Source organism: Biomphalaria glabrata, chromosome 15 (genome assembly GCF_947242115.1).
Source record: "Biomphalaria glabrata chromosome 15, xgBioGlab47.1, whole genome shotgun sequence".
Classification (NCBI taxonomy): domain Eukaryota; kingdom Metazoa; phylum Mollusca; class Gastropoda; family Planorbidae; genus Biomphalaria; species Biomphalaria glabrata.
Genome location: NC_074725.1, coordinates 29,849,735 through 30,078,002, shown reverse-complemented (window position 1 = coordinate 30,078,002; position 228,268 = coordinate 29,849,735). Strand labels below are relative to the sequence as shown.

Sequence of the window (228,268 nt, the reverse complement as noted above, 5' to 3'; positions counted from 1 at the left end):
ATAAGCGCACATTCTTAAAAGCATGGGATAAAACGATATTATTAATTAATATCTATTCGTTTTAAGACACATTATGAAGTAATATGTAAGCATGTAGTTTAAATATTGGACTATTAGTGTTAAGTTAAATTTTAATTTAGGTGATGGCCAGAGACTGTAGATGTATACGACGTAACCACTGCCTTCTACACTAGTAAATATCACACCAGTACTGCGATGACTATAGGACGTAACCACTGCCTTCTACACTAGTAAATATCACACCAGTACTGCGATGACTATAGGATGTAACCACTGCCTGCTACACAAGTAAATATCACACCAGTACTGCGAGGACTATAGGATGTAACCACTGCCTGCTACACAAGTAAATATCACACCATTACTGCGATGACTATAGGACGTAACCACTGCCTGCTACACACGTAAATATCACAGTAGTTCAAGAACTTCTTGATGGGCTCCTTTCCAGCCAATAAGACAAATTTAGTGTGTGACAAACAATGAGTAAACTAAATGTAAAGACATTCCAATGTAAAGATCATACCTTTTTCTTAAAAAAAGTAATTATGTCATAACGTTTGATTCAGTTAGGACTGCAAATAAGTAATAGTGTCTTAAAAGTCAATGTTTTTACAACTTCTTAATTAACAGAATTAAACTACTTAAAAGTGTTTCAAATGAACAAACAAATGTTCTTCCTAAGTTCTAATGTGGGCTCCAACTGGCCTTGCAACGCCACAGATGTGGGCCCCTATTGCTTGTGGGCCCGGGCTCATTGAACCCCTTCGCGCAATGGATGCTACGCCACTGCCTCCTAGCCGGATTAACTTATAGTTAAATGTTTAATATAAAGAAAGTTTTGTTTTATAAATTATTCTAAAAACTTATCGCGACAAAACGGCCGCGCCAACGACCATCGTGCCAAAATTGCTGCGCTTAAACGTCGCGACCCCTTTTATAAATTATTCAACAACAACAAAATATTTACAAAAACACTTAATTAAATTTATTTCCACGCTGATTAATAAAAACACATTTTCTTTAGTGTAAACTTAGAAAACTATGAAACATTATAAGAGTGAAGTGCCTAAAGGGAGATAACACTGAAAATAAAACATTTTCATAGTGTTCTCCCCTTATGAATCATACCTGTGGGAAATCTCTGTGTTCTATTTATAAATCGAATCTTGTCTCTATTCAGGTGTGTTGACTGCGAAGGTGACACACGACTTCCCACAACACTATGACTAAATGTGTGCTAGGTCACACGAGGATTAAATAACGAAAACAAGGGACTCCTAGGGATAGTTTGTCTTGAGGAAAATTATTAAAGTTCGTCCTGTATACAGAATGACAGGTTAGTTCAACGCTAGTTATAATATTTCATTTATTTTTTGCTATCTAAAGTATCTAGATCTAGATTTGTTTTTCTGCATGCTGACATGGCTAGTAATTACGTTCATAGAGAATCATAACTTTACCGTAATTGTATCCAGTTGTCGTAAATATTGGACACACCCATTTATTTACGTATGGCCAGTCGATTCATTCATTTAGTTTGGAAATAGATCTAGATCTAGATGTTTCGAAATAGATTAAGATCTAATCTAATTTCTTTTACCCTTTTGTTTTATGTTTACATTTTGAAGTTTAGATCTTATCTTTCTAATTTTACCTAACCTTTCGGCTAGTAGATTCGTTTGTTTTGTTTGGAAATAGATCTAGATCTAATTTCTTTTACCCTTTTATTTCATGTTTACGTTTTGAAGATTAGATCTTTCCAATTGTACCTAACCTTTTTATTTCATGGATGTGTCCTGATTATGTTATATTTATATTCATAAACACAAAATTCACATTTGAACTAGAGTTTATATGTAAAGAGTTTAACCCAATGTTGACATAGGTGAAAGTCTAGTGCAGGGGTTCTGATCCTGTGGACCGCGATCCACTTAGGGGTCGATTGACCATTTGCCAGGGGTCGCTTAAGACCATTGAAAATATGGATTGTTATTATCTACTCTTCTATTGCTGTATGTGGGGGGGGGGGGGGGTCGCGGCAGAGTGGGGGATTGTAAAATGGGGTCGCCGAGCTTAAAAGGTCTGGTCTAGTGGTTTTATGTAGCCAAGATGGAGTAATTTTTAAACAGGGTAATACTTTAATATATATAGTATATATGCTTCTGTGTATGTCTCGCTAAGTGGACGGTATTATAATATGACTTTTGTTTTTTCTGCTTTAAAAATAGATCTAAAAAGACCAATAGGTCATAGATCTAGATCTACGTGTAAACAACTGAATTCAAAATTTTTAATGTAATTTTGGTTTAAAGTTGTATTAAAATAATATATAGACCTATCGATCTTTGTGCTATGATTAGAATGGACCTCACAATAGCGGCACTAAAGTACAGGGCCGGCTTTACTTAGAGGCAACACAAGAACTAACATACGATATCTGGACTTAGGCATATAATGGGTCACAAAAGGGCCAGATATCTTAAATAGCTTAGGGCAGCGGTTCTCAACCTTTTAAGCTCGGCGACCCCATTTAAGAATCCCCCACTCGGCCGCGACCCCCCCCCCTCTCCACACACACAAAGCAAAAGAAGAATAGACAAAAACAATCCATATTTTCGATGGTCTTTGGCGACCCCTGGCAAATCGTCAATCCACCCCCCAAGGTGTCACGACCCACAGGTTGAGACCCCTGGCTTAGGGTCTTTTCAAGTGGAAAGACGGCTTTGTTAAAGTACATGTGAATGTGAAACAAAAAAGCTTTTCTTCATTGCTGTCCACGTTTGTTGACCTTAAGCACCAGACTGCTGCTAGACCAGAGACAACTATACCGCTGTAGGCGTATTATATCTTAACTTATACAACTTAAAATAACTTGAATAACTTCTTTTGTGAGCAATACTATATATAATTTTTATTACAATATAATGAATATAGAATAGACTAATTCGACTTGAGGTACATTAAATAAATGTGGAAGACTTTTAGTAATACTATAAAATTGTGTTTTGAATCTAATTCACTACAAACACACGTCTTTTCACTCTGACATTCTGGAGTAGTCTGGCCTATACAAGACAGCTTACGACACTGACGCTTATCTTGCATCATTCACATTGCATAGCCACCAATCATTCGCTGACGTCTTCTCACTGCCACGATAGAAACACACACTCCATAATATTCACATCCTCTTCTTTGTACAATAATAATAATAATAATACGTATTTAACACGTAGAGATTTAAGTAAGTCGAGGCCCCGTTTCAAAGAAGACCCCCAACCTCTTTTGAAGTTTTACGGACAGTGGATTTGAGTGATTATAGTGTAAAGACACATTAGAGCAGGCCTACTTGTGCATTTTATCTCGCTTTCCTTTTTTTTTTTTTAATATTAAGAATGCATGTTTTCAAAAGTTTTTAATATAATAATTTGTAGATGCAAACCTTTGAGGGTTAAGCCTGCCCTGTTGTAAATCAGGACCTCAAGTTTTTAGATATACGAATTTACTTTAAAAACAAAATCGTTAATTTGTCTCTTTACTCCGAACATTTTTACTCTGGACAAACATATTGACTTATCGATATTAAGTAGACGAGTCTTAATTAAATTTCTCTCCAATCGTTTATGACAAATGGCATGGACACATCTCTTACAGGTCTGAAATTTGTAACCCTTTGAAAGAGAAAATTCTTTATCCGTATCTTTTCATATGTTGGATTTGGGTTTTTGGAAAGATAGGGAAGCAGACAAGACCTAAGTTCCTGAGTGTTTCAGAAATATTCAAAAAGTTGGAACATGACAGGGCACTATGACGACACATATTTGTAGTTCTGTGCTTTATTCATACAATGACAGGACGTCAGTAATATTCTATAACCAATAATCTTCTTATCTTATCTTATGTAATACAGACGTTACTTCAAAAAAGAAGATGATTACGTCCTACGCGTCATGCATTTAGTCATGCATATTAACCAATGACTTAGGCCTAAATTCTGCCAAGTCTCTGGTTTTCCTGGCTAGCTCAGGCAACCCATTCCATGCTCTAATAGCACTAGGGAAGAAGGAGTATTTGTACAACTTTGTCCTAGCATATGGGACGAGGAATGTGCCTTTATCTTTGTGTCTTTCTGAGTATTTTATTAAATTTTGTTTTTGTATATTGAAGATTATGGTTCAGTGTTTTATGTATAATTGCTACTTTACTTTTGAGTCTTCTGTCCTGAAGGCTTTCTAAATTTAGAGATTTTACTAAAGGTGTTACTCTAGTTAAGTGTGAATATTTGTTTGTTATGAATCTCACTGCTCTATTTTGTGTCTGTTTTAGTTTCTTAATGTTATCTTGAGTTGAGGGATCCCAAACGGAGGATGCATATTCTATTATTGGCCTAACCAAGGTTAAATAACATTTTAGTTTTATGTTCTCATTTGATTTATAGAAATTTCTTTTTAATAAATCCTAAGGCTTTTTTTTTTTTTTTTTATAGTTTCATCAATATGTGGATTCCATGGCAGTTTAAAAAGTCCCTTGATTTATTTTTGGGTTGATACTTTTGGCTTTTATACTAGATCTAGAATGCATCATCAGCAGACCACAGAAAAATATATCCCAACATTCCTAGCATGTGATGAAAGTGCACGTGACCGACGTGAGGGTCACATGGCTAAAAATAGCATTCGTTCTAGCTCACGCCCAATATAATAGGGCGTGTTATAGAAGTATTTATTGATTCCGGATATTGATTCCATGAGATCGATAGAAACATCATGAAACAAAAGAATGTGTTCATGTATTTTTTTTTTTAGCTTGTAGAGTGTCAACATTCGTGGTCCATATAAAGGCCGGAATACGTGGTCCCTCGTAATGGGGGGAGTCATTTTGGGTAAATATTTTTGATGGGCGCTGTAAAGGATAGAGCTCGTAGTGACCCACAGATGTCCCGAGTTCGAAACTTGGAGCTTAGAACTTTTTTTTTTTTTTTTTTTCAATTCCTATTTTATTTTACTCTTTTGGTCAAACGTTGGAAGCACATGTGCGGAACGTGGGTTTAACGTGGAATGGTGCGTGTTTAATTCAAAACAAGCAAAATAAAAAATAAAAATTACAAAGGGGCGTATCAAGGGGGAAGAACTCCGCACTTACAGCTAAATATCTCAATAATGTAGACATTATTTACCTTATTTATTACCAAACAATACATTTAATTAATTAATTACCAATAATTAATTTGACTATTTGGTTAATTTTTAAAATGATTCATGTTTTGTCAGGTACAATAAATAATTGTTCAAACTTTCAACTTGATCCGAGATTGGGTGTGGAAGAAATAACGTGTACAAACTTTTAACCAGACAGACAGACAGACAGAATAGGTTGATATAAGCTTTGTAAAAGTTGTGGACGGCACTAAGACAGACACTATAAGACTCTATATACAAGCTAAACACTATGGTTCCTTTAAAGGACTGACATTTTATGGGGCAAGTCTAGTTCATTTTGCCAATCAGCAATTAGAGTGATATGCTGGCTTCACACCAACCAATAGGCTACAACACGTCAGAAAGCTACACAAGGGACAGAACGCATGATTTCAGAAAGTTCTATATTTAGTTTGATATTTTTCAGGCGAAGCAACGTTTTACAATCGTTCAACATTCGCACAAACACAGGTGGCCAGGCGCCCTCCATGCTCAGCATTATATTCAGATTGTACTTAAAAAGTTATGTAGATTTTAAAGTCTATTTATAGGGCTTTGTATACTAATATGGCTCAAAGTACTAACACTGCTCAGAGTACTAAAAGGGCTAGGGCTCCGAGTACTAATAATTGGAAGTAAAACAGAACCAGAAAATTGATATTAGAGTCTATGTTTGTTGATTAACTATAAAAAGATATAGTAATTTAATACAGCCCCGCAACTGGACGTGTGACGTCATTGATTGTAAACATTTGCTCCGTGCTAAAGAGATTATCAGATAGCCTTTACATGTCCAGGTATTCGTATAGGTCATTGACCGCATAACATTAGGTCATTCGTTGTCGTTGTGGACCTGTAGCCGTGTTAATATTCTGACTTAAGTGACCTGCTACGTACAAAATAAGTAGGGCTTTAGGGACTTTTTTTTCTCTCTACATAGTAAACATCTGGATCTAGATCGTGGCCACACACATAAGGATGTCATTATCTGCTGGACAAACTAATAGAGGGAGGGTGTAAAATGGGAGGACCTTACCTTTAAGATTCTCAGTAAGACTGCTAAGCCTCTTCATCTCGGAAACACTTTATTTAGTAAAGGCCTAATATTACTAACAAGACACATTTCTTATTCCATATGCTTGGACTAATTCGTATAAGTGCTCCTTCTATAGTGCATTAAAGCATGGAGCGGGTTACCTGAATCAGCCAGGAAAACAATCTACTTAGATGAGTTTAAGTCTCTTATTAACATGCATGAATACGCTTAGGACGCAATTATCTCATCTATTGAAGGAACGTCTGTAATTTATAACATAATAACGAATGTGGGCCTATACGATTTTGTGTACATTTTGCTTCGTTTCATGATTTTTGTTTTATAGATAAACTGTTTAGATCGCCCATGTTTTTATTGTCTTTCCCATATGATCGATTGTCTGATAGTTTCATGGTCTGATCATGCTGAATCATTTCCCTGTGCAACGTCTTGTGTGGCTAAAGAGGCCAGTCCTTGATGCACAGCTTCGGTCACAGGTTGGGCATATATGCAGTGGCCTAGCAAGGTACCCGATGGCCCGGGTTTTTATTATTTGAAGGGCTCAAAAGAGTCAGTAAGGCCAATCCTTGATGCACAGCTGCGGTCACAGGTTGGGAATATATGCAGTGGCGTAGCAAGGTACCCGTGGGCCCGGGTTCAAGATTATGTTGGTGGGCCCCCTTTTTTCCATTAAGACGAATTTAGTGTGTGGCAAAACTTATCGAGCAGCCTGTATGTATCGGTATATTTTCCAGGGAATAAAATCCTTACGTTTGATTCAGTCAGGACTCCGTTGAAATAAACTTGTCTTAATGTTTGTACAACTTCTCACAGAACTAAACAACTAAAAGTTGTTTCAAATAAACAAAATAACTATGCACTCAATATTGTCCCCCAACTTTAATACAATAAATTTTCATCCGCGCAAGCCACATTTATATCTCCCATGTTGAATGCGAGGAATGGTCTTTACAGTCATCTTCGAGTCCATAGGAAATGAGAAAATGTGCTCATCTTCGATCACGAAAAAATATATATATATATATATATAAACCTTCTGTGTGTCCAAATAGTAAACATTGAACAAAACTCTTTGCCTATCCCTTAGTCTGTTGGACAGTTGGGGCACCAAGCAAGACTCGTCGACCGTCTTTCTCCATTCCTCCCTGTCCTTTTTTGCCTTGTTTAGAACCTCTTTCAATGGAAGGCTCGTCCATTCTTTTATGCTGTCCTCCCATCGCTTTCTCTGTCTGCCTCTTCTTTTTTTTCCTGGTACTGTTCCCTGAAGGAAGGTCTTGGCGAGCCCCGAAGATCTTGTAATATGGCCATAGATTTTGAGCTTGCGTTTTTTTCCACCACAGTTAGCAAAACTCTAGCTTTATTTAAATCAGTTATAATTAAATAGATGTCACAATCATTTACTAAAATTTCATTTTTTGGCCTTTTGATTAACAAAGTCCAAAATCAGTGCATCTATTTCTATACTTTTGGCCTTTTTTTTTTCCGCTCAATTTTTTTTTTTATATTGTAGTAAGTAACACAACGGGAAACAACAAAGTGTAAATTACCATTTATATCAAGTTGACTTCACTTGTTTAAAGTTATAGAATAACGAAAAAGGTATAGAATTTTGTCACAGGTAGTTTAACTTCTATCAGATACAGAGTTAGCAAATTGTAACTTCATAAACACAGTAGTGACTTTTACGTTTGACCCGCTCTCCAGCGTCATAGTTAAATGTCTATTGTGATAAATAAATGAGTAATAAAATATGTATGCAAAGCAAACCAAACCAAATTAAAGTCACTGGTAATCCCTTGATATAAATGGTAATTGGAGCTTCGTTGTTCCTTACAGATTCTTTACTTTAACAAAAAAATAATTGTGTCTGTTTATCGGGGAGGTAGGGAGCAGGGCTGCCAGAGAAGTGTTGACAGACTACGTGTCATCAGTGCGCCCCACTGGCTACCGCCACCGAATCATAAACCCCATTGGTAGCGAACCATGCTGAGAATTACCCCCTTAGAGCACGTGAAAGGGAAGCGAGCAGTGAGTCTTAAGGTCGCCCTGTCCCCTACAAGGACAGCCTTAGTGTCCGACATGTACCAGTTATCTCTCTATCAAATCCCTGTCCCAATCGTCTTTCGTGCAGAACTCTGCATTCATAAAAAATGTGTTTTATTGTCTCGTCGTCCTCCATTCAGTGGCGGCACCGTGTGTCGTAGCTTTCCCTCCACCGTCCGAAGTAAACACCAATTGGATAGTGTCCGACTCGGAACTGGGCTAGGACCGCCTGTTCCGCACAATTAGGTTGCCACCACGCATCTCTTTTGTCTGGTCCACTTCTGGGCCCTGTGGAGCTCACGGCCCTTATCCGAAGAATCCCAGCCATCGTACCAAAGCGCCAACAAACGTTTGTCGGCCAGGGATCGGGGATCGGACACTTTGGTAAGTGCACGGCTCATCATGCTCGAGTGACGTCGCGACCGCGTTTTTTTTGCGAGGTGGTCCGCCAAATCGTGACTGACCACTTCCACAATGGGCGGGCACCCATTGTAAGGTAATGTTCACTCCGAATCGTAGTAGACGCCCTCCGACCGCGAGGACACCCCATACCCGTCTGACACCTTCTTCTAACCCAGAGGTTCTCAACCTGTGGGTCGCGACCCCCCTTGGGAGTCGATTGACGATTTGCCAGGGGTCGCCTAAGACCATCGAAAATAAGGATTGTTATTGTCTATTCTTCTATTGCTGTATGTGTGTGTGTGTGTGTGTGCGGAGGTCGCGGAAGAGTGGGGGATTGTAAAAAGGGGTCGCCGAGCATAAAAGGTTGAGAACCGCTGTTCTAACCCCTCTAAGGCCTCTAGTGAGGACATCCGAGTATGTTAACAAGACCCGTCATCAGATAAAGTGACAACTTCAAGACCCAATACCAGCGTGTGACCAGGTAACGCGGCTTTTTAAAGTGAAAGTGAACGAATGCCCCAAATAGAGTGGGAGATAGGGGGGGGGGCGAGCCACTGAATAAATAGATTTAATGAGCAGTGCTTGTCTCAGAAGCGACAAGGGTTAGAATTACGGCCCCTGATTTAATGAAACGAAGTCGAGGTTGACTCTCTTGCGTCACGCATTAGCGGAATGGTAGTCTTGTAATAGCCTATCCTTTATACAGTTATGTCCCCTGCTTGGCATATATTTAACTGTAGTACCTGAAGGATAGAGTTATATTTTTTCTTACAATTGTAGTAAATGCATGACAAGCTTACTGAATGAGTTACCGGTATTGTTTGTTTGCTTTTTACAAAGCTTATATCAACTCTGTCTGTCTGGTAAAATGTGTGTACACATTATTTCTCCCACACCCAATCTCGGATCAAGCTGAAACTTCGCACAATTATTCATTGACATAGTCAAGACATGAATCAATTTAAAAAAGTAACCAATTAGACAATTAATTACTGGTAATTCATTATTTTGTTTAATAGCAACAAGGGGAGCTAATACTTCAGTATTAATATATATGGCTACATTTGTTGGGTTTAGTCCCCTTAAATAATTGTTAACGCTATTTCTCCATCACGCATTCTCCGTTAAAGTTGATACCTTAAACAATTATTTAGTTTACCTAACAAAAGCGCAATTCAAAAAATAAAATACTCAATTCGCTAATTAATTATTGGTAATTAATTATTTTGTTTCATATTGAATAAGGGAAATAGCTTATTGGTAGATATAATTTTAAGGACGGAGTTCTTCCCCTTTAGGTAAGCTCTTTTTTCTTTTTATTTAACATTTTTAAAAATATTTTGTTTTCCTACTTTGAGGCAAGTCCTTACCAAGCCAACTTTTTATTTTTTTTAGTGTAAAAGAGAATAGGAAAGTATTGATATAAGGCGAAGTCGTTTAGTGTAAAACCATACCATAATTTGTGAACAGTGTGCAGCACCATAGAATCAACACTTGTAAGCTTATATTTTATCGGCCGAATGGACCTCATTCACCAATCGTAAACAAACAACATTTAGCACGTGGTGCTCTATCTCTTCTATATAATTTACGATCTCATGTTTAATTCATGATGGTTGTCACGTGACAGTTTTTTCGTTGTTTTATCAATAAGATCACATGACTAAATGTTGTTTGTTTACGATTGGTGAATGAGGTCCATTGGCAACAATGATCGTTCAAGATGGCGTCCTTGACCTTGTCTATGTTTATTTATTTCGAAATTCCACCCGAATCCTCCCCCTTTTTTCACCGTCTTGTAATATCTTTCTCTTTCACCTATCCCTTAGTCTGTCGGACCGTTGGGGCACCACACAAGATCTGTCTACCGCCTATCTCCATTCCTTTCTGTCATTTGCCTTGGATAGAATTTCATTTACTGGTGAGTCTTCCCATCTCTCTCTCTATCTTCCTCTTCTTTTTCCTGGTACTGTTCTCTGAAGGAAGGTCTTTACAAGCTCTGAACCCTTTATGTTCCATTATATCTACACCACATTTCTTCGTTTCTCTTCCTCTTTTCATTTTCTCTCTCAACTTTACTTTCTTGCTACTCGGCTCTACAAATAAATGCTTACAAGAAATGACGGAGAGGCTAGATAGAGAGGCACCCAAAGTTGGCTTCCGCATCAACTTGGAAAAGACTAAAATTGTGCGAGTGGAATAAAGGCATAGGGTGCCCCCGTCAGACTTGGCGAGTCAGAGCTTGAAGAGTTGGACAAGTTCAAATACCTAAGCAGCTTAATAACAAACGATGGGGGATACCAGCCATGAGTTAGTATGTCGCATAGGATAGGCAGGGAGCATTTTCTATCGGCTGTAGTCTATTTGGGCAAGCCAAGCCATTGGACTTGAGACAAAAATACACCTTCTCAACACAATCGCCATCCCAACAGCAGCATATGCATGTGAGACATGGAAGTCTTCTGCCAAAATTGAGAAGAGACTAAATGTGGCTCAGCAAAAAATGGCTAAGACGGATTTTAAGAGTCAGTTATAGAGATCGGATCTCAAACAAGGAAATCCTATGCCGAACTGTGAACTGACAGAGCGTCGCATGAGGTTTGCGGGGCATGTTCTCCTACAAAATGAACTACGCATACCAAGAGTTGCGATGACATGGGGGGCCAATACGAGGAAAGCGCAAACATGGACGTCCTCGTATAACTTGGCGCCACACTTTCATAGAGGACCTCAGAACAGGGGACACCAGGTGGGAGGAAACTTCAGACATTGCCAGTGACGGATCTTTGTGGAAACAGCTTGCAGCCTAATGGCGCGGTAGTATCTTAGTTTAAATATTTTATTACTTAAAAGTTTCTTGGTTGACGCATGCTAACTCCTGTAGGCTCTAATGGCGCTTGGGAGGAACGGGTTCTTACAGTCTGTATTCCCATCATATGGAATAAGAAACGTTTTTATCCTCTTGTTTTTCTTTATGAATTTTGTATTTCATTATGAATTCTTACAAGCATTGACTAAATAGGTTACTTCCGGCCTTCAGCTAGGAGGTCAAGTACCGACAACTCCACTATTGTAAACAAACTTAAAAGAAGGCTGCTTTGTCTTGTGAAGACATTGGGCTTCACATTGACCCTCAGCTCCCCCTCTCCTCATGGAATTCTCGTGTTTTGTAACTTTTTGACCCCAATCCTGTCTCACGCGTCACTAGTGTAAACAAAAGGGGTCAAAGTCGTGTGACACTGTCCAGTTGTTTGACACTGTCCAGTTGTTTGACACTGGAAAGGTATGTAGTGTGTGTGTGTGTGTACTTCGCATATTATTTTGATGTCATGTGTTTGTAAAAATGTTTTACATGTTTCGGATGTTCCTTCAGAGTTGAAGATAGTTTACTTCCTAGTCCAAAACCTCCCGCAGGACGACGGGGGATGGGAGCTGGCAGGGTTTGAACCCGGGACCATCTTTAAATCCGAACGACAGTTCAGCGCGCTAACCGCACGACCAGGCAGCCATTGATTATTTGTAAGATATAATGAAAAGAGAGAGATAATATATAAAGAGAACTAAAGAGAAAGAGAGAGAAAAAAAGAGAACGAGTTAGAAAGAGAACAAGAGAACTAGAACTAGCGAGTAAAACGAGAGAGAGAGAGAGAGACAGAGAGAGAGACAGAGAAAGACATTAAAAGAGGAAGAGTGAAAGAGGCTAGAGATAAGGAGGGAGGAGTAAGGACGAGAAAAGGATCTAGAGAGCAAGAGAGAGTGAGAGTGAGAGAGAGAAAGACATTAAAAGAGGAAGAGTGAAAGAGGCTAGAGGCTAGAGACAGGGAGGGAGGAGTAAGGACGAGAAAAGGATCTAGAGTGCAAGAGAGAGAGAGAGAGAGAGAGAAAGACATTATAAGAGGAAGAGTAAAAGAGGCTAGAGATAAGGAGGGAGGAGTAAGGGCGAGAAAAGGATCTAGAGAGCAAGAGAGAGAGAGTGAGAGAGAGAGAGAAAGACATTAAAAGAGGAAGAGTAAAAGAGGCTAGAGATAAGGAGGGAGGAGTAAGGGCGAGAAAAGGATCTAGAGAGCTAGAGAGAGAGAGTGAGAGAGAGAGAGAAAGACATTAAAAGAGGAAGAGTGAAAGAGGCTAGAGATAAGGAGGGAGGAGTAAGGACGAGAAAAGGATCTAGAGAGCAAGAGAGAGTGAGAGAGAGAGAGAGAAGGACATTAAAAGAGGAAGAGTGAAAGAGGCTAGAGGCTAGAGACAGGGAGGGAGGAGTAAGGACGAGAAAAGGATCTAGAGTGCAAGAGAGAGAGAGAGAGAGAGAAAGACATTATAAGAGGAAGAGTAAAAGAGGCTAGAGATAAGGAGGGAGGAGTAAGGGCGAGAAAAGGATCTAGAGAGCAAGAGAGAGAGAGTGAGAGAGAGAGAGAAAGACATTAAAAGAGGAAGAGTAAAAGAGGCTAGAGATAAGGAGGGAGGAGTAAGGGCGAGAAAAGGATCTAGAGAGCAAGAGAGAGAGAGTGAGAGAGAGAGAGAAAGACATTAAAAGAGGAAGAGTGAAAGAGGCTAGAGATAAGGAGGGAGGAGTAAGGGCGAGAAAAGGATCTAGATGGCAAGAGAGAGAGAGAGAGAGAGAGAGAGAGAGAGAGAGAGAGAGAGCTATGTTGATAACGCCAATGAAACGAGCTTGGAGAAATTAAATTGGACCCCCCCCCCCTTCCTCACAAAACACGTCTTGCACTTACTTACACCCCACGTCTAGACTAAGACGTATGCAAAGTAAGGAACCGCATAGAACCTCGAGGCTGTATAGATGCATTATTATTTTTTTACAAAGCTTATATCAAATCCCTCTGTCTGTCTGTCTGGTAAAAAGTTCGAACATGTTGTTTTTTTTTCTCTCCCTTTTCTCATTTTTGGTTCAAGTTTAAAAATTCATTAAACCTGACAAGACATAAATCAATTTAAAAAAAAATTAATTAAAAAAATAAATAATTTAACAATTACTTACTTAAATGTTGGTGATTAATTGTTTTGTCTGATTACGAAAAAGGGGAATAAAATGCTACTTAATGAGAGATGTGGATATATATGGATTTAGCCCCCTTATTACGTTTTGACACTTTTTAAATTCCCATTCTCAGTTCAAGTTGAATTTTGCATAATTATTCACAGTCGATAACAGTACACGAATCAATGCAATCCAATTAGTTGATCATTTATTACTAATTATTTAAAAACAATATAACAGACAAGGAGATTAACCCCGTAATTTTCAGATAAATGGCTGTATTTAGAGGTTCCTTCCCTTAGATAAGCTTTGTTTAAAAAAAAAGTATTCCTTTTTTTCTATTGCTTTTTTGATACCAGAATCCAAGAAGTGCATATGTTTCCAGTGTAAGCGTGCTCCAATTCTCAACATAATGGCATCTTCTAGCGTCTAGATGTCCACTTATGGTTTGAAATGACCGCATCCCTTTGATGAAGCACGTGACCCGGGAAAGGATTTTATCCCGTGGCCAGGATAAGGAATCGACTCTTCCCCAACCCGTCTGTCTGATCATGTAATCACATCCGTTTGGTCACGTGACACGATCCCTTAAGCCAGCCCAATGGGTTCCGCCTTCCCATGCGAGGCCGGATGCCGAGCCCACGAGGCGCCCTCCACATGCCTATGCATTTTCTACCAGTTATGTCTAAAAATTTACCAAGTATAAAAACTATCCGTAAGTAAAAGTAGGGCAAAGGGTAACGCAAGACAGGATTTTAGCTAATACTAATTAACCAACTTTATTCTCTTTGCTTCTAATTGTTCGAAATACGAGCCCCCCCCCCCCCACCCCCCACTGTTTCCCAACTCAGCTTGTTCTTTCTCCCTTACCACTAAATAGCCAATCAAAATAATTTTGCCCGCCGCTTCCTTCTACGGTCAGCATGAACACAATTTCCATATTTTTAATTTTTTTTTTTGGCGTCGTCTGCAATGTTCCCGTCATCTCCGCCATGTAAAAGGGGAAATAATCGTGGCGCGCTTGGCAGAAATCTAATTACAAAAACTAACGCAAGTTACCGCCCCTTCCCTTCTCTCTCTCTTATTGTTTTTGTTGACTTGGTTGCCGTCCAAGAAAATGGCAGAAATGGCGCCAAGCACGATTCTATTAACTTCGATGATCAGAGAAGCAGTTAACGTGGAAAGACGTTTAATAATACCCAATGGCATTGTGGTGGCAGAAAGGAGTCAATCTCTTCCCCCCCCCCCTCCCCCCAACTAGGACGCAAGAAGGATTCCCGAACCACTATAATGATCACATAATTACGTTTTTTAGTTAAAACGACAAAGATCTGACAGTGATACGGCTGGCATAGTTATACCAACAGTAAAAATGATTTAAATGTATTAAAATTAATATAAGTTGAATACAATAATAACATTTATAAGAATATTGCGGCATTTTATGACTCCAGTGGAAGATCCTCCCCTTTTGCAACTTCTTGAGTGACTAAAGAGGCCAATCCTTGAGACACAGCTGCAGTCACAGGTTGGGCATATGTAATCACCAGGCGCTGTTGTATTTTCAGCCTTCTTTCTGCTTCTGGTGTGTATTGGCGTCTGCAATTCGGGACCCTTCCTTTATGCTCTCTCTCTCCATGTGGATCTAATATGGAACTAAAAACCGTTATATTCCTTCTGAAGAGGTCAGCTGCAGGTAAATCTCTGCTCTCAGACCGTTCAATCTATGGGTGCAGTTGATGTGAAGGTCATCTGTTTGTAATGGACGATGGTTTAACGAGGGTGCCATTAGGTCAGCACAACGACCAGCTGCCCCTTTATTCCCAAACGTTTGTCAAGCCCCCATTAGAGTTGGGGTGGACTCAGGGGCGTTCTAAATAGCCCAGTCTTCACTAAGATTTGAACGCGAGATATTTCGGTTCGGAAGCCAATCTCATTACCACTCAATCACCAAGACCCATAGGTAAAGATCTACTATGCAGGCAAATCTCTGCTACGCGGGTAAATCTCTGCTAAGTAGGGTACATCTCTGCTAAGCAGTGGATTCTCTACTATGCAAGTAAATCTCTGCTAAGCAGTGGATTCTCTACAATGCAAGTAAATCTCTGCTAAGCAATGGATTCTCTACTATGCAAGTAAATCTCTGCTAAGCAATGGATTCTCTACTATGCAAGTAAATCTCTGAATTATGGTAAATGTTTTAAAATTATAGTAAATGTTTTAAAATTATAGTAAATGTTTTAAAATTATAGTAAATGTTTTAAAATTATGGTAGATGTAGATGTTTTAAAATTATAGTAGATGTTTTAAAATTATAGTAGATGTTTTAAAATTATGGTAAATGTTATAGAATTATAGTGTTATAAAATTATAGTAAATGTTTTAAAATTATAGTAAATGTTTTAAAATTATGGTAGATGTTTTAAAATTATAGTAAATGTTTTAAAATTATGGTAGATGTTTTAAAATTATGGTACCTGTTTCAAAAGCATATAGCAGTTTCAAAATCATTTATATAGCAGTTTCAAAATCATTTATATAGCTGTTTTAAAATAATTTATACAGCTGTTTCAAAATCATTGAAGATGTTTTAATATTATAGTATGACTAGATGCATGATGCGTAGGACGTAATCATCTTTTTTTTTTTTTTTCAGTAACGTCTGTATTTTATAAGATATGAAAATAGTTGCTGTTTCAAAATTATAGAAGCTGTTTCAAAATTATAGATGTTTCAAAATTATAGTGGCTGTTTCAAAATTATAGAAGCTGTTTCATGATGGAAATGATTGTCTTAAAATTGTATTGACTGTTTAAAAAAAAGTATGGAAACTGTTTTAAAATCATAGTAGCTGTTTCACCCCTCCTCCCCCCCCCCCCCCATTCCACTGGACTGGGGCGAGGTGACATAACATGCTTCAAGTTGCCCTGGTCTAGATCTATGCTATACACCCCGCGCGTGTGCCCCATCTATTTCACCAACGCCGACCAAGCCACCGGGTCGATACGACTGCCGGCTGAGAGCGGCCCCAGACGATACCAGTGGGGAGTGAGCGGCCCGAGACGATACCAGTGGGGAGTGAGCGGCCCGACGCTGTTTATCGACGTAAGCGCTCAACCAGACGCCGCGTAAAGGAGAGAGAGAGAAAGAACAAAAAAAACATATACAAGAAAAAAAAACAATCTATGAAAGGGGGGACTAAGACAAAATGGTGGCGGGTCCTTCGTATGACACAGCCGTGCTGTTCTAACAGTTCCGTGTGTATTTATTTCACCATTTCACTGCGACGGCTGATTCCGGATCATTTGTGGGTATGCGATACCCACCATATCTATTATGTGTACTTGATTCGTAGGAGTGGTTCCAGGAGTGATTTTGTAAGATTTTATCACAGCAGACGACTGTTTTACATATTTCCGACAGAACGTACCAAAAAATGTGGCCAGTTCAAAGTAATTATCTGATAAAAACGAGGATGCTTTCTCAAACATATGTTAGGTAGATCTATATTATGTTGTGATAGATGAGTTTAACTTTCAAAAGTATGGATTGAATTAAAAATAGAATAACTTTGCTATAAATTAATAAGAAAACACCAATATATCCCTGGAGCTAAATCTAGTATTTTTTTTTGGGTAGAGGTTTAATGTCAAACGTATTTTAAATTGTCTGTTTTTTTTTGTTTTTTTTTAATTTCCGGACTTTATAAGGGGAGATAAGTATCGTCTGGTATTTTAATTAAAACAAATCATCTATTTTGGAAGTAAATCGACTAAGCGAGATTAAAGGACTTTAAAAAAAATATAGTATGATCTATTTACCCGAAGTCTAGTTAGAAGAATCCCGTTTTCCAAAAGTCTAATTATCTGGAATTTAGTTAGCAGAAGTCTCTTTACCAGAAGAGTAGTTACCAAATATCTATTTATCAGAAGTAAGCTAAACCTATATTTACCAATGAGGCATATGCGATGGTAGAGCACGATTCCGGTTAATCTAGATGAAATGAAGTGTGGCAGAAGTTCGTTTGGCAGAAGTCTAGTTAGCAAAAATGTTGATTACCAAAAGTCTAGTTAGCAAAAATGTAAATACCCATTTGCCAAGAGTTTAATTAGCAATAGTCTGTTTACTACAAGTTTTTAGTCAGCAGAAGTATATTTAGCGGAAGTCTTAGTTACCAAACGTCTATTTACAAGAAGTATTTCTTTGAAATGCGGAGGAGTGTACCTATTTCTATTGGACACAACCCATTGTGGTTTGGTCTTTTTAATTTCTGTATGCATTCGTACTGGTGTTTTGGTAGGCCTAATATAGGTTGTGTTTACTGTGAAAATAGTTCAGGTCTTGATTAAATGATTAAGTGAACAGGTGATCTAAATCGGCCAGAGGTAGGCTGTATGTTGAAGCAACATCGCTCGTAATAGGAACTCATTTAAATGCTTAAGTTTAAGTTTTGTTGAGTTAGGTGTAACTTGTTTTGTTAGTGCTTCTTTACTTCAAGTTAATGTTATTTGTTCCGTTTGATTTGAGTCTTCCTATTTTTTATTGTCTTATTTCATCTACACTTCTGCAACAAGAACAGGGTCAAGGTTGGTTAAGTAAGACAAAATTAAGGTCCTGTTATTCAAAAGACGGGCCTGTTTGTTGAGTTAAGCACATGTTAATTTGTATGCCGTCAATTTAGGGCTGGGTTTACATAAGTCAGCACACCCCTTTCGTTTAGTGTTGTTTAAATTTGTCTAAATCTATCGAAAAAACTAAAACACTGAGCCAGACACACAGATGAATTTAACACATAATAGCATTCGATTCTTAATAGGGACCTTTTGGCGAGTAAATACACACATATATATCTCCATATGCGTCGCAAGTTTCACGTGCCAAAACTGTGTGAAACGCCGTGTGTAAATGCGCCGAATAAATAACAACACACCAGCAGTCCACAAGAAAGCGAGTGACGTTATTGATTTATATTAAGTCTCCATGTTTGTTTATGTACCGGGGATCTAAAGCTACTTCCTTCTAATTCTTTGACGTAACAAAAATAGATACTTTAATTACACATTTTACGTAATTTTTAAATCACAAAATATTCATATTTATATTTCCCTTTTTTAAAACCTTTAATTTTACAATTAATAATTCAGACCTCAAAGTCTTGATATGGTCAAAGATGCACAATGAGAATGTATGCTTCATCGCTTATGAAGTAGCTACAATAGTCTTAGCATTGAACTTTTTCTTTCCAGTTAGAACCATATGTTTCTAACTAAAGGCTAGTCCTCGACTTCATGGATTAAAGAGTTAAATCACTAAGTCAAATACGCTTCAGGACAGAAGACTTTAAAGTAAAGTAACAATAGTTCATAAAAACACCAGGGCTAGCAAACACTAAAACACATCATACTAAAAAAAAAAACACAAAGTTATAGGCAACTTTGTAAGTCCGTATCCTAGGACGAAGTCGTACAGGTCCTCCCCAGTCCCATTAGAGCGTGGAATGGGTTGCCTGAATCAGCCTGGAAAACCAATGACCTAGAATAAGTCTCTGATTAATAAGTATGACTACATTAACCATGTAGCTATGTGTAGGACGCCATTCTCTTTTGAAGTAACGTCTGTAATTTATAAGATAAGATAAGATAAGATAAGAGTGTAGTATGTCAAGTAGCTAAAATGACTAAACATTTTAAGTTCCCTTTCAAACATTACGATCTATAGGGCAGATGATGTAAAAGTCACCTGCTTCTGTGGCCCACGTTTAACGATGGTGTCATGTGGCCAGCACAACGACCAGCCGCCTTTAATTTACCCCAACTAATGCCGGTTACCCATTCGAGCTGGGGGGGGGGGGTCTCTCAGAGGCGTCCTATAGATTCCGAAATTTAAAAACACAGTCGACCGGTGGCGTAGCATACGCCGCTATTTGGTATGGCCGGTCTTAGGCCACTGCAACCTATGCGACCGCAGTGGGCCCCCACTTCCAAAGGATCCGCACTTTCATAGGACCCGCGCTAATTCAAGGTGTATAAAGTATTAAATTAAACCATTGTATAACTTATAACAGCGTTTCCGCGCTCTCCTGTCGATTTACCAGGAGCTCCTGGAAATCTCCCAAAATTGCAAAATATACGAAAAAGGTCCATAAAATATACGGAATTATATAGACAATAGTTGTCATTATGGGTGTCACTCAATATGGAAAACACCAATCCAACGCGCGATAAATAAAAACGGCATTATGCATAAGCCGTAATTGTGTAATCTGGTGAAAGAAACTTCTCGCGCCTCAAACTAATGAAGAATTACTTGAGGTCAACAATTCTCAAAGATAGATTGAAACATTTGGCAATTCATGCTATTGAGCGTGATCTATGTAGGAAACAGAAATATAATGATATACTGTATGATTTCTCTACACGCAAGGCTCGTAAAGCAATTCTGTACGTAGTAAAGAATGAATAAAATGCATAGACGAATTTATTTTCTAATACAAACTCTTAAACTTCACTTATTGTCCGCTTCCCTACCCAAACTTGGCCCCGCAATGCTTAAGTTCGGCCCTGCTATTTAGTGACGGGTGAATATACATAGTAGATTACTCTTTGTATATTTATGACTTCGCTGAGTCCAGTGCTGCTATTTATTTTGTAAAATGTTTGTTTGTAAAATGGTTTACATGTTTCGTATGTTCCTTCAGAGTTGACGATAGTTTACTTCTTAGTCCAAACCTCCCGTACAACGAAGGGGGATGCGAGCGGGCAGGGTTTGACAGTCCGGCGCGCAGTCTTCTCTGCCCTTTTTTTTTTTTTTCAGGTGCTCTATTCAACAATTAAGTCTTCAGTGCTATTTTCACTTTCAGGTGCTCTGTTCAACAATGAAGTCTTCTCTGCTATTTTCACTTTCAGGTGCTCTATTCAACAATTAAGTCTTCTCTGCTAATTTCACTGTCAGGTGCTCTATTCAACAATTAAGTCTTCTCTGCTATTTTCACTTTCAGGTGCTCTATTCAACAATTAAGTCTTCTCTGCTATTTTTTATCGGCAAAAGTTAATATGATGGTTTTGAATGTTATTTAATGAAATATGCATGTTTACTGACGAGGCAGCCCTTGCGGAGACAATTATGATTGTCCACTCACGTCCGAGGCTGTCCAAAGAAAACTTGACAATCACTCAGTTGCAGATTTGTGTACCCCTTTTAGCACATCCCTCCCCCACACACGCCTACACCTCATACATGCAAACATATACATTAACTAAAGTAAAGTTACACTTTCAGATTTTGTGGTCTATAGGGCAGATGATGTAAAGGTCATCTGTTTCCGTGGCCTACGGTTAACGAGGGTGTCATGTGGCCAACACAACGCCAACCGCGTTTACTTTTCCCCAACTAAAGTCAGGTACCCGTTAGAGCTGGGTGGATTCCTAGGTGCCCCTAGATCCTAAATTTAAAAAATCGCAGTCTTCACCAGGATCCTAACCCGGGATCCCGGTACGGACCCATTAGAGCTGGGTGGATTCCGAGGTGCCCTTAGATCCCAAATTTAAAAACCTCAGTCTTCACCAGGATTCGAACCCGGGACCCCAGTACGGAAGCCAAGCGCTTTTCCGCTCAGCCACCGCGCCTCCTTAACACATACATATACCATTAATGTTTTTTTTTCTGCATTACTTATGGTCCGTGTTCGACTCATTCAGCAGTTCGCCAGCTGTCGCCGGCCTGTGAATGACAAGGCCTTGGATGATACATACAGTCTGGCTGACTTTTTCACTTGAATGTAGGCCTTCTGTATGTAAGCACAGCGTGGTGTCTCAGTGTAATTAGTCAACCACTACATTCACTATTGATCGTACTTCACACAGTGTGTGATGTACACTGACCTGGCTACCTATGTGCCAAATATCAAACAAACAAACAAATAAACCACCTATCTTGTAACTACATATCAAGTTCGAATACAGAGCTGAGCGCCTAACTGCAGCATGTAATCCTTCTCCTGGTCCACTAAATCAGTGGTGCCCACAATACGGCCCGCGTGCCACATTCAGCCCGCGATGCTGGTCTATCCGGCCCGTCAGAATTTTTTTTTTACACAATACAATTAACGGGAATGCAAAATATATGATAAAATGTAACAGAACCGTGTCCTTGCTATTTTAAGTTGACCTTTTTTATTTGGTAGCAACGCGAATGGTAGCTCGCTGTTAAACATTTAAGTGTGGATGACATGCTGAACAAAAACTAAGCTTTGGGTGTACACAATAAAAAAGAAAAAGTGGCCAGATTTTTACTTTTTGTATAACATACACAAAGTATGTCTGTTTTAATGGAGTATTTGCATTGCAGCCTGTCATTCACAAGTTTGTTTTGGTAAAACAACTTGGAACATCCAACTAGTTGCTAGAGAAATAATGTTGGATACAACTTGAACTTGTTTCTAATCAAAATGTCGTCTGCTTTATTGCATTTCCATTTTTCGCAATGACGTGGCCCGCGACAAGAGTGTGGGGAATGTATTTGGACCGCGGGCTGAAGAAGGTTGGGCGTCACTGCACTACAAAATTAGGCCATAGCGTACCGAGCAAGCTTATAGAAGTCACAGCATGAAGGAAATACGCATGTTTACTGACGAGGCAGCCCTTGCGGATTCGGAGACAATTACGATTGTCCACTCACGTCCGAGGCTGGACATCGTAAACTTGACAATCAATCACTCAGTTGCAGATTATTGTATCCCTTTTAGCACCCCCCCCCCTCCCTGACACACGCCTACTCCCCAGGCACGGAAACCTTCTCCAGGATACCACCCCCCACTCTTCCACCACTCGGGTCCACTAAACAGATTGGACCACAGCGCACTGAGAATGCTTATACGAGTTATGAGATGAAAGATACGCTATTGGATTTTTCCATAAAAAAATTAAACAATGTGAAAAAAACAACAACAACAACTCTCAATTAAACTTAACAGTTGCCAACTAAACAAGAAGATAATCCATCCATAATTTTTAAATATATTAATCTTAGTATCAAATCTCCTTAATTAGGGCTAGTTAGTTGTCCATTTGTTTTTTTAATTAAGCTTAAAGACATAAGCTTCCGGAATCATAGCAACGGAGGATAATATCTTATCTTTTAAATCTTATAAATTACGGACGTTTTTCTAAAGAGAAGATAATTGCACCCGACGTGTATCCGTGTGTAAATCTAATCATGCATGTTAATTTGAAACTTAAACTTTGCTATGTCGTTTGTTTTTCCTGGCTGATTCAGGCAACCCGTTCCAACCTCCAGGAAATTTGTCTTATATTAACTTACATAACAAAACATAAAATCGAAAGCGAACACAAGGTACATTAATACTACAGTTTCACATATTACATGTGAAGTTTGCTTTTAATCAACAATATAATAATAATGCTTGTATTCGAGTCCAAAGATAAATGAGGAGTGCAGTATTTCCTGTGTCTACGCAGCCCCATCTGCGATCTACATACTCTGCCACACCCTATCTACTAAGAGAATAAAAGAGCTCTTGTATCTGTATTGTGATCGGTGGCGGGGTGGCCTAGTGGTTAAGCGCATGGCTTCCGAAACTGGGGTCCTGGGTTCGAATCTCGATGAAGACTGGGATTTTGAGCTTCGGGATATTTATGGCGTCCCTGAGTCCACCAAACTCTAATGGGTACCTGACTTTAGTTGGAGAGAGTAAAGGAGGTTAGTGGTTGTGCTGGCCACATGACACCTTGCTCGTTAACCGTTGACCCCTCAACTCAAGAAAACAATAAACTGGAACAGACACAGAATAGAGCAGTGAGATTCATAACAAACGAATATTCACATTTGACTAGAGTAACACCTTTAGTAAAATCACTAAATTTAGAAAGCATTCAGGATGGAAGACTTAAAAGTAAAGACACAAAGATAAAGGCACATTTCTCGTCCCATATGCTAGGACAAATCGGTACAAATACTCCTTCTTCCCTAGTGCTATTAGAGCATGGAATGGGTTGCCTGAGCTAGCCAGGAAAACCAGTGACTTGGCAGAATTTAAGTCATTGGTTAATATGCATGACTAAATGCATGACGCGTAGGACGTAATCATCTTCTTTTTTGAAGTAAAGAAGATAAGATAAGATGATCTAACATCATCTGCCCTATAGATTGCACAATCTGAAATGGACATTTACTCATCTACTTAGAGATTCTTGTCTCTGTTTTATAATCGGTGACATCTGTCTTCCCTATGATAGCAGAATTTTAAAATTGTTTCATGTTGTAACATAAAGCATTGTATTAAACAGCTGAATTTGGGATAGAAGAAAAACCCAACAACCAACATCATAAAAACCCAACAACCAACATCATTTCTCCTCTAGAGGCCTTGATTCCTTTTGTGTACTATGACATTATGTCTAAACATTCTTGGCTACTATATCGAGTTTCTCGACCGTTCGTTTCGAAGCTGTTACAGCACATGTTGCGTGATTTTTTTGTTGTTGTTGCTATGTCCCCGCATGTGTCATCGTAATAAGTTGTCGCTTGCAAAATTGTCACGCGGCTGTAGTAATGCCGCTTTCCAAAATATATCAGCAGACGCTGATCTTTACAGCTGCGTTATAGCGAAACGCGTGCCAGCTGGCTCACCTGGGTGTGCGATATAGATCAGGGATGCCCAAACTACGACCCGCGGGTCATATTCTACCCGCAATGTTGTGCAATATGCCCCCTCGATACGTCTGACCGCTGTGCATACATAATGACGTCGGATATTGTGGTGATGGCTGCATGGTCGTGTGGTATGCGCGCTGGGCTGTCGTTTGGTCATCTCGAGGGTCCCGGTTTCATACTCTGCCCTCTACCATCCAGAGGCGTGGGAGGGGGGGCAAGGGGGGCACAATGTTCCTGGCGCAACCATCAGGGTGCGCCACACACAAATAGGCGCCTATATATGTTTAAGGTAAATGTGGGAAAGAGTCGCCTATAAAGTACCTTGCCCCCGGGCGCAACCCTCAAGGGCGCGCCACACACAAAGAGGCGCCTATATATGTTTAAGGTAAATGGGGGAAAGGGGCGCCAATAAAGTACGTTGCCCCGGGCGCAACCCTCAAGGGCGCGCCACACACAAAGAGGCGCCTATATATGTTTAAGGTAAATGGGGGAACGGGGCGCCCATAAAGTACCATGCCCTGGGCGCAACCCTCAAGGGGGCTCCACACACAAAGAGGCGCCTATATATGTTTAAGGTAAATGGGGGATAGGGGCGCTCATAAAGTACCTTGCCCCGGGCGCAACCCTCAAGGGCGCGCCACACACATGACACAAATAGGCGCCTATATATATTTAAGGTAAATGGGTGGAAAGGGGCGCCTATAAAGTACCTTGCCCCGGGCGCAACCCTCAAGGGCGCGCCACACACAAAGAGGCGCCTATATATGTTGAAGGTAAATGTGGGAAAAGGGCGCCCATAAACTACGTTGCCCCGGGCGCATCCCTCAAGGGGGCGCCACACACAAAGAGGCGCCTTTATATGTTTAAGGTGAATGGGGAAAGGGTCGCCTATAAAGTACCTTGCACCGGGCACACGTTTCTCTCAATACGCCTCTGCTCCCTCCCCCCTCCCCCCCCCCCTCCCGGATCGTCCTGCTGAAGGTTTGGGCTAGGATAGAGATTATCTTCAATTCTGAAGGGACATCCGAAACTTGTAAAACATTTTTACAAACGTAAGTGTAGAAATTTTAGATCTATATGGCGCCCGTGTCGAAAAAAAGGTTTTGCAACACTGCTGTAAACCCTTACCAGATGTGGCAATGTCACCTCGCATATGTTAACGCGAATGATCCGCCCTGATTAGCAGCTTGAGGCAGAGCTAAATTGGCTAGGATCTTTTTCAGAATAGACTCTTGTGCTAGCTCAATGTTGTCTACAATTTTATTTCTATTTCTACAATTTCCTATTCGGATTCGGATAAGTGTAATACATGAACTATGTAGATAAAAAATTATTAAAAAAAAAAGCATTAAAGTGAAGCTGAATAATGAAGTGTAGTCTGTAATACTCTACATAACACAAGGTTACTTTGATCGACTTCATTTGTTATAGAAGACCTGAACACTGACATACAACGTCACAACCTGTGGGCAGTTTAGACCAATAGTTCATCTTACAGACCTTTGACGTGGCAACGAGTTATTGGTCTAAACTGCCCACAGGTTGTGACGTTGCAGGTCAGTGTTCAGGGCTTCTATAACAATTGGTCTCGCGTTGATAAAGTATTAATAAAATTCTTAAAAAGTAAAGTAAAGAAAACTAAGAAAATGATTGACCTTTTTTTTTTCTTATTTAAAACAAAAGGTCTTTACGGTGATGACAATAAAAGTAACCAGATTTTTTTTTTAACAAATAAAATTTGCTCAAGGAAATTATTTCAAGAGAGAATTGAACAAATTATAATGCTTTGTTCAAGGATCTTATGTTCCGAGGATATTGTTGAATGTAGCCGTGTTTTGTGGATGTGTTTGTCACAGAATTTATAGCTGTGAAGATTTACACTGTGAAAGCTATGATTCGGAATAGGAAGTTTCCGGTGAAAACTTTCATGTTATAGCTGCAGACTACGAAGTTGATTGCTGGGATATAAAAAAAAATGGCGACGCTTTCGAGTCCGGACAGTGACGACCCCTTGGGCATCGGTCGAAAGCTGGGCATGCACCACCACTGCCCTCACATCGTCATCAGCGGCAGCGGCAGCAATAACAACAACAACAACAACAACAACAACACCGTCAAAAACTACCAGCACGACCCGCTGGCGCACCGGCACGTGGAGGAGAACATCGAGACGTTTCTGGAGACGTTCAAGCACAAGACGTGGTGCGTGGACTCTTCCAAGGGCGGACTGCTGGATCGTCGGCCCAGCTCGGACTCTGGAGACTCTTCCACCGGCTGGACCAGCTCGATCCTCTCCACCACCGACGACCTCTCCACGGACAGCCCCGAACGAGACGGCGACCTTCCACCCGGGGCCGTGGGCGGCACCGCGTCCTGGATCGACCGGGAAGGCATCATCGCGGAGAGCCGGCGTATCGCAAGGTGGGCTTGGCGCCAGGCTCGCTTTGCGGGGAGCCAGGAGACGCCCTGCGCTTGTTCCTATCATCCACCCCGTAAGTTAATAATTGGTTCAATGTCAACGTTTTTATATCAACATATTTATTTGTTTTTAACTCTATCTCTCCTTACTGACGATACCAACGTTGATTCCACCAGAATGTGGTAAATAATTATGGAGAGAAAGAGTTAACGTGATAAAATTTGATTTTTTTTTTTTTAATTTGATCGTTTAAATGTAGCATTGTGCTCTGCATGCTAACTTAAAAGTACCAAGCATCTCATCTAATTTAACCCTTTCCTGAAACGCATAGCTGAGAATTTTGAGTTTCGATGGTTCTCAAATCAGGTAGACTGTAGCTGTTTATTTGGATGGAGTGATCCAAAAGTAGAGGGGTTAACTCGGGATTTAAGAACATTTTCTAAACCCCCCTCAGTCTCACTTATGCTATAAGTCGGAGTGAGCTGTTAACTGGGTTAGGGAACATTGACAATAAGAGCACTCTCGTCTCGTAATTATTATTTTGCAATTTTTAGATACATGATCTAGAAAGATCTAGGCAATCAATCTATTTAAATCTTTACATAAGATGATTAAAATCAACAGACGTGGAGTTATTTCGATCTAGGATTTTCGAAACATTATCTTAGTGGAAACTAACAAGAATTGGGTTTATTTCATAAATTTGCGTAAATATATAGTTCTGTGATTAGCCCATTCTATAAAAAATCCGAAAAATGGTATTATTTCTAAACTTTGAAAACTAAAGATCATTACTTTTGCAAGACAGAAATGATTGTTTTACCTAGATTCGGGGCGACTTCCCTTACAGCTTGAAAAACAGTTACGTATGTTATAACCCCCATATATATATATATATATATATATATATATATATATATATATATGTATAGGTCTGTGATCTGATCATTATCAGATAAGAATTTGTTACCGTTTTCCAGTCTAGGCATAATATATATATATATATATATATATATATATATATATATATATATATATATATATAGGTCTGTGGTTAAATACAAATAATTAGTTATATAATGAAGATGTCAAATGCAATTATTAGCCTAATGTTCCCGAGAAACTACTGTTAATTGATTTATTACTTTCTGTACTGAAATACAACCGCCTTTTAATTATAAAAGTTTGTAAGTTCATACTATGACAAACTCTGAATGAAATGTATGGGCTATGTATCTCCACCAAATTATCAATAATGAACAATTCGTTGTGTATAATGTTTCGCCATTTCCGTACACTAGCAGAAAACTGCGAAACTCCTTATTGGCGTTGTTCTTATTACCTACCACGTAAGTGACAGTGACTTTTTTGTTTCGACTTTTTAATCAGAAAGGTGTTATATTTACATTTTTTAATTATTTATATTGCGCTTAAAGGACACGCTTTTATTTGTGATTCATTCTCTTCACTTTCTATTTTTTCATTTAATATTTTCTCTTTCTATGAATAAACTTTTGCTTTGGTTGCATTGATATTAACCATCATTTGTATTCAGATTTTTTTCTATGGGAAGAAATTAGTTTAAATACTTGATAATGTGAAAATATGAAAAATTCATAGAAATAATTGCAGGATTTTCGTAGATAAAGTCTCCGGTGTATCCGGTTTATAGAATAACGGAAGAGTTGACAAGCTAAGCATGTAATGTTTTTGTGTTGCACGCTTGGGCATTGCGGAATCTAAAAGCTTAAGTTTGTAACAGATTTATCTTATCTTACCTTCTTATCTTTTATAATACAGAAGTTACTCCCAAAAAGAAGATGATTACGTCCGCTGCGTCATGCATTCAGTCATGCATATTAACCAATGACTTAAATTCTGCCAAGTCACTGGTTTTCCTGGCTAGCTCAGGCAACCCATTCCATACTCTAATAGCACTAGAGAAGAAGGAGTATTTGTACAAATTTGTCCTAGCATATGGGATGAGAAATGTGCCTTTATCTTTGTGTCTTTCAGAGTATTTTATTAAATTTTGTTTTTGTATTTGAAGATTATGGTTCAGTGTTTTATGTATTATTGCTACTTTACTTTTGAGCCTTCTGTCCTGAAGGCTTTCTAAATTTAGTGATTTTACTAAAGGTGTTACTCTAGTCAAATGTGAATATTCGTTTGTTATGAATCTCACTGCTCTATTTTGTGTCTGTTCCAGTTTCTTAATGTTTTCTTGAGTTGAGGGGTCCCAAACAGAGGATGCATATTCTATTATTGGCCTAACCAAGGTTAAATAACATTTTAGTTTTATGTTCTTATTTGATTTATAGAAATTTCTTTTAATAAACTCTAATGCTTTGTTTGATTTTTTTGTAGTTTCATCAATATGTGGATTCCATGACAGTTTTTCATTTATTATAACACCTAGGTATTTTGCGTTTTTAGTCTGTGTTACTGGTTTGCCATGAATAAGATAAGTGGAATTAATTTGTTTTATTTTTTTTGTTACTCTTAACAACTGACATTTTTCTGGGTGGAAAGACATGCTCCAATTTGATTCCCATTTCTGTAATTCATCTAATTCTCTTTGTAAAATATCTGTGTCTTGTGTTGTTTTTATTGTTCTATATATTATGCAATCGTCTGCAAATAATCTGACTTTTGTTCCTGAAGTAATGCAATTTGGTAAATCATTTATGTAAATTAAAAATAGTAGTGGACCCAAGACTGTTCCTTGAGGTACACCTGAGTTTACTGTTATCGGTGTTGATTTAGAGCCATTTATTATTACAGTTTGTTCTCTCCCTATCAGAAAGTCTTTAATCCACTGATGCAGTGGACCATTAATGCCGAAATATTTTAATTTTTTAAGCAAACTATGGTGGTGAACTTTGTCAAAAGCCTTAGAAAAATCTAGTAAGATAGAATCTATTTGTTCACTATTTGTTAAGTATTTAGTTCGCAACAACTAGTTATTGCAGTGGTCACAAAGAAAAGAAATAATTTCGGGTTTATCTATTCCAGGGGATGCTATAATTAACCACGCTCCCCCACCTTAACAGGATAATGCTTTAATCAAAGAGCAACAGCAAACCAAGTTGCATAATAACCGAACAGTGAATAAGTGGTCAACGATCGTTGAAAAATAACAATATTTAATACTAAATACAAATGAATAATATTCAGAGCATGTACAAATCATGGGATAGTAAACTAATGCATTATGGGATAGCAAACTAATGCGTTATGGGATAGCAAATTAATGCATTGTTAATTACCCAAATGAACACACTTCACGCACACACACTCAATGACGGTCACACGAACCGGTACCTCCAAATACCACCATCAGGCAGGGCCGGTCCCAGCCATTGCGGGGCCCCATGTGAAATGGATTGCAGGGGGCCCAGTCTGGGTAGGGACAACCATAATGTCAACATTAAAATTTTGTATTAGAAGATACATTCGTCTTAAATTTCACACAGTGAAAGCTGACAATGCCTTTTTTTTTACCGCAAAAAGGATTGACAACACAAAATGACAATTTGGTCTATTTTTCAGGAGATCCTTATGACCTTTCAGGATATTCTTAATTTCAGAATATCTCCAGAACCCTTTAGTATATTTTGCAATTTCATGAGATTTCCACAAGCCCCTAGAAAATCAGGAAGTTGCGAAAAAACCTGTTACTATATATAAGTTATAATGCTTTAATTCGATAATTTACACATAGAATTAGCGCGGGGCCTATGCAAATGTGGGGCCCACTGCGACCGCATAGGTTGCAGTGGCCCAAGTCCGGCCCTGCCAACAGGGAAATGCAAAGCTCAAAATAAGCAGTCACGGCTCCACGGGCAAGCCCAAAACCACACACCCCATCCCAGCACCAAGAGTGGAGTTCTTCCCCTTTAGATAAGCTTTTTTCCTTAAAATTTTTTTTTTATATTTGGCTTGTTTTTTCTGTTTAAATTGTATTTCAACGGGTTCAAAATGTCCACATCAAGATAGTGTATTAGACCAGGGAAGTTATCGAAGTGACCTGGTCAACAGAGTCTGTTGGACTGGCTAGCGTTAAATGTCAGACGAAAGTAAGCGAGAAAAAAAGAAAGAAACCAGACGGCAGTAAAACTCTTTGACTAAATCTCCCTTTAACATTTCGAATGAATTAGGGCGGGAATTGAGTGGGCTGGAAGCAGACGAAGTCGAGTAGCAGAGGCGTCTTATCTGCCTGATCAATTGGATAAGAGGGCGAGATAATCAGGCTACACTCTTTTTTCACTAGTTGATTTCCTAGAGTAGTTTTAAAAAAAATAAAAGTTTTTCTGGGTTTTTTTGTTGTTGAAGTTTCTTGTTTGATGATCGCTGTGATCACAACACGCGCGAAGGGACATAATCTCTTTAAGTACACGTCAACCTGAAGAGTCTAATGTTGAAGGGAGATTATTCATCCAGGCAGGTACAAAACGTGTCAATCATGCTAGGCTGAGTGGCAAAGCATGGTTTCCGAACCGGGAATCCTGGGTTTGAATCCTGGTGAGGACTGGAATTTTTTAATTTTGGGATCTTTGACGTTTCTGAGACCACCCAGCTCAGAGTGTCAAGACAACTCACAGAACCTCCAGCTGGTTTATCTTGCCCAGTGTCCAGCCGATCATTTCGGGCCAGTTAGGTCTCACTAAGGAGGCGCGGTGGCTGAGCGGCAAAGAGCTTCGCTTCCGAACCGGGGCTCCCGGGTTCGAATCCTGTGATTTTTTAATTTCGGGATCTTTGGGCGCCTCTGAGTCCACCCAGCTCTAATGGGTACCTGACATTAGTTGGGGAAAAGTAAAGGCGGTTGGTCGTTGTTCTGGAAAAATGACACCCTCGTTAACCGTAGGCCACAGAAACAGAAGACAATTACATCATCTGCCCTATAGACCACAAGGTCTGAAAGGGAAATTTTACTTTTTTTTTTACTAAGGTCTCACTAGCCACATGAAAACGCACAAAAAAATGCAGCCCAAAGCCCTCAGCCCCCGAGAATAATAGTAGAAGTAATACTCGTATTGCGCTGATGACCTATATATAAATCATCATCCAACCACGTTTAAGCGAGGGTTTGAGAGACATTTATTTTACTTGACTAGAGCGCATACCACGGTTTACAATTGCCAACACAGCTATTAGCGTTTAAAATCATCATCGTATTGTGAAGTGATTTTTTTCCCGCCATTTTTTTTTTTGGACGAGATCTTAATGTCACTTGATAAAAGGGAAGCAGACGTAAAGATGATTTGATAGAATTAATTCCCTTTGACAGGACGACATTGTTGCCCCAGGACTAAATCTGTTTAGCTCTTTCATATCTTATTATCTTCCCTTGTTTTTCTTCTTCCTCCATCTTCTTGCTATTATTAGCTTTAAAACAAGGGCATTAATGAATATTAGCAGACGTTTGTATTTCTATAATAAAAGAAACTAGTGCTACTAACGCTCGAGAGTTTTAAAAAGTTCACAGCAAAATTAAACTTAATTATGTTATAAAAGGCTGTAGTGGCGAAAATTAAAGAGGCTAGTAGATCAAGAGGATCTCCTATTAAATGGTGTGGGGGACCGCTTTTTATTGCTCTGTGACCTCACTTATTTCTTTTTTTTTTTTCTTTTTTTTTTTTTAAGGATACCTCAGCTTTTTAGCTTTTGACTTCAGTTGTCGAGCTGTTTACATCCTAGGAATCCTTGGGCTTTTGCCTCTTTTCTTTGCCTCTTTTTTTGGGCGTTGCCTCTTTTTTAGACTATTAGCCTCTTTATTGGGCTTTTTTTTTTTTTTTTTTTAAAAAAAAAGGTGCATATTTTATTAGTAAGCGTACAAATTAGGTATTTACATTTTAAAGTACAATGACCTCACTTAATTACAGTATTGTTTGTTTCTGTATGGGCATATAAACAAATGCATATTGCATGCTGCTTATCAATCCCACTTTCATTATTTTTTTTAGTATGTAAATGTCTGCATAAAATATGTTTTAAACTGTAAGGTGTATCACGTAATGCTTTAAATTTAAAATGTTTGCCGTGTCAATCCAATCTTTATAAATTAGCTGTATAGTGTATCAACAAGCTTAAAAAAAAAAAAGGAAAGTTTCCCGTCACCTTTCAGACCTTGCGATCTATGGTTCAGACGATGGAAAGGTCATCTGTTTCTGTACTCAACGGTTTGCGAGGATATCATGAAGCCAGCACAACGTCCAAGCGCCATTATTTTTCCCCAACTAATGTCAAATACCTATCAAATTTGGGAGGACTAAAGAACGCTTTAAAAATCCCGACTTTAAAGAAAATCCAAGTCTTCACCAAGGATTCGAACCCCCAGATACCTCTATTCTGAAGCCAAGCGCTTAACTAATTAAGAATCTAAACAATTTGAATAATATTAGGCGAAGCGACATACTATATGTATTGGCGTTGTAGGGCCTTGTATAAAATATGGCGGATAACTCTAATTAGCTAGCTATTTAGTTGTTTCCGGTTTACAGAATACAGGAAGTGTTGACTGCTTTTCTATTTAAAAGGTATAACATGGCCACAGGCTATAGACCTATATATACATAGACTGGACAAACTAACAGATTTAGTCAAGCACAAAATTTTTTGGCTGATGGACCGATGTCTTCTTCTTCTTCTTAATCCTGTTCACTCCCAGGGGAGCATAGGGCCGCAACCACACCTTTCCACCGAACTCGGTTCTGAGCAGCTTTCTTCATTTGCTCCCATGTCATTCCAGTACCCTCAGCTTCACTGATGACTGACCTCTTCCAGTTTTGCTTGGGTCTGCCCACGTTCCTCTTTCCTTGTGGGTTCCAGTCAAGTGCCTGCCTTGCAACATTGGTAGCTGGTTTTCATAGGGTGTGTCCTATCCAGCTTCAAACTATCTGGCGCTCTAAGGCATTATCTCTACACAACAAGATACGATCTATAATACAAACGTTAAGTCTGTCCTTCTGTACGGTTCAGAAACTTGAAGAGTCACTAAAACAAATATGGAAAATCTCCGGACTTTTGTTAACAGATGCCAATGCTGGATATTAGGAACTAGATGGCCAGAAAAGATGGACCGATGTATTATACAGCAATTACCAATGTAATGGGCACCATGTCTCGGCTGCAGAAGAGGGTGTGGGACAATATCTTGCCGACTAAACAAAAGCCTTAGTTTACCGGACCTGTGTGATGACCCCTCTGCTATACGGAAGTGAAACATGGTCAACCTACTCATGGCAGGAAAAAAAAAGAAGCTAAATATCTTCCACCTCCGATGCCTAAGGCGGATCTTAATAAGGTGTCAAGATAAAATAGCCAACGAGGAATAGCCGCGAAGAGCAGGGTGCCAGGACATCCGCTCTGTTATCAGCAGCAGACGACTTGGCTGGCTTGGTCACGTTCATAGAATGCCACTAGGTCGACGTCCACAAGACAATGTTTGGTTTATTTATTTATTTCCTAATATCTCCCAAATCTCTTATCTTAGTATTTCTTTAGCTTGTCTTATATCACTTCTCATATTTTATACACATTTCTCCATATTTCTTTATTTTCTTTGTCTATATTACAGTATGTTTTGCTTCTATAATAAAAACTGAGATCCTAAAAATCGAACTGTAATCATAGAGGAGATTCTTGTATTTAAAAGTCAAATAATTGTAAGACTTCCCCATATGCGTCTTGCTGTGTACATTTTTGAATTACTTTTGTATTGCGCAATTTATTATGCTATAGTATATTCCAGTGTTTGCTAAACTGTGTTCCGCGGATCCCTAGTGTTCCGCGAGACCTGAATAAGGCGTTTCCCACGAACTACTGGAACAATTAACTAGTAGGCCTCTACGTGAATTAACCTCTATAAGAAAATAAGCAAAGTGTTCCGCTAAATGCATGGCGCGTAGGACGTAATCATCTTCTTTTTTTGAAGTAACGTCTGTATCATATAAGATAAGAAGATAAGATAATACTCTTAATATGCGAAGTGAAAATTGAGGAAACACTAGACTAGTATATACAGTTGTGTACCAAGGATTGGTCTCTTTGCAAAGGCACGTAAAGTGCTACAGATTTAGTTGGCTCTTGGCTCATTGTATGGTCCAATGTATTTGAGGATCTGTTGGTGGAAGGAATATGTAAAAGATTGGTATGACACTCAGCCAGACATCCCATGTGTATATGTAATGTGTTAAATTGTAGTGCATTTTTTTCGGGTATATATTAGTGTGTTACAGTATATCATAATGCTCTGTAGAGGATTTTTGAATAATGTCGTTTTATTGTATTGAATCCAGTATTTTAGAAAACTGTTAAGTAGAATAACGTACTGAATTGTAGAATACAGTAGTGAATTATAGAATAATGTTGTGTATAGTATACAGCTGTAAATTGTAGAATACGGCTGTAAATTGTACAATACAGTTGTGAATTATAGAATAATGTTGTGTATAGAATACAGCTGTAAATTGTAGAATACGGCTGTAAATTGTAGAATATAGTTGTGAATTATAGAATACAGTAGTGAATTGGAGAATACTGTTGTAAATTGTAGAATACAGCTGTAAATTGTAGAATACGGTTGTAAATTGTAGAATACAGTTGTGAATTACAGAATACAGTAGTGAATTGAAGAATACAGTTGTGAATTGTAGAATACAGTAATGAATTGTGGAATGCAGTAATGAATTGTGGAATACAGTAATGAATTATAGAATACTGTAGTGTATTGTAGAATACAGTTGTGTATTGTAGAATACAGTTGTAAATTGTAGAATACAGTAGTGAATTGAAGAATACAGTTGTAAATTGTAGAATACAGTAGTGAATTGTGTAATACAGCAGTGAATTGTAGAATACTGTAGTGTATTGTAGAATACTGTAGTGTATTGTGGAATACTATAATGAATTGTAGAATACTGTAGTGTATTGTAGAATACTGTAATGTATTGTAGTTTAGTGTAGTGTATTGTGGTATATTGCAGTGTATTTTCGTGCTATTTATTTGCAGTGCTTAGTAGAAGTACATTGTAGTTAATTGTAGTGTCCTGCACTTTGTTTAAATTGTGTTGTTTCCACGATGGATATTCGCGAGTACACTAGTCTGGAGACATTGTCTTTATAGACGTCCGTGTCTTGTCTCGCCCCCCCCCCCCCTCCCCCAAAGCATAGAGTTTCAAACAAGACAAACAAACGAGTACACTCACTCCCAGGGACACACACACACACACACGTCACCGGTATCACGTGTGTACACAGTGTGTATGACTTGTGTGTTGGAATGTGTGCGATTGTGCCTAAAAGGGTCAAGATACGGCGTGTAACTCTAGATGTTGTGTGTCGTTTCTCTCTGTGCACACTTTTATTATGTGGTTTTAAGTTTTTTTTATATTTCCTACATAACCCATGGGTGTTAGGACCAGAATGTAGAGATATACTCTAAACAGCAAGGTACTTTTAGAGTTTATAGTACTATCGTTTTACATCTATATCTATATATTATATATATAAAGACATTATATAGGTAAATATCATCATTTGACTTAATTTACTTGACTAAGTCTTTTTGATTCATAGAGGAGCACAGGGCTCTTCTTACCTTTACCTTTACCTATCCCTTAGTCTGTTGGACAGTTGGGGCACCAGGCAAGACTTGTCGACCGTCTTTCTCCATTCCTCCCTTTTTTTTTTGCCTTGTTTAGAACCTCTCTCAATGGCAGGCCCGTCCATTCTTTAATGTTGTCCTCCCATCGCTTTTTCTGTCTGCCTCTTCTTCTTTTGCCTGGCACTGTTCCCTGAAGGAAGGTCTTTGCGAGCCCCGTAGATCTTGTAATGTGGCCATAGGGCTCTTCATCTATTAGTACTATTTGATGTTATTAATACTTTAAAAACAGTAGTCTGTAGTGGTATATAAGCCCGTCTGTGCAGTGGCGTAGCAGGGTACCCGTGGGCCAGGGTTCAGGAATGCGAAGTCAGGCCCCCCTCCTATAAGATGAGTGTGACTGAACCCAATCTGGGCTCTACTGTATCTAATGAGAGAGTACATGCATAGACCCAGGCACCTGGGAGACAAGAGGCACATGACAGAGCATCATGGCGTCGCGCTGTGAAAACTGGCGCACATTTTGCCGAGGAAAAAAGAACAACGCTGGCAGAACAAAAACGCCGGAGAAGAAAAGCAAGGCCAATGACACTAGCTCCAGCTGAAATAACCTGCCCAGTGTGCAGCCGAACATTCCGGCCTCACATAGGTCTCACCAGCCACATGAGGAGGCATAAAACACCAGTGCAAGGCCCTCAGCCTCCTGGATGACAAAGTGGTCATCATCGAACTACGATGGACATATATATAAGCTTGTACGCCAGACTGTACACAAGGTACACCTGTGTCTCACGCGGTAAAATAGAACAATTTCCTCAAGCTTTGGATCTGTCCTGTCTTGGATTGTGTGTGTTGTCTTACACTACTTCACTTTTTCCAATGCGAGTCCGAACACATTCGAGGGACACAACAATTAACTATAACATACTTAATACAAATTGTGAAGACGTCAACGGATGTTTATTTACAGATGGGGGGGGGGGGTGATCGTCTTGTCTCTCTGTCCGTCGTTTCAATTAGCAGTCTATTCAATATCCATCTTTCTACAAGCCCTAGCCATATTCTCCTATCATGTACCCGTATTCTGCAACGTCATTCGCCTGTCTGACTACGTCACTACTTTTACCGTCGCTAAAAACAATGCACAATATATTTATTTACAAAACTAACATAACTTAACTAGGCCACTACAGATCAGTTGAAGGGCCAATGTCATTGGTCAACCATGTAGCATTTCGGGACTCCCGAGTCTTATGCTGAATCTTCAGATATTTCGAATCTGTTTTGGTCGTCACAGGTATGGGAACTTGAAGACTTCCCACATCGCAATAGTCCTGTTATACATCAGGAGGCGATGATTTTTGAAGCCCCTTTGTAAAGAAATAAATGTTCAACCTAGTGAATGGAAAGTCGATTGTGATCACAAACTCGTATTCCATGCACATATGGTTTTTTTACTTCGAATAATTGGAAGACATATTATCTATTTGTGAGTGATTCGATTATTTCTAATATTATAAAAGAGTTGACACATAGTCATTCTTACGTAGTGTGCTTATAAAATTGCCAAGTATATTTACAATATACAAGAATGACATCTACTGCTTACTCATATAATTAATTCATGTATTTCAACTGGTCAATATGCATTGTCATATTAAGGAAACATATAACACTTGGACCAAAATAAAGGCAAATATAATTCATCGTATAGAATACTTTCATAATGAGTAGGAATACAATTGGTATATATTATTATTATTATTATTATTATTATTAAATAAACAATCTAACACTTTAGATTTAAATGAAACGCTGTACTGACAATTTAAGCGTCCTTTAATATGTTACATTGTTATTTTGCTCGGACACCAGAAATATAATTTAAAAACATTGAAAATGATTGAACTAAAATAATGTAATAATGTGATGTATTTAAACTGTTATAGTCAATACATTCCCTTACATAACCCCTTTTGGGCCCCTAGTGGTTGTGGGCTCGGGCGCAACGAACCCCTTCGCGCCATGGTTGCTACGCCACTGCGTCTGTGGTTCGGACGAGACCATTCATTATAGGAGGCCTCAACCCATTACCTGATACGTCACAACCTGTGGGGGACAGGGCCGTCCCTAACAATGGACCTCATTCACCAATCATAAACAAACAACATTTAGTCACGTGATCTTATTGATAAAACAATGGGGGAAAAAAACTGTCACGTGACAACCATCATGAATTAAACATGGGATCGTAAATTATATAGAAGAGATAGAGCACCACGTGGCTAAATGTTTTTTGTTTATGATTGGTGAATGAGGTCCATTACAGGTCCTTAAGCGAAACATCCATCCACCCACCCACTAATCCATCCATTCATCCAGATTTAATCTATCCACCCACCCACCCACCCACCCATCTACCCACCCATCCATCCATCCATTTCAATCTCTTTACCCATCCATCTAGCTACACACCTACCCGCATACCTTTTAACTACCTACCTACTTATCTACCTTCCTCTCTATCTACCTACTTACTTACCTGCCTAAACACGTGTAGAGAGTTTATATCATGCTGTATACTATTTATCTATTCTCCCATATATCACAGAAAAAGGCAATTTTGCATATTGATCTTTCACCTCCAGCTCGGTCTGTCTATATTTAGATCACACCACTCTCCGCTTAATATTGCGATGGACGGAAGGCCGCTGAGATTAACTCTATAATCACCCCCCCCCCCCATCCATTTCTTCCCAACCTCCCCCTCCTTCTTTCTTTCCCTATCCCTCTTTCTCTCTTTTCCTCTTTATCTCCTTTGTGAGTATTCTCTTTGTTCCCTTGTGAACTCCTGTCTGTTTCTCCCTTACAACGTAATACAGGTCAAAGAGATCTTCAGGGAACTTGCCAGCTCACCATACAATGTAAGAAAAGAGACTCAGAAACAAAGAAGAATAGAGACTCAGGAGAAGAGAAGAAGAGAGACTCAGAAGAAGAAAAGAATAGAGACTCAAAAGAAGAGGAGAGACTGAGAAGAAGAGAAGAATAGAGACTCAGAAGAAGAGAAGAAGAGAGACTCAGAAGAAGAGAAGAAGAGAGACTCAGAAGAAGAGAAGAAGAGAGACTCAGAAGAAGAGAAGAAGAGAGACTCAGAAGAAGAAAAGAAGAGAGAATAAGAGAAGAATAGAGACTCAGAAGAAGAGTGACAGAAGAACAGTAGAAGAGAGACCCAGAAGAATAGTAGAAGAGAGACTCAGAAGAAGAGAGTCAGAGGAAGAGAAGATGAGTGACAGAAGAACAGTAGAAGAGAGACTCAGAAGAAGAGAAGAAGAGAAACTCAGAAGAAGAGAAGAAGAGAGACTCAGAAGAAGAAAAGAAGAGAGAATAAGAGAAGAATAGAGACTCAGGAGAAGAATAGAGACTCAGAAGAAGAGAAGAAGAGAGACTCAGAAGAAGAGAAGAAGAGAGACTCAGAAGAAGAGAAGAAGAGTGACAGAAGAACAGTAGAAGAGAGATCCAGAAGAAGAGAAGAAGAGAGACTCAGAAGAAGAGAAGAAGAGTGACAGAAGAACAGTAGAAGAGAGACCCAGAAGAATAGTAGAAGAGAGACTCAGAAGAAGAGAAGAAGAGAGACTCAGAGGAAGAGAAGATGAGTGACAGAAGAAGAGAAGAAGAGAGACTCAGAAGAAGAGAGTCAGAGGAAGAGAAGATGAGTGACAGAAGAACAGTAGAAGAGAGACTCAGAAGAATAGTAGAAGAGAGACTCAGAAGAAGAGAAGAAGAGAGACTCAGAAGAAGAGAAGAAGAGACTCAGACGAAGAGAAGAATAGAGATTCGGAAGAAGAGAAGAATAGAGACTCTGAAGAAGAGAAGAAGAGAGACTCAGAAGAAGAGACTCAGACGAAGAGAAGAATAGAGATTCGGAAGAAGAGTAGAATAGAGACTCTGAAGAAGAGGAGAAGAGAGACTCAGAAGAAGAGAGACTCATAAGAAGAGAGACTCAGTCCAATATTTCGCTCCTTCAAAATTGTCCCTAAAATCGTCGACAATATGCAATATTCCTGTTGTTACTCTAGCAGACCTAGGCCTGGTCTATGTTTTGAAATGAAATCGGTTTTTAAAAATAAAAACTGCACTCGACTTTCATCACAAGTTAATTCTTTTATTTCGGCCAGCCGTTGATGGTGTGTTATATCAAGTCATTCAAACAAAAACTATATATTAAATAAAATAAATACAAAAACTAGACATACTTTACAAATATAAACCACTTCAGTCGCTCGCTATCTGAAATTATCATAAATGGCGGGAAACCGAAAAAATCGCAAATGTTTTCTGTGTATCCGTTGTATAAAATAAAGAAAGTGTACATGGGCTAGGCTTATTAACAAGAAAAATGAAGATGTTTTGTACAGATTTTAGCACTTTAGAATCAAATTATTGAAGCTCTTCTGTTTGTGGTTTTTTAGTTGGCAATTTGAAGTTCAATTCAGCGTCCTTGACATTGATTAGTTGATCGTGAAAATCTCTTGTCTCCCTTCTTTGTTTCATTCTCTCTTACTCTCTATCTCACTCTACTCCACCTTTGTCATTCTGTCTCTTTGTTTCCCTCTCTCTCTCTTTCTAATCCTCTCTTTCTCACTCTTTCGTTTCTCTTTCTCTCTCCAACTTTTGTTCCCTCTCTTACTCTCTTTCTATCTCACTCTACTCCACCTTTGTCATTCTGTCTCTTTGTTTCCCTCTCTCTCTTTCTAATCCTCTTTCTCACTCTTTCGTTTCTCTTTCTTTCCCCAACTTTTGTTCCCTCTCTTTCTCTCTTTTTTTTCATATACTTTCTCTCTTTCAATTTTTTTCTCTTTACTCTCTCAAACGTTCTCTCTCTCCTTCTTTCCAATTAAATCTCTCTTATTTCTGTCTCTTCTACTTTCTCTTTCCAACTTTCTCTCTCTATCTCTGTCTGTCTGTCTCTCTCTCTCACTTATTTTTTGCTTACACAATAACAATCATAAATTATAGACATACATTTACGCCACTGACTGCACATCAATCTTCCCGGTTAAATATACATTTTATTGGACTATTGTCAAGGTCACACCATCGATTACATCTGATACATTCAGTTACATTTGGCTCAGTGTCTTCCGAACCTAGGTTCGAATCTCACTTAAGACTGAGATTTTGAAATTCGGGATTTTTAAGGCGTCCCTAAGACCACCCAACTCTAATGGGTATCTGACTTTTGTTGGGGAAAGTAAAGGCGGTTTGTCGTTATGCTGTCCACATGACACCCTGCTCGTTGATCATTGGCCAAAGAAACAGATGACCTTAACATCATCACAAACTCTATAGACTTTAACTTTACTTTATTTTTATTATATATATATATATATATATATATATATATATATATATATATATATATATATATATATATACATCAAACAGCCGTTTCCTTAAACGAACTTTGGTGTCGCCCCTGGCTGACAAATTGCCATGAAGCGTAAAAACTTTTACTTCTTAGGGGGCAATGGCGTAGCCCATTGGACCCCCTGAATTTTGCATAATATTTAATATTATATGTAAAAAACAATTTCGATCGCTCGCCTGGGGGCCCCCCTCAAAGTGGGACACGGGGGGCTTTTCAAATTCTCCCCAACATTCCCCACCCTAGCTACACCACTGTTAAGGGGGGTGAGTTTATGAGGATGTGAACTGGTGTGTGTATGTGTGTGTGAGTGGGGTTTACATAAAACATGAAAGTAATGCAGTGGTGTTGAAGCTTGGCGCCACGGATCTGCGGCCATTCGCTCATCAGATTTAGGTTCTCAACACGCTAAGGCCTAGTCACCACCCGGCGCCATTGTAACAAAAGGCACATTTCTAATTCCATAGCTTGGACAAATTCATACAAGTTCACCTTTTTTTCCATACTGCTATTAGAGCATGGAACGGGTTGCCTGAATCAGATTTCTAATTCCATAGCTTGGACAAATTCATACAAGTTCACCTTTTTTTCCATACTGCTATTAGAGCATGGAACGGGTTGCCTGAATCAGATTTCTAATTCCATAGCTTGGACAAATTCATACAAGTTCACCTTTTTTTCCATACTGCTATTAGAGCATGGAACGGGTTGCCTGAATCAGATTTCTAATTCCATAGCTTGGACAAATTCATACAAGTTCACCTTTTTTTCCATACTGCTATTAGAGCATGGAACGGGTTGCCTGAATCAGATTTCTAATTCCATAGCTTGGACAAATTCATACAAGTTCACCTTTTTTTCCATACTGCTATTAGAGCATGGAACGGGTTGCCTGAATCAGATTTCTAATTCCATAGCTTGGACAAATTCATACAAGTTCACCTTTTTTTTCCATACTGCTATTAGAGCATGGAACGGGTTGCCTGAATCAGCCATGAAAACCAATGACTCAGCAGAGTTTAAGTATTTACTTAACATGCACGATTAACTCATGGATAAGAGTGGGTCGTAATTATCTTTTCTTAAAAAAAAACCGTCTGTAAAGAAAGATTAGACGAAATAATTAGTATTCTTTAAAAAAAAGTTATGTCATAAATAAAAAGAAAGCCCCTTGTAATAATGACTAGGTTGCCATGTCCTGGCTAAACACTGCGCGGCTTTGTGCCACCTTGGCCTGCGCATTCAACCTATTTATTTTATTTTCACCCCTTGGGAAATTACAAGAAAATGGAATGGGAAAGATAAATGTGTTCTTTGAAACATTTTTTTAGGGTCTATGTCTGAATGCATGTGGTATGTATAAATTCTTGTATCACGTGATATTTCGATGGTTGAACCGATACTATTCGTTATAGAACGCCTCAACACTGACCTGCAACGTTACAACCTGTGGGCAGTTTAGACCAATTGCTCGACGTACACATTTGTGACATGGCAAAGGGCTATTTATCTAAACTGCCCACAGGTTGTGACGTTGCAGATCAGCGTTCAGGCCTTCTGTAATGATTGGTCTCGGTTGAACCTTTTCTTGCATTATTTCGAAGAGACGTTTGATTCCTAAGATCTTAAATGAGAGTTTATTACAGCGACAAGGAATCTCGAGCTATATATAAAGATATCACCATCTTGAAATAATACTTAGTTGAACGTCTAGTTAAGATATAACGCGTGTTTGTGAGCGTGGGAAATCTTTTTCCAAAACCATAATATTTCGTAAGAAAATAATTACTAATGCATCCATCCATCCATCCATGGAGGGCTCTGGCCTGCTTTAACACATCCTTCCATTCAGATCTCTCCTGGGCCTTTCGTCTCCACGCCCTAACCCCAAGCTGCTTCAGATCTGCTTCCACATCGTCAATCCATCGCTTTCGGTGTCTGCCTTTGGGTCGCCTGCCTTTTTGGTTTTTGCCTGTATACGATTTTCGCTCCTCTGTTGTCTGACATTCTTTCAAGGTGACCTGCCCAACGTAGTCTGTTCTTTTTTTATTTCCGTCACTATGGTGGGTCTTCATACAATTGATATATCTCATGGTTTCATCCTGTATGGCACCATAGTACTAATGCTTCTAGTTACTAGATTTAGTTCATCTTAATGGTGATATGAAACGGTAATACCGCCAAGAAATTGAGGTATGCAAGTCCTCTTCCTTTGAGACTCACAGAGGGCGCCATATTTGTCTTTCTTCTACCCAATGTAGTCTGCTCCTTCCACTTCCTGTCCTAGACTTTTCCTTTTCCGTCTTAGCAAGGTTCCGTTACTCTAAATGGCATCTTTGAAAATGGCAAGAGTTGTCCTTGTGAAAAACACCCTGGATGTTATTCACTTGACTATATAATCAGTATCAAGCTACTAGTTCTGACATTATTGCAGTAGGCCTACTTCCGTTTTACAATAGAGCAAGAGGGACTCTTCAACTCAAAACATTATATAAATACAAAGTATAAGAATACGATCACAGAGTTATTTACCTTGAAATCTAAAAATAGCTCTTATCTCTTTGTTTCTTTGTGAGTCATATACTTCGTCTGGTTAACTAGTGAGTAAAGTTCCCCCTTTCAGACCTTGCGATCTATAAGGCAGATGATGTTAAGGTCATCTGTTTCTTTTGGCCAACGGTTAACGATGTCACGTGACCAGCTCAACAACCAACCGCTTTTACTTTCCCTAACAAAAGTCAGTTACCCATTAGAGTTGGGTGAACTCAGTGGCCCCCTTAAAATCCGTAAATTCTAAATTCGTCTGCACGGAGATTGAAACCCAGATTGGAACCCAGGACCCCAGGTTCGGAAGCCAAGCGCTAAACCACTGTCATCTGGTCAGATTTTAAAAATTTCTTTCGCTCTTCTGTGTGGAGTTTTGTTTCTTCTTACCCAGGATGTACATTTTTTTAAGGTCAGTGAAAGACACATAGTGTCTCCCTCTGGTGTCATCACCCCAACAGTTCAATATCATTTGCATATTTGAGGTAGTGCGGTGTGGTGACCACGACTGGTGTTGGTCTGTGATTTCTCTCCTGAATTAGATAGACTTGTCTTTGGTTAGGGAATGTCTAATTTCGTAGCCAATTCTCCCTGTCTTTTTTAATATTGTACACTTCAGTGAGTCTTGCCAGGGCCGGTCTTAGGTATAGGTAAACTAGACCGCCGACTATATTGTGGGCCTCCTTCAGTCGTAGAATAACCCTGTCAGTGCCAGAGAATGAATATTAGTTAGTTTTTCACATAATAATAATAACTATATGCTTTAATTTAGTCACCTCAATAATTTATATTGACAAAATAATGGGTTAAAAGATAATACGACAAATTAATCATAAGATTACAAACTTGACGCCTTTTATCCGCAGGTGTAGCGGGTGTTTGCGCGCATGGGTGACTTGCTGTGCGTGTGAAATGTAAGGAAGAAATAATTACTGTATATTGATCAACTAAATCTGAGTTGGTTTTCAGTCGTCAATAGTAATTATATCTGCGCAGCATGTGACTCATCAGTCCCCGCCCCTGCCTTCCACATATTTTCTTTTTCTTTTGATGGTTTTCAAAATTTGCATAAAAATTAAAATAAAAATATTTTATTGTTTTAAAATGAATAGATGAAAAGCTATACTCTATACGAATAAGGAGGACTTTTTATATCTTTGTTTTCACTATAACTTTGTTGACAACTAAACATAATGGTTTAATCCCAACATGACCTTAATATATTATCGACTTTTTTTTTTTTTTTTGGATTTTCTCCCCTTTGACATTATGTACCTTTTGTTGTTAACAATGGCGTTTTTTTACAGATCCTTTCAGCCACGATGTTATGAACGAGTATGTGATAATTGAATCAAAAGATGAGCCCCCAGGTTTGTCACAAAAAAAAATTAATTAAAAAAAAGCACAGAAAAAAAAATAGTTCTAGGAATTCCCAGTTTAAAATCCTGATTTTCACCCTTTTTGCATTATTTCCCCCTCTCTCCTGGGAATTCCCGGTTCTTACTATAGATTTTAATCCCCCTCCCCCCCCCCCCCTTTTTCTTCCTCTTGTTTTGTCTTGTAATCTTTTAACATTGTTGTTTCTTTCTGTAACTGATAACCAGTGGCGTAGCTAGGGTGGGGGAGGAGGGGGTCCAGATTAGAAAGTCATCGCGGGTCCCACTTGAGGGTCCCCCCCCCCCCCCAATGAAAGTTCTAATTTTTTTTTTTACATTAAATATACTCCACTACCATGTAATCTTGCTATTCAAAAATACTAGACTGCATTAATCTCTGTACCTATTGGAGTTTAGGCATATATTTATTTGGTACATTATCTCATATCATGATGTCGAATGTCTAAATGCAGGTGCCCCTCAAAATGGGGCTCCCACATCTCTAGCTACGCCACTGCCTATAACTCTGACCAACCCTTTACTTTTTGACTAACAACGTTAACGCATTTTGAAATATTTCTATGAATGAATTGTTTTTATAATCAATTTACTTCCCAATGACAATAACTAAATATTGCATTGAGATAACATAAAATATAATTTGAATAATGTCAGATTTGGTCAATTACTTATTGAATAAAATTATAGTTATAAAGTGAATGTTAAGATTGAAATCCTCATACACAGAATCCTCTTACAGAACGCTGTGCTTTGTTTTGTTAAATTTTTTTTTTTGTAGCAACATCAAAAGTCAGGACCTAATAAAACAATGAAACAAAAAAGAATAATCAATGTAAGCAGGAAATAAAGCATTGAACTGTACTTCTCTAAATCCAATTATTTCAAAGAATCCTTCCAGTCTATGGTTTCCACCTGACTTTAGTATACATCTTAAAGCAGGCTGTATATAAATCCTCAAGCTGGCTGTGTGTAGATCTCCAAGCTGGCTGTCTATAGATCTGCAAGCTAGCTGTATATAGATCCTCAAGCTGGCTGTGTGTAGATCTCCAAGCTGGCGGTCTATAGCTCTGCAAGCTAACTGTGTATAAATTCTCAAGCTGGCTTTCTATAGACCTGCAAGCTAGCTGTATATGGATATTCAAACTGGCTGTATTTGCATCTTCAAGCTGGCTGTCCATAGATCTACAAGCTAGCTATGGGATTAGGCAGATCTTATATCTGGCTGTGTGTAGATCTACAAGCTGGCATTATATAGATCTTCAAACTGTCTATATATAGAACTACAAGCTGGCTGTATATAGATCTTCAAACTGTCTGTATAAAGATCTTCAAGATGTCTGCATATAGATCTAAAAGCTGTCTGTATACAGATCTAATAGCTACTTTTTCATCCCCGTCTTTTGTTTAAGTAGATTTCTCTTCCCTTCCTCTGTTGTGTCAACCATTATTCTTAGAGACACACGGGAGACAACAAGAAACAGGGGAAGTAATCTAATGGCCAATGATGTTTGGATGGATGCGGAGGGGGAAAACAAGAAAATCAGGATTAAGGTTTTGCTAATGGTGTCTCTAAAAGTTGCACTCTGGAACAAATGAACGAAAAGACGGGCAAACAAATAGATAGACAGATAAATAGATAAATAGAAAGATAAATAGACACATTTATAGTTAGATAGATAGATAGATAGATAGATAGATAGATAGATAGATAGATAGATAGATAGAAAGAAAGATAAATAGACAAATTGATAGTTAGATAGACAGACAGACAGATAGATAGATAGATAAATAGATAGATAGATAAATAGATAGATAAATAGATAGATAAATAGACAAATTGATAGTTAGATAGACAGGCAGACAGACAGACAGACAGATAGATAGATAGATAGATAGATAGATAGATAGATAGATAGATAGATAAAAAAAATATAAATAGACAAATTGATAGTTAGACAGACAGACAGATAGATAGATAGATAGATAGATAGATAGATAGATAGATAGATAGATAGATAGATAGATAGATAGATAGATAGATAGATAGATAGATAGATAGATAGATAGATAGATAGGGGGAAAGATAAGTGACGGAGAGATAGACAGAGAGATTGATAGTGGGGGGTTTAGGGAGATATAGAAACAGTGTTGGGAGAAAGATATAGAAACATTACACATACACAGAGAGAGAGAGAGAGAGAGAGAGAGATTGTAAAGTAGTGACCAGTTTAGAATCGTGTCAATGAAAGATGGCGCTCGGTGCACGCTGACCGGCCACGGGTCAGTTTATTATATCCACGGCTGCCCCAATCAGCATCGCCACCACAGTTATAACAACATATTATGATGTCTTCATTTTGTTTTCCCCTTTTTAATCTAATCCTAACCCATATCCTTTTTTTTTAATCATGATTGAGAGAGTGAGAGAAGAGAAAAAGAGAGAGAGAGAGAAAGAGAGAAAAAGCGAGAAAGTGAGAGAGAAAGAGGGACAGAGAGAAAAAATAAGAGAGAGATAGAGAAAGTGAACAAGTGAGAGAGAGAGAGAGAGAAAAATCGAGAAAGAGGGACAGAGAGAGACAAAGAGAGAAACAGAGAGAAAAAACGAGACATATAGAGAAAGAAAGTGAAAAAGCGAGAGAGAGAGACAGAGAGAGAGAGAGAGAGAGAACGACAGATAGAGCTATGGAGACAGCTAGACAGTGACAAGGAGAGAAAGACTAGTTTGACACATGAAATGCTCAGGACATAATTATCTTCCTTTTCAAAGTAATTTCAAAACTTATAAGATAAGAATAGACAAGCAGAGAGATAAAGAGAAATGGAGTGAATGAGATAGAGAAATAACAGGAGACAGGCCGAGACAGAGAGACAAAGAAAGACAGAGTGCCAGAAAGAGTCACAGAGAGAAAGAGGAGGATAAAAGAGAAACAGAGAAAGAAAGATACATATACATAGAGAGAACCACTTTGAGCGGAAGAGATAATAATAATAATAATAATAATAATAATAATGAGATGAGGAAGAAGAAAGAAGAGAAAAGAGAGAGAAAGAGGGAGAAAGAAAGGATTAATGAAACAGGATTAATAAATATATATAGATATCTATCCACACATACTCCTCTGGCACTGTGTTTTTATGGGTTTTATTATCTTACGAGTCTACTAAGCTTTGGCAACAGAGCGATTGCCTAATTGCCAAATACAAACAAAAGCACGCACGTAAAAACGAACAGATGGGTTGCATTTCTTTTCATATTTAGCTGTAATGTAATCATACTAATACTATTACTTTATATCATTACGTTGTTTCGTGTCTCAGTGCATGCATATCTGTGAATTATTTAATAAAGTAGATCAACATGCATGTATTTTAATTTCTCTGCTTTCTATGCATGACAGTTAGTACCACTTAAAAGCCTATTTACTTTTCTGTCACATATTTTTTGAAGTAGCAGTTTGTTTTATAGCCTGATACTTATATTGGCACATGTATACACGCATATCGTCTTGATTCAATGCAATGGCGTAGCTAGAAATTTGCCATCATTTGGGGGCCGGGAGCTTGACCTCTTTGGGGGCCCCCTGTATTTTGCGTAATAGTTAATATTAATGTAAAAATAACACGCATTTGGGGGGACTGGGGAGTTTTTTCAAATTATCCCTCGCCCCCCTCCTTCCACACCTAGCTACGCCACTGATTCAATGATTGTGAAATATGCATGTTTTTTTTTTGTTTGTTTTTATTCACATTTTTTCACTTAACAAATATTAGTTATTTGCATGTATTTATTTTAATTTGTTTTGTAGTTTTGTTTTATTAGCATACGTTTATTCCATCTTTTTAATTTAACATCACAAAAGTTTTAGAAGTAGTAAAAATATTTATTTTTGTTTTGTTTTGAGTCCAAGATGACAATGTGTAGGATTTCATTTATCTCCCTTAGCTAGAATGTTAGTACATGCGTTGCTTGTTCAATGCTCTGATTTAAAAATTAATAGCCTCGTTTTGGATCAGGGAAAAATAAAAACTTTAAGGAGACAAAAACACAATAATATGAAACAAAAAGTGTGTGGAAAGAGCAGAACAAGGGAAGTCTTATTAATATTCGTTGTTTTTTTTCTCTGTAATAAAAATAGCTAAGGATAATAACCAAAAAGCTATAGAGTTAAAAATATATATATACATATCATTTTTTTAAATACATACCTCAAAAGTATACTGATAATCTACCCGAAAAATTTTCATTAATTATATATGATCTTTCATAAACTTTTCCCCAATTTAAAAAAAAAAGGTAATATTCTTGACTGGTGAACCTACATCCTATGTTCTACAGACATACAAATAAATAAACACACACACACACACACACAAAAACACACACACACATACATACATACATACATACATATATATATATACACACATACATATACACACATATATACATATATATACATATATATATATATATATATATATATATATATATATATATATATATATATATATATATATATATATATATATATATATATATATATATATGCATGCATGCACATAAGAACAACCTATTGTAGAATTCAGAATGTATGGTACTTTAATGGTCACAGACATCCTTTATTTGCTGATATCACTCGTAATAAATTTTAACTAATTCCATAGACATTGCATGTTCAGTGGAATTAATCAAGTACTATTTTTATCGATAACGTTAACCCTAACTATTCAACAGTCTCGTATGCTAACGTGTTTGTCTATTGTGTTATTGTTAGTTAAAGTATAATCCGAATTAAAAATTTAAAAAAAAAATCCATAGTAGCCTATAACGAAATTACATTGCTGTTTAATCTTTTTAAAACCTCTGAACCCCACTGTTTCCCTTAAGTCAGTGGTCCTCAACCTTTTATGCTCGGCGACCCCTTTATACAACCACCCCCCCCCCCCCCCCCCAACTCTGCCGCGACCCCCCCCCACACACACACACATACAACAAAAGAAGAATAGACAAAAAACAATCCATATTTTCGATGGTCTTAGGCGACCCAAAGGGGGGTCGCGACCCACAGGTTGAGAACCCCTGCCTTAAGTACAATTGGTGGTTTTCTAATTATTCCTCGTGCATGAGAAGATGTAGGTTGATTGTGAGCTGTGGCAATGCGGTTCTAAATAAGTTATTCGTGATTGAAACTAACATGGCTGCTGTTTATAATGTTTTGATTTGATGTTCTCAGGCAGTGCTATGGACGAGACATCGCAGCAGTACAAGGTGATCGATGTAGCTCCACTTCTGCAGACTAAATATGCCGTTCTGTCAGGTAAACAACAACTTGAGCGTCTGGTCTTTTGTTGTTTTGGTTTTCTTAAGGTGTGTTCACACAAGACGTCCACAATGGACAAACGAAATGAAACACTGGCATCTTGGTGTAGGACGAGAGATCTTGCTAGAGAGAAAGAGATAGATTGATAGAAGGATGGTTTGAGAGATGGAGAATGAGAGAAAAATATTTAGCTACAAAGAGCTTCAGTGAATAAATGAGAGAGAGAGAGAGAGAGAGAGAGAGACTGATAGATTTGATTAATCACTATAGTGAAAAGAGAAGCGAAATGGATAGAGAGAATATGACATCAGTAAAGAAAATGACTGGTAAGTCATGATAGCAAAAAAAAAAAAAAAGACGTGGCTGTCAAGATAGCGAAAATGACTGAGAAGTCAAGATAGTGAAAATGACTGAGAAGTCAAGATAGTGAAAATGACTGAGAAGTCAAGATAGTGAAAATGACTGAAATGGCAAAATAGTGAAAATGACTGAAATGTCAAGATAGCGAAAATGACTGAAATGTCAAGATAGCGAAAATGACTGAGAAGTCAAGATAGCGAAAATGACTGCGAAGTCAAGATAGCGAAAATGACTGCGAAGTCAAGATAGCGAAAATGACTGAGAAGTCAAGATAGCGAAAAGGACTGAGAAGTCAGGATAGCGAAAATGACTGAGAAGTCAAGATAGTGAAAATGACTGAGAAGTCAGGATAGCGAAAATGACTGAAATGTCAAGATAGCAAAAATGACTGAGAAGTCAAGATAGCGAAAATGACTGCGAAGTCAAGATAGCGAAAATGACTGCGAAGTCAAGATAGCGAAAATGACTGCGAAGTCAAGATAGCGAAAATGACTGAGAAGTCAAGATAGCGAAAATGACTGAGAAGTCAGGATAGCGAAAATGACAGAGAAGTCAAGATAGTGAAAATGATTGAGAAGTCAAGATAGTGAAAATGACTGAAAAGTCAAGATAGCGAAAATGACTGAGAAGTCAAGATAGTGAAAATGACTGAAAAGTCAAAATAGCGAAAATGACTGAAAAGTCAAGATATAGAGAAAAAGAGTGAGAGACCAAACTACGAGAAAGTCAACGGAAGCAAAAATGTTTCAGGGAGGTTCAGAGTACGGTATAGGTTAAGATAGACAAGTAGAAAGAGAGATATAGAGTGAGAGAGAAAGGGAGAGAGGGAAAAAAAGAGAGGTAGAAAGAGAGGAAGAAGACTAAGAAAAGAGAAACAATAAGGGCATTGTTGTGGATTCTTAACAAAGAAAGTTTGGCATGTAAAAATAAAAAAGAATTAAATCATGCCGGGATAACCTACACTAACTGGAGGCCCATTTAAGGCTGCCTATGAGCAGCCTGTAGGAGGCGTTGTGTCTAAGTGCTACAGCGCTTGGCTTCTGAACCGAGAGGTCCCTGGTTCGAATCTCGATGAAGACTGGGATATTTAATTTCGAGATTTTAAGGACGCCCCCCGAGGCCATCCAACTCTATTGGGTCTAATACGACTTGAGTTGGGGAAAGTAAAGGCGGTTGGTCGTTGTGCTGGCCACATGACACCCTGCCTGAAAACGGGGGTACGTTACTATTTCTTTACTTATGAGCAGTCTGCAGTAAACTTTCAAAAATTAAAGAAGTGAAGAGAAACAGATGACTAAACACAGAGAACTCATTCATCATTGTCACGTCACTAAGAAGAAAAGTACAATGCGAAATGCGAATTCAATGAAAAATGGGGAAAAAAAAAAAGAAATTCCCATAGAAAATAATGAACAAATACATTGAGGCACTGTGGCTGAGTGGTGGTCCCGGGTTCTAATCCTAGCGAAGACTCGGATTTTCAATTTCGGGATCTTTAGGGACTTCTGAGTCCACATAGCTCTAGTGGGTACCTGACATTAGTTGGGGAAAATTAAAGGCGGTTGGTCGTTGTGCTGGCCACATGACACCCTCGTGAACCGTAGGCCACTGGAAAAAAAAACACACAAAGTATAAATTATAAAGGTCTTTGAGCACACAGCGTGCTTGTAATATTCGCTTGAGAAAGTTTATATCTACATTATACCTATACTACAAGCCGACCCACGGCGTAGCATACGTCCCCCCCCCCCCTCTTTTTTATCTGAGCCTCGCTCTCTGTCATAGCGAAAGTGACGCGGGGTAACTGTAGTCCAACTTGCAGAAATAAAAGAGTTATCTTTCCATGACGTTTTCATCGTGGTGTCCCGCATGGTTTGGCCACGAAGAGAATTGTTTATATATATCAGAGATTGAGGTATTAAGAAACTATGTATATAAATGCTTGCTGTTTCCTCCTCCAGGTGGGAAAGCCAAGAATGGGGCACCTATAATGACCTTTCCTTCTCGGCCTTCCCTGGCCGAGGTCTCAGACGAGGACTACGGCAAAGTTGTGACGTATCTATGCGGAATAACTCCGTAAGTATGGCCCCTTTCTACAAAACTTATATCAACTCACTCCGTCTGTTAACATGTTTTTTTCTTTCATTTCCCATTCTCATATCAACTTAAAACTTTGCTCAATTATTTATTGAACCTGACAAGACCAGAATCAATTTAAATAAAATTAACCAACTAGCTAATTAATTATTGGTGAATAATTATTTTGTTTGAAATAGAAATAAGGGGAAAAAATGCTACTTAATGAAAAATGAGGATGTATATATGGATTTAATCCCCTAATTAACTTTTGACATGTTTTTTTCCCACTTCCCATTCTCGGATCAAGCTGAAATTTAGCATAATTATAGTCGTTGACGATACTCAAATCAATCCAAAAATTAACCAACGAATTAATCAACCAGTACTAATTAATTAATTTTTGTTTTACTTGACAGAATGGTAGCTATACAATGGCAATAATTAGATAAGCTTTTCCCCTGTAAATAAACGTTTATACGATTTACTAAAGCGATATCCAGTTCTTTTAAGAGCGTCTGAAAAGCTGTGCGGACTCGCATGTGTGTTATAACTCTTGATTTGAGCATAACAAGTTATCAAATGTGAAAGCAGCCTGGGTGATAGCAAAATTAGAGCATGAATTAAACATAGCTTAAGGGACCATAAAGACAGCACGACTCGAGCTAAATGGGGAGATGGAATAAACACGGTTGGACCGAATTGATGTTGGAAATTAAGTGCCAGTGCTTCTTGTGACTGAATTAGAGACAGTATTATAAGCGCACATTCTTAAAAGCACGGGATAAAACGATATTATTAATTAATATCTATTCGTTTAAAGACACATTAGGAAGTAATATGTAAGCATGTAGTTTAAATATTGGACTATATGTGTTATATTAAATATAAGTTAGGTGACGGCCAGATACGGTAGATCTATAGAGCGCAACCACTGCCTGCTACACAAGTAAATATCGGTATCACACTAGTAGGCTACTGCGCAGACTGTGACGTTGGGCTCCAGGATCCGTACAGGGGAAACAGAGACAGACAGAGAAAGTTTATCGTAGCCAAGTATTAATGTCTCAGTAATTACTTTATTCTTTTTCTGGAATCACATAGATTAAAGAGAACACTTTATATTATTATTATTATTATTATTTTGTACATATAATAGACCCTACTGTCGTATACGTAGGCTATACGTAGGCTAACTTGATATATTAGTAGACATCAACTATTATTTCCAATGTTGTTGGTTAACTCCCAGTTCTATATCAATATATCAATTTCAAATACAAATTTGTGTTCGGAGTCGGAGATAATTGATACAATTCTTGACTATTGTGTTTCTTTAATTTGTCGTCATCTCTTATATTAGCTTTATACATTAATATTTTTTTGAAGTGGTGAGAACCACTCTAGCTATCAAGAGCTAGTAACAAGTTCTTGACAGAAAACACAAACTCTCTTGTAGGTTAGGCTTTCAAACCGATAACAAACAAGCTTCGAATTGATGGTTTTGAGGTCATACGATGAGAACGAGTGGGCATTGGCATCGTATTGGTTTCAAAATCAACCACCACAAGAAAAAAAAACAAAAAAAAAACAAACTTCGAATGGATGGTTTTGAGGTCATACGATGAGAATGTCTGAGCATTGGCATCGTACTGGTTTCAAAATCAACCACCGCAAGAAAAGATAAAACAAAAAAAAAAAAAAAAACTTCGAATGGATGGTTTTGAGGTCATACGATGAGAATGTCTGAGCATTGGCATCGCATTGGTTTCAAAATCAACCACCGCTGGAATTCGATGTCGGAATAATTTACATCGGCACTCGCTGAACCTCCAAGAAAACATTTAGCATCTATCTTTCATTTATCCTTGATAAAAATTGCGCTCAACAACCAGTTATTCAAATATGTGCAGCATTTTATTTTGAAATAAATGATTCAGTCTTTAGTCTTTTATAATACCTAGATCTGCAAGTGTCTAAAATGTTGGTTGTAGAATCTATTTTATTTCTTTTCTCTTTTGAAATCAAATCTGAGTTAGTGATTTTGAAGATTTTCACCTTATGGTCTCATGACCAATCTACCCGCTGTCTCGCGCCGCCATCACCATCCCACCCCCGAGGTGCTGTCGGTGATAACGTTTAGGAGCTTAACATGTAGGACAAAAGGTTGGTTGTCTCCTAAAGCTAACGAGTTCCTCCTGCCCGTCACTCAGAATTCAAACCTCTGCTGCCTTCAGATAAATATGATTTTTAGTTGACATATTTCATATGAAATACAGTCGTTTTTTAGCGGTCCCCGAAAGGGGAAAAGACGCTTTTAGTTTTGTGTGGCCTGTCTGTCCGTCCGTCCCGTTTAGATCTCGTAAACTAGAAAAGATAGTGAAAATCCAACATCACAGTATTTTAGACCATTGAAAGTTCTGATGCAACGGCTACTTTTTTCTTTTCTGAAAGCGAAAAATCTAATTTTTTAAAATCACTTATGCAAGCATTTTTTTCATAAAAATACACCACTTTTACAACTATTCACTATTAATAGTAACAAACACGGGAGGCTCTTTATTAGGCGAGACAATAAAGTACCATATTTTCAACACATTTATGCAGACGGTTGTAGATTAGTTATCTTAAAAAATATTATTTTTACATTTTTATTGTTAATTTATGTAAGTTCTATTATACTAAGTACTATATTTACACACAAAAAAATGTTTACTATTTTTACAAGAGAAAAAATCTATTTAGTATGCATAAAAGTTGGACATTATTTAAAACAACAATAAATAATTAGTATTTTATATGTCGCAGGGATACCGAACACCCAACACACATCCATCTTTGGTTCACATCTAACTTCACATTCACCTTCACCTATCCCTTGGTCTGCCAGACCGCTGGGGCACGACACAAGACCTGACAACCTTTTTAAATCCATTCTTCTCTATCATTTGTCTTTGATAGAATTTCATTCTGATTTTATTGAAACCTGACTTTTTACCTGCCTGGGTGGATCACTTCGGGTGCCGATTTTCAGTTTGTGTTTCCACACAAACTGTCTTTGTAACCTTGTTTTTTTTTTAAATTTTATATCAATAAACAGCAGATCAGGTCGGTTTAATTCCCCCGTTTTGTCAGTCAAAATAGGCCTATCCCAGAATATTAAGTGATCGGTTGACTCTAGAACCTGTTGTGGAGAGTATTTGTAATAAGAAGGAGTATCTTTCTTCTTCTTCTTCTTAGTATGTCATGTAGTGAATGAGCTTGTACTGTCCTATCTTGCCATACATGATTCAGACTTCAAGTGACTTATAGAAAATTACCAAACATGTTGTCATAACCCTGCCGTGCGCACCGCCATCCAAGCTAGCGCTGATGGTGCGCACAGTTATAGATTGGACTGAAAAGGATGTCAACATTAGAGGAGAACGATTTCCGCCCAAGTAGAGAGCCAAGATGAAGAGATTGTGCCTAAGATAGATGTTGTTTTGTGTACCTGTGGTGTCGTGTAAATAAATGTCTATGTGCCTCGTTGAGTTGCCTCACTTAAGTTATTACTATAAATATCTAACCTCATGTGGGCCGTCGTATGGTACGTGCTTCGGACTGTCATCGTTACGAGTCCTGAAATTGAGCATTGTCCATTATTATTTCCTAGGGCGTAATTATGGAAACATCGCCCCGAAACTCGTAAGACAAACGGATGAAATGGAAGATAAACTCCAGTGGCGTAGTTATGGTGGGTGGATGGGAGGGGGAAGAATTTGAAAATCTACCTTGGCCCCCATTTGAGGGGGGCCACCAAATGAGTGTTCGAATTTTTTTTACATTAAATATTAAATATTACGCCATTATCTCATGTCATGATGTAGAGGCTAAGCCCCCCCCCCCCCCATTCCGGCCCCCAAACCCATTGCTGCGCCACTGATAAACTCCTTTAGAACTGGGATACATCATAAAATAGTTAGAACCATTGTCAGAAGATGACATATTGCCCTATTAAAAAAAACATTTCAAATCTGCGTTTGTGACTAGTCTTCGTAGACGAACGTGGCTCTTTCAAAAGTAATGAGATTTTCAAATGTCTGAGGGAAATATTTGATGGTATGCAAAAACCCGGTCTCGTTTAGGCTTTCCAGGCTTAGAGGTTTTGAAGTTTTACATACACACACGCACACACACAAGTAAGCTTCTAAAATGGGAAATTCTGCCAAAATTGATCATGTCCGTTGTTTTAAAAATAATGGCAAATAGAAAGTAGGCCAATATATTTCTTACTGTGTTTAAAATGTTATTTTAAAAAAAATGTTTAATTTGAAATTCTTCCTTTGATAGCAAGTATGCAAAACGTAGGAGACCAGAAAATGGTGTCATTATGGGCCTACAAAGTATTTGTAGTATTTGCCCTCACGTATGCTGCGTATGCGTGCATCTAGGTTTAGTAACAGGAGATAACTTATCTTATAAAGAAGATGATTACGTACTACGCGTCATGCATGTTAACCAATGACTTAAATTCTGCCAATTTTCCTGGCTGGCTAAGGCAACTTATTCCATACTCTAATAGCACTAGGGAAGAATGACCATTTGTACAAATTTGTTCTAGCATATGGAACGAGGAATGTGCCTTTAACTTTGTGTCTGAGTATTTTATTTTATTAGGTTTTGTTTTTGTATTTGAAGATTACGGGCTTGAATATCGTTAATCCAACTTCTTTAAGTGGGCCTGTTTTGGACACGAAAAATACGTCTTTAGGCTTGGGAGAATCCAACGTTGCAAAACGGTTTAGAGTCGCATTGGCGGATGCATCTTGAGGCCATTTTAGTCCATTTTGCTGAGACACCTCTCGCGAATATGGTATAAAGATCTTACTTGTGGGGTGAAAAGAGTTCTCTTAATTTTAATTCATTTTATAAATATTCGTATTATTTTTAATAATGTCATTTTTACTTATCTTATAAAATACAGACGTTACTTCAAATAGGAAGATGATTACGCCTTGCGAGTGTCCCTAGATCAATCTAGTCATGCGTGTTAAGCAATGACTGAAATTCTGCCAAGACATTGTTTTTACTGGCTGACTCAGGCAACCCATTTCACGATCTAATAGCACTAGGGAAGAAGGAGCATTTGTGCAAATGTGTCCTAGCGTATGGAACAAAAAATAATAATTTAGCACCTTCGCTCTGCTATTGTCATCACTCCAAGAGATTTCTACTGGTTGAGAAAAAAAATTCAATTGAATGTAGGCCTAATATGGAGTCTGATTTATGTTTCATGGAAAATTATTCCAACATCCTCCCAAAAGATTGAAGAAGCGTGGTGTTATTTATAAAACATTTTTTCCCCAACTTTTGGCTCTTTAACTTTGATGTAAATCTAGATATCTAAATCCTTCATTTACGGGAATGAAAAAATAGGCCTATTATTGTACGTAGCTTGCCATGGTAATAATGCTCCGTCTGAGCAGATTTAAACTGGCCTATACAATTTGTATGAAAATGTAGAGAGCAGATGTGAGATTCTCCTACGCTGAAAATAAAATAAATCAATATTGAATTTTGTTTAAGCTTCGCATTTTTTTTTTTTTTTTAGATCTAACCAGAATCTAGATCGAGATTAGATCTAAAATTATCATCATCTGGATATATCAAAGATTTCAACATGTTCTGTGATGTTAAAATTTAGTTTTTAAATCCTGATTTGAGAAGCAAAGAAAGTCCGTACGTTCAAACTGCTTAAAGTTTAAAGTAAAGGACTTTAGTGCGACTGAGCTATTACTTTAGAAGTTTAGACAACTTTAGTAGGCATATTAATATTATACTTATACTAACTTATGTTATACTTATAGATTAGTAGGCTAAGTAGGACTAGACTGACTCTAGTCTAGAGTCCTACTAGTCCTAGTGTCTCTATATCTATATATTTTTATAGATAGATCTAGATTTACTTAAGTCTTAGTCTTAGACTCAGAGTAGACCAGTGCCTCCAGTGGCAGTGGTTGAACTTGAAGGTTCCCAAACTTTTTTTCTCTTGTAGCGGGCATTGCCCTGTTTTCCAGTTTTCGGCAGACCACTGCTTACTTAATATTATCATATGATTATCATTATGTATTTCTGAAAATTCATCAGCTTTCAATGTGTTTTTTTCCCACTGATTTCTTAATTCTAAGTGGTGTATAAATAATTGAATTTATGAATGAAATTCAAATTAAAACAAAATGCTCATTTTATTTTATATGATTTCGATATAGGGCTAGGTCTATACCAGTGGTTCCCAAACTTTTTTCTCTTCTAGACCCCTTGCCATGTTTATATTTTTAAATTTTTTGGTAGACCCCTGCTTAGCATTGTGCATTTTTGAAAATTTATCAACTTCAAATGTTTTTTTTTTAAAACAGATTTCTAAGTCATAAATAAATTTATTAATAAATTATAATTTAATATGTAGGCCTATCACATGAATTCACCCAACAAAAACACCTAATTAAGGGCTGTTTTGATAATGAAATTTCAATATCAGGCTTCAATTAAGTTATGTTTAATATTATATTGTGATTTCCAGTTTTTATTATAAAATTGGCCACGTTACTGAAACCTTTTCATGCTAGATATGACGATGGAAAAACAAATATAACTTTTCCGGTGATATTCCAAAATATCTGATAAGTCAGTATAAGGTATATCTTTTTGAAGCCAGAAGAGCTGAAATCCCTGGAAAAATAAATTTTTCGCATATAGTGTGCAGTTTTTTAAAATGTTTGCTATAAGTACAGAAACAGCAAGAATAAATGGTTACATATCAACACAAACTCTGTAAACTCAGGTGTACCTCAAGATCTTAGGCCTACTGCTGTTTCTAATTTTCATAAATACAAATATTGGTTAATTAAAATTTCATTGAAGCCTATATACTGTAAAATCAAATTTTTTCAAGGTTTCATTTCATGATTCATAAAAGAAGTTCCTCCAGATAATATAATTTTTATAGCTTAGATTTTGTACTCTGCAACGCTATAATATCATAGCAAGCTGAAGTGTCTCTGGTCGAATCTCATTAATGAGGAAAGAGTTTCAAAAACACAAAAATAGCGATTCTAAATTATATACAATATTACTTCCTTACTTAATTCTGTGCACTCCCAGAGGTGCATAGGGCAGCAACTACACCTCTCCACCAAACTCGGTTCTGAGCAGCTTTCTTCATCTGCCCCCATGTCATTCCAGTACCCTCAGCTTCACTGATGACTGACCTCTTCCAGGTTTACTTGGGTCTGCCCACTTTTCTCTTTTCTTGCAGATTCCAATCAACTGCCTGCCTTGTAACATTGGTAGCTGGTTTTTGCAGGGTGTGCCCTATCCAGCTCGATTTTCGCTTTTTGATATCTTGTGCTATAGGCTTTTGTCTGGTTCTCTTCCACAAATTGAGTTATCTTTTCTGCCCAACCTAATATCCAGCATAGGCATTTGTTAACAAAGGTCTGGAGCTTTTCCTTTTTGTTTTAGTGACTCCATGTCTCTGAACCTTATAGAAGGATGTATACAATATACAATGTTTTTAATTATTTTGATTGACAGACTCCATGAATCAGAAGCAGGCTTTGTGATTGTGATAGACAGAAGACAGGACAGCTGGGGAGCGGTAAAAGCCATTCTACTCAAACTATCTGTAAGTTTAAAAAAAGAATTTATATTTATATTAGTATTATATATTCAATTTAAGAGAATCTATCTTTAAATTACTTTTTCCTTCTATAAAAATCTTCCCATGAAATTCCTCAAGTACAAATAATTCTTGTCTGCATGCATTGTTTACTTGTTGACATGTGATAACTGTGCCTGGTCGTGTGGTATGGGCTTGAGACTGTTGATGCAATGGTATCGAGTTTGAACCCTACCTACTACCATTTTCTGAAGTCATACGAGAGCTCTGGAATGGGACAAAATAATCTTCATTTCTGAACGAACAGCTGATACCTATAAAACAAAAAAATATTATCTTCACTTTAAGTGTGTTGAAAATATTACGAGAGCTCTGTATCTCTGTACCTCTAATTTCAATTTATTTGAAATATCAAGCTATGAATAATGTGCACTTTTTAGTAATTCACTGTTAAATGGCATAAACTTTCTAAATGAAGCAGGACAAGGGTAGGAACTTACCACAAGTGTCTGAATTTATTAACTTTAAAAAAAAAGGTTATGAAGTTACTTATACCTCTATTTGGCAGTCCATTCAGAAGTTAAAAAAGAAATGAAAATAATTTAGATTTTAGATTATAGAATAGATTTGTATAAGATTAAGTTTCTCATTTGAAGAATATCTGATACATATAAAATAATAATATCTGATACATATAAAATTATAATATTTGATACATATAAAATAATAATATCTGATACATATAAAATAAGAATATCTGAAACATATAAAAAATAAAGCTACAGTACCCCTTTCAGACCTTGAGATCTATAGAGCTGATGGTGTATAGGTCATCTGTTTCTATGGATATCTGATACATATAAAATATAAAGTTAAAGTACCCTTTTCAGACTGTGAGATCTATAGCGCAGATGAAGTAAAGGTCATCAGTTTCTATGTCCGATGGTTAACAAGGGTGTCATTTGGCCAGCCCATTGACTAATCATCTTTAATTTCCCAAGTTAATGTCACATACACAATAGAGCTGGGTGAACTCAGCATCCTGAAAATGTAGAAGCTCACAATCCTTGCCTTCATAGAGATTTGAACCCAAGACCAGTGGGGCCAAGCGCTTTACCACACTCCCAATAAAAATATGAAGTATTTATGTTTAAACATCACAAGGTCTTCAGGGTTTGCAAAGGCCTTTCTTCAGGGAACAGTACCAGGAAAAATAAGAATAGGCAGACAAAGAAAGAGATAGAAAGACAACATACAAAAATGGACAGGCCTGTCATTGAATGAAATTCTATCAAAATACAGAGAGGAAGGGAGAAAGAGGATTAACAGATCTTGTGTGGTGCCCTAATGGTTCAACAGACTAAGGGATAGGTGCAGGTGATGTTTAAACATGTGAAAAATGACTGAACTAGATTACCTTGATAAAAAGTTTCCCTTTCAGACCTTGTGGTCTATAGGGCAGATGATGTAAAAGTCATCTGTTTCTGTGGCCTACGGTTAACGAGGGTGTCATGTAGCCAACACAACGACCAACTGCCTTTACTTTTTCCCCAACTAATGTCAAGTAGAGCTGGGTGGATTCAGAGGCGCCCGAAGATCTTGAAATAAAAAATCCCAGGATTCTAACCCCTGTCTCCGGTTTGGAAGCCAAGCACTTTTCCGCTCAGCCTATGCGCCTCCTAGATTACCTTGATGATTAACTTAAACTAGTATCAGCAAGGTTGAGTAACACTAAATCTTTGCTAGTGAGACATATATTTGTGGAGTGAAGTCAGACAATGCAAGCCACAACCATCAACTTTTCATACAGTATTAAGAGGCCTTTTCAAAGACATACTCTACAGAGAACTGCCTGAACTGGGAACTCTGCATAAACATAGGGCTAGGTATTTGACCCCTCAAATATTTCAACTGAAAATGTAGAAGAAAAACATGAAGATTAACCAAAAACAAGCATTTCTAAAACTTTTCCTTTTTTTTTCTCTCTTTTTTCATTTGCCAGGCTTTCTTCCCCGTGCACATCCAAGTTGTATTTTTACTCCAGCCAAAAGGTTTTTTCCAAAGGGCGTTTGCTGATTTTAGATCAAAATTTGTTAAAGAAGAATTAGAATTCAAGGTATGTATATTTTGTTAAGATTTCAGCTTTTTACTAACTGGCCAGTTTGCCACTTTCACATTTTTCTATGATTTTAGTTTTTTTTACTAACTGACCAATCTTCAGGTCGCCACTTTCACATTTTGCAGGTGTAGAGTCACATTCACAATCCACTCAACACACGACTCAGGTTGAAGCAGATTAAATATTAATCCCACAAAATGATAATTCAGTGAATAAACTAAAAATTCGTATAGCTCACAACCACATAAGAATCATGTGAGAATCTCTTATCTCTCAAAATTAAAAGCATCAAGTCCTCTCACAAATCGACCCGCTTAAAAACATGTCCACGTTAGTTCATCTCAGCACGAATTCATATACCCATAAAATATATTAATACTAGGTTCTGCAAGTATTTTAAAGAGTTGTAAACTGGGGTGAATGGTGCCCCCCAACTCTTTAACAGACTGAGGGATAAATGAAGGTGAAACTGGGGGGTACAATGAGGCCACGACAAAAGGAATGCTATAATCAATGTTACAATTAAGGCTACAATTAGAGCTGGATTTAAGTAAGTGGAGGGGGGAGGGGTGGGGGGTGGGGTGTCAGGATTTTTGTTGAGGCCTGTACACTTTTTCAAAAGCTTTAATAAGAAATCCACTTATTAATAATAATGCTTATGCCCAAAAGCAGAAATAATTTAGAAGAAAGAAATAGAATACTGGCACATTTTATCTCATTTTCCTTCTCTTTTAAAAAATATTTAATATGAATATTTAAAAAAAAATATTTTAGAGTTTGTGGAGGGTGAGGTCCTGGGCTGACACACACCATAAATCTGGACCTGCATTTATATATTACGAGCACACTATAAGCAAACACTTTTTAACCACAACAGTGTTGTCTGCCTTTTTAATTACGATAGTGTTGTCTACCTTTTTAATCACGATAGTGTACTCCACCTCTTTAACTATGACAGTGTTGTCTACCTTTTAACCATGATAGTGTTGTCTACCTCTTTAACTATGACAGTGTTGTCTACCTTTTAAACCATGATAGTGTTGTCTACCTTTTTAAGCATGATAGTGTTGTCTACCTTTTTAACCATGATAGTGTTGTCTACCTTTTTAACCATGATAGTGTTGTCTACCTTTTTAACCATGATAGTGTTGTCTACCTTTTTAACCATGATAGTGTTGTCTACCTTTTTAACCACGATAGTGTTGTCTACCTTTTTAACCATGACAGTGTTGTCTACCTTTTTAACCATGATAGTGTTGTCTACCTTTTTAACCATGATAGTGTTGTCTACCTTTTTAACTATGATAGTGTTGTCTACCTTTTTAACCATGATAGTGTTGTCTACCATTTTAACCACAATAGTGTTGTCTACCTTTTTAACCATGAAAGTGTTGTCTACCTTTTTAACCATGATAGTGTTTTCTACCGTTAAATTAAAAGTATTGTTGGTAAAACATGAAAAGTGTGTGAAGGGAAATAACCTGTCGAAATTCAGATATTTTTTTTGTCTCAGTTGAAGGGCTCCTGTGGATGCAGTGGCTCTTCTTGCCCTCCCTTAAATCCAGCCCTGGTTACAATCCTATGTTACAATCAATGAAAACAAAATGTATTATATCTGTTTCTGCTTGAGTTATTTTTTTTTTTTTTCAAAATTAAAATTTTTATCTTTCCTTTTAGTTTTAATGGAATTTAAAAAAAAAAAAAAAAAAAAATATATATAGTTAGTAATGTTAGAAAGTTTTTAACTGTTAAAGTTAGCGAATATTTTTTGTTTTTCACTCTCTAGGTTGTACTTTGCGATGCCACTAAAGATATAGAAGACTATGTGGAAGTAAGCAACCTGACCTCTGATGTTGGCGGGGAGCTTGAGTTTGATGCTAACGAGTGGACAGAGCATAGATCGGTGAGTATAACTGTTTCTTTATGAAGTGTGAAATTGAATCGGTATTTCAGAAATTGGTTAAATTAAAACAAGGCTCATTAGAAATGACACTAAAAAAAAAATACATTGATCCATTTAATATGTAATCTTTCAAATAGTACTCCAGACTTTTAGCATTGGCAAACAGGAATACTTAACACAGATGCTTTGAAAGTGTTAATTTTTTTTCTGAAGCTGATTTTACTCAATCTGAACAAGATTTCTAACCAACATGGCTATGTAAATATTTTTGTGTGACCCAAGGCATAGATTTGGTTTCTTTATCATCACATTCACCAAAGTCTCTATGACGATTTGAGTAAAACAGTTTATTCTGTTCTTGACCTGTAAGATGTTACTTCAGAAATGTTATAATTTCTAGCCCTAATTTCCTGCAGGACAGCAGGGGATGCTGGGAGTTTAAAAGTAGGACCATCGATGTGGTAGTCTGGATTGCTTACCAATGACCAAGCAGTCTTCTTTATAGTCTGTCATGCCATTCAGAAATGTAATTGTTATTCGCTCACATTGCAATTTATTTCTTAAGATTATCTTGTTTTGATTATATTGTTTTCTTTTGCTTGGTAAATTGTGCCATAGGAAATATTTTATTTTTTACTTGTACAAGAGTAAACAAAAAAGAGTCAACTGAAAAGATAACATTTGAATACGAGTCAGAAAAATAGATTCTCTAGCAGTGGGCCATGACTATTGAGGGATTGTGTCATCAGCTCAATGGTCAACAAATTGAGCATTCCACATGACCACGAATCCATTTGGAGCTGGTCGACCTCACTCATCATAGTCCTAAACTGCAAACCTGACTTCTACATATTAATCCTTGACCCTTGAACCATAGTATACTCTATCCCAGGGCTGGCCTTAGACGAATTTGAACCATTGCTCAAATTGTGGCCTGCGCCCGGCAGGGGCCTGCAATTTATATTTAGCATATCACTATTAGTCATAGCTCATGTCACAGGCTTTTAAAAATGTAGGACTTAAAGGGTTTAATTAACCCACTGGAGTCTAATGTGTTTGAGCTGCTTCCTATGCATGTATAATAAATGTTGATAATAATTGGTAGAAATGGTTGCTATTGTAAAATAATTTAGAAGACCGGCCTCGCAAGCATGCATTAAATTGGGCCCTGCAGTCTGTAATGCCTGCCCTGCTCTATCCCTTAGCTACTTTTGCTGTCTTGATAGAAAGCATCACATAAAGGACTTTGAAAAAAAAAGTTAATGTGTTTATGTTAAGTAAAATTATTTATTTACCTAATTTCTATGCATTTTTTTTTACTTAAGGGAGGTCAGAAATGAATGTAACAGTTACATTTGCTAATCCAAGGTATCACACGATTTATTGTTGGACAATTCAAGCTTTTATAAAATCTATTTTTTTTTCAAATGTGATACTAGTTGATTTCAATAGAATTAAGGAGGATAACTTAGTGTTAAGTTTTTTTTTCTTAAAATCATTTTCTGAATCACAAAGTGATTCCCTGATCAATATTTTAAACTTGTTGCTTCTCTTGGAAAGCGTTGTATTGGGCATTCTGATGTGACCACACCTGTTGACCTGAAAAACGCCCAATTTATATTGTGTATTCCAGAATCAACTGATAAGTTTTCATATTGTAATATTACCTCCCCTACAGATAATTTCTTTTAAATCATGTATCAATGGTTTGCCTCTTTTGTTACAGGCTGTGGAAAAGTTCTCCAAAAACACAGCTCAAATTTCCACCAATCTTTCAGCAGTTGTCAAGAAAATGGAAGAGAGAGAACTACCCAATGATGTCACTGGTAAAGTTTCACCATTGTTAGCATCATCAGTTTCAGGATGAGAATCTAAATATTACTGACCTCCAAAGTTTGATTCACTCTTTTCAATGAATTTATATTAAGATAAAGTTCTCATTTCAGGCCATGCACTCTATTGGGCAGAAGATGTAAAGATAATCTGTTTCCATGGTTGGTTAAGAGAATGTCATGTGGCTGACACAACATCCACGACTAATACCAGATACCCATTAGTCGGGTGGGCTTCCCAAAAGATCTTTAAGTTATAATCATATTTTCAAAGATTTCAACCCGAAGCCAAGCGAGTCTATCAAGTTTTATTAGGATAGCAGATCGCAGACGAAAGTAAATAGGGTTGGTCACATGACACCCTAGTTAACAGATACAAATAAGCTTTAAACCATTTAATAAATTGCTTATCTTAAATTGACACAACCCAATTACTTTTTTTTTATCTTTTCTTTAGAGTCTCTTATATAATAGATATACAACTAAACATCACCTATAAATTATATTGTGATTTGTTTTCAGTGCATCAACCACAAATCATGCTTTTATATGTTAAACATTGCAAGTAACACAGCATTGTTATTGTTAATTTGGTACAACCTGTAATCATTGAAAATATAATATCTCTTCTTTTGTGTTACAAACACCGTCATCAACCTGATATTTAATTACCAGTTATTTTAGCTGTTTGTTTTTTTTGTTTTTTTTAAGCTCAAAATCAAACAAAAAACAAATTATTTTATTAAAACAGGTAATACCAAAAGTAAAACAATAATAATTTTGAGATAAATAAGCATTCTGAAAAACAATAAGTGGTTACCGATATATGTAAAGCTTCTTATAAAGTGTAATCTTGAAATGTAAAGACTTCAACTTGTAAACTTTTATTTTTATTTCAATGTCTTGATGTCATTCATATATTATTATATGCATTGCCTTCATATACTTGTTTTGATTGCATGTTTATTGAAAAAAAATTACTTTCCATAGAATGAACATAAAGTATAACAATTTCGTTATTTTACTCGTTGGCTGAGTGGTAAAATGCTTGGCTTTCAAACTGGGGGTTCCGGGCTCTGAGTCCACACAGCTCTAATGGGTAATTAAATATTAGTTGGGAAAAAGTAAAGGCAGATGGTCATTGTGCTGGCCACACGACACCTTCGTTAATAGTTGGCCAAAGAAACAGATGACCTGTACACCATCTGCTCTATAGACTACATGGTCGTAAATGAAATTTAACTTTAACCTTTTATCTTACAAAAAATACAAACATTACTTAAAAATACAATGTAACTAAATGAATTACATAAAACCTGTTAAACAGTTGACCTTCATGACTTACTTGTAATAACAATTTTGGCAAGTTTTTAAAACAATTGTGGAATTAGCAATGTTATTTTAATAATCAATTTGATAAGCTATTTAAATATTTACTTTTTGGTAATGATTAGTCTGACTATTTAGGTACCGAGGCCATTTTAAGAGTGTGTATGGCAGAGAGGAAAGAACTGTTGGAGGACATAGACAGTGCCTCGGCCCACGGAGAAACGTTGCTCAAGTGTATTAAGGGAGATAATCCAAGCACTCCGCTGACTAAGCTCTGTCATGTTCTAGAATTAGAAAGGTATTTGGTGTAGAAGTGTGTATGTGATAGTGTGTCAATGTATACTCACATCATGTACTTGTTAGCCAAGACAGTGGTCCTATAAGCAAGCGAGGTTTTGTCTAAAAGGAAATGAAACTTGTTTTCTTTATTCCCAGCATTTATTTCATACAAATTAAGGCACAGAATCAAAATGCAAGTTTATTTTGCGTGCTTCAAAGTTTCCTTCAGAGTTGAAGACAATCTTCATGTCTATCTCATACCTCCCGCAGGACCATGGGAGATTGCAGCGGCCGGGCCGCCATCCAGTGATGAGAATGAAATAAAAAAACAATAACTCGCAAACAGTAAAACTTGTTAACAAAAGTATTTAATAGGTTTGGACATTCCTTGAGTATTATGCCCAAAGAGAGGCTTACTATTTAGAGTCAGAATTTATTCATCATCATCCTTTGTGTTTCTCTTGTAAAATAGGGCCACAGTAAAAGCATGCCACTCTCCACGGTTTCTTGCTAGTTTATTAATGGCTTCCAAGCTCTTTCCTGTCATCTCGGCTTCATCAGGTTTACAGTGTCGCCATGTTCTTATTGATCTTTCTCTACATCTTGTTCCCTGGAGGTTCTACTCTAATGCCTGTCTAACTCTGTTTTTGGTATCTTTTCTAAGTGTGTGACCCATCCATCTCCACTTCCTCTCTAAGATCTGCACCTCTATATTTTTCTGTCCACTCATCTCCCACAGTTTGTGGTTTTTATTTATCAATAACCAAATATTACAACCAATTTCCAAGCACACACACACAGAGATGCAAAATTGATCAAATATTTTTCTCAACCCAAGCTCTTATATGTCCTTTAGGGTCCTAAATAAGAATTCTTTATTCTTCTAGGATGTATGACATTAGATTTTGTTATTAGCTTTGGGGCTCAATAAATATATGGATGCCTTCTGTATACTCGGTATACATATATATATATATACATTTCATACTAATAATTTGTTTTGATTGTATATTAATTGAGTAAAAAAAAAATCATTTTGTATATTAATTTAATAAAAGAAATTCCTTCCCTTAGAATGATTGTGTCAAAATTACTTCCCTTAGAATGATCATGTTAAAATTTCCAATTTGTTCTAATTTCTACTTAAACATGATGGACTTGGCTGTTTGATTGTAGTTGTTCCCATTGTGTTGCACAGATTACTTGTTCAGCTTCATGAGAGTCGAACAGGTTTTGGGGAGTTCTGGCTGCGTCATGAAGCCAAGTTGAAGCAATGTCTCACAGTGCGCAAATTTGAGGAAGAATTCAAACTTGTAAGTCGTGGATAGCACATTTCAAAGTTTCTTGAAGCTATGTTTTTTTTAAAAATTATTTTACATCCACAGTGCGTTGAATCTTTTTAAAATTAACATTATTTTTTCATTATAAAAATTATTTAATAAGAAAAACATACAAAATACTTTTAAAAAAAACAAGCTTATATTAAGCGTAAGTGTATCAATTAGTTTGATCCAGACAAGTGATAGGATCATAGCGTATTGAGAAAGCTAAAAGCATGAAAATGTGCTAAACAAAAACAAATGGTAAAAATATTTGAAATCGCACAGATTTATTACTGTTAGTCTACATCATAGACATATTTATACAAAATATATTACATAACTGATCTAAACTAACTGGTACAATTACACATCATATAAGCTTTTTTTTTTTTTTTTTTGTCTTAAATAATTTTTACAATGTTTTTCTTGTTTGAAAATAAAATCAAGTAGGGCTGGGTTTAAACTTAGACCTTGGATGGCTGCCTAATCGTGCGATTTGCGCGCTGGACTGTTGTTCGGATTTGTTGAGGGTTCAAACCCTGCCCGCTCCCATCCCCCGTCGTCCTGCGGGAGGTTTGGACTAGGAAGTAAACTATCTTCAGCTCTGAAGGAACATCCGAAACATGTAAAACAAACAAACCTTCAGCTTTGCAACCAAGTGCTTCACTAAAATGCCATGGGGGGGGGGGGGGGGGGGGGCCGTTGTTACTTGTAGGTTTTTAGACACTCCTCCAGAAATGAAGATTATTGCGTCCTAGTTCAAACCTCCCGCAGGACTGGAGCGGAGGGTGGCTGGAAGTGAAGAACATCAAGATGACAGTCCAGAGTGCAAAACCACATGACAGGGAAGCTATAACCATCACTGGACTGAAAAAAACATCCTTCCATCCCAGTGGCTATGCAGTCCATGGCTGCTTCAACACATCCTTCCATTCAGATTTCTGTTGAGCTTTTGTCTCCGTGCCAGAACTCTTGATGTAGATCTGCATCTACATGATCACCAATCAGACATAGTCATGGTCTGCCTTTTAGTTTTGCTCCCCTGATATTCTTTCAAGGTGACCTGCCCAAAGTAGTCTGTTCTTTATTTCCATCACTATCGGTGGGTCTTTATACAATAGATATCTCTTGGTTAGTGCGTGTCCTCCATCCAGTTTTTGTATAGCACCATAGATTTTTCAGGAGGCGCTGTGGCTGAGCGGTAAAGCACTTGGCTTCCAAACCGGGGACCGGGGGTTCAAATCCTGGTGAAGACTGGGATTTTTAATTTTGGGATCTTCGGGCGCCTCTGAGTCCACCCAGCTCTAATGGGTACCTGACAGTACATCATCTGCCCTATAGACCACAAGGTCTGAAAGGGGAACTTTACTTTTATAGATTTTTCTAAGTATTTTCCCTTCCCCAGTATTTAGTAGATTTTCTTTGCTTTTGTCAGATTCTAGGTCTCACTTGCATACATGGCTACTGGTCTTACGATGGTTTTGTAAATCGTTTTGTTTTACTTGATAAAAGACTGAAAAAAAAACAACAACCCATACAACCTATATTGTACATTTATCTTCTTATCTTATATAATACAGATGTTACTTCAAAAAAGAAGATGATTAGGTCCTACGCGTCATGCATTTAGTTAGGGTTTTAGGCTGCGGTTAGTCTGAATTAGTGAATTAGCTTTTGACACTTTTATTTCAGATTCAGTTCACCATGGAGAGACGTCAGGAAACTCTGGAAGCACAGATGAACGAGTTAGGTAGCTCAGTCATGCTAGTAGAGCAATTGATCCACGACTTTGATCAACTGGAAGAAGCTTCACAAGTAAGTGAAGAATCTTTTTGTTTGCCGAACAAAAAACACATCCTTTACTAAAAGACATCCTTTAAAAAAAAACACATCCTTCCAAAAACACATCTTTTACAAAAATACATCCTTCACAGAGTAATCATCCTTTACAGAAATACATCCTTAACATCTTTTAAACAAATACCTCATTTACACAAATATCACTTTGAAATATCACTTTAAAATATCACTTTAAAGCAAGCCCATTCCTAACATAAAGTCATCATTTGTATAAACACATCTTTCGCATAAGCCCATCATTTACAAAAGTAACAAAACTATATTTTTTTCAAACACATCATTTGCACAAAATGCCATTTACACAAAACACAATTGTACACAAAAACACCATTCATATAAATACATCATTTACATACATCATTTTCACAAACACACAATTTGTGTACAAATTTTACAAAAAAAACACCATTCATATAAATACATCATTGATATACATCATTTACACAAACACACCATTTGTACAAACAACATTTGCATACATCATTTACACACACAATTCATTAACACAAAACACATCATTCATGCAAACACATCATTTACACACATCTTTCACAAAAATAAGCCAGTACACAAACACTTCATTAACTAAACAGAAACATACCTTTTAGCTTTACAGTTGATACACACCTTTTAGCTTTACAGTTGATACACACCTTGTAGCTTTACAGTTGAAACACACCTTTTAGCTTTACAGCTGATACACACCTTGTAGCTTTACAGTTGATACACACCTTGTAGCTTTACAGTTGATACACACCTTTTAGCTTTACAGTTGATACACACCTTTTAGCTTTACAGTTGCTACACACCTTTTAACTTTACAGTTGATACACACCTTTTAGCTTTACAGTTGATACACACCTTTTAACTTTACAGATGAAACACACCTTTTTAGCTTTACAATTGAAACACACCTTTTAGCTTTACAGTTGATACAAACCTTTTAGCTTTACAGTTGCTACACACCTTGTAGCTTTACAGTTGCTACACACCTTTTAGCTTTACAGTTGATACACACCTTTTAGCTTTACAGTTGAAACACACCTTTTAGCTTTACAGCTGAAACACACCTTGTAGCTTTACAGTTGAAACACACCTTCTAGCTTTACAATTGAAACCCACCTTTTAGCTTTACAATTGAAACACACCTTTTAGCTTTACAGTTGATACACACCTTTTAACTTTACAGTTTAAACACACCTTTTAGCTTTACAGTTGATACACACCTTTTAGCTTTACAGTTGCTACACACCTTTTAACTTTACAGTTGATACACACCTTTTAGCTTTACAGTTGCTACACACCTTTTAACTTTACAGTTGATACACACCTTTTAGCTTTACAGTTGATACACACCTTTTAACTTTACAGCTGAAACACACCTTTTTAGCTTTATAATTGAAACACACCTTTTAGCTTTACAGTTGATACACACCTTTTTAGCTTTACAGTTGCTACACACCTTTTAACTTTACAGTTGATACACACCTTTTAGCTTTACAGTTGATACACACCTTTTAACTTTACAGTTGAAACCCACCTTTTAGCTTTACAGTTGATACCACCTTTTAGCTTTACAGTTTGTCTAGCACCTTCCTAATACAAAAGACTTTTAATCTCACAGTCAATATGCCTAACTAAATGGCCTAAATTTTGGGGCCAAGATGCCAACACTTGTTTTGTTTTAGCGACACAAAACTTTATTGCTGTCAAAATATTTTTAAAAAATGCCGTCCTCACAAGCTGAAGAAAACTTTTAATAGATTGGGTTTGAAACGTTGACTCTGAGAATCAGGAAAACAAAAAACAATGTAGGCCCTTTCAATTACAAATAAAAAACAATGTACCAAATAACGCGTTGTAGTTGTAGATCTACACATGAAACGCAATGTGTATTGTAATGTATTGTTTTTTCATGGCCTTATAAATTTTTTTTTATTGATTTATCTTCTCGAGAAAATGGCCTATTAGAGATTTTCAAGATGAACTGAACAATGTCAAGGAAGCTAAAGGGAAACATCAAAATTGCCTACTAAAAAGTTACACGCAGAAAAGCTTAAAAAACAAAACAAATCAAAACTTGATTCTGTTATGTCATCAGAGATGCAATAGTAAACATATAACTTTTTTACAAAAAAAGATCTGAGCACTTCCTGTATTTTTTACACCAGATACACCCAAAAGATTGCTATTTATAGGTTTTTCGCCATGTATGAAAATCTCTTATTATTAAACCATACATTTTTACATCAAGTAAAAATGGAAAAGTAAATTGTGAAACCTTCGCTAAATAGAATGGAACCTCCCGCCAAACCACAAAAGGGAGATAACAAAGACAGTATGATAAATTAAAACATCAATTATTATCTCCCCCTTACTTTAATCATTAAATCTCTCATATAGGTCTAAGAGTAGTTTGGAAGGTAATAATGGAGGCATGTCTTAAAGCCAAAACGAAAAGGCGTCGTATATTGATAAGGGAGCTGCTGTTTGCCGATGACGCGGCACTCGTATCTCACTCACAAGGAGGTCTACAGAAGCTAGTGAACGCCTTAGCAGCTGCTTGTCAAGAGTTTAGCCTTACTATAAGTCTCTCCAAGACCGAAATCCTGGCACAAGACGTCGCAGAAATACCTATAATACAAATTGGGAACCACACCCTTTCAGTGGTGCAGGAATTTACCTACTTGGGTTCAACAATTGTCAGTAACCTAGACTTAGACATCGAGCTGACAAAAAGGATAGGAAAAGCTACCACAGCATTGGCAAAACTCTCCAAGCGCGTCTGGGAAAATGGTAAATTGACCACAGCGACCAAAATCCTAGTCTACAACGCCTGTGTTGTGAGCACTCTCCTTTATGGCAGTGAGAGCTGGTCAACATACATGTACCAAGAGCACAGATTGAATAGTTTCCACTTGCGCTGCCTGAGACGCATAATGGGCATCTCTTGGAGGGACCATGTCTCCAATCAGGAAGTTTTAAGATTGGCCAATATGAACAGCATGTATGCTCTCCTGACACAAAGAAGATTACGCTGGCTCGGACATGTCACCCGCATGCCAGATGGCAGAATCCCGAAAGATATCTTATATGCTGAGCTTGTGGAAGGAGTCAGACCCAAGGGCCGCCCAAGACTAACATATAGAGATGTCTGCAAGCGAGACATGAGAGCCTCAGGCATCAGCGAAAGTATGTGGGAAAACATAGCCAAAGACCGGAGTGCATGGAGACAGACTATGCGTGCTGGGACAACCCTTGCTGAGAACAAAAGAATTGAAGCGGCTTTAATCAAGAGGGATAAAAAGAAAGCTGCCCTGTCTGCTAGCCCTAAATCAGAGGCATACACATGTACGAATTGTGGCAAAGTCTGCCGTTCTAGAATTGGCTTGATTAGCCACACCAGATTCTTCCCCGTCTCAAGATTAAGCCAAAACCAGTGACTCATTTGGGCGCATCCATTGCCTTTCGAGACAAAAGGAGCCATATATATATATATATATATATATATTAATGGAGGCATGGAGGGAGGGGATTAAATCTTCAGGCGCTCTTGGCTCCCATGTAAAGGCCCTAAAGAAAGTATAAAAAAATACAAACCTCTAATGTGTGATGTCCAGTTGTGCAGTTCATGTGACGTCCAGTTGTGCAGTCAACGTGATGTCCAGTTGTGCAGTCAATCCCAGTGTCAACGAAGTATTGACAGGAGGTTTCACCAACCAATATTTTCGTTCCCCCCCCCCTTGTGTCACCGTCGCTCCACAAACACAGGCTTACTTCTGGAATGTGCGAAGCGTCGTCCCGCTAACTTTCTCCACTAGCCCCAGCCAGTTCACCCAGTTCAGACGCTGGCCGACGGTTATTCTCACAGATGCAGCTCGAGAGTTGCCACAATGCACACTGGCATTAACGTTTGGCAGACAGAGCAAACAGAGAACTGTCCTGGCATATTAGGGCTAATGGCTTCTTTAATCTCTCTAACGCGCTTGTTCTATTTGCAGAATGTCTTGTGAGAAGAATCGTATTAGTGGAGTTTAGAGGATATTTGTCTTGTTCTCGTTTTGTTTCGTTCCTAATTGGGACATCTTAATTTTAATGGGTAATTAAAAAATTTTAAAGATTAGTTTTGTGATGATTTTTTTAAATAAGTATTTTCCTTAAATTGAGTTAGTGTTTGATTCTAGATGAGTGATGACCAACATTTTGACGACCTTGGCGACCTGGGAAAAGGGGGTGGGGTGGGAAGTTACATAAATCTTCGACGTCAATAGAATTTATCAATAGGACAACTATTGTACTTATCAATTGAACTTATCAAAAGGACATCAATAGAACTTATCAACGTAACATATCAATTGAACTTATCAATAGGACATCAATAGAAGTTAATCAATATAATTTATTAATAGAACTTATTAAAATACCTTATCAATTGAACTTATCAGCTGGACATCAATAGAACTTATCAACGTAACATATCAATCAATCAGCAGGACATCAATAGAACTTATTAATGTAACTTATCAATTGAACTTATCAGCAGGACATCAATAGAACTTATCAATGTAACATATCAATTGAACTTATCAGCAGGACATCAATAGAACTTATTAATGTAACATATCAATTGAACTTATCACCAGGACATCAATAGAACTTATCAATGTAACATATCAATTTAACTTATCAATAGGACATCAATAGAACTTATCAACGTAACATATCAATTGAACTTATCAATAGGACATCAATAGAACTTAATCAATATAATTTATCAATAGAACTTAATATAATTTATCAATAGAACTTATCAACATAACTTATCAATTGAACTTATAAATATGTTATTTTACGATACATTCTTGTCTAAATCTATCGTACATCTTTTGGCCAATCTTTGTATGCAGTCATCTGACATCACCTTCGTTTATCTAGTCCATCGGACACGTACGTCTGATACACACCTCACCCCAAACCAATTCAGATATCCGCCTCTCCATCTGCCCATCAAAATATTCGTCATTCTGTCTCATCTGCGTTTACCCACCTATCTTTTCTCATGGTTCGAATCCCCCTCTGGGCTTATCTATATTTCGCCATTTTATTTTCTCTTCAGCTTCTGCTACTAAATGTTTATTCCCACCTTCGGCCAGTTGATCTTCTTTACTAAGTTTATATCAAGTCACTCTGTCTGTCTGTCTGGTCAAACGTTTTTACACGTTATTTCTCCCACACCTACTCTCGGATCAAACTGAAATTTTGCACAATTATTTCTTTGACCTGACAACACATGAATCAATTAAAAAATAACCAATTAGTTAGTTAATTATTGGTAATTAGTGATTTTGTTTGGTTTCTCAAACAAGGGAAAGAATTCGTATTAGACTGAAGGGGTGGTATACGCTGAATTAGTCCCCATTATAAGTCATCGTCTGAGTCATAGTGAATACAAACCTGAAAAAATAGGACGAGACTATAGAAACAATAGATAACTAAACAATCTTCCATGTTCATAAGCTCTTCACTAGCAGAGTGGTTACCGTGTTGGCTTGAGAAGCTTCAGAACACTTGAACCATGAGTTCGAATTCAGGTCGTTCTAACCTTTTTTTTTAATTTTTATAAATGCTTTTTTTTTATTCTTTGTCCAGATCTATTACAAATGTAATTACATGACTGATCCAAACTAATTGATACAAGTATGCTGAATATAAGCTTTTTTTTTAAAAAAAAGTATTTGTATATGCTTTTCTTGTTTATATCGAAGTGTTGAATGTCTGCCATAGTTAATGATAGTTTAAACTATTTCATTCACTGACGTCTTTCTGTAGTATCATCTTGGTCTCTCCCTCTCTCTCTTTCTCTCTCTCTCTCTCTCTCACACACACACACTTCACTCCTTACCTCCCAGGTGCGCCACTGTTTTCCCGCTCTTCCCCCCGCAACTCTCAAACACACCTTCTGCACTTCTCAAGACGATGTTCTTTATTGGTTCAGCTGTTGAGTAACTGACCTTGACCTATTACTCAAGACATCGGACACATGTCGCAGCCTACGTCTGCTGTCTTCCATTTAAAAAAAAAAACGGCCCTACATTTTTGTTCCTCTTGTAGACTCTTGAGTCTCATTTGGTTTTTCGTGCGATTTTCTTAAATTTTCTAAGACCGCATCACAAACCAAGAGATTAGAGACAGGGTTACTGCAGCGATCGGACCCCATGATGACCTGCTAACTTTTGTAAAGAAACGCAAGATTAAAATGTATGGCCTTATAACAAGATCCACGGGGCTCGCAAAGACCTTCCTTCAGGGAACAGTACCAGGAAAAAGAAGAAGAGGCAGACAGAGAAAGCGATGGGAGGAGAACATAAAAGAATGGACGGGCTGCCATTGATAGAGGTTTTAAACAAGGCAAAAGACAGGGAGGAATGGAGAAAGACGGTCGACGAGTCTTGCCTGGTGCCCCAACGGTCCAACAGACTAAGGGATAGGTAAAGGTAAAAGGTAAATTTGAATCGAGAGACACAGTTAATATTTTTTTTTCTCCTCTTCTAACTAGTAGGACAAACCAAGAAGCAATGAAAATATTAATCTTCTTATCTTATATAATACAGACGTTACTTCAAAAAAGAAGATGATTACGTCCTATGCGTCATGCATTTAGTCGTGCATATTAACCACTGACTTAAATTCTGCCTAGTCACTGGTTTTCCTGGCTAGCTCAGGCAACCCATTCCATGCTCTAATAGCACTAGGGAAGAAGGAGTATTTGTACAGATTTATGTCCTAGCATATGGGACGAGGAATGTGCCTTTATCTTTGTGTCTTTCAGAGTATTTTATTAAATTTTGTTTTTGTATATATATATTAATGCCCAAACTTTCTCGGTTTGGGGGGCGGCCATATACATTTCTGACACTTTTTTTTTTCTCCTCTTCTAACTAGTAGGACAAACCAAGAAGTAATGAAAATATTAATATATTAATGCCCAAACTTTCTCGGCTTGGGGGGCGGCCATATACATTTCTGACACTTTATTTCTCGGGCCACATCGACACCAATTAAATCTACTGGAGCGGTGGAGCCATTATGCAATTTGGGAAATGGTTTTAACACTGTGCAGCAGAACATTCCAGGCTAGCATAGCCACACGAGGAGGCACATAACTCCAGTGCAAAGCCCTCAGACCCCCCTGGATGACAAGTTGTCTTCATCGAACCACGATGGACGAACCATATATATAGAATTCAGTTTCCCTTCCCACCATGCATGTACTCCAGCAGAAGTCCAGATTTCTTATCTACTCGCCACTCCTGATGGTCATTTTCAATTAGACAGTTCGAATCTTGACTTGTGTAAAAAAGATATTCAATCACAAGTTTTCTATCGTTGGCTTTTTTTTAGAAAAAAGAATAAGAGATTTAACCCTCTGAAGCCATCTCTCAAAAGAAGCTGGATGATAATGATATTGATGGGGAATTTCTGTGAGTCATATAGAAAAAAAAATTGTTTGCGGAAAACCCAATGAGCAATTGGAAAACAAAATATTGATCCGAGTCTTCGTCTGCTGAGAGAGGAGAGTTTTTAAATTCTCTAAATCTCATGAAGTAGTCCAGAAGTCAAACTCAGTCTTTCTTTCATTTGTTTTAGTTTGGTGATTTCTTACTAGATCTAACGGAACTCAACTTTCCAACATTGCATTCCCAGGATTGTGTGTGTGTGTGGACACAACATCAATTATTCACTGTGCGTCACGGTTGATTAGTCTATTTTTAGAACAACGGTGCATAACTCTTGATGCTAATTTATTGATTTTTGGCAACAAAGCAAAGGGGAAAACCAAAAAATATTTTTTTAAAAATCTTAATCTGGCTTGAAAACAAATCTTTACAATACAACAGCCAAATTAAAAAGTTTGTTCCCTGTTTTTGGGGTACATGCATTATCATTTTGAAGTCAAATACAAAACCAAATAAGCAGGACTTAGCATCCAGCCTCAGTGCAATGTGTTCAGCTCTTGTGTCGTGCTTTGGCCAGGTAATTTAATTGTATTTGCATTATTCAGACGACACTTTCACCGCTTGAATAGATTAAACTTACATAGAAACATTTTCGGCATGGTCTGATCGTTGAAATTGATCTTTTTTTTTATATATATATATTTTCTGGCACTTTGTGAATTGGTTAGAAACATATTTAATTCATAATCCGGATAGTGTCCCCTTATCGATACAACTTATCAATAAACATAAAAGAGTAAAGCGAATATAGGTACAGAAATGCCAGTCTAAATGTCTATCTTTGACCATTAGAAGCAGTGCATAATCTGTGACAGTGCTCACCAGTACGGCGTACCGGCACCTTTTTCAATCTGGGGAAAAAAGTTATTACTTTTCTTGCATTTTAACATTTATTATTACTTTATTAGTTCCGGCACATTTAACCAAAAGAAAAGCATTTGTTGGAGGAATGAATTATATTATAGTTTCATTAATATGTAGAAATTCTATTAATTTATTTTGGTTAGGTATCATAAGAATATATTAAAATACATTGATTAATCGCTATTACGGAAATATCCAGGTTCAAAAAGGAGGAACTTCTTTTTTTTTAACTTTTTTTTTTCTATGTTACCTTTTTACGATTCCTGCTATTGACTTTGTTTTATTTTTCATGGATGGACAAAGTTGGTTGGAAGTTGGTTTGAAAATTTTAATTATGTATTCCCAATTAGACTGTGTGCTTTGTGGCTAGATAGCAAAGTTGAGATGCCCAACCATTGTCGGACCATACACGAGGCAAGGTTCAATGGAGTACTTTTTTTTTTTTGCCTTTATTTCTTTAACGTGTCGATTTCTTGTGCTGTGGGCCGGACTCGTGGCCGGATGTAACCCGCGCGCCGTTGGTTGGGCCTCAGTGATGACGTGACAGTTACAAATGGGGAAGGGACATTATTTCAAAGTCTCACTCTGGTACAAAATCTTGGACACGTTATTTCTTCCTACTCCCATTCTCGGATCAAGTTGAAACTTTGAACAATTATTCAGTGTCGATGACAACACATGAACCAATCAAAATATTAGCCAGTTTTATTTTTATATATAAAAGGGATATAAATAATGCAGCATTGAGAGATGTAGCATTAATTGTGCGGTTCTTTCCTTTATATATAAGCTTTTGTTTTTCTATTTGAAATATTTTGCTTGTTTTGTAGAGGACGTTAGAAATGAATTAAGGCCAGGGGAAACGTCTGTGAGGAACAAATTCCGTGTGATTAGTTCTAATTAAAGAACGAAGCATCCTGAGCATTCTTCAGTATTGGGTAGACAAACTTCTGGGAAGTCGTCCTATAGTAGAACCACATATAATGTGTGCTATTTAAAAGAGCCTACTAACTCTGCAGCAAAAAAAAAAAAATGGCTAGAAGAAGATTTTGAAATGATTTTAATTTAAAATAAGTAATACAGAAATTAACAATTATTTTATGTTTTATTTTTTTTTTATGTTTTATTGTTTCAATTATTGTTCAAATAATGTAATAAGCTCAACATTCATATTTTGTTTGACATTTTAAAATAAGAAAAAAAAGGACAGTAGGTACATTAATCCTACCACATTCGTATTCATAACACGACGCTTTATATACTTAGCTATCAAGCCAGTTCATGATTCATATAAATCACAAAAGTAATGATTAGAATGATGGTAAATATAAGTAAAGTTCCCCTTTCATATTTTTAGATCTATGGAACAGACGATGTAAAGGTCGTCTGTTCCTTTAGTCCACGGCTAACGAGGGTGTCATGTGGCCAGCACAACTACCAACCGCCTTTACTTTTTCCCTAGGATTCGAACCCGTAAGCCAAGCGCTTTATTGCTCAGCTACAGCGCCACCATTAGATTAGAATGAGAAATGCTTCAATTGTTGTTTTTTTTTTACCTGAGATTCCGACCAGCTTCCAACCGACTTTTTTTTTTTCCTCCATGAAGAAAGTGTAACATAAAAGTAGGAATGGTAAAAAAGAGAGAAACAATATTGTAAATATTAGTCCTAGGCTTTATTCACACATATATACACACATACAGACATACACACATACAGACATACACACGTACATGCACACACACGGTGTTTGCAGCCTTGACCTACATATAAATATATTTGACCCAAGCAATGGAAGTTTAATTTTTGTGGGTATGGTACTTTGTACTTCCGGTTTCTATTTCCCGAGGCCATGTATTAAATCAGTGGTACCCATCCTTTTTGGACTAGGGATCCATATACATTCTAGCACGTACCACCTCAGAAATTTTTTTTATTAATTAAGAATATTTTTTAAACTACGGCGTTTGTCTATGGGGAATGGCCACAAAATCACTGCCACATATCTAAATGTAGCAAGGTTTATCTCTCTTTCCACATATTTAACATTAATTACCACTACTCGATTAACTAATTGGTCGATGTTTTTATTCATGTATTATCATCGACTTTGAATACGTGTGCACATTTTCAACTTGATCCGCGAACGGGAAGTGGGAAAAAAAACGTGTAAAAGAATCATCCCAGACAGACGGACAGACAGACGGACAGACGAAGTGAGTTGATATAAGATTTGTAAAAATACAACATCGTCGAGTAAAATGGACCCAAGCTTCTGCGGATCCCTGGTGCATTCTTGCTTTGGGCAAAGTCTCAAATTGATCTGTGGGCACGCATCATAGGCCGGAAAGGTCTCGCGGGCCGTAGATTGGACATCACGCGGTGTCACGACCAGTGGGTCTTCTTCTTCAACCACAGAGTTGTGACTAAGACTGTTCAAATTCAAGGCCCACGGAATTTTGCCTCCATCTGCCGGTCTGAATCAGGCTACTGTCAGGGACAGATCAACGCAATCGTACATTTTTATATTCCTATTACCGTTGACTCGTATCTCACGACGCTAAGGTCAGAAGCGAGGCCAAAAGGCTTGCTTTAACTTACCGCTAACACATTGTCATCAGGGTTTTATTACTCTATATCTGGACGCAGGTCTCAAAAACGGGCTCTAAAGGTTTTCCTTAAATTCAAAAGTTGATGTATATTGCTGAGAAAAGAATAACTAGCTTGTTGGCCACACTGGGAAAACTCATTTCTTTTCTATAGCTCTGAGTCTTCTCTCGGGGGTGGGGTGGGGGGGCATAGTGGCTTAGCGGTAAATCACTTAGCCTCCGAACCGAGAGTCTCGAGTTTGAATCCTAGTGAATACTGGGATTTAAAGGACGCCCCTGAGTCTCCACCCAACTCTAATGGGTAAACGTTTGGGAAGGGGAATCGATTGGCCTTTGTGCTGACCACACGACACCCTCGTTATCCGTCGGTCAAACAAACAAACAAACAAACAATTACCTTTACATCATTTTCCCCCAAAGATTGGAAGAGCTGAAAGGGTACCTGTACTGAGTGTTCTGCCGCCATTAACCACTTTTCTCTTTCTTCAAACTGGTTTTCTGCCGTGTAGGATTGTTTTTTTTTAAATAAAGTCTTGCTACGTATCCGAATGGACCTTATTCACCAATCGTAAACAAACAACGTTTAGTCACGTGATAATATTGATAAAACAACGGGGAAAAAACTGTCACGTGATAGCCATTGTGTATTAAAAATTAGCTCGTAATTTGTATAGAAGAGATAGAGAATCACGTGGCTAAATGTTATTTGTTTACGATTGGTGAATGAGGTCCACTGCGTAAATTTTTGGGGGGTTTGGTTATGACGATGCGCGCCCCAGTCAAACGTCAAGTGTCATTATCTTTTTACAGACCTCTGCATCCATTATCTGCGTCGTGTCTTAACATGCTAAATCAAAAAGTTACACACCAATTTTTTTTTCACGCGACAATACACGACAATTGGTTTCATGGACAATTTATTTCACGTCAGATAAAATGAGTAGGGTAATCTCCATTGTGGTCAGGTTCATAGGTAGACCTACTATTTAAAAATGATAATATTATGAAAACTGCCTGATGGCTGCCTGGTCTGCGGCATGCGCGCTGCACTGTCGTTCGGTCGTCTGGATTGTCCCGAGTTCAAACCCTGCCCGCTGCCATCTCCCGTCGTCCTGCGGGAGGTTTGGACTAGGAAGTAAATTATCTTCATCCCTGAATAAACAGACGAGACATGCCAAACAAAACAAAACTTTTTTTTTTGAACCTCTGTTTATTTTAAGCACTAAATAATGAACATGGTGATTTGGGCCCATACTGCAACAACTCAAGCTTTTTTGTCTGGTAAGGGATGCATGTGTGCTTGAGAACCATTGATATTGGGGATTCTCCCCTAAGCTTTAGATTCCACTTCCCGTCAATAATCTGTCAGCCCTTTTAATATCCCCAGGTACTTTAGGCTGAGATTGTGTGAATGACTTTTTCTCTCTCTTGTAAAAAAAAGTGGTCTGTGTGTTTGTATTGTGTGTGTGTGTGTGTTGCGTAAGTGTTTGAACCGTAAGTTTGCGCCTTAAGTAATTGGTTTTCATTCAGAAAATTTAACCGGAAATGAGTGGGCGCAAAAGTGTTTAAAAGTGACATTGGCAACTTGTTTCCATACATAATTTCGTTCATTCTTCTCTCTCTTTCTCTTTCTCTTTCTCTCTCTCTTTCTCTTTCTCTCTCTTTCTCTTTCTCTCTCTCTCTCTCTTTCTCTCTCTCTCTCTTTCTCTTTCTCTCTCTTTCTCTTTCTCTCTCTCTTTCTCTTTTTCTTTATCTCTCTCTCTCTCTCTCGTTCTCTTTCTCTCTCTCTTTCTCTTTCTCTCTCTCTCTTTCTCTTTCTTTCTTTCTCCCTGAGGTCTACTTTAAAGAACCACTCAAATCTAAATTTGCAAGGTAAAAAATTTAAAAAAAAATTGGAAAATACAGAGTTTGTGTGCATGTTTGGTTTTAAGACTTTTTAAAAAACAAAGCTTATATCAACTCACTCTGTCTGGCCAAAAGTTTGTACATGTTATTTCTCCCACACCCAATCTCGGACCAAGCTGAAACTTCGCACAAGTATTGCTTTTACCGGACAACATAATAATCAATTTTTTAAAGAATTAAACAATTAGTTAACCATTGGTAATAAACGATTTATTTTTGGTTACTTGAACAAGGGAAAGAAATTGTAATTGAATGAAGTGGTGGTATAAGCTGAATAAATCCATTTTAATGACTTAAAGATAATCTGTTTCTGCGGCCAACGGTTAACGAGCAGGGTGTCATGTGGCGAGCACAACGACCAACCGCCTTTACATTTACCAAACTAATGTCCGGTAACCATTAGAGCAGGGTGAAAGCGTCACCATAAAAATCCTGAAATTCAAATCCACATCTTCACCAGGATTCGAACTAGAGACCCCTTCGGTTCGTAAGCCAAGCGCTTTACAACTCAGCCACCTCGCGCCCCAATAATAATAAAAAAAGAATATAAATATCATAGCCATTGACGATTCTTTGTTAACTCTTTCTCTCCTAATTAACGATATCAACGTTATATAAAAAGAGCATTCTCCTATAATTCTATACTAGCAGTAACGTTTTCTGATTACAAACAAAAATGTTATTGAAGTTTAATCATAACAGGAAAGAATGCACAAATGTGTAAAATGAACAATTCTGCCAGAACGTGGAAAAATAATTACGGAGGTAAAGAGTTTAAAGTAAGTCTATTTGAGTTGTGTAGTGTAGAAGATGTCTAACCTGCGTCTGTAGAATTTTGTACTAATTAGAAGATACAGAAACATGCAACCTATCTTCATGTGAGTTTGTAACAACAGAACCACAGATCAAGATACTTATAATCAAGTAAATTAACAGGTCCAGAACGGGAGCAGTCTAGTCTCAGTCACTATAACAAATGACGTAACCCAGTGATGCCCAACGTAATTCGACCTGCGGGCCATTTAATTTTCCAACACTCGTCTCGCGGGCCACATCACCGAAAAGTTACACAATTAAATGAACTGTTCTAAAACTATTTTACCAGAACCCCCTAGATTTAGTAATACGTGATGTGATATTTGACGATTATAATTTTTTAAGCGTCAGAAAATAGCTTCATTTCTCTACTTAAAATGTTAGCAACAGTGTGGGTGCCATTAAAACCGACACATTTTCTTGTTTCTGTTTGGGGAATATTCCCATCAATCCTCCAATCTCTATTTGTAGTTAATCAATCTTTTAATCGTAGTTCAAACCAAGGATGCTCCATATTTTTGTGTATAATGACGATGTATATGTTTTTTTTTTTTTTAAACAGTCACACTTTCTTTAGAAAACAAAGATGTTGGCTTATTGTCATGTTCATAAAAAGTAAAGATCCGCCAACATTTCCTGGTAGATTCTACATTCGAGAGTCCCTGTTCATAAACGCACAAATGTTAAAGGTCATGGTACCAATCCATTCAGAAAAAAATATGAGAGTCCTAAAGTAGGTGAAGATACATTTTTCAACCTCATTTTTTTGGAGGGGGGGGGGATTTTCTTCACTTTGTGCCGACGTTTCGGCGGGCCGGATGGGACCACGTCGCGGGCCGGATGTGGCCCGCTGGCCGTATTTTGGGCATCACTGACGTAACCTGTTTAAAAGCCTAGTCTTAACTGTCCGTTTATCTAGATCTAATCTACAGTCTCGCTTTGAATTAATGTCATAATCACGCGTTCACTAGAGTCACCTAAAGTGCGTCTCTACAGTAGAAAATTGTTCTGAAAGCTTTCTCACAGTGCAATGTGGTAGGTCTTAACAGTAGCTCACTAATTGCTGTATTTGACATGGTGTCTTTTTTTTTTAAAGCAACACTCCTACCTTTCCCAGTCTTGTTTCAACATCTTCACCTACGTGTTACACTATTTGTTTTCTGTTCTCTTTTAGACACAAAAGACCAGCTTGTAGTTGGCAAGTCGATAATTCAAGTTGCAAATACTTACTCAGGTGGTGATGATCTGTTGATGTCAATTCATAATTTTGTAGCTTTATATGAAGCTAGCAATTATTTAGAAATCGAATACGAAGTGCAAAGATTTTCTTTCGCTAAAACCCTCAATACAATGTCATGTTTTCATGCAGTGGCGTATCTAGGGTGGGGTTGACGGGGGTGAGTCCAAATGTTAAAATTTCTCCCGGCCTCCACTTGAGGGGGCCACCGAATAAGTGTTCGAAATTTTATTATACATGAAATATTGCGTATGTCTTGATGTCGAATGTCAGAATGCAGGGGCCCCTAAAGAGGTCAATCCCCCCGGGCCCCCAAATCCCTAGCTACGCTACTGTTTTCATGCTGTTGATCTACATTATTCAGTGGCGTACCTAGGGTGGGGGAGGAGGGGGGGAGGATTTTAAAATCCTCCGGGCCCCTAACCCAAATGAGTGTTTTTTACATTGAAAATTTAGTATTAAGCAAATGCAGGGCCTTCAAAGAGGTCAAGCCCCACGGGCCCCCGAACGATGGAAAATTCCTAGCTACGCCCCTGACATTATTGGAGTATATTTCATCTGTAAGAATAAATTCCGGAGACTACAGTGATATGACTGTCAGGGGCAGGTGTGGCGAGAGTGAATGTGTTTATTTCTTTGTTGTTATTTTGGTATGAAAGAGTTATATCCCTTTGTTTCCATCCCAGGTATGAGTGTGAACAGTATACGCTTGATGTTTTTAGATGTGTTAGTTTTCCCTTTATGAGAGGGAGAGAGAACTTAGTTGTTATCTTGTGGTGGAACAAGACGTTAGTTCCTTATGAATACAAGTGTGTCTGAGATGTTTCATTTTTAAAAAATGTTTGTTCTTCTTGTTCTCAAGTTTGTGAATTTTTTTTATTTTTTTTTAGTAACGTTTAGAGATTATTTATTTGGTAGTAATAACGTTTGTAGGAGGCGCGGTGGCTGAGCGGTAAAAGCGCTTGGCTTCCGAACCGGGGACCGGGGTTCGAATCCTGGTGAAGACTGGGATTTTTAATTTCGGGCGCCTCTGGGTCCACCCAGCTCTAATGGGTACCTGACATTAGTTAGGGAAAAGTAAAGGCGGTTGGTCGTTGTGCTGGCCACATGACACCCTAGTTAACCGTAGGCCACAGAAACAGATGACCTTTACATCATCTGCCCTATAGACCACAAGGTCTGAAAGGGGAACTGTACTTTTAATAACGTTTGTTGATCTGTAGAGGTCGAAATAATAATCATACCCTTAGAGGAGGCAGGAAAAGAAACTGACAATGACAATTTAATTTCAACATAGATATAGCACAAACAAAGATGAAAATGGCCGTTGTGTATTATCATTCGCCTTAAAGGCAAATCTTTATAAATGATAACACTATGTAACTCATAGTATGTCGTATTTATAGATGATAACACTATGTAACTCATAGTATGTCGTATTTTTTCTTACACGAACTTCTTTTCTTATGTAACTTGTTGCTTGGTAGTTTGAATGTCACACCACCCTGTAGATCTACAAAAACTATCTTTCATGCTAAAAGAATTCCACCCCAAGGGCGCTTATCAAATATGCTCTTCTCGCGTAGACAAATACTCTGAAACTGATGGCAGCGTCTTCTGAAATCGATTTCCCCAGACACCGTGTTAATGGCCACATGTTGACCCATCGTCACATCCCCCTAGTGACCATGTGTTGACCCGTCGCCACGTTCCCCTAGTGACGAGGTGTTGACCCTAGTGACCGGGCCTGGTTTGTTCAACTGTGTAATACATCAGGGATCAACATGTAGGCTCTCAAAACATTGTAGAGTACTGGGAGGGCAGTGAAAGAGAACCATGTAATTAATAAGAGAGAGAGAGAGAGAGTGAGAGGGAAGGGTGAGAGAGAGAGAAGGGGGGGGGGGGAGTAACTGAATGAAACACGGTGAGATGGTTAATAAGAGAGAAAGTGATATAGACAGAGAAAGAGATATAGACAGAGAAAGAGATATAGACAGAGAAAGAGATATAGACACAGATATAGACAGAGAAAGAGATATAGACACAGATATAGACAGAGAAAGAGATATAGACAGAGATATAGACAGAGAAAGAGATGTAGACAGAGAAAGAGATATAGACAGAGATATAGGCAGAGAAAGAGATATAGACAGAGATATAGACAGAGAAAGAGATATAGACAGAGATATAGACAGAGAAAGAGATATAGACAGAGATATAGGCAGAGAAAGAGATATAGACAGAAATATAGACAGAGAAAGAGATATAGACAGAGATATAGGCAGAGAAAGAGATATAGACAGAGATATAGGCAGAGAAAGAGATATAGACAGAGATATAGACAGAGAAAGAGATAGAGATATAGGCAGAGAAAGAGATATAGACAGAGAAAGAGCTATAGACAAAGATATAGACAGAGAAAGAGATACAGACAGAGAAAGAGATATAGACAAAGATATAGACAGAGAAAGAGATGTAGACAGAGAAAGAGATATAGACAAAGATATAGACAGAGAAAGAGATATAGACAGAGATATAGGCAGAGAAAGAGATATAGACAGAGAAAGAGATAAAGACAGAGATATAGTCAGAGAAATAGATATAGACAGAGATATAGACAGAGAAAGAGATGTAGACAGAGATATAGACAGAGAAAGAGATATAGACAGAGGGACAAAGAGAGAAAGAGATATAGACAGAGGGACAGAGAGAGAAAGAGATATAGACAGAGAAAGAGATATAGACAGAGATATAGACAGAGAAAGAGATATAGACAGAGATATAGACAGAGAAAGAGATATAGACAGAGGGACAAAGAGAGAAAGAGATATAGACAGAGAAAGAGATATAGACAGAGATATAGACAGAGAAAGAGATATAGACACAGATATAGACAGAGAAAGAGATATAGACAGAGGGACAGACAGAGAAAGAGATATAGACAGAGGGACAAAGAGAGAAAGAGGGAGAGGCAGAGAACGTTAATGTGAGTAAGGAGAAAAGGAGAGAATCGGAGAAGAATGGAGGAAGAAAAAGGAATACAAAGAGAGTGAGGGATATGCTGATAGAGGGAGGGAGGGAGGAAGAGAGAGGAGGAGCGAGTGACGGAGGGCGAGATATTGAATTGTACTAAAGGGTCGTGGCTGGAGGAAGAGAAAGAAAGTGAGGAAGAGAGAGGAGGAGGAAGGAAGAGAGGTAGGGAAGAAGAGAGAGGGTAGATAGCCAGAGGAAGGAATGAGAGGCAGGAAGAGAAAGTAAGTGGTCTCATCACCAAGGTTTCTTAGTCTTTCAGGTCAAAGAAGAAACAAGCAAAATGTAAAAACAAAATATAAATCCTTTTTTTTTTAAACAACAATGCTTATCTAAGGGGAAAAACTCCGCAAGAATGCAAAAGTTATTTCCCTTTTCCGTATCATACCAAAATATTTAATTACCTTTATTTAATAGGCTATTTATTGATTCATGTTTTGCTCGGTACAATATACATGTTTTAAGTTTCAACTTAATCCGAGACTGGGTTTGGGAGAAATAACGTGCACAGTTATTTAATGGGACAAAACCCGACATATTAACCATATCTGTGAATACTGAAGGATTAAATTCCATTGTTGGTATCAAGCAAAATGTGAAACAACCTTCATTAATTGACTAATGTGTTAAACATTTTTTAATGATTCACGTCTTGTCTATCCCAATAAATAATTACTCAAAAGTTTTAACTTGATCCGAGAAAGGGTGTGGAATTAATAACGTGTTGAAGTTTTTTTACCAGACAGACAGACCGACCGACAGAGTGAGTTGATATAAGCTTTGTTAAAACAACACAAAACATATACTACTATACTATTCTAATTGTGCACACCTCATCAGTGAAACTTGACTATTCAATGCTCTGTGATTTTATTCCATCAGCTCCCAATCTCAAAACACATATGTATACATGTAAAACTAAAAAAAAAATGTATGCAAATCATTTTATAAAGATTAGTGCTGTGTACACATTTTATACATTTACACTAGACTGTTTTATAGCTGATCGGTGTAAAAATAACCTCGGTTTTTATTCAAACCAATAAAGACCAATCGTAAGTTTATTAGTTCGGAAAAAAAGTCATGTTCAATGCAGAATTTTTTTTTAGTTTATACCATGTTAATTTCAACTATTATATTTGATTGTTACCAATTTCATTCCTTGGTATTACATTCGTACTAGCATAATCAATCCTTGTTTTTCAACCTTGTTGTTAGTCTCTCTATTGTAAACATTGTTACATTAACAAATAGTGATATTCTGTGTCTCTGAGGGTTCTGTATAAGAGGCATCCAAGGCTTATGGAATGCTGCCATCAAAGATGCCTTCTCTCCAGAACGGGCAGACGCTTGCACGACTACCTTACAAATAACCATGCTCTGCTGCAGGCGTGGACAGTGTGGAGGCACTACTTAACATTCTACAACTGCACAGGGTCGAACCCCTACACTACCCCTACACTGAAGGCGATCCCCTTTTGGTGAGACAAAAGGAGTACGGCGTGAGAGCGGCGTTTCCCCAAATGCGCTTTTTAAGATCATTATGTCGTTTCTGGCATAGAGGAAAGTAGCTGGCAGCAGATTGCCTTTGAAAGAGACAGCTGGAGAGCTCCCACGAAGTTCCTGTGACACAAATTTGAGTCTCAAAGAAAATCCCTTTGGCGAAGGCAGGCGAAATCAACGAAAAGGGAACTTAAAAAGCATCCCCCTTCGGACAACGGCTTTGTCTGCATAAGATGTGGCAAATTATGCATGTCCTAACTGGGTCTCTGTGATCAGATGAAATACAACATTTATCCTTAATCTTCATAATCGAAGACAGTGTCTTATGTAATTCGAGAACTCTTATCTGTGGCCATCGACTGTGGGGTTGGGATGTGCAAGAGACATATACAAATTTTGATGATCCTTTGAGCCTCAAATGTGCCTTCACCTAGTTGAAAGTAGAGAATCTTGATCTTGTTAATCTTATCACTAATTCAGCTGATATTGGGGAGGGGGGGGTAATTCTGTAGACCTGATACACCAACAAATAGCTTGCTGGTTAATGGATTAGCCTCCATATATGAAAATGCCAAGTTCTCTTTTCTTCATATCCGGAAACTCCAAAACGCTCAATGCCAAGAGGAGGGATCTTAAGCTTATGTTCCCCCCCCCCCCCCCCACCTCTCGCAGAAATGTTGACTTCACATTCTTTAAGGGAAAGCTTGTCCTGTCTTTATACACTGTATGTTGACTTTCTTGTGTTCGCCTTCTGTTGGGTAGCTCCAAGGAGAATATAGTCGAATCTGGTTAATCGGACCACATCAAGACCTGGTCGTTTTGGTCCTTATAACCGGCAGCCCAGTTAACCGGTTTTAATTGTATATGGTTTTGGTCCGAATAAGCGGCTAGTTCGATTAACCGGATTCGTCTGTTTAGTGGGATTACATTTTTACTTTTGTTTCGGTTGTATATAATAATTAAGGTAGTGGGTTATAAGCAATTCTGTCCATTTTATTATGAGATTTTTTTTAAAGGTTGTTTATGTGATGTTGTATGTTCATAGCAAGACTATTTAGGCCCAACATAACATGACTATTTAGGCTATTTATGTTGATATGGTGCGCAAAGGTGCCCTCGTTCAACTCTGCCAGTTTGTCATCTAGAGTAGCGATGTTATTAAATTCCCTTAGTAAAACTTTATTCAGGGCTGGTGGATCTATGCAAATCCTATTTTTTTTCCATTAGCTTTTTCCACTATTGCCATCTGACTCCCACACTCTGTAAAGTCTGTAGGCTCTATCACTGGTTCAATGATATGGTGCGCAAAGGTGCCCTCGTTCAAGATAATCAAGTTGTCGTCTTCCACTTTGACGCTAGTGGTAGTTGTTTACTTACATAAAATGACTATTTAGGTCTAATATAACATGGCTATTTAGGTCTAATATAACATGGCTATTTAGGCTTACATAACATGGCTATTTAGGTCTAATACAACATGGCTATTTAGGCTTACATAACATGGCTATTTAGGTCTAATATAACATGGCTATTTAGGCCCTACATAGCATGGCTATGAAGGCCCTACATAACATGGCTATTTAGGCCCTACTTAACATGGCTATTTAAAAAACATGGTGGCCCCATACAATTAGCTGATTATGAATGTAGGCATTCATGAAGGTAGTTTTGTTTCCAGTGCCGATCAGGTATCTCGTCTGGTAAACAGTTCAAACCCTGCCTGACGTCATTCTCTGACGTCCCGAAAGTACGTCCGAGACGTGGAAAATAAAACTATATGGCTGACACGTGACCTAAAGCTAGATCTCTTCCTGTATTGAGGTCTTAGTATCGGCAGATAAGGCGCGACTATAGTAGACAAAACTGCTTTTTTATGGCGTCTTATCAGCTGTATAGAACTTTTTTGACCAGCTATTAAGTTTAGCAATCTTCGCCTTGTGTTTTTTTTTTTGTTTGTTTTGTACTATTTAAACAGATAGCGGAGCAAGGCGACGCTTAGTTAATGTATCTCTGTGTAATGACGACACGTGTGCTTGTTTACATGTGTTTGCTTCTGTTACGTGTGTTGTTGTGGTTGTTTTAGTAATAATTATAAAATAGATTTAGGTCTAAAAGAAGTCTTCTTAACAAATCATGGAGTTCGCTTTCAACCAAAACAACATATAGTAACTTGTATAAATGACTTGATAAAACGGTATATAACTTGATAAATAATATTTGATCCAAAACGAAGGGGCACAGTCCAAATGTAAACAGTTCTACTAAAGTTGATGTCTCGCCATTAAAGAAGAGTGAGTCGTTCTTCTGTCTGTAACCGTCAAGTTCCCATCATTCCTTATGCAGTTAATATCCCATAATTCCCTAGTTCCGTCTATAATAGTCTATTTATAGTCTCGTCAAATTCCCGATTAAACTAAACCTATAACAGTGTTAACGTCACAACGTGTGTATTTTTGTGTTATCATTTGGCACACGTCCTTAAAGTCTAGTTGTTTTCTTTTCACAAGATACATACTAAGAAAGTGTTTACGGATTCAAATGTCTAGTTTCAGAGCCCGCTTGGGTGGACTGGTTATACTGGCAACTGCCCGAAGGTTGATACCCGATCTATCTATCTATCTATCTATCTATCTATCTATCTATCTATCTATCTATCTATCTATCTATCTTTCTATCTATCCATCTATCTATCTATCTATCTTTCTATCTATCCATCTATCTATCTATCTATCTATATCTATCTATCTATCTATCTATCTATCTATCTTTCTATCTATCTATCCATCTTTCTATCTATCTATCTATCTATCTTTCTATCTATCTATCTATCTGCCCGCCCGCCCATCCATCCATCCATCCATCCTAATCCATCCATCCATCCATCCATCCATGACCAATAGTAATAGAAGGCCTGAACTCTGACCTGCAACGTCGCAGCCTGTGGGTAATGATGACTAACGGCTCGTTGCCACGTCACAGGTCTGTGCTGTCACTGGCCCACAGCGTGCGATGCTGCACGTCAGTGTTCAGGCCTATTATAACGACTGGCCTCGGTCTGACCGCCACCAGCAGACGACGCCTAAAGTGTAAATGATAATACGGCGTGTACAAGAATTTCCTATTTAGCTGACAAGAAAGTCTACAGAACGTCGCGATTGGCCATCTTTTAACCTTAAGTAAAAGTTGTTATCCAAAAAAGAGAACATGTTTTCCATTTTCCTGGCGACTTTTTTAACTTTAAAACAAGTAGCAATATTAGAAATTACGAATACCTACCTATGCTTGTGTTTTGTTTTCGGTGCATTATAAAATTTGACAAGGGCTCATTTGCCTTGGCTTGCTACCCACCTAGAAAAAACATTAGTTACACGTAGACAAATTAAGCTATTTAAATAAGTGTTGAAATTAAATACAACATTTTTTTCGTTTGAATAGCAGGATAAATATTTAAAGGATTAATTAAGGTATAAATCATATATTAATGTATGAAAAAAATTACATTCATGGGATGTAAAAATCAAAGTCACGACCTGCTTAAATAAAATCTATTATCGTAGACCCCCTTGGACATCTCATATACCCCCAATTTATTTGTTCACTTTTGTAGACCCCTTGGCAGTCTTCATAGACCCGTGGCGGGTCTGTATAGACTACTTTGGGAATCACTGCCTGAAGTCGTAACCCTTTTCTGCACATGTTTCTGTACATTTATTCACTTGCACATTAGAAATGCACAAAGTGTAAGCAGGACAAGGCCATCAAAAAGTATTTGTGACTATCTGAGTTTGTTTATTTCCTGAACTGTCAACCCCATCGTTTTCAAATTGTCAGCTTTGAATGTTGACTAAAACATGACATGGAACATAATGATAGCAGTACAAGAGTTAATGCTGTTCTCTAGCTGATGCTATTTTATATAACATGTCATGATTGTTGGTCGTTCGCTTCATCACCGAACCTTCTAGTGTTTACTATAGAATAACTATTTTGATTTCAATGTTAAAATAGTTTTACCATTCTATCTATCTATCTATCTATCTATCTATCTATCTATCTATCTATCTATCTATCTATCTATCTATCTATCTATCTATCTGTCTGTCTGTCTGTCTGTCTATATCTATCTATCTATCTATCTATCTATCTATCTATCTATCTATCTATCTATCTATCTATCTATCTATCTATCTATCTATCTATCTTATCTATCTATCTTATCTATCTATCCATCCATCCATCCATCCATCCCCATCCATTCATCCATCTATCTGTTTGTCTGTCTGTCTGTCTGTTCGTCTTGTCTTCTCTTATCTATCTTATCTAGGTTGTTTTTGTTTCGCTGTCTATTGCTTTCTTGGTCACCATCTCTCTCCACGCAGGTGCGGGCTAGGGCTATGTCCTCCCAATGGTCAGTAATCAATATTCACTGTTATGAGGTCCCGTTTGATTACATCCACGTCAATGAGGCAGACGCGAGTTGCCCGTAAGGCTTTAACCTAAAATTAATCCGCGATAATCTCTTCCCTCCCTTGCAAGTCTCGTCCTAGCCCTTTCTCCTGCTCATCAGTATTGTTCCGGGTTGTCTGCTTATTTGAAAAGGATATCGACTGCCGTCGTAATACGTCTGCTGTTTGATCAGGTAATCGACTGTATTGTACAATAACGCGGTTACCTGCGCATAGACTCTCCCCCCCCCTCTCTCCCCAACTATCTAGCATAGACTTGTTAAAACAATAGATACATTATTTCTTAAGCTTTTTTTTTCCTTTACCAACTACATGCTGTGACTAGTCCATCGAAACGCCAGAGGGAAGCGGTAAATAATAGATAATTGAAATGAGAAGATCATGTATGTTGACATGTCACTGTCAGGTGCTAAACGTTGAAAAGTCACTGTCAGGTGCTAAACGTTGAAAAGTCACTGTCAGGTGCTAAACGTTGAAAAGTCACTGTCAGGTGCTAAAAGGTTGACATGTCACTGTCAGGTGCTAAAAGGTTGACAAGTCACTGTCAGGCGCTAAAAGGTTGAAAAGTCACTGTCAGGCGCTAAAAGGTTGAAAAGTCACTGTCAGGTGCTTAAAGGTTGACATGTCACTGTCAGGTACTAAAAGGTTGACATGTCACTGTCAGGTGCTAAAAGGTTGACATGTCACTTTCAGGTGCTAAAAGGTTGACATGTCACTGTCAGGTGCTAAAAGGTTGACATGTCACTGTCAGGTGCTAAACGTTGAAAAGTCACTGTCAGGTGCTAAAAGGTTGACATGTCACTGTCAGATGTTAAAAGGTTGACATGTCACTGTCAGGTGCTAAACGTTCAAAAGTCACTATCAGGTGCTAAACGTTGAAAAGTCACTGTCAGGTGCTAAACGTTGAAAAGTCACTGTCAGGTGCTAAAAGGTTGACATGTCACTGTAAGGTACTAAAAGGTTGACATGTCACTGTCAGGTGCTAAAAGGTTGACATGTCACTGTCAGGTGCTAAAAGGTTGACATGTCACTGTCAGGTGCTAAAAGGTTGACATGTCACTGTCAGGTGCTAAACGTTGAAAAGTCACTGTCAGGTGCTAAAAGGTTGACATGTCACTGTCAGATGTTAAAAGGTTGACATGTCACTGTCAGGTGCTAAACGTTCAAAAGTCACTATCAGGTGCTAAACGTTGAAAAGTCACTGTCAGGTGCTAAACGTTGAAAAGTCACTGTCAGGTGCTAAAAGGTTGACATGTCACTGTAAGGTACTAAAAGGTTGACATGTCACTGTCAGGTGCTAAAAGGTTGACATGTCACTGTCAGGTGCTAAAAGGTTGACATGTCACTGTCAGGTGCTAAAAGGTTGAAAAGTCACTGTCAGGTGCTAAAAGGTTGACAAGTCTTTGTCACGTACTAAGGGAATACATGAACATCAAAGCAAATTTGATTATATTCACAAATCTATTCAATAAACGATTAGACTACAAGCTTGAAATAAGACTAGCAGAAATACCCGGCTTTGTCCGAATTCATTGTAATATGCAAATTAAAACTAATATAACTTAAGAAAAAAAAAAAATTTACCCCCCCTCAACCAGAGGCGTAGTGAGGGGGCGCAAAGAGGGCACGATGCCCGGGGCGCCACCCTGGGGGGGGGGGACACACGCTGAGAGGCGCCAAAAAAAAATTATTGTAGATATTTTAGTTAAGTAATACATTCTAAGATTATTTGTATTATATTATTATTAAATAATTTTTATTTATAAGCCTATATTTCTATGCGATTTTCTTGGGAACTGGGGGTGGGGGGAGGTGCCAATAAAGTAACTTTCCCCGGGGGCACGTTTCGCTTACTACATGTTATGAAAACTATATTCTGTATCGGTTGTCGTTCTTATGTCGTTTACATGTGCTTGTAACTCGTCCGTAAGAATGTGTTCACGAAACGTGTGTTGTGTAGTCATTCAGTGTGTTAAAGCCATACTATACAGACATGGTTTTCGACTCAGTTATCTATATGTTCATGACACTACACCTCTGCCCCCCCTCCCTCCCTCCCACCAAAACCCAGGTAAGTTCTGATATACTTTACGCCCTCAGCAATGATGCCAGGTTTCATCAAAAAAGGGTTTTTATTTTTGCAATTAGCTTGCAGACTGACCGGACCTTTTCAATTAGCTTGCAGACTGACCGGACCTTTTCAATTAGCTTGCAGACTGACCGGACCTTTTCAATTAGCTTGCAGACTGACCGGACCTTTTCAATTAGCTTGCAGACTGACCGGATCTTTTCAATTAGCTTGCAGACTGACCGGACCTTTTCAATTAGCTTGCAGACTGACCGGACCTTTTCAATTAGCTTGCAGACTGACCGGACCTTTTCAATTAGCTTGCAGACTGACCGGACCTTTTCAATTAGCTTGCAGACTGACCGGACTGTTTCAATTAGCTTGCAGACTGACCGGACCTTTTCAATTAGCTTGCAGACTGACCGGACCTTTTCAGTTAGCTTGCAGACTGACCGGACCTTTTCAATTAGCTTGCAGACTGACCGGACTGTTTCAATTAGCTTGCTGACTGACCGGACCTTTTCAATTAGCTTGCAGACTGACCGGACCTTTTCAATTAGCTTGCAGACTGACCGGACCTTTTCAATTAGCTTGCAGACTGACCGGACCTTTTCAATTAGCTTTGCAGACTGACCGGACCTTTTCAATTAGCTTGCAGACTGACCGGACCTTTTCAATTAGCTTGCAGACTGACTGAACGTTTTCAATTTTCAATGAGCTGTATTCATAATGAGACGAAACACAACAAACTATTGAAGGTGATGAAAAATGACAGTGTTCGTCCTTAGAGACCTTTACCGCCCAACCCAGTGGGATAGTGCCTAATAAACCAACTCAATCTCTTGCAACTATTTAATATTTCCTTATAAATGCAAATACAGGCCTACATCGTAATGGAGCAGCTCTTTAGGGGAATCATTTCTTGTGGACACTAATTTCATGTATTCAAACCGAAACAGGAAACTGTTGTTTTTTTTTTTTAGGGCCGGGTAAGACATGTAGAGGTGCTCGGTCTTTTTCACCCGATGCCACAAGCACTGCTGGCTCTTATCTCAGGTGTCCAGATGTTTGCATTGTTTTGGCTGTTCATCCTTCCCCTTGGTGCTGTCCCCTACCCACACCCCCCACCCCACCATTTTCTTCTACTTTTCTTAGACGAGATAAGAACTGTAGACTGGAGACCAGAACGCCACGAACAATTAACCCACAAACACAGTTCTTGCTTTCTGTGAATAGTTGGCAAATGGATGCGACGTAGGTTTCTTTATTTAATAAGGCGAATGTCTTCAAGTCCGAAGATGAAAGAAGAGCGGAGTTTTATTCTGTAAAAAAATAGAAAAGCAAACTTCCCCTTTCAGACTTTGAGATCTATGGGTCATCTGTTTCTGTGGTCTACGTTTAACGAGGGTGTCATGTGGCCAGTACAACGACCAACCGCTTTTACTCTCCCCCCAACTAAAGTCTTGTACCCATTAGAGCTGGGTGGATTCTGAGGCGTCCGAAAGTAAAAAAAAAATCCCAGTCTTCATTAGGATTCGAACTCGGGACCTCGGTTCGGAAGCCAATCGCTTTACCACTCAGCCACCGCGCCTCCAAAAGGTTTTCTATATTGCATTCACATTTTTTGAAACATCATTTTACATTAGAACTAAATTGTTATAGAGGTAAAGCCTTATTTTTAGATGATAGATTTTTTTTACCCTTCCCCCTCCCCCCCCCTTTCTCCTCCTGATTACGCCCATGTAGGAAACTAAGAGTATTTAAAACTCTACTTTGATGATCAAGATTCAAACTATCATTAAAAGACATTAGTCTAGACTAGGATACTGGATCCAGAGATTTGGTAGGCCTATTTACAATTGTAGTTTGGTATAGGCCTATAAAGACAGACTTATACACATAAAATGATCGTCATTTATATTTATTTGCAATAGCTACTGTTTGCTAAATGTTCCTGGACGTCTTTGTATTTTATATTTAGGTAACTCTTTCATGGGATGCATGCGGGAATACCCGCTGACGGATGTGTGTTCAAGGTATAAGCTGTCTAGACCTCCAGACCAAAATTAATTTAATTAAGAAGATTATATTTTGACAAATTATAAAGGTCTAACCAGAGTTTTCCCTGTGTGTCCAATCAGCTAGTTTTTTTTCTTCCAAATATATACATAAACTGTCAAATTTATTTGAAAATAGTTAGAGCCCTTTTCGAGATAAGCGTCCACCCAGGTTACAGGTTGTCTTAAAAAAAAAGCTTTTTTTTTTATTGATATTGATTTGAGACTGTGTAACAGTTATTTTCTCGGTACATATAAGCCTACTCTATAGGTCGCTTATTCGATCAGCTTTCGCTTCACATGGCCGTTACATGATCAATGACTTTTGCAGTGAGAAACATTAGATTAGCGGAATTCTGGTGTACGCCTGGAGGGGGGAGGAAGAGAGGGGGGGGGGGAGTAAAACGCAAACACGCACGCAAACACTTGACAAAACTAGGTCTCGGATCTGTCGTGCAGACGTGTCCTGGGACTCTTAACGGTGAATGAACGAAAGCACAACGCAACACGAGAATCAGTTTGTGTTGACGCCACTCGCTCGTTCCGACACTCGCAAGGGAGGTGCCGATCGACTGCTCGGGTAGAATCGAACTTTTTTGGATAATCTACTTTTTTTTTTCTGTAGGATTTATGTTTTTCACTTCGGAGTTGTTCGATTTCATATCTTTTCATAACATTCTCAAAAAATTTCCGTGGATAACTAAGGACAGTTCATTGGAAGTGATCTCTGTAGAATAGTTTACGTATTTATTCCAAATGGTGATGTTATAATAAAGATCTATTACGCTCTCGAGGCTGTGTTAGTGTGTGTCGCCTCTTGAGGCGTGACGCTATAATGGACTCTGTATACTGCACCAGGTAGGTCACCTAACAAAGGATTTATTGTTCGACGACTTTACCTACTGCTCAAGTCTCTGCTCTTATTATAAAAGCCCTGCTAATGATTGGCTGAATTTTTCTTTCTTGAACAAAAGGAACACAAAATGAAGGGGAAATAAAACGAGCTAGCCTGTATTCTTACGAGCCTGGGTCGTGGGAAAACGGAGTCATCTTAACACTTTTGTATACCCCGGTACATTGAACATATTTACATAGAGTCGTAGAGATCAGGCGGCTGCTAACTCGTCGTTTGCTTAGCGGTCCCCTAAAAGCGGAAAACCCGTTATTAGTTTTGTGTGGTCTTTCTGTCCGTCCGTCAGTCTGTCGCACCCAGATTTCAAAATTAATAAAAAAAAAATACAAAAAATCATGATAAGTTCTGGTGCAACGGCTACTTTTTTTTTGTTTTCTAAACGCGAACCCTTTTTTTTTTTTGAATAAATTATGCATGTCATTTTTTTTTTCATAAAAATCACCATATGAATGTAAGGGAGATGACATTTAAAAAAAAAACAATTATTATTGTTGTGTTTTTAATGTTTGACATGTTTCATAAGCTCTTTTAGAACTAAAGATGATTACATCCTAGTCTCCTAGCACCCAATCTCATAGAAGACGGCAGGAGATGGCATCATGAAGGGCAGAGGTAGCCCTTGGCGAAGTCATATCTTTGTGGCTGAGGGACAAATACCGCTCTGTGAGAGTTCGAATCCCGACAAAAGGCAGCACGAAAACCTTCTCCCAGATACTACCTCCCCTCCCCACGGGCCCAGAACGCAATGATCATGCGTAGAGCACGAAATTTACGTTATACAAAAGTAATAGAATCACACACACACACACACACTCCATAACAATAAGTATATCGAACATACAATCATCATCATTATCATCATTTCTTTGTGTTCCTCATGGAACATAGGGCCTCAGCAAAAACACGCCACTCTCTACGGTCTCTTGCTAGTTTTTTAATGGCTTCCCAGCTCTTTCCTGTCCTCTCTGCTTCATCTAGTTTACAGCTTCGCCATGTTCTTTTTGGTCTTCCTCTACGTCTTGTTCCCTGGGGGTTCCACCCTAGCTCTGTTGTTGGTATCTTTTCTAAGGGTGTGACCAATCCATCTCCACTTCCTCTCTAAGATCTGCACTTCTATATTTTTCTGTCCACTCATCTCGCACAGTTTGGTGTTTTCTACTTTGTCGTACCAGTGTATTTTTAGGATATTTCTCAGGCATCTGTTGATGAAGGTCTGTACTTTTTTTTGTTGTTGCTTCAGTTGTTCCCCATGTTACAGAACCATACAGTAGGACCGCCTGGTCGTGCGGTTTGCGCGCTGGACTGACGTTCAGATTTATCGATGGTCCAGGGTTCAAACCCTGCCCGCTCCCATCCCCCGTCGTCCTGCGGGAGGTTTGGACTAGGAAGTAATTATCTTCAACTCTGAAGGAACATCCGAAACATGTAAAACATTTTACAAACATTTTACAAACATTTTACAAACATACATGCAATGGATATTATTATTTGTTTACAAATCTGGATGCTAGCGGTAACAGAATTAGACTCATCAAGCGAGATTTAAAGAAACAGCACTAATAAAGCCCTTGTTGATTGATAGGCATTTTGGTTTCTTAGCAACTGTTTTCTTCTCCACATCTCCACCTTCACCTATCCCTTAGTCTGTTGGACCTTTGGGGCACCACAAAAGATTAGTCGACCGTCTTTCTCCATTCCCTTTTGTCTTTTGTCTTTCAATGGCAGAACCGTCCATTCCTTGATGTCTTCCCATCGCTTTCTCTGTCTGCCTCTTCTTTTTTATGGAACTGTTCCCTGAAAAAAGGTCTTTGAGGGCCCTGTTTTTTTTAACAGAAGTTATCAGGTTATCGTGGGGTCCGATCGCTAAATTGATCCTGTTTCTAATCGCTTCCCTGAAGGAATGTCTTTGCAAGTAACCCCCCTCCCCCCAAAAAAATAAAAATAATTAACAACAAAAAACAACAACACAGTAGTTTGGATTTCATCTTGATCAATTTTCTGAATGCGCAGTTTTACTCCCGATTCTCAGATGCATGTGTCGCGACACACAATAACAGTTGTCAGGCTTAACATTGACGAAGACATTAAATAATAATTTGAACCAGACAAATAGATCAAATGCTTCGAATTAAATTGTATGCAGATTTTAATTGTTTTAATGTCGTCTGCAAAAGAAATGTTTCACTCAGTTTTGTATTATCTTTGTGTCTTCCCTTTTTCCCAGTCTTCAGTTTGTCCCTAACAGACCCTGCCAGGGCTATTGCCCATACTGGAAACACATCACATAAAACTATAGCCCCCCCCCCCTTAAACACAACACTTCTCATAAAACCTGTAGCCCCCCCCTACTTAATTATAAACACAACACATCCTATCAAACATGTAGCCCCCCCCCTACTTAATCATAAACCCAACACATCCAACAAGCATGTATCCCCCCCCCCACTTAATCATAAACACAACACGTCATATAAAACATGTAGCCCCCCCCCCACTTAATCATAAACACAACACGTCATAATAAACATGTAGCCCCCCCCCCCCCACTTAATCATAAACACAAAACGTCATATAAAACATGTAGCCCCCCCCCCCACTTAATCATAAACACAACACATCCTATAAAACTTGTACTTATAGTAAACCAGGTTCTGTGGTCTTGTCAGTCCAACAATAAACAACCTACTCTCTTATCAAACGGCTTAAAAAAATTGTATTGATTGGAAAGGAAATGGTCATGATCGAAGCTGATACGAAAAAAAAAGTGGTCGATTGCATACCATCCAGGTTCCGCCCTTAGCATCTAAACCTTATCGTAAAGATAGACATGCTGATGCAATGGAGATTGTATGGGCAAGTATCTGATGCAACAATGGATGGGAGTTTTCGTAAGTTCCAACTTTCGCATTTCTAACAATGGGGTTTGACATAATCCCGTGTGCGATTGTAATTTATAACTGTTGTGTTTTATTTGAAGCTAGAAATAAATTATGATCTATGATCAGCTGTGTAAAGCGAGACAAAGCACTTTATGCAAATTAATCCTCCGTACTTGCCTGTCAATCTCTACGCATTTCTTTGCACGTTGGTTCTGAGCCATGGAAATGCTCAATGCTCAAAATGGAAAGAGTTAAACATTTGCGTTTTTTAACTTCCTATTCATAACCACTTGTGTACTTCGTTTCGCCTCGGTTTCTTGATTTTCATTCTCCATTTTTAGACGCTGTTAGGCACCTAGTTTATAGTATTAGTTATTTAGCGACGCACCATAGAAGACGTATATTGAACGGGACTAGTGACGTTTGGGATATTTTGGGTTAGAGACTGGAAAGTCAGTTAGCAATAGGATTCTCTAGGGTAAAGACGTGTTTATTCGACAGAGACTGACTGTGGCCTTTCCTTGGAATAAATATCTTTAAATTGTTCATCAGTGTTGACCACATCTCTTCACCAGTTAAATAGATTGTCTTGTTTATTCTGTATTGTTGATCAACTACATTGAATACACCCGAACAATAAAACTCAAACGCTTGCTGAGTAATTGATTGAAGTCTAACAATCATGTATAGTTGACCTCAAGGCAGTCTGAACAAGGCCATCACAACGCTTTCCGTAACTTATATTTTCTGTTCTGTTGTTCTCATTATTTGGAGAGTGGTCCCTTTAGAAACTTGTGTTGGACCTTCACCTATCCCTTAGTCTGTTGGACAGTTGGGGCACCACACTCAATTTTTCGACCGTCTTTCTCCATTCCTCTTGTCTTTAGCTTTAGATAGAACTTCTTTCAATGGAAGGCCCGTCCATTCTTTTATGTTATATTCCCATCGCTTTCTCTGCCCCTTCTTCTTTTTTTTTTCTGGTGCTGTTACCTGTAGGAAGGTCTTTTCAAGCCTCGAAGACCTTGCAATTTGGTCATAGAGTTTTGGTTTTGTGTTGGTCCACACCTTCAATAGAAATATCTTTACCCCAATTTGGGCCTACGCAGTAACACCTGGCCTGCGCATGCGTGTCCGCGTGAGAGTACGAGCAGTTAGATTCCTACGTCATTCTGTTCTTATGCAACCACGCCCGCTGCCCCTATTCCAATTAGCAAGCATGCATTGATTGTGTGTGTGTGAGCACTTCTGCTATGTTGGCTCCTTTCTCTTGGGTGGTGTCCATGTTTTTTTTTGGGGGGACAATGATTTGAACGGGAGAAATCAATCAATCGATTATCGGTTTGCTTCATAATTTAAAAAGGATGAGGGGCGAGTATAGTGCTGTTGACATTTGATATTCCGTTAGATTATAGATAGATCGATATATTAGAAATTCAAAATACATGTTTTCCTTTCTGGAATGAAAGTATACATACATAGATAAATATAAAAATAAATTGTGGCTAACCAGCAAGGCTTATTGTTATTATGATTACCATTCATTACATCTCAAGTAAGTTTTCTAATTCTCGAACTGATAATATGCAGTTATACAAAGGTAAACAAAAATACTCTATATTTTCTATATAATTATTATAGTTATAATTCAAAGGTCAAGTTCATTATAAAAAAAAAAACAACGAAATTAACACAATAAAAAAGTATTCTTTAGCGTTTCGGACATTGATTTATCAATATTGTTATTATTATTTTTTATTTGTATTTTGATGCACCTTTGTCTCTTGTGGTCAGAAGGGGGATGGATGGCTACATTAGTCGGTATATATAAGGTATATAGGAAAATAGATAGACAAACGGACGGACAGACAGACAGACAGATAAGATAGATAAGACAGATAGATAAGACAGATAGATAAGATAGATAGATAAGATAGATAGATAAGATAGATAGATAAGATAGATAGATAAGATAGATAGATAAGATAGAGATAGAGAGGATAGATAGATAGAGAGAGAGGATAGATAGAGAGGATAGAGAGGATAGAGAGATAGATAGATAGATAGATAGATAGATAGATAGATAGATAGATAGATAGATAGATAGATAGATAGATAGATGGTAGGTAGGTAGTTAGGTGGGTGGGTAGGTAGGTAGGTAGGTGGGTAGGTAGGTGGGTAGGTAAGTAGGTGGTATAGACAGACATCTAGGATGGTCAGGCGGGTGGTCGTTGTTCACCCTCGTTAACCGTCAGCCATAGAAACAAATGACCACCCTCACTACTGCCCTGACAACATGTCTGTCTATAACCCAAATGTCTGTCTAGTTTTGTTTTTGTTTTTAGGCACATCGGCACAATTTAGGCCATGTCTAGTATTCTGCCGTCCTAACTTTCCATTTCTATGTTAATGTTACAGCCGAGCCACCCAAGAACCACACTGTGTTCACTGTCTCTTTTTAGAACCTCAGTTCTAGAGAGCAGCAAGAACTAATCGATAAGTCTGTCTCTCGTCTCTTCCGTCTTGCCCTGCATAACAAAATGGAGGTTGAAACCGTTTTCAATAATGAAAGAACCGAAAAAAAAGTTAGGAAGAAATAATTGTATGAAAAAAATCCAATGGAAGAAAGAAAAACACACACACACACACAAGGAAAGCAAAATAATCTACTTCTGTCAGACCTTGTATTCCATAGGGCAGATAATGTCAAAATAACCTTCTTCTGTCAGACCTTGTATTCTATAGGGCAGATAATGTCGTCTGTTGATAAAGGCCGACGGTTAGCGAGGGTGACATGAAAAGGACCAAGATGCCTGTGTGTAGTCGCTGAATGAACTCTTTATGTTGTGTCTGTTCTATTTATGTGTATGTTCCTGATGTGTTGTCATTATATGAGAAAAGAGTCCTTGTAATCACAACAAATTTCCCTAAGGATCAGTAAAGCAGTCTTACTATTAGTGACACACAGCTAGCACAGCAATCAACTATCTTTACTTTCCCCAACCAATATGGGCTTCTTTTGTTCAAGATGTGTTTTAAGGTAGCCAGGCCCTAGGTTTTGTACCTTGTTGTATTTATGTCCTATGTTTTGTTTATTTTGCTAATTTATTTCAAATCTACTTTATATTATTTCCGCATGTGTCTCTTTATTCTCCATTACAGCGCTTCCCATTTCCTTATCGCTTCCTCTTTTTTTTTTCTTCCTTTCTTACTGTATTTTATTGCTTTAAGAACGAAAACCGGAAATGAAATATAAATAGAGAGAAGAAAAATCCCATGTACATGCGCCACCAACACTGATTATAAATAATAAATGAAATGCTTTTTTTTTTTTAAACCCTACACCAGTGATCCCCAGCCTATGTAGACCCGGTGGTGGAGGGTATTTAAATTAGGGACACACTTTTCATGCCGCGTCACCGCCAAAAATCGTCTTGTCCAATGGAATTGAGGCTATGCGGCTTTTTTTTTGTACACTGGCCCAGGGCCCTGCGCACTGCTAAGGGCCCCCTCTGTTATACTCCTTGGGCAGTGGTTTCGGTGGGGATGGGCGGGGAAAGGTGCCAGATAGGATCACCCCCACGGACAGTGTAAAAGAGTCCAGACCAATAGGTTGAGTTGACCAATAGGAAGTCATTTGTATTACGTAAATGTTTTCTAATACAAAATAATCGTCTGCCGGGTAAAAGAAGCGGTGCTGTAATGAAACGTCTTCTCACTAAATCAAAGTAGGTCATGGTGAACAACTTGCAGTACAGCACAGAGTAGCATTCACTACATCTTGATCTAAATCAGCGGTTCTCAACCTTTTAAGCTCGGCGACCCCTTTTACAATCCCCCACTCTGCTGCGACCCCCCACCCACCCACACACACAGCAATAGAAGAATAGACAAAAACAATCCATTTTTTCGATGGTCTTTGGCGACCCCTGGCAAATCGTCAATCGACCCCCAAGGGGTCGCGATCCACAGGTTGAGAACCCCTGATCTAAATAGCATGCATTTCATTTGAATGTATGAGCTGAATAGTATCGTAAACATACATACTTTGTTCACTTTTATTTATTACAAGGCTTATATCAATTCACTCTGTCTGTCTGTCTGGTACAAAGTTTGAGAAAGCTATTTCTCCCACACCCATTCTCGGATTAAGTTGAAGCTTCGCACGACTACTCATTGTCCCTAACAAAACACGAACCAATCAAAACAAATTAACCGATTGTTTGATAAAACAGGGGTAAATCATTAATTTTGTTTTATATCGAAAAGGGAAATACATATTACAGTATTGAGAATTTGGTTTCAAATGTGCAGTTCTCCCACTATATAAGCCTTTTTGTTTTTGTTAATGTATTATTTTTTTTTTTGCTTTTTTTTTCCCCCCTGTGTACTTCGACACGGTCTACCAGCTTTACCCACAAATAACGTGAGACACGCCGTAACGGGTCACTAAACATGCTAAATATTGCAACGCGCCGATATGATATCCCACTGCCATGATAAACACACGGATGTAAGATGTGTAAGGGAAATGACTATCGACCAAAGAAACATATGCACCAGACATGAGGCGTACTTTGCGAGTAGTGTAGATTATAATTATACACGCATCTAAAGCGCTATAAAGTGGGCCGGCGCTAGGGTTGTTGTATCCCTGGTAAGTCATACATTTTTAATTATTTTTCCCCCAAACATGGACGAAGTAAAAAATAATCTTCAGCAGGAGTGGTTGACCGGAAGTTACTTTTCTCTATATAGATTTATCTTATTGTGCTTAAGTGTTCTTGAGCCTCTAAGCAATATTTCAATGCATTTGAAAACCTTGGTAGTGATGTTTACGAATATTATAGATCTAGCTCCTTTTATTTAAGTATTCACAACTCACTCCCCATTGATCTCAGAAAGACAACATGCTATACCACTTTTAAGAAGAACATTAAAACCTACTTGTTTAAAACTTTTTTAGATTAGTTTTTGGTTATTGCCACTGTGTTCGTGTTTATAATGTTATTACAGCGCCTTGAGCCTACATTTTGTTTGTTAACAGCGCTTTATAAATAAAATTATTATTATTAAGTCTACATCTGGTTTTGTTTACAGATTAACTCAAGAAAATATTAGGAAACTAACACAGACGCAGAATAGATTTATAACTAATGAATATTCCCATTTGACTAAAGTAAAACCATTAATAAATATCACTCAATTTAAGAGACACCTCAGGACAGAAGACAAAAAAGTAAAGTAGCCATAATACAAAACAGAATGGCCGCCTGGTCGTTCGGTAATCGTTCTGGACTGTCGTCCATATGTTCCCCTGGTTCAAATCATGCCGTCCCCAGTCGTCATATTGGAGGTTTTGGCTAGGATGTAATACTTTTTTAAATCTGAAGGAACACCCGAAACGTGTAAAAACAAACATACAACTCCACAACGCACAAATACAGCTCAGCGAGCACGACCCAGGACTTGACAAATGTATTTAAATTCAAGCTTGAAATAAACTCAACATGTATTCACCAACGTCTCTTCCTTCACCAGTTGCCCATATCTTTTATTACAATACCTCTATTCAGCTCATAACTTCATGGAACAAGGAACCTGGGTGGAACCTGGACAAGGCTCGAAAACGGCTCTAACGATTTTGCTAGAAATTTGACAGTTGCTGTATATCGTTAGGAAAAAAATTACTAGCTCGTTGAACGCACTGGGAAAACTGGTTAGACCGTTATAATTTTTTTAAAGTAAAAAAAAAATAATTATAGAACGAGAAAATATTTATCTTGAAAAGGACTCAATGTCTTCTTAGTATTAATACACCAGTCAATATAAATACAGACTTTCAGGGGCGTAGCTAGGAATTTGCCATCATGTGGAGGGCCCTGTGGGGGTTTGACACCTTAGGGGGCCCCTGCATTTTGCGTAATATTTAGAATTGAATTAAAAAATAATCATTTGGGGTCCCCCCTCAAGTGATGGCCCGGAGGGATTTTCACATACTCCCCCCCCTCCTCCCCCCACCCTAGCTACGCCACTTCAGCCTTCGTGCAACAAGAATGATTTGATGTGGCATAGCATTTGGGGGGGTGGGGACCACCAGGGAAGATTAGTCCTTAAAGTCTTTTGAAAAAAAAGAAGCTATTTACTCACACACATCAAGGTCTAATAATATCGACTTGTTGATGTGAAGCCAATCTTACATTCAGTATTGCTCACTGGGTGACAGCTGAAGTTTTAAACTATCAAGGCATCGATCAGAGATAACTCGTGAGGAGAATCGAGTACATCTAGAGAGTTGTTATCGTTCTTGAGCGCTCTTATCGAACTAGAGGCGTTCAAAGTGGAATCATATTTTAGCACATTTTTTAAGCACATGTACGAAATGCACGTGTAAATCACGTTTAAAAAAAAACACGTGTTAATAAGTTAATAAGACTGTCACCTCTGGATGGAGACTCTGCTAGGGCCAGAGTCTCTAAGAGCGTGGTACCAAGAGCTAATGCGCTTGTGTTTATCGGGGGAAAGATCTTTAATGAGAATAATTCGCTATGATAATTAAAGATCAGTAAAGCAAAAAAAAAATATATTAAAAAAATGAGCCGAATCTCTGGCAGCTGTGATCTGAATTGTATGTCGACATTACACTACAGCTTTTACATTGTGTGTGGGTGTGTGCGTGCCTGGGTTGTGTGGGCCTTAACGAATTTATTGTGCAAGTACTGCACCATAAGTTTCACTTTTACAATGGCAGTGTTTTAAGTTCAAAGGTCGCGTCACGAAGATGCGTCACATTTCCCCATAGTAACATGCCAAAGTAACACTTTGCTATCAGCCGAACCAACTGTCTGCTAGTTTCCAATGTAAAATTTCCCCAAATAACACTTTACTACTACCTAAACCAGCTTTCTGGTCGTTTCCAAAGTAACATTTTCCACCAAAAACAACAACACTTTGCTATTTTTCATAACTTAACAATGTAATTTTTCAAAATTAACTCATTACCCCAATGTACGACAGTCACTACGTGCAGAGATATATGCTTCTTTAACAGTTAAGTCTTTTAAAGGGACACTGTGAAACGTACAGCCACATGTCTCTTAATTTGTGATTGACGAGTTTAAACCTTTTTTTATTATTTTTAAGGGCTAGAGTGATAGGAATCGTGCATACGTTAAAATAAGCTTAATATAAAATTTATCTCACGCACAAATGCGTAGTGTGTACAGATGCAGCTAATGTGCAAATGCAGCTAGTGTGCAAATGCAGCTAGTGTACAAAGGCAGCTAGTGTACAAAGGCGTGTACAAAGGCAGCTAGTGTATAAAGGCAGCTAGTGTACAAAGGCAGTTAGTGTACAAAGGCATGTACAAATGCAGCTAGTGTACAAAGGCGTGTACAAAGGCAGCTAGTGTATAAAGGCAGCTAGTGTACAAAGGCAGTTAGTGTACGAATGCAGCTAGTGTACAAAGGCAGCTAGTGTACAAAGGCAGCTAGTGTACAAAGGCAGCTAGTGTATAAAGGCAGCTAGTGTACAAAGGCAGTTAGTGTACAAAGGCAGCTAGTGTATAAAGGCAGCTAGTGTACAAAGGCAGCTAGTGTATAATGGCAGCTAGTGTACAAAGGCAGCTAGTGTACAAAGGCGTGTACAAAGGCAGCTAGTGTATAAAGGCAGCTAGTGTACAAAGGCAGTTAGTGTACAAAGGCATGTACAAATGCAGCTAGTGTACAAAGGCGTGTACAAAGGCAGCTAGTGTATAAAGGCAGCTAGTGTACAAAGGCAGTTAGTGTACGAATGCAGCTAGTGTACAAAGGCAGCTAGTGTACAAAGGCAGCTAGTGTACAAAGGCAGCTAGTGTATAAAGGCAGCTAGTGTACAAAGGCAGTTAGTGTACAAAGGCAGCTAGTGTATAAAGGCAGCTAGTGTACAAAGGCAGCTAGTGTATAATGGCAGCTAGTGTACAAAGGCAGTTAGTGTACAAAGGCAGCTAGTGTATAAAGGCAGCTAGTGTACAAAGGCAGTTAGTGTACAAAGGCAGTTAGTGTCCGAATGCAGCTAGTGTACGAATGCAGCTAGTGTACGAATGTAGTTAGTGTACGAATGTAGCTAGTGTACGAATGTAGCTAGTGTACGAATGTAGCTAGTGTACGAATGTAGTTAGTGTACGAATGTAGCTAGTGTACGAATGTAGCTAGTGTACAAAGGCAGTTAGTGTCCGAATGTAGCTAGTGTACGAATGCAGCTAGTGTACGAATGTAGTTAGTGTACGAATGTAGCTAGTGTACGAATGTAGCTAGTGTACGAATGTAGCTAGTGTACGAATGTAGCTAGTGTACGAATGTAGCTAGTGTACGAATGTAGTTAGTGTACGAATGTAGCTAGTGTACGAATGTAGCTAGTGTACGAATGTAGCTAGTGTACGAATGTAGCTAGTGTACATGGCTGTTAAAATAGTTTGAATGCTCGTTACTCGGTTGTCCATTGTGTCCAAGTGATCTTGTCAAATACAGAAACGCGGATGATTTGTTATCTCACGAGTTTCCTTTCGTAACTGTAACATGCTCTCGTTATGTATAGTTGAAGAATGGCTGGGTTCGTGTGTCCACTCAACTCGTGACAAACATAGATATCACAGACTTAAATCCACTTGAGCAGACAAAATATAAAGTTTATTTTAATAATAATAAAATGCACTTCGTGGTAGTTACCTAATCCAATAAGAAACATAGTCACATCCGCATAACAGCGGTATCAAATATATACAACATGTTAAGTTCTCCAGAATAGACTACATGTAACGTCCGCATCACAGCGGGTAACAATAAGCAATCATATGTATCCAGCTCAAAATACAAAATAGCTATCAAAATACGTGTACTGTCTTACTGGCTTCAAGTGACTACTCTCAACTTAAGTTCCTACTGTCCGCAACGGACCAAAAATACTAGAACAGTTACTACTCTCCCGAAGTGACCAAAAGATGCTAGATCTACCGACTGCCAGTGACCACTCTCTCGACCCTTAAGTGAAATATGCCCATGTGGAGTATCACCAGAGAATGCCGACCACATCCTCCAAAACTGCTCTCTTTACCAAGAGGCCCGTATAAGACACTGGCCCCAAAACACCCCAATAGAAAGAAAACTATATGGAGAGCTCCCTGATTTGGAAACCACTGCGCAGTTCATCTCGTGTATTGGTCTAGTCATCTGAACGCTCCAACATAACAATGAGAACGAAGAAGAAGAAGAAGAACTACTCTCTCGAAATGACCAAAAGATACTGTCAGTGACCACTGCTACTGGCTAAGAGTCAATTTATCCTTACTTCCTGTATCTATATCACGAGTTTCACGTGTCTTTTACCCACATGACCCGAGGTAAACATCTAGCAGGCAATGTCAACCGAGACTGTGGCAATAACGCGACACAAGCTTGGATGTCTAGGTTAAGAACCTGCTCTGCAGTAAACGGAGGCACTTTGAGCATCTAGGGGTGTATTTTTATATAGCTCTACTTTCATGCTTATAGCATGCTGAGAGCGCTTTGGTCCAATCTCATTTGTGGGGAAAGGGGGCATCTAGGAGAAGGTTTTTCCGTGCTGCCTTTAGGCGCTCAGTAAACACAACTCTGCCCTAGTCGAGTGTCGAACCTCGAGCCATCTTGCTTGTTGTAGCGACCACCCTGTAGTATTTATGTTTGATCCTAAATAAGACACATCATGAACTGGGATGCAAGTTCGGATCCAGAGTTATAAGTTGTGGGGGGGGGGGGGGAAGATTTTTAAAAAAAATCAACCCTAACTCCAGTGAATCTTGAATCTCCCAATCCTTTATATAATATAACATAGCCTTATGCAATACAGCGTTTTTATTTCGTCAATTCATTTTTTCCGGGAAAAAAATATTTTGGGCATTAAATATTTTTTTAAAATTCATCCTGGGAACACTGTCTCAAGTAGTCCTCCGGCACTATGTCATTACTAAATCATGGCGTCGCGCTGTGAAAAATGGCGCACAAATTGCTGAGGAAAAGAGAACAGCGCAGGCAGAAGAGAAGCGCCAGAGAAGAAAAGCAAGGCCAATGACACTAGCTCCAGCTGGAATAACCTGCCCAGTGTTCCGGGCTCACATAGGTCTCACCAGCCACATGAGGAGGCACAAAACTCCAGTGCAAAGCCCTCAGCCCACCTCTGTGACAAAATTGGTCATCATCGAACCGCGATGGAAGAACCGTACTAAATTATAAGATTTGCCGATGTCCAAAAAATACCTGTCAATAATGAACGATAAATATATTGATGATTTCAAAGACCGACTCAGTTTTCTAATTAGCAAGAAAATACCTGGAGGTAAAAAATGTTTTACTTATTTCGGATGTTCCTTCAGAGTTGAAGGTAATTACTTCCTAGTCCAAACCTCCCGCAGGATGGGATGGGAGTGGGCAGGGTTTGAACCCGGGACCATCGATAAGTCCGAACGACAGTCCAGCGTGCAAACCGCACCATCCAGCCATCCAGGTAGGGAACAGACATTGCAATCGATCAAATTCTAAAAACGGTCATGCTAGCCGAGAATCTTCTTTGGTTCGAAGACATTGCGTGGCCAGCAAAAAAAACAGGATTACTCGGCCATGCATACGCCCTGTTCCAGAGGAGGATAAAAAAAAGGAGGAAAAGATCATCCAAAGGGGAAAACTTAAAAAAAAAACGGAAACGCCTTTAACGATTTTCTTAGAAATGTAACAGTTCGTGTATATCGCTGAGAAAAGAATTACTGGCTCGTTGGCCACATGGGGGGATAACTCTAGTTGTGAACGTTATAATTTTTCATACTAAAAATAAATTAATATAAATTTGGCTAGAGAGTAAATCTAGGTCTCGATCCTAAATCGGTTTTGAAAGGACTATCGCGTTCATGAAAGGACTATCGCGTTTGGGAATTTCTGAATGTAAAGCTTTTATTGATTCAAAAGTTTAATAAATTAGTGTTCAGGAAAAGTGTGCGCATTGTCTTCTAAGTCCTAAATGCTTATCATTGAAATATTACGAGGTGTACTCGATCTATACATTCACTTCACCAAGATTTGTTTCTTAAGGGAGAAGGGGAAAGGGGGCTGGGTAAAAAAATGTTTTTAAATTCAACAATCGCTCAATAAGTTGCAGAAATAAGATATTATCTTTGTAAAAAAAAAAAATAATAAAGAAAAAATTTAGTGACATTTCGCAGTAGGCCTAATTTTCATTATAATAGATGAACGCTTAGAAGTCTATGAGAATGTAGATCTACATCTCTCTTGTTCGCTGTGTATTGATCAGTTGAAGGACTCATTCGACTTAAACATTATACCCAGGAATGCCAAAACACAGGTTACATGGAGCTTTGAGTAGCAAGTTGATTCTGATAATCTTTAAACAATACGAACATCTTTTCATAAAGTCATGTATCAAAAATCCGGACGTCTGGTTACCCTAAGTAAAATTGAATCCTATTCATGAGCAAACGAGGGAGCTAGAGGGTGTATATTTAAATATGATCTAAAGGGGGTCCCTTGTTTCAAATTATTTTTAAAAAAATATCTTCTTTTAGTTACAAAAGAGATACAAGACACCGATAGCAAAGACAAACAGACACAAACACTCTTTTGTTCCCCTGGCAATCCAATCATTAAATAAGAACAATCTGGTATAAACTTTGTCACATGTAAATTATGAGTGAGTCTGGTGTGAATATACACTTTGGTTTCTTATAGTTATAATGTTTTTTTGTTTGGTGTAATGCACAAATTGTAAGACAAATTTCCTTATGGACAATAAAGACTATTATTATTATTATGTTAGAAATGAACGAGTAGTCATTCTCTGGCGCTGCCAGGGTCGAGTTTCGCTAAAGAGAAACAAAATTCATCGTAGTCCCTTTAACAGTTTCCACTGAGGAATTTTCTGGTGATGTGGCAGGTCTGCAGCAGTACCGCCCTCTGACAGGCAACGAAGATGTTCCTAGGAATGTTAAAGGCCTTGAAGGTGTCTGTGAGGTCAGTTGTTATTATCTCCTCGGTTGATATAACAATACGGTATATTGTTATTTTGGACAATTTCCATAGACGCTTTATCTCCAAGCCCAGGTTCCCATATTTTCTTCTTCTACTTCTTATTATTATTATTAGGCCTATTAGGTTACAATATAAGTCGTTAATGGCCAGAGTAAAGCTTGAGCATAGTTTCATGCTGTGAAATGATGTCTCTGAGAAGTTTAAATAACGAAAGACTACGATATTTTGTTCACGTTAAGTCTAAATATCGAAAACAAACAACGGGACTTGGTTAAGCGGTGTCAACACTGTCTTGTCACCTCCCTCGCTGTTTAGTTAAAGGATCAAAGTCCCGAGGTGTCAGGACGATGAACCGAGGGTTGAATTTTTTTTCCCTAGTCGATCTTGTGAAGTCGTTCAATAACTAAATTAAATTATGGCTTTTATATAGCGCTACTTTCTTGCTTATAGCATGCTCAGAGCGCTTTGGTCCAATCTCAGTTGTGGACCAGTGTGTGTGTGTGTGGGGGGGGGTATCTAGGAGAAGGTTTTTCCGTGCTGCCTTCAGGCGCTCACTAAACACAACTCGAGCCCCTTCATAGGTAGCCAGGCCAATGCAAGTTCAAGCGCACTTAGCCTCTCGACCACGCTTCTAGTAATGTTTTGTTTAGTTTTGAATGAACTTTTCTAGTTTTAGTCTAGGTTGTTTCCATTTCGTAGTAAAGTTCCCCTTTGAGACTTTGCCATCTATGGGGCAGATTAACGAGGATGTCATGTGGCCAGCACATCGACCAACCGCATTTAATTTCCCCGACTTTTGTCAGGTAGGCTACCCATTAGAGCTGGGTGGACTCAGAGGCGCCCTAAAATCCTGTAATTCTAAATTCCCAGTATTCACCAGGATTCGAACCCGGAACCCTTGGATCGGAAGCCAAGCGCTTTATCACTCAGCCACCGCGCCTCCCCTCCTATTACGTAACACCTTTTATTTGATAATCTAAATTTTAAAAAAATTCTAATTATTTTTTTCTGTCTGATCCACGCCACCCATTCCATGCCTGTAATGACCTTAGGGCAAAAAAAAAAAGTTGCACTTGAACGAATTTGTCCTAGCATATAGAATAAGAAAAGTGATTGTTTTTAAAGATTAAAGTCTCGTTTACTTGCCCCCCCCCTCCCGCTCCCTTTCCCTCGAAAAAAAATCTATTTACAGAGCGGTATTCCAGACTGAGGAAATCAATGAAATAATGCAGGCAGAGTTGCCATGACAACCAACTGTCCCTTTCACGTCCTCGTGCCCTATGTGTGAGATCGCGTATACGGTGCAGCTGCTATGAAGGGAACTGCCATGTTTCTATTCACCATTTCCATTTTTTTTCCCCCTGTTTTGCTGTTGTTTTTTTTTTCTTCTGTTAACTTGCGTATCGCTAGCTCGGACACAAGACCCCCGAACATTTCAGCGGTGACGCTTTGATTGACGAAAGATAGTCAGACAGCGCACAGTGCATGGATGTTGCGAGCATATTCTCAGGAGGCTACATACAAACATAAAACAAGCAAAATAAAAAAGAACTGAGATTTAAAGCCACATCTCTCTCAATATTGTAGCATTTATTTCCCGTTTGATATACCCAACAAAAATCAATGAATGAACTAGTTAATTTTTGATTGTGCGAAGATTCAACTTGATCCGGGAATGGGGAGTGGGAGAAATAACGTGTTCAAAATTTTTACCAGAGAGACAGAGTGTGTTGATATAAGCTTTGTAGCAAGCAACATATAAAAACATACTTTAAAAAAAGGGGAGATTATCTAAGGGGGAAGAACTCCACATTTAAAACCATATATGTAAGATTTCCTAGAATGGGAAGTCAGAGAAACAACGTGTTTAAAATGTTTACCAGACAGAGTGAGTTGGTGTAGGCCTAAACTTTGTGAAAAAGTATCAATCAGTTTCACCACACGAATTTATGAATACATATACTTAGCAAATAGTCTACCATTGAAAGTCATAAAACATTTACGAATAAAGTCTTTTATTATTAGCTTAGAAAGCCAAATAGTATATTCCAACTGCAATCTAATACTTGGGGCCGAATTTACTACAATTAAAGACTGTGCAGTCGCACAGGGCCCTCACCTTTAGAAAAGGGTTCCACATTAGCAAAATATAAAGTTTTAGAAAAAATAGATATTTTAACTAAACAAAAATAAGGAAAAAAAAGATTAAATGTACAGGTTCTTCACCGCTTTCTCCACAAGGATTGCATTCTTCTATATTTACTACCGGGCTACTAATTAAGCGCATTTACATTGAAGTTTGAAGAGTGTAGGGGCCTTCCACAAAACTCCTGCCCAGGGCATCTACTTGTTAAAAGCCGGCAACCTAATACTGTTTTAGGCCTACTAATGACACAGAAAACCTACTTATATCGGTCAATAGAGTGTTAGTACAGTCGATAAAATGCTATTACTTATATTGTACGGCTAATATATACCATTGAGATATAAAAAATGGAATAGCAACCATTTGTAATGTTCTTTAATAAATCGTTGAACAAAAAAAAATGGTTGTTTGAGGTTTTGGAATGACAGTCAAGTTGTTACTTGATTAAAAGATAACTTTCATTACATTTTATGTGGACACACCACAGCTGATAACATTGTTTCTGTTCTGAGTGGGGTGTTGACAAGATATTTATTATTTCCAAAATCAAGTAACAATAATTGATTGATAAATGCATACCATGCATAGTTTTGTGTATGTTTTACAAATGTATTACAAAAAACGGGCGGGACACACACACACACATATATATATATACACACATCATACATTTCATCCTTAAAAACCTCCTAAAATCTCCTAAAATTTTGTCATGGAAAAGTGCTACTAACCCACTAAAATTAACAGATAAAGGCTTCAGTAATATTTGCTTTACCAAAAGATCAACTGTTAATGGCCAGAGTATATACAGAGTATATAGGAAATCTAAATGTTAGTTCAACTTTTAACACACACATTAATGTACAAAACAACATGATCTATATAAGTGTAACACACTGCACAACTCTGCAGTGACCAAAGTGTACAACGTCATCGCTGATCAGTTGTCTTTTCCTTTGCAGAAAGACTTGGACCAGGCAGAGAGGATGAGAAGCAGAGGCCAACAACTCATGATGGATGAGCACTACGCAGTCGACTCCATCCGGCCCAAATGCATCGAGCTCCAGCGCATGTGTGAGCAGTACAAGGAGCTGCTGCGTAAGCGCAGAGAGATGCTGACCAAGTCACACGACCTCCAAGATAGACTAGACAGGGTAAGTTAGTGTTGAGTCTTTGGTTTAACTGAAAGTAAGGTGGCAAGATAAACTAAGCAAAGCGGAAGTGCAATGAAGAGCAAGATGGCTGTTTTCAGTAATAGACGCATTGGCTGGCTTGGGTATGTTCACAGAATGCCATAAGGTCGACTCCAAGACATTCTGTATGGTGATCTAATAGAAGACAGGAGAATAATTTTAAGGTACCGGATGTACTGATGTATGCAATCACTACATAAAGCTCTTCAAAGTTGACACCATCAGTTTGGAGACTTGTATAGGCACTGGAAAAAGATCCACATGGAGCATAAAGGAAGGGTCCCGGATTGCAGATGCCACACACAACAGAAGTAGAAAGAAGGGTGAAAGTACAACAGAGCCTGGTGATCGCAGATGCCCAACCTGTCATAGCATCTCTGTATTAAGGATTGGCCTCTTAAGGCACATGCAAAGGGCAATAATTATCTTATGAGAAGTAAAATGGCAGAGTTCAGTTCCCCTTCTTTAGAATATCCCTACAAGTTATTTTATAAATTATTTTTGTTATATCATTAATTTAAATTAAATGTGTTACTTTTTCTTGATTCTCCGAAGGCCAACAAGTGGTGCTCCAATGGTGTGGATCTACTGGCCAGTCAACAAATTGACAAGTTTCAGACAGCCCAAGGAGCGCAGTCAGCTCTTCAAGAGATTGAGAAATTCCTGAAAACTTCCAGGGAGCTGAAACTGAGCAACCCCAAAGAGTTCAGGCTCCTGTTTGACTCCTTAATGACTGCTGACACCAGGGTAAGTAATTTCCTTTGAATTCTATGGAACAGATGATGCAAAGCTCATCTGTTTCTATGACCTATGGTAGATGGGGGTGTCTTGTTACCAGTGCCATGACCAAGCAGACTTAATAATGTCAGGTACTCATTAACCATTAGAGTTGGATAAACTTGAGTGTCCTAGAAAATCCTGAATTTAAAAATGCCAAAGTCCTCATAGTCATTGAAATACTAGAGACTCCTCAGTTTGTAAGCCAAGTACTTAACCATGCCCTATTGAGACAAATGGACACTTTAAAAAAACAAAACAAAAAGCAAAATATAAAAAATCTTTAAAAAAAAGCAAAGCTTATTTAAGGGAAAGAACTCTGCACTTACAACTCTATAACTGAAGAACGTAGAAGTTTTTCCCTTTTTCAATACCAAACAAAATAATTAATTGATTAATTGGTCAATTTTTAAATTGATTCATGTTTTGCTAGGTGCAATAAATAATTGTTTAAAGCTTCAACTTGATCTGAGAATGGGTGTGGGAGAAATAATGTGTACAATTATATTAAGGGAAGAAACTGGACATAATTAACCATATCCGCTCCGAAGGATTAATTTCCCTTGTTGGTATGAAACAAAATAATTAATATCAAGTAAATACTTCACTAATTGGATAATTTTTTTAAATATGTTTCAGGGGACTGTCCAGCAAGTTCTCAAAAGAATGGAAGATGTTCAAGGGATGTGTGAGAAGAGACGGGTCAGTCTGAAACAGATCATTGACCCACGACCTCGGCCGGTGCAGCCGGTTAACCCCGAGCCTGCATCTGTGCCCCACCCTGCCCCTGGGTACTCCCAGCGAGAGCTGAGGGAAAGCCAGTTATTCAAACCTTCCATGGATGAAGTGGACTCTACCCCTCTGGGCCACCAGAGGAAGGCCTCCGATGGGAAAAGGCCACCTGTGTCTTTGGAGAAAAGTGTCAGGGTAAGTGCTAAACAAGCTACCAGAAATAGAAATGAAAGAGCTTGACCTATTATCCATAGAATCTTCTTATTTATGGGTGTTGTAAGCCAACACAAAGATATATAAATACTTTTGTTTCCCTAATGTTTTTAAAGATTAAGTAGAAAAAAAAAAACATATCTGAACTAAAATGAGCACCTATAACTAGTCTATACTATATGAAATCTATAATTAGTTTCAATAGTAAAGAAATGAACAAGTTTATTTAAAAATGTATCGTTGTTTTTAGATTATAAATTGTACTCTAGATCTCTCTCTCTCTCTCTTTTTTAAAAATATCTTTTATATAGCGCTACTTTCATGCTTATAGCATACTCAGAGGGCTATGGTCCTATCTCATTTGTGGACCAGTGGGGGGAAGGGGGTATCTGGGAAAAGGTTTTCTGTTCCCCCTTTAGACGTTCAGTAAGCACAGCTATGCTTGAGTCGGGTGTCAAACCTTAAGCCCCCTTTATATGTAGTCCAGCCAAGCTCAAGTGTACTTAGCGTCTCTGCCACACATCCCGCATTTATATCATAGATCTTCAGTTTATTACACTTTGTATCAGTCTTTACTTTAACAATACCCATGTAGAGGTCATGTAGTCCAATACGTAGGCCTCAGCTGGGTTTTTATTGCCATTGGAAGTTCTGTGATCATCTTTACTTTTGTAACATGAAGAAAGTGACTTTATAATTATAACGTAGTGCCATTTAGAGTCCCGTCAGGAAAAGCAAACTATGCATGCTTTATAACAATGTTTTCCTTTTCAAAATTTTTTATGATTCTAAAATTTACACCCCCGAATAGTATCGGCCAGAGGCTGGTGGACAACCACCATCAAGGGTTCTCAGTAATGCCAGTGATTTCTCGACCACTGCTGGAATCATGGTCAGCCGGTCAGCGTCAGATGTCTCGTCGTCCGCGTCAACTGTCGGGACACAGCACAGCTCCATTTCTTCCATGTCCATGTCTTCATTTCCTGAGTCTGAGGGTGTCCAGACAAGGAGGTAACTCATTGAGTTGTTTTGTTTTAAGATTTAAATTTCCATTTGATACATTTGGTGTTGAGCTGGATTTGAACTTTATCATCATATTAACACTCAGAAGTGACAATGACGTTTATCAGCTAGTTATATTATTTATATTGGTATTCCTTGAAAATTAAAAAAAAAAATTTCCCTCTCAGACCTTTGATCTATAGGGCAGATGATGTAAAGGTCATCTGTTTCTGTGTCCCTTGGTTGACGAGAATGTCATCTGGCCAGCACAATGACCAACCGCCTTTACTTTTCCAAAACTATTGTCTAGTACCCATTATATAGCTTGGTAGACTCAGAGGTGTGCTTAAGATCCTGAATTTAAAAATTCCAGGATTAGAACCGGGGACACTTTAACAATCGGCTACCAAACCTTCTAAAGCTTTACTGTTTTTCAAATTTATTTTGTAATAACTTTGTTTCTTGACTGTTTTTTTTCAGTCCTAGAATCATTTTGGCATATCTGCCTTGTGTTTTATTGTATGTAGAACTCTTTTATTCTTTGATATAGTAGCTAGTTAAGTTCCCCCTTTCAGACCTTGTGGTCTCTAGGGCAGATGATGTAAAAGTCATCTGTTTCTGTGGCTTACTGTTAATGAGGGTGTCATGTGACCAGCACAACGACCAACCGCCTTTACTTTTCCCCAACTAATGTCAAATACCCTTTAGAGCTTGGTGGACTCAGGGGCACCCAAAGATCCCCCCCAAAAAAATCCCAGTCTTCACCAGGATTTGAACTCGGGACGCCCGGTTCGGAAGTCAAGCGCTTTACCGCTTAGCTACCATTCCTTGATATAGTCTTTCTTGGTCTGCCACTCTTCCTTTTCGTTGTACCTCCATAAATTTCAATTTCATCAGCACTGGTAATGCTTTACAGGAAAAAAGAAATTAATAAAATGGCAAGCCTTTAATGGAAAAATATATATCTTTTTTTTTTCAGCCATGTAATGAATGAATTAATAGAAACTGAAGAAGCTTATGTGAATGAGTTAAATGAAATTCTACAGGTAAGAAAATTATTACAATGTGTAAACAATATTAATAGGAATAAAACGTTCCCCTTTCAGACCTTATGATATATAAGGCAGATGATGTTAAAGTCATCTGTTTCTTTGGCCATTGCTTAACGAGCAAGGTTTCATGTGGCCAGCACAACGACCAACTGCCTTTACTTTTCCCCAACTAAAGTCGGGTACCCATCAGAGTGGGCTGGACTCAGTATTTATAGGAGGTGTTTATTACATTGACCATTAGAAGCGTGAATATAGCCTATCTTTTATGTATGGTGAAGGTTTTGGTGAGCAATGAATTGGTCAAATGAATATAAACAGCGTCTTTGAAAATTGTAATTTATGAATTGAATGTAAAACTATTATTCACAGCATTCTTACTTTTAGAAGATATTGCCGCCTCATTGTTTTCTTTTCCTAAACATCGACTATTTGAATCAATTCCGAAGAATGAGTGCAGTGTTTCACATGGCGGGGCAAACCCAGTTGAGAACTGCTTATTTCCCTCATCTGATGCAGACAAAACCATTGTCTGGAGGGGGTCTATTTAAGTTTTCTTTATATCCCCTGTGTCTGTCTTCCGTAAGGGCCTTTTTGGCCTTAAATGTGTGTCCTGAGGCCTTGGTGAGAGCTCTCCAACTGTCTCTTTCAGAGGCTGTCTGCTATTTTAACTTTCTTTTTGTCACAGTTGCTACCTGGTTATGTGGTATGCACAATGAGCTGTTATCTCAGCGATCCCTGGTTTGAACCCTGCCCGCTGCCATCTTCTGCCATCTTGGGGAACGTTTGGGTTAAGGATATAGCAATCTTCAATTCTGAAGGAACATCGAAAACATGCAAAACAAATGAAACAAAACAAACAATAACATCCCCTTAATGGATTTCTGTTTTCATTATTTTCAACACTGAAGTTGAAGGGATATTTTTTTCCCCATAACCTCTAAGTCATTAATTACCTTTTCTTTTTTTTTTTCAATTCTGTAGGGGTACTACACAAAAATGGAAGACAGATCTCTCCAGATGATGATACCACCTGCTCTGCTAGGCCAGAGAAATGTCCTGTTTGGAAACTTACAACAAATTTACAATTTTCATAAAGAGTAAGTTTTAAATACCGGTACATTTAACTAATTTTAGGTGAGAAACCGAATTTCTTTGTTTAGGGAGATGAGTTTCAAATGCTGGAGTTCCATTAAAAAACTTTTCATTTTTATAATTATTAATGCTTAAACTACTGAGATACAACAGAACGGAAAATTTCAATTATCCAATCCATCCTGGCACATCTCCAGTCATTTGGGATCATCGTACCATGTCTAAGTTCAGATGTAGGGATTTTCAATCACAGTATAAATACTTTCTCTTTACATTTAAGCTTTCAAGATTCTGTTTACTTTCAAAATACTTTTTTCTAAGCAGTAGGCCTAGTAGAACTAAGCAGGAAATGTGACGTAGCCTAAAGAAGAAGAAAATATGACTAGGAAGAAATTTTGAAGTAAAACGACTAAATAAATATTGCCAACTCCTACAACCAACTACATAATATAAATTACTTTGTGCTTAAATAGGAAGAGCTTTGAAATGAACAGTGCTAAAAAGTGCTAAAAAAAAATTTTTATGCTTTGAATAAGATAGCTTTTAATGAGCTTCTAATTATGTTCACCCTATATTCCAAAAAAGCAATATAATTATAAATATGAAAATCGCCCATTCAGAAGAACTTATTTTGTAATTCTATTTGTTCTTAACAAACAAAAAAACTTTTTTTTTTTACTTATTTCAAGTTTCATTTCAAAATATTTTTTTTAGTATATAGAATATAATAAGTTTTTTTTTGTTTTTTTTTTAGTATATTTCTTCATGAACTGAAAGCCTGCCAGGACTGCCCCTCTCGAGTGGGAAAATGTTTTGTTAACAGAGTAAGTAGCCTATTGTAACAAGCCAAATAGTTCACTTATTGTAACTTATTGTACTTTGGTGAATTGTGTGAATACAGAGTGTGAAAATGAAAATAGTCAACACAAGTGAGGTATGACCGGAAGTATAAGGCTGTATGAGAGTTTGAGAGTTTTAGTTAGTTGAAGAAATTGGTTAGAAGAGTCAGTCAAGTACAGTAATGGAAGCAAAACAGTATGTGGTAACAAGACAGTATGCGGTAACAAGACAGTATATGTAACAAGACAGTATGTGGTAACAAGACAGTTTGTGGTAGCAAGACAGTATGTGGTAATAAGACAGTATGTGGTAACAAGACAGTATGTGGTAACAAGACAGTTTTTTGGTAGCAAGACAGTATGTGGTAACAAGACAGTATGTGGTAGCAAGACAGTATGTGGTAACAAGACAGTTTGTGGTAGCAAGACAGTATGTGGTAACAAGACAGTATGTGGTAATAAGACAGTATGTGGTAGCAAGACAGTATGTGGTAACAAGACAGTATGTGGTAGCAAGACAGTATGTGGTAACAAGACAGTATGTGGTAGCAAGACAGTATGTGGTAACAAGACAGTATGTGGTAGCAAGACAGTATGTGGTAACAAGACAGTTTGTGGTAGCAAGTTGTTGTAAGTTGTACTAAATTGAATGAAAAAAGTTGAAGTCAAGTAGTTGTATTGATGAAACAAGTTGATGTGCAGTCATATAGTTGTATTGATGAAACAAGTTGATGTGCAGTCATATAGTTGTATTGATGAAACAAGTTGATGTGAAGTCAAGTTGTAGTCTTGATGATTGGAACATATTCTAAGTGAAGCTAGAAAGTTATTATATTCATTTAATATTTTCACGGAAGCTGGATATATGTTATATAAATAAACATCATATTCTATCACGTTTGAAAGTAGTTCCTAGTTACTGTAATTATCAGTCCAATCTCAACAATGTGATGGTGCTTGTGAATGACATGCCTACAAGTAATATGCCTACAATCATCCTACAAACCAATGTCATAATAATTATGAATTATCATTATTTATATCATTTCATTGCAAGTATTGACATTAGTTCACTTTTACATTATTTTATTATTTTATTTACTGGACAATGTTTGTTTTCCAGAAAGAAGAGTTCCAGATGTACAGTATTTATTGTCAAAACAAACCAAAGTCAGAAGCGCTGAGAGTAGCAGTCGGGGACAACAACCCTTTCTTTAAGGTATTTACAACCGGATGGATAGCACTTTTTTTTTTCTCTTGAGACTGTGTCAGTGATCCTGAGTTCAAATCCTGCCCGCTGCAGCAGGTTTATACTGAGCATATGAAACCAAACAAAGCATGTTTGTATGTATTTGTTTTACAAGTTTTGGACTAGCCGTCAGAACTGAAGATAATTACGTCATAACCAAAACCTTCTGCATGGGGTAGGATTGGGAACATCATGATTACTGTGTTGTACATGTTAGTTGACCAGGCAGCCATTCTTTTTTAGTTTAGTCATGAAAAATTTTGTTTTTTAAAATACCATTGTACTGGGAACCTTTCTTGATTTCGCATGCTAAGTGCAATATGGTCCACTTTCTGAAAGTTTGTTTCTTGTAGAAGGTTTCCATCTCATCTAATACAACTCAGCTGAGGTCAGGATTTGAACTAAGCCCCTTTGATAGGTAGCCAAGTGGATATACCACTTAGCCACATATCCCTATTGGAAAGACTTGGATTAGTATTTGTTTACAAGAATATTTTACTTTTCATTTTAATGTTACACCAATTTCTTTTTCTTTTAAACAAAAAAAATTTGAACAGTAAAAATTCTGTTTATTGTGTGGTGACATACATCATATGTTTATTGACGCAAGATTTGATAAGCAATGAACTAAATGTAGTTAATGCTCAATTTATATTGTGTGTATTGGCACATCCTTATTAGTAGAGCTGGCAATATAGGGGAGGTAACTCAAAATATTTTTTTTTTCTAAAATTAGCTCTGCAGCCTCCCTTCCTATTTGAATGTTGTTCAACTGTATTGTTAATTTGTCTATGTTCTCTTTTATTTGAAAGGAATGCCAGAGACAGTTGGGTCACAGATTACCTCTTGGTGCCTACTTACTGAAACCTATACAAAGGATCACCAAATACCAACTTTTGTTGAAAGTACGTAAACAGATCTTGAGATACAAACTCATTAGATGTACATCTCATGCCATGCCTTTCTAGTCTAAGCATTAAATTATACATTTGCCTTTTTTTTGTTTTCCTAAAATTGGAGAGGGAAAGAGGGAGACAATAAAACTGTTAAGCATTATGGAGCCTGGCTATGGCAAAATATCAGGGAAAGGATCTACTACTTCAATGGACTGCTGTAGGTATCCTTCAGAGACGCTGGAGATAGATAGGTAACATCCTTCACAAGCCTGCATCCAATATAATAAGGCAAGCCCTAACAAAATAGCATACACATCAGAAGTAGAAAAAAGGGTGAAAGTGCAACCTGTGATCGCCACTGTGTATCAAGGATTGGCCTCTTTGGTCACATGAGAAGTTGCAAAGGGAAAAGATCCTCTCTTGAGACATAAATGCCAAATGCCACATATTAGTTTAATAATATTTATTTTCACAATTACACAAAATATTAATTGCTCAATGAAGTACAAATTTGAATAGAAATTATCCAGCTGTCTGTAATTGAAGGATTTTTTTGCAAGCTATAATAAAAGCAATGTCTTCAATTCTGAAGATTAAGGTTGAGTGCATTGTTTCACATGACCACTCAAACCCAATTTAGACTTACATATTTTCCCACATGTTGAGCAGATAAGGCTGTTGTCCACTGGCAGTCTATTTAAGTTTCCTTTTTATCTTCTGCACGCGCAAGCTATACAGTATGTTGGAGTATATCTTATCCAAGCAGATTTAAAATAATATGATATAGTTAAGCGTAATACAATTGGTTTTTACTAATTTGCCTATGACTGTCTAGGAGATGCTGAGAACGACATCTGGTGGTGACAGCTCAGAACTTTCCTCAGCTCTCAAGGAAGCCCTGGACACAATGCTGTCTGTGCTGGCCTATTTGAATGACAGCATGCACCAGGTCTCCATTGTAGGGTATGGGGTAAGTGGTCGCTGTTTTTAACTAGTTACCTATCAGCTCACTCTTTCTGTCGGTATATTTCTCCCGGTGACCAGTCACTTCATCCCCTGGTCATTTCATCCTTGGTCCAGGGATGAAATGACCAGGGGATGCAGTGACCAGGATTGAAGTGACCAGGGATGAAGTGACCAGGGGATGAAGTGACCGGGGGATGAAATGACCAGGGAGTGAAGTGACCGGAGATGAAGTGACCGGGAATCATTTCTCCCACTTCCCATTCTCAGATCAAGTTGAAACTTTGCACTATTATTCATTGTCGAGAACAATACATGAATCAATTAAAAATTAAACCAATTAGTTAATTAATTAGTGGTAAGTAATACTTTTTATTTTATATAGAAAAAGGGTGTCAAACCTTGCAGTATTGAGTGATGACAGTAATTGTGCAGTTCTTTCCCTTGTGGCTTTTTGCTTGACTCTATATTGTTACTATAGTAGTAGTGATGCTGAGGTGGATAAAAATGTAGCCAAACTGAATTTCCATTTGCTTGGACCAATAAAATTATCTTATCTTCTTAGCTTATCTTATGTTATTGCTAATGAAAGAGCTTTTAATTCCTAAATGCAATTCACTTTTTTGAAGTCTTGCTAAAAAAATTCTGATGATGGCAATATGTGTGAAACAAAATCTTGTGGGATTTGAACATAGAAGGTGTAGTTTGACTGCCTTGAGCTTTCATCCTTGTTTTGTTTTACAAGTATTCCGACGCTCCTTCAGATTTGAGGATAATTATCTCCCACTGGATAGTGGGATATGGAAGCGGGCAGGGTTTGAACCTGGGACCATCGTGATTATCAAATGACAGTCCAGAGCACACACCACATGACAAGTCAACCATCATTCATGTTTTAACATAAAGAAAAAAATCTTCAAACTAAGTTTAGTATTGTTTTCTTTGACCGATGAAAAAATGTGAATATTTGACTCCTATTTAATATTTCATTTTACTTTTTATTCCTGCAGGAAAATATCGCTGATCTAGGCCGACTTTTGATGCACGGGTCATTTAGAGTGTGGACAGAACACAAGCATGATAGGATTCGTGACCTCCGGCTGAGACCGATGCAGCGACATGTTTTCCTCTACCAGAGAGCTCTCCTGTTGTGTAAAAAGAAGGATGAACATCATGGAAATAACGACCAACCAAGTTACACTTTTAAAAATAAACTCAATGTAAGAAGAAAATTAGCACTATCTCTTTAAGCTTAGTACCACCTCTCAGAACTTGCAATTTATGGGGTGGATGTTGTAAAGGTCATCTTTTTCTAAGGTCGACAATTAATGAGCAGTGTGTCATGTGACCAGCACAATGACCTGAGGCTTTTACTTTCCCCAACTATAGTCAGGTAGCCATTGGAGTTAAGTGGATCCAGGAGGTGTCCTTAAAATCCCAAAATTTAGAAATTCCAGTCTTCACTGAGATTCGAACCCAGGACTTCTTGGGAAGCCAAGCGCTTAAACACTCAGCCACCATTACCACATTTTCAGCTTCAGTTTCTGTAAAAGAATTTTTTTTTTTTTTTTTTTTTTTTTTTTTTTTTTTTTTTAAATCAAAAATAGATTTTGAAGCAGAAAAGATTTTCACAAAAATGGTAGTAGGTATTTTTTTTTCCCACTGGCAAGATTTACTTTCATTTATCTTACTTATCTTATAATATCTAATAAGATGAGATAATTTTATTGGTCCAAACAAATGAAAATCCAGTTTGTCTACCCCTGCATTACTAGTATAACGATGGCAATATAGATAACAATGACATTAAAAGAATGATAGAAAATGTCACAGTGTAATCAGGTCGTCTGCCCCTGAATGTATAATAGTTTTAAAAATAGTTTTTAAAATAGTTTTCATTGTTATTCTTGAGTTGTTTTTTTTAGCAATATGCACTATCACCTGCGTCTTAACTTCTGTCATTATATCTTTTCTTTAGAGTCATTGTACTGCTTAGATTTTTGAAGTTTTCTACCTTTTCAAGCAAGTTGTTTATAAAAATTATTTATTGGGCCCACAATTTTTTTTTTTTGATAGTTGTCACAAGTTGGCCTGACCGAGAAAATCAAAGGAGATAAAAGAAAGTTTGAGCTGTGGCTGCGGGGCAGGGAAGAAGTTTACATCATTCAGGTAACTCTCTCGCTAGTTAGCTCAAACACGAATCTTTCTAACTGGCGTTGTAAAAGCTTTAAACATTCATGTTCTTTGTATTATAGCAGTGTATTGAATTTGGGAAATTTGAATTAAGTTTATTTCTTTAAAAAGAAGTTTTCTATTTGTAAACCATTTTTTTGGAAACAGTTTGTGATTAACATATCTTACAATAACAAAAAAACCCACTTTCATCAGGCGCCAGACCTACAAACAAAAGATACATGGGTGAAAGAAATTAAACGAGTTCTAATGACCCAGTTTGATAACATTAAAGGTAGGTTAATTCTTTTACCAATTGCTCTCTTTTAAGGTCTACTACAGTGTTTCCCAAACTGTGCTTCACTGAACCCTAGTGTTCAGCGAGGCCTGAATAGGTGTTGTATGAACTAATGTAATAATAAACTAGCGGGAACACCATGTGAATTTTAATCTCTCTTTAAAAAAAAAGGAAAGTGTAAATACTCAGAATGTGTGAAGTGTTCCATCAAGTTTGGGAAATACTGGCTTACTATATTTCTGATAACCATCAATATATAGTGATTTTTTTAAAATATTTGCTCTTCTTGCATTAAAAGCTATTAATAAATATTTTCAGCTCATAAGAAAATAGAGACTCAACATTTGTTCAGTGAGATAACAACTCCAGTGTCGCAGCTGTCGAGTGATTCTTCTGATTACAGGTTAGAGCTTTAATTTTTATGATTCTTGTTGTACAGTATGTATAGGGGGATAAATTCTAGACTTCTGACTATCAATTTCTAACTTAAATTGTTAAAGAGTTCAGATACACATTTTTAGTGACCTTTAATAGTTATTGTTTTATCAACTTGTGAATATTTATGTCTAAATCTATAAAAATTGTTATTGGTATGGAAACTCTCACCATTGAGCTCAAAGATTCTAGAAATAAGAAATCACCCTTAGGGTCAGGATTTTGAGATTTTACCATCACAAAAGAGATACAAGACACCGATAGCAAAGACAAACAGACACAAACACTCTTTTGTACCCCTGGCAATCAAATCATTAAATAGAAACAATTGATATAAATTTTTTCGTATGTAAATTATGAGTGAGTCTGGTGTGAATGTACATATGTTTTCATAGTTACTATGTTCTGTTTGGTGTAATGCACAAATTATAAGACAAATTTCCTCATGGACAATAAAGATTATTATTATTATTATTATTATTATTATTATAAAGTAGGTTAAATTTTAATTTTTGACCTTCTGAAAGTGCACCCATTATTTTTTTTTCTATTTTGCATATTGTTTTCACTGGAACATATTTGTTTTGATGAGAAAGTGTTTTGATGAAATAAGTTATTTATAGTTCTCCACACTTGTACCTTTCATTATCTAAATTAATTATGTAAATTTTATGCACAAACATGTTAATTTCAAGTTTATTTACAACAAATTTTTCAAAAGTAGATCATGCTAAGCACAGACCTATCCATACAGACATTTACTTTATACAAATATTTTGTTCATGGAAACTTTTTTATTTTCATACAATTTAGGCTCACAGATTGAATAAACATTTAGGATCTGTAGTTTGTTTCATATTCTAGCATTGTCACTGAATAGAATGTTGTTTGTCAACAGTTTAGACAACTGGAAGTCAACAGAGTCTGACAGACACGCTCCGATGCCTCAAGGTTTGGAACTACTTTCACCCCCGTCTCCAGCGTACAATGATAGGCTGGAGGAGGAGGATGACTACGATGATGACTACGACAGGGGCTGGTCATCAGGAGAGTTCACAGACGAAGAGACCACAGAATGCTACATTCCAAAGATTGAGGTAAACATTGAATGACTGCTCAGCATCACAGAGTTAGCATTCTTTTAGAAGCCTAAAGCATTGCTATAGAGTAAGTGGCTGAGGGCTTAAGTACTTGGCTTCCAAACCTGGTGTCCAGGGTTCAAATCTCGGTGATGACTGGGATTTTGAATTCTGGGATTTTTAGGGCGCCACTGAGTTCACCCAACTCTAATGGGTAACTGATTTTAGTTGGTAAAGAGAGTTGGTCATTGTGCTGGCCACATAACACATCTGTTCATTAAACGTTGGTCAAAGAAACAGATGACCTTGACATCATCTGCCCTATACATCACAAGGTTTGAAAGATTGTTATATTAATAATAATATAAAGAAAATATTTCAAAATAAATACTTAAGTTTTACTAAAACAAGAACATATATTGAAAAGTTAAATGTTAAAGTTCAATAGTATTAGTTCAAATGGAGCCACTATGAATAAGACAATTAGAAATGTTTTCAATCTCCCTGATATTAATTAGAAACATTTAATATCGGCCGTAGGTGTCCACCAAACAAAACAGTATAAAGCTGGAATTACAAAGAGAGCCTTAAAGCTAAGAAAAGAGGCATAAACCAAAAAAAAGAGGCATAAGCCCCTCCCCCCCCACCGCAAAAGAAATGTTTTGAAAATCCTAATCCCTAAGATGTTTTTTTTTAAATTTTACTATGTAATTTAGTAATTTTAGTTTGATTCTCAAATATTTCTTTCTATGATTTAAAGCCTTCCTACAAAGAACACTTTGTCTCACTGGGAGACTACTCTGTGATTGACCCGACTGAACTCGGCCTACGAGAAGGTGACGAGGTGGAGATCATGAGGGTCGGCACCAACGGCTGGTGGTACGCTAAACATCTACGCACCAACCAGGAGGGATGGGTTCCATCCACTTACCTCGAGCCTATATCCCGATCTGCCACCCTGTATTCTAGTTCTGGTGGGTTACCTCTCTTTGTTTGGCTTATTACTGAGATCCTACTAAATGTAAATGTATTTAGTTGCTTCCCTTAATACATCAGTTCATATAGCCTTTTGTGTAGTATTGACATCCATTTTTGTTTTATTTGCTTTCAATTAGATATATAATGTGTAACATGTTTTTTTTTACCACGAAAAGCTTATAGAGCCTAGATACATCATTTGATTTCTGTTAGGTCACTGAAGTAGTCCTTGTTCACATCTAGCCATCTTTTTGTTCATTGTTCATTTAGTTTGTATTTATTGTTGGTACATATCACTAAAGATCTATAAATATCACCAATGATCAGAGACCTCTCCCCCCCCCCTTTCCCAATATGAGAAATAAAATAAGTCAGGTTTTAAGGGAAGTATTTTAAGAGTTTGAAAAATTATCCAATTTTAGTTTCAGCCAATACTATTGTAACAAATATAGCCATAACTACAAACAAAATATCATTGTATAACATTATCATTATAACATGTATATTCCCTGGACATTACTCTGGATCATGGAAGATAACAAAAAATAATCAGAAAAATAATAATCATTAACATGATGAATTTATGAGCTTTTTCCTTTTCTACTGCATTGATTCCTTATTAATGATAAATGATGATGTTTTGTATAACTCATGACGTTTTTCGACTATAGTTTTTAATTACAGCAACTTATATGTTTTTGTGATCGGTTTCTATTGTAATTGTGGGCTGTGATTGATAGCTGAAATTAATATTGATATGTTTGTAAATAAGCTTGCAAAAATTAGAGAAAACAAAACACAGAAAAAACAACAACAAAAAAAATATTATAGAGCCCTAGTGACATTATAACACAACACATGGCACTACACATTTTTAGGAAAAGAGGGTTTCTTTTTTCTGTCAAATTCTATAGCATAACACTCATCTTCTTGTAGTCAATCTGCATCCTTTTGTGGTCAATCTGCATCCTTTTGTGGTCAATCTGCATCTTCTTGGGGGTCAATCTGCATCTTCTTGTGGTTAATCCTCATCTTCTTGTGGTCAATCTGCATCTTCTTGTGGCCAATCTTCTGGTCATACTTGTTTTTTATTCTGGTTAAATTTCGGGCATTGAATTACATTTGAAGGTGAAACACTAGATAATGGAATGTTTGTTTTTTTACCAAGATATCTGAAATTAACATTTAGTTTAGGTAAAAGAATCTAAACAATTGTTCATTGGAATTTTCTTCAACTAATTATAATAGTTGTATTTATAATGTCCTCGTATCTAGGTGTTAAAACATGAGACAGTCCTAGTGTAAGTATCTGTACTGCTAACACTTTTTCAAACCTAACATTTTTTCTTGCATGATGTCTCAAACTAAAAATACAACTAAAACTAACACTTTTTCTATGAAAACTTTTTTTTTTCGAGTTTACTCAGTATCTGGCTAGTATACATTTATTAGTTTATTTATTAGATATGCTTTAAGGTAATTAGTTACATTTTTTCTGAGCAGTTTGTTACAGTGTCTGGAAATTAATTCGCTGGTGTAGCGTAGTTTCTTTTGATGTCATGACAAAGAAAACATTTTAATATTTTACCTATTTCTAACTTGTTTATATTTTTTTCCCTTAATCATCTCAGACACACATTCACACTCAAGCCGAAAGCTTTTTAATAAAAGATTTTTGAAATGATGATTAAATATTTACTGAACAAGTCTATCATGCAGTGGCAGCTCTTCAAAAAATATTATTATGTCCTAAGCATATTTAGGTGTTAAGCTGAACTTAGGCTAATATTATATGGGAGCTGAAAGTATGCCAAAAGCAGTCTTTTTTGATGATCTAAAAGGTGGTCGATGTAACAGAAATGCCCCATGGAAACGCTTTAAAGACCAGCTTAGGCGCTGACTTGCCTTACCTGACATAGAAGAGAGCATCTGGTTGCATGCGGCCTCAGAACGAGACAGCTGGAGGCCACTCACAAAGGCTACACATTTGAGACCAAAAGAAAATCTGCTGCCGGAGACAGGCGCAGACAGTGAAAAGAAAATCTTAATTGACCACCGGCGGACAATGGTTATGCTTGCCTTGGGTGTGGCAAAATATGTAGGTCACAGCTGGTGCTGTGTAGCCATGGGAAAAACTGCATTCCACATTAATCCTAGGACTTGAAGATAAGCCTTATTATGACGCATCACATATTGCAGTGTTTCCCAAATTGTGTTTTCGGAGAGGTCTGATGTTCAGTAGGCCATCCCACCGGACTCGAAGACAAGCCTTTTTATTTTTATAACTACTGAAACAAACAGGTTTTATTTGATAAGGAACATGAAAACAGTTTTGGTTTTCTTATTTCATGGTAGCCAGATTTTATTTAGGCTTTTTTTGGCAAAGTGTCTAAGAGGTTAAGGAAATGCTAGTTAAGTTATAAGAAGCTCAAGCTTTATGCTTATTGAAAACAAGAATTTTTAATTTGGTGATTTTAAGACTAAGACTGTTTTATTGATCCTTACGGAAATTTGTTGTGATTACAAGGACTCTTTTCTCATATAAAACAACACAACAGAAAAATACACATAAATGCAACAGACACAACATAAAGAGTTTATTCAGCGACTACATACAGGCATCTTGGTGCTTTTCATGTTCCCTGATCAACGAGTGGTGGTGATATAGTCTGACTGAGTGAGGTACGAACGAGTTTTTGTATTTCTTGTTTTGATTGACAGCAGTCGCCCACTTCGCTACGACTTGACGTAGTTCTGATGGAGCGGGTGGCAGTTGTCTTCGATGATTTTTTCGATTTTCCTTAGACATTTTTGACTTCCCTGGTTTCACCTTACTCTAATAGATTCTGGATGTAGGGAAGAAAGATGGTAAGCCACATGACAACTTGTCAATAATAGTCCACAACAACATTTTAAAAGTGACATCAGCAAATCAAACTGCTAGGTCTAGATTCTGTGGCATTGAGAGATGATCTCTTCCCCTTTGCAACTTCTTTGCAGTTACAGATTTGGGCGTCTGTTATCTCCAGACACTGCAGCATTTTTACCTTTCTTTCTGCTATAGGCAGGGAGGAGCGGTAGCTGAGTGGTAAAGTACTTGGCTTCCATACTGGTCGTCCCAGGTTCATATCCTGGTGATGACTGGGACTTTTTATTTCAAGATCTTTAGGGCGCCTCTTGAGCCCACATTGCTCTAAAGGGTACCTGACATTAGTTGGGGAAAATTAAATGGAGGTTAGTCCCTGTACAGGCCACAAGACACCCTTGTTAGCCGTGGGCCAGAGAAACAGATGACCTTTACATCATCTGCTTTATGATATATAGAGATTTGAATGGGGAATTTTCTACTCTAGGCTACATAAATCAGAGAACATTAACGTTTTGGTTGATAATAGTCAGACTTTTCAGTGAGAATGTCTTTTAGTTATTTACTGGCTTGTTAATCTTAACCCTAATTCTTATACCTTACTGAACCAAATCAAAACTCTTATATCTGTGAAATACAATACTTAAAACTTCTAATCAAATGAACCTATTGAAAGTCTTGCTCCACCACTGGTGCTTGTTACTAACTGTAATCATGCTAACATAACCATGGTAGCCCTAATTCTTACATATCTATAAAGTGTAGGTCAGTTACTATAATGACATTGCATGCTAATTTATAGAATTTTTTTTTTTTTTCCTGCTATCTTCTACTTTTGACTTTGACTTAATTAAATGCAATATCTTATTAGTAGCAGATTTAGATGTATGTAAAGAACTAAAAAAATTTTTATTTTTTTTCCCTTCTTTCTATGAACTAGTGTATTAAACTATAGCTTGTGTGTGTACTCAGCTGCTTAACTGAGGTCTCAGTTTATGCAAAAAAGAAGCACCTTTTTAAAAATCAAATGCCTTTATTTTTAAAGAGCATAGATAATACATCTAGTTTGATGTGGGGGCGCGGTGGTTGAATGATTAAGCGCTTGGCTTCCGAAGCTGAGGTCCCGGGTTCAAATCTCAGTGAAGACTGGGATTTTGAATTTCTGGATTTTTTGGGTCGCCCCTGAGTCCACCCAACTCTAATGGGTACCTGACTTAGGTTGGGGAAAGTAAAGCCGGTTGGTCGTTGTGCTGGCCACATAACACCCTGCTTGTTAACCCTTGGCCAAAGAAACAGATTACCTTAACATCATCTGTCCCATAGATCACAAGGTCTGAAAGGGGAAACATTACTATACAAACATAAACAAGTAGTCTATATCATGTTAATTTTTTTAAATTAAGGGAAAATAAAATATTTTGGGAGAAACCGTAATAAAATTATGAAAAAAAAAAAGATCTAAACTAAATGACGAAAGTAGATATGTGGGAAACAAAAGTTGAAGTCTGATTAGCAGTTATGGCCCATGTTATTCACTATATCCAAGTCATTGAATCTTGTAGCACTGTACTCATTTGATCATTTAAAATACCCTAGAGACAAAAAGTTTAATTCTTTTGCTGAACTTTTTATCTAAAGAATCTTTCTAGACAGTTTAGAATATAATTCATCTGTCTAAGTAAAAGATATGAGCATATGTATGTATATGTATGGGTCCTTTTTAGAAAGAGAATGAATTTGCACAGTTAAAGAAATTATTGATACATTATTGAGACTTAGATACCAGTATTTAAAACACTTTTTATCTATATGCCTATATACCTTAAGTTATCTTTTTTTTGTTTCAGAGCTAAACATTTTGTTAATCAATTTGGCAAAACTTTTGACTCTTTTTTTTTTATTTTTAGATTTCCCTTTTTACAATCAAAATGCAAGATTAATTATGTGCATTGTGTATTGAATGGAGTCTGATTCCCAAAGCAAAAATATTTAAACATCTATTTAACTCAGTCTCTTTATGAATATTTAGATCTACAGATATCCTTCACTGCTTCTATTTTTATAGATTCACTATTCCACTTTTTTAAAATTAGAAATTAATGGGGAAAATAATTAGCAGATCTTCACTTTTCTAGGATTCTCTGCGAAATTCGATTGGTCAAAAAGAATATGTGAAAAAAATCTCAAAATACATACAAAATGTACAAATATATTACAAATATTAATATTAACATGAGACACTGGGGGACTACTCACATTTGTAAATACCACATGATTGGTTGGTTGCTTGCATTGTATCACCGCCTGATTGGCTTAGTGCAGTTGCGACAGAGAGAGAGAGAGATTTGGAATCTTATTGTTCTACTAGCCGGATATGCCTTGTGGCCTGCGTTTCTACGTTACACATTTTGCTTATCATGGGGTTGTTTTGGAATGCATTTGAAATAAATACTTGTAGCACAAGAGTTATTGATCTATAAGCTTCGTTGTTGAAAGGCTATTTAATTTTAGCATTCTATTCTTTCAGATTCTCTTTGTGTGGCCGGGGCCAAAGGTGAACTGATCAGAAGTCGATCTGCCAGTCCCTACTATCGTACCAACAGTCCAGTCCCTGAGACTACAGTCTAAGGGAACTTACTCTTCATCCGATGTGTGATTGTTTTTCTTTGCCATGTGCAATACTAATAAGAGAAGAAAAATTGCATGAAGATTATTTATTTTGTTGTTTATTTAAACAAAAACCTGTTCACCAAAAAATAAACGATGAAAGCTTTTTATTTAATACTCTCTATTGGACAACACAGGTGCGTAGAGGCAAAGGATTAATCGTTCATGTTTCTTACCATTACATACTGACAACTGACTCAAGTCTGCTGAACTGTGTGTGGTCGTTTCTGACACTGGCCTGCGATACATGGTTATTGTTTATATTTGAAAGTAGATTGTGGATGTAACAATCTGGTTGTATTAATATTTTGAGATTCTAATTCTGGTTGTGCAATTTCCATGGCACTGTATGCTATTACATGTATAAGAGTTGCCTATCATGTCTGTTGATGACTATTTTATTTCAAATCATGTAGCTTTTATATCTCAAAGGTTATAATTGTCTTTTTACTAAATAAATGTACATACTTGTTTGACAGATTTATACAAATATTGTTTTAGGGATGATTATACCAATTGTCAGTGACTTGTCTGCCATGTTATATTGATTTACTTGGAGTTATATTGAAGAATTTCTTGATATAATTTTAGTTTTTATATTTCTTCATACAAAACATTTTATGAACTCTGCTTGCACTTCTAGTCTTGATCTATTTAAAATGTTTTTCCTATTTGTGACCCAGATTAATTTGAGGAGTTTAGCTTAGTGACAAGGTTATTTTGTCTGAACCCACATCTGATCATAGTGAATTTTTGTGTTAGTAAGTGGTGCCAACTGGTACAAGAAAATTTTTTTTTTCTTACATGTTAATTCCAAAACAAAAGGTCTATTGGCTGGTTGTGTGATCTATGCTTTGAACAGTCATTATGACTGTCCAGTAGGAAGTGGGCTTTTTTTTTTTTTTTTTTTTTTGAATTAAACAACTTTTATTGAAGTACCAGAATTGTGATGAATTATAAATTACAACATGTGTATCAAATACTTCTGAAAAGTGTGTAAATGTTGCCAAAGACAAGAAAGATTTTGGTATACAATTAGATTTAATAATCTTTGTCTTACAATAGGTGAGGGACCTAACGAAAAAATTAGTTTTTCTTCCTCGTTCTTCTAATTTTTTTTTTGCAAATAAATTTTTTAGAGGGTCAACATTTTGCTTTTTTTTTTTTTTTTTTTTTTTTTTTTTTTTTTTTTTTTGTCTTCTAGGCCATTACCATTGGTCTCCCTCATTTATAAACCAAATTTGTTAGGAGGTCCAATAATAACCCTTAAATTTCAAGTCACATGTTTGAAAGTGTTTTGTTTGTCTTCAAAAAAAAAAATGTTCGTTTGGCTTGTGAAAATATTGTTCCTCTTAAATAGTTGAATGTTTATTCAAATTTTTTTATTGTTAATGTCAACTGAATGACACATCTTGTTGTCATCTGTTGATGTCATAATTTTCTTTTTGTCATCATTGTCAAACCTTACATTCCAGTTGTTTTAAAAATGTTTCAAATATCCACTTCAGAAGTTTAACTCTTTCTCTCCGTAAATATTTACCACATTCTGGGGGAATCAACGCTGGTATCGCCAGTTAGGAGAGAAGGACTTAATGAAGTCAATTGGTCTTAGTGTTGTTCTTAAACTATAGAAATGCTACTACGGATACAAAGTGGTGACAGATCCTCCACATTTCATTTCATTATCTAGTAAAAAAATCTCAAACTGATTCTTATTGCCAGCCTTTTACTTCAAAAACACTAGCAAACATAATTTGGGTAATTTTAATGACTAATATCCAGTTTCAATTAAAAATTGTGTAATCCTGCTTGTTAAAAATTGAGATTCTTTGCTGGAATATATGGCAAGTCTTACAGTATTTAAAATAGTAGTGCCCAGTCATAAGCGGGATCACTTTTGAAAACATCTATACATGTTTTCTTAATATTTATTGAATTTTGAATTCTTCTTATTTTTATATATGGTTGAATTCTATTAAAATAAAATAATTTTTTTAGTATAACATTCAAATACTTCAGGGCAGACTGCTCTGATGGTGGAATAGAGGATAAAATTATTATTAAAGATGATTATGTTGACTTTGAATTATTTACCGTCAACAGTTCATAATTCAGATAATCAGAATGCCAGATTTAATTTATTTCTGTCCTGAACAAATGCTGTATCTTCACATTGTACATAAGTATGCTGCTAGCTTTTCATGGCAACATTCAGAGAGTGGGTGGTAAATGGCATGGCATCCAAACCAATGAATCTAGAGTTCGAATCCTGGGGAAGACAGATGCTTAAGTTCAGTCTCAGCTCTACCAGGCATCAGACATTTGTTGTGCCTGACATTTGTAGCAAAAGTAAAGCTTAGAGGAGGAGCAATTGATGGTTGGTAAAGCACTTGGCTTCCAAACCAGAGGGTCCCAGTATCGAATCCTGGTGAGCGTTTAGGGTGCCTTCAAGTCCACCCAGCTCTAATGGATACCTGACATTAGTTGGGGAAAAGTAAAGGCGGTAGGTTGTTGTGTTGGCCACACGACACCCTCATAAAAAGTGGGGCCGCAGTAACATGACCACATGGTCTGAAAAGGGGGGGGGGAGATCTTTACTTACTTAAAGCTTGGAAAAGGCTGAGCATTGCCAAGAATCTACTGCCCTAGGCATGCTGATATGACACAAAGTCATCAGTCGTCAACTGCCCTAGGCATGCTGATATGACACAAAGTCATCAGTGATGCCTCCATGATGCTTCCCTATGGATTACAGAATTTACTTTATACTTTGTATGTATGCATTTTGTTGTCATTGTCAAACCAGATGAACTACTGTGATATGAGCTACAAGCTTTGCTCTTAGAGTTGATTTCAGTTTTCTTCTTCGCTGTGTATATATGTTTAACAAAAGTACTGCAGATTCTTAAGACTTGAGTTATATTATAATTAACAGACAGTGCAAGAACTCTGGAAGGAGTTTAGGTTTTCTTCTTACTGTGAAATTTTTCTAGGTCAGACCAAATGGTTGTGCCACATTCATTTCAATAACAAAAAAAAAAAACAACTTTAGATCCATATGCTGTTACAGACTAAATCTATGGCCCAACTTTTTTCTGTCATCCTAAGTTTGGTAGTTTTTACACAGTGAGCCACTTAGGAGTCTGACTTGGGCCAAGGGTTTGTGACTGATGAGTCAATGGCTCTGAGTTTCCAATCCGCAAAGAATATTTGAATCCTGTGTCCACCCAAGGATACACCACACCCAAAAAGATAGCTGGTCTTTACTCTTGATGCTAAACACAATTATAGCTTTTTAGCCAACTAGCTGTATACATCAGGGGCCCAATACACTTTGGTGTCAGAAGTGATGCAGGTTTAAAATGTATACTTTAAGCTGACTAAGGGTTACCGGATCCTTATTTTTTTCTTAGGGTTAACTCTCGAAGCCTCACCCATTGTTTGGGTATGGCCGCATGGCATTAAAGATTTTGACTAAGTTTTTTTTCTCCTTGTAGCCAGCCAACGAGCCCCTCCTGTGGTATTAATGAGTTTTTTTAAAATCAATTTTAAGACTTACAGTTTGAAATAATTAAGAAAATGTTTGTGTCATTTAAATTTCCCCTTTCTGATAACTTCTCTTGTCTTTGAACTAAAATGAATATTCAAGATGCAACATTACATTTGGATTATACTTAATCAATGATATTTGGTTTTATTTAATCATTTTGTTTTTGGTAAAAGGTTTGTCTGTGCTGCTTTTTGTTTAATCTTTTGAAAAACTAATTTGTAAAAGTCACTAATTCATATTATACTAAATATAGGCCTTTACTCGTTTGGAGTAGGATATATATATATCTAGACCACCTGTACTTGAATGGTATGCATGTTAAAATTAAGTAGTCTGATTTAGGTACTTTTTCTTACTGCCACTGCCACAAATGTTGGATATTACTAATTGTAGAGACCTGATGGGAAAGCAAAATTAGAACCGGTTGGGGGGATAATTTTAGAAATCACTAAAGTGATCTGAATTCTCCAATTGAGTGAATGTGAATTCAGTTGTGTGGATTTGAATTCACTAATTCACTTTTGTGCCCATTTCACACTTTTACCAGCAGAGAAATTTGTGTTTTTGTAACACAAGAAAAGAAGTCTACAGCTGATTAAATGCACACACCAAGTTTTTTGGCAAAGTGAATATTTTGATGAAAATTTTTTGATGCGCTTGTTTGAACATTCCCTTTTTAACAATCTTGCAAGTTTAGTTTATTTATAAAATGCAAGATGAATTAGATACAAATGACTTTCCATCTTTGAAATCTCAACCCTAGTATTTTCTTTTTTTAATGCACAAATGATTTTTTATTTATTTTGATTGTGATTTCATGTGCAAATGATTTCAATTCTCTCAAAGGTTGACGAATAAAAGTCACTCTTGATCAATTACGTTTTTGCTTTTGACATGATTGTATATTAATTATTAACATAAAAGCCGTCTGTTTTTCTGGCTAACGGTTAGTGAGTGTGTCATGTGGCCAGCACAATGACCAACCCCCTTTTCTTTCTCCAACTCAAGTCAGGTACCCATTAGAGTTGGGTGGACTCAGGGGATGTCCTTAAAATCCTGACATAAAAAAATCAGTCTTCACAGAGATTCGAACTCAGGACCTTTCGGCTCGGAAGCCAAGGCAATTATTTTTGGCCAAACCTTAACCCAAAGAAACAAAAACGCACATCAAATAAAACTTAATTGATAGACATAAATAATTGCTGAAAGGTATAGTAGATTTCTGTGGAAAGCTTATACAGAATAACAAAGATAACTAGGCAAACAAGCAAATTACTTTATAAAAGAAATAAAAAAAAACAAAGCTTATCTAAGGGGAATAACTCCACATATCACAATCTGTAATAACTATTTCCCTTTTCCGATATAAAAAAAATTAATTGCCACTATTCAATTTGGTTTATTTATTTTTTTTATTGATTCGTGCTTTGTTACGAATTACAAATAAGTGTGCAAAGTTTTAAAGTGGTCAGAGAACAGGGCGTGGGAGAAATAATGTGTTCGAAATATTCGGGGGAGACAAAAGAAGTTGATATAACCTTCGTAAAAAGTAACACCAGAGAACATATGTAAAATTATTTTTGAGAAATATATATATTTAGTTTAAATTGAAAAAAAAAAGTAATAGTAATGAAGGTTTTGACCATTTCATAAATACATATCACCAGCTATCCTGTCATATTCTTAACTGAGACCACGATATATGCATGTTCTCCCCCCCCCTCCCCCAAAATAAGTGATGTATGAGAAACTGAGACCAATCGTCTGCTACGTCGATGGTCAGTGTTGAGCTCTTCTATAACGAAACACACAGGATGCCATCCATCAGTTTTCTTGTAATATTTACTTGGAGATACCAAACATTAAATAAACATTTTTTCGACCCCATTAAATTAATTTTTTAAATTTGCATTGTGCATAAAGAGCATGCAGACCTCTTTAACCCTATACCTATTATAACATTTTTTGATAACAAGCAACAGAGCTATTGAAGTTGAATCATAACAGGATAGTGAAATAGGCCTACAAATGAGCAAAATGAATAATTCCATTGGAACATAGAAAATAATTACGGAGAGAAAGAGTTAAAGCAAGTTTTCATATTTTTTTCGCCAAGAATCTAAAGCAGGTAACTTGTTATAGACCTTGACGGCCTTGACCATTAGGAATGATGTCTGTTACTTCGCTATTAATAGACATTCTTCGGTTTACAGACGTTCTGCTTTTGTTTGTTTCGTAAACATTTTGTGAAATTCCGATCTGTATTTTGTGCTCATGTTATAGTAGATGAAGATAGTAAAACTTGAGTTGGCAGTCTTGAATACTCTCGTGAAAGCGTAAGCGACCTTCCTGACATCGACGAGGTAACCATTAAAAGCCAGGGCCCTGATGAATGTAAGTGCGGTAAATAGTAGATACTGTGGCAGTAAGAGCACCACACACATGAGCGATACGGCCATAAAGACAACACCAGACTTCTGCTCTCTGACGGTCACGTGGGACAAGCCTTGGCCGGAAGTAGAGACGAGATTTCTCCATTTGGCTTTTGATTTGAGCTTGACAAACAGGATAGTGCAAGATGAGATAAGTATTATGAAAGTGCAGTATGGGAAGAGTATATCTGTAAAGTAGTACGTCATTGGAAAAAATATGGCGCTTCTTGCAGTCGTGTAGACCACATAGACTGTCACGTTACGCTCCGAGATCAAAGCCCAATCAAAATCTACAACGTAAAGCTGTGGGAAAAAATACAAGGTGTAAATAATAAAAATACTAGCGTTCACCATGATGGCGACTTTAGTGGTGATCATGGCCTTGACCTTCAGTGGACAGGTCACGCACAGGCATCTCTCCAAAGCGGCAAAAGATGTGACCACACTGCTGACCCTCGAAAAGTACTCGTGCGTTAAAGCGCTTATAATTCCGATGATCGCTTTGGAAATCACCCAATCCCTTTCCAGAAGAAGCGGGTTTATAACTGTGGAATAGACGAGCTCAAAGATCACAGCGCCCAAATCGCTGACGGCCAAAGATGTCAACGTGACATTCACACCATCTCGGAAACCTTGCTTCCAAAACAGTTGGATGTTGATCACATTGGCCACGATGCCGAATACGCACATCACAGATGTGCAAACACTGCTAACGAATACAAGAATAATCGTAACAACAAGCGGATCGATTACTGAATTCATCCCGAGCGTTTCGTCGGATATAATCTTATTCACAGCAGACATCTTTATCAATTTTATAGTTTTGTTTTTAAAAGCTAAATATAATTTTTTTTTTAATTAGTAGACATTTTCAAAAATCTCAAATGATAAATTTCTAGGCTAGATTTATAATAACAAGTGCTGCACTCCTCCTGGATATCTTATCTTATAAAATACAGACGTTACTTCAAAAAAGAAGATAATTACTCGGACTCGACAAGCTTTCTATAACAACAAATATGAATCGAGATATCGTGTATCTTATTTTGCCACTAGTTGTATTAATAGTTCCTCTCCAATTTTTGTTTTTGATTCGGATACTTAAAAAGAAGGTTATGCTATTGAAAAAAAACGAAACAAACATCGATTTGTTATAATTTGATGCTACATTCTTTTCAACTCTAACCGCGGTCAATATTTGTCTATCTTTTCAGTTCTTGTTTTTAATTTGCCTAATACTGCCATCCTTGTCTGTATGATTATCATGCTGCACGGTGACTATTAGGCCTAAAGACACATATTTTAAGTAAAGAGACATTGATCTAGAAGTGTGACTCGAAAAGACTAATTAAAAACGCATTTCTTTTTCGCATGAGCTATACTGAAATTAACTTAATCTTTACATACAAAAACAAAATCTAATGAAATACTCAGAAAGACGCAAAGATAAAGGCACATTCCTCGTTCCATATGCTAGGACAAATTTGTACAAATACTCCTTCTTCCCTAGTGCTATTAGAGCATGGAATGGGTTGCCTGAGCCAGCCAGGAAAATCAGTAACTTGGCAGAATTTAAGTAATTGGTTAACATGCATGACTAAATGCATGACGCATAGGACGTAATCATCATCTTTTTTAAAGTAACGTCTGTATCATATAAGATAAGATTGTACAGACTATATTCTCTTTAAAAAATAATAATGCGTTGCCATCGAGTTCAAAGGTTAAAGAATGTGTGATCTATTCAAACCAATGGAAGTAAAAATTACTGCATTATAATGCCAATAGATTGTGAGACATTTAAAAACAAACTAATACAATAAATGCATGGGCGTAGCCAAGTGGTGGGGGTGGTGTTCACCCCCCCCCCCCCGAAATGAAATCCCTCCACAAAGGGGGGGGGGCGGGGATTGGAATTTAGTGACTGATTTTTTGCGTTGATTTTGTTTATTTTAGGTGAGATTTTAATACTAAACCATCACTTGCCACAGCACAGCTAAGGGGGTTTGAGTTTAAAACCCCCTACCAGGGGGTTTGAGTTTAAAATTCCTACAGGGGGTTTTTGAGTTTAAAACCCCTTCCAGGGGTTTTTGAGTTTAAAACCCCTTCCAGGGGTTTTTGAGTTTAAAACTCCCTACCAGGGTTTTTGAGTTTAAAACCACCTACCAGGGGTTTTTGCAGTTATATCCAACTCTTCTATAAAATAAAAGCACAAAAAAAAATGGAAACGACAATTTCCAAGAGCACAGTTAAGGAAGATTTTGATTTTAAAACATTGGCCAAAATTTACAATAAACCCCTCTTCAATATAAAAAAAATCAAATTACACACTCAAAAATCTATGAGCGTAGCCAAAGGGGTTTCGAGTTTAACCCCTCCCCCCTCTTCAGTAGTGTTTGAAGCTAAAAAAAATCTTCAATGTAAAAAAAAATAAAAAAATTACGCAATGAAAATGTTATGAGCGCAGCTAAATGGGTTTTGACTCAGTTTTGAGTTTAAACCCCCCTTCAGCGGGTTTGAAGAAAAAACAAAACCTTTTTAATATTAAAAACAAAGCAAATTATACACTCAAAATTCTATGAGTGTAGTCCTAAAAAAAAATCATGGCTACGCCCATGAAATGACACCTAGGGATGTTTTTATAGGCCCAACATTAAGCTGTTTATTTACATGAAAATAAATCATAAAATGAAAGTAATGCATTAGTTGAAATGGAGGTCGAAGGTGGCAATATATAAAGTAGTATACTTCTACTCAATGACTTCAATCAGACATCCTCCCTCACTTCTTATTGGTGATGTGCAAAGGAGTGTCTATGCATAGTGTTATGAAATGTGTGTTTTTACAGTGGCGGTGGGACGAGGCTAGCTATGAAGTGTGAACAATGCAAGATAAGCGGTATCGTCGTCAGCTGTGTTGTGTAGGACAGACGACTTCAGATTGCCAGAGTGAAAAGACGTGTTTTTGTAGTGAGATTTGTTCCGAATACCATTTTATATTATTACTAAAGTCTACCACCTTTATTTCATCTCAAACTAAAATGTGTCTCTATTGCAATAAAAGACATATTCAGTTCTGTTGCCATATAAAACATAAAAGTTATTTCAATTTTTTAAAGTTAAGATATAATACGCCGACAGCCAGGGGCGGACTGGCTATATATGCCCGGTGGGCCGGTACCCAATTGGGCAGGTAGGGCCACCGAAAGGGTCGCATGAATGCCAGTAAATTATTTTAAGAGATCTTTTACAATTTAAAGTTTAACATTTATCTAAAGCAATCATATGGCTAACAATTTGTGGGCCGGATTGTATAGAAATAGATTTTAACAACCAGTCCGCCCCTGCCGACAGCGGTTTAGTTGTCTACGAGTAGTTTGGTGCTTCAAGTCAACGACCATCTACAACCAATAGTAAGGTACCACATCATCAATAGCAATCTCCTGACAAAGGCACTAGATCCAGACTCTTTCCCCCATCCAAATACTTGATGTATTTCTTTTCATTGGTACAGCAGGGCCGCAAGATAAAAACAAAAATCTTGAAATAATGATTTGGCCGCCCCTTACATTCGGCCGCCTGCGTTCAATGCACACATTGAACAATAGGCAGCGGCGGCCCTGGGTACAGGTACAATAGTTGTCAAGTAATATCGCACTGGCCCTAAAGATATTATATAATATAAATACTATATAGTCTAATTTTAATTAATGGACCTCATTCACCAAAACGAACGGTCACGTGATAATATTGATTTAAAAAAAAACGGTCACGTGATGACCCTTGTTGATTAAAATTAGATCGAAATTTGTATAGAAGTGATAGAGAGTCACATGGCTCCATGTTGTTTGTTTACGATTGATGAATGAGGTCCATTGGCTATAGCTTCTAAAATATATACATGCTTTCCCCCTCCCCCCCCCCAAAAAAAAAAAGACATTTAACTTGACTACTAAATGTGGATTTAAACCCAACATACAATATCAGCCAACACTAATGGCCACGCGTTACAGTCCAGGGCTGCTTGACCTGCACTCCTAACTACTGTTAGATAGCTAGTTTACTTAGTTGGGTGGCGCACTTTAATGTACTGACAGTGAACGGATAGTTTAGAATGACGACATAGACTTTGGGGTTAGAGGTTAAGATTGACTTGTAGAAAAATCAGTTACTGCTAGACTCTTGAGGGGATAACATCGTTTTATAGTGACAGGCTAGACTGTGGCCCATTCTGTAATAAACGTTTGTTTGAAGTTCACCTTGAGTCAACTTGATCATTGAGTCTGTGATACCTGTTATTGTTGTGGCGGATGTTATGTACCAAACTTGAAACCATAATACACTCAACAAGGTACGCATGCATCTAGAATTAATACTCATCTTTAGAAATACTTCAGCTACATCTGACATACACATGCATCCGTTACACTACACACTGGTCATTCTCGCAAAATGAAAACATTGAGGGGTCATCCATGACTACGGTCAAACGGAGTCATCACTACTAAGAGTCACATTTAATAATAAAAAAAGACAATATTTAAGCATGAAGGTACTGACCTAGACCGCTTTTTTTCATGCGGTTGTCCCCCATGCGGGATAAGTGTCTAACACAGCACAGCTGTGGAAAGTTAAGTAGTGCTTCTGTACTATCCACGCCAGCCTCTAGCACAGGGGTTCTCAACCTGTGGATCGCGACCCCCTTGGGGGTCTATTGGCGATTTACCAGGGATCGCCTAAGACCATCAGAAAAATACATTTTTCTTCTAGAAAAAAGCGACATTGTACACATTTTTTTAAAAAAAGTTATTTACTTTAAAAAAAAAACACTATAATTGTAATTCAAGGATAGATGTTGAGAAACAACTTAATCTAAATCATTTTAAACATTGTAATGTCGCAGCATAAACATTGCGTAATATTTTTTTTCAATAATTAATAGGGTGAACATTTACGAGAAGCACTTCCGTTTATAATTAGCAATATGCCATCATGTTGTTGAAGGAAATATTTTCATTATGGAACAAACCGTGAACATGGACCTCGAACAAAAGGACGTTTAGAAAAGAAAATATATTGACGATTTCTTATTCTATTGTTTTTTTTCACTACTTAAAGCAGGCATTGAAAAAAAACTGAACGCCTCATTTGTAACGAAGTTCTCTTTTCAGAGTCAATAAGGCCTTACAAACTGAAACATCATTGACTGCCCTGGAACGCTACAAAAGGGGCGAACCAGGGCTCCCGACCCAAACTCAGGATAAAACGGACATCATTTATGCACTGCGCTACAAATTTGAGTGCACAAGCTGGCCTCTCCACTGACCGGGTCCCAATTAGACGGATAAGCACGTGCCCGCCCTGGAGGAGACAGCCCATCCCTCCCATACATTTTACTATACATGGGTTGGAGGGGGCCACAAAAAGACACACACACCCGGACCTACTAAGGAAAATGGCATTGGACACACTAAAGACCTACCCGGCCGATGCCATTTACTGTTACACAGACGGGTCGGTCATGAAGGACCCAGTAAGAGCTGGGTATGGGGCCTATATCTGTTACCCAGACCTCGACCCAGAAAAGCTATCAGGCACATGCTGTCTCGCCGCATGTAGCTTCGACGCAGAATTAACGGCGATAACAAATACCCTAAAACACGTGCTCCAAAAACTGCGCGAAAAGATAACCGTTGCGACTACCGTTGTAATGGTTACCGATTCCCAGTCCTGCCTCCAAGCCATGGCTGGCTTAGGGGGAAAGTCCAAATTGGTGGAAGAGGCATTAGGCGCCGCAAATAACATCCGCTTGCTTCTTGTCATCGTTATGCAGTGGGTGCCCTCGCTGATGCTCTAGCACGAGAAGGAGCGCTGGCCGTGCCCGCTTTCGAATCGCCAAGTACGTTCCAACAGGCTACGACAGTAATACGAGAGTGGGTACATGAAAAGTGGTTGAAATCCTGAGATGACTCCAACACTGCCAGGGGAGTCTGGCAGCACATGCGCCGCCCAAATCGAGAGGACCCGTGGTGGAGGCTAAAAAGGTCGGAACAAACAACAATAGCGCAGTGGCGTACGGGACACTGCCCCATAGGTGCGTACTTCGCCCGGTTCCGGCCAAATTTTGATGCCCGTTGCCGACACTGCGGGGAATCAGAAGAGACGGTGGCGCACGTCTTGCAAGAGTGTCCGCAGCTCCGCGAGCTGCGGGAGGACGTATCTAGTGGTTCACTAAGTTTGTATGGAAGCTACGAGGCACTACGCCAAACAGCAGAGTTCCTTACCAGGGCACTACGGGAGACCTAGGTCTCCCTGCCTTGTCACCAATTGGAGTTCATCTCAGAAACATCATTGTGTTTACAAACATCCCAGCTAGGCCTACAAGGATATACAGTAGTATAGTTGTAAAGATGACAAGAAAGCCAGGGTATAGAGACGATGGCAATTTGAAAGACGAGTTCTTTCTTTGTAAACCTGTTGAAATGTCTACTACAGCACTTGACTACGTTACTTGTTCTGGAAAAAAAAATCTTGTCCAAAAAAATGTGTAGTGTCTGTAAAGACAGTGGCGTAGCAACCATGGCGCGAAGGGGTTCAATGAACCCGGGCCCACAAGCAATAGGGGCCCACAGCTGTGGCGTAGCAACCATGGCGCGAAGGAGCTCATTACCCTTGGGCCCATGCCTCAAGGCCAGCTGGGGCCCACATTAGAACTTAGGAAGAACATCTGTTTGTTCATTTGAAACACTTTTAAATAGTTTAACTCTGTTAAGAAGTTGTAAAAACATTGACTTTTAAGACACTATTACTTATATGCAGTCCTATCTGAATCAAACGTTATGACATAATTACTTTTTTTAAGAAAAAGGTACGATCTTTACATTGGAATGTCTTTACATTTAGTTTACTCATTTTTTGTCACACACTAAATTTGTCTTATTGGCTGGAGAGGAGCCCTTCAAGATGTTCTTGAACCCGGAGTACTAGTGTGATATTTACTTGTGTAGCAGGCAGTGGTTACGTCCTATAGTCCTCGCAGTACTGGTGTGATATTTACTTGTGTAGCAGGCAGTGGTTACGTCCTATAGTCCTCGTAGTACTGGTGTGATATTTACTTGTGTAGCAGGCAGTGGTTACGTCCTATAGTCCTCGTAGTACTGGTGTGATATTTACTTGTGTAGCAGGCAGTGGTTACGTCCTATAGTCCTCGCAGTACTGGTGTGATATTTACTTGTGTAGCAGGCAGTGGTTACGTCGTATACATCTACAGTCTCTGGCCATCACCTAAATTAAAATTTAACTTAACACTAATAGTCCAATGTTTGAACTACATGCGTACGTATTACTTCCTTGTGTGTCTTAAAACGAATAGATACTAATTAATAATATCGTTTTATCCCGTGCTTTTAAGAATGTGCGCTTATAATACTGTCTCAGTCACAAAAAGCACTGGCCCTTGATTTCCAACATCAATTCGGTCCAACACCAAGCCGTGTTTATGCCATCTCCCATTTAGCTCGAGCCTGTCACACAAGTCCTGGGTTGGATCCCCATACTAAATGAAATATAGATGTTCAATGTTTTCTTGGAGGTTCAGCGAGTGCCTATTTAAATTATTCCGATAGCGGATTCCAGCGGTGGTTGATTTTGAAATCAATACGATGCCAATGCCCATACATTCTCATCGTATGACCTCAAAACCATCCATTCGAAGTTTGTTTCTTTTGTTTTCTTGCGGTGGTTGATTTTGAAACCAATACGATGCCAATGCCCACTCATTCACATCGCATGACCTTAAAACCATCCATTCGAATAACTTATTTTTAAAAAAGGTACGATCTTTACATTGGAATGTTTTTGCATTTAGATTAATCATTTTTGTCGCACACTAAATTTGTCTTATTGGCTTTAGGGGGGCCCACCAAGATGTTCTTGAACCCGGGCCCACGGGTACCTTGCTACGCCACTGTGCAAAGATGCTGGTCAAAGTATGCTTGGTCCTTAGTTAGGGTGTTCAACTTTTGATACAGAATGAGTCACCTAAAAGTCATCGGAACATATTTAACTCATCGACGTATGTTAGTGATTTCCACACGAAAACGTTAGCCCTTTGAATTTTGTAAATTCGAGTGGTCCTTAAGGGACTGCAGGCACGACATGGCCTAAATTGTGCCGATAAGTCTAAAACCAAAACCAAACCAAACCAAATTCAAGTGTTTTAAATAAACATTCGATTGTTTTCAAAGCGTTTTAATGAATTTGATGAATCCAGAAATGTTTCTGCTATTTCACACTCAAGTTAGCTGAGGTCAAGTTCGAAACCGATTTTGTTTTGGTTTTTAGTAAGAAAACAAAATCGAAGATTGAAGCTGCTCTTTAACGATGTATGTGAACTAGAGCAACGAGTTAAATTTCCAACATCAAATCTTTGCGAAACAGTATTTTTTAACTTGTTAAATACAGAAGTATATTTGATGCAGAAGATGACACATTTGTTCTGACCTTGCCAAGACTGCCCTATAAATCCTGATCTGGTCAAACAGAAACAAAGACTCAACCGTCGAAATGAGGTTGTGGCATTTTTCACAAATTGTCGCAAAACTTTTGTAGCAATGTAGGACTCAATGGCTGGAGTTTATTACCATGTTTTCCAAATTGTCACATAATTATAAAATCATGAATAGAGTGAATACGCAATGGAAAAGTTTAAAAGTCATAAAGGTAAAACCTCTTTTATTTGCAATTTAGCTATAAGCAGAAATAGTTAGTGCTTTGGATTAAACATACAGCTTTGGCAATTCATATCAGTTATTTACATTTTATTTTGATGTTATATATGACCCCCCCCCCCCCCCCAAAAAAAAAATACTGTTGGTGGTCGCCGCATAGTGACCAACATCAAAAAGGGGTCGCGGTACTAAAAAGGTTGAGAACCGCTGTCTAGCAGAACATGGTAAGATACTCCTGCCAGCGTATGCCCTTTTTTGGAGCGGAGGCCCCTTAGATTGAAGCGTTTGACGAGCCTTAGATGCCTTCTATACTGCACCCAGGCCTTAGGGTCATACAGAAGTGTGGGGAGAATAACTACTTGCAGGGCCGGCTTTAAGCATCGGCAAACTAGGCAGCCGCGTATGGCCGCCGACAGGCGAGGGCCTCGCACAGGACATGGATCAAATCTCGAACATAGCAGAACTATATGGCTCTAGGTCTACTAGACTAGCTCTAAGTCTCTACTTTGATTCCAAGTTTATTGGCGAATATTTAAGCCTACTTGTTAGGCTGCATAAGTTAAACGACCATCGCTTCTTCCTTTTAGGTGAAATGTCGAAACATTATTCCTAGTCTGGTGATCACGAATCGTCCATTATATCTCAATAATTAAGAAGTTATTTCCCTTATTCCCTTACCAATAATTAATTGACTAACTAGTTAATTTTTTAATTTGATTCATGTTTTGTTAGGTGCATTAAATAATTGTTCAACTTGATCCATGAATGGGTGTGCGAGAAATAACGTGTTCAATTAATATAGTAATAATATAAATGAATGTAAGGGGACGAAACCCTACACATTTAGGCGTATCTTTGAATGCTGAAGGATTAATTTCCCTTGTTGGTATCAAACAAAATAATTAATTACCAGTAATTAATTGACTAATTGGTTAATTTTTTAAATGGTTCATGTCTTGTCTATGTCAATAAATAATTATGCAAAGTTTCAACTAGATTCGAGAATGGGTGTGGAGTAAAATGTTTTACGAAACAGACAGACAGACAGACATACAGACAGACAGACAGAGTAAATTGATATAAGCCTTATAATAAAAAGAAGAAAATGCTAATCTTAAAGAAGGCTTTCAGCTTGAATCTTCACGAAGCTGAATGTCTTGAAGTTTTCAAACAAGTTGCAGTGACAAATAGAGATTATATGTGTGTTGTGACTGATGTGAACTGCTAATAACTCGATTTAAAACAAACAAAATATTTATAAAGGGAAAGCTTATCCAAGAGGAAGAGAGGACATCCCACACATAAATGTCCCACAAGACTGCAGGAATAAGCTCATTTTTCTATATAAAAAATTAATTAATTAATGACCTCTAATAGATTAAGCAATTGGCTGACTATGAAACATTATGCATAATTTAAACTTGATCCGAGAACGGGGAAGTGGGAGTAATAAGGTGTACGAAATTTGTCCAAGACAGACAGACAGACAGACAGAGTTTATATCAGCTTTGTAAAAAAAGGATAATTTTTTTTTTCAGTAGAAGATTACATTGCCAAAAACACATATTAGACAAAACCGTAAGTTCCAGGCTCTCATAACAATTCAGGCTAACATCATTCAGAGATTGTTCAAACTTGACCATCATTGGGTTGTCTCTTGCCCTCTGTTTTAGACACATGTACTTACACGATCGATGTCCTTGATATTAGATTCTTTCGAAAGAAACTGGAACAAAGGTGCCAAGAAACACAACTGTTTTTGTTGGTGCGTTTACCTGCCGACAAGCTTAAATTTCTATTGGAACTGTTTTTTTATGTACCACAAAATGGCTGTCTGGTCGTGCGGTTTTCGGCTTCAATTGTAATGATTATATTAACACTGTCTGTCTGTCTGTCTGTCTGTCTGTCTAGTACTTGCCATTCTCGGATCAAGCTTAAACTTTGCCTAATTATTCATTATCCCTAAAAAAAAAAAAAAAAAAGCACAAATCACAAAAAAAATACCAATAAATAAATAAATTAATTAGATACAGAAAACGAGAAATACAATTTATAGTATTGAGATATTTGGCTGTAAATGTGTAGTTCTTTCCTTTATATACGCCTAATTATTTATTTTATTTATTTATTTATGTTTTTGCCTGTATATTTATTTGTTTATGAACTTCAACATACATTTACAGAACCAGGCAAGGGACGCAATAGTGCGAATGTGCAAACATCAATATACCAAAAAGCATGTAGAAAATTAACTTAAAAAATCAATCTGTGTGTGTGTGTGTTATTGTAATTACAATATTAATTTTCTTAACACACAAAGATAAATAAACGCTTTTTTTTTTTTTATTAAATTTAAGTCTCCGATTACCACGCATGGATGCACCAGGGACGTAATTGTCTTCTCTTTCAATAAAAGTTTAAGCACTTATATGGATGGCTGCCTGGTCGTGCGGTTTGCGCGCTGGATTGTGGTTTGGATTTATTGATGGTCCCGGGTTCAAACCCTGCCTGCTCCCATCCCCCGTCGTCCTGCGGGAGGTTTGGACTAGGAAGTAAACTATCTTCAACTTTGAAGGAACATCCGAAACATGTAAAACATTTTACAAACATTTTATAAAAGATATAAAGCAAAGTTCCCCTTTCAGACCTTGTGATCTAAAGGTCATCTGTTTCTGTGGCCTACGGTTAACAAGGGTGTCATGTGGACAGCACAACGACCAACCGCCTCTACGTTTTCCTCAACTAATGTCAGGTACTCGTTAGATTTGGGTGGACTCAGAGGCGCCCAAAGATCCCGAAATTAAAAATCTCCGCCTTCACCAGGATTGGGACCCCCGGTTCGGAAGCCAAGCGCTTTACCGCTCAGCCACCGCCGCCCCTCCCCCCCCCCTTATAACAGATATGAATACAAATAAGAGAAACAAAATTATCAAAATATAATTTAAAAGATATAAGTTTAGAATTATAAATGCGACATGAAATGGAGTCTGCAGATTCAGATTCTAGACTTTTCATATTTCTTTTTCATAGAGCAGTGTTTCCTAAATTGAGATCTGCTATCCTCAGTGTTTCCTAAATTGAGATCTGCTATCCTCAGTGTTTCCTAAATTGAGATCCGCTATCCTCAGTGTTTCCTAAATTGAGATCCGCTATCCTCAGTGTTTCCTAAATTGAGATCTGCTATCCTCAGTGTTTCCTAAATTGAGATCTGCTATCAGTGTTTCCTAAATTGAGATCTGCTATCCTCAGTGTTTCCTAAATTGAGATCCGCTATCCCCAGTGTCTCCTAAATTGAGATCCGCTATCCTCAGTGTTTCCTAAATTGAGATCCGCTATCCCCAGTGTGTCCTAAATTGAGATCCGCTATCCTCAGTGTTTCCTAAATTGAGATCCGCTATCCCCAGTGTCTCCTAAATTGAGATCCGCTATCCTCAGTGTTTCCTAAATTGAGATCTGCTATCCTCATTGTTTCCTAAATTGAGATCTGCTATCCTCAGTGTTTCCTAAATTGAGATCTGCTATCCTCAGTGTTTCCTAAATTGAGATCCGCTATCCTCAGTGTTTCCTAAATTGAGATCTGCTATCCTCATTGTTTCCTAAATTGAGATCTGCTATCCTCATTGTTTCCTAAATTGAGATCTGCTATCCTCATTGTTTCCTAAATTGAGATCCGCTATCCTCAGTGTTTCCTAAATTGAGATCTGCTATCCTCATTGTTTCCTAAATTGAGATCTGCTATCCTCATTGTTTCCTAAATTGAGATCTGCTATCCTCATTGTTTCCTAAATTGAGATCTGCTATCCTCATTGTTTCCTAAATTGAGATCCGCTATCCTCAGTGTTTCCTAAATTGAGATCTGCTATCCTCATTGTTTCCTAAATTGAGATCTGCTATCCTCATTGTTTCCTAAATTGAGATCTGCTATCCCCAGTGTTTCCTAAATTGAGATCTGCTATCCTCATTGTTTCCTAAATTGAGATCCGCTATCCCCAGGGTTTCCTAAATTGAGATCTGCTATCCTCATTGTTTCCTAAATTGAGATCCGCTATCCCCAGTGTTTCCTAAATTGAGATCCGCTATCCCCAGTGTTTCCTAAATTGAGATCTGCTATCCTCATTGTTTCCTAAATTGAGATCCGCTATCCCCAGTGTTTCCTAAATTGAGATCCGCTATCCCCAGTGGTTCCTAACTTGAGATCCGCTATCCCCAGTGTTTCCTAAATTGAGATCTGCTATCCTCATTGTTTCCTAAATTGAGATCCGCTATCCCCAGTGTTTCCTAAATTGAGATCCGCTATCCCCAGTGGTTCCTAACTTGAGATCCGCTATCCCCAGTGTCTCGCGAGAACTGAATTAGGTGTTCGACGAACTACTGGAAAAATTAACTGGTTTGGCCATCCCTAAGCAATAAAGTGAAGAGTTCTGCTAAATACTACGAATGTGAGAAGTATTCCGATAAGGAAAAGGTTTAGGAAACACAGAATTTGCGCTATTCAATTTTAGCTTTATCATCATAGGAATCCTTTGGCCTTAGGCCTCTTTTCTTTGCCTCTTTTTGGGGCTTTATATGCCTCTTTTATGGGCCCTTTTGCCTCTTTTTTGGGCTTAATGTGCCTCTTTTATGGGCCATCTTTTTTTTTTTATTTTTTTTTTTAAATTTTTTAAAAAATGTTTTTATTTGTAAGTTATCATAATTCACAAGTATTAAATCATAAACAATTAAAAAGTGTGTTGTGTATTTATATTTCTTGTTGTGTGTTGTGAACTGATCTGTTCTAGTGTGTCAAAATGTCATGGTGTCCAGGTTAGCTTGTGTGTGTGTGTGTACTGTGTTATTGTGAACAGTTTTGTCATTCTTGTTCAATGAAACCTAGCATCAAGACATGTCTTCATGTAGTATTTTATTAGGTCACTACAATGTGATTAAGCTTAAATGATGGCTTTAATTCATCATGTAACAATAAAAAGAAATGAGCTAAAACAAGAGAAGATAGAATGTTTAATCAATCTAAATTGGTGATATGTTTTATGCATAAGAATGGCACAAATAAAGATAATGCGTGTCCAGAAAACCAATCTATCACTTAAGAGATCTAGAGCTAATATTTTGCGTTTCGCTAGTCTCTGCCTGCCTCATCTTAACGACACTTTTCAGTTTTTCTACCAATTTCTGAAACTCCAGCCTATATTTTGTGCTCTGGTTATAGTAGATCAGGATCGTAAAACTAGAGTTGGCAGTCTTGAGTAGCCCAGTAAAAGCACTTATTAAAAAGCTTATATCGCTGAGGTAACCATTCAGTGCCATGGACTTGACGAATATAATGGCGGTGAATAGGAGATACGCAGGAAGAAGGAACACTACGCACATGAGCGAAACAGACATGAACAAGAGGCCGGACTTCCGTTCCTTGGTAGCCACCTGGGATAGCCTCTCGCCGGAACCGGAAACGAGTCGCCTCCACTTAGCTTTCGATTTGAGCTTCACGTAGAGAATCGCGGAGCACGAGATGAGCATCAAGAAGGTGCAGTATGGGAAGAGCATATCCGTGAAGTACAAACTGATCGGAAACATGCTGTCGTTACGGCTTGTGAAGAGGACAACATAGACGGTCCTGTTTCGTTCCGGGAGGAACGTCCAAGCGAAATCCATGGTGTAAAACTGAGGGAAAAAGTAGCCGCAGTAGAGGATAAATATACTCGAGTTCACCGCGATGGCGACTTTTGTCGTGATCATGGCCTTGACCTTCAGGGGCCGCGTCACGCAGAGGCATCTCTCCAAAGCGGCGAAAGCTGTGATCACACTGCTGACTCTCGTGAAATACTCGTGGCCGTAACCTGTTATATACTTGATGGCCATTTTAGAAACCTCCAGATCAGCTTCCAGTATGTACGGGTTCCAGATAGTGGAATACACTAGTTCGAATATCACAGCGCCCAGATCACTGACGGCCAACGCCGTTAATGTCACGTTCACGCCATCTCGGTATCCCTGTTTCCGGAACAGAAGGATGTTGACGATATTCGTGGCCGTGCCAAATAGACACATCAACGTGGTGCAGATGCTGCTGACCACGAGAATGGCGATGTTGAAGACGAGTGGGTCGATCAGCCTAGCAGGGGAGGCAACACTATCACTGGCTACGATCTCCGTGTCAGACATTTTCTACATCTCGTTCTTCCAAGCTATCAGCATTTTTTAAATATATTTTATTATTTGTAACTAAACCCTTTCTAAAACACATATTTATATTATAAATGTCAATATCTATAACTTTTGGTAATGGGACACATATTAAATACCGTATAAAATTTCCCTCCCTTAGTTCTGAAAATAGACATCTATTCTTACATTTCTATCGTAGTTTTTAGAATGATTAGACTTAGACAATTAGATGCAATCAAATCTGTTAAAATAGTTTAATCCCCGCAATAGTTATTCCTGTGTTATATCTTATTATTAAATCATTATATTTCTTTTGTATTTGGAATAAAAAATAAAATGCTGACAGCAAATTATGCCCCTTGGTTTTCAAATAACATGACCAGGCTACTCGACAGACATCTGGAATTAATTGCATAGAGAAAAGCTTAGACTTAAGCGAGCTGATGAGTGTATCTGTAGTCAAGCGGTTATAAAACCCATATTTATAACTTTCCCACTATATTTTTTTATCTAATAATTATAATTAGAACATCATCACCACACCCGCCACCATTGTAGAAACGGTCCACACCATTTTTTAAATGTAATTGTTCTCTCTAAATGCATCTAATTTTTTTTTGTCTCAAATGTCCAAAAGAATAGATTTAGTTGTAGTATGGGTATCTGGAGGGGCCAATACGCAGTGAAGGTAAATTGCACATTTTTTTTTTTTTGTAAATATAGGTTAAAGAAAGGTTTTCCCTATTTGAATAAAAGAAAGTATATCGATAAATTTCAAATAATAGGGGGAAAATCAACTCGTCCTGAATTCATACAACAATTAAATGTAAGAATATATTTAAACAATTCAATAAATAAAACACTAAGACTAAACAATCGTAATAGAAAAAGGGCGGGAAAAGAACGATAACCGTGTCTAGCTTACATGACTATATCATTAAAATTCTTACTCTTAAAGTTCTAAACGAAAATCGAAAAATAATATATGAATTTCAGGGGATGTAATTGTAGTGTAAGAGATAAACTAGCTGAATTGTATTCTTAAATGTATTAATAAATTGACTTGAAGGCTACTTACGAACTATTTCTGAACATTTCGTGGACCGAATATACTAAGTGACTTGAGAATGACTGGCGCTACTCTATACATCTATATAGTTTTGACACTAAGACCTATTGTGTGCATCCTAGCTCCAAGTATTTCATTGTTCTATTTTAATTTAATAATATATGACATCAGTGTTCTGTTCGAACTTTGAAGTCTTTTACACTATTGCCAAGAAGGCTTATCGTATAGACCAGGGGTGGGCAACCTTTTTGTATCTAGGGCCGCATTTTAAAAAAAAATTGGGAATTGCGGGCCGCATATACGATTTTAAAAAAAGATTGAAGTTGTCTTTTTATAAAAACAATATCCCCGCAAATATACAGTTGTACATATTGTGCAGTATTTTACTTTTTACACTCGTGCATAATGTTCCGGAACTGTGGAACTAGCTAACTAGTTGTTACCCTTGTGACTGCTGTCAAATAACAGTCAGTCAACTTCAAGCAGTGATTATACCCGTTTAGGTTTTTAAAAAATGCTTATTCACTGAATGAGACAATATATGTTCCGAAAGTTAAATGTCGGGACTAGCTAAACCTGTCATTATTAAGCATCACCAGATTATGCTGACCATGTCCTTCACTTGTGCATACTAAATCAAGGGACCCGAACAACACTCTGACCCCAAAGCCCTTCTATAGAACAAAAACTATTTGGAGAACTGCCAGATCTGGAAACCACTGCACAGTTCATCTCATATTACTGATCTGAACCCTCCAAAATGTAAAATGAGAACGAAGAAGAAGAACAGATGAATGTGTACCAAAATAGTGTGAACAGCATCAAAGATTTTTTTAAAGTATGGAAATACAGCTTCTGGCACCCTTAAGACTCCCGTGCAAGTACTGACTGGAACTTCTCTTTGCCTGGAGTCATGTCCTCTGGAACTGAATCAGCTTCTGCGATAAATGGTGAGCTGATGGTATTGAAAACTGGTTCTTGGCGCTTTAAAATTTGCTTTTATAAATTGCGCAATTAAGGAATGTAATAAGTGTTGTACTTTTAACCATTTCTCTAGAAATAGTTTCACCTTTCAGGAAAGGAAAATGACAAAACTTTTCTTTAGATTGCTTGTAGAAAGGGGAAAGCCTTGTTTGAAAAGATTTAACATGCATTTGCATTTCATATGCAAACAACCCATTGCAATAGAAATTATGAAACACATGAAATCTGGCTTCCACTCTTCATTACAACTATTGGTAACAAGGTCACGGTTAATGTCCTCCAAGTAACATAACATAATTTTCTTATCTGCCTTGCCCATGCTTACCTATCAGATACATTGGATTTTTTTGTTCCTAAATCTTAATTACCTGTGGTTAACACCCCCTTGCTTTAATAAGTACTATTACTATGCAAATTACCGTCAATACTATGTTGCAGTTTTATGCAGCTTTGTGCAAACTTTGCTGTTGAGAGTTTATTGTTGGGATACATACAAAATAATAATAATAAAACAACAACTATTTTTCTCATTCAAAGCACGAACTCCATCAGTTGTTACACTAGCCATCTTGTTTCAAGCATATCCAATACTCAGCACAGTTCTTCGTAGCATTGAATAAATACTGACATGAGATTGTGTCTTTGACTGAGTGTATTGTACAGCCAACTAGCTTAATCTTAGTTTACTTTACACTTTTTATAATGAAACAGTTTCAATAAACAGTTTCAATAATTTAAATAGATATTATTTTTAATATATATTTGCATTTTAATATGTATGTACTGTGGGAACACCTGATTTCTGTAGGTGTCGTCGGGCCGCATAAAACACTCCGGCGGGCCGCATGTGGCCCGCGGTCCGTAATTTGCCCACCCCTGGTATAGACAAATAAAGTTGATTTATAAAGTCCAAGACTCAAGGCTTGGTTATACTTTAATTAGAGTCAATAAAAAAATAGAAAAGATCCATTAGAAGGAACAGTAGCGTGCGTAAACTGATGGTTATAGACCGTGTAATACTTGAAGTTATGTCTATTCGCGTTATCTTAAACATGTAGCCTACAGTACTTAAATTTACTCATTTTTTAGTGATCCTTAAAAAGTACAGTAGCTTCTGCTGTACGTACTTTTCTTGCCTTCGAGATGTGCAGTACTTGAATATAATGTAAGATTACCAGGGCCGGATTTACCTATAGGCAACTCAACCTATAGCTTAGGGCCCTTAATAAATATTTGGCACTAACATTTAATATCTGGATCTATAAAGGGCCATATCTCAAATAGCTTAGGGCCTATTCAAGTATATATGGCATTGAGGATTACTTTTACTAACTAGACAAAATAGTTCACTGTGTTTTCTTTTCACGTCTGCCAGTTTTCACGTCTGCCAGTCAAGGGTAAGAGAGTATGTCATCTTAAAGAATGAAAATAGAAGCGAGCTCTTCGACGTTTTGCCAGTCAAGGGTTAGAGAGTATGTCATCTTAAAGAATGAAAATAGAAGCGAGCTCTTCCACGTCTGTCAGTCATAATTAAACCTACAGAACTGAAATCAAATTCATCTTATTTATGTTTATCTTATATAATACAGACGTTACTTCAAAAAAGAAGATGATTACGTCCTTCATGTGTGTATGTAACTGTTGTTGGCGTCTTTGACTTGTATCACCAAACTGCTGGTAGACAACTAAACCGCTGTAGGTGTATTATAGTTTAACTTATAAAAACTTGAAATAACTTCTTTGTGAACAATATTAAATATAACTTTTATAACACTGTAGAGAAATTCATTTTGAGATGAAATGAAATGTAGTAGACTTAAGTAATGATGTAAAATGTTATTTTAAATAAAATATTTAAAAAAACAACACGTCTTTACACTCTGGCATTCTGACGCACTTAACACAGCTTACGAAAATACCGCTTCTCTTGCATCATCCTCAAAGACTAACATTAAATTAATGCTCTCTCTCTACAGCTAAAAATAAATACTCCCTTTCTATACCTCCTAGGAAACACACACAACCAATAACAGTTACGTCATCAAAACTTATCCAGCAAATGTATTTATAATCATAATGACAATGTCTTCGATGCCGAAGATTAAGGATGAGTGCAGTGTTTCACATGACTACGCAGACCCAGTTGCGACCCGCATATTTTTTCAGCAACTCGTGCAGACAAAGCCGTTGTCACTAGCTGTTTATTTAAGTTTTATTTCCGTCTTTTGCGCCTGTCTTCAATAATGGATTTTCTTTGAGTCTCAAATGTTTGTCCCACAGCTTTTGTGAGAGCTCTCTCAACTGTCTCTTTCTGAGGCCATCTGCTGCCATCTATTTTCCTCTATGCCAGAGCGGGCGAAATATGTCTGAGTTGATCATTATGGCAATTACAGGGGCCACCTCTGTCACACCGTCTTCTTCCACTAGCCAAAGAAGATCGCCTTTGGCATGCGAGATAAGTGTCCGACCAAGCGCAGCTATCGAATGGTAATTAGTGCTTCTATACTGTCCACAGCGGCCTCCAGCAGAACATAAGTTTTTGTAATGTAGTCTTGCCAGCGTATGCCCAAAATGCGAAGGTACCTTTGATGAAAGCGCTAGAGAGCCTTAAATGCCTTCGATAGAACACCCAGGTTTCGGAGTCATACAAAAGTGTGGTGAGAACCACTGCTTTATAAACATCGTTTTGTGTTGCTAGGTGAAGAGACTTATTCCGACATACTCTCAGTCTGAGGCAGCCAAAAGCGCCGTTGGCCTTTGCTAGAAGGTTGTCTATTTCTCTGGACAGTGACGCTTCGTTGGACACTGTGCTGCCTAGGTAGGTAAAGTGGTCAACAGCAATAAGGAGATAGCTATTCACTTTGTTTTGTGGATCTGTTTCAGACATAATTATTTAGGAGAACCTGTTGATGTGGTAACATATAGAAGCGTTGAGTTGTGTGGCGATTAGTATATAAATGTCTAAAGTATAAGTATGGTCCGACAGTTACGCTGGGCAGGGCACATACCCCGTATGGGAGACGAACATATGCCAAAGACGGTCTATTTTTGGTGAGCTGAAAGGTGGTCGACGTAACAGAGGCGCGCCACGGAAACGCTTCAAAGACCAACTTAGGCGTCAACTTTCCTTGGCTGACATAAAAGAAAGCACCTGGTTGCATGCGCCCTCAGAACGAGACAGCTGGAGGTCACTAACGAAGGCCGCGAGATACGCATTTGAGCCAAAAGAAAATCCGCTGCCGAGGACAAACGCAGACGGCGAAAAGAAAATCTAAATCGCCCACCTGCGGACAATGATTATGCTTGCCCTGGATGTGGCAAAATATGTAGGTCACAGCTGGGGCTGCGCAGCCACGGGAAATACTGCATTCCTGAATGATCTTCGGACTCGAAGACAAGCCTTATTTATAAGCATTTGGGTACAGATGTGATATTGTAAAGTGTGTATTGTGATGCAGGATGTACATTGTTCCACGTGAATAGACGTTTGGTGTACGTTGATGAGCAGTGTAAGTTGATGCCAGCGTATTTTTATGCTAGTGTACTTTGACGGGCAGAGTACTTTGATTCCCAGCGTACTTTTAAGCTAGTGTACTTTGACGGGCAGAGTACTTTGATGCTAACCCTTCACTTTGTGTGGTACGAACTCTCCAGTACAGTACACTTTGATTACAATACACATGTCCAATATTAGTCAATGCACGGATGTACTGCTGTATGTTTGATAAATGTGTATAGTGTTGTACGATGTACTGTGATGTTACTTGTGAGTTAACATTCATTGTACTTTGATGCTTTTTTTTTTTTTTTAATTTAACATTCATAAATTTTTAAGAAAAAAAAAACTATTGCACTATAAGTTGCATGCTGGGACAAATGTGTACAAGTACTCTTTCTTCCCTAGTGCTATTAGAGCATGGAATGGGTTGCCTGAGCCAGCCAGGAAAACCAGTGACTTCGCAGAATTTAGTTCATTGGTTAATATGCATGACTAAATGCATGACGCGTAGGACGTAATCATCTTCTTGTTTTCGCAAAAATGCATTATAATTTAAAGCAAAGATATAGTAAATAGCTACTGAATCTATCTGATATGATGGTTATTGAGAGTCAGATACATATATATATATATATATATATGATCGATTTCCTCAGTTATTTTACCAAAAATACATTATAATTTAAAGCAAAGATTTAGTAAATAGCTAATGAATCCATCTGATACGATTGGTCAGTGATGCTCAACCTTATTCAGCCGGCGGGCTAATTTAACTCCCGACACTTGTGTAGCGAGCCACATTAACAAAAAAATTTAAAAAAAAAAAAGGAAATAGACAATGAACCATTTTTATTAGAAACCCATGATTACATTACATTACATTAATTCATGAGTTTCAAAAAGCTGTTTTATGTTCTTTCAAAAGAGACACTATTTCTTTACAAAACAAATATCTTGGCTTATTATCAGTATCAATTAATTTACCCTATTTTTTGTTTTTTGGTGGGGGAGAGATTTTCTACATTTTGTGCCGTAGTTTCGGTGGGCCGGATTGAATGACATCGCTACCCTGGATGTGGCCCGCGGGCCGTATTTCGGGCATAACTGTGATAGGTTATTAATAGTCAGATACAAAGGTTAGCATATCTTAACACTGGTAGATAACTAACCAGGATCAAGGACCTACTAAATCTAGTAATGCATTAAAGGGAAATGGGGGTTGGGGTGAATAAAATATTTTTTATGGGTAATGATTTAGGTTTTCTAAATTTCCTTTTTTTTTTAACTAAATTAATCAATGCATTCTAATACACTGCAAAAAGTTATCCCTTTTTTACAAAGCTTATATCAACTCTTTATGTCTGTGTGTCTGTCTGGCCATGTCTGTGTGTCTGTCTAGCCATGTCTGTGTGTCTGTCTGGCCATGTCTGTGTGTCTGTCTGTCTAGCCATGTCTGTGTGTCTGTCTGGCCATGTCTGTCTGGTCATGTCTGTGTGTCTGTCTGGCCATGTCTGTGTGTCTGTCTGGCCATGTCTGTGTGTCTGTCTGGCCATGTCTGTCTGGCCATGTCTGTGTGTCTGTCTGTCTAGCCATGTCTGTGTGTCTGTCTGTCTAGCCATGTCTGTGTGTCTGTCTGGCCAAAGTTTGTATACCTTATTTCTCCGACACCCAATCTCTTGGAAGAATCTCAATCTGAATATAGGACGTGCCGTAGCACAGAGACAGCAGTGGTCAGGGTTCTAAACGACTTACTTTTCCGAAATAGGTCACATATCAATATCTCCATGCTGGACTTATCCGCAGCCTTCGATACGCTAGACCAGTGATGCCCAAATCCGGCCCGCGACGTGGTTCCATCCGGCCCGCCGAAATGTCGGCACAAAGTATATAAAATCCGCTACACCCCCCCCCCCCCATATAGAAAAGGTTTAAAAATGTCTCTTTACCTACGTTAGGGCCCTCAATATTTCTCCGATGATTGGTACCATGACTAACATTTGTGCGTTTATGAGACTCTTAATGTAGAATTCATCATAAATACAAAAAAAAAAAAAAAAAAAACAACTTTACTTTTTTGTCAGAATAATAAGTTGTGTTGCAAATAAAGTGTAGCTGTTTTTTTGTTTTTTTTTAAAGAAACGCGTTTATAAAACAAATTTGACGTCATTTGAATAAAAAAAAAGATTTTTAAACTACATCTAGAAATTGGAAGATTAATGTGAATATTTACCAAAAAGAGACAAGAAAATAAGTCGTGGGTAAAGCTAGCCACACTGTTGCTCATATTTTTAGTAGAGAAACGAAGCCGTTTTCTGACGCATGAAAAAAAAAAAAGATAATACCATATCATTAGTGAATGTAAGTGCTAGATCCACGGGTTTCTAATCAAATAGTTTCAGGTCAATTTCATTTCGCTTTTGTGCATTTCCTTTATGTGGCCCGCGACACCAGTGTGGAAATAAAAAAGGGCCCGCAGGTCGATTGATGTTGGGCATCACTGCGCTAGACCATAAAACTATGATGGCCAGATTCTCTGCCACTTTTGGTTTAGCAGGAATCGTCCTAAAGTGGCTTGGATCCTGCCTGACGGAACGCACCCAAAGTGTCGTTGTTAACGGGACAGAATCAACAAGCTTACTCTTGAAGTACGGAGTACCCCAAAGATTAGTTCTAGGCCCAGTACTGTTCACTATGCATACATACGCACTCAGCGGTGTCATTTAGCCAACTGGCATCTAATACCACTGCTTTAACGATGACAGTTTTAGGATTCCTCAGTACCCTCAGAGGTGTCGCATCTGGCAGAGAAAATCAGTGGTACCTTTTGCAAGGAGAGGGATGGGATGGTTGAGAATAAGCTCAAGATGAACGAAGATAAGACAGAAATAATTAAGACTGGCACCTGGAACAACGTCTCAAAAGTTTAAAGCACAGATTCTCTTTTTATCACGAACTGCCAGCTTCCTTTATCCATGTAGTGCGGAATCTTGGAGTTTTCTTCGACTCAACACTATCTTTCGACCCACACATAAGTCAGCTCTGCAAGGGTCTTTATCTGCAGCTGCGCAGACTAGGCCAGATCCGACCATATTTAACAACGGAGTCAACAAAAAAAGCTAGCAGTGGCATTCATACTCTCCCGCCTTGACTACTGCAACGCCGTGCTAGCATGACAAAATCGCCAAGCTGCAAGATATTCTGTACAACAACGCACAAATAGTCCTAAGAAAAACAAGACGAGATTCTGCTACTACTCTCTTGCGCACGCTCCATTGACTTCCTGTGAAAGCGAGAATCGACTACAAGTTGTCCACACTTTGTCATAGGTGTATCTAAAATAAAGAAATGCCCTTGTACTTTAGCGAACGTATCCCTCCAGATGTCCCTTAGAGAGCCCTGTGCTCAATGGACTCAACGCTTCTAGTGGTGCCCCGTTTCTCCCTCAAAAACTACGGTCTGCGGGCTCTTTCAGAGCACGGCCCAAAGGTTTGGAACTCACTTTCAATGGATCTCAGACAGACAACATGCTAAACTGCATCCAAGAAGAACATCAAGACCTATCTGTTTAAACTTTTTTAGATTTGTTTGTTATTTTGGTTCTCGCGTTTATGTTTGTAATGTTATCACAGCGCCTTGGGCCTACATTCTGTTTTTTAACATCGCTCTATAAATTAAATTATTATCATTATCGGTTCAAGCTAAAATTTCGCACAATTATTTCTTTTACCTGAAAACACAACAATAAATTTAAAAAAAAACAATTACAACTAATTATTCAATTAACTATTTGTGATAAATTACTTTGTTTGGTGTCTCAAATAAGGGAAAGAAATAGAATAGTACTTGACTGAAGTGGTGATATAAGCTAAACTATACCCCTTTATTTTCAATTGTCGTCTCAGGCTTCTTAAGCTAACACTGTAACCACTCTGCTGGCGAAGAATTTATGAACATGGAAGATTGTATAAAGTTATCTATGATATGAAAGATGGAAAGAAAGATGAAGTGAAAGATGTAAAAAAAAGACGTCGTGGACAATGGAAAGAAAGATGTAGTGAAAGATGGGAAGAAAGATGAAGTGATTGGTGGATCGTTTAATTCAAAGAAAGATGGAGTGGAAGATGGAAAGAAAGATTGAGTGGAAGATGGAATAAAAATAAAAATCACATCGTTACAGTACAAATGTCCATGTGTAACCATGGTAACGTAACACTAATTCATCTCACGACCAACTACTATCTAGCAGTGACTAGCAGTACACTTTAACAAACACTACAGTTCCAAACACATTTTTATTTAAACATGTATTGTCACAAGTAAACACACCAGATTTTACTTTCTGAGATTGTATGTGCTGGCGGAGTGGTAAAACACAACGAGGGGTCTTGGAGCCCATCTGAAGACTGGGGTTTTGAATTTCGGGACTATCAAGGCGCCCCTGAGCCCAACCAACTCTAAGGAGTACCTGACAGTGGTTAGAGAAATAGTACTTTCTACACAGCTTGTATCAACAAAGATCGCAAAGGCCTGAAAGGGGAGCAGTAAATTTTGTATATGCACTACTAACTATGGGGGATAAGCCTTGTGTCGAGGATTAGGTCGTTGGCTAAACATTGATCGTTTTCAATTTCTGCACAGCTTAGTGGCTAGATTGAAGGCTTTCAATTATGAAGGCTCGATAACTCGAGTTCGAATTCAGATTCAGCAGCCTTTAAAAATTATATATGACTTCTGTGTGAGCAGCTTAGATACCTTAGCCCATAGAACCCCATTAGTAAAAACATTAAACTTAGAATCACTTCAGAACAGAAGAATAAAAAATAAAGTAGCTATAATACAAAAAAAAAAAACGCTAAACCATAATTTACAAATAGAAAAAAAAAACAACTAATGAAACACTCAGAAAGTCACAAAGATAGAGGAACATATCTTATTCCCTACGCTAGAACAAATCCATACAAGTGCTCCTTGGGTCGCATGAATTAGCCAGGAAAAACCAACGACTTAGCAGAGTTTAAGTCATTGATTAACATGCATGACTAGATTGACACATGAAATGCATAAGACGTGTTTTGAAATATCGTCTGTTATTTATAAGATAAGTTTAGATAAGATAAGAAAACCTTTGCCCCACCCCCATTCCCATTGGTTTACAATAATAATCAGCCACAGCGCACTGAGAAAGCTATAAGCATGCAAGTTATGCCAAACAGTAATGAACTCCTATAGGCTGAAGGCGAAATCAACTCGACAACTGCCACGCATTGGGATCTTGTTACAATTATGGATCATTTCATTTTTGTTTAGTTGGTAACAGGAAGTTATTTTAGCGTCCTTGACATTGTTTTTTTAGCGTCCTTGACATTGTTTTTTAGCATCCTTGACATTGTTTTTTTAGCATCCTTGACATTGTTTTTTAGCGTCCTTGACATTGTTTTTTTTTTAGCATCCTTGACATTTGTTTTTTAGCGTCCTTGACATTTGTTTTTTAGCGTCCTTGACTTTGTTTTTTTAGCGTCCTTGACATTTGTTTTTTAGCGTCCTTAATTTTGTTTTTTAGCATCCTTGACATTTGTTTTTTAGCATCCTTGACATTTGTTTTTTAGCGTCCTTGACATTTGTTTTTTAGCGTCCTTGACTTTGTTTTTTTTAGCTCCAATCTATAGTCTCTAAATCTCTTTTTTTTTTTGTTTGACAATTTTTTTGTGAAAAGAAATATTTATAACGCCATAAGGAACAAAGCAGTTTAAAAATAAATTAGTTGCAGAGGCGTAGCTTGGATGGGGGAGGGAGGGGGAGAATTAGAAAATCTCCGCGGGCCCCCGTTTGAGAAAGGCCCCAAAATGAATGTTTTTTTTACATTAAATATTATGCAAAATACTGGGGCCCCAAAAGAGGTCAACACTCCCGGCCCCCGAAATGATGGCGAATTCCAGGCTACGCCACTGATTGATCGGCGTGTCATTATGGCGATGGGGTCGGAATACACTTTCCGAACATTTTCTGAAACTCTTTCCTGTATTTACTGCTCATCTTGAAGTAAATGAAAATAGTAAAACTGCAATTGGTGATTTTCAGAAAGTTGGTGAAAGTGCTGAACACGGTTCTGAGATCGCTGAGGTAGCCGTCCAAAGCCAGCGCCCTGACGAAAATAATGGCGGTGAACAGGAGATACTGGGGCAGGAGGAGCACGATGCACATGACGGAGACGGACATGAAGAGGAGTCCCGACTTCCGCTCTTTGGTAGACACGTGGGAGAGCCTGTCGTCGGAACCGGAAATCAGCCGCCGCCATTTCGCTTTCGATTTGAGCGTCACGAAAAGGACCGTAGAGCAGGAGACCAACACCAAGAAGGTGCAGTACGGCAGGAGCATGTCCGTGAAGTACAAAGTAATCGGAAACATGCTGGCCGTCCTGCTGGTGAAGAAGACCACATAGACAGTCCTGTTTCGTTCCGGAACAAACGCCCAGTCAAAGTACATAGAGTAAAATTGAGGGAACAGGTAGCCAGAGTAGATCAGGAATATACTCAGGTTCACCGCGACGGCGACCCTCGTCGTGATCATGGCCTTGACCTTCAGGGGTCGCGTCACGCAGAGGCACCTCTCCAGAGCGGCGAACGCCGTGATGACACTGCTGACTCTTGTAAAATACTCGTGGATGTAGCCGACAATAAACCCGATGACCACCTTGGAGACCAGCAAATCCACCTCCGAAATGTACGGATTCATTATCGTGGCGTAGGCCAGCTCAAAGGTCACCGCGCCAAGATCGCTGACGGCCAACGCCGTCAGTGTCACGTTCACGCCATCTCGGTATCCCTGTCTTCGGAACAGCGGGATGTTCACGACATTGGCGACAATCCCAAACAAGCACATCAGCACGGTGCACACGCAGCCGACGAACACGAGGCAGACGTCAAAGAAGAGCGGGTCAACCGAAGGGGAATCTTTCAGGGCGACATCAGTGATGACTTTGCCTTCTTCTGACATCTTTTTACATTCTCTCTTGCAAGTTTTAATTTAATGAAAATTTTAAAGTCTGCTATTTATGCGCAACGTCTAAACCTTAAAATTAAACTTGTTCTATTTCAATAAGGAATGAAATCTCAAAATTATTTTTATACGGAAATTTCAGACATAGCTAAATATTAATCATGGAATAATCATAAGATTACTTACAAATTAAAAACATATTTAACAAAAAAAGCCCACAAAAGAGGCAAGATGGCCCATAAAAGAGGCACATAAAGCCCCAAAAAGAGGCAAAGAAAAGAGGCCTAAGGCCCAAGGATTCCTATGATGATAAAGCTAAAACTGAATAGCGCAAATTCTGAGGTTTCCTTTAAAAAAAAAAAAAGGATTAATCATAAGGAAAAAAAAAGGATTAATCATATTTCGAAGTTAAATTTTCTATACTCTAATATTCGTGAAATGTGAGAACAATAAAAAAAAACACAAAAGAGGCAGGAGAGCTAAAATAGAGGCATATATCTATCTATTTATCTATCTATCTATCTATCTATCTATCTAATCTAATCTAATCTATCTATCTATCTATCTAATCTAATCTTATCTACCTATCTATCTATCTATCTATCTATCTATCTATCTATCTATCTATCTATCTATCTCTCTATCTATCTATCTATCTATCTATCTATCTATCTATCCCAAATAAAAATATTTTGAAGACATATTCAGACCTATATATATTTATATTTAATAGGATCTAATTCATTAATTTTTAAAAGGATTTTTTTTTTTAAATTCTATTTGCGTTCAACATCGAACAGAAAAAAAAAATGTTGGCCTACTAACACACCTCAGAACGATGCTTATATTTATACATACACATTGTCTTACTTCACGTCTGTCTGTAATTACTGAGTCAACCATACCATGTAAATACCATATATTAAGTCTGATTAATACGCGTTCTAGATCAATTACTGAGAAACAACCAATACCTATCGGAACAAAAAGAAAATATCCTGAACTCTTTTCATGTTATAGACTTTATGGTTTATAACTGAACTAATCGTTTATCCGCAAACACACAGCGCTTGTGGCTAACCCCTATCATTTTATTTAATTATAAATCGTGGGTCTAAAAAAAATGCTAAAATCGAGAATTGTTTTAAAATGCTTACATTAAAAGTACAATTTTAATCCCTGTTTCATTCGGGGGTCTCAAATTATAGACCCAATAAACGCAGGGTAGAGAGAAGTTAATTGTAAGGTAGTCGTTTTAAATAGTAAGCGGGAATTCGTTTTAACTCTTTCTCTCCGTAATTATTTACCACATTCTGGTGGAATCAACGCTGGTATCGTCAGTTAGGAGAGAAAGAGTTTATCGCGCCAGTGAAAGGACAATACTTGTGGAACGACAATAGATAATAATCGCGAATACGTTTGAGATAGCATTGTGTACATTATATGAATCTACATACCAGGCGGATTAATCAGAAGAGCAGCTAACATTAAGAAAGTGTTCGAAAGTAGTACGCGTAGGAATACAGATTTAACTCCAAACTCACTGACCTATATCATAAAGATTTACAAACAAGGGAAACAATTTTAACAAGACACAGATAATTGAGTTATTCAGCTTATTTATACACATCATATATAGGACACTCGGGAGAACTAAAATGTTTGAGGAACCCACGTGGATTGTGAAAATCGTGTAACGAATTAAATCTTTGCGACAATGGAGAACACTATTTTGTTTATTTTTATAGTTTTCACACACAAACTGATTACGTCATTTCTTTGCATCGTAATCTCCAACTCAAAAGATCTTTTTAGGGTAATGTTACTGTACTTTGTTAGACTGCTATTCAAAATTTGGTACTTCTAATAATGTAAGATCTCATTCAAAAGTCTCAGCCTCGTTCGTTAAATCTTGAGTTCACCTCATGTGCTAAAATTCAAGTTTTGATCGTTGCCCAATGCTAAGCGAGGATCTGACAAAAAAATACATATGTGAAGATTCATTACGCTTTAACCTTTATGCTGCTATAGCCTGCGGTGTCAATATGAATAAGGTATCATTCACCGCAAAATGGTCATAAATGGAATGTGCCTCAAATAGCCTCTGTAAACCAAGTCAAGAAAATGGCCAGCTCATGTGGCTAAGTTATTTACGAAATTGACAGGCTATTGGGTCTATTAGGAAACGGCTCCTTTAAAACAGGGCGCCACTGGCCAATGGAGCTCATCAAATCTAGGAGAGATGTACTCTAATTTCGAATCTCCAATGCCTTGAGGTTAGACTTCGTGGGTAAACCTCGTAAGAAAAGTTAGAACCATTGTCAACTATCCTTTTCTTCTGAATTCTCCTGATTCATATCAGGCGACTTACATCTACTTTGAGAAATGGACCAAGGCCCATGGGTACCCCTTGATTCCTATTTGTTACATATATTATCTTCCGGCATTGGGAAAACCAAATTTTAAAGCTTCATCGCCACCAACTATCAAGCGAGTTTGGTAATTACCTGTCATTCACATTATTAATGTTTCATATCATTGTATAAATACCATTGTATTAAATTCCTAATTTTGTTTTACATCATCATACACATCGTTTATTAATTTGTGTACAACTGAGTGTATAATAATAATAATGATGATAATAATAATAATAATCTTTATTGTCCGTATGGAAATTTGTCTTACAATTTGTGCATTACACCAAACAAAAAAACACTATAACTATAAGAAACCAAAGTGTACATTCACACCAGACTCACTCATAATTTACATGCGAAAAGTTGATATCAGATTGTTCCTACTCAATGATTTGATTGCCAGGGGAACAAAAGAGTGTTTGTGTCTGTCTTAGCTATCGGTGTCTTGTATCTTTTTTGTGATGGTAAAATCACAAAATCCTGACACAAAGGGTGATTCTTTATTTCGAGGATCTTGTTAGCTTTTTTTATAGATGTTTGTCTCAAACAACTGCCCAAATGGGGTTTGTTTTTTGCCAGTGATGTGTATGGTGTGTCTGTTAGGCTAAACTTCGGGACTGGTATAATTATCAAGCAAAAAGAAAACATAATTAGTTTTAACACATGCACATACACTTACAGAGTATTGCAATTAAAATTACACTTTACTACCTAGACAATTTAATATGTATTAATAAATAATGAAAATCCTGACACATTTCAAGACAGTATAGAATATAGTTCATGTATTATGTTCGTGGAAATCGGATTTATCTATATGTAAAAAAAAAACAACTTACTATTAATAATGATAATAATAATATTTGTTATCCATATGGAAATTTGTCTCACAATTTGTGCATTACACCTCCTCTTTGAGTAAATCTTAGATCTATGTATTATAGATATAGTCTAGGTCTAGATTTTTTTCTACAGATTATTGTTTGAATAATATTCATGTCTAGATTGTATTTAATGTCTTCAATAGGGGAGTTTTAATTAATGGGTCTATAGTATTAATTAATTATACGTCTCTTTGCTTAAAAAAAAAAATAAGCGTATGTTTTGTTTATTTTACAAACGAGTTTAAATACGTTTTTTCCTGTCCTCGTTGTTTTTTTTTAAGAAAGTATGACTCTCCGACTGTATCATTTTAACAGGATAAAAATAAGCAAAGCATAAGTTTTTTAAAAATACATTAATATCTAAATATAAAAAGCCATATTTTAGAAGATGTAATCTTATTTTTCTTCTAGAAACAAAACAAAAAATGGTTTACATACTCACTACATACAATACATCAATAAAACATAAACATGAGCACGCAGGCCATATAAGACAGATGGACATGTTGCGTAACTCCCTCGCCAGCGCTAGACTGTAAACATTGAGCTTCATCGTCACTTGTCTTGGGCCATCTTTCCCATCTTGTCACAGGTGAGACCGAAATTTAATGTGTCTGCTTCTAGTCCGCCTGTCCAGGCGATTTTTTTTATCCCCCCTTCCCTTTTTTTTTTTTGCCTTGGGGGTTCCACTTCAATGCCTGCCTTTCCATCTTGTTACAGGTGTAAAAAAAAATTTCCCCTTTCAGTGTGATATATGGAGCATATTATGGAGCACATGATGGCCATCTTTTTGTAGCACAAGGTTAACGAGGGTGTCATGTGGCCAGCACAACGACCAACCGCCTTGACTTTTTCCCCAACTACTGTCAGTCACCCTTTCGAGCTCAGAGGCGACCTTAAGATCCCGAAAGTAAAAATCCCAGTTTTCGCTAGGGGCTCAAACCAGGGACCCGTCATTTAGGAAGCCAAGTTCTTTACTGCTCACCCGCCGTGGTAAGTAAGTAGATACTTAGTACTAATTAGTTAGTAAACATGTTTACATTATCCCACAGCTTGTGTTTCCTAAAATGTAGTCTTCCGCCAGGCCTAATAGGTGTTCCGTGGAACCGTAGTCTTCCGCCAGGCCTAATAGGTGTTCCGTGGAACCGTAGTCTTCCGCCAGGCCTAATAGGTGTTCCACGAACTAATGGAATAATTAACTAGTAGGCCACTGCTGAGCTAATCTCTCTAAAACAAAATAAGCAGAGTGTTCCGCTAAATACTCAGAAAGTGCAAAGTGCTCCGTTTAGGGATAAAGTTTGGGAACCAATGCTTTAGACGTACGGCTCAAGAGTAATGTTGGGAAGAGCCGTCAGTGCTCGGCTTAGGCCAATGCAACTATTCACACTCGATTGACTATCAATAAAAAAAAACGTAATAATCTTCTAATCTGAAACGAACGTACAAAAGACATTTTTGATTTTACAAAGCTAAGACATATCATGGACACTACACGGACCGGGATTTCACTTTCTCATTCAAATCAGCGGTAACTTGACATGGATTGGTTTGATACTAATGTTTTTATGATTATAAATAGAAATATTAAACATAAACAAAAGTAGTACACTGTAAGACAAAAAATGAATAAATGAGCATTAGCTCACTTAATTTACATTCGATTCTGACATTCAGTCTCTGTCCCAGAAGTCTTCTGTCTATTGACCCATTCCTACGTCATAAGTGAAACACATTCTCAGCACTCTAGTGACCCATTCCTACACAGTTGTAAACGCACTAAGCACTCTAGTGTCCCTTGACCCAATCCTACACAGTTGCGATGGCTGCCTGGTCGTGCGGTTTGCGCGCTGGACTGTCGTTCAGATTTATCGATGGTCCAGGGTTCAAACCCTGCCCGCTTCCATCCGCCGTCGTCCTGCGGGAGGTTTGGACTAGGAAGTAATTATCTTCAACTCTGAAGAAACATCCGAAACATGTCAAAAAACTTACAAACAACAAAACATTTTAAAACCAACACACTAAGCACTCTAGTGTCCGTATGTATAGTATCCCTAAAACAAAACTTAAGACTCTCAAAAAAAAAAAAGTTGCCAAACTCTATGAAAGTATTACTATTACATTGATCTAGGCCATGTTTACATGAGACAAGATTGAAAGGATCTAGACCTAGATCTAATTTTAAGAACTACACTTTGCACAGATAGTTCATTACTTTGACACACGACAAGACATAATATAGACTATTGAATTAATTATTTAATAAAATAAACCTTCAAATTTGTGTGTCAAAAGCATTTTTACATAAATTCGTTCCTTATGTCTGCGAATCTCTACGCCCTGGCGTACTTTATTATCCCATTCATTTCAGAAATCGGCTAAACCCGTTTTAATTGCACTTTATATCCCATTCATCTCGCACTTCTTTTCATTTTAATAGATATGGATGTATCGGCTTAACGGGTAAACCCATTTTCGCAAAACTACTTTTATTTTCGTGGCGAAAGAAAAATAAAACTTGAAAGGATCATTAGCTAAGTTTAACATACATCTAAATCCAATCCACTAGATTAGTTATACACAAACTATGGCCCGCAGGTCGCTGGTAATGTCCGGCTAGTATATGTATAAAATTATCTAATGGGAGAGAACTGACTACTTAATTGAAAAATGCGTAGATTTGTAGCTGATTCGTGTTTTGTTAGGCACATAAATATGTCTAAAATTTCAACTTGATCCGAGAGTGGGTGTGGAGAAGACAAGAAGTACAACTATTTATGTTCACATAACCCTACATATTACACCATATATATATATATATCAGAATTAGCATTTAGCAGACGTCAGCAAGGCACTTTTATGCTCTTTTATACATTTTCTTTAGTCTTGAATCTTTGGATGACTGCGGTGTTATCAGGTTCCTGATTGGCATTTCACTTAGGACTGAGACCACTAACGACACAAAGTAGGCCATAACTATCACCGTGGTGGTTCGAAATACCTGTGAAGAAAATAATGTTTTGTTAATAACAAGAAAATAATGTTTTGTAAATAACAAGAAAATAATGTTTTGTAAATAACAAGAAAATAATGTTTTGTAAATAACAAGAAAATAATGTTTTGTAAATAACAAGAAAATAATGTTTTGTAAATAACAAGAAAATAATGTTTTGTAAATAACAAGAAAATAATGTTTCCTTTTGTAAATAACAAGAAAATAATGTTTCCTTTTGTAAATAACAAGAAAATAACGTTTCTTTTGTAAATAACAAGAAAATAATGTTTTGTAAATAACAAGAAAATAATGTTTTGTAAATAACAAGAAAATAATGTTTTGTAAATAACAAGAAAATTATGTTTTGTAAATAACAAGAAAATAATGTTTTGTAAATAACAAGAAAATAATGTTTTGTAAATAACAAGAAAATAATGTTTCCTTTTGTAAATAACATAAAATAATGTTTCCTTTTGTAAATAACAAGAAAATAATGTTTTGTAAATAACAAGAAAATAATGTTTTGTAAATAACAAGAAAATAATGTTTCCTTTTGTAAATAACAAGAAAATAACGTTTCTTTTGTAAATAACAAGAAAATAATGTTTTGTAAATAACAAGAAAATAATGTTTTGTAAATAACAAGAAAATAATGTTTTGTAAATAACAAGAAAATAATGTTTTGTAAATAACAAGAAAATAATGTTTTGTAAATAACAAGAAAATAATGTTTTGTAAATAACAAGAAAATAATGTTTTGTAAATAACAAGAAAATAACGTTTTGTAAATAACAAGAAAATAATGTTTTGTAAATAACAAGAAAATAATGTTTTGTAAATAACAAGAAAATAATGTTTTGTAAATAACAAGAAAATAACGTTTTGTAAATAACAAGAAAATAACGTTTTGTAAATAACAAGAAAATAACGTTTTGTAAATAACAAGAAAATAATGTTTTGTAAATAACAAGAAAATAACGTTTTGTAAATAACAAGAAAATAACGTTTTGTAAATAACAAGAAAATAATGTTTCTTTTGTAAATAACAAGAAAATAATAATAATGATGATGACAACTGACCTCATTGACACCTTCAAATAACCAAAAGACCTATTATTATTTACACGAAAAATACGTTTGAACAAACACACAAACAACAAAACACCAATCTTTTCAAAGACATGATAAAATAAATATATAAAATAGAGCTAACACATTTGGCACCAGAACGCTGCGCTAAAAAAACCAACTCCCACGCCAAAAAAAAAAAGTCCCGCGCCAAAATATTCCGCGCCAAAGCGGCTGTGACAAAATGTCCTTCTTCGGGTCCAACTAAGTTTACCTGGTCACATAAAATGCTACAGTCATCATTAATCTTCGAAATTGTAAAAATCTAATAAAAAAAGCAAAATTTCTAATTGAACCCAAATATCAGTGACAATTAAATGAATGGCGAAAGTATTTTTGTGAATGACCTTTTGAAGATTTCGATAAAAATCCTAATTATTTTTAGAATCATGAAGTATTTTTTACTATGTATTATTATGGTGTTTTTTTTCAGATTTTACAAGGCTATTAAAAAAATTCAAATATTTATTAGTTTGTGGCCTCTAGCAATGTACTTGAGATGCTACAGAAGGATCCTAGGTATCACATTTAAAGACCGCATCACAAACCAAGAGATAATAGTGACCAGTGTTACTGCTCGATTGGACACCATGATGAACTGTTTACTATTGTAAAGAAACGCAAGCTAAAACTCTATGGCCATATTACAAGGTCTTCGGGGCTCGTAAGGACAGGGGCGTAGCTAGAAATTTCTCATCATTTGGGGTCCCCGGGGGCTTGACCTCTTTGGGGACCCCTGCATTTTGCGTAATATTTAATGTAAAAAAACACCCATTTGGGCGCCCCCGTCCAGTGGGGGCACGGGGGGATTTTTGAATTCTCCCCCCTCCTCCCCCCACCCTATCTACGCCACTGCGTAAAGACCTTCCTTCAGGGAACAGTACCAGGAAAAAGAAGAAGAGGCAGAGAAAGCGATGGGAAAACAACATAAAAGAATGGACGGACGTGCCAATGACGGAGGTTCTAACTTAGGCAAAAGACAGAGAGGAACAGAGAAGAACGGTTGACTAATCTTGCGTGGCGCCCCCAACGGTCCAACAGACCAAGGGATAGGTAAAAATTAAGGCCTCCCCTCCAACACTTTCGTTACTCCGCCCCTGACAATAAAAGAAGTGACATAATGCACACTTACCGCATAGAGTTTAGTGAAATAAACTTCATACGCTTGAGATTGATTCAAGTACAACGTGATCATTAAGTGGAACAGGTAAGCACCGTAGGTCAGTCTGGACAGTGGAATCCAGGCATTCCAAGACAGAAACGTGTTGACCACGCCTGAAGAATAAACAAGAAAAACAGAGCAAATACGTTATTATTATTATTTTTTTTTTTTTTTTTTAATTATTTTATTATATTTTTTATAATTTTTTTTTATAATTTTTTTTTTTATAATTTATTTTTTTAATTTTTTGTTTGTTTGTTTATTTTTTTTTTTAATAAAGACAATACCTCCTTAAAACAACTTCTAGAGCGATTGTTTTTCTTGTAATAAACTTAAGAATGTCAGATTTAAACAAAAAGGAACATTTTGTTTAACATGCCCCAATCCCCCCGCCTTGTAGAAGAAAGAATCTTGGTTAAGAGAATTTACAGTGGCGTAGCTAGGGTAAGAGGGGGGGGAGGAGGGGGAAAATTTGTAAATCCCCTGGGCCCCCCACTTGAGGGGGGTCCCCCTAATGAGAGTTCGATTTGTTTTTACATTAAATATTGTTACGATCTTCTCTATCAGGCCTTCTGTAAACACTGCTAAACACAACACAGCACATCTAATACAAGAACTTGACAACAAGAGCTTCAAGTAACAAAGTGGCGGTTTAATGACAATGACATCGACAGCCAATTCAACACAATTGGCTACATCAAATTCAAATGCGTTCTTGTACTTAACAGAACTGCCTAACTAAACATTACTAGTCTCTCTAGCTCGTACAGCTACATTTTCGAGGACTCAAAGGTACCACAAGTCCTTACTGCTTTGCTGTCCTGGACTCAACTGTCCTTTTTAGCACACTGTCTCTCGACCGTAAAGGCCCTCGGTCACATGACCACAACAAAGGTCATACTTGCGTGTACAAGCAGTATTGTCCCTTGTTCAACAGCCGTTGACCCGTTGACCTGTGTGATTGGCCTGAGTCGTGTGTGTATCAGTAGGCCGCACATACATTAACCCTTTCGGTCCGCCACTGGAGTTACTACAATATTAAATATTACGCAAATGCAGAGACCACCTAAAAACAAAACAAAATAATGGCAACCTCCTAGCTACGCCACTGAGAATGTATAGATCACAGACCTATATATATTATACCTAAATTCTCTTAATAACGCTACTAACAAAATGTCGTGAAGAACTTTTAAAAGCTGAAACAAGGTGTTGTTTTTTTAAGCAGTTATAAGAAGTAACTCTTTTTTTTAATCAAACCTAACCTATATAACGTATAATACTATTAATTATTATAATGCTTCGTCCAAGTAATAGAACATTGTAAACAAGAGCACACTGGTCGTAGAATTATTATTTGGCAATCTTTCGATTCAAAATATAGACAGATCTATAAGGATCTAGGTCATACATCTATTTGAATGTACAATCTACAATAATAAAATGATTAAAATCAACAGGATTGAATTCTTCAGGTATTGAATTGTCGAAACATTTCTCTAGATGGAAACAAAAAGGACATGGCTTTCTTTATAGACATAAAAAGGGTCATTAGTATTGGAGGTGAGAAGCTGACTAGTGTTAGCAGCTTTCAATACCTCGGAGCTATTGTCTCAGAACGAAACCTGAACTATTGGCCCGAATTGCACAGTCCACAGCAGCCCTTTCAAAACTTAAAATAATATGGAAAGGTAAAGGCTTAGCCCTAGGCACTTCCCTGGTCATGGCCACGTTTTTAAATGCTTGTGAGTCTTAGACGCTGACTGCAGAGCTAGAGAGGAGGATCCTAGCAATGGAATAGAGAAGCTACAGAAGGATCCTAGGTATCACATTCAAAGACAGCATCACAAACCAAGAGATTAGAGACAGGGTTACTGCAGAGATTGGACCCCCTAATGACCTGCTAAGTATCATAAAACAAATGTAAGCTAAAATCTATGGCCATATTACAAGATCTTCTGGTCTCGCAAAGACCTTCCTTTAGGGAACAGTACCAGGAAAAAAAAACAGGCAGACAGAGAAAGCGATGGGAGGAAAACATAAAAGAATGGACGGGCCTTCCATTGAAAGAGGTTCTAACTAAGGCAAAAGAAAGAGAGGAATGGAGAAAGATGGTCGACGAATCTCGCATGGTGCCCTAACGGTGCAACAGACTAAGGAATAGGGAAAGGCAAAAGGTAGGTATATCAGTATATTTAAGTGTTTGTACGTTGTGGATTTATTATTTCAGTGGTTTTGTAAGAATGGAAAGCGTGGTCTAGAGGCTAAGTACGCTTAAACTTGGATTGGCATGGCTGACTATGAAGGGGGCTCGAGGTTCGACACCCGACTTGAGCTGAGTTGTGTGGACTTGAGTGCATAAAGGCAGCACGGAAAACCTTCTCCCAGATACCCCCCCCCCCCCTAACTGGTCCGCAAATGAGATTGGACCGAAGCGCTCTGAGCATGCTATAAAAATTAAAGTTAGCATTATATAAAAAACGAATAATTAATTAACATAAATATTTTTTACGCAAGGAAAGAACGAACTATTATTTTCAAATTTTTTTTTTATCTTCAAAAGCCAACATTGTTTTTAAGACATAGAAAAAAAAATGAATGTTTACCTCCGTAACCATAGTGACAAGAGAAGACCAGCCACGCTACAAAGAGTCCCCAAAGTGGACTTTTTACAATTTCTAGTAGTCTGACGCCACTCTGATTTAAATCGGTTATGATAGTTAAATGTCTGGTGTGACCGCCGTCCTGGAAGAAGAACATTGGGACGACGAAAGCAGACGTGACTAGCCAGCCGGTGAATAGCGCTTTCTGAAGCGAGAAATGGTTTTGGAATTTGAGCTTTACATTCATATAAAATCAATGTAAGTAGTATAATAAATAGTCTGTAAATTTGAAAATAGCGGGAAGCGTGGTCGAGAGGCTAAGTTCAAGTTAGCTTGGCTTGGCTATGAAGGGGGCTCGAGGGCTCGACACCCGACTCGAGCAGAGTTGTGTTTACTGAGCGCCTAAAGGCAGCACGGAAAACCTTCTCCCAGATACTCCCCTCCCCCCCCCCCCCCACTGGTCCACAAATGAGATTGGACCATAGCGCTCTGAGCATGCTATTAGCATGAAAGTAGCGTTTTATAAAAACTATAAATTATTATTATTATTATGAAGACAAGTAAATATCTATTATATAAAGTTGATAGTAAGGAATATGAATGTATGTATGTATATGGCGCATTCTGTCTCGAAGAAAATGGATGCGCCCAAATGAGTCAGTGGCTTTGGTTTCGTCTTGAGACGGGGCAGAATCATATGACTGATCACACCAATTCTGGAGCGGCAGTCTTTGCCAAAGTTCGTGCATGTATATGTATCTGTTTTTTTTTTTAAATGTTCAATCTTATACCAGACAGACAGACAGACAGAGTGAATTGATAAAAGCTTTGTAAAAAAAAAAGCTATTTTTATAACTCAGAGCTTGCTGTAGAAGGTTCTTACTTTAGACATTTTAAAGTCAGAGTTCAAGACAGTCATGAGAAAGCCTAACACAAGGCCAATGGCGTAGGGTCCAATTCGAGTCCAAGGCTTGATGTAGATGTGCGTCAGGTAGTTTTCTCTTGCGTCCTCTCTGTTTGAGAATGTTACAATTTAGATGTACACATTCAGAATCTATCTATCTATCTATCTTATCTATCTTATCTATCTATCTATCTATCTATTTATCTATCTATCTATCTATCTATGTATCTATGTATCTATGTATCTATCTATCTATCTATCTATCTATCTTTAACTATCTATCTATCTATCTGTCTATCTATCTATCTATCTATCTATCTATCTATCTATATATCTATCTATCTATCTTTAACTATCTATCTATCTGTCTATCTATCTATCTATCTATCTATCTATCTATCTATCTATCTATCTATCTATCTATCTATCTATCTATCTATCTATCTATTTATCTATCTATCTATCTATCTATCTATCTATCTATCTATCTATCTATTTATCTATCTATCTATCTATCTATCTATCTATCTATCTATCTATCTATCTACTAACGTACCTACTTATCTATCTATCTATCTATCTATCTATCTATCTATATATCTATATCTATCTTTCTATCTATCTACCTACCTACCTACCTACCTACCTACCTACCTACCTACCTATCTACCTATATATCTATTTATCTACCTACCTACCAATCTATCTATCTATCTTTCTATCTATCAATCTAGCTATCTGTCTATCTATCTATTTATCTATCTATATACCTACCTACCTACCTACCAATCTATATATCTATGTATCTATGTATCTATCTATCTAAAATGATTATTAATGTAATGTCTTTCGGTCTTTATCTTATATTTAAGAGAGAGAAAGAGAGAGAGAGAGAGAGAGAGAGAGAGAGAGAGAGAGAGATAAAGAGAGAAAAGTAGAAAGAGATTGAAAGAGGGAGAAAAAGAGAAATAGAAAAAAAAGAGACAGAGAGATAGAAAAAGAGAGAGAAAAGAGAGAGTTGATTAGAGAGAGACAGAGAAAGAGAGAAGAGAAAGAAAGATGTAAGGAGAAAGAGAGAGAGAGAAACAGAGAGGGAAACAGAGAAAAAGAGAAAGAAAAAGACAGAAGAGAGAGAAAGATAGCAAATGAAAAATAGAAAAAAAAGATAGAAAGAGATAGGGAGAAGAGAAAAAGAGAGAGAGAGAGAGAAAGTGAAAAGTGTGAAGATATATATCCTATTGCAGTGAAGATATATTGCAAAAAAATGAAATAAATATATATATATAATATCTAAGACACTTTCTCTAATTGGTAAAACCTACTACCTTTTACCTGGTCAAAAAGTCACCATGATAGATGGTATAAATAGTCGATACAAAGTGGCAAGCCACCATTAAACCTGCAGTCAATAAACCTAATCTCACGAACCTGTGTTGGAAAGGAAAAAAGAAAACTTTAACTCTCTTTAACCCTATCTCTTTTTAAAAGAAAGCTTTAACTCTCTTTAACCCTATCTCTTTCTAAAAGAAAACTTTAACTCTCTTTAACCCTATCTCTTTCTAAAAGAAAACTTTAACTCTCTTTAACCCTATCTCTTTCTAAAAGAAAACTTTAACTCTCTTTAACCCTATCTCTTTCTAAAAGAAAACTTCAACTCTCTTTAACCCTATCTCTTTCTAAAAGAAAACTTTAACTCTCTTTAACCCTATCTCTTTCTAAAAGAAAACTTCAACTCTCTTTAACCCTATCTCTTTCTAAAAGAAAACTTTAACTCTCTTTAACCCTATCTCTTTCTAAAAGAAAACTTCAACTCTCTTTAACCCTATCTCTTTCTAAAAGAAAACTTTAACTCTCTTTAACCCTATCTCTTTCTAAAAGAAAACTTCAACTCTCTTTAACCCTATCTCTTTCTAAAAGAAAACTTTAACTCTCTTTAACCCTATCTCTTTCTAAAAGAAAACTTTAACTCTCTTTAACCCTATCTCTTTCTAAAAGAAAACTTCAACTCTCTTTAACCCTATCTCTTTCTAAAAGAAAACTTTAACTCTCTTTAACCATATCTTCTTGCCCTTTTTTCTAATTTGTTAAAAATTTTGAACCTTTTTTTTTTTAGGACTAGTCTCGCATTCTTGGATAGAATTTCTTTCAATATCTCCTCATAAACATTCTGTTTCCTTCATTTTCTGTTTACCAGGCGTGGTCGAGAGGCCAAGTGCACTTGAACTTGGCTTATCTTGGCTACCTAGAAGAGGGCTCGAGGTTCGACACCCGACTCGGGCAGAGTTGTGTTTACTGAGCGCTTAAAGGCAGCACGGAAAACCAACTCCTTGATACCCCCCCACTGGTCCACAAATGAGATTGGACCAAAAGCGCTCTCTAAGCATGAAAATAGCGCTATATAAAAAAGCTATAATAATATCAACTCTGTCCGTCTTTCTGTCTGTCTGGAACAAATATTGTATACTTTATAAATTCATTATTTCCTACACTTTCCATGATTGTATCAAGTTTCTCAATCATTTACTATTGATGACAAATCATCAATCAATAAAACAAATAAGCTATTAGTTAACTCTTTCAATCCCGATCGACAATGCCATCGTTGATTTGACCCCATTAAATTAACTTAATTTTTGGGTTCGTAAACTTTAATTTGTGTTATATAAAAAGGGCATACATTTATCTATACCAGTTATAACATTTTCTGATAAAAAAAAATTATTGAAGTTTAACCTTAACAGGCTAATGAAATACAAATGGAAAAGGAGAAGAATATAAAATCTCAAGGATGAAATTGTTATATTACTTGAAGGACATTGACTGTGACTTTGTTACCAATATTTCTAATGAAGAGTGGAAGACAAAATATCATGTTTTTATAATATCTTCTGCAATTGATTGTATACATATGAAATGTAAATGCATGTTAAATCTTTTCAAACAAGGCTTTCCCATTTCTACAGAAAAGCAAAAAAAAAAAGTTTTTGTCATTTTTCTTTGCTGAAAGGTGAAACTATATTTAGTGAAATGATTAAAAGTACAACACTTATTAAGAGAAGCCGATTCAGCTCCAGAGGACATAACTCAAAGCAAAGAGAAGTTCCAGTCAGCTCTACCAAGAGAGTTTTATGGGTGCCAGAAAAGTTTTTGTCATTTTTCTTTGCTGAAAGGTGAAACTATATTTAGTGAAATGATTAAAAGTACAACACTTATTAAGAGAAGCCGATTCAGCTCCAGAGGACGTAACTCAAAGCAAAGAGAAGTTCTAGTCAGCTCTACCAAGAGAGTTTTATGGGCGCCAGAAGCTGTATTTCCACACTTTAAAAAACTTTGCTGCTGTTCACACTATTTGGGTACACATACATCTGTTCTTCTTCGTTCTCATTTTACATGTTGGAGGGTTCAGATCAGTAATTCTATATCTGAGATGAACCGTGCAGTGGTTTCCAGATCAGGCAGTTCTCCGAATAGTCTTTGGAGAGTCTTGTTCAGTCCCTTGATTTAGTATGCACCATTGAAGGTCATGGTCAGCATTCTCTGGTGATGCTCCACCACAAAGGAAGGCTTCGCTCGTCCCGACATTTAACTTCCGGAACATAAATTGTCTCATTCAGTGAGCAAGCATTTTTTGTGGAAACTAAACAAGTATAATCACTGGTCAATGTTGACTGAGCTTATCTTTCTAATATATATATATATATATATATATATATATATATTTATTTATTTATTTATAATATATATATGCTGCCCTCCATTACCAAACTTTTTTTTAATGCGGCCCTCGATACAAAAATATTGCCCACCCTTGATCTAGCCTATCAAATATTTTTAAATTACTGAAAAGCAGTAGTATTGTCAGATAGTGTAAAGAAGACTGTTAAAGCGGAGAGTTGGGGGGGGGGGTAGAAATGTGATACTCGAATTTACGGGCCGGTCCACCTTATAAAATTGTGGGCGTCCCTGGCAAAATAAATAATATATAGCATGGGACCAAATCGGATGGGGCCGGCCGTAGCCGGTGAGTAATGCTAGCTCGTCATTGTTGAACAGCCTACTCACCCATAGACTATTGGTATTGTGAACAGTGGAGCTATGGCGTAGAACTGCATATCATTCGGCATGTACCAGGTCCAGGGAACACACTGAATTTCAAAACAGATGTAAAAAAAGTTATGGATATATATAAGCAGCTTTTATGTTAATAGAGTGCCCAGTGCGTTGTGTCACAGTCACTTTTGATGACATTATGAAGGACATGTAAGGAGGACATACACGAGGACATGAAAGGAGGACACAAGGAGAACATGTAAGAAGGACAAACGAGGACATTAAGGAGGGCATGTAGATAGGACAAACGAGGCCATTAAGGAGGGCATGTAGGGAGGACAAACGAGGACATTAACGAGTATATAAACTAGGACATTAAGTAGGACATAAACTAGGACATTAAGTAGGACATTGAGGAAGAAATGTAAGGAGGACATTAACGAGGATATGTAAGGATGGCGTGTAGGAAGGACATGTAAGGAGTACATACACGAGGACATGAAAAGAGGACATAAACGAGGACATATAAGGAGGACGTATACGGAGGACGTATAAGGAGGACAAACGAAGACATTAAGAAGGACATGTAGGGAGGACAAACTATGACATTAAGGAGAACATAAACGAGGAGATTAAGTAGGACTTGTACGGAAGACATGTAAAGAGGACATTATCGAGGATATGTAAGGAGGACGTGTAAGAAGGACATTCAGGAGGGCATTTAAGGAGGACATGTAAGGAGGACCTGTAAGTAGGCCATTTAGAAGGATATGTAATGAGATAATTGGGTGGTTTCTTCACTGCTTTAGGCGCTCAACTAATACAACTGAGCGTAAGTCTAAATCTCATAGAGATTAGAAGTTCGAGTCTCCTCGATGTGCAACCAAGCGGATAATGTCACTTAGTCACAGTGGAACATTCTAATTATAATCTTATTTTTGATGCACATTTTAAATACGTAGATCTGCAGAGGTTCAAGGGAATATATTGCTCACAGAAGCAAGGCCAACTGGCACACTAAACGTGTTATTAGCATTAAAACAAAACCTGGCTACTCTGAAAGTTCTAAGTGATTGAGTGATGCCAGAGTTGAGCTATCACGCGTCTACTAATCTCTCCCCCATTGCTCTCTCCTTTCTTTCCCTTACACCTGTTGACAACCTGGGCTAACAATATTGACAAATGTCTTTTATCTGTTCAATTAGAGCGTAAATTATCTTCACCTCTGAAGGACCATCCGAAGCATGTCAAACATTTCACAAACAAACAATAGCTCCAAGCTATTTAAAACAACCTGTTTTACTATCCTAGTAAAAAAAAACAACTAAACTTAAACTTGTTACGCCAATGACACTATAATGCCAAACTGTATCTTTTTTTTTCACTCAAACACTACTTGTTTCAGACATGCGCACTCTTTATATCCTTTCAAATTATCAGAAAGCACTAAGATCCATCTAATTGGCACTACAGCCCGTGGATGGCTCTGGCCTGCTTTAGCACATCTCTCCATTCTGATCTATCCTGGGCTCAAGTCTCCTTGCCCGGACTTCAAGCTGTTGCAGATTTGCCTCTACGTCACCAAGCCACCGTAGTCGTGGTCAGCCTTTTGGGACGTCTGCCTTTTGGTTTTTGCCGGTGAACAATCTTTGTTCCTCTGTTCCCTGATATTCTTTCGAGGTGACCTACCCCCAACGTAACGGTTCCTTTTTATTTCCGTTACTAAGGAGGGGGTCTTCCTATAGCTGGTTTATTTCGTGGTTGGTGCGAATCCTCCATCTAATGTATCTAATACAGGGGTGGGCAAATTACGGCCCGCGAGCCACATGCGGCCCGCCGGAGTGTCTTATGCGGCCCGCCGACACCTACAGAAGTCAGGTGTGCCCACAGTATATACTTATAAAAATGCAAATTTATTAAAAATAATATAAATATAAATTATTGAAACTTTCATTATAAAAAGTTTCAAGCAAACGAAGACTATGCTTATTGGCTATACATCAATACACTCGATTCAAGACACAATCTCTGATCAGTATTTATTCAATGCTATGAAAAACTGTGTTGTATGCTGGATATGCTTGTCAAGTGTAACAACTGATGAAGGTCGATCTTTGACTGAGTAAAATGGTGTGTTTTTTAATACCCCAACCATAAACTTTAAACAGGAAAGTTTGCACAAAGCTTCATAAAATATCAACTTCATAATAGCGAGAGCTATATAGTAATCTTACTTATTAGAGCTAGGGCATATCAACCACAGGTAGTTTCGATTATGAACAAACTAATCCAATATATCCGCCATCTTAGCATGGGCAAGGTAAATGAGAACAATATAAAATCTCAAGGAAGAAATTGTTCTGTTACTTGAAGGACATTGACTGTGACTTTGTTACCAATATTTCTAATGAAGTGTGGAAGACAGATTTCATGTTTCATAATTGTCAGTTTTTTGCATATGAAATGTAAATGGATGTTAAATCTTTTCAAACAAGGCTTTCCCATTCCTACAAGCAAGCAAAAGAAAACAGGTTTTGTCATTTTCCTTTGCTAAAAGGTGAAATTATTTCTAGTGAAATGATTAAAAGTACAACACTTATTTAGATTCCTTAATTTTGCAATTTATAAAAGCCAATTTTAAGACGTCAGGAACCGATTTTCAATACAATTAGCTCACCATTTAGCGCAGAAGCTGATTTAGCTCCAGAGGACATAACTCCGAGCAAAGAGAATTTCCAGTCAGTATTTCCACAGGAGTCATATGAGTGCCAGAATCTGTATGTCAATACTTTACAATATGTGCTGCAGTTCACACTATTTGTGTACACATACAACTGTTCTTCTTCTTTGTTCTCATTTTACATGTTGGAAGGTTCAGATCAGTAATCCTATATCTAAGATGAACCGCGTAGTGGTCTCTAGATCAGGCAGTTCTCGGAATAGTTTGGGTTCTATAGGAGGGCTTTGGGGCCAGAGTCCTGTTCGGGTCTCTGATTTAGTATGCACCATTGAAGGACATGGTCAGCATTCTCTGGTGATGCTCCAAAAGGGCAAGTTTCGCTCGTCCCGACATTTAACTTCCGGAACATATATTGTCTCATCCAGTGAACAAGCATTATATTTTGCGTGGGGAAAACTAAACAAGTATAATTACTGGTCGATTTCGACTGACTGTAATTTGACAGCAGTCACAAGGATAACAACTAGTAAGCTAGTTCTACTGTTCCGGAACATTATGCACGGGTGTAAAAAGTAAAATACTGCACATTAAGTACAACTGTATATTAGTGGGGTTATTGTAATATAAAAAGACAATAGCAATTTTAAAAAATTCTTAATTTGATTTCAAAAAATTGCTAACTCTTGTTGTAATTCATTAACGTGGAGTGTGGAAGAAAAGAATCGTGAATACGTGAAGTGTGGAAGAAAAGAAACGTGAATATAATACAGTGTAAATATGAATTAAAAGTTAACTAGAGTATCTTTCTAAGTTGTATATACATATGCGGCCCGCCATTCCAAAATTTAAAGAAATGTGGCCCTCGATCCAAAAAAGTTGCCCACCCTTGATCTAATATATAAAGCAGACAGTAAGGTGTATTTATGTATGTATTTATGCATGTATGTATGTATGTATGTATGTATGTATGTATGTATGTATGTATGTATGTATTTCCAACATAGAAATCAAAACCGTTAGACCAATCAGGATAAAATCAGGTTGCGGGTCATATCCGGCTAGTGGGCACCATAATTTTTTTTTTTCTGAGGATCGTCAGTAAGTACTATACCTTAATTCAATCAACTAGATTTAGAAGTACTTTAAGAAACAAAAAAAATTGCGTAGATTTGAAAACGATACAGTATTCTCTTACCAAGTCATTGTAGGAATACAAATTACTTATGTACAATAAATTGCGCCACCAATAAAGCTGACATTTTGATTGCTCGACGTAGTGGGCCATGGGGCCATTCCCCAGATAAGGCGATAGCCCTGTATGTATCAGAATGGTAAGAGCGAACAGGGGCGTCAACCTTTATAATGAGAAATAGAAGAAGGTGAATTGATCGTGAGTTTGGTTAAACCACGGTATGTTTTAGACGACACACAACGTACAACATAGGAGAGAGAGAGTGGAAGAGAGAGAGAAAGAGAGAGGAGGGAGAGGGTGGAAAAGAGAGAGAAAGGGAGAGAGAGTGGAAGAGAGAAAGAAAAAGAGAGAGAGAGAGAGAGAGAGAGAAAGAGAGCTAGAAAGAGAGAAAGAGAGAGAGTGGAAGAGAGAGAGAAAGAGAGAAAGAGAGAGAGTGGAAGAGAGAGAGAGAAAGAGAGATAGAGAGCGTGAAAAAGAGAGAGAAAGAGAAAGGAAGAGGGAGAGAGTGGAAGAAAGAGAGAGAGAAAGAGAGAGAAAGAGAGAGAGTGGAAGAGAGAGAGAGAGAGAGAGAGCGTGAAAAAGAGAGAGAAAGAGAGAGGAAGAGGAAGAGAGTGGAAGAAAAGAGAGAAAAAGAGAGAGAGTGGAAGAAAGAGAAAGAGAGAAAGAGAGAGTGGAAGAGAGAGAAAGAGAGAGTGGAAGAGAGAGAAAGAGAGAGAGAGTGGAAAAGAGAGAGAAAGAGAGAAAAGAGAGAGAAAGAGAGAGTGGAAGAGAGAGAAACAGAGAGAGAGTGGAAAAGAGAAAGAAAAAGAGAGAGAAAGAGAGAGATGGAGAGAGAGAAAGAGAGAGAAAGAGGGAAAGAGAGAGTGGAAGAGAGAGAAACAGAGAGAGAGAGTGGAAAAGAGAAAGAAAAAGAGAGAGAAAGAGAGAGATGGAGAGAGAGAAAAAGAGAGAAAGAGGGAAAGAGAGAGTGGAAGAGAGAGAGAGAGAGAGAGAGAGGATGGAAAGCGAAGTGTAGTAAAAGTATGAAAGAGAGTGAGGAACACTAAATCAAGAGAAAGAGAAAAGAAGAAAGTTTAGATGTGAGAGAGATAGAGAGAGAGAGAGTGTGTGTGAAACAGAGAGATTAGAGAGAAAGAGTAAGAGATACAAGATACAGACTTTGTTAGGCAGTAAAGAAATAAACAGTACTTCAGAATCACAACTATATAGTGGAGATAATACAAATGAAATACATTTACAACTTTTGCTAAACAGAAATAGAAAATTAGCGCTCTCTAAACTTAGATCCATAAGCCCTCACCTTAAGTATCTGTGACTGTAGTACTGGATCATGTGACTAGCTGTGAGATAACCAATCGCCTTTATCTTTGTGATAAATATATACGACACCAGACAGCCACTTGGAAAGAAAAACAACAAAACAACCAAGACAATGTTTTAATCTAAAGACATTTCTGGAAATTTTGCCTTAACATACATTTCTGATGCCCTTTTGTTATTTTTACCTGGCGTAGCTTAAGAACGAAGAGGGAGTCAAGGACTCGGGCTCCATAAGCTGTTGCAGATGGCATGACGTAACGTTAAATTTGGAACTTTTGGGTATCTCTAAATATATATATAGGCCTAATATCTAGACTGGACATGTAGATCTTTTAACACTACAAAAAAATGTCATGAAAAACTTTTTCAAAAAGATGACACAAGGCGTTGTTTTGTAAAGTAGTTATAAGAAGTAAAGTTGTTTTTGTTTTTTTTAACCCTAACCTATGTAATATATAATTTTATGTTTAGATCTTAATCTAGAAATTAAACATCGAAAAAAAAGAGCACTCTCGTCTCATAATTATTATTTCGCAATTTTTAGATACATAAAAAACAGAATCAATCTATTTAAATGTACATAAGATGCCTAAACTCAATAAACGTGAATTATTTCAATCTAGGATTACGGTATTGTATCTTAATGGAAACTAACAGGAAATGGCTATATTTCATGAATTTGAATTAATATATATAGTTCTATGAGTAATACATAACAATATATATATATATATATATATTGGGGGCGCAGTCATCATAAATGAATTTTTCACAATATATGCTTCACCGGAGCCAAAAGTTTGGATTTATATTGCAAAGCGACTTCTTTGAGACAACTGCCATATTTTCCCAGAAACATTGGTCTGTGAGTTGATCAATCGCGCATACAAATTTGTTTCAGATTTCCAGTCTAGATATAGTATATATATATATATATATATATATATATATATATATATATAGGTCTGTGATCAGCACCCTAAAGCGCACCTGACATACGTTTAATTGGGATAAAAGTAAAACAAGGAAAATGAAAAAAAAAAAAAAAAACATTTAAAAAGAGAACCAAAGCGTATCTAAAGGGGGAAGAACTTCGCTCTTAAAACAACATCTATCAATAATATACCAGTTATTTCCCTTATTTGATATCAAACAAATTAATTAATTATATATATAACTAATTCACCAATTCGCTATTTTGTAATTGATTCATTTTTTGTTAGGTCCAATAAATTATTGTTTAAAATATAAAATTGAGCTTGTCAATAACACTTATTGTTTTTTAATAATCTAAATGTAACCGACGAAACAAAGGGAAATAACTTCAGAAGTACATAACCAGAAACGGTTCCCAAACTTTTTTGTCTTGTAGACCCCTAACTATGTTTTCTGGTTTTCTGTAGACCCCCTGCTTAACTTGTATCGCATTTCTCTCTCTCTCTCTCTTTTGTCTTTATGTCTCTCTCTTGCTCTGTCTTTCTGGCTTTCTTTCTGTCTTTCTTCCTGTCTCTCTCTGTGAGTCTCAGTCTCTCGCTCTTTTTCTCTCTCTCTAAAATGCTCTCCATATTTCTCTCTCTCCCTCTTTCTTTCTCTATCTCGCTTGCTTTCTGTCTCTCTCTCTCTGTCTTTGAATCTGAGAGCTTCAGTCTCTCTGAGTTTGTTCCTTTTATTTATCTCTTCCTCTCTCTCTCTCTGGACATTGCTCTCCTCCTTTCGCTCTATTGTTCTCTCTATCTCCCTCTGTTTCAGTCTGTCTTCCTCTTTCTCTCTCTGGACATTGCTTTCCTCCTTTCGCTCTATTGTTCTCTCTATCTCCCTCTGTTTCAGTCTGTCTTCCTCTCTCTCTTTCTCTCTCTGGACATTGCTTTCCTCCTTTCGCTCTATTGTTCTCTCTATCTCCCTCTGTTTCAGTCTGTCTTCCTCTCTCTTTCTCTCTCTGGACATTGCTTTCCTCCTTTCGCTCTATTGTTCTCTCTATCTCCCTCTGTTTCAGTCTGTCTTCCTCTCTCTCTTTCTCTCTCTGGACATTGCTTTCCTCCTTTCGCTCTATTGTTCTCTCTATCTCCCTCTGTTTCAGTCTGTCTTCCTCTCTCTCTCTCTCTTTCTCTCTCTGGACATTGCTTTCCTCCTTTCGCTCTATTGTTCTCTCTATCTCCCTCTGTTTCAGTCTGTCTTCCTCTCTCTCTCTCTCTTTCTCTCTCTGGACATTGCTTTCCTCCTTTCGCTCTATTGTTCTCTCTATCTCCCTCTGTTTGAGTCTGTCTTCCTCTCTCTCTTTCTCTCTCTGGACATTGCTTTCCTCCTTTCACTCTATTGTTCTCTCTATCTCCCTCTGTTTCAGTCTGTCTTCCTCTCTCTCTCTCTCTTTCTCTCTCTGGACATTGCTTTCCTCCTTTCGCTCTATTGTTCTCTCTATCTCCCTCTGTTTCAGTCTGTCTTCCTCTCTCTCTCTCTCTCTCTCTCTCTCTCTCTCTCTCTCTCTCTCTCTCTCTCTCTCTTAGATTACTTGTTTTCTTTACCTGAGTAAAAAGAAAGAGTCCACAGCGAAAGGAGCGTTGCAAAAAAGGTAAAAGATGAACTCAAAAGTATACTCTTCCTTATCCTCTACGAAACAAAATGTATAAGTTAATATGAACAGATAATGATAAACAAAAACTATTTCTGAATTATCTACAATTAATAACTAAGATTTTTTCGATAAGGGGCCTTATATATTTTTTGATTCATGTGTCAAGGGTCACATCATCGCAAAAAAAAAAAAGGGTCCTTGAGTCCACTTTCCCACGATTTTCTGTTGCTTCACTTTATGTACTGTGGATGAAGTTTCGTGGCCATATTGCGGGCATCAAGGGTCAGAGGTGTAGTGGGACATTACCAAAGTAAAAAAAAACAAGGTTACAAAAGACAGTTTGTGTGGAAACACAAACTCAAAATCGGCCCCCGAAGTGGTCCACCCAGGCAGGCTTCAATATTTTCAGAAAGAACATCCAAATGAAATTATATCAAAGACAAATGAGAGATAAGAATGGAGAAAGAAGGTTAACAGATCTTGTGTAGTGCCCCAACGGTCCCGCAGATCAAAGGATAGGTGAAAATGAATGTAAAGTTAGATGTGAACCTGGCCTAACTAGTTCCCCTTTTAGACCTTGTGGTCTATAGGGCAGATGATGTAAAGGTCATCTGTTTCTGTGGCCTACGGTTAACGAGGGTGTCATATGTCCAGCACAACGACCAAGCGCCTTTACTTTAAACCCAACTAATCTCAGGTACCCATTAGAGCTGGGCGGACTCGAAGATTCCGAAATTAAAAATCCCAGTCTTCACTAGGATTCGAACCCCGGTCCCGAAGCCAAGCGCTCTACTGCTCAGCCACCACGCCTCCATGACACTGCTGTATATAAAAAATGTGAATTCTTCATATCAGTGACATGCATTTTCCATATCGCGGCATTGGGACTTAAGATATCGGATCCAAACGATGTCAGCCGTCATGCTGGTCACACGTTGGTCATCAGGAATTCGATAGCTCAAGTCTTCCCACAAAATGTCGCAGTAAGACCGCTTCGACCCAGCAGCGAAATTAATTCAAAAGGAATTTAGACTCTGCGTTTTCATTGTGCAACGTTAGTACGGGCTGGATTGCGCCACTTTATTGACTGGATAGCACCACTTTACGGGCTGGGTAGCGCCACTTTATGGGCTGGATAGCACCACTTTACGGGCTGGGTAGCACCACTTTATGGGCTGGGTAGCACCACTTTATTGACTGGATAGCACCACTTTACGGGCTGGGTAGCGCCACTTTATGGGCTGGATAGCACCACTTTACGGGCTGGGTAGCACCACTTTATGGGTTGGATAGCGCCACTTTATGGGCTGGATAGCATCACTTTATGGGCTGGATAGCACCACTTTATGGGCTGGATAGCACCACTTTATGGGCTGGATAGCACCACTTTATGGGTTGGATAGCGCCACTTTATGGGCTGGATAGCATCACTTTATGGGCTGGATAGCACCACTTTATGGGCTGGATAGCACCACTTTACGGGTTGGATAGCACCACTTTATGGGCTGAATAGCACCACTTTATGGGCTGGATAGCACCACTTTATGGGCTGGATAGCACCACTTTATGGGCTGAATAGCACCACTTTACGGGCTGGATAGCACCACTTTATGGGTTGGATAGCGCCACTTTAAGGGTTGGATAGCACCACTTTATGGGCTGAATAGCACCACCTTATGGGTTGGATAGCGCCACTTTATGGGCTGGATAGCACCACTTTATGAGCTGGATAGCACCACTTTATGAGCTGGATAGCACCACTTTATGAGCTGGATAGCGCCACTTTATGAGCTGGATAGCACCACTTTATGAGCTGGATAGCACCACTTTATGAGCTGGATAGCACCACTTTATGAGCTGGATATCTCCACTTTACGGGTTGAATAGCGCCACTTTATGGGCTGGATATCTCCACTTTACGGGTTGAATAGCGCCACTTTATGGGCTGGATATCTCCACTTTATGGGCTGGATATCTCCACTTTACGGGCTGGATATCTCCACTTTATGGGCTGGATATCTCCACTTTATGGGCTGGATATCTCCACTTTACGGGCTGGATATCTCCACTTTACGGGCTGGATATCTCCACTTTATGGGCTGGATATCTCCACTTTACGGGCTGGATATCTCCACTTTATGGGCTGGATATCTCCACTTTACGGGCTGGATATCTCCACTTTACGGGCTGGATATCTCCACTTTATGGGCTGGATATCTCCACTTTACGGGCTGGATATCTCCACTTTATGGGCTGGATATCTCCACTTTACGGGCTGGATATCTCCACTTTACGGGCTGGATATCTCCACTTTATGGGCTGGATATCTCCACTTTATGGGCTGGATATCTCCACTTTACGGGCTGGATATCTCCACTTTACGGGCTGGATATCTCCACTTTATGGGCTGGATATCTCCACTTTACGGGCTGGATATCTCCACTTTATGGGCTGGATATCTCCACTTTACGGGCTGGATATCTCCACTTTACGGGCTGGATATCTCCACTTTATGGGCTGGATATCTCCACTTTACGGGCTGGATATCTCCACTTTACGGGCTGGATATCTCCACTTTATGGGCTGGATATCTCCACTTTACGGGCTGGATATCTTATCTCCATTTTACGGGCTGGATATCTCCACTTTACGGGCTGGATATCTCCACTTTACGGGCTGGATATCTTATCTCCATTTTACGGGCTGGATATCTCCACTTTACGGGCTGGATATCTCCACTTTATGGGCTGGATATCTCCACTTTACGGGCTGGATATCTCCACTTTATGGGCTGGATATCTCCACTTTACGGGCTGGATATCTCCACTTTACGGGCTGGATATCTCCACTTTATGGGCTGGATATCTCCACTTTACGGGCTGGATATCTTATCTCCATTTTACGGGCTGGATATCTCCACTTTACGGGCTGGATATCTCCACTTTACGGGCTGGATATCTTATCTCCATTTTACGGGCTGGATATCTCCACTTTACGGGCTGGATATCTCCACTTTATGGGCTGGATATCTCCACTTTACGGGCTGGATATCTCCACTTTACGGGCTGGATATCTCCACTTTATGGGCTGGATATCTCCACTTTACGGGCTGGATATCTCCACTTTACGGGCTGGATATCTCCACTTTATGGGCTGGATATCTCCACTTTACGGGCTGGATATCTTATCTCCATTTTACGGGCTGGATATCTCCACTTTACGGGCTGGATATCTCCACTTTACGGGCTGGATATCTTATCTCCATTTTACGGGCTGGATATCTCCACTTTACGGGCTGGATATCTCCACTTTACGGGCTGGATATCTTATCTCCATTTTACGGGCTGGATATCTCCACTTTACGGGCTGGATATCTCCACTTTATGGGCTGGATATCTCCACTTTACGGGCTGGATATCTCCACTTTACGGGCTGGATATCTCCACTTTATGGGCTGGATATCTCCACTTTACGGGCTGGATATCTCCACTTTACGGGCTGGATATCTCCACTTTATGGGCTGGATATCTCCACTTTATGGGCTGGATATCTCCACTTTACGGGCTGGATATCTTATCTCCATTTTACGGGCTGGATATCTTATCTCCATTTTACGGGCTGGATATCTTATCTCCATTTTACGGGCTGGATATTTCGCAATTTGGACTTGGCTGCATCCTGTTTACCCACTGTGCAATACTCTCTTAAGACAGGTTCATCTCATATCGACAGAAAATAGTAAATTTTATTCAGTATTTTTGTAGTTACATCAATATCTCATACACAACACAAATAATCAATATCTCATACACAACACCAATAATCAATATCTTATACACAACACATAGGACAAGAAAACAAAGTGACGAGGACTTCTGAGGGCGCAGTCGTCATAAATGAATTTTTCACAATATGTGCTTCACCGGAGCCAAAAGTTTTGATTTGTATTTGCAAAGCGACTTCTTTGAAGTCCAACTGCCATATTTTCCCAGAAACATTGCTAACAATGGGGGCACCAAGCAGTGCGATAGGGACTACTGAGGGCGCCTCCATTTAAGATGGGTAGAGACAAGTGTTGCTTAGTGTCACAAATGTAGACAGTTTCTACAATTTTTTTTTTTTTTTTATTTAAGGAAACCTCAGAATTTGCGCTATTCAGTTTTAGCTTTAATAATGCCCAGACCATTGAAGGAAGAGTATTTTTTTTTCTTTCATTAAATTTCTCAAGCAATAATTTACAACTTGGTTTGAAGTTTTGTGAATAAATGTTTGTTTTATAGTTACTGATTTTATAAATCCTAGTTTATATAGCCAATTATTGTTTGAAAACTGTGGCCTGTAAGAACTAAAAAACAAAAACAATTACAAAATGCTTTATTGTGCATAACTTTACTCTCGCTCAGAGGCGTAGTGAGCAAAACGTGCACCCAGGACAAGGTACTTTATTGGCGCCCCCCCTTCAGCCGTTTACCATGAACATATATAGGTGCCTCTCTGTGTGGGGCGCCCCCCCCCCCTTTCCGAGGGTGTAAAATCACTAAATTTAGAGACAGGTTAGGAGAGAAAACTAAACAGTAAAGTAGCTCTAATACATAAAACACTAAACCATAATTTATAATAGAAAAACAAAACTTAATGAATAACTCAGAAGGACACGAAGATAGAGGCACATTTCTTATTCCATACGCTAGAACAAATTCGTACAAGTGCTCCTTCTTCCCCAAGGAATGGGTTGCCTGAGTCAGCCAGGAAAACCAACGAATTAGCAGAGTTTAAGTCACTGATTAACATGCATGACTAGTACAACGGATGTATGTACATAAATTGTACTTGTATTTCTAAAGTACCTTGATAATCCTAGATGCTTGAGTATCTTGTATGGTGTATTACTAACGCGAGTTGAATAGCTGGGACACACATCACACCACAAAAAAACCAACAACAGGATCAATGCTCAATAACTAAGTTCATTCGAGATGAAGATAGAATATAGAACTTTAATGCAGAATGGGCCACAGTCGAGTCTGTCTCTAAAACGATGTTATATCCCTTCAAGAGCCTAGAAGTAACTGTCCTAAAAGTCTACAAGCGTGGGAAGCGTGGTCGAGAGGCTAAGTGCGCTTGATGGGGGCTCGAGGTTCGACACCCGACTCGGGCAGAGCTGTGTTTACTGAGCGCCTAAAGGCAGCACATAAAAACCTTCTCATAGATACCCCCCACAACTGAGATTGGACCAAAACGCTCTGAGCATGCCATAAGCATGAAAGTAACGCTATATAAAAGCCATAATTTGTTATTTATTTACAATAATAATCTCTAATCCAATGCCAATGTCTTCACTTGAAAATGTCTCGTTCAAAGTCAGTCTACTACAGTGCGCAACTAAACGAAACTAAGTGTCTAACACTAGATTGACACAGAAATGCGTAGAAAGTAATTATCTTTTTTTTTTTTTAAGTAACGTCTGTAAGATAAGATAAGATAAGATAAGATAAGTGAATTCTATACTTCTTCCTTTCGGTATGAAGTTGCTGGTATGTCCAAACACGACCCACATCATGCTCAGCACCCTCAAACCGTTGAGACACTTGATGTCTCCATCTGAGTAGTCAGTCTTCAAGACAGTGCTGAGACTTTTTCTTACAGAGAAGGACAGCAAGACGTTGTGGACTCTCTCTGGAATCAGAAGTACATTGTCATTCAACTGTAAAGGAAGGTAGCTGTACCACATTCTGTTAACTCTTTCTCTCCTAACTAACGATACCAGCGTTGATTTCACCAGAATGTGGTAAATAATTACGGAGAGATAGAGTTAAACTATCGTGATAGAACGTTGTTGTGTCACGGTTACTGTGTGGTCAACCGTGACACACGGTCAAGTGTTGGGTATCGAGAGTTAGGGGACTTTGGGGGGGGGGGGAAGTGACGAGTGTGTAAACAAGAAGAGAGGAAGTCAGCTAGTGAAGTATGGTATCTGCAGGGCCGGTTATAAGAATGGCGGGGCCCTATGCGAAACTGATTACGCGGGGCCTAGTAACTATAAAAGTAAATAAAGTATTGTAGCTTCTGAATAAGGTGAAATTCGCCCGATTATTACATTTATCATTATGCCTTTTTTTTTTTTATCGCGAGTTAGGATTGGCGTTTTCCGCAATGAATGACGCCCACAAATGACAATTTTATCTATTTTTCAGGAGATTTTTATGAGTTTTCAGGAGATTATAATAAATTCAGGAGATTTCCAGGAATGTTTCGTATATATTTTGCAATTTAATAATTACACCTAGAATTATCGCGGGGCCTATGAAAGCGCGGGGCCCACTGCGACCGCAAAGGTTCCAGTGGCCAAAGACCGGCCCTGGGTATCTGTATATACCGTTGCCGTGTATATATGTTGTGTGGAAATGCTTCACAATTAAAAGGCACTTTAAACGTAAAAGGACTTGTTTCTTCACAAACGTGTAAGGTAGATTGACAAACAGACAAAGAGCAAACTAACAAGAATTAGAGACCAGAGACGCTTTGGTTCCGAACCCAAGCGCTTAACTCTCTCTCTCCTAATCAACGATACCATCGTTGATTTTGACCTAATTAAATTAAATTAATATTACATTTTTTAAAACTTGACTTTGAATTATATAAAAAGAGCATGTATTTCCCTTTAATTCTACACCAAATTCAACATTTTCTGATAACAAACAACAAAGCAATTGAAGCCTAATCATAACAGGGGTAGTGAAATAGTAATGCACAAAATGAAGAATTCCTTTAAAATGTGGAAAAATAATTACGAAGAGAAAGAGTTAAACCACTCTGCCACTACGCCTCCCCCCCCCCCCCCTGTTTAGTTTCTGTAAATGATGGGCGACACGTGTAAAAACTATTCCGATCCTCGCTGTCCAAAAACTGTGCCAGAAAAAGGCGTTAAGGAAGTAATTAACCTTTGACCTACCTTTTGCACTGTTATGATCAATGAGACCAAACAACGATATTTTGGATTCTTTTTCGTTCATAGTCACTAGCGCTGTGAGTTCGTCTTCTTCGGTATCTTGTAATGTAAAATACTCAGTGATTGTGCCAGCAATACACAGACAGACCAGTAATGATATCACCACACTGCAATAACATAGTAAATATATTTATATCTTATACTATTCTTCTTCTTGAAACTGTCTGGTAGAGTTGAGCCTTCGGCTCTTGGAACTCTAGGCCAGCAAAAGTGAACAAGAGCTCCCTCTCACCGGCCTGAATGAGAACAGTGTACACTGTTCTGTCTGACGGGTGCCTCATAGTGGCGCCCGGGTGGAAACGATCGTAAGAGGAAACGATTAGGCTAAAGGGTAGCAAAACAAGACTCCCGTGGGGGTGCCTAAGGGGGTGCGAGAGCATCCTCATTGCACTGTGCGGAGTTGTAAAAAAGCTCCCACAAAATGTCACAATCCAGGCGCTGTTCCTCAAGGGGCCGTTACATAAATGGCGTGTCCCGTACAGTTAGCCTGGTATAGAAAAGGAAAATGCGGGGGTCTTAGTGTACGCGGTCTCTTAAAGTAGAAAGTAAGGCGTGTGTATGTATGTATGTTCCGAATAAAACTAAAACCGTTTGAACAATTTTGATAAAACTTGGCACAAATGTTCCTAAGATCATGTTGGAGACAGTAATATATGTTTAATGTACCGGAGGGCCTCAAAAATAGATAAAAAGTACCTAATTGTATCTCTAATAAAGAACACAACGTTTTAACAAATCGGGTAAACCCGTTTTCAACTTTTTTTACATTGGATATGAACAGGTCGGCTCAACGGGTAAATCCATTTTCACACTCTATTATTTTTTTTATTTAAAAAATCAACTATGCAAGAGGTTTTTTTTTTTAAATACACCATTTTTACAACTATTTAGGGCCTACTATTAATAGTAACAAACACGGGAGGCTACGTAATAAGGGAGATGACCATTTATCATATTTGTAACACATTTATGCAAACAGTTTTAGATATTTTGTAAAAAAAATGTTTATACAAATATATTGCTTTACTTTTTTTTTAAAGAGAAAATTTCTATTTGATATGCATAGGCCTATAACTGGAGAAAAATTTAAAACAACAATTAATTAGTAGTTTTTCATATGACCCGCTAACACTCATCCACACTGTAACATTACTAAATGATTTTTTTACCTTGAGGCTTTCGACAAAAGATTGACGCTTTACAAAACAATTAGATCAATTAGATAATCATTATAAGACATCAGTTAGGCCAGGTTCACATCTAACTTCACATTCACTTTCACCAATCCCTTGGTCTGCTGGACCTTTGAGGCACCACACATGATCTGTCAACCTTCTTTTCCCATTCTTCTCTGTCATTTTGCCTTTGATATAATTTCATTATGACATTCTTTCTAAAAAAATATTAAAGCCTGCCTTTTTACCTACCTGGTTGGACCACTTTGGGGGGGAGGGGGGGGCGATTTTGAGTTTGTGTTGTCTTTGTAACCTTGCTGTTGTTGTTGTTGTTGTTGTTTTTTACACGTGTTAATACTTACATAGCAATAACAAAACTGTTGTCTTGTGAAGGTTTTTGGTTGAAAGTAACATAGGTAGCAGCATAGCCTTTCAGGTCCACGTACTCTATTTAAAGATAAGATACTCTATGACAGTCTCATTACAAAAATATATCCACACTATTTTAAATTCTATTAGTTCATTCTATCTTTTAAGTTGAGGGTGTGGTGGGTCAGTGGTAAAGCGCTTGGTTTTCGAACCGGAAGGCCCCGGGATTGAATCTTGATGAAGATTTTGATTTTTTATTTCGGGATTTAAGGGCGCCCCTGAGTCCACCCAAATCTAATAGGTACCTGACTTTAGTTGGGGGAATGTAAAGATGGTTAGTCGTTGCGCTGGCCACATTGCACCCTGCTCGTAAACAGTTGGCCAAAAAAAAAACAACAACAGATGACCAATACATCATCTTCCCCATAGATTGCAAGGTCGGAATGTGGGTACTTTTTATTATCTTTAAAGTTATGGGAGAAGATAATTACGCCATATGCTTATCCATGTGCTGGGAATGTGATGGGGGAGCATGTTGTTCTGCCAACTGGGCAGTCGGACACTCTGAATAGCTCATTGACCTTAGTCTCCACTCAGAGCCCAGCTTTCACCTGTGGCTCCAAGCAGTTGTCTGCATGCTGCAACGGCCATACCCCGGCAAACCGCCTCGACTGACGGGCCAAACCAGGTGAGGGTTAGCCAGAGCTAGCATCTGGTGAAACTATGGTCTCTGCCCACCACCAGCATGTGAAGTCTAGTTGCGGCTACGAGTCGCTCAAGTCGAATTGGACTACCAGGGCCATCAGGCGTCACCTAGCAAACGCCGTGGAACTTTTTGGAGCACTGTGGGACATGTAGAACACACTGGTCATCCATTGCAGCCCAAACCAGCTCCAGCTGGACTCTGTTCTGCCACTGGATTCAGCTGGCAATGGGGGAGATAGTGAGGCTGATGCAGCGCAAATCTCCCTCACTTTAATACATTTTCATCGATGTGTTAATCTAGTAGTGTATGTTATCTTGCTAAACTCTGCTAGGTCATTAGTTTTCATGGCTGGTTCAGGGACTTGGGAAGAAGGAGAATTATTTTAAAAAATCTTCTTAATATTTGGATTTAAAAAAAAAACCTTTAATACACTTCCTTTTTATATATATTTGTATATACTTATATATACTTATATACATCAACAAAATAAAAAAAAAATAAAAGCTTGTGCTTGTATCAATTACTTTAAATCAGTCATGTAATGACATTTTTAATAGATCTAGACTAACAATAAAAATGCATGAATACATTGGTGCAAGATGAGATAACCGTTTAATATTGTAAAGCGCTTTGCGTCCGAAACGAAGGTTCTAGCGTTCGAATCTAAATGATTCTAGAACGCCCCAGGGTTCACCCGACTTGATAATTAAAGGCTGCGTGGTGGTAACTTTATCGTAGGAGCAGGCCATCCTGCCCCAGTTACGACTCGGTCACTGCCCAACTGGTGCTTACTTCGGACGGTTTAAAGAACACCACGTCATACGGTGTCGCCACTGCATCGAGGAAGATGAAACAATAGACCACATTCTCTAAAAATGTCGCATTTAGCATGAAGGGTGATCGGGACAAGGGGAGAGAGAGAGAGAGAGAGAGAGAGAGAGAGAGAGAGAGAGAGAGAGAAACTGAGAAACTGGTCTTGCAAGAGACGTATCCAGTGGTCAACTTGACTTGTATGGAAGCTATGAGGCACTACGCCACACTGCAGAGTTCCTTACCAGGGCACTACGGGAGACCTAGGGGTTCGGCAACTGGTCTGTCATTGTACGGGGTCAAGGTGACCTAAAAAACTCTGTGTCCGCTTTCTCTCGCTTGCCCTAATGGGGTAGTCTTAGAAAGATCTTTTACTAATGAGGTTTCTGATACGACTATAGTTGAAGAATGTTTAAGTCACATGACCCCTTAGATAACCGTAGACGTAGATCATAGAAACAGTGAGCTTTACATCATCTGTCACATTGATCGAAACCGGCACTTCCTTTATATATATATATTTGTATTATACTTATATATACTTATATATATCAAGAAAAAAAAAAAAGCTTATATTAAGTGTACTTGTATCAATTACCTTGAATCAGTCGTGTAATGACATTTTTAATAGATCTAAAGTAATCTAAAATAACAATAAAAAAGAATTTTTAAAAAATAGGGGGGGGGGCGACCTGAATTCAAACTCATGGGGGCTAATCCAGCTTATAACAACTCCTCAGTGAATTACAATTTCTTTCCCTTGTTCGAGATACCAAACAAAATAATTATAAGCAAATAGTTAATTAAGTAAAAGGTTAATTTTTTTCATTAATTCTTGTGTTGTCAGGTAAAAGAAATAATTGAGCAAAATTTCAGCTGGATCCGAGAAATAACATGTACAAACTTTTTACCAGACAGACAGACAGACAGACAAAATTAACTTGATATAAGCTTTGTAAAAATTGAAAGTATTTAAGAAAAGAAAATGAAAAAAAATCGAAAGTTCTGTAAACACTTACCTATAAATGATTTACTTATGTTCTCTAGATCTTTTTGCCCGCATGCCTTGGGTAGACATACATACCAGTCGATCTTATAAGCAAAAGTCTGAATATATTAATACAATTAAAATATGTACAGATTAAAACATTGAAACAAGTACATATTAGCCCCTATAACTAGGGGTTGTGGTGGCTGAGTGGCTAAGCTCAAGGCTTCAGAATCTGGGGTCCTGGGTTCGAATCTCGACGAAGTCTAAGATTTTGAATTTCGGAATTTTAAAGGTGGCGCCTTTGAGTCCACCCAAATGTAATGGGTACCTAACTTAAGTTGGGGAAAGCAAAGGCAGTTGGTCGTTTTGCTGGCCACATGAGACCCTTGTTAACCGTTGGTCAAAGAAACAGATCACCTGGTATTTAGCTCGCAAGGTCTGAAAGAGGGGAACTTTCAATTACATTTGAAAACGCTTTATATTTCTTCACTAATTCACGTTTTCATACGAGTCCCAAGATTACTGAGGAATGCATCACTTCCCCTGGCTACGCAGCCCCAGCCGTGACCTATATATTTTGGCACACCCAGCGCAGGCATAACCATTGTCCGCCGATGGTCGATTTAGATTTTCTTTTTCGCCGTCTACGTCTGTCCTCGGCAGCGGATTTTCTGTTGGTCTCAAATGTGTATCCCGCGGCCTTTGTGAGTGACCTCCAGCTGTCTCGTTTCGAAGCCGCATGCAACCAGGTTCTCTCTTCTATGCCAGCTAAGGCAAGATGGCGCCTAAGCTGGTCTGATACTGACCCCAAACGCGCAAAAGGGTTCAATACTAAATCGGGAGTATCCCAAGTGAAGAATGTCTTCGAATCTTTAGTTTAGGTCGTCATAGAATAGTGCGTAATAGACATATTAAACAGTAGTAAATACTAGTGAGGGTCAAGTTGACAATTATATTAAATTATCCAATTGGATAAAGTAACTTTTAGCGAAGAAGTTATTTTAATGTCAGTTATTTTCATTTTTATATTTGTATACATTTTTCATCTTTATTAGGACCCCACTCGTTCGCCTGCGTACCCCAGTATGAGAACCGCTGCTCTAAACAATCCATGAATGTCTCGCATTAAAAAATTGCAAAAGAATAATTATGAGACGAGAGTGCTCTTATTTTCGATGTTTAATTACTAGATCTAGATCTAAACATTAAATCGTATGTTACATAGGTGAGGACTGAACACAAATAACGTTGCTCCTTATAACTGCTTTACAAAACAACGCCTTTTTTCAGCTTTTTAGTAAGTTTTTCACGACTTTCTTTTGTAGTGTTAAACGATCTCTATGTCCAGTCTAGATAGTCTAGATATAATATATATATAGGTCTGTGCTTTAAAGCCTATTACTAATCTAAAGCATTGTAGTAAATACCCTACATCCGTATTTAGTTCTTTTAGACATCAATTCCTTATACATACTAAACGATAAACAAGAAAATTAAGGCCATTATTTCTTATAGAGATCGACGTTAGTGTGAATATATTCCGATGAATCTATAAATGGACCAACAACAACGGCCCATGTAATATAGATGACATGTCCAGACACATACGAATACTTATTGGTTTGATGGAGGTGTCGCATGATCAAACGGACTGACACCGACCTATATGACATTGACGGGCTCACGAGGAAATTAGTAACCAAATTACTTACCAAATTTCGATGTTTAAACCCCAAGTCCTCCACCATAAGGCTATACCTACCCCGGAAGGATGGAGGCCGTGGATTGTAGAACATCTTCAAATTGTGCAAGACGCAAGTTTCAAAAATACGATCAAAACTGCACGCCTCCAGCAATGAACTAGTTTCCTTCCTACACAAATACGACTATGATGCAACTCATCTGAACCTAAACGATACTGATATTAATGTCAGTTTGGAAGACGCAGGGCATGAGATTCGCCAATGAAAAGAAAAAAACACTCCACGGAAAATTCCCGGCTTTATTAGATGGGGACAACATTGACAAGTATTTAGTGCTGGTACTTATTGGATAGTTTCAAATGAACTATTCATATAGAAAACTACTTTCGATACAGCATTAAACTTTATACAATCTTCTCGAGAACAGGCATTATTGGAAGCCCACTATGTGGCATATACTTTGTGGGCCGGATTGTATAGAAATGCCCGGGCCGAATTGGACACCCAGTCCGCCCCCTGATGGCAGGGTTATTAAAAAATATTTTTTGTTTATGACATAATCATAGTTGAATCAATAAAATATGTAAATCGATACATTACAATACACCGCCCAGGCTTTCCCCTTAGCAATGGAGAGGTCACTCCATCTCTGACAGTCTCTGAAAAAACACGGAGTGTGGTAGTTACCGGTGATTAGTTCCTAGCTGACTGGCGTAAGCTGGAACGCCAGGGGCCACTCTCGACGGTAGGGTGGAGCTTTTTAGCCTTACTGGATAGCTACTGACAAGAAGTTGCAAAGGGAAAAGATCGTCTCTCGAGACGTAAAATGCCACACAATACACATGTAAAATACACAAATTGAAACATATCTTGATGTCAAAATATAGGGAAAATATTAAATCTATGAAGAAATAAAATTATTGACACTTACTTGAAGGCGCATGTTATAAATTATAAAAATTAGTTCTATGTATCTGCTGCTCACGAGAGACTCACTGAGTAATTCACTACCAATAGACTCGCACAAGTCATAGCTGCCCAATCCTTGTAGTGAATCTAAATCGGAACTTCGATCTAAAATTCCGCTGGAGTCCAGAACTGCAATATAACATATAGTCATATAGTCCATAGCAGCACTGGCAAAACTCAAAACAATATCTTATCTTCTTATCTTAAATCAGTGATGCCCAACCTAATTCGACCGTCGAGCCATTTTCCGACACTCGTGTCGCGGGCCACATGACAGAAAAGGTAAAAAAAAAAAAAAACGAAATGAAATTAACCTGAAACAATTTTATTGGATCTCTTTAATGGATATTTGAAGTTGATCTTTGTTTTTACGCGTCGGAAAACGGCTTCACGTCTCTACTTAAGATGTGAATATCAATTATCATTGGTAGCTATTTTAAACCGTCTCATTTTCTTGTCTCTTTTTGGTAAATATTCCCATCGATCCTACAATCTCTAGGCGTAGTTTAACAATCTTTTATCGCGGCTCAAAGAAAGAATGGCGTCATATTTTTTTTATATAGCCGTTTTAAACAACCGCACTTTCTTTACAAATCAAATATTTAGGATTATTATCATTATTATCATGGCGGGCCGGATAGAGCCACGTCGCGGGCCGGATCTGGCCCGCGGGCCGTATTTTGGGCATCACTGTCTTAAATTATACAGACGTTACTTCTAAAAAGAAGATGATTACGTCCTACGCGTGTTCCTATGTCAATCTAGTCATGCATGTTAACCAATAACTTAAATTCTGCCACGTCACTGGTTTTCCTGGCTGGCTCAGGCAACCCATTCCATGCTCTAATTGCACTATGGAAGAGCCCAATCGCTATAAGGGGCCTGAGCACTGACCTGCAACGTCACAACCTGCGGGCGGTTTAAACCAATATACCCGACGTGGCGACGAGCTATTGGTCTAAACTGCCCACAGGTTGTGACGTTGCAGGTCAGCGTTGAGTAGCACGAAAGGGACTCATCGCGCTGGACAGAGCAGCAAGGTGAGAATCAGTGGAGGTGCCCTGTGGAGGTCGTCAGGACAGTAATGAGCCTGAAACAGTGGAAGGGTCATTTCTTTGGAGTGGCAACTTTTCCTGGTGTTTTTGTGAGGGCAGCCTCTGACAAACACGAAGAGAAACCGATCTGTAAACGTACAGTAGGGGACATAGAAGAGTCCTTCGTTTTGCCTGATAGCTAACACTTTCCCTGAAAATCAACAGAAAGGTGGGAAGCGTGGTCGAGAGGCCAAGTACGCTTGAACTTTGCTTGGCTTGGCTACCTAGAAGGGGGCTCGAGGTTCGACACCCAACTCGGGCAGAGTTGTGTTTACTGAGCGCCTAAAGGCAGCACGGAAAACCAACTCCTAGATACCCCCTCCCCCCCCCCCAACTGGTCCACAAATGAGATTGGACCAAAAGCGCTCTGAGCATGCTATAAGCATGAAAGTAGCGCTATATAAAAGCTATAATAATAATAACCAAAGAACTAGACTCTTTTTGTATAAATCTTTTTTCGTCTCACATCATTCGGTGGCTGAGTGGTAAAGAGCTTAGCTTTCGAACCGAGGGGTCCAGAGTTCGAATTCTCGTGAATTCCGGTATATTAATTTCCTAAACTTTAGGGCGCCCCTGAGTCCACCCAGATCGAGCATTCGTTGGTTAACGTAAAGGCGGTTGGTGCTTGTGCTGGCCACATGACACCCTCGTTAACCGCGGGCCACATGACACGGGTGGGCTATAGATCGCGAGGTCTGAAAAGGGATCCACTTTCTTCATTATTAAATAAACACCCAACGTCGTTTCTGTTGCCATCGTTACGGGGCCTTAACTCTTTCTCTCCGTAATTGTTTACCACATGCTGGTGGAATCAACGCTGGTATCGTCAGTTAGGAGACAAAGAGTTAGGTTAACGCCATTACACTATAAGGCTTGTCTTCGAGCCCGAAGATCTGTGAGGAATACAGTATTTCCCGTGGCTGCGCAGCCCCAGCTGTGACCTACTTATTTTGCCACACCCAGGGCAAGCTTAACCATTGTCCGCAGGTGATCGATGTCATTACACTGAATTACAGATTAATCATATTATTGTCATTGCTTTGGTAAAGACTATCTCTGTTCTCTTTAATTAATTTTTAATTTAATATTTAATTAATTAATAATTAATCGGGCGTTTTGACATAGAAGAAGTACAGCGCTTGGCTTCCAAACTGAGGATTAAATGGAAAATTATTTTTTTTAATGATTTGTGTGTGTGTGGGGGGGGGGGGGCTATCCTTCAGTCCGACATATCAGTTTATAGTGGCTAGAATATTTATTTTTTTTTTACTTGTTTTGATTTTTTTTTTTTTGGTTGAAGGGGTGGGGGGGGGGGAGGGGATAGAGGTAAAGATGTAAGTCATTGGTCATGACACTTGACTTTACATTATCTCTCTCTTTCTCTCTGTGTAGTAATTTTTTTCCTTTCTTGCTCCCTTTCTCTTTATCTCGCTCTTTCTTTTTTTTCTCACTCTTTCTTTTTTTCTCACTCTTTCTTTTTTTTTTCTCACTCTTTCTTTTTTTTTCTCACTCTTTCTTTTTTTTTTCTCACTCTTTCTTTTTTTCTCACTCTTTCTTTTTTTTCTCACTCTTTCTTTTTTTCTCACTCTTTCTTTTTTTTTTCTCACTCTTTCTTTTTTTCTCACTCTTTCTTTTTTTTCTCACTCTTTCTTTTTTTTTCTCACTCTTTTTTTTTCTTTCTCACTCTTTCTTTTTTTTTTCTCACTCTTTCTTTTTTTTTCTCACTCTTTCTTTTTTTTTCTCACTCTTTCTTTTTTTTTCTCACTCTTTCTTTTTTTTCTCACTCTTTCTTTTTTTTCTCACTCTTTCTTTTTTTCTCACTCTTTCTTTTTTTTCTCACTCTTTCTTTTTTTCTCACTTTTTTTTTCTCACTTTTTCTTTTTTTCTCACTCTCTCTTTTTTTCTCACTCTTTCTTTTTTTTCTCACTCTTTCTTTTTTTTCTCACTCTTTCTTTTTTTCTCACTCTTTCTTTTTTTTCTCACTCTTTCTTTTTTTCTCACTCTTTCTTTTTTTTTTCTCACTCTTTCTTTTTTTCTCACTCTTTCTTTTTTTTCTCACTCTTTCTTTTTTTTTCTCACTCTTTTTTTTTCTTTCTCACTCTTTCTTTTTTTTTTCTCACTCTTTCTTTTTTTTTCTCACTCTTTCTTTTTTTTTCTCACTCTTTCTTTTTTTTTCTCACTCTTTCTTTTTTTTCTCACTCTTTCTTTTTTTTCTCACTCTTTCTTTTTTTCTCACTCTTTCTTTTTTTTCTCACTCTTTCTTTTTTTCTCACTTTTTTTTTCTCACTTTTTCTTTTTTTCTCACTCTCTCTTTTTTTCTCACTCTTTCTTTTTTTTCTCACTCTTTCTTTTTTTTCTCACTCTTTCTTTTTTTCTCACTCTTTCTTTTTTTTCTCACTCTTTCTTTTTTTCTCACTCTTTCTTTTTTTCTCCTTCTTTCTTTTTTTCTCACTCTTTCTCATCCCTCGTTCGTGAGCTCTCTTTGTCTTTTTCTCCCCCCCCCTTCCCCATCTCTCTAATCTTTCTTCTTGTTGTCCTGTCTTCATTTTTTAAAATCTCTTTTTATTTCTCTATTTCATTCTCTCTTTCTCCGCCACCCCCCCCCCCATCTCTCTCTCTTTGAAGTTTTAAATACCTACACGCCAGGGCCCACAACTCAGCTTTCTTTAAGCCCTCGGCAATGGCTCGCAGATGTCTGCCACACATGTCTGTCACGTTGTACTTCAGGGAGTACACTTGACTCGATGCTGCATTCAAAGTCCGTAGCGCAGCGTCTCTGAAAAAAAAAGTTACAATGAGAAGCGACATAATTTTTTAAAAAAATCTACATCTTTCATAATTCATAGTTTTCATAAAACAGAAAAAAAACTAATCCGAGTTTGGAAAAGGGACTATACTCTTGTATTTTATAAAGGCATATTAGTTTCTTATTAAGCTCTTATGAGAACCAGAAACTCTTTTAGTAGCAAACATGCTGAGAATTACTCCCTAACACAGGGGTTCTCAACCTGTGGGTCGCGACCCCCCCCTTGGGGGTCGATTGACGATTTGCCAGGGGTCGCCTAGGAACATTGAACATATGGATTGTTATTGTCTATTCTTCTATTGCTGTATGTGTGTGTGAGGGGGGGGGGTCGCGGCGGAGTGGGGGATTGTAAAAGGGGTCGCCGAGCATAAAAAGGTTGAGAACCGCTGCCCTAACAGCAGATTTAAATCTAATTCTACAATTCTCTAGCCGAGTATTATTTATAACATGAAATTACTCACACACAAAAATTACTTAAAAAACGAAAGTATAATCTTCTACTTAACAAATTGTCGGCTTCAAAAAAACACAACTAGTTGGGTCGAAATTTGGAATAAAGAATCGTATGTGGTAAATTTAGCTGCTGCAGTTTCGATCATGAAAGTATCTTAGTAGTCCTGGATCCAAGGATAGGGTTAAAAGGTAACATTTTTGTATTGCATTCACCAACGCCAAGTGGGAGAATCATTGATTTTGTTTATCAATCAGGGCCCCATATGAATATAATATAGATATATATCGAAGTGGAGGCGCGGTGGCTGAGCGGTAAAGCGCTTGGCTACCGAACCGTGGTCCGGGGTTCGAATCCTGGTGAAGACTGGGATTTTTAACTTCAGGATTTTCGGGCGCCTCTGAGTCCACCCAGCTCTAACCTAACGTTAGTTGGGGAAAAGTAAAGGCGGTTGGTCGTTGTGCTGGCCACATGACACCCTCGTAATCCGTAAGCCAAAGAAACAGATGACCTTTACATCATCTGCCCTATAGACCACAAGGTCTGAAAGGGGAACTTTTTACTTTATATATCGAAGTTATGAAAATATTTAAATATAAGTCATTATTTTTACTCACTGTGTCTGTCTGTCTGGTAAAAAAGTTTAACGTCTTTGCTCTCACTTTCCATTATCGGATTAATTTGAAACTTAGCACACTTTGAAAAATCCCCCGGGCCCCAACTTGAAGGGGGCCCCCAAATGAGTGTTGTTTTTTTTTACATTAAAAATTAAATATTATGCAAAATGCAGAGGGCCCCCAAATGAGTGTTGTTGTTTTTTTTACATTAAAAATTAAATATTATGCAAAATGCAGAGGGTCCCTAAAAGAGGTCAAGCCTGTAGGCTCCCAAACGATGGAAAATTCCTAGCTTCGCCCCTGTGTGTGTATGCATGAGTGTGTGTGTTACCCACAAACCTGGATGCTGGATCTATTTTTTCCCAGCGGGCTAGTTCTGATGCATAGCGCGTGTCGTTAATCTGTTCGTTTTCCGACATGTTTCTGGGTGCCCTGACGTCCTCCTCCAAAGTCTGGGAGCACTGAGCCGTGACACAAAGCGCGCTTAGATAGACCAGACATAGATACCAGCTAGTTGTCAGCATCGTATCAGCTGAAACAAAACATGAAAATGTTAAGTAACTTCAGGACACAAGACTAAAAAAGTAAACACTAAACTAGTACTTGCGAATACAAAATAAAACATAATAACAATACCAGTGGCGTAGCAAGGGTGATGGATGGGGGGGGGGGGGTTCACATTTGAAAATCCCCTACATGAGTGGCCCCAAAATGAGTGTGCGAAATTTGTTTTTACATTACATATTACGCCATTATCTCATATCATGAGGTCGAATGTCAAAATGCACGGGCCCTTTAAGAGATCAAGCCCCCTGGGACCACAAATCCTTAGCTGCGCCACTGATTCATCATCATTATCTTTCCTTTACGTTCCTTGTGGAACATAGGGCCTCAGTAAAAAAAAAAAAAAAAACACGCCTCTCTCCATGGTCTCTTGCTAGTTTTTAATGGCTTTCCAGCTCTTTCCTGTCCTCTCGGCATCATCTAGTATACTGCGTCGCCATGTTCTTTTTGGTCTTCCTCTATGTCTTGTTCCCTGAGGGGGGGGGGGGAGGGGGTTCCACTTTAAGGCCTGCCTAGCTCTGTTGTTGGTATCTTTTCTAAGGGTGTGACCAATCCATCTCCACTTGCTCTCCAGGATCTGCATCTCTATACTTTTCTGTCCACTCATCTCCCACAGTTTGGTCTACTGAACAATACTCAGACAAAAAGATAAACGCATATTTCTTATTTCATATGCTGGGATGAATTCGTATAAGTTCTCTCTCTTCCGTAGTGCTACTAGATCAGGGAACAGGTTTTCTGAATCTTACTTAGACTTAGATTCTCCTAAGCAGTCTGGTTCAAAGGCAAAGCCCTCGACACTAAAATCGATGCTCCCTGGTCACGGCAACATTCGAATCATGTGAATCTTGGACACTTGATAAGAGGATCCTTGCAATGGAACTAAGATGCTACAGAAAGATCATAGCTGTCACTTACAAAGACGGCATCACGAATTAAGAGATAAGAAAAGGGTTTTATAATGCGATTGGAGCCCACGATAAAAAAAAAAACAACAAGGTCAAAAAGCGTACACTTAAACTCTATGGCCACATCACAAGGTCATCAGGGCTCGCAAAGACCTTCCTTCAGGGAACAGTACCAGGAAGAAGAAGAGGAGGACAACATCAAAGAATGGACAAGTCTGTTGTAATAGGCACACTAAAACAACGGTTCTCAACCTTTTAAGCTCTGCGACCCCTTTTTTACAATCCCCCCACACTGCCGCGACCCCCCCCCCCCCCGAATACACACACAGCAATAGAGGAATAGACAAAAACAAAAAAAATTTTCGATGGTCTTTGGCGACCCCTGGCAAATCGTCAATCGACCCCCAAGGGGGTCGCGACCCACAGGTTGAGAACCCCTGCACTAAAACAACATGAGCTTCAATAAACACAATGATTTTATTCGTCCTTATTTATGCTCTTTACTCCAGCCACTTGTTCTCTAAACTGACTTCCTTTTACACACAGTCCTGACCACAGTACTGGTCACTCAACCATGTACACTCAAGGCCCAGTGGTCATTTTATACACAGGCACACACACTGCACTACCAGGCCACTCAAAACACATACACTTACTATCACATCTCCCTCCTTGAAAGCTTTGAGATATCAATGGACTATACAGTGAATCCAAGGCAACGGACAGAGAGGAATGGAGAAAGGCGGTCAACAGCTCTTGCGTGGTGCCCCAACGGTCCAACAGACTAAGGGATAGGTTAAAAGGAAGACAGCTTCTAGTCCAATGACCTTTACAACTTCTGCCCTATAGATCGCAAAGGTCTGAAAGGGGAACTTCACTCTTTACTTAAATTACTTCAATAAATTCTAAATGTGACATAGCTTATAACGCTAATCAAGCGCTTCAGATAGACTTGTCAAGTTCTTTATAACGGATAATAAACTATATATGATAATCAGTTTCGAGAGTATCATGATAATAGTGAGACAAAAAAAAGTGATGATAATATAGACCATTTTATTCTGCTACTAATTTTTTTTACCTTAGTTATGTAAAAATTAGGCGTACGTCTAGTAACAGATTCTTTACCTTTGTTACTTGAGATTGCCCCGACAAAGTGAGTTGTAATAAGACTTGGTTGTTATATGAACTAGGTGAGATAAAATCCTTCAGAAATGTAAACAAACGAAGCGACCCAGGCTATGCATAGGCAGAATCTGGATAGCGAAGTAGATCTAGATCTAGAGCTTATGGTGTGTCACTTCCTTGATATTTAGCACCAAATTAGAACTGTAAGGCATCTATTCACACGTGATTCTATTTGACCAATCAGCGTCATTAGGTTTCTGTCGGTTTATTGTTCACCCATTGTGATATAATACCATTGGACTACATAAGGCGAGGAGATTATATCTGAGCCTTGGATAAGTATTAACCTTTATTCGCAGATTTGAACAGAAGTGTGTATTGATTTTTAGAGATAACTAGATTATTAGCGTTTATATTTCTGACTAAGCTCGATTTGATGTGTTTTTAGGTGAGAGAGAGAGAGAGAGAGAGAGAGAGAAATACAGACATAAAAATGGACAGTTTGAAAGAGGAGAAAGAACAAGTGCCCTTATAAGATAGCACTAGCGAGAGAGTGAGAGAAAGAGAAAGAGAGAAAAAAAAAGAGAGAGACAGAAAGAGTGAGATAGAAAGGAAGAAGAGAAAGAAAAAGAGAGACAGAAAGAGAGAGAGAGAAAGGAAGAAGAGAAAGAAAAAGAGAGACAGAAAGAGAGTGAGAGAAAAAGAGAGAGAGAGAAAAAAGAGAGAGACAGAAAGAGTGAGATAGAAAGGAAGAAGAGAAAGAAAAAGAGAGACAGAAAGAGAGAGAGAGGAAGGAAGAAGAGAAAGAAAAAGAGAGACAAAAAGAGAGAGAAAGAAAGAAAGAAGAGAAAGAAAAAGAGAGACAGAAGGAGAATGAGAGAAAGGAAGAAGAGAAAGAAAAAGAGAGACAGAAAGAGAGAGAGAGAAAGAGGAAGGGAGAGAAATAGAGAGAGAAATAAAGAGAGGAAGAGTGATAGAAAGAAAGAAAGAGAGAGAGAGAAAGAGAGGAAGAGTGATAGAAAGAAAGAAAGAGAGAGAGAGAAAGAGAGAGAGAAATAGAAAGAGTGAGAGAAAGAGAGAGAGAAAGAGAGAGTGAGAGAGCTCAGTAAAAATATAAAGAGAGAAAGAGAGAGAGAGACATTATAAAAAAGGGTATGCAATTGTCAGAGAAATATAATGGCGAGAAAGAGAAAAAGAGGATGAGGAAGGATAAAGAGAGAGAGAGAGAGAGAAGAGACAGAAAAATACCAAAGCGCGTGACAGATAAAAAGACAGGCAGCTAGAGCTGGACAGACAGACAAAGTCCGAGTAAGAGGGAAAGGAATGTTTCAAACACTGACAACTTATTCTCATAGATTCTTATAACTGAATGAATTAATCAACTCGAAATGGAGACACTTCCCTTCCTCTGTTGGATGGTTGCGGCCCCACGCAAGATTTCACCATTCCTCTCTGAGGACAGTTATAATTGGATGCCCATCATAAGATATACAATTTGTGGGCCGCATTGTATAGAAATGCCAGGGCCGATTACGACCTCAAGTCGCCCCTGATAGCGATTTAGTGACTTAATATTTCTTTTATAAGATAGATCTCGACTCTAGATACAGCTTTAATTAACCTTTACCATCATCTATCAATTTGGCTGTTGGACCGATGGGGCGGCACCACACAGGATTAGTCAACCGTCTTTTTCCATTCCTCTCTGTCTTTTGCCTTGGATAGAACCTCTTCAGCGGCAGACCCGCCCATTCTTTTACGCTGTCTTCTCGTCGCTTTCTCTGTCTGCCTCTTCTTCTTTTTCTGGTACTGTTCCCTGTAGGAAAGTTTTTTGCGAGTCCTGAAAATCTTGCCCTACGCGTTTTTTGACAGTAGTAAGCAGGTCATCGCGGGGTCTAATCACTGTCATAACCCTGTCTCTAATCTCTTCATTTTTGAATCGGTCTTTGAATGTGATACCTAGAATCCTTCTGTAGCATCTCAATTCCATTGCTATGATCCTCCTCTCTAGATCTGCAGTCAGCGTCCAAGACTCGCAAGCATATAAAAATGTGGCCATGACCAGGGGGCGCATCGGTCTGATTTTGGTGCCGAGGGCTATGCCTGAGACGTATATCATTATCTTTATATATAATTCTCTACGTCGCCAAACCATGCGGGACACCACGCACGCACGCCGACTCTCTAATCCTTCTCCCGCCCCTTTCCGCCATCACCCGCGCTATTCTCGCGCTCCAGGCATGCACGCACAGTCTTTGTTCAAACCCACCCCATTTGGACAACTGTGTCTTTTAGGACGTGTTCACCCGTCACTAAATAGCGGCGTATGCTACGCCCCGGTATGCCCGTTATAACTCTTCAAAATATAATTGTCTTACATTTTAATTTAGCAAAAGTCTTTTGTCAACAAGGCTTTTGTAGGAGTTATCGCACTCGACTTTAATGTTTCTTTGCAAAAAAATAAAAATAATAAGAGTAATAAAAATAAAAAATTCTTTAAAAAAAACGTATGTAAAGAGGAAGAACCCCACCCTTATAGCTATATCAGTAATATACAGGTTATTTCCCTTGTTTTCAATCTTTAAAAGAGAAATTACCATTAATTAATTTTTTTTTTTTTTAAGGGATTCATGTCTTGTCTATGTCAATGAATAACTTGTGCTAAGTTTCAATTAATTCCGAGAATGGGTGTGGGAGAAATAACGTGTTCACGCTTTGTTAACTGCCACTCCCCTGATGGCACTCTTTATTTCAAAAATAATTTAATTGTCGTTGCTATCTCCACTAATAACAATCATTATTTTAAAAATAATTCAATTATGATTGTAAACTTTTGTGTGAGTTTACTAGATAAGTCTACATAGTACTACTTGTGTGAATCAAGTTATAGTTTATTTAAAAGTTATTTAATAAAGTTTTAAATATGTGTCGAGAGTCTTCTTTGAGAGGATGATAGTACTTCATTGGTCAGACTAACATGTCCTGTAGTCAAAACATTGAACTGAAGCTTGGAGTGGAGGTCAGTGATCCAACCCTCTTAAAAACGACCATCACAACCAGCTTTGGGGAGCGCTTTGGCCTAGTGGTTAAGCGCTTGGCTTCCGAACCTTGGTTCCTGGGTTCGAATCTCGGTGAAGACTGGGATTTTGAATTTCGCGATTTTTTGGGGCGCCCCTGAGTCCACCCAACTCTAATGGGTACCTGACTTCAGTTGGGGAAAGTAAAGGCGGTTTGGTCGTTAGGCTGGCCACATGATACCCTGCTCGTTAACAGTTGGCCATAGAAACAGATGACCTTAACATCATCTGCCCCGTTGCTTGCAAGGTCTGAAAGAGGAAAACCTTATCACAACCAGCCTTGGCAATACCCATATAAGGCGCTTTGTGCCATAATTAAAACATTTTTGATACGTTTTTACAAATTATAAAGGGAAAGGTTTATGAAGTGGTGGGAAGCGTGGTCGAGAGGCTAAGTGCGCTTGAACTTGGCTTGTCTTGGCTACCTAGAAGGGGGATCGAGGTTCGACACCCGACTCGGGCAGAGTTGCGTTTACTGAGCGCCTAAAGGCAGTACGGAAAACCAACTCCAAGATACCCCCTCCCCCCACTGGTCCACAAATGAGATTGGACCAAAGCGCTCTGGGCATGCTATAAGCATGAAAGTAGCGCTATATAAAAGCTATAATAATAATAAAAAAAAAAGTACAAAAAAAAAAAATGGTCTTTTTGTTTCAAAGATGTGACAGACTTTTATTATTAAAAAACAACAACAACATTACAAAGCCCAACGAAACAAAGCTAGTCATGACACAAAAAAAAAACATTTAAAATATTTGCAATTATTGAAAATTAGTTTCCTCTTTGGATGCTTATTGAAGTGCGCGTCGGTTAGTTTTTAAGGAATGAGACATTTAATCATGCGTCTTTTAGTGTCCAGACTTTCAAGTTTTTGTCATTTAGTGTTCTGACATTTAAGGTTTTTTGAAATTTATAGTCCTGACATTTAAGTGTTTGTGTTTGGAGATCCACAATTGACATGATTTTCTCCATCCGTCAACTTCAGGAAAAGGGGAGAGAGCAAAGAATGCCTTTGTACATTGCGTTCATCGACCTGACAAAGGCCTTTGATCTAGTCAGCAGAGAAGGCCTCTTTAAAATCTAACAGTTAATAGGCTGTCCACCCCAAGCTGCTAAACATTATTGTCTCTTTCCACCATAATATGATGGGTACAGTGCAGTTCAACGGCGCCTGCTCCGAAAGTTTCAGTATAAATAGTGGAGTCAAACAAGGATATGTCCTGGCCCCAACCCTCTTCGGAATACTCTTTTCAATGCTAATCCATCACGCGTTTGACAAATCCCCCGAATGCATAAATCTGTATTCCAGATTCGATGGCAAACATCTAAATATTGCTAGACTAAGAGCCAAAACTAAAACCAGAACCGCCCTCATAAGAGATATGCTCTTCGCGGACGACGCAGCGGTAGTGGCGCACTCACAAGAGGAACTTCAGTCACTAATGTCCTGCTTCGCTAAGGCTTGCAAAGAGTATGGCCTAACCATTAGCACAAAGAAAACTAACGTTATGGGACCACCTGCTGCAGCACCACCCTCCATCCTCATTGACGACAACAAGCTAGATGCCGTAAACGAATTCTGCTACTTTGGGTCTACAATTCAAGATGACCTGTCACTAGAAGAGGAGATCACAAAACGCATAGGGAAGGCCGCATCAACCATCGCTAGACTCCGACCAAGAGTTTGGGAAAACCAGAAGCTCACCACAGCGACCAAAATGGAAGTCTACAACGCATGCGTTCTTAGCACGCTACTGTACGGCAGTGAGTCGTGGACAACCTACACAAAACAAGAGAGAAAACTAAACTCATTCCACTTGCGCTGCCTTCGAAGGATCTTAAATATAACATGGAAAGAAAGAGGTTGTAATACTGAGATCCTCGCGAGAACGGGCCTTCCCAGCATCTTTATGGCATCTCGAAAATCATTCTGTACCGGCAACTTGGGTCTGGCTCATGAAAAACTGGTCGCCCGCACCTCCGTTACGTGAATGTGATAAAAAGGGGTTTAAAATCAGTGAACATTGATACTGACCATTGGGAAGACATAACCTTAGAACGCACTAATTGGAGAGAGACGGTGACCAAGAAAGCTATGGACAGCGAGAAAACATGGGCCTAGCTCTCGAAGAAAAGTGTGCCACACAGAAAATGGCCAGCTCCTCTACCACCAAAGCGAAAGCCACCTTGACCTGCAATATATGTGGACGGGAGTGTCTCTCCAAAATAGGACTCCACAGTGATATGAAAAGGTGTTCGAGATGAACCATAGTCGTTTCACGACTGAAGGAGGCCGATCCATTGAGTGTCCTGACATTTAAGTTTTTGTCATGAAGTGTCCTGATATTTGAGTTTTTGTCATGAAGTGTCCTGATATTTGAGTTTTTGTCATGAAGTGTCCTGACATTTAAGTTTTTGTCATTTCGTGTCCAGACATTCAAATGTCTAAGTAGGATCTGGAAGAATATATCTAAGGCAAAAATAAAATTAATCCGAAGAAAAAGACATTATATTTACTTTAGCATAAAATAATTTCGTTTTATATTATAATCTCAAATGTAACATTTACAACTCTAATTATGATAATTTTAGAACAAGTAACACGTTTTTATGTAAAATAGTTTTTACCACATTATTGTTACAATAATAGTACATAAAATTGTCGAAATACCATAAATAAAAAATCGAAAAACAAATACTAAACACTCAGCTCATATACCTGACCTTGAAGAACTAATGTAATATATCTTGTGATTGTATATGGCAGAACATGTTGCTTGAAACAGATGTAGACCTGGTCAATGTAGATAAGATAGCCATCATTGGTCATGAGGATGTCCACGGTGCTAGTTTTGTTCTCTATGAATGTAGTGCCGCTTATCGGCACTGTCACATTAGATATTGCCAGTGAATTTTGACGAGTCGTTGCCACGACCTTGTTTCTTTGAATAGCCACTATAAGCGGATTGTTGGCGTAGGTCGTCTTCGATGTTGAGGAGTAATCATCAAAATGCGAGAAATACACAAGAAGAATTCGAGAATTATATAAATATGTGAAACGAATCTGAAAAAAAAAATGTTAAAAATACATAAAATAGCAAATATTTAACAACGTTACATAGAGAGTTTGTGTTATCACACAAACTCGTAGAAGCCCCCCCCCTTCCAACACAATATTGGCGGATCCAAAGGGATGGGGGTGGAAGAGGCGATTGCCCGCACCTCGTTTGTCCGACCCCCTCCACCACCCAGTGGGGGCGGGCGAATTTTTATACAGAAATAAAACAATTTGTATTAAAATTCTTTGCTTATGTTAATAGTGTATACTAATTATTTATATTTCAAACAACGATGTTAGAGTATGCAGCCCCTTCTCTAGTATGTTGGCCTCTTTGGTGGGTGAACAATTGCGTCAATCTCGCCCTCGGACCGCAACCCTTCGAGTGGGGGGGGGGCGGTCGAATATTTTTTTTTTTTGTAGAAATCACTGTTTCACATAATTAGTTAATCTATATCATATAAGAAATATATTGATGTTTTAACCAATCTTTATATCAAGCCGTTCCCTTCTGGTATCTTGGCCCATTCACTGGGTTGGGCAGCGATTATATCTACTGCTTTTCCCAACCAAACCCTTAGAATGGGGATGGGAGGTGCATTTTTTATGCAGAAATAGTAGTTTGTGGACACAATCAGTTGAGTATCTAAATAATACAATTTTTTAAATAATATGTCTCTATCCTTCTGGTATGTTAGCCCATTCAGTGGCGTGAAGGGGCGCATTACTTCTACTGCCCTCCCTACTTTAACCCTCAACGTGATAGACTACTTCACATATCTGGGTAGTATAGTATCAAATGACGCCTCACTTTCAAAGGAAGTTAATAACCGTATGGCCAGTGCCAGTAGCATTTTTCGACGCCTTCAGGGCAGAGTTTGCGGAATAAATCGCTACACCTGCCTACAAAAATCAATGTCTACCAGGTGGGGGTTCTCTCAACCCTGCATTCCTCACTAATCTTCGGACTCGAAGACAAGCCTTATAAATGCTCCTTCTTTCCTAGTGCTATTAGAGCATGAAATGGGTTGCCTGAGCTAGCCAGGAAAACCAGTGACTTGGCAGAATTTAAGTCATTGGTTAATATGCATGACTGAATTCATGACGCATTGGACGTAATCATCTTCATTTTTGAAGTAACGTCTGTATTATATAAGATAAGATATAAGCGACCCTTGGCTCGCCCAGCGTACCTCACCAAGGGCAGCTTTGTCTACATCTAGCTAGGCCAACTCTAATGCCACAAGTGCAGACTTCCGTTGAGAGCACTCACTGTGTTGCTGTCCTGCAGTGTGCGGACATTCCAGCAGTCCGAAGATTAATGAGTAATGCAGCAGCCTACATACTTTGCCACATCCAGAGCAGAGCATGACTAAATGCATGACGCGTAGGACGTAATCATCTTCTTTTTTGAAGTAACGTCTGTATTATATAAGATAAGATAACCCTTCTTTATGGATCTGAGACATGGACACTATACAGAAACAACTAAGACTTCTTGAGCGCTTTCACCAAAGATGCTTGCGCTCCATCATGAGCATACGGTGCCAGACCGCACTACTATTGTGACACGGTTACTGTGTGAGGTCAACCGCGACACACATTCAAGTGTTGGGTATCGAGAGTTAGGGGACTTAAAGAAGTGACGCGTGTGTAAACAAGAAGATAGGAAGTCAGCGAGTGAAGTTGGGTTTCTGTATATAATGTCTGCCGTGTATATATGTTATGTTGAAAGGTTACACAATTAAAAAAGGCACTTTAAACGTAAAGGGACTTGTTTCTTCACAGCTACAAACAGCGATGTCCTTGCGAACGCCGTTATGGACAGCATAGAGTGACTTCTTATGGTCAGGCAGATACGCTGGGCAAGGCACGTATCCCGTATGGGGGACGAACGTATGACAAAAGCAGTCTTTTTTTGGTGAGCGAAAAGGCGGTCGACGTAACAGAGGAGCCACACGGAAACTCTTCAAAGACCAGCTTAGGTGCCAACTTGCCTTAGCTGACATAGAAGATAGCACCTGGCTACATGCTGCCTCCTAACGAGACAGCTGTAGGTCAGTCACAAAGGCCAAAAGAAAATCCACTGCCGAGGACAGACGTAGACGGCGAAAAAAGAATCTATCAACCACCTGCGGACAATAGTTATGCTTGCCCTGGGTGTGGCAAAAAATGTAGATCACAGTTGGGGCAGCGCAGCCACGGTAAATACTGCATTCCTCACTAATCTTCGGACTCGAAGAAAAGCCTTATTATTATAATTATTATTATTATTATAAAAGAACGATTATTCATTCTCTGGCGAAGCCAGGGTCGAGTTTCGTTAAAGGGAAACAAAATTCATCGTAGTCCCTTTATCAGTTTTCACCGAGGAATTTTCTGGTGATGTGGCAGGTCTGCAGCAGTACCGCCCTGTGACAGGCAACGAGAATGTTCCTATGATTATTATTATTAAATATTACAATAATTTCCTTGCCAAATAGGTTTAGAAGTCTCATTATCGATAATAGGTTTTTAATGTGGAAAACAACGCCACAATGATTCAAAGAAATCGCTCTTCTGACTATTTAAACATTTAGATTTCTTTCCGAAAGGATCAGCTGCTTCATTACCGATTTTTTTCATTTACAAAAGCTATGAATCTACAATGTACACACATTTTTTAGAATCGAGTTTTTGTGCAGAGTGGTTTGTGTTATTAAAGACCTAGGACTAGATCTGTTGTTATTTCAAAACAATACTAGGGCTTGGTGTATTTAAAACAGTGGCGTAACTAGAAATTTGACTTCATTTTGGTGGCCCAGGGTTGGGGGGAAGGGGCTTGACTTCTTTGTGGGAGGGGGCCTGCATTTTGCGTAATATTTAAAATTTATGTTAAAAACATTCATTTTGGGACCCCTTCAAGTGGATGGCCCTGTTTTTTTTTTAATTCTCCCCCTGGCCCTAGCTACGCCTCTGTATTTAAAACTTACTTTGTACTATGTTTGAAATAAAAGTAAATGCTTTCTGTAAACAGTAGGTATGACACCAGAAAAACAGACACATTAATTTAAGACAAAAAAAATTAAGAGGTCGCTTTCAGAGTCAAAACTATTCTGGTATGAGTTAATCATTGGAAGATACTGAATTATTAAAGAGTTTTCTAGCTTTTAAGATCAAACTATGACAGAAGTTGACACATAACTATTAGCGGCTTCTGAAAACACAAAATTGCACACATAAATTCATGGGCGTCACTGGGGTAGGCACAGTTTTGTAAAAAATGAACGTAAAAAGGACACAATTCGATTTATCCTTTTCAAGTCGTTTTATGTCATCTATCTTTCAATATCGGGGGTCGCGGCGGTTAGGCGCTTGGCTTCCGAACTGGTTCAGGGTTCGAATCTCGGTGAAGACTGGGATTTAAATTTTTGGGATGATTTTTAGGGCATCCCTGAGTGCTGAGTCCACCCGATTCTAATGGGCACCTGACTTTAGTTGGGGGAAGTAAAACCGGTTGGTCGTTGTGCTGGCCACACGACACCCTGCTCGTTGACCGTTAGCCATAGAAACAGATGACCTTAACAACCTCTGCCCTATAGAACGCAAGGTCTGAAAGGGGAACTAAATTTTACTTTTACTTTCAATATTAATATTCAATATAATAATAATATGATATTAAATCAACAAAACTACATACCAAAGACCCAACGGTTAGTCCGTCTGGTACGGATACAGTACGGCTATAGTAAACGGTACCAGTTACAAACGTTTCATTGACCTCCAGCAAATGTTCAAAAGGCCATGAGAACACTTTATCGGTACTGTAAGACAGATTCTGTATCAGGTCACCAGGACAGAGTGAGCACTTGTTGATCTGACTTAAATATTCAAACGCGGCGCAGGTTTTCATAATTACGCACGCCTGGGCGCAGGACAACTTGGTATGGCTGGTGGTGGTCCACATTGTGGTCTCGTTACAGCCCACTGGTTCTAGATTTTTCTTGTCCACAAATCTCACCTCACAGAAATCGTCTAAAAAACTGCACATGGAGCCATCAGTGTAAAGTAGATTTCTATGGTGGTGGATAAGTCCTATATAAATCAGAGTCAATTTTATCATGTCTTGAATTAGTTGCATAAATGGTTTGACTCTATTTGAATATAAATTCGAGACATGAAATTGCGTGTGGTCTGCCTGCTGTTCCTACTACAGTGGGTTTTTCTTTTCATCTACATAAAAAGGAGAAAAAAAAAGGTCAGTGAAGTATGCATTTCAAATTTCAATTCATTGAAAATAAAAGAAAAAAAATAAACATTTTTATGTTAAATTGTTTACTGTACCCGTTAAATTTCATTGTAACAAATATATAGATACCCTACAGATCCACTACAGATCCATTTAAAACAGAGGCTCTGACTAAGACAAAAGACAAAGAGGATTGGAGTAAGATGGTCGACTAATCTTGCATGGTGCCCCAACGGTCCTACAGACTAATGGATAGGTAAAGATTAAAAAAACAACAACAAGTGCGCTGAAATAGTCTATAATATATTTTTCTAATTCCACTTACTGATCTATCAAGAGATCTAAATAACCGCCTAACGGATTCGCATAAAATTTGTACACACATTTCCTTTATCTCTTTGATGCTCCTTAATAAAAAAAACAACATTTTGATTTATTCGTAGACTGAACGCCGCAATTCGCGAAAAATTCGCAAGATTTCTGTTAAAAATGTGTATTTAATTTTCGGTATTTCCCCCAAAAGGCAGCAGCGTATAAAACTTCTGTAATTTTTTATATAATTTTTTAGCCTTTTTTCTTCCGTTCTCCATTAAATTAGGAAATAGCTGCATAAATGCGTGTGTACTAAGTTGATAAAAACAATGTTATATCAACCGCAGACCTATATATATCATATATAGACTGAAATACGAAAAAAAATTATTATCCGCGATTGATCAACTCACAGACCTATATATATAGATTGTTATGGATTAATCAAAGAACTATATATTCACGCAAATTCATGAACTAAAGCCATTTCCTGTTAGTTTCCATTAAGATAATACCTGGAAATCCTAGATCGAAATAATTCACTTCTATCGATTGTAGTCATCTTATGTACATTT

At 37.9% G+C, this 228,268-nt stretch overlaps 5 protein-coding genes across 13 annotated transcripts; 1 reads left to right on the top strand and 4 right to left on the bottom strand.

The window, feature by feature from the left end:
• Positions 1–1,218: 1,218 nt before the first annotated feature.
• On the top strand, positions 1,219–142,819 carry LOC106078450 (guanine nucleotide exchange factor DBS-like). Of its 8 annotated transcripts, XM_056012204.1 has the most exons (30): positions 16,624–17,215; positions 26,072–26,880; positions 45,688–45,750; positions 51,012–51,095; positions 53,420–53,534; positions 61,110–61,200; positions 63,197–63,310; positions 65,100–65,216; positions 66,943–67,042; positions 68,516–68,675; positions 69,855–69,969; positions 71,671–71,793; positions 118,854–119,045; positions 119,640–119,831; positions 120,501–120,788; positions 121,618–121,817; positions 122,788–122,854; positions 123,842–123,957; positions 124,707–124,776; positions 125,915–126,010; positions 126,853–126,945; positions 127,772–127,906; positions 128,910–129,119; positions 129,976–130,068; positions 130,288–130,366; positions 130,688–130,772; positions 131,703–131,901; positions 132,644–132,857; positions 134,137–134,162; positions 138,255–142,819. In XM_056012204.1, exons 2-29 carry the CDS (start codon positions 26,364–26,366, stop codon positions 134,148–134,150), a joined length of 3,942 nt encoding a protein of 1,313 aa, XP_055868179.1. In that variant the 5' UTR covers positions 16,624–17,215; positions 26,072–26,363; the 3' UTR covers positions 134,151–134,162; positions 138,255–142,819. The 8 variants fall into 8 exon arrangements, with proteins under 8 accessions (XP_055868181.1, XP_055868184.1, XP_055868179.1 ...); XM_056012202.1 differs by lacking the exon at positions 134,137–134,162; XM_056012206.1 differs by lacking the exons at positions 16,624–17,215; positions 26,072–26,880; positions 134,137–134,162 and adding an exon at positions 1,219–1,360.
• Positions 142,820–144,151: 1,332 nt separating this feature from the next.
• On the bottom strand, positions 144,152–145,066 carry LOC106078448 (uncharacterized). Its single transcript, XM_013239305.2, has one exon. It carries the CDS (start codon positions 145,064–145,066, stop codon positions 144,152–144,154), a length of 915 nt encoding a protein of 304 aa, XP_013094759.2.
• A 13,117-nt stretch (positions 145,067–158,183) lies between these two features.
• Positions 158,184–159,263, bottom strand: LOC106063591 (uncharacterized). Its single transcript, XM_013221999.2, has one exon. It carries the CDS (start codon positions 159,261–159,263, stop codon positions 158,184–158,186), a length of 1,080 nt encoding a protein of 359 aa, XP_013077453.2.
• Positions 159,264–170,782: 11,519 nt separating this feature from the next.
• On the bottom strand, positions 170,783–171,811 carry LOC106075553 (uncharacterized). The gene has a single exon (XM_013236472.2). The coding sequence runs from the start codon at positions 171,809–171,811 to the stop codon at positions 170,783–170,785; it is 1,029 nt and encodes a 342-aa protein (XP_013091926.2).
• Positions 171,812–175,491: 3,680 nt separating this feature from the next.
• Positions 175,492–217,189, bottom strand: LOC106078447 (nose resistant to fluoxetine protein 6-like). Of its 2 annotated transcripts, none has more exons than XM_056013164.1 (17): positions 217,019–217,189; positions 214,758–214,950; positions 213,184–213,320; positions 209,413–209,579; positions 206,807–206,894; positions 204,265–204,349; positions 202,671–202,834; positions 201,227–201,394; positions 195,669–195,753; positions 193,130–193,228; positions 191,833–191,992; positions 187,970–188,052; positions 185,240–185,335; positions 183,887–184,016; positions 183,007–183,208; positions 180,371–180,513; positions 175,492–178,116 (listed from the first exon to the last, which is right to left on the bottom strand). In XM_056013164.1, the coding sequence occupies exons 2-17, from the start codon at positions 214,940–214,942 to the stop codon at positions 177,973–177,975; spliced, it is 2,136 nt and encodes a 711-aa protein (XP_055869139.1). In that variant the 5' UTR covers positions 214,943–214,950; positions 217,019–217,189; the 3' UTR covers positions 175,492–177,972. The 2 variants fall into 2 exon arrangements, with proteins under 2 accessions (XP_055869139.1, XP_055869141.1); XM_056013166.1 differs by having other exon boundaries at positions 206,807–206,879.
• Positions 217,190–228,268: the final 11,079 nt, after the last annotated feature.

Excerpts from the sequence above, each read along its gene's own strand:
- LOC106078450 (XM_056012202.1), top strand. The coding sequence starts at position 26,364 with ATGGCGACGCTTTCGAGTCCGGACAGTGACGACCCCTTGGGCATCGGT. Across the intron at positions 65,217-66,942 it reads AGTGGACAGAGCATAGATCG|GCTGTGGAAAAGTTCTCCAA; the intron begins GTGAGTATAACT and ends CTTTTGTTACAG. Across the intron at positions 122,855-123,841 it reads AGTTAAATGAAATTCTACAG|GGGTACTACACAAAAATGGA; the intron begins GTAAGAAAATTA and ends TCAATTCTGTAG.
- LOC106078448 (XM_013239305.2), bottom strand. The coding sequence starts at position 145,066 with ATGTGCGTATTCGGCATCGTGGCCAATGTGATCAACATCCAACTGTTT.
- LOC106063591 (XM_013221999.2), bottom strand. The coding sequence starts at position 159,263 with ATGTCTGACACGGAGATCGTAGCCAGTGATAGTGTTGCCTCCCCTGCT.
- LOC106075553 (XM_013236472.2), bottom strand. The coding sequence starts at position 171,811 with ATGTCAGAAGAAGGCAAAGTCATCACTGATGTCGCCCTGAAAGATTCC.
- LOC106078447 (XM_056013164.1), bottom strand. The coding sequence starts at position 214,942 with ATGCTGACAACTAGCTGGTATCTATGTCTGGTCTATCTAAGCGCGCTT. Across the intron at positions 191,993-193,129 it reads TACAGTCACAGATACTTAAG|GTTGACGCCCCTGTTCGCTC; the intron begins GTGAGGGCTTAT and ends CTCATTATAAAG. Across the intron at positions 180,514-183,006 it reads TTGTCACTATGGTTACGGAG|GCGTGGTCAACACGTTTCTG; the intron begins GTAAACATTCAT and ends TTTATTCTTCAG.